Genomic DNA, 288,358 nt, shown 5'->3' with positions numbered 1-288,358 from the left:
GAAATGCACTCTGTATGTATTTAGAGAGTTTAGCCTGCCGAAATCCCCCTCATCTGTGACTAATCAGGAGGAGTGTAATTTGATCTCTCAGCTGTGTCAGCTGGCTGCCTCGGCAGATCAGCTAATTTAACACAGGATGTTAACCCTATGGGCTCAATTCACAAAGCGGTGCTAACCTAGTTAGAGACTTTAGGCGTGATAACCATTGCACCAGGCTGGTGAAAAGCCAGTTTAGGCGTGATAAGTTTAGGCATGATAAGTTTAGGCATGATAAGTTTAGATAAGTTTAGATCGCGCACAAAGTCCCACACGCAAAGCAGCGCCATTAAACTCTATGCAAAGTGCACCAGACTTTGCTAGCGCAAAACTTTTGATCAGCTGTGCACTGCGGTGCTAACCCAGTTGGTGCTTAACCACTTGCCGACTGCACGCTTATACCGTGCGTCGGCAAAGTGGCAGCTGCAGGACCAGCAACGCAGTACTGCGTCGCCAGCTGCAGGCTAATTAATCAGGAAGCAGCCGCTCGCGCGAGCGGCTGCTTCCTGTCAATTCATGGCGGGGGGCTCCGTGAATAGCCTGCGGGCCGCCGATGGCGGCTCGCAGGCTAAATGTAAACACAAGCGGAAATAATCCGCTTTGTTTACATTTGTACGGCGCTGCTGCGCAGCAGCGCCGTAAGGCAGATCGGCGATCCCCGGCCAATCAGCGGCCGGGGATCGCCTCCATGTGACAGGGGACGTCCTGTCACTGGCTGCACAGGACGGATAGCGTCCTGTGCAGCCTCGATCGCCAGGGGGGCAGCAGGTAGGAGAGGGAGGGGGGAATTTCGCCGCGGAGGGGGGCTTTGAGGTGCAACACCCAGCAGGTAGAAGAGATCAGACCCCCCCAGCACATCATCCCCATAGGGGGGAAAAAAGGGGGGCAATCTGATCTCTCTGCCTGCTACCTGATCTGTGCTGGGGGCTGCAGAGCCCACCCAGCACAGATCAGTAAAAACAGCGCTGGTCCTTAAGGGGGGGTAAAGGGTGGGTCATCAAGTGGTTAAACTTATCACGCCTAAATTTATCATGCCTAAACTTATCACACCTAAACGTATCATGCCTAAACTTATCACACCTAAACTTATCACCCCTAAACTTATCACGCCTAAACTTATCACACCTAAACTTATCACACCTAAACTTATCACACCTAAACTTATCACACCTAAACTTATCACCCCTAAACTTATCACGCCTAAACTTATCACTCCTAAACTTATCACACCTAAACTTATCACACCTAAACTTATCACACCTAAACTTATCACCCCTAAACTTATCACCCCTAAACTTATCACCCCTAAACTTATCACGCCTAAACTTATCACACCTAAACTTATCATGCCTACACTGAGTTTAGGCGTGATAAAGGGCTTTCCACCAGCGTGCTAACTGTTAGCACCACTTTGTGAATCAGGCCCTATGTCTGCTTCCATGAAAGCAGGAAGTAGACACACTGCAGTTATATTGCAGGATTTGTATCAGCTGTAACAAAGAAACATTATTATGCTTTTGCTTATCTTTTAGAGCAGAGACGAAATTCTGAGGTCAGGTCTGTTTAGTTACAAAAGCATTACGTTTTCTCCAAGCACCTTTCAGGTGTACTTTAGTAGTTGTGTGATAAGGGTTAATTTACAATGCTGGCTTAGCCTGTAAGACTTGTTTTCACACCCCTTCCTTATTTCTAGCTGCATATAGAAAACACAGCTAGATGAGCGGGCGGAGCAGTCATCATCCAGACTCAGCTGGCTCGTTTTTGTGAAGGCATCCAGGAGCCACCTCATGTGCCTTACATGCTGCAATTTGGCACTAGCAATAAAATACCTGAAGAGCCGTAGTGAGAAGAAAAGAGCAGAGGAGTGACTAGAAGTGACAGAGCTGGAAAATGGTTTTAAGGTATGATGGTTTGTTTTTTTAATATTGTTTTGGCATTTCATGCTATGCATAACTTTGTGCCATTGTATTCTGAATGTCACTTATTATTATTATACTGTGCAAGGTCCGTTATAGAGGCTTAGCACACACATGCTGGAAAACAGTCTTCTTTCAGAACAACTGGCTTGTTCTGATGTATGGTTTATCTGACGTGATTGAAAGACAAGATTTATTTCCCTAGTACCGAGTATACTACCCCGAATTTACAAGTAAATCGCGATGCTCGTTTACCACTACTGTGTGTCGTTTTTCACCTGCAAGTAAGCGTCAGGCTGCACAATTATCAACGTGATTGTGTGCAATCTTGGTTCGTGGAAATTACTGTTTGCGAGTACGCAATCGCGGGCATAGACAGCAGTGGAAAAGGGCTCAAAGTCCCCTACTTACAAAAATGACTCGCGTTACAATGTTTCAGAGATACAAACAATGTTGTCTTTGTGTACAAAATAACAGGGATGGTCGTAGTCAGTCAACTTCACTACGCTGGAACTACGCGTAGTTCTACGCAATTACGCTTCGCAAACTACGGTTTAGAAATCAGAAACTTCGCTACGTTTGCATTTCGTAGACTACGCGTTAAAATACAGAAGCTTTGCGTAGTGCGAAGTGTAGTGTATGCGGACAAATCAAGGAGAGAAAAAAAAGAAGAGAGACTGGCACTGCGACCATGGGACAATTATGGAGAAGGTTCCCAGGTATAAAAGGATAAGGATAAGGGTATATTGACCTTCCGTGTGCTCAGGATGCTGAAGTGAACATCAAAACATTTCAATGAAAAAGAGAATAAATCATCCAGCACTACATGTATAGGTCCAATCTGTTGTCATTTATTGCATAAAATCTTTCAGATCATACATATAGATCTATGAACTCTATGCATACATGCGTAACATACCCTTTCTGTTTCTTGTTGTGGGGCAGTGTGGGAGCAGCGGTCCGCCTGAAGGCCATTTTGCTTGAAAATGAGCTTCTTCCGAGGCTCCGTGCATGGTGTCAGGCCCATCATCGGGTCTTTTAATAGTGCCGGGCGTCTGCTCCAGCTTCCGCATACGTCACGCCGCCATACGTCACTTCCCACTCCTGGTAATGTGTATGTGCGCATGCGTCCGCAAACCCGTGTGAGGCATAAAAATCACTTGTGCGCATGCGTACTATGATACGCCTATGATGCGACCCCTGAAAGAGTAAACAAAGGAAGTGACATACGCTCCATAGTGGCCTCTTGGTTCCACTCCTACTGTGGAAACTCAAGAAGCCACTACATGGTGCTAAACTTGAAGAAAGTTCTATATCTTTGATCATTTTAAATTTAGTGGAATAAAGATGTGGTTTTTAAGGAAACTTTGGTTGTATTAGCAGATGCCCTTTCTTCTAGTGCAGGATGGTTTATTCTCTTTTTCATTGTAGTGTATGCGGACGCTTATGCCCTTATGCACAAAAATTTCTGCAATAATCCGCTAAATATGCGCATGGGTGAACTAATATATGCGTACATTCCACCTTCCAATACGGAATTGTATACGTATAGAAGGGCAATAATGTTTCTGCGCTTGCGCAATGATCCCTATAGACGCAGTTACCACACGCGTAGTTGACTTCGCAATACATACGTCAACTACGAGTAGCTGGCGATGCTTCGATTGGTGGTACTACGAATACGCGGAAATACATACGCGATGTTTTTAAACTTTGTCTATGAACTACGATGCGTAGTTGCGGACTACGATGCGTAGATTCGCACTGGCATAGTTTACGAGCAACCCTGCAAAATATACAGGTTTTTTTTATTACATATTTTTGTTGTTAACCTTCCTAGCGTTCTGGACGAGCTGAGGTCGTCCAAAGAAAACTTGCTGGAAATGTTCTGGACGAGCTCAGCTTGTCCTGCACTTTCCCCTCTCACGCTGTGATCTGCAGCGCTGCAGCAGCCTCTGCTGGCTGCTGCATGCTTCTCCCTAGGGAATCCCTAGGGAGAGAATGTGCTAGGGCGAGCAGGGGGATCCCCCTTCTCTGCGGGGTATTTTGGGCTGGGGGATCCCCCTCTGCGAGTGGGGGAATCCCCCTTCTGTGCGGGGTATTTTGAGCTGAGGGATCCCCCTCTGCGGGTGGGGGGATCCCCCTTCTGTGCGGGGTATTTTGGGCTGGGGGATCCCCCTCTGCGGGTGGGGGGAATCCCCCTTCTGTGCGGCGTGCGGGTGGCCTCTACCCCTCCCCCCCCATCCTCGCTTCTCCCCCCCCCTTCCCTGTCTAAGCCCTTTGAGCAAATAGAACTACTCACCCAGGGGCCCTCTCCAGCGCAGCACTTCTTCCTCCATCGCAAAGTCCCGTCTGTTTACAGTTACATTACGAGACTTGGTGACGTCACCAAGTCTCGTAATGTAACTGTAAACAGACGGGACTTCCGCAATGGAGGAAGAAGTGCTGCGCTGGAGAGGGCCCCTGGGTGAGTAGTTCTATTTGCTCAAAGGGCTTAGACAGGGAAGGGGGGAGGGGGAGTGAGGATGGGGGGAGGGGTAGAGGCCACCCGCACGCCGCACAAAAGGGAGAACCCCCACCCGCAGAGGGGGATCCTGCAGCCCAAAATACCGCGCACAGAAGGGGGATCCCCCCACCCGCAGAGGGGGATTCCCCAGCCCAAAATACACCGCACAGAAGGGGGAACCCCCACCCACAGAGGGGGATCCCCCAGCCCAAAAGTGAGAATCGAGGGGGGAGATCGGGAGGGAGGGGACATCTGGCACCCTATACTCCTGGCTACACCTGGCACCCTATATACCTGGCTCCCCTATATACCTGGCTACACCTGGCACCCTATAACTGGCTACACCTACCTCCCTATAACTGGCTAAACCTGGCACCCTATATACCTGGCTACACACTTGGCTACCCATAACTGGCTACACTCCTGGCTACCCTGACATCTGGCTACCCTGACATCTGGCTACACTCCTGACTACCCTGACATCTGGCTACCCTGACATCTGGCTACACTCCTGGCTTCCCTGACATCTGGCTACACTCCTGGCTACCCTGACACCTGGCTACATATGGCTCCCTATACACCTGCCTTCACATCTGGGTCTTATACTCACCATTGGCGTGCTGATCCCTCGTCACGTACCTCTGATAGCTTCCCCAGTGCCGTCTTCCATGTCCGTGTACGGATTTTGCTTCTCCCTCAGCGATGACATGTCCCCCGCCGATCAGCGTTGATGACACCAGGGTCACACAGCATCAACATCTCACTGCAAACATTTTTTTTTTAAGTTGAATTCAATACAATAACCTGTATTGAATTCAATATTTTTAAAAAAATTGATTGGAAAAAAAAAAAGGTTGAAAATTATTGGAAATTAATTGAACCACTTTTTGCACGGAAATCCTGGGGAATCAGAACGCCATGGAGGCTACATGTTACAGTATCGTGTAAACTGTTGTAAGTAGTTCAAAACACTATGAACGCCCTTTGTAGTTTTAAACACTTTAGGGCCCTTTCCCACCGGGCCCATGCAGTGGGATATTGTTACTGTACCACACCGATGCAGCTTTTTGCGTCGTGCATGCGCGGAAGCATAGTTTAACAATTTGCTTCTGTGCACATCATTAATTGGCCAGCAGGAAGTGAACCTAACTTCCTCCTTGGCTGGCTGCCAGATGGGGATTACCGCATATTAACACGGTAATCCCTGAAGGCCTGTTTTTGGTGGTCTAGCGCAGCCGGTAGTCTGAAATCGGCTTCAAACACACATTGAAAACAACCAAAAAACATGGTTTATACTATACATCCAGATCCAGACTTGTCTAAAAGTAAATCATTTATCCACGTTTTACTATGTTTAACACAGGGCTCAACTTACAAACCAATTTAACTTACAAACAATCTCCCAGAACGGAACCTGCTTGTAAGTAGGGTACTGCCTGTATTGTGTTGATTGCATGCGTTTTTGTAGCCAAGCTGAGGTAACAGATTTGGAGGGTTCTTAACTAAACAGCGCTATTTCATAACGCGCATACGGCGTAACGCTGCACGCGCTATATATTAGAATATGTGTTAATTAGATAGCGGTCAGTAGTGAAACAATAAAGAACGTTGGTTTGGAATTAGGTCATTGCGCGCATAATTAACCACTTCAGCCCTCAGTTGTTTTCACTTTAAGCATCCAAACAATGTTCACCTCCCATTCATTAGCCTATAGAAGAATAAAAAAAAGAGAAAAAATTCATTATTTCTAAGTTTTCGGCCATTATAGTTTTAAAATACATGCCTCCATAATTAAAACCCACATATTGTATTTGCCCATTTGTCCCGGTTATTACACCGTTTAAATTATGTCCCTATCACAATGTATGGCGACAATATTTTATTTGGAAATAAAAGTGCATTTTTTCCGTTTTGCATCCATCACTATTTTCAAGCTTATAATTTAAAAAAAATAGAAATATTTCATCTTTACATTGATATTTAAAAAGTTTAGACCCTTAGATAAATATTTTACGTTTTTTTTTTTTTTTTATTGTAATGCTTTTTTTTTTTTTAATCATACATTTTATTTCAGTATTTTTGGGAGGGTGGGATGTAAATACTAATTTTTTTTTAATATAAATATATGTGTAATTTTTTTTTTTTTAACATTTAGATGTAGTTTTACTTCTAAATGTAGTTTTTAAGTCATGAGTTTGTTTACATGACATCACTCTAAGCGTAACATGTACGCTTAGAGGGTTGTAGGGGGACGCAAGAGGCAGACAAAGCGAGGCTTCCGAGAGAAGCCTTCGCTTTTTCTTCAGGGGATTGGAATCAATCATCGGGCACCATGTCCCGATTGATTGATTCCTGGGCTAACGATCGGCGGCCGGGAGCGCGCCTGATCGGCCGCAGGAGAGCCCGGGAGTGCACATGGCCTCCTGGACGTAGCTTCTACGTCCAGGAGGCTTATTTAATTGATTGCGCATCGATAACTTATTGCGCACATAATTTATTACGCGGAGTGTGTAATAAAAATTCCCAGTGTTTCTAATTGAATTATTCAGTGCTTGTATACATTCTGCTGTTTTTGCATTGTTGTTTTGCTTTGGTTGCAATGGAGCAGGAGTAGAGATGCAGCCCCCATAATAGAGGCCAGCCACTGAGGCGCTGCCTCAGAACAACAAAAATTTACAAAAAAAGAGATGAACGGAAATAGTCCAGGATTATTCATACTTTTTAAATGTCATAAATACTAATTTATGAGATCAAGCACATTCAAGCATCTGTAAAAGGCCAACAACACCATGTAAATACATGTTCCGTGGGGGGGAACCTGGGGTGCAGGAGGAGGAAGAGGCAACTTGGGGTCCAGCAGTGCAAGTGCCCCTGCAGAACTCAGAGGCCCTAGGCGAAATGTCCCCTTTACCTCTATGGCAGCTCCAGCACATACCATGTCCCAGCTTTGCCGTGTCCCCAGCAGTGTGCTGCAGCTTTACAGTGTCCCCAGCAGAGTGCTGCAGCTTCAGTGTCTCCAGCAGAGTGCTGCAGCTTCAGTGCCCCCAGCAGAGTGCTGCAGCTTCACAGTGTCCCCAGCAGAGTGCAGCAGCTTCACAGTGTCCCCAGCAGAGTGCAGCAGCTTCACAGTGTCCCAGCAGAGTGCTGCAGCTTCACAGTGTCCCCAGCAGAGTGCCGCAGCTTCACGGTGTCCCCAGCAGAGTGCCGCAGCTTCACGGTGTCCCCAGCAGAGTGCCGCAGCTTCACGGTGTCCCCAGCAGAGTGCCGCAGCTTCACGGTGTTCCCAGCAGAGTGCCGCAGCTTCACGGTGTCCCCAGCAGAGTGCCGCAGCTTCACGGTGTCCCCAGCAGAGTGCCGCAGCTTCACGGTGTCCCCAGCAGAGTGCCGCAGCTTCACGGTGTCCCCAGCAGAGTGCCGCAGCTTCACGGTGTCCCCAGCAGAGTGCCGCAGCTTCACGGTGTCCCCAGCAGAGTGCCGCAGCTTCACGGTGTCCCCAGCAGAGTGCCGCAGCTTCACGGTGTCCCCAGCAGAGTGCCGCAGCTTCACGGTGTCCCCAGCAGAGTGCCGCAGCTTCACGGTGTCCCCAGCAGAGTGCCGCAGCTTCACGGTGTCCCCAGCAGAGTGCCGCAGCTTCACGGTGTCCCCAGCAGAGTGCCGCAGCTTCACGGTGTCCCCAGCAGAGTGCCGCAGCTTCACGGTGTCCCCAGCAGAGTGCCGCAGCTTCACGGTGTCCCCAGCAGAGTGCCGCAGCTTCACGGTGTCCCCAGCAGGGTGCCGCAACTTCACTGTGTCCCCAGCAGTGTGCCGCAGCTTCAGTGTCCCCAGCAGTGTGCCTCAGCTTCACATTGTCCCCAGCAGAGTGCCGCAGCTTCACATTGTCCCCAGCAGTGTGCCGCAGCTTCACAGTGTCCCCAGCAGTGTGCCCAGCAGAGTGCTGCAGCTTCACAGTGTCCCCAGCAGAGTGCTGCAGCTTCACAGTGTCCCCAGCAGAGTGCTGCAGCTTCACAGTGTCCCCAGCAGAGTGCTGCAGCTTCACAGTGTCCCCAGCAGAGTGCTGCAGCTTCAGTGTCCCCAGCAGAGTGCTGCAGCTTCACAGTGTCCCCAGCAGAGTGCTGCAGCTTCAGTGTCCCCAGCAGAGTGCTGCAGCTTCACAGTGTCCCCAGCAGTGTGCTGCATTGGCACAGTGTCCCCAGCAGTGTGCTGCATTGGCACAGTGTCCCCAGCAGTGTGCTGCATTGGCACAGTGTCCCCAGCAGTGTGCTGCATTGGCACAGTGTCCCCAGCAGTGTGCTGCATTGGCACAGTGTCCCCAGCAGTGTGCTGCATTGGCACAGTGTCCCCAGCAGTGCTCTGCATTGGCACAGTGTCCCCAGCAGTGTGTTGCTGCTTCTCAGCGTCCCAAGCAGAGTGCTGCAGCTTCACAGCGTCCCCAGCAGTGTGCTGCAGCTTCACAGCGTCCCCAGCAGTGTGCTGCAGCTTCACAGCGTCCCCAGCAGTGTGCTGCAGCTTCACAGCGTCCCCAGCAGTGTGCTGCAGCTTCACAGCGTCCCCAGCAGTGTGCTGCAGCTTCACAGCGTCCCCAGCAGAGTGCTGCAGCTTCACAGCGTCCCCAGCAGAGTGCTGCAGCTTCACAGCGTCCCCAGCAGAGTGCTGCAGCTTCACAGCGTCCCCAGCAGAGTGCTGCAGCTTCACAGCGTCCCCAGCAGAGTGCTGCAGCTTCACAGCGTCCCCAGCAGAGTGCTGCAGCTTCACAGCGTCCCCAGCAGAGTGCTGCAGCTTCACAGCGTCCCCAGCAGAGTGCTGCAGCTTCACAGCGTCCCCAGCAGAGTGCTGCAGCTTCACAGCGTCCCCAGCAGAGTGCTGCAGCTTCACAGCGTCCCCAGCAGAGTGCTGCAGCTTCACAGCGTCCCCAGCAGAGTGCTGCAGCTTCACAGCGTCCCCAGCAGAGTGCTGCAGCTTCACAGCGTCCCCAGCAGAGTGCTGCAGCTTCACAGCGTCCCCAGCAGAGTGCTGCAGCTTCACAGCGTCCCCAGCAGAGTGCTGCAGCTTCACAGCGTCCCCAGCAGAGTGCTGCAGCTTCACAGCGTCCCCAGCAGAGTGCTGCAGCTTCACAGCGTCCCCAGCAGAGTGCTGCAGCTTCACAGCGTCCCCAGCAGAGTGCTGCAGCTTCACAGCGTCCCCAGCAGAGTGCTGCAGCTTCACAGCGTCCCCAGCAGAGTGCTGCAGCTCCCCAGAGTGTTCCCAGCAGTGTGCTGCAGCTCCCCAGAGTGTTCCCAGCAGAGTGCTTCAGCTTCACAGGGTCCCTAGCAGAGTGCTGCAGCTTCACAGCGTCCCCAGCAGAGTGCTGCAGCTTCACAGCGTCCCCAGCAGAGTGCTGCAGCTTCACAGCGTCCCCAGCATTGTGCTGCAGCTTCACAGCGTCCCCAGCATTGTGCTGCAGCTTCACAGCGTCCCCAGCAGTGTGCTGCAGCTTCACAGCGTCCCCAGCAGTGTGCTGCAGCTTCACAGCGTCCCCAGCAGTGTGCTGCAGCTTCACAGCATCCCCAGCAGTGTGCTGCAGCTTCACAGCGTCCCCAGCAGTGTGCTGCAGCTTCACAGCGTCCCCAGCAGTGTGCTGCAGCTTCAGTATCCCCAGCAGAGTGCTGCAGCTTCACAGTGTCCCCAGCAGAGTGCTGCAGCTTCACAGTGTCCCCAGCAGAGTGCTGCAGCTTCACAGTGTCCCCAGCAGAGTGCCGCAGCTTCACAGTGTCCCCAGCAGAGTGCCGCAGCTTCACAGTGTCCCCAGCAGAGTGCCGCAGCTTCACAGTGTCCCCAGCAGAGTGCCGCAGCTTCACAGTGTCCCCAGCAGAGTGCCGCAGCTTCACAGTGTCCCCAGCAGAGTGCCGCAGCTTCACAGTGTCCCCAGCAGAGTGCCGCAGCTTCACAGTGTCCCCAGCAGAGTGCCGCAGCTTCACAGTGTCCCCAGCAGAGTGCCGCAGCTTCACAGTGTCCCCAGCAGAGTGCCGCAGCCTTACAGTGTCCCCAGCAGAGTGCCGCAGCTTCACAGTGTCCCCAGCAGAGTGCCGCAGCTTCACAGTGTCCCCAGCAGAGTGCCGCAGCTTCACAGTGTCCCCAGCAGAGTGCCGCAGCTTCACAGTGTCCCCAGCAGTGTGCTGCAGCTTCGCAGTGTCCCCAGCAGTGTGCTGCAGCTTCTCAATGTCTTACATTAAAAGTTTATGTCAGCAATCACATTTGATTAACTATACCATCTAAGTTCACAGTATGTATTCATACCACACACATTACACAGCACACAACACAAGTCACACTACGCAGTATCCACATGTTACATTGCCTACAGCGATATACAATCAATAAACGTTATGGTTGCTTGGCATAGTACATATGACCAACACAATTTAATTACTACTTAAAAAAAACTATGAAAAAATACACACAGGCCAAAAACAGCTGAAAAATGTCAAGGACACATACAAACAAATAACACTTGCGCAGTCTCAAACTATTCTGAAGCAAGTGTTGTTGAGCAAAGCTTATATAGGCCAAAAACAGCTGACATTATGCACGTAAACTTCTACGCGCTATATAGTTCCAGTTGTAAAACATATTCCCAGCGTACGCTGTGCAGTTGTAAAATCGTGCTGTGTAGTTTTACCGCGCATAAAGGTTGACGCACACAATAATGCACATACGTCACTAGCGCTGCTTAGTGAATCAAGCCTTTGATTTCTGGAGGCCTGTGGCCAACGTTTCACATTTTATTCCCTCTATTCCTTTTTATTCTTCTTGCTTTTTATCTGTCTTCAGTTTTTTTTCTTGATCCTTAATTATGTTTACCATATTTTTTTCTGTTATTCACAACAATGTTTATATTAATTCGATTCTCTTTCAGGGTTGGACGATTTTCTAAAGTAAAAATCTTCTGGATTGTTTTAATCGTCTTCATTATAGGGATATCCTTCACTTTCCATCGTTCACCAGTACAGGTAATTTTAATCAAAACTTTGATAAGAGAATCTGTAAAAACGGATTAAAGGGCAGCTGTAGTGAAAAGAATATAAAGACTGACATATTTATTGCCTTTGAAACCATACCAGTTGCCTGGCAGCCCTGATCATCTATTTAGTTGCAGTAGTGTTTGAAACATTAGATTTTTATTGGGCTTTTGTACATTTACAAACATACATTGCAACTGAAGATATAGAACAATTGCTCTAACAATTTAAAGAGACACTTAAGGCAACCTAAAAAAAAAATGAGTTTTACTCACCTGGGCTTCTACCAGCCCCCTGCAGCTGTCTGTTGCCCACACAGTGTCGCTTGGATCCTCCTGACCACGCCAGCAGCCACTTCCGTTTTCAACAACAGGCGCCGACAGGCTGGGAACTCGAGTGATTCTTCATGTTCCTGGCCGCAATAGTGCCCTCTATACTGCTATTGCGACCAGGAACGGGAAGAATCACCCGCGTTCCCAGGCCTGTCGGCGCCTGTTGCCTAAAACGGAAGTGGCTGCCGGCGGGGGACAGGAACATTGGAGCGAGAATGCGTGGGCACCGGACAGCTGCAGGGGGCTGGTAGAAGCCCCAGGTCAGTAAAACTCATTTTATTAGGTTGCCTTAAGTGTCCCTTCAAAGTCAACATTCTTATATTAAGTACATATTGACTGATAAGGCATTGAAATCACTACAACAATATCTGTAACACGTATATCAAAACTGTTTCTTAATATGATTGATATGTTGAGTCTAACCTGTCAGAGCTGCATTTACTTGGCCACTTGGGCTGCAGATCTAGCAGGTACATTTTAACGGAAGTGCATATCCCTTTCACTACAGTTGTCCTTTAAAAAGAAAAGTAAAAACTTCCATTGCTCATCATCACCACCACATGATCCCTGGGCAAAAAACGTATGGTATTTAAAAGATACATCTTCAATGATGGCTAATTGTGCTGGTGTCACACCAGTGGTGTGTTTGGAGGATGGGTGGAGGGATTGTAATATTTTAATATACAGTATATAGGAATTGTTGGAATTCAGCTTTAATATATCAAAATATTTATGACTTCATGTTACCCCATAACTTTAAAGGGACCCTGAGCAGTACATAGAATAAAAAATGTACCTGGGGCTTCCTTCAGCCCACCATAGGCCGTGTCCTCCTGGCTCTTTTCCGTGTCCCTCCGGCAGCTCCCGTTACCGTTCCGGCTGGCTCTTGCTGGATCTTGACGTATGGTGTCATCACGCCGGCCGCTGCGCATCATCACGCCTGCTGGTGTGACAGTCCTGCGCATGCACGGCTTTTTAATTCTAAACCGAGCATGTGCAGGACTGTCACACCGGCCGGAGTGATGATGCGTAGCCGCAGTGTGATCACACCATGTGTCAAGATCCAGGAAGAGCCGGCCCGACACCTGGCCTGGGTGTCGCCGGTAGCGGGAGCCGCCGGAGGGACACGGAGAGGAGCCAGGAGGATGTCAGGGGACCTCGCGGCCTACGGTGGGCTGGAGGAAGCCCCAGGTAAATGAAATTATTTATTCTATGCACTGCTCAGCGTCCCTTCAATGTTAACAAGAAGAGTTTAAGAAAATCTCTACTTAAATCTGAGTATATATCTTCTCTAATAAACCCCTTACATTGTCTGAATGCCTTCAGTCATTGGTGCCAGTGGTGAAACTACAATTCATGGGGACCCCCAGAGGAACTTTGATGGACCCCTCCATGTTCACAGCCCTTCCCTTGCCTCCCCTTGGTGCCCTTCACGGCCTTGGTGCCCATCTCACAAGGGTCATAAAACAAGTGTGGCCTTCATGATCTTCATACCCATTTTCTGTAGACACACAAACACCTAATCTGAAGTATAGTCCCCTGTATTTGACGAAGGAAAGGTTAGTAGTTGAGGGTCCTGTCACAGGAGCCCTAGTGGTCAGACCGCAAATTTCCTTCCAATCGGTTTCAGCACACAGACCATGCAAGCTTTGGTCGTGAGCTTTGCGCAGAAAACCGACAGAAATTTGGGCAGCAGCACGACCAGAAAGGAGCCTGTGAGGTACGGTAATTACAAAATACACACTAATTCAGAGTATAACTGCCACCACCACTGGTATGGGCCAGTGGACCCGACTGACTGACTGGTCCTGTGAATAAAAACGGTTAAACACACTCTATTCTGTCTAGATATCAACAATAGTAGCGTCTCTTCAGAGACCTGAGTTCAGTTTCTGTGTATGCTGAATAATAGGGTAACGGAACAGTGAATGACTTTGATAAAGTCTTTTATTCACGAGCAATATAAATAATTAATATATACAGACAATAATTAAAATCAACAATTATTGAAACATTAATAGCCAGTATGAAAAATAAAAGAAAGTGAGAAAAAATACTTAGTTTCATGGAGAAATGTCCTTTTGTGGGAAGAATCATAAAGTCCTTGGTAAAATCCTGTTTCAGATCAAAGTTCAACAAAAGTTTGCTTTCCTAAAACAGAAAGAATTAGCGATAATTCAGGTTGGAGTGAGCTTGAGATGTCTCCCAGAGCAACACTGCTGAATATATGCAAATTAACCATTGTACCCTTAGAAGCTAAACACACCTCCAGAACCGCTAGAATGCAATGATGTGTCAGCTTGTTAATATGTACAGAGCCATAATAATCCAACATGCATACAGACTGTTTCGGATTGTTTGATCCTCATCAGTGCATGGCATGGATTAATTTGGCTCTATGGAGTAGGGCTTGTAAATCCGAGAAGCACAGACTAACCAGAAAGCTCATGGTGACCCAGAACTCATTGGGGTGTGTAAGGGACTACAATGGTCCTAAAAGATCAAAGTTCAGAGTTCAGACCAGGTGGATGCCAGCATATCCTCAAGCTGGCACAGATGAGATCAAGATGTTGTTTCAGGGTGGAAGACACTGAGTTTGGCTCCTCTGCCATTCTTATGCCCCTGATCCAGTAGGAGGAAGTGAGGGCGGGAGCCACACACCCCCTTAGAAGATCAGATGAGTCCTCCCCTTGTCCCGGGGACCAGAAATCATATCTAACCATATATGGGCTCTATCTCACAGAAAAGTACAGGTCAGGGCAGATTTACTAACATTTTCAGGTCTGTCTCGATATACCCAGCAGTCTGATACCAAACATGAGGGGTGGGACCCCTGTGGTATCATCAGGGCACTTTTGAACGGCCTAACTGGCAGTCTTTACCTCAGAATGTTCTGAAATGTTCTCAGAACCAGCGCCAGACAGGGCCCTACATGCTCTGTTAGTTTGGAGGGTCTGCCAGCCTGGCAATACAGAAAATATAACACATATAGCAGTTTATGGAATATGATCTACATCTGGGATTTACAGCAGGTCATTCCTAGGCAAAGTCTCTTTTGAAGTTTGGGGGCAGCCAGCTACGTGTCAGCTCCCCTGCTGGGATTGTAGCCAGAATGTCTAACTTTTTCCAACTAGATTGGTTCTGTCATCCTACGTATCAACTACATCTGATGGATGGGCCATCAGCACAGCTTGAAGCCAGGGACACTCTGCAGCAGGCTTGTGCCCTTTGGTGGAAGGAGGGAAAGGACTGTCCTTATTAAAAAAAAAAAAAAAAAAAAAAAAACCAGGAATGTCAGTTCTGCTCGCTGCACTGACTGGCAAATCTGACCGAGAAATCGACGGCGAATCTTCCAGATTCGCCTACGTTCCTCCCGGCTGTTCCGTGACAGCTGGGAGAAAGAGAAACTCCAGGTTGCTACAGGTAGGCCCTACACAGCCAATCCAGATTCTATTGATCTGAATCGCAATCGATGCAGAGAATCGATCCCGATCGCTTTTTCTTCACGGGCGGTTCCAGGACGCGTCTGCTGCCCCGCAACCGTCCGTGACAGGCCCCTCACAGCTCTGGGGGGGCTGTGATCTCAGGGGCTGCTCCCCTCTAATTATGTCCCTGATTGGTGAAGGGCGTGTGGTCAAAGTGGTCACAATTTCTACTAGACCTGTGTCTGCCCTCCACTTCCCTGATGCTACTGACTTTGGACACAGGGCCCTGCTGTCTTCTCACTGGCCTACACTGCCCTGCTCCAGGGCCGGTCCTGGACTTTCTGCTGCCTGAGGCAAAGATCGTGAGGGCGCCCCCCCCCCCCCCCCCGGTACCCCCCACCCCCCGATACCCTCCTCCCCTATATCCCTGTCTGTCTCCATCTGCTTGTTCTCCCTCCTGTCTTTCTTAGTGGAATTAAGCCTGATACACACTTCCAATTACGATTGGCCAATCATTGACCAATTTTACCACCTTCCTTCATGTAGTATAAGGGATACCTACATAATCTGCTCATAGTGTGCAATATCTGCTGCCCAGCCTCATACTACATGATGCAGGTGGTAAAATTGGTCAGTGATTGGCCAATCATAATTGAAAGTGTGTACCAGGCTTTAGCCCTCATCTTAAAAGTGGATGTGTTAGAGGATTTAAATGAATCATTATGTATAATCCAGGGAGTGGGACCGAGTTGGTTTGCTGAGACAGTGTGTTGGTTGGGTGTGGAGAGGAATCGTGACGACTCCTCTCCACACGGTGCACCTGACCCAACCAACACACTGTCCCACTGACTCATCTCCCTGCGCTCCCATCTCCGCTCAGTCGCCGCTGGTCTTCTTCTCTCCGCATACACGGATACACACTGCTTCCTGTAGCCGGAAGCAGTGTGTGTATCAGCGTATGCGGAGAACAGAAGACCAGCGGCGATGGGAACGCAGGGAGGTGAGTCGTTTAGTACAGGCTCCCCTGCGCATTGCTCTATGTCAAGTCTGGAGGGGGGAGCACAGAGGGCAGCCCTGGGAGAGGGAGGGAGAGGTCGGGCTGCCCTCCCCGCGGCTGCGGCTCTCCCCTCCATACAGCGCACCCCCTCTAGGGCGGCTGGCCCGGCGGCATCACGGTGGGTGGCACGTGGCAGCAGAACTGACGTGCAATGCACAGCCTAGTTGGGGGTGGGTCCCAGGCAGAACACAGTCCGGGCGGCCAGGTCAATGACTCACGGTGTGTGCAGGCACGGAGGCGTCACAGCCAGGACTTCACTGCAGAGTCTGCACTGCAGCCTGCAGGCAAATTGAGGAAGCAGCCAATCAACCAGCACTCGCTCCATACCTCCTAACTTTTTGAGATGAGAAAGAGGGACACTTAAGCCACGTCCCTGCCACACACCCTGATCACACCCTCGTCACACCCCAAGTCACGTATACCATAAAGATTTCATAAGAAAAATATGCTGATTTATCATTCAAACCACACTGGTCCTTTCTATCCTGGTTCATTTTCCTTCATATTAACATTTTAAAACCAGCAATATATCAATTTAAAGGATGGGAATAAAGTTTAGAGTCAATTTGAAACTTTTTTAGTGGAGAAATATATATATTTACATAGAAACAGTGACAAAGTCCTGAAAGAGGGACAAATGAGGAGGAAAGAGGGAATGAGGGACAGGGCTCTCAAAGAGGGACTGTCCCTCCAAAAGAGGCTGTTGGGAGCTATGTATAAGAGAAAGGAAGAGTAGAAAAAGAGCAAGAGAGGGGAAAATTATTGCAAACAAGGGGGGGGGGGGGGATAGGGTAGCAAAAGGGAAGGGAGAGTAAGAGAAGGAAAGAATGAGGACACAGAGCAGAGGAAAGAAGAGAGATTGGTAGAGAAGAAGAGGGGGACAGAGAGTGAGATATAGAACAATATAGGATAAGGAAACAGGGATAGAGTGAAGGAAAGTGAAAAGAGTGAAGGAGGAAATAGGACGTTTTTATTGAGGTAATAAATCAGGCAAGCTGAGAGTGGTACAAAGCACACAGCTGCCGCTGCAAAGTGATCTTATCTGCAGACAGTATATATTGCATGTTTGCTTACTCGTCCCAGCCCGGTCATCTGAAGGGTCATCAGAAGCAAAACCTCCGTGTGAAACCTGTTCTGCTTCATCCACTCCCGAAAGACACTGCTTGATGACGTCCCCAGAGACACTGCTTGGTACTAGTCAATCTTCTTCCTAATTGCTCCCCAGCAAGAAGCCGGGAGAGAACTACGGCAAGCAGCATTTCCATGTAGAGAGAGAGGAGTTAGACCTCTTTGATGTTCCCGCACTGTGCGAGGGGGCAGAGTGTGAATTGTACACAGGCACATACAGCAGGGAGAGGAATTAAGCTCCTGCTTGCCGTAATGGAGCTGCTGGCTCCGTGATCATTTTTTTTTCGCCCCCAACTCTGCCAAGCCACCGGGACAGAAGGGGGGGGGTCCTGTTCCTGGGATTGCGGGAGAGCCTCCCCAAATAGGGACAGTCCTGCAGAATTCGGGACAGTTGGGGGCCTGCTCCTCTCCAGTCAGACTAGAAGGCGGAAAGAACCAGGCGCAGTCACTTCCTGTTATGCCTGGTGCCGCCCCTCCACTTCCTGCCGCCTGAGGAACCCGCCTCACCCCGCCTCATGGGCGGGCCGGCCCTGCCCTGCTCCCTAATCTCCCTTTCCTGCACCCTGATCACTCTGTGGCACCTTGCTAATACTTACTACGAGGGGGGCAGAACATTGATGCCTAACACAACGACTTTTGAGAAGGGGGCTCAGTGCTATGTAATAAAGCTATTTGTGGGTGGGGAGAGGGGACACTGCAGCAATCTGTTTTTGCTGTCTGATACTGCTAATGTGAGATGGTGGGTGGTGGAGTGGACATTGCTGCTAAATACAGCTATATTATTACTGTGCCTGTAATAATTAGAGAAGGGAGAGCTGCTGCAGAGACATTAGGGAAAGCTTAGTTAGGCTAGAGTTAGGCTTGTTAGGCTGCTGATACTTATTGCTGAAAAGCACTCCTCAGCCTCAGCAGCTCTTTTGAGAGCTAATGTTGTTCTTGTGATCTATTTTTTTTGTTTTATATAGAGCCCTGTTAGTCAGTCGCAGCTGGCCTTTGGCACCTTAATTCCTACTGTGCCACTGCCAGGCCCAGCACATTCAGTGACTACCTGTGTGTGTGTGTGAGATAGGCAGCTGCACATTTGTAATCCCAATCACTGCACCTGTTCACTGTTCAATGCAGAGGTGGCCTTAGAGTATGTGGGGCCTGGGGCTAGTGTCACATGCGGGGCCTAGAGCCATAAGTGTAGGCCATATACCGTATCGCCACGTTCATGGGCTTGTCCGCCTTTAATGCAGTATTCCTTATTATTATTGTTTGAAAACAATTATGTGAGGTAAAGGCCACTTAGCCAACCAATATAAAAACAAACATTTGCATGGTGGTTTTAAGTGCGGGGGTGGGGGAGCTCATGCTTCAATTAATTTGGAAATTCTAAGGTTCATGTTTCACAAAATTCACATTGTTGTAGTAACTTTTGTCTTGCAAAATTCAGCAAATTCAGCAATCATGAGGCCCCCAACAAGACAAATTCAGCAATCATGAGGCCCCCAACAAGACAAATTCAGCAATCTTAAAGCCCCCAACAAGACAAATTCAGCGATCTTGAGGCCCCCAACAAATCATGAGGCCCCCAACAAGACAAATTCAGTAACCATGAGACCCCCAACAAGACAAATTCAGCAGTCATGAGGCACATAAATAGGCAGCATTTCACATAAATAGGCAGAATGCCCCCTTAATATGGTAGACACCTCTCACCTGGCAGCAGTTCCCCAAAATGCACTCAATCTGACAGCAGTGGTTCCCCAAAAATAGGTAGCCCCAGGTCTATAGGTCTCCCCAGAATAGGTGGCCAGCGGTATAGATGTCCCCAGAATAGGTGGTCAGTGGTATAGATGTCGCCAGAACAGGTAGCCAGGGGTAGAGATGTAGCCAGGGGTATATGTGCCCAGTATATGTAGGCAGGGGTATATCTCCCTAGTATATGTAGCCAGGGGTATATGTGCCCAGTATATGTAGCCAGGGGTATATGTGCCCAGTATATGTAGTCAGGTGTATATGTGCCCAGTATATGTAGCTAGGTGTATATGTGCCCAGCATATGTAGCCAGGGGTATATGTGCCCAGTATATGTAGTCAGGGGTATATGTCCCCAGTATTTGTAGTCAGGGGTATATTTCCCAGTATATGTAGCCAGGGGTATATTTCCCAGTATATGTAGCCAGGGGTATATTTCCCAGTATATGTAGTCAGGGGTATATGTCCCCAGTATATGTAGTCAGGGGTATATGTCCCCAGTATATGTAACCAGGGGTATATGTCCCCAGTATATGTAACCAGGGGTATATGTGCCCAGTAAATGTAGTCAGGGGTATATGTGCCCAGTAAATGTAGCTAGGTGTATATGTGCCCAGTATATGTAGCCAGGGGTATATGTGCCCAGTATATGTAGTCAGGGGTATATGTCCCCAGTATTTGTAGTCAGGGGTATATTTCCCAGTGTATGTAGTCAGGGGTATATTTCCCAGTATATGTAGTCAGAGGTATATGTCCCCAGTATATGTAGCCAGGGGTATATGTCCCCAGTATATGTAGCCAGGGGTATATGTCCCCAGTATATGTAGCCAGGGGTATATGTCCCCAGTATATGTAGTCAGGGGTATATGTCCCCAGTGTATGTAGTCAGGGGTATATGTCCCCAGTATATGTAACCAGGGGTATATGTCCCCAGTATATGTAACCAGGGGTATATTTCCCCAGTATATGTAGTCAGGGGTATATGTCCCAGTATATGTAGTCAGGGGTATATGTCCCCAGTATGTGTAGTCAGGGGTATATGTCCCAGTATATGTAGGCAGGGGTATATGTGCCCACTGCCCAGTAAATGTAGGCAGGGTTATATGTCCCCAGTATATGTAGTCAGGGGTATATGTCCCAGTATATGTAGGCAGGTGTATATGTCCCAGAATAGGTAGCCAGGTGTGCTCCCAGCAGGTGGGGAGCAGGGTAGTGGAAGGAGAGCTGTGGGCACAGTGGGGAAGGGGGGCCATCTCCCCCCTCCTTCCCTCACCTTGGGGCTCTCCATCCCTTGCTCTCCCCTCCGGAACTAATGTGCGGGTGGCTGGCTGGCAGCGGGTGGAACTTACCTCTGTCGCGTCGCAGGCGCGGGATGGATTTGCTGCTAGTCTGGTCAGGTCCAGACCAGAGCAGTGTCACCAGAACTTCCGGCGCTGGAGCGAGACGGAGGTGAGTTCCGCCCACTGCTAGCCACCCACCCGCACATTAGTTCCGGAGGGGAGAGTGAGGGAGGGAGAGCCTCCTAAGGTGAGGGAAGGAGGGGGGAGATGGCCCCCCTTCCCCGCCGTCCGCACCGCTCTCCCTCTTCTCTGCTCCCCTCCTGCTGGCCGCACGGGCACGGGGCCAGGGGGGGGGGGGTAGCGGGCGATCAGGTGAGCGAGCCCCTAGTGAATATAAATTAGTGGTGGTGCACGGGGCCTCTTCAAGTGCGGGGCCTGGGGCGATGCATTGCTAATACCACCAGTCATTGCACCTGTTCAGGGTACCTGTGTGTGTGCGCGTGTGTGCGTGTGTGTGTGTGTGTGTGTGTGTCAGGCAGCTGCACATTTGTAATACCAGTCACTGCAACCTGTTCACTGCACCTTTGTAACCGTACATTGTATTAGTCAAGTCCATGCATACCTTTCACTTCATCCCCCCAATATGGACAAAACAAAAGGCAGAGCCAGAGGCAGGCCACCTGACAGGTCTGTTTGAGGTCGCGCTGTCGTGATTTCGTGCGGCCCTTGACCAAAGTACAGTGTTCAGAACAGGGCACGTGCCATCAACCCCCAATATTGTCAGGACGTAGTTGACTATTTAACACAGAACACCTCATCTTTCTCAGCTTCCGTAAAGAAGCGTGACTTATATTCCTCCTCCTGCTCTGATTCTGGCACCCCACTTTAACACTCAGTCGGCCGCCACCACCAAAGTGCCATCATCCCAGGGCTCAGCGGTGTGGACATTTTTTGGTGTGTCTGCCTCAGATGAGAGCAATGCCATCTGTACTCTCTGCCACTGAAAATTGAGCCATGGAAAGACCAAAACCCGCGTAGCGACAACTACCTTAAGAAGGCACATGATTACAAAGCACAAACTGCAATGGGATGACCACCTGAGGAAAAGCAGCACACAAAAGCAAAGCCACACACCGCAGTGGAAGATACCAGGCCGCAATTTTTTCTCAAAAAAGGCGATACCTAAAGTGTACTGTAATGTTAAAAGGCAAGTCGTGTCATCTCTGGCACACAGCGTTGGGTCAAGGGTCCATCTGACCATGGATGCCTGGTCTGCAAAGCACGCTCAGGTCTGCCCGAAGACTAAGTCAGTCCCCACACACAGCATCTCTGCCTGCCCCAATATTAAGTCGGGCCACTCCCCACACAGTATCTCTGCCTGCAGGCCGCTTGACTTCCTTTTCCGCCACCACCAACAGGGTCCACCAGGACTCCAGGTGGATTCCTGAATTTTTAAGGCCGCTATAATAATTTTTCTGGTGCGTGTACATGCCTGCCTAATTTTTCTGGCTGCACTGCGGCTGCAACAACAAAACAAAAGGCATGCACATGTGTCAATTCCCCTTCGTTACCGGGGGGGGGGGGGGGCACACCCAAGATAATAAGGCCATTGCTTCATTGTGGACAGACAAAATTCGATCAGTTGGACAGTCACTATTGTCCGGTCATTGAGCTACCTCAGCCCGGCGACCATATGGGCTTGAAAACTGCCACGGCCTGCACTCTGGCCATGGTGCACACCAGTCCAGCACATCCATCACTACGCAAAAAGCTGTTTGCGGTGCATTCCACAGTGAGTTTGGTGTGTCAGTGTGAAGCAGTACTCTAATTACACTCCCTGATTGATGTATACACATGCAAGATGTTTTAAAGCACTTTAGGCCTCCAATTTAGCACGCAATGTGATTTCTGCCCTTAAAACACTGCTTTGCGTCAAATCCAGATTTTTCCCCAGGATTTTTGGCGTCTATCGCACTCATCCATGCAAAAACTCAGATGTTAGACCCCTTGAAACATCTTTTCCATCACTGTTGTGAGCAGCATAAATGTTTCTAGTTTTCAAAGTTCGCCTCCCTATTGAAGTCTATTGCAGTTCGTGTAAGTTCGCGTGACTCAAACTTTTGCGGAAGTTCGTGTTCGCGGTTCGCGAACCGAAAATCGGAGGTTCGGGCCATCTCTATTATCTAACATTACTACTATCTGTGGGAGGGCGGGTAGTGCAGTGGACATGACCAGGGCTAAATATGTACTTTTTACTGCCCAAGGCTCATTATCACCAGCTACCCCCGGACTGACAGCATCCTAAACTCACCCCCCCCCACCAACACCCCCACCAACACACTGCAATTAGATTGTAAGCTCCTCTGAGGACAGTTAGGGTCATGATGGCCAAGGATTAGATCGTAAACTTCTCTGAGGAAAGTTAGTGACATGATGGCAGGGATTACATTATAACCTCTTCTAAGGACAGTTAGTGAGAGGGTGGTAGGGATTACATCATAAGATCCTCTGAGGACAGTTAGTGACATGATGGCAGGGATTATATTACAAGCTCTTCTGAGGACAGTTAGTGACATGATGGCAGGGATTATATTGTAGACTCCTCTGAGGACAGTTACTGAAATGATGGCAGGGATTAAATTGTAGACTCCTCTGAGGATGGTTAGTGACATGATGACAGGGATTATATTACAAGCTGTTCTGAGGACAGTTAGTGACATGATGGCAGGGATTAGATTGTAAATTCCTTGGCGAGCGACACATTCAGTGAGTGACAGGAAGCTCAGAGATCACTGTAAATGCCCGTTCGCTGCCCCTCCATCCCCCAAAGGCCAAGCAAGCTTGAAATATAAGCCCTCCCCTGAAAATAAGCCCTAGCTGTATACCGGTGGAAAATCGGATGCTATACTAGTGTATGGAAAAGTGCACAGTTTCTTACCGCACCTCCCTTGTGGCTGGGTCACAGGACGCCGACCATGTCAGAATACTGGAGCCATTTACAGGTGAGCGGAGGTGGACTCAGCCACAAAAGATGTGCGGCAAGAGCACTAACTTCAGCATCAGATTTCATACCCCCAAAAAATATAAGCCCTCCCCGAATATAAGCACTATCACATTTTTGGGAGATAAAATTAGTATAAGACAGTGTCTTATTTTTGGGCAAACACTGTAATTCTTCAAGCTGGTATCAACCATTGAGGTTGTGGGGGCGTTAATTAATAATAATTTTTTTATGTTTAGTTTCCTAATAAATTTCTGTGTCGGCATAAAGAAATTTGCTCATTATTTTTTGGGGGCATTTAACGAGTATTGTAAGTTCTTTATCAGATAAATGAAGTTAACATGCAGTGTTTTTAAATGTTTGTCTTTCTACATCTCACGTAATTTGGAGATTAGCACCATCTAGAGGTCAAAATATCAAATCACAGTTAAACACTTAATATTATATTAGGAATCTGTTATATCTTATCTTACTAATATTATAAATGTGAAAGTTTGGATGTTTGTTACTCAAGCACGCAACAATGGCTGAACGGATTTGAATGAAATTTAGCACACATAGTACATTACCTGGAATAACTTTTTATCCCCATAATCAAAACGTGGGTGGAGACAAATAAAAATGTTACTCATAAAATGTAAACTGCAGACATTTTTACACTGTTAATGGCAGGATTCTCAAACTTTGTACAGTTGGTCACTGGGTGACTGGGATTAATATTCAGAAAAGTGGGTGGAGCCTACAAAAGCCAATCAAAATTCACCTACTGGTTTTCAAGGGGAATATTTCATTGCTGCCATTCTTGCACAAACCTGGTGCAGTTGGTCATTGGGTGACTGGGGTTTAAATTCAGAAAAGGGGATGGAGCCACAAACAGCCAATCAGATTTGTTTCATTTCAATGCAAATTATTGATGCCAAAGATAGCAAAACTCACAGTCTTGGTCATTGAGTAGTTGTGTGTTAGGGTTAGAAAAAGTAAGCGCAGCCAACATCAGCCAAATACATACTCAGGCAACGCCAGGTCATCAGTGGGCGGAGACAAATACAAATTTCACTGGGAATATGTAACTGCAGCCATTCTTACACTGTTAATGGTAGGGTTCTTAAACTTTTCACAGTTATCACTGGGTGCCTGGAATTAATATTCGTGCCATTCTTGCACTGTTAATGGCACAAGCCTCAAACCTGGTACAGTTGGTCATTGGGTGACTGGGGTTCAAGTTCAGAAAAGGGGGTGGTGCCACAAACAGCCAATCAGATTTGTTTAAATTCAATGCAAATTATTGATTCCAAAGACTGTAACGCTAAACTTGGTCATTGAGTAATTGTGTGTTAGGGTTAGAAAAAGTGGGCACAACCAACACCAGCCAAATACATACCCGGGCAACCCCGGGGCATCAGTTGGCAGAGACAAATACACATTTCATTGGGAAAATGTAAACTACAGCCATTCTTATACTGTTAATGGTAGGGTTCTCAAACTTTGCACATTTGGTGACTGGGAATAATATTCAGAAAAGTGGGTGGAGCCTACAAAAGCCAATTAAAATTAATCTATTGCTTTTCAAGGGGAATATTTCATTGCTGCCATTCTTGCACGTTAATGGCACAAGCCTCAAACCTGGTACAGTTTGTCATTGGGTGACTGGGGTTCAAATTCAGAAAAGGGGGTAGAGCCACAGACAATCAGATTTATTGCATTTCAATGCAAATTATTGATGCCACAAAAACTGCAAAGCTCAAAAACTAGGTCATTGAGTAATTGAGTGTAAGGGATAGAAAAAGTGGACAGAACCAACACCAGCCAAATACATACCCGGGCAACGCCGGGCAATCAGCTAGTAACAATATAAATTATACATACATACATTTTTAGTCCATCAGGGTGTAGGATGGACAATTCAAATATCCACTTGGTTTCAAATTTCAGAATGTCCCTATTCCTGTTAAGCCCCCTCCAATCATGTTGTAAAGTGTCAATAATGCAAATCCTACATCCTGGGATTCTTTACCATTTAAGTGTACCCAAGGCGACATGTGACACGATGAGATAAACATACAGGTCCTTCTCAAAAAATTAGCATATTGTGATAAAGTTCATTATTTTCTGTAATGTACTGATAAACATTAGACTTTCATATATTTTAGATTCATTACACACAACTGAAGTACTTCAAGCCTTTTATTGTTATAATATTGATGATTTTGGCAAACCCAAAATTCCTATCTCAAAAAATTAGCATATCATGAAAAGGTTCGCTAAACGAGCTATTAACCTAATCATCTGAATCAACTAATTAACTCTAAACACCTGCAAAAGATTCCTGAGGGTTTGAAAAACTCCCAGCCTGGTTCATTACTCAAAACCGCAATCATGGGTAAGACTGCCGACCTGACTGCTTTCCAGAAGGCAATCATTGACACCCTCAAGCAAGAGGGTAAGACACAGAAAGAAATTTCTGAATGAATAGGCTGTTCCCAGAGTGCTGTATCAAGGCACCTCAGTGGGAAGTCTGTGGGAAGGAAAAAGTGTGGCAGAAAAAGCTGCACAACGAGAAGAGGTGACCGGACCCTGAGGAAGATTGTGGAGAAGGACCAATTCCAGACCTTGAGGGACCTGCAGAAGCAGTGGACTGAGTCTGGAGTAGAAACATCCAGAGCCACCATGTACAGGCGTGTGCAGGAAATGGGCTACAGGTGCCGCATTCCCCAGGTCATGCCACTTTTGAACCAGAAACAGCGGCAGAAGCTTCTGACCTGGGCTACAGAGAAGCAGCACTGGACTGTTGCTCAGTGGTCCAAAGCATTTTTTTCGGACGAAAGCAACTTTTGCATGTCATTCAGAAGTCAAGGTGCCAGAGTCTGGAGGAAGACTGGGGAGAGGGAAATGCCAAAATGCCTGAAGTCCAGTGTCAAGTACCCACAGTCAGTGATGGTCTGGGGTGCCATGTCAGCTGCTGGTGTTGGTCCACTGTGTTTTATCAAGGGCAGGGTCAATGCAGCTAGCTATCAGGAGATTTTGGAGCACTTCATGCTTCCATCTGCTGAAAAGCTTCATGGAGATGAAGAATTCATTTTTCAGCACGACCTGGCGCCTGCTCACAGTGCCAAAACCACTGGTAAATGGTTTACTGACCATGGTATTACTGTGCTCAATTGACCTGCCAACTCTCCTGACCTGAACCCCATAGAGTATCTGTGCAATATTGTGAAGAGAAAGTTGAGAGACGCAAGACCCAACACTCTGGATGAGCTTAAGGCCGCTATCTGTAACAAATGTGGAAGAGACAGCTGCGGTGAACAGCGAAAACACCGCAGCTGCCTCCATCTCCCTGCCTAGCGATCTATCTGTGCCTCGGGCGTCTAGCACGCCGATGACGGGTTTGTCAGCAGCACATAGGGTCGCATTGTTGCATGTGCGCGCACACAGACTGGACCTTTATGCGGGAGGCTGACATCAGAGGAGACGTTCGCCGCCTCTCATTGGTTAATGGGAGTGGGTGTGCCGGAGGGGTCTCCTCTGCTTCTTAAGCCTTGCCGAATCACTCGCAACTTGTCTGCTGTTACAAATACTTTGTGTTAGCGCTCAGACCTTAGATAGATCTGGTGTGCTTTGATCCGGGAGGAAACCGGGGATTTCACACAGAGATAGGAATTGTTGACAGCTATAATTATAATTGAAATACTGTTTATTATATGTGTATGACTCTAGCTCGTTCTGACTACTCTTCCGCTCAGTGATTCTGTACTTCTGTCCATCTGATCTTGCTGCCGACTCTGCCTGTTAAAACCTTCTTGCCTTTGCCTTCTGATTTTGTACTGTATCTGTCTGTCTGTTGCCATCGATTAGTCTGACCACTCTACTCTCACCAGAGGACCCTTGACTCTGGTGAGGGGCTCTGTACTGTTAGTGCCCACCAGCTCCTCTGGTGAGGTATAGCTAAACCTATCAGTACTACTGTTGCACCAAGCATTATACTTGCTATCACATTAGCTGTCTGGTATACTTGTATTATTGGTGATTCTGCAGATCACCATATAATCAGGTATATATCTGTATTATAGGTGATACTGCAGACCACCTGATAATCAGAACTCTGTTACACTTTATATGTACTCTGTGTGCGGTGCTTTGATTGTGTCCTCCTACCGCTGCTGGTCAGTCTGCCTCCCGCTTGATGACAGTCCCTGCTCACTCTCCTTCACAGCTCCCCGCTTATGGCACTGCATCCAAAGAGCCACAGATCATCAGCAGCGGGATGAACGGTGCCCAGTAATGAACGGCAGCCGTATACAGGAAGTAATCACTTGCTGGCTCTCGCATCATCACTGTAAACCACCACGCTGCTAAGGATCTGCAGCTCTCGGTATGCGGTGAAGCAAGTGAGGGGAACTCTGTGATGGAGATAGGAGCAGGGCTATCACTGACATTGTGCAGATGCAGGGGCGCCTGAAGCTGCAGACAATAGAGGCGGATGCTTGGGGTGGCAGGAGGGGGGAGGGGCGCCACGAGGGGGGCATTTCAATTCAGCCAGTCTGTCACTGTGTGTGCGTGTGACAGTGTGGTGCCGATCGTTTGCTTACCTGCAGACACTGTGCACCACGTGCTCTGCCGTCACCTCTATGTACGCCCCCGCTCCGCCCAGCCCCTGGCCAATACTAATCATCAAACAGTGTTCTACACTGCTGTTCTGGTTCCAGCTCCCAACCACTCCTCCTCCTCCTCCTCTTAGTTGCCGTGGCGGCCCCTCTCTACAGCAGCAGCCGCACGAGTGTCTTGTTTACCTTGTGCGGCTCCGCCTCTAACTCCGCCCTCCACCGCAAATGTGACTTGTCAGGCAGGACGCCAGATGCTGCTAGCCAGAGTAGCTAGATAGAGGCTGTGCCCTCTGCTGAGCCCACTGGCCCTGCGTGTCTGGCTGCGAGCGTCCCCCCCCCCCCCCCCCAAACACATGGCTCAGTCAGGGCAGGCTGAATGTAGAGACACAGGCAGCCAGTATAGAGAAATAAGGTAAGCTGCCATAGCCCATAGGAGATCTTTCCTGGCAATGGAGTGATAGTCTGCTGCTCTCTTGAGTGTGTAAAGTATTGTGTGATGCCAGCAGACGCCACCCTGTGAAATCAAAGGATTTTTACTGTGCAGCGAATGTGCTATATCATATAGCACATTCACTGTAAAATAAAAATCCTTTGATGTCACAGGATGGTGTCTGCTGGCATTACACAATACTTTACAGACTCAAGAGAGCAGCAGACTGTGGAAGGTCCAAGGGAATTATAACGCAAAAATTGTGTATTTTCTAGTGAAACATTGCCACATTACGATTATTTTCTAGTGAAACATTGCCGCATACGTACGATTATTTTCTGGTAAAACATTACCACATTATGATTATTTTATGGTGAAACATTGGCACATTCCGATTATTTTATGGTGAAATGCTGGCGCATTACGATTATTTTATGGGGAAACATTGCCGCATTACGATTATTTTATGGGGAAACATTGGCACATTCCATACGCATTGGCATACGATTATTTTATGGGGAAATGCTGGTGCATTATGATTATTTTATGGGGAAACATTGCTGCATTACGATTATTTTATGGGGAAACATTGCTGCATTACGATTATTTTATGGTGAAACATTGGCGCATTATGATTATTTTATGGTGAAATGCTGGCGCATTACGATTATTTTATGGGGAAACATTGCTGCATTACGATTATTTTATGGTGAAACATTGGCGCATTATGATTATTTTATGGTGAAATGCTGGCGCATTATGATTATTTTATGGGGAAACATTGCTGCATTACGATTATTTTATGGGGAAACATTGGCACATTCCATACGCATAGGCATACAATTATTTTATGGCGAAATGCTGGCACATCATGATTATTTTATGGAGAAACATTGCCGCATTACGATTATTTTATGGTAAAACATTACTGCGTTACGATTATTTTATGGGGAAACATTGCTGCATTACGATTATTTTATGGTGAAACATTGGCGCATTATGATTATTTTATGGTAAAATGCTGGCGCATTATGATTATTTTATGGGGAAACATTGCTGCATTACGATTATTTTATGGGGAAACATTGCCGCATTACGATTATTTTGTGGTGAAACATTGGCGCATTACGATTATTTTATGGGGAAAGATTGCTCATTACGATTGTTTTATGGGGAAACATTGGCGCATTACAATTCTTTTATGGAGAAACATTGGCACATTACGATTATTTTATTGGGGAAACATTGCTGCATTGCGATTGTTTTATGGGGAAACATTGGCGCATTACAATTCTTTTATGGAGAAACATTGGTACATTACGATTATTTTATTGGGGAAACATTGCTGCATTACGATTGTTTTATGGGGAAACATTGGCGCATTACAATTCTTTTATGGAGAAACATTGGTACATTACGATTAGTTTATTGGGGAAACATTGCTGCATTACGATTGTTTTATGGGGAAACATTAGTGCATTACGATTATTTTATGGTGAAACATTGGTGCATTCCATACGCATTGGCATACGATTATTTTATGGTGAAATGCTGGTGCATTACGATTATTTTATGGGGAAACATTGCTGCATTACGATTATTTTGTGGTGAAACATTGGCGCATTACGATTATTTTATGGGGAAACATTGCTCATTACGATTGTTTTATGGGGAAACATTGGCGCATTACAATTCTTTTATGGAGAAACATTGGTACATTACGATTATTTTATTGGGGAAACATTGCTGCATTACGATTGTTTTATGGGGAAACATTAGTGCATTACGATTATTTTATGGTGAAACATTGGCGCATTCCATACGCATTGGCATACGATTATTTTATGGTGAAATGCTGGTGCATTACGATTATTTTATGGGGAAACATTGCTGCATTACGATTATTTTATGGGGAAACATTGCCACATTACGATTATTTTGTGGTGAAACATTGGCGCATTACGATTATTTTATGGGGAAACATTGCTCATTACGATTGTTTTATAAGGAAACATTGGCGCATTACAATTCTTTTATGGAGAAACATTGGTACATTACGATTATTTTATTGGGGAAACATTGCTGCATTACGATTGTTTTATGGGGAAACATTAGTGCATTACGATTATTTTATGGTGAAACATTGGCGCATTCCATACGCATTGGCATACGATTATTTTATGGTGAAATGCTGGTGCATTACGATTATTTTATGGGGAAACATTGCTGCATTACGATTATTTTATGGGGAAACATTGCCGCATTCCGATTATTTTGTGGTAAAACATTGGCGCATTATGATTATTTTATGGGGAAACATTGCTCATTACGATTGTTTTATGGGGAAACATTGGCGCATTACAATTCTTTTATGGAGAAACATTGGTACATTACGATTATTTTATTGGGGAAACATTGCTGCATTACGATTGTTTTATGGGGAAACATTAGTGCATTACGATTATTTTATGGTGAAACATTGGCGCATTACGATTACTTTCATGGGGGCGGGGATGGGGGGGGGGAGGGGGGCACCACAGGTTTTCTCGCCTGGAGTGACAAAATGGCTAGAGGCACCCCTGAGTCCAGTAGCCCTGTTCTGGAGGAAGATGTCTGAGACAAGTATAGCCTGACCACCATTCGCTGCTCCCACACTTTTTCTGACACTTTTCATGCTGAGGTCACAGCGTCCTTCAATCCATCAAACGTTCGTAAACATTTCTGGACTACAAGGTTGAAGACGTGGGCCAAGCAAGGTAAGTGAGTGTAGCCACCTTCAGAAATGGCGGCCAGCATGTTGGCACCATTATCAGACACCACTACACCTGTCTCCAGTTTTCAGGGGAAAAGCAACTGCCGAATCTGATCCTTTAAGGCTGCAAGGATTACAGATCCGGTTTGCCTGTTCTCGTCCATGGATTCGAGTTTCAGCACTGCTTGGCATCGATGGTGCTGCAGACCAGTGTAGGAGCGGGATCACTTGCTGGGAGGCTCAGCAACGGCGGACTGGCCTTGGACAGAACAGGTAGCAGAGGGAAGTAGAACAGGCCTCCCCTTCAACCCACATGGCGGCACCACCAGCCGAGATCTTTCCCCAGATCTTGCACCCTCCTCAGCAGCACCATGGAGGGTGACCCAATGGGCGGTAAAAGTGAGATACTTTCCCTGTCCATGCCTGCTGCTCCAGCCATCCATAGTGAAGTTCACCTTGCCACCGACAGCGTGATCCATAGAACGGCCGACACACTATTCACCATCTACACTCTGGTGGTGTAGATGGTGAATACTAGAGGACGTCCGTCTGGGGAGAGCGGTGCGTGGCTACTGCCGTCTAAAATCACTACCGGTTTCGGTGTTGGTCCACGCCTTCCTCAGGTGACGTTTCCTAAGTGTAGGAAACGTCAACTGAGGAAGGCGTGGACCAACGCCGAAACCGGTAGTGACGTTAGACGGCAGAAGCCTTGCACCGCTCTCCCCAGACGGACGTCCTCTAGCATTCACCATCTACACCACCAGCCCTGGCCAGGCTGAATTAGGCTGAGGAAACCCACTGGAGGATTTGAGGCAAAGCGCAGCATAGCTACTAAATTTGTAAGTGCAATTGTTTACGTGTGTGCTGAGAACATATTGTGGTTAATGCACCATCGGAGCGCTCTCTGTTTCCCCTACCTTCTTGTTTTAATAGTAACTGGCTCCATCCAGTCCAAGAGAGCAGCACCGGGTGCATATCTAAAGGGCCATAACTATTTTGTAGAGCGCAAGTGCAATTTCTTTCTCTTCATGCCTGCTAGTGCCTAACCCACCAGATGGCGACCACATTGGCTCAGCCGCCTCATCATCCAAAACATCATCCAGTTCAACCAAAGCACTGGAACCCATAAGTGACTCTTCTGGACCCTCCACCTGGCCACGAAACACCTCTGTAGTTGACTGGTGATGTTGATTGGTGGTGGTGACACAAGCTCCCAGCTGTGATAGATTACTGGATGAATAAAACACAGGGGCCATTTCTGTCACCACAGAACTCGCCACTTCTTGGGACCTTGGTCCCATGGTTTCCTCCAAATGCCTCATCCTAATCCTTCTGCACATCTCTCTCATCAACATAGGTGTGCTTATATTCGGAGGAGAGTACTGGGAGGAAGCAACTTCGTCAAGAGAAGCAGCTGCGGTCAGGTTCTGGTCATGAGGAACCTGGCCACTACTGGTGCTGCTGCCACTAGCTTCAAATTCCTCACACTGGGTAGAGGGTTCCTGATCGAAACAATCAACTACTCTATTCGCCTGCTGCTCTGTCAAAATTTGATTGCGTGCGAACAAAGGGAAGACATCTCTGATCAGGGCGGAACGCTTCCTGCTGCTGCTGCCACCCTCAACCTGATCACGTACTTGACGTGATCCACCAACACCACCATCACTCCATTTTCTTTTAGGAGACGCAGGAAATTGCTGCTGCTCTCGCTCCATTGTTTTGGGGCCAAAAACTTTATTGGGGAAGGGGTATGAGCGACAGAACAAAAGTAAAATAAATCCTCCTAACTTGAACTAAAAAACAGATAAGAAAATAAGGGGGTCAAATAAAGAAAATAAATCAAAAACAAAATAAAGAAAACAAAAAACAAAAAAAACAAAACAAAAATGAACTTGGAAAACAAAAAACAAAAAAACTTGCTTTACACTCCACTAATCAATCACCTAGCTCTCTCACTCTGTCAAACACTTAGCCTGCGGCCTAGATGGCTCTGTCTAACCCTCTCCACACAGCAACTACTAGTACACTACACTGCAATCTATCACTCAAACTAACAATCTACTGTCACTCTCTCACAAATACACCTAGCTACTACTACTAATAGCTCACACTCAGTCTAATTCTCTCTCACAGTCTTTAAAGCTAATGTAACCCCTGTATAAAAAAAAAAAGTCAGATACTCACCTAAGGAGAGGGAAGGCTCGGTCCTAATGAGCTTTCCCTCTCCTCTCCCGGTGGCCCCAGTGCTGCGTTGGCTCCTCCGTTCTCGTCCCATGCCGAGGTGACTTCGGAAGTCTTTAGGAGCCGAGTCCTCCCGAAGACAGGCGGGCGCACACACGAGTGCGTCATAAAGGGCGCTCGCGCGTGCACAGTGTTATCGCGGCCCATCTTCAGGAGCACTCGGGCTCCCAAAGCATTTCCGAAGCCTTCTTTCGGCCGGGAGACAACGGTATTTGACCGAAACGGTCGAATACTGCTACGGGGGAGCCAGGACAGCAGTGGGCACCGGGAGAGGAGAGGGAATGCTCTATAGGACCCAGAGCCTCCCTCTCCTTAGGTGAGTATCTGACTTTTTTTTTTTTTTAAAACCCAGTTCCCATTAGCTAAAGACTTTTGTTTTATATACAGTCTTTAAAAAGACTATTGTTTTATGTTGAAACAACTAATATGGGTCTGTCTCTCCTCTCTCCAACACCAGACTGAAACCCACAAGCTTCGTGACTGTCACATCTCTTTTATATACAAAATGGGTGGGATAGCTGATGATAGGTAGCTAGGAGCTGGTTGCTAACGTAGGATTGGTTGGTTTTTGTTAAGACTCTAATTGGTGCAGAAATTCAGTTTTTAATGCAGAAATCAGCATGTTTTAAGCTTCTGTGATGGGTCTATCCCAGGCATGGGCAAACTCGACCCTCCAGCTGTTATGGAACTACAAGTCCCACAATGCATTTGCCTTTATGAGTCATGACTGTGGCTGTCAGACTCCTGCAATGCATTGTGGGACTTGTAGTTCCTTAACAGCTGGAGGGCCAAGTTTGCCCATGCCTGGTCTATCCCTTACGATCCCTCTGATTGGCTAATGCAGCTTTTACACGCTTCTGATTAAATTCCGACGGAATTCCGCATAGAAATTCCGCTATTTCCGATTACTGCTATAGCTTTTCCGTTCCAGCTCACCGGAACGGAATTGCCAATTTCTGACCGGAATCGCGGAAATCTCCATTCCGCGGAATCCGACGAGGAACCCTAATCACAATGCTTCGTGCTGTAGCGGGTGCTGTGATTAGAGAACTGTTCCCAGGGCCGGATTTGTACTTTTTACCACCCTAGGCCAACAGTCACCAACCGCCCCACTCAGTGACATGACTATATATTCTATATATTCTATAGTGCTTCAGAAGATGTCAGCGCTATATAATTACATAATAATGCGGTAGGACATTAGACTATGATTAAAAATCATAATAATAATAATAATATGGTAGGACATTAGACTATAATTATGTAATTAGATTGTGAGCTCCTCTGAGAACATTGGCATGACTATGTACTCCGTGCTGCAGAAGATGTCAGCGTTATGTAACTACATAATAATAATATGGTAGAACATTAGAATAGGACTATGGTAGGATTAGATTGTAAGCTCCTCTGAGGACAGCCAGTGACATGACTATGTGCTCTGTAAAGTGCTGCAGAACAGACTACAGTAGGGATTAGATTGTGAGTTCCTATGAGGATAGTTGAAAGTCAAAAGCGATAGGACAGAGATGGGGAGGAGGGAAAAGCAAGGGAGAGAAAGCACAAGATCTAAGAGGAAAAGAGAGAGGGAACAAGATAAGGAAGAGGGTAGAGGGAAAAAAGACAGAAATATAGCAAAAGATGGGAGAGGACAAGAAAGGGATAATGTGATCTGAATAAATCTGAAAAAGGCAGGAAAGAAGACCTTTTACCTGTCACAGTGGAGTGACAGAATGGGCAATAAATCAGGCAAGCTTGTTTACTTACAAGTCTCTAGTCTGTGCTGGACTCTTTGCTTTCATCTGCTTCTAATGACCCGTGTGTGTGGGGAGCTTCTGTTCTCATAGCGCTGTCTGGGCCATCTTGTGCTCTCATAAGCCCTTTACTGACAGGAAAGTATTTTATAAACAAAACACACTTCGTGCTGGCATAGGCTAGTTATAGGGTCCAGACAAATGTGACACAGACTAGGTCGCCACCTCTTATTGATAAGCAGGACAAACAACCAAGAGGCAGGCGCTCACAGTTATGCACATTAATAGCTTATACTCATTACTTGTATATCATAGACAGTGTTATGCACATCCCCCATAAATCCCACAATGTCCATATAATTCCAGCAGATGGTTATTGCACTTCACATCCAATTTCACTCCTATCAAAAAATCATTGATTGGCACAGAGACAGGACAGCCGTCACCACACCCAAGTGAGTAGCACTCACTGTGTGTTGCGACCTATTGCCAGGTCAAGATTCGCCTTTGGGACCGTTACAGGTCGTCCCCCACCATTCCAGGCTGTCTCCCCTTCACTTCCAGTGGGTCCACCTTCCTCCACACATGCACCTCAATAAAAACGCCTCAACATAGCGTGATACTGTAGCTTTAATAAAACTTTTAAAAAACAATTGCACTTACAATTTTTCTGATACATCAAGAGCGTAGAGTTCTTTCCACACGGGCTCTCCCCCATATAGCTGGCTGGCAATCCCTGCAGCTAAAGGATCCTGACCGCCGCGCGCTCGGTCCCGTTCTCCTCCCTGCCCGGATCACGCCGCTCAACACGTGGGATGCTGCGTAGTGTCTTCCGCGTCTAAGCCCCGCCTGACATGTTTCGTCACAATTGACTCATCAGAGGAAAGTATTTTATGGCTGTAATTACATATCAGTGAGGGTTATGCTATAGTCTGACCCAGTCTGACCCGGTCCTGACCTGGACAAAAACTGTCACTTACATACCTGATATTTAACTCTTTCAGGCATAGAAAGAAAAAAAGGAACACAGCATAGTTATTTGTGTGCTTGGCACTGTACATACACATGTCTATTTCATCATGTCACATTTCACCTCGGTTGTCCTTTACAGTGCCCATACATCTACCAATTTCACAGATCAATTGACCATCCAATTCAACAATTTTATCGAATGGCGTTAAAACCGGTGCCACAACAAGCATGCCTGATCAATAATTCAACTGATTTAAGGTCTAAATTGGTCAAATGTGTTGATCCGACATGCTGGAAAGATATCGGCAGCTAATGCTCGATTGTGTGTGCGGCGATAACAATATTCAATATTGCAATCAGGGATGCTCGGATAGTACTTTTTAAAATCCGAATTGATCCGGATCCGATATCCGGATCCAGTGCTGATATCCGAATCCGTCCTTTTAGATATCCGCGTGAACGCGGATATCAGAACACATTATCCGCGGATATCCAACCTATTCGAATATCCGGATAGACAAACCGAAATTGCCTTTCAAAATGCTTTAAGAGCGTTATTAACCTTTAAAAACACCTTCTATCCTCTTATCCTTCCCTCCTCCCTCTTTCCTCTCTCTCCCTCTCTCTCTCTCTCTCTCTCTCTCTCTCTCTCTCTCTCTCTGATTTTGTCTTCCAGGGATTTGTAGGCTGTCAAAAGCATACTCACATAGATTGGCCCAGAATCGAACCCAGGTCAACTGCTTGGAAGGCAGCTATGCTCACCACTATACCACCATTGGCCGGGAATCGAACCCAGGTCAACTAACATTACATGCTGAAGCCAGCCATTTCACTCATCTCTTCAACTACAAGAAAGGCCCAGGAGTAGTCTTAGCTACCGTAATATCTATGTTACGGCAGGGCCCTTATTACACTTTCACTTACAGGGCTATGGAAACCGTTTTGCCCATGCGATAAAGTGAGGTGCAAAAATGAAATCATGCCTAGCAGAGGATGGTTTCAATCCATCAACCTCTTCATTATGGGCCCAGCACACTTCCGCTGCGCCACTCTGCAGTCTGCTTACATTTGTATACAATCTTCAAGTTTAAGAAAGGTACATTAGTTCCCTTCACAAAACACAAAAGGCAAGGCCATCCCTGGGTGAGCTTGAACCACCACCCTTTCGGGTTAACAGCGAAATGCGCTAACATTCGGCTGTTAACCTTCCGGTTAACAGCCGAATGTGCTAACTGATTGCGCCACAGTGATTTTATGGGGATGTATGTGTGTCTTTTGGAGGGAGGAAGTAAGTCTGCTCCAAGAAGTTTAACACCACTTTTTCCTACAACAGAGCATTCACTGTATGGCAGTAGAGTGGTGCAGCGGAAGTGTGCTGGGCCCATAACGCAGAGGTTGATGGATTGATGGATTGAAACCATCCTCTGCTAGGTGTACTTTGTGGTGGTGGTGGTCCTTTTTGCAACTAAATTAGGATTCGGATATCAGATTTGGATATCAGATTCGGATATCTGGTAGAAATCCACGGATATCCGGGTCATGGGTGAAACTATCCGCAGATAGCTATCCAGATTTTTAAACAAATCCGGAATCCGAATCCGAATTGGATAGTTGAAAAAAGTTCGGATATCCGGGTTACCTGGATATCTGGAATCCGGATGAGCATCCCTGATTTCAATGACCATCGAACGCAACGAAGGCTGCCTGCCTGGCCACCACCAAATGTAAATATGTGTCCCCCAGGTGCCTGAGTAGTGCAAAATACCACCTGTCCCATTGCTTCGACTCCCTGCCTCACCTGTCATAACACGCCTGTCTGCTGTTGCACTGAGCACCACCATGTGATGGTGCCTCTACCATGTGGGAGATGTGCCACCACATGATGGCACTCGGTGCAATGCCAGACATGGGGGTGATAGTGAAGGAGGCCCAGGAGTAACAGCAATGGGACAGGTGAGATTTTGCACTGCACGGGAACTGGGGGGCATTTACATTTGGGGTGCAGCCAGGCAAGGAATGGAGGCGGTGGCGCTAGGCTTATTCCTGATAGATATTGTAGTGAAATCTATCGGAAAATGGCCTGCAGTGTAAGGCAAGGGACAGATCCCTCTCTGTTCAGATTCGATCAGAGGGAGAGATCTGTCTTTTGTTCGATCTGCCCATACATAGCTAGATGTATGGGCACCTTTGTACTGTACCTCACATACATACAATATACATCGCATACCGGTACATTATTTTGTCATTTGTGTCACATATTTATGGTATTTATATTATTTAGAGTTTCTGCTTAACCCATTCAGGTTCCGTCGTTTTCACGTGAGAAATGTTCACCTCCCATTGATTAACCTATAACTTTATCACTACTTATCACAATGAACTGATCTATATCTTGTTTTTTCCGCCACCAATTAGGCTTTCTTTGGGGGGTACATTTTGCTAAGAGCCACTTTACTGTAAATGCATTTTAAGAGGAAGAATAAAAAAAAATGGAAAAAATCATTATTTCTCAGTTTTCAGCCATTATAGTTTTAAAATAATACATGCCTCCATAATTAAAACTCACGTATTGTATTTGCCCATATGTCCCGGTTATTACACCGTTAAAATTATGTATGGCGACAATATTTTATTTGGAAATAAAGGTGCATTTTTTCCATTTTGCATCTATCACTATTAAGTTTAAAATAAAAAAAATATAGAAATATTTCATCTTTACATTGATATTTAAAAAGTTTAGACCCTTAGGTAAATATTTACATTTTTTTTTTTTTTATTGTAATGTTTTTTGTTTTTTTTATAGTAAACATTTTATTTGGGTAGTTTTGGGAGGGTGGGAGGTAAACAATACATTTATAATGTAAATGTGTGTTAATTTTAATTTTTTTTACATTCAGTTGTAGTATTACTTTTTGAGTTTGTTTACATGACGTCACTCTAAGCGTAACACACGCTTAGAGTGACGCATCGGGGAGGGAACAGCCAGAAAAAGCACAGCTTCCGAGAGAAGCTGTCGCTTTTTCAGCGGGGGAGAGGGAGAGGAGCCCGAGACATTGATTCCGTGGCTACCGAATCCGCAGCCGGGAGTGCGCGTGCACGCGCGCGATCAGCCGCGGGAGCGCACGGTGGTGCGCATGGTTCCTGGACGTAGTTTCTACGTCCAGGAACCAAAATAGGTTAATGCAATTAGTTTATTTCAATATTTAAAATCTTTAGCCAGTTTAGGTCTAAAATATGTTTTTATTAGTTATACGGCATCATGCCTTCTATATTATTTCTAATTTTGCCATTTACATTTTTTTTTCCAGAAATTACCACAACTTCCGTCTCTGCTAAACAGAATTTCTGTAATTAAAGACCCTTTAACCTTTACACCAGCTAAGCATGATGAACTAGAAGATGAAGTACAACAAATCTTCGATGATGTAAACTCTACAATGCTAAATGTGTTTTTCCATGATATAAGTGAAACGAGCAGTGGTGCCAAGAGTACAGCTACAGTCTTAAACTATCAACCAAAGTACTGTATTGGAGACACATTAACTGTTCAAGTTCAGATGTTTAATCATGCGGGAGAAAGGAAGGCCTATGGGGGAGACTTTTTACGAGCACGGATCTTTTCTCCAAATCTTGGAGCTGGAGCATCTGGGAGAGTCGAGGACTTTAACAATGGTACTTATAATGTCTACTTCACATTATTTTGGGAAGGTCTTGTCAAAATTTCCATTCTCTTAATTCACCCAAGTGAAGGAGTCTCCGCTTTATGGCGAGCAAGGAGCCAGGGGCATAAACATATGATATGCAAAGGGAAGTTCCTTAATCAAAGCAAAGAAGTTCTTACAGATTGTGGATATGAATTGGACTCCCAAGGACAAAGGTGTTATTATGGTGATCAGCAACCAGGAGAATTATATTGTATGAAGCTACCTGGGGTTCCTTGTGAGGCCTTCATATCACTGAGTACTTCATTTGAACCTATTTATTATATGACCAGCACAGAGCAGCAGCTTTTCAAAAGGTACATTATACTTTCCTAATATTTTACATACCTTTATTGATTAATTTACTGTATATTGAAAATAAAATCACAGAATTCAGACAGGCTGTGAGCAGTGATGCTCGGATACCCCTTTTTATTATTTGAGTTTGGTCTAATTCGAATAGTAAATTATTCGAATTCGGTCGAATATTCGAGTCGAATATTTTTTACTATTCGATTCGACCTCGGACTTCGAGCTCACTATTCGAGTCGGTATTCGAGCTCATTATTCGAGCTGACTATTCAAATTGGCCTTAAATAGCTTCCAACACTTGTTTTGAGGGTGAATGATGCAAGAAACATCTTTTTTTCCAAGTAACAACAGCAAGTGATTATGTGGGGATGTTCCTTTAAAAAAAAGGTGGAAAGAGAAGAGAAGTTGTGTCCAAAATTCTGTTCAGTAGTGTATATACTTCTTCTTCTTCTTTATCTTCTATATCTTCTTCTTCTTCTATATCTTCTTCTTCTTCTTCTATATCTTCTTCTTCTTCTTCTTCTATATCTTCTTCTTCTTCTTCTATATCTTCTTCTTCATCTTCATCTTCATCTTCATCTTCTTCTTTATCTTCATCTTCATCATCTTCTTCTTCATCTTCTTCTTCATCATCTTCTTCATCTTCTTTTTCATCTTCTTTTTCATCTTCTTTTTCTTCATCTTCTTCTTCTATATCTTCTTTTTCTATATCTTCTTTTTCTATATCCTCTTCTTATTATTATTTTTCTATTTCGTCTTCTTATTTTTCTATATCTTCTTCTTCTCCTCCTCCTTCTTCTCCTCCTCCTTCTTCTTCTTTTTCTATATCTTCTTCTTCTTCTATATCGTCTTCTTCTTCTTCACTTATTTCTCTTTTATATATTTTTTTTAAAGAAATGCAGCTATTTTTGAGAGTAATAAATAGCTGGTGGCGCACGCATGTTGGAAGCGCCATTGTATGTGCTCCCTGGCAGTGGAAACACACAGACAGCAGGAGGTAAATTCAGCAGCAGCAGCAGGAGGAGGAGGATGATTGTGTGGCAGCAGGCAGTCAATGAGGCAGGCAGCGAGACATAATAGGCTGTGTGGTACCTAGCGGTAGTACCAGGCCGTAAATACACAGCATGAGGTTCCAGACAGCGGTCGTGAAGCCCACATCATGTCCAATACACAACTGGGACAACACAGTTTTCAACCCAGACACCTCTAAAAATAATATCACAAAGTATTAATAAAAAGTATATATATTTTTTTTTTGTTTTTTTAAAGAAATGCAGCTATTTTTGAGCGTAACAAATAGCTGGTGGCACATGGTGGAAACGCCATTGTATGTGCTCCCTGGCAGTGGAAACACACAGACAGCAGGAGGTAAATTCAGCAGCAGGAGGAGGAGGATGAGTGTGTGGCAGCAGGCAGTCAGGTAGGTAGGCAGCGTGACATAATAGCCCTGGTACCTAGCGGTGATACCATGGCTGTAAATAAACACAACAGGAGGTCCCAGACAGCGGTCGTGCAGCCCACATCGTGTCCAATACACAACTGGGACAACACAGTTTTCAACCCGGGCACCTCAGAAAAATTAAACCTTTTATTTTTTTTTAATGGTTTTTTTGTTTTGTTTTCACAGCAAATTACACAGATATAGCTATTGTTTGACGTAATAGCTGGTGGCAGCAGAAGGTAATTCTGTGTACCCTGGCAGTGGGAAACACAGACAGACAGCAGCAGGAGGAATGGAGGAGTAATGAGAGTAGCTATTGTTGGACGTAATAGCTGGTGGCAGAGTGGCAGCAGAAGGTAATTCTGTGTACCCTTGGCAGTGGGAAACACAGACAGACAGCAGCAGCAGCAGGAGGAATGGAGGAGTAGTGTGAGTGTGGCAGCAGGTAGGTAGGCAGCGTGACATAATAGCCCTGGTACCTAGCGTTGATACCAGGGCTGTAAATAAACACAACAGGAGGTCCCAGACAGCGGTCGTGCAGCCCACATCGTGTCCAATACACAACTGGGACAACACAGTTTTCAACCCGGGCACCTCAGAAAAATTAAACTTTTTTTTTTTTTTTTTTTTTAAATGGTTTACTTTTTTTTTTTTACAGCAAATTACACAGATATAGCTATTGTTTGACGTAATAGCTGGTGGCAGAGCGGCAGCAGAAGGTAAATCTGTGTACCCTGGCAGTGGGAAACACAGACAGACAGACAGACAGCAGAAGGGCAGTACACAGCAGCCCACTGTAGATGTAAAATGTGTGGCTGCAGGAGACATAATAGTCAAAGTGAACAGGCTGGCTTAGTGAGCAGGAGCCAGGAGGTGGTAAAGGGTGGTAAGGCACATTAACGATGGTTCTTCCGGCAGCCAGTTCATGTCCCCCTCTCGCCGACAACAGGGGCCAGGAACTCGCCTTCCACCCACGCCTGGTTCATCTTGAGAAACGTCAGTCTGTCCACAGACTTGTGAGACAGACGTGAGCGTTTCTCAGTGACCACGCCACCAGCTGTACTGAAGCAGCGCTCGGACAGCACGCTGGAAGGGGGGCAGGACAGCACTTCCAGGGCGTACTGCGCCAGCTCGCTCCAGATCTCCAGGCGCTTGACCCAATACTCCATGGGATCAACAGGGGCATTGCTGTCAAGCCCGCTGTAGGACCCCATGTAGTCAGCCACCATGCGGGTCAGGCGCTGGCTGTGACCGGAGGAGGATGCTGCTGCATGCACCTCCTCGCTAGTCACTGCTGCCGGAGCCTCTACAGTCCTGTAGAGCTCGTTGCTGAGAGACAGCAGGTCTGTGGGGCGCTTGCTGCTGGATGCAGGCACCTGCTGCTGCCTCTGTACTGGCTGGACAGTGGGGGTGGAAGGCTGGGGGAAGGCTTCCTCCAAGCGCTCAACAAGGGCCTGCTGCAAGCTCCTTATTTGTTGCGCTGGGTCTCCTCCTGCAGGCGGCAGGAACTGGCTCAACTTCCCCTTGAGGCTTGGGTCCAACATCATGCTGATCCAGATGTCCTCCCTCTGCTTCATCTGGATCACCCTGGGGTCCTTGCGCAGGCATGTCAGCATGTGCGCTGCCATTGGAAAGAGGCGGGCCACGTGTGCTGGCACATCGACGGCAGTGCTGTCCTCATCCTCCTCCTCTGCCACCTCATCCTCTCTCCACCCCCGCACCAACTCAGCTGCGCTGTGCTGATCCCCCTCATCAGCAGCAAGGTCAGGGACCTCCACCAAGTCCTCCTCCCCCTCAGAGGTGGACTGTGCAGCTGCTTGCCGCTCCTGCTGGTCCAAGGCTGCCGCTCCCTGTTCCAGCAAAGCATCGAGGGCCCTGTTCAGCAGACAAACCAGGGGCACCCACTCGCAGACCATAGCATAGTCCCTGCTCACCATGTTAGTGGCCTGCAGAAAGGGAGCCAGCACTAAGCACACCTGCTGTATGTGCCTCCAGTCATCATCGGGGACGATGGATGGGATGTTGCTGGTCTTGTCCCATCTCTGAGCGGCGGAAACAGTGGCCAGGGCAAGGTACTGGTTGACAGCGTGCTTCTGTTCAACCAGACGCTCCAACATCGCCAGGGTGGAGTTCCAGCGAGTTGGAACGTCAAGGATCAGCCGATGGCATGGCAGCTCCAGCTCCTTTTGCACGTCTTCCAGGCTCGCACAGGCTGCAGCCGAGCGCCGGAAGTGACGCACAACGTTCCTTGCCGTTTCCAGCAGTTCGCCCATCCCCTGGTAGGTGCGCAAGAACTTCTGCACCACCAGGTTCAGCACATGGGCAAGACAGGGGATGTGGGTCAGGTTTCCCCTGTCAATTGCGGCAACCAGATTGGCCCCATTGTCGGCCACCACCTCTCCGACTCTGAGGCCTTTGGGGGTCAGCCAAATCCTCTCCTGCTCCTGGAGTTTGGCCAACACATGGGTTGCCGTCAGTTTGGTCTTCCCAAGGCTGACCAACTGCAGCAGCACTTGGCAGTGGCGGGCCTTCACGCTGCTGCTGAGGCGGGGGGTTTGGCCAGGTTTGCCGGAGGATGGCAGAGGATCGGAGGAATCTGCTGCAGTTCCCCTGACCCTGCGGGGTGGCACCACCCACTGTGTTGCTACTGCTGCTGTGCCCGCTGCTGCTCTCCCATCCTCACCCCCTTCCACCAAGCTGACCCAGTGGACAGTGAAGGACAGGTAGCGGCCTGTCCCGAAGCGGCTGCTCCAGGAGTCCATGGTGATGTGGACCGTTTCACCAACTGCGTGCTCCAGCCCTCGCTCCATATTGGCCATCACAAAGCGGTGCAGTGCAGGAATGGCCTTGCGGGCGAAAAAGTGTCTGCTGGGGAGCTGCCAGTCTGGGGCTGCACAAGCAAGCAGCGCACGCATGTCGCTCCCCTCCTGCACGAGCGTGTACGGCAGGAGTTGGGAGCACATGGCCCGTGCCAGCAAGCCGTTCAGCTGACGCACGCGACGGCTGCTGGGAGGCAGAGCCCTAACCACCCCCTGGAAGGACTCGCTCAAAAGGCTCTGGCGTGGCCTTTTGCTGGCACGGGAATCAGCGGACACAGCAGAGGAGGCCACTGAGGACTGGCTGCCAGAACAGGCCTCAGTGTCGGCGGCAGGAGTTGCAGAGGGGGGAGGAGCAGTGCATTTCCGCACTCCTGCTGGTGCTGCTGGAGGAGCAGGAGGGCGGGTGGCTGCTGTTGCTGCTGCTGCTGCTGAAGGCTGTGCAGTGATGGGTGTGGTGCCACTGCCAGCACCAGATGCCTTCAGCCTCTGGAACTCCTCATGCTGGTGGAAATGTTTCGCAGCAAGGTGGTTGATGAGCGAGCTGGTGCTGAACTTTAAGGGGTCTGCACCTCTGCTCAACTTCCGCTGACAGTGGTTGCAAGTGGCGTACTTGCTGTACACTGTGGGCATGGTGAAAAATCGCCAGATTGGTGACAAAAACAACCCCCTACGGCCTGGAGCCACTGCTGCCTGTCTCCCTGTGGTGGTTGGGGCGGGGGCTTGGGTGTGGCTGGTGGTTGTACTGGCAGATGCTGCTGCTGCTGCTGCTGAGCCTGAGACACCAGCAGGCTGTGGGACCTGCCTACTGCTGCCAATGCTTGCAAAGATGCGCCTCCTTGCAAGGCCCACAAGCGCATCCTCCTCCTCCTCCTCAGAGCTGCTGATGACGACATCCCCTGGAGCTGGTGGCACCCAGTCTTTGTCTGTCACCGTCTCATCATCATCATCCCCCTCCTGAAACATGTCCTGCTGGGATGATGACCCCCCAAACTCCTCTCCTGATGCATGGATGGGCTGCTTGACTGTCGCCACAGTCTTGCTGTCCAATCCCTCCACCCCCAAAGTGCCCATCAGCATCTCCTCCTCAAGATCGCCAACAACAGCAGACAATTGACTCATGATGCCTGGGGTCAAAAGACTGCTGAATGACAGGTCGGCGACTGACGGTGAACTGGCCTCCTCCCCAGGCCCTGCTGGGCGGCTGCTGCGAACAGGGGTGGTGGTGGTGGTGGTGGTGAGGGTGGAGGCCTCGGATGCAGAGCTGATGGCGGGCTGCTCATCCTCCGTCATCAGTTGCACCACAGTGTCTGCATCCTTTTCCTCAATGGGACGTTTCCGACCCGGCTGGAGGAAAATAGGAGCAGGTACTACATGCTGCTGCTGCTGCTGCTGCTGCTGCTGCTGTGTCTCTGCAGTGTGAGTTGCTCCTGCTGGGCGGCGCCCAAGGCGTCCACGGCCAGTGGCTATAGGAGGAATGTTAGCCACTGACGCAGCTGCTGCGGAACTGTGCATGGTGGCGCGGCCGCGGCTTGCCACAATGCTGCTCCCTCTCCTCTTGATTCCCTTGCTGCCCTTCCCCTTGCCCAAACCGCGCTGGCTGCCACTTCCAGACATCTTTGATGTTTTGGGCGTAAACAAAAAAGTTTTTTAAAAGGGTGGGTGAAAAAGTGGGGTACTTTAATGGAGTGGGTTGGTGGGTGAGGTGACACTAATCACTAAGTGATTAGATCGCTAAGTGATTACTAGTACAGTACTAATACAAAATACAATAATTCAGTAATCAGTATAAGTGTGAACAGTGAACAGTGAGTGTGTCCCCTAGTAGACTAACTAGAAAATACAATAATCAGTAGTAATCAGATTAAGTAGAAGGAAATAGAGTGTGTGTGTGTACTGAGTGCACGTACACACACATGCAGGAGCTAGCCTATGAACAGTGACTGAGTGTCCCTAGTAGTAAGTAGTAAGTAAGTGTACAACTAGAAATTACAATAATCAGTAGTAATCAGAAGGAAATAGAGTGTGTGTACTGACAGTGCACGCGCACACACACGCAGCGCAGGAGCTAGCCTATGAACAGTGACTGAGTGTCCCTAGTAGTAAGTAGTTAGTAAGTACAACTAGAAATTACAATAATCAATAGTAATCAGAAGGAAATAGAGTGTGTGTACTGTGCACGCACACACGCAGGAGCTATGAACAAACAGTGACAGTGAGTGTCCTAGTACAGTTACTACAAAATACAATCACTCAGTAGTAAAGGACAGCAGAAGCACTGGTATAATAAACTAACAGAGGACAGGAGGACAGCTGCCCACACAGGCAAGGCCCTGAGGCCTAAAGCAGTGTAAGCTTGCCTGCAGAAGCTGTGTCTGTCTCTATGTAACACACAAGCTACTAACTAAAATACAATGTCTATCTAACTAACTAACAACAATATAGGTGTGTATAGGAGGTGTATGTGAGCAAAAACGCTAGGTAATTGACCACAATAGAGCTCTTGCTAAGCCAAAGCACAAAGGAGCAGATCTCTCTCTGTACAAAGTCAGGCAAGGACGGGAAAATGGAACATGGCGGCCGCTATTTATAGGGTAGGGGCTGGCCAGGGTCCCCCTCTGTGATTGGCTGCCGTCAGAGGGCCTGGGAGCCCTCTGATTGGCTCTAAGGACATCAATCTGGGCTATGACGCTATTCGAGCTCGGTATTCGAGCTCGAATAGCGCTGTTTGCTCGAATAGCTCGAATAGTGAATGGGCTATTCGAGTTCACTCGAATAGCCCATTCGAATAGCTGCAGCTATTCGAGCTCTGTATTCGAGCTCGAATAGCTGAAAAAAGAGCTCGAATATTCGAGCTACTCGAATATTCGAGCTCTGCTGAGCACCACTGGCTGTGAGGAGTCAAGCTTCCATTAGATAAAAAATGAAGTGAAAATAAACCGATGAGATAATGTCAGGAGTAGGAAAATTACCTCCGCAGCGGAGAGCGGCGCGGCCGCCGCTCTCGCGTCTGATGCCACGGCGGATGCCGCCACCGCCTCCTCAGCATCACGTCACACCAGGTCAGGTCTCTCCAGGTCACGTCAGAACAGAAGGGCGCACGCATGCATACAGAGACAGGACCCTTTATGCGCTGAGGAGGAGAGTCAGCTGACCGGCCGGTCAGCTGACAACTCAATCTGATCTTTCGCTATCTCATTGGCTGAGGCTAGTGGGTGGAGCTGCAGGTATATCTTAGGTATTTAAGACCGTAGCGGTCAGTGCATCATTGTCTGCTGATGCTGAAACTTTGCGGTTAAGCTCTCAGACCTTAGATAGTTCCGGTGTGCTTTGATCCGGGAGAATACCGGGGATTTCACACAAGATAGGAATTGTTTGATAGCTATAATTATATTTGATATTATTGCCTCTACGTGTATGAACTTTGCCTGAACTCCGTTTATCCTTTTGCCTTACGATTCTGTACTCAGTCTTCTGTCTAGTTGCCGACCTCGGCCCGACCCCCATTCTGCTCTCGCTCTCTGATTCTGTACCTCTGCATATCTGATTGTTGCCGACCTTGGCTATACTCTGACTATGTTTCTGATTGCTGATTTTGTACCGACTTCTGACCGATCCGTTACTGACCTTGCCTGAACGACCACTCTTGTTATAAGTGATAGACCCCACAGCCAGGGGCTATCATTTACATGTGATATTCCCCACAGCCAGGGGTTATCACATAGGAGTACTCCTGAACTACTGTGCACTCAAACACGTGTGATCACACCTTTATTAAAATACTGACCATTGCTGTATTTTTATATGTTGTATTGCTTATCTGTCTGTTGAGCTCACTCTGACCAGCAGAGTACCACCGATTGCCCCACTGATGACTGTAGAGAATGGGAGGAACTGCAATGTGGAGTCAATCAGCATGGCGATCAGGCCAAGGGTCCGGGCAGGCAGCAGACAGGCATAATCGGGGTCACAGGCAAAGGTCAAGGCAGGCAGCAGACAAGCATAATCAAGGTCACAAGCAAAGGTCAATGCAGGCGGCTAACAGGAGGTATCAAGGTCACAGGCTAGGTCACAACAGGAAGATAAGAATCATATACTAGCAGAGGTCAGAGGAGCTCCAAGGTATAGGTTAACCCACGCTGTTAGAACTAACATCATTGGCTGAATGGCTGACTGGGCTTTTATAGGCAACTTGGTGCCAGGTCCTGCTATTTCGTGCTCATTCATGCATACTGATTACCACACATAACACTGTACATTGTTATGCATCTAGAAGTAAAAATAAATTTGTCTTGCACGCCTGTGTATATGTACAGGAGACAAATGCCAGGGAGGTGAGCATGACAAACTGACTATCTCCGGTACACAAGGGTAGTATTTTTTTTAATGTAATCCATCTCCAATACAGACTAATCTTGATCCATTTAACTTAATATTTGTTTTATGCTTTACACTGGGGAGAGAAAATGCTTTTAGTGCCCCCAGTCATCATTTTTACAATTATATGGAAGGAGATTCTCCATCCTGCCACCCAAGGTAAAGTTAGTGTGTACCGTATGTTATGTTTACTACACATAATACACAGGTGATAGAATTTTTGCTTACCAATTAAGTGTATTAACTATGAGTAGGTGCCTCATAAAAGCTAAATTAGAATTGAACTGATACCCAATATTTAGGAACCTTGCAAATACACTATTTTTCCTACTACAACCAGTTCCAAATGTGATCTCCTTTAGGCTGCTTTAATAATGCAGTCCTCAAGACCACAAACTTTGGGTTTAATCAGTTCCCTATGAAAAGAGTAAATGGTAAGTTTAATTAATATTGCACTGATTTACACATCAGCAACCACTTCTTATATCCAGCTGGGATTATAAGTTAAAGTGAAAAAAAAAACAACAGATACCTGTTATGATCGCTTCTGCAGCGTTTACTGCTGACTGCAGTGGTATTGCAAACCAAGCAGTTCTAATGTCATTACATGCATTTGCTTGCATAGTTTGGTTTGCACTTAAACTAGTTGCTGATTCCATCTGCAGTCGCTCTGAAGTTAATGACAGTTTAATATGCTTTTGTGTAAACAAACATTGTCTGCTGCAATGGAGGGGCAATCCCTTTCCTGCAGGCTGCATATCATTGTCTGCCTTTTCCTGCTATCAACCTGTGATTAATTACCATTCACTTGTGTGGGAATCTGCAGGTCTGCTCCCATTGGATGACCTCAGTATAAAGAACTGCTTCCTGCAATGCCTCATGGGCTACCATAGTCTCAGATTCTGTCTGTTACTCTGCTCGTGCCCCACCTCGTTCCTAGTCCGTGTGGACTGCGCTGACTCCTGCGAAGGGGTCAGCGAGTCCTCCTAGTTCTGCTCTTGTTTCTAGAAGTTGTTACTTTGCTTGTCTTGTGTCATATATTAGTTCATCGCCAATATATACGCATACTTGCACGTTTATTATTTTCCTTGTATTCGTGTTACGTTGATACATCAGTGTCGCTGATATATACGTACACGAACTGTTTATATCCTATGTTCCGTTAGTCAGCGTTCCAGCACGCTGAGCTAGTTATCCTGTTCTTGGTCCTGTTTGTGGATTGCGTTCATCTCTGCGAAGAGATAGCGAATCCTTCTGAGTCCTGTTCCCTGTATTACTCCAGTCTTAGTCAGAGTTCCTGCTTATGTCATATATCGGTTCATTGCCGATATATACATATGTTAGTCAGACGTTACAAATAGTTTCATTGATAGCTGTAATTGTAATACGCTAGGAAATCATACTTATTGTATATTTATCTGTGTTACGTTCATCTATCTTGATCCTGCTATTTCCTGACTATCCTGTCCTGTCTTTGTGAGGCACGCCATTGCTGCAAACGCATTGGCTACCTCATTCCAGTCTGTTTTATTGTGGATGCTTGCTGTCACTAAGTAGTGGCTAGTTAAGCAAGCGTTCATTCTGTCTACCTGTCCTGATCTCCTCAGTCCTGGTTTACTTTGCGCTGAGACGTTATTACGAAAGTGTTGTTTGTGGCTGTTCGGATCTGCACCGGCTCTGTGCACCACAATCTCCTATTGGAGTCAGTCCTCATCTCCTCCACTAAACTGGTGATATCCTGATTCCTTGTGCTGGTGTGTGTACCTCCTTCACGTCAGCTTATGTGTTGCATGCTGACTGTGGAGATTACACCTCCAAGCTTAACAATACCTATGCAAAGGGAAGGCTCTGTGTCCTGTAGAGCCTTTCCACTCCTCTCAGTCCCCTAGTGTTTCTAGCATTTTAAGATCTTTTGAAAAAAAATTTTTCCTTGCTGTCTCCATCGTAAAGTGTACCCAAATTAAAAATACAAAATTTCAGAAATGAAATCTACTTTCTAACTTATAATAATAAATAGCAGCCTTTTTTCAGCTGCATGATGACAAATATGAAATATTTGACATTTATTGGAGGAACCCCTCCCTTCCTTTCATATTGCCGTGAAAGAATCCGGCAGACTGGTGGAGGATATAAAAAAAACAAAACAAAGGCTGCTACTGATGATGTCACAGGGGAAATGATCTCAGCTTCTGTGAGATTTCACATAGAGGTTGCCCCTGTGAGGGAGGGTAGCTGATGACAAACACACTCATGATCTAAAACCTCCTACTAAGCTCAGAAGTAATGGTTGCCACCTGTATAACCCTAGTTATGAAAAGAGAAGGGTGAAAAGTATGCACTGAAATGTTCATAGGCTTGAAGGAGAGTTTATTTATCTTTGTATATGTCAGAGTGGTGCAACTAAATATTTTGAATTAAAAAAATGTTTGATTTAGGTCCGCTTTAATTGTTTACCGACTTGCCATCAGTTTGCGATAACTTAATAAACTTGATTTCAAATGGACGTCAGATAAAACTAGACAATTATTCTATAAAGGTAATGCTCTTCATAGTGTCCAGCAATTACTAGGTCGTTAGACTGCCTGTTTACCCTATTTACTTGCCCAACAGGATAAATGGTACTCATTATTAGAGATGGCCTGAACCTCCGATTTTCGGTTCGCCAACTTCCGCAAAAAGTTTGGTTTGTGTGAACTTCCAATAACCGCAATAGACTTCAATAGGGAGGCGAACTTGGAAAACTAGAAAAATTTATGCTGGCCACAAAAGTGATGGAAAAGATGTTTCAAGGGGTCTGACACCTAGAGGGGGGCATGGCGGAGTGGGATAGACGCCAAAAGTCCTGGGGAAAAATCTGGATTTGACGCAAAGCAGTGTTTTAAGGGGCGAAATCACATTGAATGCTAAATTGCAGGCCTAAAGTGCTTTAAAACATCTTGAATGTGTATACATCAATCAGGGAATGTAACTAGAGTACTGCTTCACGCTGACACACCAAACTCACTGTGTAACGCACCGCAAACAGCTGTTTGCGTAGTGCCGACCGTGCTGGACTGATGCGCAACATGGCCAGAGTGCAGGCCATGGCGGTTTTCAAGCCCAGTGCTTTAAAACATCTTGCAGGTGTATACATCAATAAGGGAGTGTAATTAGAGCACTGCTTTACACTGACACACCAAATTCACTGTGTAACGCACCGCAAACAGCTGTTTGTGTAGTGATGGCCATGATGGACTGGTGCGCGGCACACCATGACGAGAGAGCAGGCCGTGGCAGGCCGTGGCGGTTTTCAAGCCCATATGGTCGCCGGGCTGAGGTAGCTGAATGACAGAACAGTGACTGTCCAGCTGATCAAATTTGGTCTGCCCACAATGAAGCAACATCCTTATTATCTTGAGTTTGAACCCCCCCCCCCGCCCGAGACACTCGTATAGCCGGCGGTCATTGCTTCATTGTGATACGCAAGCCCCTTCACCGTGGCAAGGTAATGATCACGAAGGGGAATTGGCATGCACATGCCTTTTGTTTTGTTTTTGCAGCCAGAAAAATTAGGCAGGCATGTACATGCACCAGAAAAATTATTATAGCAGGCGCTGCTAGCAGCGGCCTTAAAAATTCAGGCATCCGCCTGGAGTCCTGGACCCTGTTGGTGGTGGTGGCGAAGGCAGTCATGTGGCCTGCAGGCAGAGATGCTGTGTGGGGACTGGGGACCTACTTAGTCTTGGGGCAGGCAGTCACACGGCGTGCAGGCAGAGATGCTGTGTGGGGGGACTGACTAAGTCTTCGGGCAGGCCTGACCATGCTTTGCAGACCAGGCATCCGTGGTCAGATGGACCCTTGACCCAATGCTGTGTGCCAGAGATGACATCACTTGCCTTTCATCATCACGGGGCAGTTTGGGTATTTTTTGAGAAATAATTGCATATCTTCCACTGTGGTGTGTGGATTTGCTTTTGTGTGCTGCTTTCCCTCAGATGGTCATCCCATTGCAGTTTGTGCTTTGTAATCATGTGCCTTCGTTAGGTAGTTGTCCCTATGTGGGTCTTGGTCTTTCCATGGCTCAATTTTCGGTGGCAGAGAATACAGATGACATTGCTCTCATCTGAGGCAGACACACACAAAAATTTCCACTCCGCTGAGCCCTGGGGTGGTGACGGCCGATTGAGTGCTAAGTGGGGTGCCAGAATCAGAGCAGGAGAAGATATGTCATGCTTCCATGCAGAAGCTGAGAAAGATGAGGTGTTCTGTGTTAGAGATGTCCCGAACGGTTCGCCAGCGAACGGTTCCATGCGATCTTTGGGTGGTTAGCGTTCGCCGGTGAAGGCAAACTTTTGCGGAAGTTCGATTCACCCCATAATGCTCTATTGAGCAGAACTTTGACCCTCTACATCACAGTCAGCAGGCACATTGTCACCAATCAGACTGCACTTGCTCTTGGAGCCCCACCCCCCCTTATAAAAGGCAAGGTTCTGCAGTCATTTTACTCACTCGTCTGCCTCCAGTAATTAGTTAAGGGACAGCTGCTGACAGACTCTGCAAGGGAGAGTTTAGTTTGGATATTGTAGGTTTGTTCCTAGCTGATTGTTATTCCTTATACTTCCTCTCTCCCTCCTCCCGGAGGGAGGAGGGTCTCATCTTCCAGGGAATTGTAGTATTTCAAAAGCCAGCTTACATTCCGTGCCTGGGAATTGAACTCAGGCTGGGCTGGGAATTGAACCCAGGTCTGCGGTAGGTAACTCATTTAACCACTATACCACCAGCCACACTACATGCTAAAGCCAGCCTAGCATGTACCATTATGATCAATCCAAGAGAAAATTAGCTTGCTTAATCCACAGAATTGTACTATATCAAAAGCCAGCTTAAATACCGTGGCTGGGAATTAAACACAGGCTGGGCTGGAAATCTCTTGGGTATATCACAATGGTACATGCTAGGCTGGCTTCAGCATGTAGTGTTGTTGGTGGTATAGTGGTTAAATGAGTTACCTACCGCACACTGAGACCTGGGTTCAATCCCCAGCCCAGCCTGGGTTCAATTCCTAGCCACGGTATGTAAGCTGGATTTTGATGTAGTACAATTCCGTGGATTAAGCAAGCTAATTTTTCTCTTGGATTGATCATAATGGTACATGCTAGGCTTGCTTCAGCATGTAGTGTGGTTGGTGGTATAGTGGTTAAATGAGTTACCTACCGCACACTGAGACCTGGGTTGAATTCCCAGCCCAGTCTGGGTTCGATTCCCAGCCACGGTATGTAAGCTGGCTTTTGATATAGTACAATTCCGTGTGTTAGTTTCAAAATTACTTTATTGAATTGCATATTAAGAAAAATGAACATACAGTGAGGGTGTATACAACATTATATATAAACCTGAGTTGTACATTTTTAGTAGGGAGATTAGTGCAATAAGATCAGACATTAATAATTAAAACAAGAATAATATGCCAACAATTGTTGAAGGTTGTATTTAGTATGAGTAGAGATGCGTAGGGCATAAGAAAAAACAAGGTACCTTCAGTAGTCAATGAGATACACATAGATTGTACACCAGATGAGAACAAGAAAACAGTTTTAGGTTGACTCCACATTTTAGAACTGTTCTTCAAGTGCTTGTTTAATATCAGGAGACGTAACATTTTTAAGCCATGGTTGCTGTAACGGTTGGGTGTAGCAACTCAGATGTCTAATTATATGGTGATCTACAGAATCACCAATAATACAGACGCTATACCTGATTATGTGGTGATCTGCAGAATCACCAATAATACTAGTATAGCTAAAAGGGTGCTAAGAGTGTAGTGCTTGGTGCAACCGTAATTTTATTAGTTTTGCAAGACCTTACCAGAGGGACTGGTAAGGTACTATAATACAGACTGTAACCTAGTAATTAGGCGAGACCTCGCCAGAGGGGCTGGTGAGGTACTATCAGTACACAGACAATGTGACAGAGAACAAGCCCCAGCAACTGGTGATGCTGAGGGAATCTCCCGAGGAGCGGGTGATTCAGACTATACGGCAACCTAGTGATCACCTGAGGAGCAGGTGATTAAGACTATACTGTAGTCTAGTGGACACCTGAGGAGCAGGTGTACAAATAATGCTGCAACTACTGATCACCTGAGGAGCAAGTGTTACGATACTAAGAATCCTTCACCAGAGGCTAGCCCACTGGTGAGGACAGAGTGGTCAGACAGGCAAGGTTCGGCAACAGGGAGGTAAGTAACCGTACATAATTGTGAGGCAAAGGGATAATGGGTAACAGGCAGAGGTTCAGCAACTGGTCAGATAGGCAGAAGTACAGAAACGTTAGACAGGAAGCAAGGTCAGAGTTATAGCCAGAATAATACACAGGTAATCAATAACAATATAACAATTCCTAGTCTAAGTGTGAAGTCCTTGGTTTCAACACCTGGGATCTAGTCAAAGGTCTGAGCGCTAACACGTAAGTATTCACGACAGCAGACGAGGACCAAATGACAAGTGAAGGCTTATGAGGAAGAGGGAGACTCTCAGCCACTCCCACCTCGGATTTCCGCCAATCCGAGTGGCGAGAGTCATCCCTGACGTCAGCCGACCGGCAGGTCAGCTGACGCGCCTTCTGCAAGCATAAAGGTCCTGTCTCCGCGCGTGACAGACCTCCTGTGAGTCAGAGAGCCCGACTGTTCCTGGCGTGCCAGACGCTGAGGGAACGGAGAATGCTTGTGAGCCAGGGAAGGAAGCGGCTGCAGTCACACCCCCTGCGTGTCGGCAGCCGCTGAGCTACTAGTTGTTACAATTGCCAAATTTTATCAAAATGGTGGACTCTGTCCATCAGATTATTATCAAGGACGCATCGATAGATGAGCGATTGCTGACGCCATTGAGAAGCAATGTAGGCTTTAGTGGCATCGGCTGCAAACTGTATAAGTTTATGATGAGCGTGAGGAATGCCTTCTGGCTTATAGCCTAGAAGAAAAATCAAGGGGTCAGCTTGTAGCTGGATCGAGAGAATTTTATTCAAGTTATTTATGATTTTAGACCACAGCTGGGCTACCTTAGGACAAGTCCACCATATATGATACATTGTAGCCGCAATTTGGCAACCTCTAAAACACGTGGATGGGTGTTCTGATGATATTTGGTGCAATTTTGTGGGAACTAGATAACTATGATGCAGAACTCTAAGAGAAACTTCCATGTTTGTAACCTGTAGGCTACCTTTGGATAGAGTATCCATACGTTGCATCCAATCCTCTTTATCTAATGTTTTACCACTATCAAGTTCCCAAGCGAGTTGAAAAGGAAGCTTGTTTTGGGATGTAGTGGAGTTAAAGGAGGAATAAAGGGTAGATAACATACCTCTACATAGGGGGTCTGATCTGCAGACATGTTCCAGAAAAGTAGACCTTGAAGTTTGGTTATAGAGACATAATGATCTAGCAAAGTTAATAATTTGAAAAGCTCTATAACTTTCATTCAAGGGTAATGACAGTTGTAGTTGTATGGATGCCAATGTGGGGACACCTCCCCCCTGTGTTATATCACCTAAGGTTTTAATTTTTTTAGTGGTCCACCATCCAAACTGGGTCGGGTCATGCCCTCCTGGAAAGTCAGGGTTATTAAAGAGTCCTACGAGCTGAGATGGTTTAGCTTGCAGATTATATTTATAATGAACTTTCTTCCATAAAGATAGGGTGAGTTAGGTATTATAACGATTGGTGTCAGCAACACAGATTTTTCTGATTATTGCTGATCTGCAGTATCACCAATAATACAGATACTATACCTGATTATGTGGTGATCTGCAGAATCACCAATAATGCTAGTATAGCTAGACACGGGACAACCAATGTGAGATTGTGTTTTGGTGCAACAGTAATGAGAAGAGGAGATCTCCCGAGGAGCGGGAGATTCAGACAATACTGCAGCCAAGAATCCCCTGAGGAGCAGGGGATTCAGACTGTACTGCAGCCAGTGGACACCTGAGGAGCAGAGACCACTGACTGTGCTGCAAAGGCTGATCACCTAAGGAGTAGGTGACAGCTCTTAGAGATTCCTCACTAATGGCTAGGCCGACTAGTGAGGACAGGAAGGTCAGACAAGCAGGGTAGGCAACTTACGGACAGATAAAGTACAAAGACGGAAGGCTGATTCGATGTTAAGGTTCAGGCAGAGTCGGCAACAATAATCAGATAGGCAGAGGTACCGAATCAGCAAACAGGAGAGTAGTCAAGGAAGCAGAAGGTCATAACAGATAAACTATAGCAATGTAGCAATATCCTAGTCTAGGTGTGAAGTCCTTGGTTTTAACACCTGGGATCTAGACTAAGTACACAGATAACACAATGCAATTAGTACTTTAAGCTATCAACGGAAACTGGCTAAGTGTGGATCCCCAGCTCCAGCTGGTTTTAGCACACTGTAGGATCTGACTAAGGGTCTGAGCGCTAACACGTTAGCATTTGCAACAGCAGACCACCAGCAACTGACAGGCAGGTCCTATATATACTCAGAGCGCTCCACAGTGCCGCCCACAGTGCTGCCCCAGTCACTCAGCCAATCCGGAGCACTACTGGAGTCAGCTGACCAGCTGATCAGCTGACTCCTATTTTGCTTGCATAAAGGTCCTGTCGCCTGGCATGCGCGCATAGCTCTCAATCTATGTGCACTAGAAGGACCAGGCAAAACAGCAGCATGTAACTGCACGGCAGAGGCCGCCGGCTGATACGCGGAGATAGCTTGGCCATGCGGCGGTATCTCCGCTATCCTTTACAGGTATATGGAGAAAGTGTCGCAATGTTTTTGATGTTATTGAGAGAAGACCATAATAGGCCCTTCCATTTTAGAGGGCGGACCAGAGCATCCTCCAAGGTAAGCCATCTAGGTCTGTTGTTTTCAGCATATATCATGGGCAGGAAGGCCAGCTGGGAGGCCAAATAGTACTTATAAAGACATGGCACCGATAAACCCCCCTCTTTTTTATGCATCATTATCATTGTACGGTGAATACGCGGGCGCTTACCACTCCATATGAATTGGAAAATATTTTTTGTAGCCTTTCTAACATGCCTTTAGTCAAGCAGACCGGGAGGGTTCGGAATAGATACATAAGTTTTGGCAAAAGGGTAATTTTTACTGCAGTTACCCTGCCTGCCCAAGATATTTTATAACCCATCCATTGTTGCAGGAGCTCTTCTAAGTGCTTTAGCATAGGTATATAGTTCCAGTGGTATAACTTGTCCGGATCGGAGGAGATCTTAACCCCAAGATACTTCAAATAATGGGGCTGGTACCTAAAGTTAAAGATGTTGGAGATATATTCTCCCATTCCTTTGGGGAAATTGGTAAATAGGGCCTCTGACTTTTCATAGTTTAATTTCAGTCCTGATAAAGATTCGAAACATTTGAGTTCTTTTAATAGATTAGGAAGGGATATGACCGGATTCGTAAGAGTTAACAGGACATCATCCGCGAATAGTGACAGTTTGAATTCGTGTGAGCGAATCTTATAGCCTTGGATATTTACATTAGATCGTATAGAGTTTGCCAGGGGTTCCATCATGATAGCGAAGATGGCTGGTGATAGGGGACATCCCTGACGGGTCCCACGCTGAATCTTGATAGGTTGGGAGGATGGTGCTGACCCGAAAATCGGAGGTTCGCGACATCTCTAATCTGTGTTAAATAGTCAACTACGTCCTGACAATATTGGGGGTTGATGGCAAGTGCCTTCTTCTGAACACTGTACTTTGGTTACGGGCCGCACAAAATCACGACAGCACAACCTCGACCAGACCTGCCAGGTGGCCTGCCTCTGCCTTTTGTTTTGTCCATATTGGGGGGGATGAAGTGAAAGGTATGCACTGACTTGACTAATACAATGTGCAGTGAGTCACACAGGAGCAGTTAACAGGTATGCACGGAGTGGTATATCACACTCCGTTCGCTCACGTAGGTAGGTGGGTGCACTGAAGTGAACGAAAGGTAGTAGGTATATGCAGTGATGGGTATTACATGTGCACCTGTCACACACAGACAGGTACTGGATAGGCACAGTTTCACTGCTTGCGCTGACGTAGGTAGGTGGGTGCACTGAAGTGAACAACAGGTAGTAGGTATATGCAGTGATGGCTGGGTATTACATGTGCACCAGTCACACACAGACAGGTACCGGATAGGCACAGTGACACTGCGTGCGCTCACGTAGGTGGGTGGGTGCACTGGAGTGAACAACAGGTAGTAGGTATGTGCAGTGATGGGTATTACATGTGTACCTGTCACACACACAGACAGGTGCAGTGACACTGACTGACAGGGCTGTATATAATGCAAGTGGGCCACAAAAAAAAAAAAATACAAACAGATCTCAAAAGAGCTGTTGAGGGGTGCTTTTTTAGCAATAACAATCATCCAGGAGCAAGCTAACAAGCCTACCAGAGCCTAACTAAGCTTTCCCTATGAGAGTCTGCAGCAGCTATCCCTTCACTAATTATTGCAGGCACACGAGTGAGTCCATTGCCTGACGTTGCCTGCCTTTTAAGAAAGGGGGGAGGGGGCTCCAGGAGGGAATGTAGCCTAATTGGCTACAATGTGCCTGCTGACTGTGATGTAGAGGGCGAACCGTTCAGGTCATCTCTACTCATTAACAGTGATGAGCAAAAATGGCAATATTATTTTGCCACTTATTTTCACAAAAATAATAGTACATTTGATTTTTGAGCAAAAATGGCATCAAAAATTAGTTTTGTTATTTTCATGCTTTTCATGAATTTTCACGGTAAGAACATTTGAGTTTTTGTGGTCTGCAATTTTCACTGTAAAATATTTTTCATGTTTTTGTAAAACATTTGAAAATATAAGCTATTTTTGCCATTTTTTCTCAAAATCAAAAATGGCAACACTGCTCATTAATATTTAATTTGCTCATTTTTGTACATTATGCAAAATTGAGGTTTTATTAAAGACGGTATATAGTCTAGGATTGATATGGAGCCTAAGCTATATTACTAGATTTGGTATAAGTGTTATGCTTGACATACATCTTTTTTAAAAATGTTTGCTTAATTTGTAGATCCAACATGGCCGTGGAAATTCCCCAAAAAGTTGATCACGTTGAAGTTGTGAAATGCGAAAGTACGTTTTTATTATTTTTTTTATTTTCGTGAGCTAAAGCACTTTACAAATGTTATTATCATTATGTTATTAGTCATGAAATAATATATGGTATATTGTGCACTTCCTGTGCTTGCCACTTTTACAGCCAATCATGTATGGTTGTGCACAGGTTTGAGGAAGCCTTAAAGTCAGAGCGATATGGAAGATGCACTACTGACTTCTCAAAAAAAAATGTCTTTTGTAGATACATTGAAAAATGATCTAATGGATGAAAACTCAGGAGAAAAGCTTACTGAATAGGGGCTGAAGCAGACCTGTTTCTAGGGGCGGGTAAGGCAGTTGTATTCGAGTGATGCAGTTCAGGAAGTGGGAACAGTGGGCACACTGTGACACATAATATGAAGTTGGCCCAGAATCATGCAGAGAGGGGGATGGGCCAACTACTCCCACCCACTCCTTGACCCTCCCCTCTGTGTCCCCCCCCCCCCCCTGCAGAGCTTCTGAGCTTTTTCTCCTTCATTGTTTAATGCAATAGAGGTCCAAGTCCTGCCTGTCTCCTCTGTCTGCTCCCTCACAAGTTTCGCAATGTTGCTTCTCTAGAGACCTCAGAAGAAGCAGCATTGCGGAACGCGTGAGAGAGCACAGGGAGATGCTGGGTCCAGCCCACATACACACCAACAGGTAATTCAGATCATTTCTTATGCACATTTTGGTCAGCTGCTTTCAGATTATTAACAGACGATAAGCTATTAGTGTATTATAACCAGGTGTTTGCATTGTTTACAGATTCCCTTACTACTGAGTTGTCTCTGAGTGCTGAATGCTGATTCAATGTTGTGTACATTTTGCTGACATATTGATTTTGTACATTGTATATCTGTACAGCTTGTTACCCTTATCCCTCACGTGCTTATAGATTTTAAATTGTTTATAAGTATTGTTACGGACGAGCCGTGAGACCAAAAAACGCAATCGGTTTCCTGCACCAATTGTCATTGCAATGCCAGATCTGGATTGTCTGTCTGTGGCTACCTGCAGTCAAACCTGGGGTCTCTCCTTCTCTCAGCAAAGAAATAGCATTAACTTAGATGCAGGATGCCTGTTGATTTGCTAATGAACTAGGAATAAACACTTGTGTCCAAGAGGCTAGTGTTTACTTTTAATTACCTGAGGACAAAGGGTCTGCACTCTGGTAGAACCTCAGATAGGTGTCAATTGCTTCCCCCATTTGGTGAGCCCAGTAAAGGGAGCTTCCCTCACAGCGGGAGGCCAGACGGCCTGACTCCACCAGCAGCAGAGAGGAAACGAATGCTGTATATGATTTTTTGCCAATTTAGAGAATACCGTAAAGGAATTCCGTAAATAGGTTAGTTATGAGAGCGGTATCATTGGATTTGTAGAGTCTTGCTGAATCTTTTTATGCCAGTCTAGAGGGGCAAGGGGTCCTCTACAACCAATTTATTACACTTCTCAGGAACTGGACCCTCTACCCTGATCTGTTATCAGCACAAATGTGGCATTTATTGGTTTTGCATTACAGTGGTTCATAAGTTTAAACCTAAATCTCGCTCAGAGGGAAGGAACCGTTATTGGTTTGTAATTCAGAGGGGGCAGGCGTTGCCACAACCCCAAACCAGCTTCATAATAAGCACATTGCTAGCAGGCGGGCCTCATTCCTCCAACTTCCATCTTCTTGGGAGCATGCTGCCGCTTTGAGGATCAGTGGTGGCCATCTTGTCTGAACTTTGCTCCTGAACTGAAACAAAGGAACTTTTGAACTACGAGTTTTCCCAGGAAGGACATATTTCCACAAACCTAAGTATTTTATTCCATTTTTTATTTCTGTAACGATCGGTGTAACACAGAGAGGGTCTGATTACCGGTGAACTGCAGTATCACCGAGAATGCAGAATATACCCGATTATTGATGATCTGCAGTATCACCGATAATCAGATATATATTTTAACCTCTGGACACCTGAGCAACGAGTGAGTGTTAATGCAACAGAAATGCTTTGAGTACACACAGAAGTAAGTTCCTTCCAAGGCCTAGGCTCTCCCGGGGGAGGAGCTAAGCAGAGAGAGGAAGGACAGAGTGTGAGTGACACCAAGGAGGGAGTGTCACTAACAGGTCTGGGAACTGCCTCTAACAGTAAGGCCAGTTCTCGAGGTCGGGCAAGCCAGGTCGATAACACACAGACAGATAAGGTACAGATTCAGGAGACAGATACGGAATCCAATGAACAGGCAGGGTTTGGCAACAGAGTATCAGAGTAGCAAGGTACAGAATCAGAGTTCAGAGGAATAGTCAGGCAGGCAAAAGGTCATAACAAATAATACAGTATAATTTCCTAACGCTAAGGTGTGAGATCCTTGGCCGTCAACACCTTTGGAAACTATGCTAGAACACAAATACAGACAGGTCTGAGTGCTACCACGTAGTGATCGCAACGCCAGACACCAGAGGAATGCCCAGCACCCAGTATATATACATCGGTGCTCTCCAGCACCTCCCTTAAGTGCTGGACCAATGAAAGTTGCTGCAATTGTCAGCTGACCGGCCTGGTCAGCTGACCCTCCTCTGACTGCCATAAAGGCCCTGCCTCTCTGCGCACGCACGCGTCCTCCTAAACCAGTGTGGACTATCAGTCCCAGCCACACCAGTCATGTGTTGTAATGTTGTTGCTGTATGGGATGCGGAATCCGCCGCCACGCTGTCTGGGAGTGCGGCGTTTCCTCCGCATCCCACCTTACTGAGAGAGGCAGGCCTATGCGTACAAAGCGCCACGTCAGACGCGGCGGTTTCTCCGCGTTCCGCTATGCCAGCCGCGGAAACAGCCGCCTCATCTTGCGTCCATGCGGCGGCTTTTCCATGTTTCTTCACAGGTTTCAATCCATCAACCTCTGGGTTATGGGCCCAGCACACTTCTGCTGTGCCACTCTGCAGTCTGCTTATATTTGTATACAATCTTCAAGTTTAAGAAGGGTACATTAGTTACCTTCACAAAACACAAAAGGCAAGGCCATCCCTGGGTGGGCCTGAACCACCAACCGTTCGGTTAACAGCCAAATGCACTAACCAATTGTGCCACAGACACTGTGCACACAGTTGCTGCTAAATGGCTTTCTGGGGTTCACTTCGGACAACTGTTGAACACAAAAGAAAAGGCCATCCCTGGATGGGCTTGAACCACCAACCTTTCGGTGAACAGCCAAATGCGCTAACCGATTGTGCCACAGACTCTGTGCACACAGTTGCTGCTAAATGGCTATCTGGGGTTCTCTCTGGACAACTGTTGAACACAAAAGGCAAGGCTGTCCCTAGCAGGAAGGGTTGCATGGCCATCTAGCTTTTCATCCTTCCCACCCTTGCCCTGGAATCTTCCAGACTTCAAATTGCTGTCCTTTGCTGTGTGTGTTACACCAGCATCATCCAGGGGGGCACATGATCTTTCTGATTCTGAAGTTTTTAATTGAAGCCTGTAAGCAGTTTCACCAAGTGTCCCACTGCTTTCATCTAGCAAATTAGGCAAATAAGCAAGCTCATTTTTCTCTTGGGTATATCACAATGGTACATGCTAGGCTGGCTTCAGCATGTAGTGCTGTTGGTAGTATAGTGGTGGGCATTGCTGCCTTCCAAGCAGTTGACCTGGGTTCGATTCCTGTTCAAGTTAGTCACATTAATACCTCAAGTCAGGTGTCATACCTATTCCTTCAGACCTAGATCCGACATCTAATTTTACAAAATTTACTTGGATCTTTCAGAGACAAATATCCAGCTTTTATAACTCACTCCACCCTGAAGCTCACATACAATGTACACTTACTCCATTTGAGCTACTTTGTACACACACGGAACCACAGGAGCATACCTTATCCCAAGCCTACCAAATATTACTTCTCTCACTCACAAGGAACAGCCTTGCCTCTCATCTCTAAATGGGAATCTGATTTACAAATTACTATCACACCCGAGGACTGGGATCATGGGCGTAACAATAGGGGATGCAGCCCATGCGCCCACGGGGGGGCCCGCCCCCTCTCCCCCTGGGGCCCGCTCGTGGCTGTTTTTTGGGATCTGGAGGGGTCCCCCCCTCCCTCACCTCAGGCTTTCCCCTCTGTGCTCCCTCCAGCTTCAATCGCTATATAAGTGCAGAGGACTGAGCAGAGCGGTGGACAGCGGCAGGCAAACATACCTTCCGTGCTTTCCAGCATCCGAACGCATGGAAGGTATGTTTGCCTGCCGCTACCCGCCGCTCCGCTGCACTTGTATAGCGAATGTAGCTGGAGGGGAAAGCCCAAGGTGAGGGAGGGGGGGGGACCTTTCCCCCTCCCAGCCGAGTGTGGCCATAGCTTTCCCCTCATGGTGCGACCCCTCCAGCCCCCCAAAACAGCCATGAGCGCTTTCCAGAGGGAGGGGGGCCCCGGGGGAGGGGGATCTGCTCACAATTTCTGCAGGGGGGCCCGGGGGCTCTTAGTTATGCCCCTGACTGGGATAAGATATGTACTCTAACACATAAGACGTCTTTGGCCTCATTAGCACAGGAAAGGAATTATACGATTTTCGCCAGATGGTATAGCTATCCAGCTCTACTCCACAAATTCAGTCCAGAAATCTCAGAACTTTGTTGGAGATGTCATAATATGCAAGGCACGTACTGGCATATGTGATGGGACTGTAAAATAATTTAAGACTTCTGGTTTCTGACTTTCAATCTATACTCCAAGATCACAGGTATTCCCAGAACCCCTACCCTGAAAATTGCATTATTATCATGTATTCCAGGGTCTACAGCAATAGCTTAAAAACCCTTCCTTAGACATATCCTAATTGCTGCCAGACAACTGATTGTGAGACATTGAAAGTCAAATAATGCCCCACAACTACCTCGATTGATAAAGACAATTAATCATATAATGCAAATGGAAGAACTAGTTCATTTTTCTCAAAACAGAAACGACAAATACCTTGAGACCTGGGCCTGTTGGATAGATAAACGAGATGAACTCACAGACCAAGCTGTATTGGATGAGCTTCTTTCATCTACTCCCGTTGGATAAGAAAATCCTAATCTTGACATTCCATGAAAATCTATCAATCTACAATCGAATGTTCTTCTGGGTGGCTGGGTGTAATGATCAGTGATGTATCTGATAAACAGAATGAGCTCTATCAGCACAATTGTCAGTACTTTATTGAAGTGTATTCCGGAATACATATAAGTGATAGCCCTTAGTGACAGGGGCTATCACTAACTGAGAGCGTGGTCGTACAGGCAATGTCGTTCTCAGATCGGTCAGTATAGGTACAAAGTCTAGAGGCAAACTTAAAGTCAGTAATCAGGCAATAGTCGGCAACAGATCAGATTGGCAGAAGTACAGAACCATGAGACAAGAACAAGGTAAGTATTCAGGCAGAAGTCGGCAACAGATCAGATTGGCAGAGGTACAGAATTGTAGAGCAAAGAATAGTCAGAAGAACAGGCAAAAGGTCATACACAGTAATAATCAATAACAATATAATATAATTTCCTGAGCTATGTGTGAATCCCCGGGGTCCTGCCGGATCAAGCACACACGGATCTGACTAAGGTCTGAGAGCTTTCACTGCGAAGTTTCAGCAACAACAGACAAAGAGCAAATGATCCGCAAATCCTTAAATACGAACAGCAATTCACGAGCCGGCCAGAAGGCCCAGCCAATCAGAAGGCGGGCTGACATCAGCTGACACGTCTCTGCAGCCCATAAAGATGCTGGCGTTGCGCGCGCACACATGAGCCAGCTGCCATCTGTGAAGCATTGACAGACTGGACCTTCCATAGACCATTGGGGGCCCCGGAGACGCAGCAGCAGTGACAACCGTGACGTCAGACGCGGAAGCGGCGGCCACGCCGCTATCCGCACTGGAGGTAATTTCACTACATCTAACACTACCCCCCCCCCCCCCCCCGAGGCGTGGGCTCTGGACATGCCCAGAATGGTTTCTCGGGATGTAACAAATTAATTTGTTGTTTTAATTCTTCAGCATGAAGACGCTTGGCAGGAACCCATGATCTTTCCTCCTTCCAGTGGACCAGATACTGTACAGAATTCCATACCCTACGAGAATCCAAAATCTCCTCAATTTCAAACTCAGGCTCCCCATCAATCACTACAGGGGGGGGGGGAGAGTAATCCACATGCACAGCAGGTTTTAATAGTGAAATGTGAAATGATTTTACGCCCCTCATACTGGTCGTAAGCGCAACTCTGTATGTCACCTCATTAATCTTTTCACTAATGGGGTACGGACCAATATACCTAGGCCCCAATTTGACTGAGGGTTGCCTTAAAGAGAACCCGAGGTGGGGTTCTTCCATCGCAATCCATATACAGAGGCTGGGTCTGTCTATAGAGGCCAGCCTCTGTTGCTAGTTAGTTTCTTTCAAAGCCCCCCCTGCGCGCTGTCAGACCCCATGAAACACAGCCGCGCTGGCGACACGCAGCGTGTCGCAGCCGGCTGTGTTTAGCTCACTACTGTCAGTCTCGCCACTCCCCCGCCTCCTGAATCGCTCCGGTCCCCGCCCACATCCCTTCCCTTGCCGCTGATTGGAGGGAAGGGACGCGGGCGGGGACCGGAGCGATTCAGCAGGCGGGGGAGCAGCCGAGACTTACAGTAGTGAGGTAAACAGAGCCGCGTAGCGCGGCTGTGTTTTATGGGGTCTGACAGCGCGCAGGGGGGGCTTTGGAGGGAACTAACTAGCAACAGAGGCTGGCCTCTATAGACAGACCCAGCCTCTGTATATGGATTGCGATGGAAGAACCCCCATGTTCTTTTTAAAGAGTCTTTCCACCCTTCCAGCACTGGAAAGGGAGAATTACCCACAGGTAAAGGAGAGAACTTAGGAGATCTCCCTGTGACTACCTGAATGGTGAAAATCCTGAGGACGCATTTCTGAGATTGTTATGTGCGAATTCTGCAAAGGGGAGGAACTTAATCCATTCATGCTGAGCATCCGACACATAACATCTAAGGAATTGTTGGGATTGATTCATCCTTTCAGTCTGACCGTTTGTCTTTTTCTTCAGGTTACCACCCACAAACAGAGTCAACCCAAGTGACTGACAGAAAACTCGCCAAAACCTGGACACAAACTGTACTCCTCTGTCTGAAACCACATTTACTGGTATCCCATGCAGCCAGAAAATGTGGGTGATAAATAAGTCAGCAAGCTCTTGAGCTTACGGGAGTTTTTTTCAAGGGCACCAAATGAACCATTTTGCTAAAGCGGTCCACTACCACCCATATGACCGTCATTCCTTCTGAACTAGGGAGTTCCCCCACAAAGTCCATCGAAATGGGAGTCCAAGGTTCTGAAGGTACTGGTAAAGGTTGTAGTGTCCGTGCAGGAGCTTGCCTGGAAACTTTGCTGCGAGCACAAACTGAACAGGACAGTACAAACTCCTTACAATCACTTTTTATAGATGGCCACCACACACACCGAGACAAGAGCTCCTGGGTTCTAGTGATACCCGGGTGTCCTAAATTCTTATGACAGTGGAACAACTGTAAAATATGAAGCTGCAGGTGGAGTGGTACAAACAGGAGACCCTCTGGTTTCCCCTCTGGCGAGTCTTGCTGGAAAGACCCCAGAGCGGCTGACAGATCCTCCTGAGGCTCAGTAGCTGTCACCACTACATGCTCAGGTAGAATGCCAATGGGCGATGAGGGCTGAACTGTCTCAGACTCAAAACTACGGGATAAAGCGTCTGCCTTGATATTTTTGTTGCCCGGCTTATAGGTGATGATGAACCTGAACCTAGAGAAGAAGAGTGCCCACCGAGCCTGTCTTGGGTTGAGCCTCTTTGCACCTTCAATATACTCTAAGTTCTTATGGTCAGTATAACCACTTAACGACCGCCTAACGCCCATAGGCGTCGGCAGGTCGTTAGTGGTATAGCATGGAAACGGCCTTTCCATGCTAGTTCACGGAGACTGCCTCCGTGAACAGTGTGCGAGCCGCCGATCGCGGCTCGCACGCATAATGTAAACATCCGGGGAAGAAATCCCCGCTGTTTACATGACACGGCGCTGCTGCGCAGCAGCACCGTGACGTAGATCGGCGATCCCCGGCCTCGGATTGGCCGGGGATCGCCGGCATATGATAGGCTGAAGCCTATCCTTCAATGCGCAGGACGGAAATCCGTCCTGCGCAGCCCCAGGAGGGAGAGGGAGGTAAGGGGAATCAGGGAGCGCCAAAAACGCTGCAGAGGGGGGCTTTAAAGAGCCCCCCCCCCCGCAGATCAAAAACAGCCTGCGGCGATCAGACCCCCCCAGCAGGACATCCCCCTAGTGGGGAAAAAAGGGGGGAAGTCTGATCGCCAAGGCTGAATCCTGATCGGTGCTGCGGGCTGGAGAGCCCACGCAGCACCGATCACTGCAGAAAGGCCTGGTCCTTAAGTGGTTAAACCGTGATCACATGTTCAGCTCCCTCCAACCAGTGATTCCACTCCTCAAATGCCATTTTAATTGCCATCAACTCTCTGTTAACGATATCATATTTTCTTTCCGCTGATGAAAATTTACGAGAACATAACGCACATGGGTGCAAACGTCCCTGAGTTCCCGAGTGCTGAGACAGAACAGCTCCCACCCTTATCTTGGAGGCATCTATCTCCACGATGAAAGTACAGGACACATCTACATGTTTGCGGATAGGGGCAGAACAGAACAGTGCCTTTAACTGTGAAAAGGCTACACAGGCTTCCTCGGACCAGTTGCAAACATCAGCCCCTTTTTTAGTCAAATTGGTGAGGGGGCAACCACCAAGGAGAAGCCTTTGATGAACTTCCTGTAATAGTTTGCAAAACCCAGGAATCTTTGGAGTGCCTTCAACCCCACGGGTTGAGGCCACTCCAAAACAGCCAAGACTTTCTGGGGATCCATAGACAATCCAGTGTTGGAGATAACATACCCTAGAAAAGGGACCTCAGAGTCCTCAAATGAACATTTCTAAATCTTGGCATATAAAGAATTTTGCCTTAGTTTATTCAAGATGAACTTTATGTGTTTCCTGTGTTCCTCAAAACTTTTTGAAAAAATTAAAATGTTGTCTAAATAGACAACCACAAATCAACCTAGCACCTCTCTGAAAATTTCGTTCACCAACGAAAAACTGCAGGAGCGTTACACAACCCGAAGGGCATCACTAAATATTCATAATGCCCATTGGGTGTGTTGAAGGCCGTTTTCCACTCATCCCCATGTCTTATAAGAATCAAATTGTAAGCCCCTCTCAGGTCTAGTTTGGAGAACAGTTGGGCTCCAGCTACTTGTGAAAAAAGATCCTCAATCAACGGCAGGGGGTTGCAATTGGGAATAGTAATTTTATTCAGAGCCCTGTAGTCAATACAAGGTCAGAGACCACCGTCTTTTTCTTGAACGGGAAAAAAACTCTACCCCTGCTGGGGATTTGGAGGGATGGATGAAACCTTTCTCAAGGTTTTCCTTTATATAGTTTTTCATCGCCAACTGCTCTGGACCTTAGAGGTTATACAGATGTCCCCTGGGAGGCATGGTACTGGGTCTTAGGTCTATAGGACAATCAAATTCCCTGTGAGGAGGGAGTTTATCCGCTGAACGTGGACAGAAGACGTCTGAATACTCCATGTACTGGGAAGGCACACCCTCAACATGGACCGTAGTAGAATATAGAACAATTTTCTCTAAACAATTCCTTTGGCACTCTGAGGACCAGGCCAGTAGTTGCCCGGTATGCCAATCAATCTGAGGGGAGTGTTTGAGTAGCCAAGGGAGACCAAGGACAACAGAGAAAGAGGACATATTCAAAACATAAAATCGTATCTCTTCTTTATGCAGAACCCCCACCCGACAAATGAGAGGAGGGGTCTGCGAGAGTGGCTGCCTGTTCTGTAGAGGGGAATCCTCTATAGCAGTTACATAGATCTGCTTTTCCATGTAAAGGATGGGAATATTCTATTTTAAGGCAAGATCTGTGTCAATAAAGTTAGCTGCTGAACCTGATTCAATAAAAGCCTGGGTGGCGTGAACATGGTTTCCCCATGTAACCGAACAGGGCAACAACACTTTAGAATCTTTTGGAGGTAAAACAGGTTTGCCCAGGGTAGTACCTCCTACTACACCTAGGCGGAGAAGTTTTCTGACTTCTTGCTACAGTTTTGTACCAGATGACCCTTCTCTCCACAGTACAAGCAAAGACCCTCTTTTCTCCTCCCTGCCTTTTCTGACTCTGATAATTTGGAATGACCTATTTGCATAGGCTTATCAGTACTGGCCGGGACGGAGGGTGTGGAAACAGCCGTGAGAGGAGCACGAGAGCTGCCCTGTTTATGGTATCGGATCCTACGATCAACCTTAATAGCTAAGGTGATTGCCTCATCTAACGTTTTGGGTTCAGGGTGACTAATCATGATGTCTGAAACTGAGTCTGACAACCCCGTAAGGAAACGATCCAACAAGGCAAAATGTTCCCACCGGGAAGACATTGCCCATTTTCTAAATTCAGAGGCATAATCTTCGACAGTATTGTGGCCCTGGTGAAGATTTTTCAGTTTCCTCTCAGCAGTAGCAGAAATATCTGGGTCGTCATAAATGACTGCCATGGCCTTAAAAAATGCCTGTACCGACAACAAGACCTCATGGTCGTCAGGCAGATTATAAGCCCAGGTCTGAGAATCCTCATGTAATAAAGTTTTTATTAACGTTACCCTTTGTCTTTCAGTGCCTGATGATATAGGTCTCATTTCAAAATAAGACAAACACCTGTTCTTAAAATTTCTAAAGTCTGATTTATGACCTGAAAACTTCACTGGGAGTGTCATTTTAGGTTCAACTACATGGGAGGGAGGCAATGATGATGCAGATTCCTGCAAACTGTGTACAGCATCAGGAAATTCATCTGAGCCTGCTGTGCCGCAACAGTATTATTCAACTGTTCGACCGCTGTAGTAAGAGGCTGAACCTGCGTACATAAGGCCTCCATAGTGGTCATAGTCTGTTGTTATGTAATGATCAGTGATGTATCTGATAAACATAATGAGCTCTATCAGCACAATAGTCAGTACTTTATTGAAGTGTGATCACACGTAATTGGGTGCACAGTAGTATTCCGGAATACGTATAAGTGATAGCCCATAGTGACAGGGGCTATCACTAACTGAGAGTGTGGTCGTACAGGTAATGTCGTTTACAGATCGGTCAGTATAGGTACAAAGTCGAGAGGAAAACTCAGTCAGTAATCAGCCAATAACCGGCAACAGATCAGATTGGCAGAAGTACAGAACCGTGAGACAAGAACAAGGTAAGTATTCAGGCAGAAGTCGGCAACAGATCAGATTGGCAGAGGTACAGAATTGTAGAGCAAAGAATAGTCAGAAGAACAGGCAAAAGGTCATACACAGTAATAATCAATAACCATATAATATAATTTCCTGAGCTAAGTGTGAATCCCCGGGGTCCTGCCGGATCAAGCACACACGGATCTGACTAAGGTCTGAGAGCTTTCACTGCGAAGTTTCAGCAACAACAGACAAAGAGCAAATGATCCGCACATCCTTAAATACGAACAGCAATTTACCGAGCCGCCCAGAAGGCCCAGCCAATCAGAAGGCGGGCTGACATCAGCCGACTTCCGGGTCAGCTGACACGTCTCCGCAGCCCATAAAGATGCTGGCATTGCGCGCGCACACGAGCCAGCTGCCATCTATGAAGCATTGACAGACCGGACCTCCCATGGACCATTGGGAGGCCCGAAGACGCCGCAGCGGTGACAACAGTGACATCAGACGCGGAAGCGGCGGTCGCGCCGCTATCCGCATTGGAGGTAATTTCGCTACTTCTGACACTAGGCCCACAGAGCTTGAGGACTAGGATACACCTATATATCTCCTCTATACTTTTCCTTTCTTTCCTTTTTCCTCTTCTTCTCTATACTTGCTACATATTTTAATGTAGCTAAAATGGGTCTATATGTCTAAATATGTATTTCTAATACAATTGCACTGATATGTACCTTTGCCTTGCAAAATGTTGTTTATTGGCACAATATTACTCTGTTATGTTTATTGATACTTGTTTATTGAAGACTCAATAAAATATATTTTCAAAAATAAAAAGTAAACACAAGAAGTTGAAGGCGCACCCTCTGGACTGGTTGGCGTGCCTGGACTCCTATTTCTGTGTCCCCAGGAGTATACTACGTAGCATCAAAGAAAGAGTCGGTACCTCCCAAGTATTTTATAGCTATTTTATGGTGCTGCAATGACAGACCGCTGTTTTGAGCACTAGGCCCTTTCTCAAATTGCAATAGCATCATGGCTATTGCAATTTGAGAAAGGGCCTAGTGCTCAAAATAGCGGTCTGTCATTGCAGCCTACACCATAAAAGAGCTATAAAATACTTGGGAGGTGCCGACTCTTTCTTTGATGCTACACAAAAAAAATGCAGTACTGCCAATTATTTTGAAAATGCAGAAAAATAACAAATGACACTAAAAATAAGAAAACGCAGGTCATTGAGATGTCATTGAAATGTGTTAGATGTGCAATGAACATTAAATCGGAATCCCACATGCTGCATATGAATTCTGCTACGTGTGAATTAATTTTTTTTGTATTAACGTTGCCACTCAATTACCAATTCTGTAATTTGAACCAATTCTGTATTTTGCACCAACTCTGGATTTCTCGCTGTATTGGTATGTATCATTGTCTGTATTATTTTGTACCCCATGTTTATTTCTTACTTTATACAGAGCCACGGAATATGCTGGTGCTTTATAAATCAATACTAATAATGTGCAATTATTATACATGGCTTGATAGAGGGTTTTTGAGTAGTCATATACTAAAATAGCCACAAAATGGCAGTGGGATAAGATGTATATGATCATTGGCAGAAATGTATGTACAGTGGGATGTGAAAGTTTAGGCAACCTTTTTAATCATGATTTTTCTGTATAAATCGTTGGTTGTTACGATAAAAAATGTCAGTTAAATATATCATATAGGAGACACACACAGTGATATTTTTTAGAAGTGAAATGAATTTTATTGTATTTACAGAAAGTGTGCAATAATTGTTTAAATAAAATTAGGCAGGTGCATACATTTGGGCACTGTTGCCATTTTATTGATTCCAAAACTGTTAGAACTAATACATGGAACTCAAATTGGCTTGGTAAGCTCAGTGACCCCTGATCTACATACACAGGTGAATCCAGTTATGAGAAAGTGTATTTAAGGGGGTCAATTGTAAGTTTCCCTCCTCTTTTAATTTTTTCTGAAGAGAAGCAACATGGGGTTCTCAAAACAATTCTCAAATGACCTGAAGACAGAGATTGTTCACCATCATTGTTTAGGGGAAGGATACAGAAAGCTGTCTCCAGACATTTCAGCTGTCTGTTTTCACAGTTAGGAACGTATTGAGGAAATGGAAGACCACAGGCTTAGTTCAAGTTGAGGCTTGAAGTGGCAGGCCAAGAAAAATGTCGGCTAGACAGAAGCAACAAATGGTGAGAACAGTCAGTCAACCCACAGACCAGCAACAAAGACCTACAACATCATCTTGCTGCAGATGGAGTCACTATGCACGTTCAACCATTCGGCGCACTTTACACTAGGAGATGCTGTATGAGAGAGTGATGCAGAGGAAGCTTTTTCTCCACCCACAGCACAAACAAAGCTACTTGAGGTATGCTAAAGCACATTTGGACAAGCCAGCATCATTTTGGAATAAGGTGCTGTGGACTGATGAAACTAAAAATGAGTTATTTGGGCATAACAAGGGGCATTATGCATGGAGGAAAAACAACACAGCATTCCAACAAAAACACCTGCAACCTAAAGTAAAATATGGTGGTGGTTCCATCATGCTGTGGGGCTGTGTGGCCGGTGCAGGGACTGGGAATCTTGTCAAAATTGAGGGACACATGGATTCCACTCAGTATCAACAGATTCTGGAGTCCAATGTCCAGGAATCGGTGACAAAGCTGAAGCTGCGCCGGGGCTGGATGTTTTAAAAAGACAACAACCCTAAATACTGCTCAAAATCCACAAAGGCATTCATGCAGAGGAACAAGTACAACATTCTGGAATGGCCACCTCAGTCCTGAGACCTGAATATAATTGAAAATCTGTGGTGTGAGTTTAAGAGAGCTGTCCATGCTTGGAAGCCATCAAACCTGAATGAACTCAAAATGTTTTGTATAGAGCAATGGTCCAAAATACCTTCAACCAGAATCCAGACTCTCATCGGAACCTACTAAGGCCTAGTGCACACCAGAGCGGTTTGGCAGCGTTTTGCGATCTGCTTGCGGCTGCGGATATGCCTGGTTAATGTATCTCAATGGGGGTGTGCACACCAGAGTGGGAGGCGTTTTGCAGAAGCGCATACTCCCGGGCTGCTGCAGATTTTGGATTGCGGCGGCGTTTCTGCCTCCAATGTAAAGTATAGGAAAACCGCAAACCGCTCTGAAAAACGGCAGTTCAGAGCGGTTTTGCAGGCGTTTTTGTTACAGAAGCTGTTCAGTAACCGCTTTACTGTAACAATATCAGAAATCTACTACACCAAAAACGCTTCCCAAAACCACAAAATGCTAGCTGAAACGCTACAGAAAAAGAAAAAGCGTTTCAAAATCTGGTAGCCTTTTTCCGGATCTGCTAGCGGTTTTTGGTGCACCGGGCCAAAGAGGCGATTAGAGGCTGTAATTTCTGCAAAAGGAGGATCTACTAAATATTGATTTCATTGCTTTTTTGTCGTGCCCAAACTTATGCACCTGCCTAATTTTGTTTATGACGATTAACAAAGTTGCCCAAACGTTTACATCTATATATATATATATATATATATATATATATATATATATATATATATATATATATATATATATATATATATATATATATATATATATATATACATATATATATATATATATATATATATATATACATATACATATTGTGATATTCTGGGGGTTTTTAACTCAATGGTAGAGTAGGTCAGCAGCATCAAGGGTCATAACACACCAGCCAGTGAGTCTTTTTAGGGTAAAAAATAAAACAATTCCGCTTTATTGTCAGTCAAACAATGTCCATAAACAGCAACAAAATAGACCACTCTGAGTATGCAGTAATCACACTGTCGGCACAGCACAAAATTATACAGCCTTCTTCAGCCACACTGGCTTTTCAGTGACACCCTGCCACGGGCCTAATGACAGTCCTGGTGTCACTCACCTTTTCCCAGGCTTCTCCTGGTTTTCCAGTACTGAAGTCCAACTCCCCTCCAGCACTTCCACATCAGCAGCTTCCCTGCTGTTACAGGCCTGGCAGCCCTCTTGGCTGCACAGCCTTTCCGGAGCCTGCTTGCTCCACATACAGCCCACTGCATCCTGACTGATGCAGGTACTTATCCATATTCACACAGGTGAATCCATTAACACCCTCTCTGCCAAACTCAGGCCTGGACTTGGAGGAGTGGCGTGTAAGGCCCACCCTTCTCCCAATACACGCCAGCCCTGGATCCCAAACTAATCTACCAGATAATGTCGTTGCTAAATTGCAACAAAAGTCATTATCCAGGACCTTTTCCTTCACATCCAGGCCAGAACCAAGCAGACATCTGCTCTGACCATCACTATATATATATATATATATATATATATATATATATATATATATATATATATATATATATATATATATATATATATATATATATATATACAGTGGCTTACAAAAGTATTCGGCCCCCTTGAAGTTTTCCACATTTTGTCACATTACTGCCACAAACATGAATCAATTTTATTGGAATTTCACGTGAAAGACCAATACAAAGTGGTGTACACGTGAGAAGTGGAACGAAAATCATTCGTGGTTCCAAACATTTTTTACAAATCAATAACTGCAAAGTGGGGTGTGCGTAATTATTCAGCCCCCTGAGTCAATACTTTGTAGAACCACCTTTTGCTGCAATTACAGCTGCCAGTCTTTTAGGGTATGTCTCTACTAGCTTTGCCCATCTAGAGACTGAAATCCTTGCCCATTCTTCTTTGCAAAACAGCTCCAGCTCAGTCAGGTTATATGGACAGCGTTTGTAAACAGCAGTTTTCAGATATTGCCACAGATTCTCAATTGGATTTAGATCTGGACCTTGACTGGGCCATTCTAACACATCGATATGTTTTGTTTTAAACCATTCCACTGTTGCCCTGGCTTTCTGTTTAGGGTCATTGTCCTGCTGGAAGGTGAACCTCCACCCCAGTCTCAAGTCTTTTGCAGACTCCAAGAGGATTTCTTCTAAGATTGCCCTTTATTTGGCTCCATACATCTTCCCATCAACTCTGACCAGCTTCCCAGTCCCTGCTGAAGAGAAGCACCCCCAGAGTATGATGCTGCCACCACCATATTTGACAGTGGGGATGGTGTGTTCTGAGTGATGTGCAGTGTTAGTTTACCGCCACACATAGCGTTTTGCAGTTTGGCCAAAAAGTTCCATTTTGGTCTCATCTGACCAGAGCACCTTCTTCCACATGTTTGCTGTGTCCCCCACATGGCTTGTTGCATACTGCAAACGGGATTTCCTATGCTTTTCTGTTTACAATTGCTTTCTTCTTGCCACTCTTCCATAAAGGCCAACTTTGTGCAGTGCACGACTAATAGTTGTCCTACGGACAGATTCCCCCACCTGAGTTGTAGATCTCTGCAGCTCATCCAGAGTCGCCGTGGTCCTCTTGACTGCATTTCTGATCAGCGCTCTTCTTGTTTGGCCTGTGAGTTTAGATGGACGGCCTTGTCTTGATAGGTTTACAGTTGTGCCATACTCCTTCCATTTCTGAATGATCGCTTGAACAGTTCTCCGTGTGATGTTCAAGGGTTTGGAATTTTTTTTGTAGCCTAAGCCTGCTTTAAATTTCTCAATAACTTGATCCCTGACCCGTATGGTGTGTTCTTTGGACTTAATGGTGTTGTTGCTCCCAAGATTCTCTTAGACAACCTCTGAGGCCATCACAGAGCAGCTGTATTTGTACTGACATTAGATGACACACATGTGCACTCTATGTAGTCATTAGCACTCATCAGGCAATGTCTATGGGCAACTGACTGCACTCAGACCAAAGGCGGCTGAATAATTACGCACACCTCACTTTGCAGTTATTGATTTGTAAAAAATGTTTGGAATTATGTATGATTTTCGTTCCACTTCTCATGTGTACACCACTTTGTATTGGTCTTTCACGTGGAATTCCAATAAAATTGATGCATGTCTGTGGCAGTAATGTGACAACATGTGGAAAACTTCAAGGGGGCCGAATACTTTCGCAAGCCACTGTATACATATATATATATATATATATATATATATATATATATGTGTATGTGTGTGTATATATATATTTATTCCGATATAGCTAGGTTAAATTGTAGACAGTTATCCACGGCAGTGCTTAATTTTATTTTTGATTTATACAGTTTTCTACTTGTTTTCATTTTGGTTATAAAGCAACCATGCACATTAGTAGAAAGAACGATCAAATCTCTTACCTCTAGACAATATGGCAAAATATGTTGGCACTTTATAAATCAATAATAACAATAAAATGCCTTTTCAATAACCAGCTAATAAATACTCAAAATTATTTTGGCAGTACTTTTACAGCTACTTTTTGGTACTTTTTCAATTGAAAAGTACTGAAAAGTTGTTATAAAGAGAAGATGAACATGTATCTCCTAGGAGAAAACATAGGAGAAAAAGTGAATTGCGTATGTGCCCATGGGCCTTATGTAATTCCCCAATTCTCCTATGTTTTTTCCTAGGTGATATTTTATCTTCTGTTTAATATAACTTTTCAGCACTCTGCAATTGAAAAAGTACCAAAAAGTAGTTGAAAATTATTGCCGCAATTATTCTGAGTATTTTCTTGCTTGCTGGTAGCTTAAAAGACATTTGATTGATCAGGTGTGAAATATCACCTAGAGGATATGTTTGTGTTTAAGTAATATTGTAAATGTGCTGTACTTTTTTTGCAGATCGAACAGAAGAAGCTAAACCTAAATGCAAGACTGGCATTCCACTCCAGTTCCCTAGTGGATATTTCTTGAACAATTTATGGCATACCCTGCACTGTGACGTGTCATCATTTGAGCGCGTGGAAAAAATCAGCACTTGCCTTGCTCACAAAATGGTATATGTGAAGGGAGATTCAACTCTTAACCAGTGGCTGTCGTACTTCCTAAAGCTGCTGAAATGTAAGTACTGAAATAAATGGGAGTCAGGGATGCTGTAGTTACCTTTGCCGCTTTCGCGTCTGACGTCACCTCGCCCGCAGCCACATACCCTCAGGCTCCTCTCCGTAGGCTGGGCATCTCTGCATTACACCAGCATAGATTGGCATGCGCACGAAATAAACAGCGTGATCTTTATGCACTGAGGAGGCGAGTCAGCTGACACACCAGTCAGCTGACCACGACCGCCGTCTCTGAAGCGTTCATTGGTCGGCTCACTTTGGGCGGGCCATTTGGATTAGCTGTTTGTTTTTAAGCTCAGAGCCTTCAGTGGCTCATTGTCTGTTGTTGCTGAAACTTCACAGTGAAAGTTCTCAGACCTTAGTCAGATCCGTGAGTGTTTGATCCGGCAGGACCCCGGGGATTCACACTTAGCTTAGGATTATCATTATTATTATCATTACTGTATTATTATTATTGTGTATGAACCTTGCCTGAACTCTTGACTATTCTTCCGATGATTCTGTACCTTTGCCAATCTGATCTGCTGCCGACTCTAGCCTGAACTTTGACTCTGATTTAGCCTTCTGTTTCTGTACCTTTGCCCATCTGATCTGCTGCCGACCTCGGCCTGTTTGACTTAGATTTTGCCTGACGATTCTGTACTGCTGCTGACTGACCTGTTACTGACCTCGCTTGTACGACCACTCTCTATCAAAGTGATAGCCCCAGCCACCAAGGGCTATCACTTAAGGAGTACTCCTGACACTACTGTGCACCAATACACGTGTGATCACACTCTGAATAAAGTACTGACTAACTGTCTGATAGAGCACGTTCTGATCATCAGATACGCCACTGATCATTACATAACAACAGACTAAAAAATGACTATGGAGGCCTTAAATGCGCAGGTTCAGGCTTTAACTGCAGCAGTCGAGCAGTTAAAGTGAACCTCCAGACTAAAAATCGACTCAGCAGCACTGAAAAGGCCTGGTGTTTCTTTAACAGTTTCACCGCATCAGAACTTTGTTTCTCTTATACAAGCCTCATTTTTAGCTGCACAGAAGAAAACTGCCCGGGCAGTTTTCCCCTCATGCTGTGCAAAGCATGATGGGATTTCTGATGATGTTGTTCTCGTTCTGCTGTTTTGGTGCAATTTTTTTTGAATTTGACATTTGAAGCCTAGCGTGTGCAGCTGGGAGGGGTTATCAGGACACAGGACAGTTGAAACTGTGTCTCATGCTCCCTGTCACCTCCTTTCAACCAAAAAGATGGCTGCCCCCATGACAAAGATGGCAGCCCCCATGAATCACAAACATTTGCCTGTTCTTTTAAAACAGAGTGGGTAAAAGATTATATTACCTATCTATTCTAATTAACATAACTAATGTAACTTAATAACAGTATGTTTGTTTAGGCTGAAGTTCCCCTTTAACCACTACTGTTACGGCACAACAGGCTCAGTTAAATCTCCTGTCTGAGGCTATATGCAGCCCACAGGAATCTGTATCATCATCGCCTCGCACTCGTGTTTTTGAACCTAAAATGAGAAATTTTCAGGTCTTAAGTCAGATTTCAGGAATTTCAGAAATAGGTGTATGTCTTATTTTCAAATGAGACCCCTGTCATCAGGTTCCGCGTTGCAGCGTGTAACTCTGATGAAAACGCTATTGCACAGGGACTCTCAGACCTGGGCGTATAATCTGCCAGATGGCCATGGAGCTTTAGTGTCCGTTCAGGCATTTTTTGATGCCATGGCGGTTATTTATGATGACCCGGACATAGCCGCTACAGCAGAGAGAAAATTGAAAAGACTACACCAGGGTCATGGTACAGTGGAGGATTACGCCTCAGAGTTTAGAAAGTGGGCAGTCTCTTCTAGATGGGAACATTTTGCTTTATTGGATTGTTTCCTTACAGGGTTATCAGAGTCAGTATCAGATATTATGATCAGTCATCCTGATCCCAAAACCCTTGATGAGGTGATAACATTGGCCAATAAGATTGATTGCAGGGTCAGATATAAGCAGGGCAGATCATGCATTTTTTCTAAGGCAGTACCTTCCACTCCCTCTGGTGCGACTGGTACGGATGAGCCAGTGCAGATAGGCCATTCTAAACTGAGTCAGAGAAAACCAGAAGAAGGAAAGAGGGTCTCTGTTTGTACTGTGGGGAGAAAGGGCAGCTTATCCAAAACTGCAGTAAGAAGTTGGAAAACTTCTCCGCCTAGGTGTAGTAGGAGGTACTACCCTAGGCGAACCTGTTTTACCTCCAAAAAATACCAAGATGTTACTACCCTGTTCTATCACGTGGGAGAATTAGATTCATAACACCCAGGCCTTTTTCGATTCAAGTTCTGCAGCCAACTTTATCGATTTTGATTTAGCTTCTTAGTGCAACATTACCATCTGTTCCAAAGAGAGGCAAATTTATGTAACTGCAATTGATGATTCTCCCCTGCAAAACAAACAGCCCCTTACGCAGACTCCTTCCCTGGTTCTTCACGTGGGAGTTCTGCATAAGGAGGAGAAACAGTTTAATGTCCTTAATATGTCCTCTTCTACTATTGCCTTGGGTCTTCCCTGGTTGCAAAAACACTCTCCTCTGATAGATTGGAACACTGGACAGTTGCTGGCATGGTCTTCAGCCTGCCAAAAACAGTGTCTGGAGAAAATTGCCATGTGTTCTGTTGACTTTCAGGTGGAGGGTGTTCCTGCACAGTATATCGCTTTTTCTGATGTGTTTTGTCCGCGGGCTGCTGATAAACTTCCCCCTCATAGGGAATTTGATTGCCCCATAGACTTGAGACCCGGTACGGTACCATGCCTCACAGGGGTAATTTGTACAACCTCTCAGGTCCAGAACAGGTAGCCATGAAAGATTACATCAAGGAAAACCTTGATAAAGGTTTCATTCGTCTAGAGTTGAGCCGATATTTTCGTAATTTCGCATTACTATAATTACGCATGCGAAATTTGCGATTACGATGCGAAATTACGGTAGCGTAATTGCCATTAAAATCGTAATTGAAAATACCGTAAGCGTAATTTTCAACGCGTAATTTCTGATTTGAAGGAACCCCATTGGTCTGCTAAGGACCAATGGGGCTCCTTGGAGCCCAAATTCAAAGATGCTCAGAGCTCTGTCGGGTCTGTGCAGCGCAGACGCGTATGCGGCGGCTGAGTGGCGAGTGACGTCGGGTGCGGCGTAGTTACAATGTAACAAAGTTGTTACATTGTAATAACTTTGTTACATTGTAACTGATAGAACATTTCCGAGGCTATTTCGAGGGATCATTTATTTAAAGGGACAGGTAAGTATTAATGGTTAATTAAGAATATTAAAGGACTTTTTTCGTGGTTATGTTTTTTGTTCAATTAAAATACTTTTTCTAAGTGTTTGTGTGTTTATTTACTTTTAACTCTTAAAGGAAATGGGTAAGGGGTAAAAGTACCTCTATACTCATTTCTCCTGGGAGGGGGGGGGGCATCTGGGGGACCTCTTTTTAAAGGGGACTCCCAGATTCCACCATGAACCCCCCCCCCCCCCCCCAGGAAATCGCGGCCTCCACCTCCACCGCCCATCGGAGGTGGAGAAGAGCCCCTTGTTCTTGGATTGGACAAGGGCTCGGAGGGGGAGGGGAAAGCTTGGCTGCCCCTCCCCTTCCGAGACCCCCAATCCATGGACCATGTGGGCTGGTATAGTCAGGGTGCGGAGCCCCACGCGGCCGGTGCTCCGCATTCTGGTTATCCCAGCCTGCATGGGGGACAAGGGGTTAAAGAGGTCTGGGAAGGGGGACCCCACGTCGTTTTTTTTTTTTTTTTATATTTCCCACACTCAGAACAAAGTAAGTAAAACTCTTCCCACTTGGGGGAATCTATGAAAATAATACACTATTGTTACCTGTGCAAAAAAATCTGACATTTTCCGCATTTAAAAGACATTTTTGCCCTTGAAACTTAAAAATCGATTTTCTCAAAAACTATAAGGTCTTTTTGAAAAAAAAATTTTTCCTCTTATTCCCACTGATCCCCTTAATATACCCTAGGAATTTGGTGTTCCTAAACTTTAAGCAGGCTTTGCTATTAACCGTTAAAGTCGGCGGGTTTTTAAATGTATACATTTTTACTTTGAAACTTTAACATCGATTTTCTCAAAAACTATAAGGTCTTTTTGAGAAAAAAAATTTTCCTCTTATTCCTTCTGATCTCCTTAATATATTCTCCAAATTTGAGGCTCTTAGCATTTAAGGGGGCTTTGCTATTAACCCTTAAAGTCGGCGGCTTTTTTATATTATACGGAGCGTTACGGTTTAACGCGAAATTACGGTAGCGTTTAATGCGAAATTACGGCATGAGCAAATACCCATTGTAATGCGAAAATTACGCGAAAATTACGCTTACGCGAAATTTCGCGAAATCCTTCTTCTTTACGATTATGTACTTACGGCCATAATCGTAATTACACTAATTACGCGAAATTTCGCGAAATCGTAATTATGTCATTACGCTCATCTCTACATCCGTCCCTCTAAGTCTCCGGCAGGGGCATGATTCTTTTTTGTGCAAAAGAAGGATGGTGGACTCCATCCATGCATCGATTACAGAGCATTGAACAAAATTACCATTCAGAACCGTTATCCACTGCCGTTGATTGATGACTTATTTGCACAAGTTGCTGGGGCTAAACTGTTCTCCAAGCTGGACCTGAGAGGCAGGGCCGGATTTGTGGGCAGGCCACATAGGCTGAGGACTAGGGCGGGGCAAGGTCTGAAGCGGGATCGCAGGCAGCCATCTGTAAATCAGATGTTCCGTCATTGCTTCTCTGCACGCAGCTGTTTTCTTTCTCCTTGCATCTCTCCTTCAGGCACTACTCTTTCTCTCTTCCCTCCCGCCCCTCCCCTTCACTCTGACACTGAGGGGCGTGACTGACCAGGTCGGAGACCCGGGAAATTGGAGATGAAGGAAGACATCGCTTCCAGCTTATGTGCTTATGTGCTAGTCTTGCTGAGTGCCTCTAAACACTCTGTGTTAGTGTCAGTCCGTCCAGACATCCCTGCTTGGTATACTGATCTTTTCCTGCAGAACCTTTACCCCGTAAAAGTGTCTCCCTCCTGCATACCCCGAATTCCTTAGCAGGCTAGCAATGATAGCAGAAGCATTGCTTATCATTGCAGTGTAATATAAAAGAACAGGATGAAAGCACAGGGGAAAGGACATGAGCACTGGCTGTGTCTGCAGAGACTTGTTGAGTTGATTAGTGATCTTCTGTGCTGCCATGAATTGCACTTGTGTGACAAAAAGTGTTTGATTTGTATGCTGTGTTGTAGTTAGCTGTTAAAAGTTCCAGCACGACTAAAAGGGTTTGTTAGTCCATTCATTCCTGAAGACATTATTGGTATTGCTTTAGGGCTCATTCACACCATGAGCAGGGTGTCATGACAGACAGAACTGCACATAGTGCCCACAACGCAAGTAGCATGAAAGTCTATAGACTTTCGTGTTACCATTCACACTACAGTGTGGTTACCTGTGTGCTGCGTTGTAACGCAGACAGGAACATCCAAGCACAGACACATGCATTTTTTTTTAATAGAATAAAAGCCGCAGACCTAGGTGATTTAGCACATTTCAATTTTCAATTTTCGATTTTGTTTGATTAGCCGCACCCAGGCTATGCATATACATAGGTTAGGATTTAGTTAGTGTTAGGCCCCTCCCATGGAGGATCGACTTCTTCGCAGTGGGAGGGACGAGTACTTAAAGTGAACCAGAGACGAAGCACCCTTGTGTATTTTACCATAGAAATCAGTGGGGACATTAGAGAAAACATTTACCATGCTCTCTGTTCCATCCTCACTGCTAAAAGTGTCTGTTATCTAGCTGAGATAAGAATCCCGGACTGAGCATTGAGTCTGGCTTTGCTATAATGACTCAGCTATAATGATTCCTGAGCAAAGCCAGCAGGGGGCAGGCTTGGACTTGAAGACAGCAAAGAACACAGTCTCAGCTATAATTATTCTGTAGCAAAGCCAGACCGACTGCTTAGTCGGGATTCTTATCTTAGAGGTGATAACAGGCAAATTAAACAGAGAACAATGTAACAAAGAGCAGATTAGGTGTTTACTGTCATGTTCCCACTGATTTATAAGGTAAAATACATGAGGTTGCTTCATCTCTGGTTCTCTTTAATAGGTTGCATGCAAGCTGTTACAGGAAACTAACATCCTCCTCCAGTGGTAGACAGGTCATGTGTATGCTCGGTGTGTATTATATCCCACAAGTGGGGCTTGCACTCTTTTGCAGGTAGGCACTTGCCTGTTTTTAAGTAGCGCTGTTTATTTCCTTGCTATGTACTAATTTAATTAGTTTTTGGTCAGCTGCTCCCACTTAACAGCCTTGCTTTTAGTGTATATTCAGAGCTTCTGTTTGGGTTTAAGGTGCGTTTGTAGTTTCTGGGGGGGCTCAGCGCACCTCTGATTGGAGGCCATTCGGAGGCGGCCTGGTGTTGCGCTGATCCACCTTTTGCGCAATTTTTGATGCATTTATGAAATTGCGTTCATGCATGCGTTGCGTAGTGTTAATGAACATTTTTTTTATCACTTCAAAGGTTTTGTAAAAAAACTGGGTGCTAGCTGTTCTTTTTACAGAGGAAGCCTTATTTGGGACTGATATACTAATCTATATACTGACAATATATGTACCCTTCTACTGGAATGAGTTTATAAGACTTGACATTTGTTTCTATCCTCTGAATTAATATGTAGCTTATTTACAGATGCTCATATTATTATTATTTAGTATTTATACAGCACCGACATCTTCCTCAACGTTATTCATTGTGTATAATGTCTGGTCACTGAACAGTGGGGCTCAGAATCTAAACCTACCATAGTCATATGTCTATGTATCATGTAGTGTATGTATCACAGTTTAGGGCCAATTTTGGGGGAAGCCAATTAACTTCTCTGTACGTTTTGGGGATTTGGGAGGAATCCAGAGTGCACGGAGGAAACCCACGCAGACATGGGAAGAACATACAAACTCCATGCAAATAGTGCCCTGGCTGGTGTTCGAACTGGGGACCCAGCGCTGCTAGGCGAGATTAACCACTATGCCACCGTGTTGCCTTTAAACAAAGGAAACTCAGGAGTTACTGCAGTAACCAGCAGTAATATTGCTGTATTGCTGTGCAGAGACAGCGCACACATGCAGTTGGCAGTACTATCGCCTGCAGTTTACTGCAAGTTATGCTATTGAGAAATGTGAACATGATTCCTTATCGGGTATGTGATGTTGGGAAAATATAATTACCCTAACCCACCATGTGACAAGCTTTTATTCTGTGTTGTAGCTAATCATATGCAGGGCTATTTCACATGTACAGGCTTTATTGCCACATGGGAGGGGCGGCTGGTGAAAGTGGGCCTTGGGTAGTAAAAAGTACAAATCCGGCCCTGCTGAGAGGGGCTTACAACTTGATACGCATAAGACAGGGGGACGAATGGAAGACTGCCTTCAACACACCCGATGGGCATTACGAGTACTTAGTGATGCCCTTCTGGTTGTGTAATGCCCCGGCAGTTTTTCAAGAATTCGTCAACGAGATCTTTAGGGAGGTATTGGGATGCTTCGTTGTGGTTTATCTAGGTGATATTCTGATTTTCTCCAAAAACCTCTCAGAACACCAGGAACATGTGAAGTTTGTGCTAACTAAACTTAGGCAAAACTGTCTGTATGCCAAGTTAGAAAAATGCCTGCTTGAGGTTTCGGAAATTTCATTCTTGGGGTACATCATCTCCACCAATGGGCTGTCCATGGACCCCAAGAAAGTTACAGCCGTGCTGGAGTGGCCACAACCTGTCGGGTTGAAGGCGCTTCAGAGGTTTTTAGAATTTGCCAATTATAGGAAGTTTATTAAAGGATTTTGCACTGTGATTACCCCCCTTACTGATCTGACCAAAAAAGGGGCGGATACCTACAATTGGTCTGAAAAAGCATGTACAGCTTTTTCTCAGCTGAAGACCCTGTTTTGTTTCGCTCCCTTCTTACGTCATGTGGACGTCACACACGTCCTTCCATTGTGGAGGTGGACGCTTCAGAGGTAGGAGTGGGGGCTGTACTGTCTCAGCATTCCGGGGTTCAAGGACAACTACATCCTTGTGAATTTCTTTTGCGCAAGTTCTCACCAGCCGAAAAGAATTACGATATCGGTAACAGGGAACTGTTGGCCATCAAGATGGCTTTTGAAGAGTGTCGCCACTGGCTGGAGGGGGCAGAGCATGTGATCATGGTGTACACTGATGACAAAAACTTGGAGTACATTGAGGGGGCAAAGAGGCTCAATACCAGACAAGCTCGTTGGGCTCTCTTTTTCTTCCATTTCCGGTTTATAATTACTTACAAACCTGGAAATAAAAACATCAAGGCAGACGCATTACCCCATTGCTTTGAACCCGAGACAGTACAGCCCTCATCCCCTGTCAATATCCTACCCGAGAATGTTGTGGTAGCTGCTACAGAGCCTATGGAGGATCTGGCAACTACCCTGCAGGCATTTCAGCACGACTCCCCAGAGGGGAGACCTGAGGGTTGTTTGTTTGTCCTGATACATCTGCGCTTTCAAGTTCTGCAGATGTTTCACAGCCATAAGATGGTTGGGCACCCTGGAATAGTCAGGACACAAGAGTTATTGTCCCGTTCAGTGTGGTGGCCCTCAATGAGGAATGACACTAAGGAATTTCGGATGTCTTGTACGGTTTGTGCACGGAGCAAGCCTTCTAGACAGGCTCCTGCAGGGACATTGCAGCCATTGCCCATGCCTACCGAACCATGGACACACATCTCCATAGACTTTGTAGGGGATCTCCCCAAGTCTGAAGGGAAATCCGTGATCTGGGTAGTGGTACACAGGTTCAGTAAAATGGTTAATTTTGTACCCCTGGAGAAACTCCCGTCAGCTCAGGAACTTGCAGACCTCTTTGTTACACACATTTTTCGCCTGCATGGCATACCTCAAAACATACTCCCTGACAGGGCAGTACAATTTGTTTCTAAATTCTGGAGAGCCTTTTGTCGGCATTTGGGGCCAACTTTTTGTCCTTTTCCTCAGTTTTTCATCCCCAGACTAATGGTCAAACGGAGAGAATGAACCAATCCCTGGAACAATTTCTCCGCTGTTACATGACTGATTATCAGCACGAATGGATGAAATTCCTGTCGTTTGCGGAATTTGCCCATAATAATCTCATAAACATCTCGTCAGGGTTTTCTCCATTCCAAGTGGTCACGGGGAGGTTACACAAGTTTTCTCCACTACCTGTGATTAATTCTCCTTTCCCTACATTAGAGGGATGGCAGGAATCCTTGAAAAGAATTTGGGCTTTGGTGAAAGTCAATTTGGAAAAGGCTTTTGAGGTACAAAAAAGACATGCCGACAAGAAGCGGTCTCCTGAGTGGGATTTTGCACCAGGAGATATGGTTTGGGTCTCCACCCGTCATTTTGCACTGAGACAACCATCCGATAAGTTAGGGCCTAAATATATCGGTCCATACCCCATCACTGACAAAATCAATGAAGTGCATATAGGGTTGCTCTGCCCTCCACTATGAAGGGTGTGAAGTTCTTTCACGTCTCATTACTGAAACCTGCTGTTTATGCAGACTCCTTCCCCTCCCCCGTGGTGATTGTTGGGGAGCCGAAATATGAAGTTGAAGAGATCTTGGATTCTTGGATTCTCGGAAAGGTGCGGAATTCAATTCAGTATCTAGTTCACTGGAAGGGGTATGGTCCTGAGGATAGGTCATGGGTCCCGGCTCGCCATCTTTACACTGAGGAATTCAAACAACTGTTTCATTCATCTCATCCTGATAGTGTAGCAGGGGCGTGTCCGGAGACCACGCTCCAGGGGGGGGGGCAGTGTCAGGGATGCTGTAGTTACCTCTGCTGCGGGAAGCAGCACCGCCGCTTCCGCGTCTGACGTCACCTCCCCCGCAGCCGCATCCCCTCAGTCTCCTCTCCGTAGGCATCTCTGCATTACACCAGCATAGATTGACGCGCGCGCAATAGGCGGCATGATCTTTATGCACTGAGGAGGCGAGTCAGCTGACACACCAGTCAGCTGACCACGGCCGCCGCCTCCGCAGCGCTCATTGGTCGGCTCGCTTTGGGAGGGCCATTTGGATTAGCTGTTTGTATTTAAGCTCAGAGCCTTCAGTGGCTCATTGTCTGTTGTTGCTGAAACTTCGCAGTGAAAGCTCTCAGACCTTAGTCAGATCCGTGTGTGTTTGATCCGGCAGGACCCCGGGGATTCACACTTAGCTTAGGATTATCATTATTATTATCATTACTGTATTATTATTATTGTGTATGAACCTTGCCTGAACTGACTATTCTCTGCCTTCCGTTTCTGTAACTTTGCCCATCTGATCTGCTGCCGACCTCGGCCTGTTTAGTGACTTCGATTTTGCCTGACGATTCTGTACTGCTGCTGATCGACCTGTTACTGACCTTGCTTGTACGACCACTCTCTATCCAAGTGATAGCCCCAGCCACCAAGGGCTATCACTTAAGGAGTACTCCTGACACTACTGTGCACCAATACACATGTGATCACACTCTGAATAAAGTACTGACTGTCTGATAGAGCATGTTCTGATCATCAGATACGCCACTGATCATTACAATGGAATTGTTGTACTTCATTACAGTCCATTCCGAGATTTTAATCTTTATCAAGAGCAACATTAACAAAAATAACATAATGAATAAAATAGCTTTTTTTGTTATTTTTTTTTTTTTACAAAATAATTTATAATTGATTTGGTCAGTGTTTGCCCATTGTAAAATCTTTCCACTCCCTGATCTACTCTCTGAAATGTATCACAGGCAGCAACATCTTTAGTACTGGCAACTGATCTCTGCGGAATGCTCAATTACTGAGCGTTCCTAAGCCAGTACAAAAACATGTCTAGTCTCCCAGAATGCTCGGGAGGGTTGGGGGAAGGGGGTTCCACATAATGAACACCCTAGAATAATTCTAAGTGGGTGGGGCTACATACCAATATCCAAAAATAAATAGATATAGGAAGTACGTCTAATGTTGAAACCAGGACATTTAAGTGAGAGCGGATATCCTAAATAATTTACTGCATTCTACTATATGTTGCTACAGTTACTCTTTAACCACTTGAGGACCGTAGGCTTACACCCCCCTAGTGACCAGGCTATTTTCTTACAGTTTAGGCCACTGCAGCTTTAACCTCTTGAGGACTGCAGTGCTAAACCCCCCTAGTGACCAGACCATTTTTAGTGAAGTGTGCCACTGCAGCTTTAAGACTAAGCTGCAGAGCCGCACAACACAGCACACCAGTGATCCCCCCCCTTTTCTCCCCACCAACAGAGCTCTCTGTTGGTGGGGTCTGATCGCCCCCAGATTGTTTATTTTTTTATATAAATATTTTTGTTACTGTTTTTTATGAAAAACAGTATGTCTCTTTAAACCCATTCCCTCCCCACCGCCAGCCAATTATGGCGATCGGCTGTCATAGGCTTCTGCCTATGAGAGCCGATCACTCTCCAGTGTCCCAGGGGGACAGCTGTGTCACACGGCTGTCCCCAGTACAGCTCTGCTGACGATCGCAGCGCTGTACATGCAAATAGACGGCGATCACGCCGTTTAACAGTCTCCGCTTGGAGACTGAAGACGGGGCGGAACTCCGCCCCCCAAGCAGGAGATGCGCGCGCAGCCTGCGCGCGATCTCCTGCATTAGCTGGCCCCAGGACTTTACGCCAATCGGCGTTAGGTGGTCCTGGGGCTGCCGCCGCGGCCACGCCCATCGCCGTGACGCGGTCGGAAACAGGATTCAGGCCTTGCTGCAGGGCCATACAACTCAGCACACAAGTGATTCCCCCCTCCCCCTTTTTCTGCCTACCAACAGAGCTTTCTGTTGGTGGGCATTGCTCCCTGCTGGCGTGTTTGTTTATTTTTTATTTATTTGTATTTTTTTTTATAAATATTACTATTTGTTTTCCATACCCGTCCCTCCCTCCCCCCACCAGCCAATCACAGCCATCGTCTGTCATAGGCATCAGCCTATGACCGCCAATATGTTCTGTACCTCCCAGGGAGACGGCAGTGTCGCTGTACAATGTAAATAGACGGTTTAGCCATCTAACAGTCTCCTAGCAGAAATCGCCGCTGGGTGACTGACAAGCCGAGATGTGTGCGCATCGGCGTGCACGATCTCCTGCAAAGCCCCGCCCAAGGACTTCACACCAATTGGCGTTGAGAGGTCCTGGGGCTGCCTCTACGTCCACGCCAGTTGGCATGGAGAGGTTTTAAATTTAGGTCACTTGCCCGGAGGTCTGCCTCACCGTGGCGCAAGTGTCTAGTACCAGTGGTGCTCAGCAGAGCTCGAATATTCGAGTAGCTCGAATATTCGAGCTCTTTTTCAGCTATTCTAGCTCGGTATTCGAGCTCCGAATAGCTGGAGCTATTCGAATGGGCTATTCGAGTGAACTCGAATAGCCCATTCACTATTCGCGCCATTCGAGCTAACAGCGCTATTCGAGCTCGAATACCGAGCTCGAATAGCGTCATAGCCCAGATTGATGTCCTTAGAGCCAATCAGAGGGCTCCCAGGCCCTCTGACGGCAGCCAATCACTGAGGGGGACCCTGGCCAGCCCCTACCCTATAAATAGCGGCCGCCATGTTTTGTTTCTCCGTCCTTGCCCGACTTTGCACAGAGAGAGATCTGCTCCTTTGTGCGTTGGCTTAGCAAGAGCTTTATTGTGGTCATTTACCTAGCGTTTTTGCTCACATACACCTCCTATATACACCTATATTGTTGTTAGTTAGATAGACATTGTATTTTAGTTAGTAGCTTTTGTGTTACATAGAGAGAGACTCAGACAGCTGCTGCAGGCTTACAGCTTTAGGCCTCAGGGCCTTGCCTGTGTGGGCAGCTGTTCTCTCCTGTCCTCTGTTTATTTCTCATCTATACCAGTATTTCTGCTGTCCTTTAGTACTGATTGATTGTATTTTGTATTGTAGTTATATACTGTAACTGTACTAGGACACTCACTCACTGTTCATAGGCTACTAGCTCTTGCGTGTGCGTGCAGTGCACTCACTGTCTGTGTACTGTACACACACTCTATTTCCTTCTGAATAGTTATATACTGTAACTGTACTAGGACACTCACTGACTGTCACTGTTTATAGGCTACTAGCTCCTGCGTGTGCGTGCACTCACTGTCTGTGTACTGTACACACACTCTATTTCCTTCTGAATAGTTATATACTGTAACTGTACTAGGACAGTCACTCACTGACACTGTTCATAGGCTACTAGCTCCTGCGTGTGCGTGCACTCACTGTCTGTGTACTATAGTATACACACACTCTACTTCCTTCTGAATAGTTATATACTGTAACTGTACTAGGACACTCACTGTCACTGTTCATAGGCTACTAGCTCCTGCGTGTGCGTGCACTCACTGTCTGTGTACTGTAGTGTACACACACTCTATTTCCTTCTGAATAGTTATATACTGTAACTGTACTAGGACACTCACTCACTGACACTGTTCATAGGCTACTAGCTCCTGCGTGTGCGTGTGCACTCACTGTCTGTGTACTGTAGTGTACACACACTCTATTTCCTTCTGAATAGTTATATACTGTAACTGTACTAGGACACTCACTGTCACTGTTCATAGGCTACTAGCTCCTGCGTGTGCGTGCACTCACTGTCTGTGTACTGTAGTGTACACACACTCTATTTCCTTCTGAATAGTTATATACTGTAACTGTACTAGGACACTCACTCACTGACACTGTTCATAGGCTACTAGCTCCTGCGTGTGCGTGTGCACTCACTGTCTGTGTACTGTAGTGTACACACACTCTATTTCCTTCTGAATAGTTATATACTGTAACTGTACTAGGACACTCACTGACACTGTTCATAGGCTAGCTCCTGCGTGTGCGTGCACTCACTCACTGTCTGTGTACACACACTCTATTTCCTTGTGATTATTACTACTGATGATTGTAACTTCTAGTTGTACTTACTGACTCTGTAACTACTTACTTACTGTACTAGACACTCACTCAGTCACCTCGCCCACCAACCCACTCCATTAAAGTACCCCACTTTTCACCCGCCCTTTTAAAAAACTTTTGTGTTTACGCCCAAAACATTGAAGATGTCTGGAAGTGGCAGCCAGCGTGGTTTGGGCAAGGGGAAGGGCAGCAAGGGAATCAGGAGGAGAGGGAGCAGCATTGTGGCAAGCCGCGGGCGCGGCCGCGCCACCATGCACAGTTCCGCAGCAGCAGCAGCAGCGTCAGTGGCTAACATTCCTCCTATAGCCACTGGCCGTGGACGCCTTGGGCGCCGCCCAGCAGGAGCATCTGCAACTCATGCTGCAGAGACACATCAGCAGCAGCGTGTAGCACCTGCTCCGATTTTCCTCCAGCCGGGTCGGAAACGTCCCATTGAGGAAAAGGATGCAGACACTGTGGTGCAACTGATGACGGAGGATGAGCAGCCCGCCATCAGCTCTGCACCCGAGGCCTCCACCCTCACCACCACCACCCCTGTTCGCAGCAGCCGCCCAGCAGGGCCTGGGGAGGAGGCCAGTTCACCGTCAGTCGCCGACCTGTCACTCAGCACTCTTTTAACCCCAGGCATGATGAGTCAATTGTCTGCTGTTGTTGGCGATTTGGAGGAGGAGATGCTGATGGGCACTTTGGGGGATGAGGGATTGGACAGCAAGACTGTGGCGACAGTCAAGCAGCCCATCCATGCATCAGGAGAGGAGTTTGGGGGGTCATCATCCCAGCAGGACATGTTTCAGGAGGGGGAGGATGATGATGACACAGTGACAGACAGAGACTGGGTGCCACCAGCTCCAGGGGATGTCGTCATCAGCAGCTCTGAGGAGGAGGAGGAGGATGCGCTTGTGGGCCTTGCAAGGAGGCGCATCATTGCAAGCATTGGCAGCAGTAGGCAGGTCCCCCAGCCTGCTGGTGTCTCAGGCTCAGCAGCAGCAGCAGCATCTGCCAGTACCACCACCAGCCGCACCCAAGCCCCCCCCCCCCAACCACCACAGGGAGACAGGCAGCAGCGGTTCCATGCCGTAGGGGGTTGTTTTTGTCACCAATCTGGCGCTTTTTCACCATGCCCACAGTGTACAGCAAGTACGCCACTTGCAATCACTGTCAGCGGAAGTTGAGCAGAGGTGCAGACCCCTTAAAGTTCAGCACCAGCTCGCTCATCAACCACCTTGCTGCAAAACATTTCCACCAGCATGAGGAGTTCCAGAGGCTGAAGGCATCTGGTGCTGGCAGTGGCACCACACCCATCACTGCACAGCCTTCAGCAGCAGCAGCAGCAGCAACAGCAGCCACCCGCCCTCCTGCTCCTCCAGCAGCACCAGCAGGAGTGCGGAAACGCACTGCTCCTCCCCCCTCTGCAACTCCTGCCGCCGACACTGAGGCCTGTTCTGGCAGCCAGTCCTCAGTGGCCTCCTCTGCTGTGTCTGCTGATTCCCGTGCCAGCAAAAGGCCACGCCAGAGCCTTTTGAGCGAGTCCTTCCAGGGGGTGGTTAGGGCTCTGCCTCCCAGCAGCCGTCGCGTGCGGCAGCTGAACGGCTTGCTGGCATGGGCCATGTGCTCCCAACTCCTGCCGTACACGCTCGTGCAGGAGGGGAGCGACATTCGTGTGCTGCTTGCTTGCGCAGCCCCAGACTGGCAGCTCCCCAGCAGACACTTCTTCGCCCGCAAGGCCATTCCTGCACTGCACCGCTTTGTGATGGCCAATGTCGAGCGAGGGCTGGAGCACGCGGTTGGTAAAAGGGTCCACGTCACCATGGACTCCTGGAGCAGCCGCTTCGGGACAGGCCGCTACCTGTCCTTCACTGTCCACTGGGTCAGCTTGGTGGAAGGGGGTGAGGATGGGAGAGCAGCAGCGGGCACAGCAGCAGCAGCAGCAACACAGTGGGTGGTGCCACCCCGCAGGGTCGGGGGAACTGCAGCAGGATCCTCCGATCCTCTGCCATCCTCCGGCACACCTGGCCAAACCCCCCGCCTCAGCAGCAGCGTGAAGGCCCGCCACTGCCAAGCGCTGCTGCACTTGGTCAGCCTTGGGAAGACCAAGCTGACGGCAACCCATGTGTTGGCCAAACTCCAGGAGCAGGAGAGGATTTGGCTGACCCCCAGAGGCCTCAGAGTCGGAGAGGTGGTGGCCGACAATGGGGCCAATCTGGTTGCCGCAATAGACAGGGGAAACCTGACCCACATCCCCTGTCTTGCCCACGTGCTGAACCTGGTGGTGCAGAAGTTCTTGCGCACCTACCAGGGGATGGGCGAACTGCTGGAAACGGCAAGGAACATTGTGCGTCACTTCCAGCGCTCGGCTGCAGCCTGTGCGAGCCTGGAAGATGTGCAAAAGGAGCTGGAGCTGCCACGCCATCGGCTGATCCTTGACGTTCCGACTCGCTGGAACTCCACCCTGGCGATGTTGGAGCGTCTGGTTGAACAGAAGCACGCTGTCAACCAGTACCTTGCCCTGGCCACTGTTTCCGCCGCTCAGAGAAGGGACAAGACCAGCAACATCCTGTCCATCGTCCCCGATGATGACTGGAGGCACATGCAGCAGGTGTGCTTAGTGCTGGCTCCCTTTCTGCAGGCCACTAACATGGTGAGCAGGGACCATGCTATCGTCTGCGAGTGGGTGCCCCTGGTTTGTCTGCTGAACAGGGCCCTCAATGCTTTGCTGGAACAGGGAGCGGCAGCCTTGGACCAGCAGGAGCGGCAAGCAGCTGCACAGTCCACCTCTGAGGGGGAGGAGGAGGAGGACTTGGTGGAGGTCCCTGACCTTGCTGCTGATGAGGGGGAGCAGCACAGCGCAGCTGAGTTGGTGCGGGGGTGGAGAGAGGATGAGGCTGACGAGGCAGAGGAGGAGGATGAGGACAGCACTGCCATCGATGTGCCAGCACACGTGGCCCGCCTCTTCCCAATGGCAGCGCACATGCTGGCGTGCCTGCGCAAGGACCCCAGGGTGATCCAGATGAAGCAGAGGGAGGACATCTGGATCAGCATGATGTTGGACCCACGCCTCAAGGGGAAGTTGAGCCAGTTCCTGCCGCCTGCAGGAGGAGACCCAGCGCAACAAATAAGGAGCTTGCAGCAGGCCCTTGTTGAGCGCTTGGAGGAAGCCTTCCCCCAGCCTTCCACCCCCACTGTCCAGCAGCCAGCACAGAGGCAGCAGCAGGTGCCTGCATCCAGCAGCAAGCGCCCCACAGACCTGCTGTCTCTCAGCCACGAGCTCTACAGGACTGTAGAGGCTCCGGCAGCAGTGACTAGAGAGGAGGTGCATGCAGCAGCATCCTCCTCCGGTCACAGCCAGCGCCTGACCCGCATGGTGGCTGACTACATGGGGTCCTACAGCGGGCTTGACAGCGATGCCCCTGTTGATCCCATGGAGTATTGGGTCAAGCGCCTGGAGATCTGGAGCGAGCTGGCGCAGTACGCCCTGGAAGTGCTGTCCTGCCCCCCTTCCAGCGTGCTGTCCGAGCGCTGCTTCAGTGCAGCTGGTGGCGTCGTCACCGAGAAACGCTCACGTCTGTCTCACAAGTCTGTGGACAGACTGACGTTTCTCAAGATGAACCAGGCGTGGGTGGAAGGCGAGTTCCTGGCCCCTGTTGTCGGCGAGAGGGGGACATGAACTTGCTGCCGGAACTTAGAACCATCGTTAATGTGCCTTACCACCCTTTACCACCTCCTGGCTCCTGCTCACTAAGCCAGCCTGGTTCACTTTAACTATTACGTCGCCTGCAGCCACACATTTTACAACTACAGTGGGCTGCTGTGTACTGCCCTTCTGCTGTCTGTCTGTGTTTCCCACTGCCAGGGTACACAGATTTACATTCTGCTGCCACTCTGCCACCAGCTATTACGTAAAAAAAAAGCTATATCTGTGTAATTGGTTGTAAAACCAAAACTACAAAACCATAAAAAAAAAAGGTTTAATTTTTCTGAGGTGCCCGGGTTGAAAACTGTGTTGTCCCAGTTGTGTATTGGACACGATGTGGGCTGCACGACCGCTGTCTGGGACCTCCTGTTGTGTTTATTTACAGCCCTGGTATCACCCGCTAGGTACCAGGGCTATTATGTCACGCTGCCTGCCTGCTGCCACACTCACACTACTCCTCCATTCCTCCTGCTGCTGCTGCTGTCTGCCTGTGTTTCCCACTGCCAGGGTACAAAGAATTACATTCTGCTGCCACTCTGCCACCAGCTATTACGTCAAACAATAGCTGCTCACATTACTCCTCCATTCCTCCTGCTGCTGCTGCGGTCTGTCTGTGTTTCCCACTGCCAGGGTACACAGAATTACATTCTGCTGCCACTCTGCCACCAGCTATTACGTCAAAAAATAGCTATATCTGTGTAATTGGTTGTAAAACCAAAACTACAAAACCATAAAAAAAAAAAAAGGTTTAATTTTTCTGAGGTGCCCAGGTTGAAAACTGTGTTGTCCCAGTTGTGTATTGGACACGATGTGGGCTGCACGACCGCTGTCTGGGACCTCCTGTTGTGTTTATTTACAGCCCTGGTATCACCCGCTAGGTACCAGGGCTATTATGTCACGCTGCCTGCCTGCTGCCACACTCACACTACTCCTCCATTCCTCCTGCTGCTGTCTGCCTGTGTTTCCCACTGCCAGGGTACACAGAATTACATTCTGCTGCCACTCTGCCACCAGCTATTACGTCAAACAATAGCTGCTCACATTACTCCTCCATTCCTCCTGCTGCTGCTGCTGTCTGTCTGTGTTTCCCACTGCCAGGGTACACAGAATTACATTCTGCTGCCACTCTGCCACCAGCTATTACGTCAAAAAATAGCTATATCTGTGTAATTTGTTTTACAAACAAAACCAAAAAACCATAAAAAAAAAAAAGGTTTAATTTTTCAGAGGTGCCCGGGTTGAAAACTGTGTTGTCCCAGTTGTGTATTGGACATGATGTGGGCTGCACGACCGCTGTCTGGGACCTCCTGTTGTGTTTATTTACAGCCCTGGTATCACCCGCTAGGTACCAGGGCTATTATGTCACGCTGCCTGCCTGCTGCCACACTCACACTACTCCTCCATTCCTCCTGCTGCTGCTGCTGTCTGTCTGTGTTTCCCACTGCCAGGGTACACAGAATTACATTCTGCTGCCACTCTGCCACCAGCTATTACGTCAAAAAATAGCTATATCTGTGTAATTTGTTTTTCCAAACAAAACCAAAAAACCATAAAAAAAAAGGTTTAATTTTTCAGAGGTGCCCGGGTTGAAAACTGTGTTGTCCCAGTTGTGTATTGGACACGATGTGGGCTGCACGACCGCTGTCTGGGACCTCCTGTTGTGTTTATTTACAGCCCTGGTATCACCCGCTAGGCACCAGGGCTATTATGTCACGCTGCCTGCCTGCTGCCACACTCACACTACTCCTCCATTCCTCCTGCTGCTGCTGCTGTCTGTCTGTGTTTCCCACTGCCAGGGTACACAGAATTACATTCTGCTGCCACTCTGCCACCAGCTATTACGTCAAACAATAGCTGCTCACATTACTCCTCCATTCCTCCTGCTGCTGCTGCTGTCTGTCTGTGTTTCCCACTGCCAGGGTACACAGAATTACATTCTGCTGCCACTCTGCCACCAGCTATTACGTCAAAAAATAGCTATATATCTGTGTAATTTGTTTTACAAACAAAACCAAAAAACCATAAAAAAAAAAAAAAAAGGTTTAATTTTTCAGAGGTACCCGGGTTGAAAACTGTGTTGTCCCAGTTGTGTATTGGACACGATGTGGGCTGCACGACCGCTGTCTGGGACCTCCTGCCTGCTGTGTTTATTTACAGCCCTGGTATCACCGCTAGGTACCAGGGCTATTATGTCACGCTGCCTGCCTCATTGACTGCCTGCTGCCACACATCCTCCTCCTCCTGCTGCTGAATTTACCTCCTGCTGTCTGTGTGTTTCCACTGCCAGGGAGCACATACAATGGCGCTTCCAATATGCGTGCGCCACCAGCTATTTGTTACGCTCAAAAATAGCTGCATTTCTTTAAAAAAAAAAATTGAAAAGAGAAATAAGTGAAGAAGAAGAAGACGATATAGAAGAAGAAGGAGGAGAAGAAGAAGAAGAAGAAGATGAAGAAGAAGGAGAAGAAGAAGAAGATGAAGAAGATCAAGAAGAAGAAGATGAAGAAGAAGAAGAAAAAGATGATGAAGAAGAAGATGGAGAAGATGAAAAAGATGAAGAAGAACAAGAAGATGATGAAGAAGATGAAGAAGATGATGAAGAAGAAGATGAAGAAGATCAAGAAGAAGAAGATGAAGAAGATGAAGAAGATGAAGAAGATGAAGATGAAGAAGAAGAAGATGAAGAAGTAGAAGATGATGATGAAGAAGATGAAGAAGGTGAAGAAGAAGAAGAAGAAGAAGATGAAGAAGAAGAAGAAGACAATATAGAAGAAGAAGAAGATATAGAAGAAGATATAGAAGAAGAAGATATAGAAGAAGATATAGAAGAAGAAGAAGAAGAAGATATAGAAGATAAAGAAGAAGTATATACAGTACTGAACAAAATTCTGGACACAACTTCTCTTTCCACCTTTTTTTTTTAAAGGAACATCCCCACATAATCACTTGCTGTTGTTACTTGGAAAAAACGATCTTTCTTGCATCATTCACCCTCAAAACAAGTGTTGGAAGCTATTTAAGGCCAATTCGAATAGTCAGCTCGAATAATGAGCTCGAATACCGACTCGAATAGTGAGCTCGAAGTCCGAGGTCGAATCGAATAGTAAAAATTATTCGACTCGAATATTCGACTGACCTCAAATAATTTACTATTCGAATTCGACCAAACTCGAATTTTAAAAAGGGGTATTTGAGCACCACTATCTAGTACTGTATACTTTGCATGCAAACCATACTGGAAGCTAAAGTTCCTCCTAGCATAATAAGTGTTAGCATTGCTTTGGATGCAGGGCATGCATTTTTCAGTCTAATAGAGGCGGTGTATGCCTGCGCGATTAACCATTCCATTACAGCATGTGTCTAGGGATACGCAGCCTTCCCCCCCCCCCCCCCTTTTTCTTAACTTTGTAACTGTATAACTATCAGGTTAGCTGCTCCCAGCCCCTCCTTCTGAGTTTCCTGTTTGCATAATAAGTAGTAGCAGATTTGCATATGATTTGCATCTGAATTGAATGCGAAGTGTGCAGAGAGTCTATATAGGTGCTGCACACTGAGCTGGTGGTCATTTCAGATGCAGCCTTAGTGGTATGCGCTGGCGTTCTCCTTGCTCTCCAACAAAATGTAAGTTACACAGTTTTTTTGCTTAGCTGCTCCCAAGGTTTTAAATGTAGGTAGGTCACTTGCCTGGAGGTCTGCCTCACTGTGGCGGAAGTGTCTAGTACTGTATACTTTGCATGCAAACCATAATGGAAGCTAAAGTTCCTCCTAGCGTAATAAGTGTTAGCATTGTTTTGGATTCAGGGCATGTGTATGCCTATGCGATTAACCATTCCACTGCAGCATGTGTCTAGGGAAGTAACATAGCCTGTTTACAAATTACCGTTTATCTGCTTTGAAAGCGATCACAAAAAAGTGTAAACTTTAAAATACATGAAAACACATTAATTAAATGTGCATTCTTCCCAGAGTAAAATGTGCTATAAATTACTATTCTCCTATGTTGCTATCATTTACAGTAGGTAATGGAAAGCTGACAAAACTGACAGGTTTTGAACTACCTCATCTCCTTATTTGGGATTCTCAGCCTTTTCTTTGTTTTCAAAAGCACTTAGTGAATGGTAGTTGCTCAGTCTAATTGCCAGAATAGTGTACAAAGAGGTAAGGAATGGCAGCCTGAATCTTTTTGTAGATCCTTTCCAGGGTGTGCTTGTGTAAATAATAAATTAAATACTGAGAATCTCCCATTAAGAGATGAACTAATCAAAAACCTGTCCGTTCTGTCAGATTTCTACTAACTACTGTAATAGACAGAAACATAGGAGAAGAATCATTTATAGCTCATTTTTACTCTGGAAGAAACATACTTCTTATTTTTATGTATTTTAAATTTTACAATGTTTTTGTGATGGTGGTCCTTTAAAGGGGAACTGAAGTAAGAGGTATACGGAGGCTGCCATATTTATTTCCTTTTAATCAATACCAGTTGCCTGGCAGCCCTGCTGGTCTATTTCTCTGCAGTAGTATCTGAATAACACCAGAAACAAGCATGCAGCTAGTCTTGTCAGATCTGACCTTAGTCTGAAACACCTGATCTGCTGCATGCTTTTGTAGGGGCTATGAATAATAGTATTAGAGGCAGAGGATCAGCAGGACTGCCAGGCAACTGGTATTGCTTAAAAGGAAATAAATATGGCAGCCTCCGTATACCTCTTACTTCAGTTCCCCTTTAAGTTTAGTATGTTGGAAAAAAAAACAGTCACTCAAAAAATGAAGTCAGTTATTGTTTCTGTATTCCAGGATCTGCATCTCCACTAATCCACTGGCAAAATAATATTAAAATATAGTTAGTAAAATATAGGTTTAAATGACCGATATTCAAGATTCAAACACTTTATTGTAATTTTGTAACTGAACATTGATACTGCCACACAGTGGCAAAATCTCTGTAGCAAGGATAGTTCTATTACATACAACTGGACAGAGGCGCCAGAAGGATAAAAGTCACTAAAAATGTTAAAAATAGAGGAGGCAAGGGTGGACTTACCTTCTCTTAGTAGACACAAGATACTGTTGGTATTATTCAACAACAACAAAAGTTTATTTACAAACTCCAAAAAGTGTGACGCGTCTTGCAGGTTTTATCCTTCTGGTGCCTCTGTCCACTTGTACTCGAGCCACCCATGGTGGAGGGGTGTTGCTCCCCTTTTTCTTCCGATCTACAGAGAGTGGTTTCATAATCCTGAGTCGGGACAGGTCTAATTTCTCCACCTGCCTACATAGTGGTTACCTGGATGGTAACCCTGGTTCATGAGTATTAACCACTTTACCCCACAGGTGTGGATATCTCCGTCCCTTTTTCTATCCTTTCACCCCCAGGGACGGAGATATCCGCACCTCCTGCCGCTCCCGCTGCTGCCCATGCTCCCTCTCACTCGTGCGCGTGCTCCCGCTCTCGTGCATGCTGCCGCCTGCTCGCCCGGAGATCAATCAATGGGAAAAACCATTCCCATTTGTTCTAAGCCCCCCGCAATGATCAGCTGCTTCTATGAGAAGTGGCGATCATTGTCAGAAAAAAAACTTTCCCAGCCTCATAACACTACCTGCAAGCATACTTCCTACGCTTGCAGGTCTCATAAACAAAAATTTACTGTAGCCATCTTGTGGCCAAATAGTAAATCTACACCCTAAACCATTTTTCATATACAAATACATTCGTTTTGCACTAAAAATGAACTCATTGCCCCCCACACTCCCCATTTTTTTTTTTTGTAAAAAAAAAAATTACAATAAAAAAACAATACATAAATAGTTACCTTAGGAACTGAACTTTTTTAATATTTATGTCAAGAGGGTATAACACTGTTACTTTATAAACTATGGGCTTGTAAATAGGGATGGACGCAAAACTGAAAAACATGCACCTTTAATTCCAAATAAAATATTGGTGTCAAACATTGTGATAGGGACGTAATTTAAACAGTTTTATAACCACGACAAATGGGCAAATACATTTCATGGGTTTTTATTACAGTAGCATGCATTATTTAAAAACTATAATGGCCGAAAACTGAAAAATATTTTTTTTTCCTATTTTCCCATTAAAACACATTTAGAATAAAATAATTCTTGGCATAATGTTCCACCTAAAGAAAGCCTAATTGGTGGCGAAAAAAACAAGATATAGTTTATTTCATTGCGATAAGTAATGATAAAGTTATAGATGAATGAATGGAAGGAGCGGTGAAAGATGAAAATTGCTCTGGTGCTCAAGGGGTAAAACCCCTCAGTTATGAAGTATTTCAGATATATTTACCTAAACACACCCACAATTCCAGTACATACTACACTATATTGGTCTCTCAGTGTCTTCCTTTTTGTATAGTTCTATTTATTGGATAACTCAATAGAATGAAAAACAAACTTTCAAAATTCATTAAGTTTCTGCTTCAGGCATCATAAAGTGTTCTAATAGTTTGTTTTTCATTAAAATGGGCCTGATTTACTACCATAATATGTAATAATGTAGCCTCATAAGTCGGTGCTAGAGCTCCGGTCTCATTGTCAAGTGACCGCGCGGCTCTAGCGGAGAGCTTGAAGCTGCCGGGGACACAAGTCAACTGGAGCAGGACAAGAGCCGGGACAAGTAGCTAGGATCTGCAGTGTGCTCCAAACATGCGTTCTCCATATGGAGGCCCTGCAAAGATTATATCACCTGCAGATAAGCCGACCCCCCCACTTTTAGCTCCAAAACTGTCTTATAAAATAAAAAAAGCTGGCTTATCTGCACTTATCTACATACAGTAAATAGTAAAAAAGTAAAAATGAAAAAATATTTTGAAAATTAGGTTTTTAAGTTTATTGATCAAAATCTATTTTATAATGTCACTAGTAGACCCAAGCCCGTTTAAAAATGGGCTCTAGGTCTGTTTTTTTTAAACTTCGCATGCACGCGCTCGCCCACCTGCCTCTCGCACGCGCACCTGCTGCTTATGCGCACACCCGTCCGCCCGCGCACACGCCTGCCTGGTCCCATCTTCCATTCCCAACTGCTGAGAGGGTCCGTGCTGCGCACCTGCACAGTGGCAAAAAGCATGGACCCAGCAGCATAGGGACAGCACTACGCAGGGACACAGCAGTTTTATTATAGAGGATCCTGTACCACTTCTGTCTTTGTTGTACAATAGAAGGCAAGGCACTCTTTGAAGTGGAGAGGCCACACTTTTTTTTTGTTTTTGTTTTCTTTTCCAAGCTGCAGGGATGTACTTTGAGGGATCTCAAGGTGAGAGAAATATAGATGCTGACATTAGAGATGGCCCGACTGTTTGCCTGGTGAATAGTTCATGCAAAGAATGGTTATTCACGCCCGCCCTCTCAGGTGAATACATGGTGTGTTTGACCCACCCCCTATACATCATCATGGAGCCAAACTTTGACCCCTCATTTCAAAGTCAGCAGGCACATGGCAGCCAATCAGCTAGCACTCACTCCTGGATCTTCTCCCCATAAAAAAGCGATTTTACAATCCGCCTGTAGCTGTGAGTGAGAGCAGGGAGAGAGCTGTCTGCAGATAGGGAAAGCATTAGTTTGGCCTCTGTTCTGTGTCTCCACTGACTTTCTTGCTTTTAGTAAATTGTCCTGAGCACCCAAAGAGCCCTTCTAAGGGCCGGTACTGTTACATAGGTTTTGTTGGTACAGCATCCTGAGCACCCAAAGAGCCCGTCTAAGGGCTGGTACTGGTACATAGTTTTTGTTAGCACAGTGTCCTGAGCACCCAAAGAGCCCTTCTAAGTACTAGTACAGGTACATAGGTTTCTGTGAGGAAACGCGGAAAAGCCGCCGCTAGTGCTCAGAATGAGGCGGCTGTTTCCGCGTCCAGCATGGCGACACAACGCGGAGAAACCGCCGCATGCCGCATGGGCAGTGCGGTGGTGTCCGCATTGGACGCGGCGGATTGAAAGCATGGCACTGGTGCTGACATGATGGAGGGGCGCGGGGAAGCCGCCGCTTGCTTGGAGAGCGGTGCGGCGGCCCCCGAGCCTGAATCAGCTGGTACATTGCAAAACATGTCTGGTGTGGCTGGGACTGCTAGTCCACACAGGTTCAGAAGGACGCGCGCGCTGAGAGGCAGAGCTTATATGACAGCCAGAGAAGAGTCAGCTGACCAAGCTGGTCAGCTGACATTTTCACCACCATCCATTGGTCCAGTACTTAGGGGTGGTGCTGGAGAGCGCTAAGGTATATATACTGGGTGCTGGACATTTCTCTGGTGTCTGGCGTTGCGATCACTACGTGGTAGCACTCAGACCTTGTCTGTATCTGTGTACTAGCATAGTTTCCAAAGGTGTTGACGGCCAAGGATCTCACACCTTAGCGTTAGGAATTTGAACTGTATTATTTGTTATGACCTTCTGCCTGTCTGACCATTCCTTTGAACTCTGATTCTGTACCTTGCTACTTCTGATATCCTGTTGCCAAACTCTGCACGTTCCTGGACTCTGTATTTGCCTCCTGATTCTGTACCCTGCTATTCTGATACTCTGTTGCCAAACCCTGCCTGTTCACTGGATTCTGTATCTGTCTCCTGAATCTGTACTTTATCTGTCTGTGTGTTAACGACCTGGCTTGCCCGACCTCGAGAACTAGCCTTACTGGCAGAGGCAGTTCCCAGACCTGTGAGTGACATCCTCTCTCTGGTGTCACTCCTACTCTGTCCTTCCCACTTTCAGCTTGGCTCCTCCCCCGGGAGAGTCTAGGTCTACTGAAGGAACATTCCTCTGTGTGTACTCAAAGTATTGCTGTTGTATAAACACTCACTCGTTACTCAGGTGTCCAGAGGTTAGAATATATATCTGATTATCGGTTATACTGCAGATCATCAATAATCGGGTATATTCTGCATTCTCGGTGATACTGCAGTTCACCGGTAATCAGACCCTCTCTGTGTTACACCGATCGTTACAGTTTCCTTACTATTGTGTTACTGCAGTTCTGTGTGTCTCACCGCCCACAGTGCACTGATACAGGTGTGCCCTGTGCACACTGTTGCTGTTGGTACAGTAGCTGGCACAATACACCCCATCGTAAGTGCTATTTTTGTTCTCTTTTGATATTGTTATATCGCATTTCTCTGCATCCAGTGACTGTCCAGTGCAGGGACTTTTGTCACAGAAGAGCCATGAGAAAAAGCAATCGCAATCGGTTTTCTGCACCAATTGTCATTAATGGGCCAGATCAAAATTGTATGTTTAGGTATAGCAGACTGCCGAGCCTGGGGGTCTCTGTTTTTCTTCCCAGCTGCTGGCAGACCTTCTTTTCATGAGATACCTTTGTTCTCTGATAAGAAATGTTTATTTTCTAATTACCTGGTTCAAAAAGAGTTCCTTCAGGGACCAGCAACCCAAAATGGCAAAGTGTTGCTGACTTCCTTTATGGACAGGATAAACACAGTAGGGGGCCTATTCAGAATCTGGTCTCTTATAGACCCGTCGGAGCCATTCAACCAGCCTTAAAGAGAATCTGTATTGTTAAAATCGCAGAAAAGTAAACATACCAGTGCATTAGGGGACATCTCCTATTACCCTCTGTCACAATTTCGCCGCTCCTCGCCGCATTAAAAGTGGTTAAAAACAGTTTTAAAAAGTTTGTTTATAAACAAACAAAATGGCCACCAAAACAGGAAGTAGGTTGATGTACAGTATGTCCACACATAGAAAATACATTCATACACAAGCAGGCTGTATACATGCTTCCTTTTGTATCTCAAGAGATCATTATACACAGGCAGTGTGCATAGAGGGGCCAGGAGGGGGGAGATGCATCACAGAACCACAACACTGAAGAACTTGGCAGCCTTCCAGACACAGGCTGACAAGTCTGACAAGAGAGAGATAAGTTGATTTATTACAGAGATGGTGATAGTAGAACGTGCTGCAGTAAGCCAGAACACATTAGAATAGCTTTTGGAACTTGTAGGATGATAAAAAACAGGATGTAATTTTTGTTATGGAGTCTCTTTAAGAATATATGGAGTATATGATTTTTGTTTATTTATGGAATATCGTTTATATGAGAGGTATGGAAAGCATATCATTCTGCTGGTCCAAATCTGGTGAATATTTTAATATTAAATTGGTGGCACTGACATACCCAGCCACCAAGTTATTTAGCTGCTTGGTGCCAGATAGGGATGGTCGGAATGCCAATTTCCGATTCCGCGGTAAATCCGCATTCCTCCTTTGCCAATTACCGATTCCGCTTTCCGCTACCAATTTCCGTGGAAATTCCACCCGACTTTAACATCGATTTTCTCAAAAACTCTTTTTGAGAACAGTTTTTTTGCATATTGTTCAGAAGATTCTGTTTAATAAACCCTGAAAATTTGATGTTTCTAGGACTTACGGGGGCTTTGCTATTCACCGCTAAAGTCGGCGGATTTTTACTGTAATGTAAAATGCAGAAAATAGGCAGGTGCAGATTTTCTGCATTTTACATTACAGTAAAAATCTGCCAACTTTAGCGGTTAATAGCAAAGCCCCCTTAAGTCCTAGAAACACCAAATGTTCAGGGTTTATTAAATTGAATCTTATGAACAAGATGCAAAAAACAGTTTTCAAAAAGACCTTATAGTTTTTGAGAAAAATCAATGTTAATTTCGGGTGGAATTTCCGTGATTTCCGGCGGAAATTTTCCCGATTTCTGGCGGAAATCCGCCTACCGCACTTGCATTACCGATTTCCGCATTCCGATGCAGAAATGCAATTTCCAATCGGTATTTCGGAAATTGCATTTCCGCGGCATCCGAATGAGCATCCCTAGTGCCAGAACATGTGACACCATCCAAGTTTGATATCATAAGAATTGTCATATTCTGAGGACTATGAATCTGTGGTTGTTATTTGTCTGCGGGAAGCAGGAGCTGAAATATGAAAATGTCATATTTTTGGGGGATGCAAACGTCCCACCCAGAATGTTAACCTCACCCTGTCCTCCCAGGGGCTGATCCTGAGACCTCACCCAAAAAATGTGGGTCATTCAAAAGAACTCGAAAGGGACTCCTCCCCACAGTTCTCCCATTTTCCATTCTGACCAGAACCAGCTGGAGGACTGAGGGCTGGTTCTCTATTTCTCAGTTCTGGAACAAAGGACATTACCTTGTTTTCCAGAGCAGACATATTTCACCTGAAACTTAAGTATTCACATTTTCTTCCCTTTTATTTTATACTAGCTTACTTTCTCTTTAATAGTTAATTTTACTGATTTCCTGTATATATTCATTATATGTATTGTATGTATAAATAAAAAGACTTTTAAAAGTCATTTATTTTTCACTACACCTACTATTCAGCCACACAGAACGAATCCTTGCTTCCTGAAGATTTGCTACCGAGAAGTGTTATTAGCCAGAATAGAGTGTGTTTTAACCATTTTATCTGCAGGTTTTAGAATCAGTGAGGTTAGGTCTTCTGGCCTTGTGCAGAAGTGGTTGCAGTTTAGTATCCTGAAAAGTGTGTAATTTGTGTTACCTGTCTGCTGCCAAAATTCCAATGGTTTCAGCTCATCGATTGCGTCCACGAGATTGGATGGTCTGTGTGCTGAAACCAATTGAAGGGCATTGTGAGGTCCGGCCACCAGGGGGCGTATGACAACTTTAGCTGCACGACACAGGTTTGCACACACTGCCAGTGCTGCTGGTACAGTAGCTTGCACAATACACCCCATCATAAGTGCTATTTTTGGTATCTTTTGAAATTGATATATCACAGACCTGTGTGAAGTAAACCAGTTCCTCCTCACTGGCAGGATATTTTGGGGGGGATTTTAATATTGTGAAATAAAAAAAATGAGAGGCAGGCCACACCACAGGGGTTATAGGGGGGCATGCTGCTGTGATTTCCTGTGACCCTAGAAAAATGCCCAGTGTTCACGGGCCACATACCCTGAACTCCTAACATGCTGAGGAGTTAGTTGACTGGCTTACACAACAGCATGACCCAACTTCTACCACTTCCTCTCTGGAACCTTGCCACACCATCCTCCTCTAGCTCTGATTCGGGCACCCCACGACTTACGACTCACACCACTAGTACTACCACCACCACTAGCACCGCAGCGACAGCCACTTCACTTGATGTGTCAGAGGAGTTATTTACACATCAGTTTGAGGAAATTAGTGATGCTCAAGCATTATTGCCAGAGGATGTAGATAAGGATGCTACACCTGATATGTCTCAGTCAGGCGACATTACATCACATGATGATGATGATGTCCCCCCTGCTGCTTCATTTTGTGAGTTGTCAGATACAAGTGAAGCAGTTGATGATGTGTCCATGGATGTGACATGGGTGCTCGCAAGAAGAGATGAAGGGGGAGACAGTTTAGATGGGGAGACAGAGAGGAGGAGGAGATAAGTTGTAAGCAGGGGGTGGTCATCACAAGGAGCTAGTGGCACTGGCAAACAGTATGTATCGGCACCTGGGGTCAGCCAGCCAACACGCCCGCCAACCTCTGCTGCTACCACCACCAGAATGCCATCTTCCCAAAGCTCACCAGTGTGGCAATTAGCAGCACACAAGGTCAAAGCCACTCTCCTCCTGGTCCAGCTTCTTCAGCCACGTCAACCTCTGCTGTCCTTGTCCCTTCTCAGCAGGGATGCTCATCTGGATTTCGGATATCCGGGTTACCCGGATAACCGACCATTTTTACACTATCCGGCCGGATCTAGATTCCGGATAGTTGAGCACATATCCGGATAGCTATCTGCAGATAGTTTCACGGTCGACCCGGATATCCGTGGATTTCTCCCAGATATCCGAATCCGAATTACAGGTTCAATGGCAAAAAGATACCCACTCCTCCTCCTCCTCTCCCTCTCTCTCCCTCTCTCTCCCTCTCTCTCTCTCTCTCTCACTCTCTCTCCCTCTCTCCCCCTCTCTCCCTCTCTCTCCCTCTCTCCCCCCCCCCTCTCTCTCTCTCTCTCTCTCTCTCTCTCTCTCTCTCTCTCTCTCTCTCGTGTCTTCCAGGGATTTGTAGTATGTCAAAAGCAAGCTCACATACCTTAGCCGGGAAGAAAACCCAGGTACACTGCTGGGAGGGCAGCTATGCTCACCACTATACTAACAACCACACACACAGAAAAGGACAGCACTTTGAAGTCTGGAAGATTCCAGGCAGGGGTGTTCCTAGGGTCCTTGGAGATCGGGGGCACCTGTGGGCACAAGGTAGGGGGTGTATGCGGTGCGCACAGCAAAAAAATAGGTGTGGCCATACAGTGAGTGGGAATGGCCATGGGTGGGGCCAAATTTACATGAACTTAGCAACGGTGTAAGCTACAGATAACGGGCCTGCCCATCAAAATATTGGATGGAGCCCCATGTCCTTTATTTACATAATTTACAATCAGTATAGGCATAGATCAGATCAAAGATGTATACGCACATACAATTTTGATTGGTCAATCACTGACCAATTTTACTACCCCCATGCAGTAAGTGGGCCAACAGACAATGAATTTGATGAACAGAGCTAAAATTGGCTAATCAAAATTGTATGTGTGTACCAGGTTTTACAGCTAATACTGTACATACTAAAAGTAGCAGGGATCAGCACACACTGCAGCTAGTTTACTATCAGTACAGGCACAGAGTAACAGCTTATACTGTGCATACTGTAGGCAGCAGAGATCAGCACACTGTAGCTAGTTTACTATCAGTACAGGCACAGAGTAACAGCTTATACTGTACATACTGGAGGCAGCAGAGATCAGCACGCACTACAGCTAGTTTACTTTCAGTACAGGCACAGAGTAACAGCTTATACTGCACATACTAGAGGTAGCAGAGATTAGCACACATTGCAGCTAGTTTACTATCAGTACAGGAACAGATAACAGCATACACTACACATACTGGAGGGAGCAGTGTTCAGACCACACTTCTGCTTGTTTACAGAGCAAAAGCTTACACTTTACATACTGAAGGTTGCAGGGATCAGCCCACACTTCGGCGAGTTCACAATCAGTACAGGCACAGAGTTACATGATATACTGTAGGTAGCAGAGATCAGCACACACTGCAGCTAGTTTACTATCCATACAGGCACAGAGTAGCAGCTTACGCTGTACATCCGCTGTACATACTGAAGGTAGCAGAGATCAGCCAACATTTCAAAGAGTTTACTATCAGTACAGGCTCAGTGCTATATAAATACATAATAATAATAATATGGTAGGACATTAGACTATGACTATGGTAGGATTAGATTGTGAGATCCTCTGAGGACAGTTACTGACCTTACTATGTACTCTGTAAAGTGCTGCAGAAGAGGTCAGTGCTATATAAATACATAATAATACTATGGTAGGACATTAGACTATGACTGTGGTAGGGATTAGATTCTGAGCTCTCCTGAGGACAGTCAGGGACATGACTATGTGCTCTGTAAAGTGCTGCAGAAAATGTCAGTGCTATATAAATACATAATAATAATACTATGGTATTACATTAGAGTATGACTATGGCAGGATTAGATTGTGAGCTTCTCTGAGGACAGTCAGTGACATGAATATGTACTCTGTCATGGCCGTTTTTAGGGCCATGCGGCCCGTGCCGCCACCCTGAGCGCTGTTTGGAGGGGGGCGCTGTAATGGAGGGGGGAGCTGAAGCCACGGGGAGGGCAGCCCGACCTCTCCCTCCCTCTCCCCGGGCCGCCCTCTGTGCTCCCCCCTCCGATGCACAGTAAATAGCGCAGCAGGAAGCTCTGACCACAACTACTCACCCTCCTGCGTTCCACTCGCTGCTATCTCCTATCGGTATAGACGCTGAGTGATACACACGCTGCTTCTTGTTTAGCCGGAAGCAGCGTGTGTATCACTCAGCGTCTATACCAATAGGAGATAGCAGCGAGTGGAACGCAGGAAGGTGAGTAGTTGTGGTCAGAGCTTCCTGCTGCGCTATTTACTGTGCATCGGAGGGGGGAGCACGGAGGATGGCCCAGGGAGAGGGAGGGAGAGGTCGGGCTGCCCTCCCCGTGGCACCAGCTCCTTCATCCATTATGGGGGGGACCTACCTAACTAACCTAGACTGGGGGATGCTACCTAATCTAACCTATACTGGGGGACACCTACCTAATCTAACTTATACTGGGGGGGCAGCTACCTAATCTAACCTATACTGGGGGGCAGCTACCTATCTAACCTATACTGGGGGGGCAGCTACCTAATCTAACCTATACTGGGGGGCAGCTACCTATCTAACCTATACTGGGGGCAGCAACCTATCTAACCTATACTGGGGGCAGCAACCTATCTAACCTATACTGGGGGCAGCTACCTATCTAACCTATACTGAGCGGCACGTACCTAATCTAACCTATGCTGGGAGGTAGCTACTTAATCTAACCTATACTGGGGGGGGGGGGAGCACCTACCTATCTAACCTATACTGGGGGGCACCTACCTATCAAACCTATACTGGGGGCACTTACTTATCTAACCTGTATTGGGGCACCTACCTACCTACCTAGCTAGCCTATACAGGTGGCAACTATACTGGCTACCTATATTGCAGGCACCTACCTAACTAACCTATACTGGGGGGCACCTACGTATCTAACCTATGCTGGGGCCAACTATTCTGGCTACCTATATTAGAAGCACTCACCTAGCTAACCTGTACTGGGGCACCTACCTATCTAACTTATACCGGGGGCACCTGCTTATATAACCTATACTGGGGGCAACTATACTGGCTACCTATACTGGAGGCACCTACCTGGCTAACCTATACTAGGGCAACTATACTAGCTAACCTATGCCTGGCTACCTATACTGGGGGGACCTATAGCTGGCTACCTATACTGGGGTACCTATTCTTGGCTACCCACACTGGGGGGACCTATACTGAGTGCAACTAGACCTGGCTAACCTATACTGTGGGCACCCATACCTTGCTCTGGGGGGGGGGGGTGCAATTTTTACACCCTCGCCCTGGGTGCATCTTAGCCTAGAAACTGCACTGTACTCTGTAAAGAGCTGCAGAAGAGGTCAGTGCTAAATTAAGACAATAATTATATGGAAGTACATTAGACTATGGCTATGGTAGGGATAATATATTGGGGCTCCTCTGAGGACATTGAGCGGTATGACTATGTACTCTATTAAGTGCTGCAGGAGATGTCAGTGCAGAGGACATGTGTGTACATACACACACTGTACACACACTGTACACACACTGTATACACACACACACACACACACACACACACACACACACACACACCAGGCACAGAGAGAGATACAAACAGGATAGGGAAGAGACACACACACACACACACACACACACCAGGCACAGAGAGAGATACAAACAGGATAGGGCAGAGACACACACACACACACACACACTTGCAAAGTTTACATACTACATACACACTCTCTCTCTCTCTCTCTCAGCACACCACACAGTAGAGAAGAGAGGGGGAGGGCAGAAGGAGAGGGGAGAGAGACACTAGAAAGGAAACAAGCCAGACTGAAACCAGCCAGAGTATATTACCTCCCCCGACCTGCTGATTAGCTGCTGCATGCCCCGTGTCCCTGGCTGGCTCTGGCTGTCAGCTCTGTGTCCTTCTCCCCTGACAGTCTTCAGCTTGCTCCACGATCCTCCTCAGGCTTCAGTGTGTGCTGGCTGGGAAGTGCAGGTGCCGCCACCCACTGATTCAGGGAAACAGTAAATTCGGGCGCCTGAGGCTAGTGGACAAATCGGGCGCCGCCATTCACTCCTATAATAAATATCGTTTAATGGGCGCCCGATAGGAAAAAAGGGCGCCGGTGAAAAATAACGTTTTAAAAGCGGCGCCCGGAGACTTAATGTTTTATTACTGCTTCTCATGATTACACATTATTTAATGATTTATACATTTTTAAATATTATTTTTAAACGAAAAAAAGTACAATATTTTTTTCAAACATTATTTTTAAACGAAAAACAGTACATTTTTTTTTTTACAATATTTTTAAACGAAAAAACCAACAGGGGGGGTCTTAGGTTTAGGCACCAACAGGGGGGTCTTAGGTTTAGGCACCAACAGGGGGGGTCTTAGGTTTAGGCACCAACAGGGGGTCTTAGGTTTAGGCACCAAAAGGGGGGTCTTAGGTTTAGGCACCAACAGGGGGGTCTTAGGTTTAGGCACCAACAGGGGGGTCTTAGGTTTAGGCACCAACAGGGGGGTCTTAGGTTTAGGCACCAACAGGGGGGTCTTAGGTTTAGGCACCAACAGGGGGGTCTTAGGTTTAGGCACCAACAGGGGGGTCTTAGGTTTAGGCACTAACAGGGGGGTCTAGGGGTTAGGGGTAGGTACAGGGAGGGTTACTTAGGCACCAACAGGGGGGGTCTTAGGTTTAGGCATCAACAGGGGGGTCTAGGGGTTAGGGGTAGGTACAGGGAGGGTTACTTAGTAATTTTTTTTTTAACGTTATTATACGTTTCAGTATTTAAACGAAAGATTAACGTTTTTAATATTGCCGATTTAATGCACATTATTTAATGATTTATAACTTTAAAAAACATTAATTTTAAACGAAATACAGTACAATACATTTTTAAACGTTATCCATGCTTATCGTTAAAAACCCGGCGCCCTTTTTTCCCAGCGCCCCTTTTTAACGTACGCCTGATTCAGCTCTCCTCGGGAAACTTGCTGCTTGCTGATATTCTCCCCACCAGGCCCAGGAACTTCAGGAAGACCGCACTCCATTCTAAACGGCTGGGAGGCGGAGCTTCAGTGTGGCCAATCTTGGAGGTGACAGGGAGAAGGGAGGGAGAAGGGGTGGAGCAGCTGGAGTGGTGCTAAGCTGCGCTGGCCAGTGCTGCAAGGGGAGAAGAGAGCAGCATAGCAACAGACGGGGACTTAAGTGCCCCGCATCAGGTGACAGAGGTTCGTGGCACAGTGGGCGGAGATCCGTAGCACGTGCTTCGGATCTTTAGCCCTAGCAACGCCGCAAGGGTGGGAAGGATGAAAAGCTAGGCGGCCATGCAACCATTCCTGCTAACCTAAAGCTTACTTATAGACAGTCATACGAGACACATGCTGGGTACAGGGCTGTGTGGTGAGTCAACACATTGGCTTAAGACTTTACCAAATTCAATGCTCCAATATGGGGAAGCTTCTCTGTTTGCTGTTTTTTTTTTTGTTTTTTTTTTAAGTGTGGTGTCACAGTTCACTCATCTCTTCAACCACAAGAAAGGCCCAGGAGTAGTCTTAGCTACCGTAATATCTATGTTACGGCAGGGCCCTTATTACACTTTCTCTTACAAGGCTATGGAAACTGTTTTGCCCATGCGATAAAGCAAGGTGCAAAAATGAAATCATACCTAGCAGAGGAAGGTTTTGATCCATCAACCTCTGGGTTATGGGCCCAGCACCCTCCTGCTGCCCCACTCTGCAGTCTGCTGACATTTGTATACAATCTTCGAGTTTAAGAAGGGTACATTAGTTCCCTTCACAAAACACTAAGCCATCCCTGGGTGGGCTTGAACCACCAACTTTTCAGTTAACAGCCAAATGCACTAACCAATTGTGCCACACAGACTAGTTGTTGCTGCTAAATGAATTTGGTGCAGTGGAAGTGTGCTGGGCCCATAACCCAGAGATTGATGGATCGAAACCATCCTCTGCTAGGTATGATTTCATTTCATTTCAAAACATAGCCCTGTAAGAGAAAGTGTTATAAGGGCCCTGCCGTAACATAGATATTACGGTAGCTAAGACTACTCCTGGGCCTTTCTTGTAGTTGAAGAGATGAGTGAACTGTGACACCACACTTAAAAAAAAAAACAGCAAACAGAGAAGCTTCCCCATATTGGAGCATTGGATTTGGTAAAGTCTTAAGCCGCTGTGTTGTAAGACACAAGTAAGCTTTAGGTTAGCAGGAATGGTTGCATGGCCACCTAGCTTTTCATCCTTCCCAGGCCAGCTAAGCTGGCTTCAGCCTGTAATGTTGATAGTATAGTGGTGAGCATAGCTGCCCTCCACGCAGTTGACCTGGGTTCAATTCCTAGGTTAGATTCCTGAGTTAAATTCCTGGGTTTGATTCCTGGCTAATGTATGTGAGCGTGCTGTAGTATAGTGGTGAGCATAGCTGCTCTCCACGCAGTTGACCTGGGTTTGATTCCTGGGTTTGACCCCTGGCTAATGTATGTGAGCGTGCTTTTGACATCCTACAAATCCCGGGAAGACAAGATACTGTGAAGGAGGAGGCTAGAAGGTGTTTTAAAAGGTTAGAAATGGTTTTAACCACTTGAGGACTGCTGTGTTAACCCCCCCCCCATCCCCCCTAAAGACCAGGCACTTTTACTTAAAATTGGCCACTGCAGCTTTTAGGCCCAGCTGCAGGACCGTATAACTCAGCACACAAGTGATTCCTCCCCTGTTTTCTCCCCACCAACAGAGCTCTCTGTTGGTGGAGTCTGATCCTCCCCCCCCCCCCCCCCCCCCCCCCCCTCCCACCTTGTTTTTTTTTTTTTAAAATAAATATTTATTTGTATTTTTTTGTAATATTTATTGTAATTTTCTTTTTTTTCTTTTTTTTTTTCAAAATCCCCTCCCTCCCCCCAGCTGGCCAATCACAGTAATCGGCTGTCATAGGCTTCTGCCTATGAGAGCTGATCGCTCTCTTGTGCCCCAGGGGGACAGTTGTGTCACACGGCTGTCCCCAGTACAGCGCTGCTGCTGATTGCAGCGCTGTACATGTAAATACACATCGGTTTTGCCGTGTAACAGTCTTCCGAGCGCCGCTCGGAGACTGAAGGCGGAGCTCGGCTCTGCCCACCAAGCGGGAAATGTGCGTGCAGCATGCGCGCGATCTCCTGCAAACTACTGCCCCAGGACTTTACGCCAATCGGCGTTAGCCGGTCCTGGGGCTGCCGCCACGGCCACGCCCATTGGCGTGATGCAGTCGGCAAGCGGTTAAAGCATTTTGAAAGACATTTCAGGTTTTTCTATTCGGATACCCGAATAGGTCGGGTATCCGCGGATAATGAGGCCGGATATCCAAATTCATGCGGATATCTGAAAGGTCGGATCCGTATATCTGAACCGGATCCGGATATCTGAGTACCCGGATCCAGGTCAATTCGGGTTTTAAAAAGTACTACTCGAGCATCCCTGCTTCCCAACCACCCTCCACTCCGCCTCTTCCCTTGAGCAATTCCTGCTCATCTGCCTACAGGCATGTGAAGGATGTTTTTGAGCGTAAGAATCCGATGTCTCTGAGTCAGCTCCTTGCCTGGCGCCTGACAATTTTTTTCAAAATAAAGTAACTTTTTGTATGTGTAAACCTGCACCATCATGTGCAGAGCCAAGTCAACACAGCTCTTGTCAGTGTCATTCACCAGGGATGCAACAAACATTTATTTTCTTTAAAAAAAATGTAAATCTTTTTTGTAAAATGTATATGCCACGGCCCATGACATTGTCTGGCTTCTGCTACAGTGTCTGCAAAAATATATATGTATATATATATATATATATATATATATATATATATATATATATATATATATATTCAAATTAAAGTTGTATGTAAACCTGCATATACATGTGCAGAACCAAGTCAATGCATCTCTTGTCAGTGTCACTCACCAGGGATGCAACAAACATTAATTTTCTGAACAAAAAAATAAAAATAAAAAAAAATTTATATATATATATATATATATATATATATATATATATATATATATATATATATATATATATATATATATATATATATATATATATATATATATATATAAATATATATTTAATTTTTTTTTTGGGCAAAATGTATATGCCATGACATTGTCTCTACTTTACTGGGCGCACTTCATAAACTAAAGCTTTTTGTGTTTTTTTGTTGTGCGGAAAAAAAACACGGCGTTTGGTCTGTCAGTGTGAAGCAGGCCTAACCCTTACACTACCTGATCGACATGTACCCATACCAGATGTTTTAAGGCACTTTATTCCACAAATTTAGGAACGGAATGTGATTTCTGCCCTTTAGTGATTAAAACACAACTCTGCGTCAACTACGTATTTTCTGGTGGGATTTCTGCCATGGATGCCTCTGACAGGTGTCAGGTAGTGTTGGGCGAACAGTGTTCGCCACTGTTCGGGTTCTGCAGAACATCACCCTGTTCGGGTGATGTTCGCGTTCGGCCGAACACCTGGTGGTGTTCGGCCAAACTGTTCGGGTTCGCCCGAACGGCTCATTGCCTGGCCGAACAGGGCCCTGTTCGCCCGAATACTGCCCCCCTATGGGGTCGCAGGCATAAGGGGGGAGCATGCCCCGATCGCGGGGGGGGTCGGAAATTCCCCCCACCCCCTCCGCTAGCGCTCCCCCCTCTGCCCGCTTCCCCATTCAAAAGTTAGGAAGTGAAACTGTACCTGTGCGGTAGTGGGTGGCTGGCAGTGGGCGGCACTATGGAGTGACTGAGGAGGAGGAGGAGTCCGGAGAGTGACGCGTTGAGGGAGGCCGGGCAGTGGGCGGATCAGCAGTAGTACGGTACTACTGCTGATCCGCCCGCTGCCCGGCCTCCCTCAACGCGTCACTCTCCGGACTCCTCCTCCTCCTCAGTCACTCCATAGTGCCGCCCACTGCCAGCCACCCACTACCGCACAGGTACAGTTTCACTTCCTAACTTTTGAATGGGGAAGCGGGCAGAGGGGGGAGCGCTAGCGGAGGGGGTGGGGGGAATTTCCGACCCCCCCCCGCGATCGGGGCATGCTCCCCCCTTATGCCTGCGACCCCATAGGGCCCCCAAAAGCGGGATGTTCGGGGAGTTCGGGGTTCGGCCCGAACATGCCGAACATTGCGGCCATGTTCGGCGAACTTTCCCGAACCCGAACATCCAGGTGTTCGCCCAACACTAGTGTCAGGCCCCTTGAAACAACCTTTCTATGACTTGTGTGGCCAGAAACCATCCCAGTAGGTTTTAGAATTTGCCTGCCCGTTGAAGTCTATGGCGGTTTGCTCGTTGCCGCAAGTTCGAGTTCGTGAACTGAACATTTAATGTTCGGGCCACCTCTAGCTGACACATGTATTTAAGCTGAAGGAGAGGAATCATTCATCAATCTGCTGTTATACAGGTGAAACTCGAAAAATTAGAATATCGGGAAAAGTCAATTTATTTCAGTAATTCAACTTAAAAGGTGAAACTAATATATGAAATTGGAACCCCTTGCAGGTGTTTTGGATTAATGAGCTGATTAGAGTTGTTACCCTTTGAGCCTAGAATATTGTACATTTTAACAATATTTGAATGGTCTGAGATTCTGATTTTGATTTAGGGTTTTCATATGCTGTAAGCCATAATCATCAAAATTATAACAAATAAGGGCGTATTCGGCTTTTTTTTTAACCTCCTGGGCGTTACCCACGACGGAGGGTTTGCAGCCGACAGTCCCCCATTATAATTTTAAGTAATTGTGTAGTTGTAATATCTTCAGCTAGCAATAGGCTAGCTAGCAATGGTGGCTGGCATCCCCCTGATTACTTCCGATCCCACCGATATCCGCTGAATACATTACCCCTGGATCCAGTCCTCGGCGCAGCCTCCCCGGACAGCTCCGCTCTACTCTATGGGGAGGATCAAACATGATGTCATGACGTTGGCAACGTCATAACGTCATGCGCAGATCCGATCCTCCCCATAGAGAAGAGCGGAGATGTGTAGGGCGGCTGCGCCATCACTGGATCCAGGGGGGGTAATGTATTTAGCGGTGGTCGGGGGGATCAGAAGTAATCAGGGGGATGCCGGCCACCATTGCTAGCTAGCCAAGTGCTAGCTTAAGATATTACAACTACACAATTACTTAAAATTATAATGGGGGAATCCTGGGGACAGCCGGCGGTATGGCTGACACAGTGTTGGGCATACCGCTAAGGAGGTTAGGAGCCACGATTTTCATAATCACCCTAAAAGCACCTGTGTGTTCACATCTGAGTGGTTCGGTGACGATCCACTCACTAAAGCCCTGCCTGTACCATTTTTTGGGTGTTTTGCCTTGATGGGAGGTATATAAAAATCACAAAATGCTTGAAAAAGCGCTTTGTATAGTGATTTCCCCAGCGCTTTCATGACTAAATACAGTGGGGTTGATTCACTAAACTGCGCTATTTTATAGCACCTGTGGTAGAAATTTGCGTGCGTGTATGCGTGCGTTATTTCGCGCGTGTACATTTTAGCTCGTGCGTGTTTTTTTCCTGCATACACATAACGCTGATAGCCGGTAATTATGGCACAGCATGCGTTATGTAGATAGTTGTACCGCGTTAATGCGTGAAAAACTTTGTTAGCGCGCTGAAAACTTACAGCCGTGCTATACGTATAGCACGGTCTTGCTATACGTTAGCACGGTTTAGTGAATCAACCCCATTGTATTTATTTATTTCCAGGTCAAAGAGTTCACTTCCTGACTTGCGTCATGAAGTGAAAAAACGAATCGCTCTGCAAAATCGCTTAGAAAAGCGTTATAAAAAATTGCAGCGCACAGATAAGCGGCAAGAAAAAAATTGCCCACAAAATCACAAAATGCTAGCATCAGCGATAGCGATTTTAGATGTGAACACGGCCTAAAGGCTTGAAATCTCTGGCTTTGTATGTAAGGAGTCTATTTCATATACTGTATTAGTTTCACCTTGTAAGTTGAATTAATGAAATCAATGAACTTTTGCACGATCTTCTAATTTCTCGAGCTTCACCTGTACTGCATTATTGTTTCAGGCTTTACTGGACACAGGAACAGAGGTGAGAGTCTCAGGCAGGTGGGTGGGCAAGGTGATTAAACCAAACGGCTGGTAACTGTTTTGCATGGCAGATACACTCGACACACAACACAGCTGTCAGTTGACAAGATTAGCTGCATGCTTGTCTCAGGTGTGTGATTCAGACACTACTGACCAGAGCAGTAGGATTGCCAGACAACCATAATTGTTTAAAAGGAAATAAATATGGAATCCTCCATGTGTCTCTCACCATAGGGTCCTTATAACATAATCTCTCTAGCTCTCTAGTAGTGTTGGGCGAACAGTGTTCGCCACTGTTCGGGTTCTGCAGAACATCACCCTGTTCGGGTGATGTTCGAGTTCGGCCGAACACCTAATGGTGTTCGGCCAAACTGTTCGGCCATATGGCCGAACTAAGAGCGCATGGCCGAACGTTACCCGAACGTTCGGCTAGCGCTGTGATTGGCCGAACGGGTCACGTGTAGTGTTGGGCGAACATCTAGATGTTCGGGTTCGGGCCGAACATGGCCGCGATGTTCGGGTGTTCGAGCCGAACTCCGAACATAATGGAAGTCAATGGGGACCCGAACTTTCGTGCTTTGTAAAGCCTCCTTATATGCTACATACCCCAAATTTACAGGGTATGTGCACCTTGGGAGTGGGTACAAGAGGAAAAAAAATTAGCAAAAAGAGCTTATAGTTTTTGAGAAAATCGATTTTAAAGTTTCAAAGGGAAAACTGTCTTTTAAATGCGGGAAATGTCTGTTTTCTTTGCACAGGTAACATGCTTTTTGTCGACATGCAGTCATAAATGTAATACATATAAGAGGTTCCAGGAAAAGGGACCGGTAACGCTAACCCAGCAGCAGCACATGTGATGGAACAGGAGGAGGGTGGCGCAGGAGGAGAAGGCCACGCTTTGAGACACAACAACCCAGGCCTTGCATGAGGACAAGAAGCGTGCGGATAGCAATTTGCATTTTGTCGCCATGCAGTCATAAATGTAATACAGATGAGAGGTTCAATAAACAGGGACCGGAAACGCTAACCCATCACAGATGTTCATTGTTCATGTTACTTGGTTGGGGTCTGGGAGTGTTGCATAGTCGTTTCCAATCCAGGATTGATTCATTTTAATTTGAGTCAGACGGTCTGCATTTTCTGTGGAGAGGCGGATACGCCGATCTGTGACGATGCCTCCGGCAGCACTGAAACAGCGTTCCGACATAACGCTGGCTGCCGGGCAAGCCAGCACCTCTATTGCGTACATTGCCAGTTTGTGCCAGGTGTCTAGCTTCGATACCCAATAGTTGAAGGGTGCAGATGGATTGTTCAACACAGCTATGCCATCTGACATGTAGTCCTTGACCATCTTCTCCAGGCGATCGGTGTTGGAGGTGGATCTGCACGCTTGCTGTTCTGTGTGCTGCTGCATGGGTCTCAGAAAATTTTCCCACTCCAAGGACACTGCCGATACCATTCCCTTTTGGGCACTAGCTGCGGCTTGTGTTGTTTGCTGCCCTCCTGGTTGTCCTGGGTTTGCGGAAGTCAGTCTGTCGGCGTACAACTGGCTAGAGGAGGGGGAGGATGTCAATCTCCTCTCTAAAGTCTCCACAAGGGCCTGCTGGTATTCTTCCATTTTGACCTGTCTGACTCTTTCTTCAAGCAGTTTTGGAACATTGTGTTTGTACCGTGGATCCAGAAGGGTATAAACCCTTTCCAAAATCTCGCATCTTTTCAAAGGGCAATGGCTCAGCAGTACCAAATTTTCTAGCATTGTAGGGACCCTTAGGGGGGTCATGACTGGTGAGTTTTGCCACTGCTGAGCCATTGCCCTTTGAAATGGTGTGAGATTTTGGAACGGTAAATAGTAGGCCCAATGAAAGCCTATGGGGGATTTTACCAATTTTGGAGCCCTGTAACTCTGGTTTGCAGAGATGTAGGGACCCCATCTTTGGAATCCAAGTCTGGAGAAGATGGTCAAGGACTACATGTCAGATGGCATAGCTGTGTTGAACAATCCATCTGCTCCCTTCAACTATTGGGTATCGAAGCTAGACACCTGGCACAAACTGGCAATGTACGCAATAGAGGTGCTGGCTTGCCCGGCAGCCAGCGTTATGTCGGAACGCTGTTTCAGTGATGCCGGAGGCATCGTCACAGATCGGTGTATCCGCCTCTCCACAGAAAATGCAGACCGTCTGACTCAAATTAAAATGAATCAATCCTGGATTGGAAATGACTACGCAACACTCCCGGACCCCAACCAAGTAACATGAACAATGAACATCTGTGATGGGTTAGCGTTTCCGGTCCCTGTTTATTGAACCTCTCATCTGTATTACATTTATGACTGCATGGCGACAAAATGCAAATTGCTATCCGCACGCTTCTTGTCCTCATGCAAGGCCTGGGTTGTTGTGTCTCAAAGCGTGGCCTTCTCCTCCTGCGCCACCCTCCTCCTGTTCCATCACGTGTGCTGCTGCTGGGTTAGCGTTACCGGTCCCTTTTCCTGGAACCTCTTATATGTATTACATTTATGACTGCATGCCGACAAAAAGCATGTTACCTGTGCAAAGAAAACAGACATTTCCCGCATTTAAAAGACAGTTTTCCCTTTGAAACTTTAAAATCGATTTTCTCAAAAACTATAAGCTCTTTTTGCTAAAAAATTTTTTCCTATTGTACCCACTCCCAAGGTGCACATACCCTGCAAATTTGGGGTATGTAGCATGTAAGGAAGCTTTACAAAGCACTAAAGTTCGGGTCCCCATTGACTTCCATTATGTTCGGAGTTCGGGTCGAACACCCGAACATCGCGGCGATGTTTGGCGAACGTTCCCGAACCCGAACATCTAGGTGTTCGCCCAACACTACTCTCTAGCGCTCACTTCCTGTGGTGGAAATACAAATTGCGTGGAATTATATTAAAAAATATTTTTTTTTGCCCCAATGCCAACCCGAAATCCATTTAAAAAAGACTTACATGACATCAGATCCGCCGCTCATTGCCATGTATGTTGCCCAACTATGCACGGATGCTCTAGCACAGGGATCAGGAACCTTTTTGGCTGAGAGAGCCATAAACGCCACATATTTTAAAATGTAATTCCGTGAGAGCCATACAATATGTTTTAAACTGTGCAGCAGAAGGCACACGTCCCTGTTGCCATGGTGATGTGTATACAGTTGATCCTCCGGGCAGCGGAAGTGTCAGACACGTCTTCAGCTTCTCTTGGGTTTCAGCAACATCAGCAATTTCCCTGAGAGCCAGACAGGAGAAATACCGACTAACAGCTTGTATAATTAGTTAGGTGACTTGGGGGTTCATTCACTTTGTTGGACGAGATCCCCACACTTTGGCCCAATGGGCTGCTTGTCAAGTGACAGGCAGCCTATTGGGCCAATCAAAGTGCACGGATCTCGTCCTACAAAGTCACTGGAGCATACAGGGTCCAAAGTGGGACAATTGGAGCAGCTGTTAGTTTAGTGGGGAGCGCGAGTAAGTTAGTAGTGCATGCTACAGCAGTAGCATGCCTACTCTGAAAATTTTACTTTCTCTGGCACACTAAGCTGCGCTGCTTGAGCAGTGTGGCTTAGTGAATCAACCCCTACTGATTTGTCTGTGAGCCAGATGTAGCCATCAAAAGAGCCACATCTGGCTCCCGAGCCATAGGTTCCCTACCCCTGCTCTAGCATCAGACGGGCCACTTCCGGCGCATCACATCCAGTGTGAAAGGCCCCATAGACTTTCATTGCCCTAACGTCACCCTGCAGTAAAAAGGGTAACACACAGCAGTGGAAGCATCGCAGTGTGAAAGAGGCTTTAGTGTTAGTAATTGGTAAAGTGTATTGAAGCCAGAAAGAGCCTCACTAGCCCCTAAGACTCCCATATAAGAATTGCAGCCATATTGCCTTCCACAACAATAGCACAAACCTACCTTTTTCTAATATTCATCTCCCTGTGCTGTAAAGCAATGTCACATGACACACCTCCATAGACAGGAATAGGCATGAGGGAAAAAGCCTAGAGTGGGCCTGACAAAGGATCAGGTAAATAAGCGCACTAGAAGGATTGGCCTTAAATAGAGAATGTCTGAAACGTAGCGTTTGTTAATTAAATATTTTTTTTCTTTCTCCAAATACTTTTTATTAGCATTTTCATAAAAGAAATCAATGCAACGTGAGTAGTAAGGCAAGTCGAGGTAGGATTATGAGACAGATGAAGGGAGTGTTTGAACGACTCCCTGAAAAGACATTAAAAGATACAGAAATGTTAATTAAATATTAAGCTCTAGAAATATTAATAACATTGATAGTGACCTACTGACCTAAACACTGTAGTAGCTAAAGAGGTTGGGGAAGGGAGACATAACATTTGAGGGATAGGTGTGGTATTTATACTATCAATTCCCGAGCTACTGATGGTGGAAGTGGTGAATTGTCCTCAAATACCTGCCCACAATCCTGTCTATTCAACCCTCAAAATAGCCCAATATGTTTCGCCCCCTTAAGTTAAGGCTTCGTCAGGGGTAAAAAAAAATGAAAGTGCTCATACTACAAACAATATGTATTCACATCACATCGCATTTTTCATCAGCCAGGATAAGCTAATCCGCTCTAAGCTTTTTCTGTTAAGAGGGCAAACCATGTTGGGTCACTATCACTGTTTTTAACATTTCTAGCTTCTAATATTTACTGTATATACTCGAGTATAAGTCTAGAAATGTAGGTCTGATTCACTTCACTTCATAAAAGTATCGGGGTCCACTTATACACGAGTCATGGGCAACACTGAGCACACTGAATAATGAGTGTACTAATAGTGACATTCCCATTTGCAGCAATTTACCCTGTGGTAAGTGACACTTTGAGGGAAGGAAATTCGAAAAAAAAAAAAAAACACTGATCTCAAAATCCTGGCCACAACAATTAACAAGTAAAAGGGCAGGAGGGGAAAACTGGGCTGCATAAAAGGGAGTGAATAATTGCAGCACTTGGGGGCCTGAAGAAGGTATTGGCTGCACTTAAGGGACAGGAAGGGTTAACGGCTGCAATACTGTATGCAGTGCAATCATTAACCCCTCCTGGACTTCAAGTGCAGCCATTAACTTTTCTGGGTAGACTTATACTTTAGTCAATAAAAAAATCCAGCTTAAGAGGGTTGAATATTGGAGTTGACTTATACACAAGGTTGACTTGTATTTGAGTATACACGGTAGTTAATGTATTTATGTAGAGTGATAAATGTTAAAGTTCAGGCATCCTCTATATAAGGTCAATCTTTCTAGCGTGTGTTTCTTTAAATACAATTGTTCCTCTGATTTTCTATGTTTCCCCGCATTAGCATGGGTCAAAGGAGGGAAAATAGTTTAAAGAATATAATCTGGAGACTGAATTTTCTTTAGTGAAAGTGTATTAAACACTTGAAATCTCAACAAGATGTACTAAAAATTGTGTTCATTTATGATTGTTTTATTTTTATTTTTGAAGCTCTGCAGTTGTTCGGTTCAGTATATGATGCTTGGCACAAGACTCGCTTCTTTGCTGACATGACTAACAAGATCTTCATTCACTGGAGGATACATGGCTTCCCATTTCTTGTTCCGGTTTTTATTGATGTCAAGGACTATGCAGATGTTGCTCAGCAAATCAACCAGATTGGTGGTGATGCCGACACAGTCATCGTTATCACAGTGGGACATCATTTCCGACCCCTTCCACTTCCTTTTTACATCAGAAGACTCCTCAATATCCGGAAAGCCATACAGAGCATACTTCTACGAAGCCCTGATACAAAAATCATCATAAAGACAGAAAATACTAGAGAGCTTGATTTGGATATAGAGCGCCTCGGTGACCCTCATGGGTATATTCAGTATCGCTTGGTGAAGAAAATTTTCGGTGGACTGAACATTGGTATGATTGATGTCTGGGACATGACTGTGGCATATGGATCTTTTGAGGTCCATCCAGATGAAACTGTCCTCAAGAATCAAATAAACATTTTCTTGTCCTATATTTGCTAATGAAACATAGCAGGCCCAATGAGTGAGATTATCTGAAATGGTAGCTGGCATTAATAACAGCCAATCAATTTCTTCTTTTTCTGACTTGCATTGGAGTTGTTAAGGTGGCAAAACATCTATCGATGTTGTAGCCCAATCAACAATCTGATTCATTTTATCACATTTGATGAAAATTGGTGTGGCAACAGGCATGCCCGGTCAACAAGTCAAATGATTTTGTGCCAGTACCGTCAGCAAGCTGTAAAAACTTGGACCAATGTGGTCGAGCTGGTGTGCCCCGGCCGCTGCCCCCCCCCAAATGTTAATGTGCCTCCCATTGCCTGTGCATTCAAATCTCTCACTTGTCTAGCTGCAGCAAGTGCCAAACACAGGAAATAAATGCAAACTCCAAGACAGTTTTGACTTTTAAATGAGTCCACAGGCAGCCTGGCAGCTAATAATAAAAGACGCAAATAGATGCTCCTGTGTCTGCAGTATCAAATCCAGCGAGAGCTGAAACAGCCAGCCATAGACAGGAGAGACCTCAGTCGCACACAATCATAGATTGTGTGACCAGCATGGGACACCTTGTGTAGATTTTCCTCTCTGGGCCCCCTCCCTACACTCCAATCCAATAATACAATCATTTGTATAGCGCTTTTCTTCTGTTGGACTTTAAGCGCTCAAGAGCTGCAGCCACTGGGACATGCTCAAGAGGTCACCCTGCAGTGTTAGGGAGTCTTGCCTTGAACTCCTTACTGAATATAGGTACTGACCCTAGCCAGGATTTGAACCCTGGTCTCCCATGTCAAAGGCAGTGCCCTTAACCAGTACACTATCCAGCCACTGACCTGTCTCTAGGACTTGCATAAGTAGGCGTTTAACCACTTAACATCTCAGTCGTTTTCAGCTTATGCATCCGAGCAATGTTCACCTCCCATTCATTAGCCTATAACTGTATCACTACTTATCACAATGAACTGATCTATATCTTGTTTTTTCCGCCACCAATTAGGCTTTCTTTGGGGGGTACATTTTGCTAAGAGCCACTTTACTGTAAATGCATTTTAACAGGAAGAATAAGAAAAAAAATGAAAAAATTCATTATTTGTCAGTTTTCGGCCATTATAGTTTTAAAATAATACATGCCTCCATAATTAAAACCCACGTATTGTTATTGCCCATTTGTCACGGTTATTTCACCATTTAAATTATGTCCCTATCACAATGTATCGCGACAATATTTGGAAATAAAAGAGCATTTTTTTCCGTTTTGCATACATCACTATTTACAAGCTTATAAAAAAAAATAGAGAGAAATATTTCATCTTTACATAGATATTTAAAAAGTTTAGACCCTTAGGTAAATATTTATGTTTTTTTTTTTTATAGTAATGTTTTTTTGTTTTTTTTTATTAAACATTTTATGTGGGCATTTTTGGGAGGGTGGGATATAAAAGTTTTTTATTTGGGGAAATATTGGTGTATTGTAATGTTTTTGGGCATTTACTTGTAGTTTTACTTTTTGGCCACAAGATAGCAATCTCGATTTTTTTTTTACATGACGTCACTCTAAGCGTACAATGTACGCTTAGAGGGACACAGCTTCAGAAAGAGCGAAGCTTCCGAGAGAAGCTGTCGCTTTTTCAGCGGGGGAGAGCAATCAATGATCGGGCTCCATAGCCCAATACATTGATTCCGTGGCTACCGACTCCGCGGCCGGGAGTGCGCGTGCACGCGCGCGATCGGCCACAGGAGCGCGCGGGAGCGCACCTGTCCTCCTTGACGTTTTTATACGTCAAGGAGGACAAAGTGGTTAAATAACAAAATACACACTAGAAGCTGTTTCCCTCCCATCTGGCGGTGTTTAGAGGTGGAAGAGGAGTTTTGGGGTTTTGGTTTTGAGATAGTTCTTGTTCTTGGTTTTGGTTCTTAGATTTTCGTTTGTTTATATCTTTAGCTTTTAGCTCTATATACAGAGTTCATAGATTCAACTGTTTACTGAAAAACCAAAAGCTCCTCTCTGCACTCATTTTTGTTGTGTGGTACCCATTACCCCAACCAGGGGATTGAACTATTGTACTTAGTAACTGCTGAGTAGTGTTATCACTAGATACACAACTTTTTCAGATATTTTACCTGTTCTCCTGAACATTCATCCCACTCTTTTTACGGCATTCCTAATTTATAGTAGGAAGCCTAGGATATTTATTTCTCTGTTAGTGTCATAATCTGACACATTTCCTTTTGAATTCTATTGATAACACAGGTATGTAGTGGTTTACTAGAAGAAATAGAAAGATGCCAGTACGCGGGTCAGATTTGATTCTTAAAGTAACATCATATAACGTTAAAGGGATACTGTAGGGGGGTCGGGGGAAAATGAGTTGAACTTACCTGAGGCTTCTAACGGTCCCCTGCAGACATTCTGTGCCCGCGCAGCCACTCACCTATGCTCTGGCCCCGCCTCCGGTTCACTTCTGGAATTTCAGACTTTAAAGTCTGAAAACCAATACGCCTGTGTTGCCATGTCCTCGATCCCGCTGATGTCACCAGGAGCGTACTGTGCAGACACAGACTATACTGGGCCTGCGCAGTATGCTCCTGGTGACATCAGCGGGATCGAGGACCCGGCAACGCAGGCGCAGTGGTTTTCAGACCTTAAAGTCTGAAATTCCAGAAGTGAACCGGAGGCGGGGCCGGAGCATTGGTGAGTTGCTACATGGGCGCAGGATGTTTGTGGGGGACCATTAGAAGCCCCGGGTAAGTTCAACTCATTTTCCCCCGACCCCCCTACAGTATCCCTTTAAAGGATTGGACGTTCTAGAAAAGAGGAGCTCACGCCTGAGGGAATTGCATAAATTCCGTACGGATATACCGTAGGTTTAATCAAGGAGACACACTTTCTAAGAGACAAGATCCCTTGCTTCAAACATAAAGCATATACCCAGATACATCATTCCACTAACCTATCTGAGAAAACTAAGGGAGTGAAAATACTATTACATAAGAGACTCACTTTGAACTTTTAGACACCCTAAAAGATGAGGAATGAAGATTTATTTTTTTAAAAGGGAAAATACTGGGTGAATTGGTCACAGTTGTAAACATTTATGCACTTAATGTGCAACAGTGTCGTTTCCTGGATTCTACCTTTTTTCTGCTTAAGGGATTTATGGAATGTAGATTGATATTCGGAGGGGATTTTAATGCTCCACTAGAACCATCTATAGATTCCTCAAATGGTACCTCTTCTTTACTCTTCCAAACCCTCAAGAAAATTAAAGGGCGCCTACAATCCCTCCGACTACTCGACTATTAAACCCTTCGGGGAAAGATTACACGTACTACTCAGGTTTACACCAAAAATACACTAGGATTGACTACATTATGATTATGCAAAGAGACTTAGAGAGACTCCTAGACTCTGAAATCGGACTACAGACACTATCCGACCATGCTCCAGTACACACTAGATTGAGATGGGGCCCTTCCACCCCTTCTCAATGGCTCTGGAGGTTGAACCCAAACTTGCTTTCAGATAAAGTTAGGATATCTAAGATTAAGAATACCATCTCAAACTATTTTGAGGAAAACAAAACAGAGGATAGTAATCCCATGATGGTGTGGGAAGCTCAAACACCGGTTGTTAGAGGGGTCCTAGTTAAGATGGGGAATAGACTCAAAAAAGAAAGGGAGGATGGGATCAACCTCCAGATGGACAAGATTAAAACCCTAGAGAACAAACACAAACAGACCATGCTCTCCGCTGATCTTGAGGAACTTAGGAATGAAAGAGAACACTTATTAAAATTACTGTACTATAGAGCTCAATACATGTTCTTGATGGGGAGAAAGACCCCTTATGAATAAGGAAACAAACGTGGTAGGCTACTTGCTAGACTCCTTAAGAATAGAAAGACTGAATTATAGGTCAATTCTTTATGCAAAAAAGACCAGGCCAAGACTTACAACTTGTCTGAGATAGCCCAGAGATTTGCAGAATTCTATTCTAACCTCTATAACCTGCCAACTTTCATATCACAGGTAGACAGACAGGAGAAAATACGTGGCATCTTAAGTAAATATGGATTACATAAACTTGAAGCAGAGGACATCAGACTCATAGAGGAGCAGTTGACTACTGATGAATTCCTAATAGCCCTGAAGCAAACAGCTACAGTGAAGAGCCCGGGCCCAGACGGCTTTACGACACAATATTATAAGATATTCCAAGGGATCTTAGCCCTCATTTTATTGATGCACCAAAAATGAGAAACACTCCTCAGAACTTCTGGCTGCTCACATTACGGTGATACCTAAAGAAGGAAAGGATCCTCTGGCTTGTGAAAGTTATAGGCCAATATCTCTGCTGAACGTTGACATTAAGCTGTTCGCAAAGATATTGGTCAATAGGTTACTCCCACATATACCATCTCTGATCAGAGTAGACCAGGTGGGTTTTGTTCCTGGGCGTGAAGCAAGGGATAATACCATTAAAGTTTTAAATGTCCAGCATTGGCATTTCCGGCATCGGGTGGAAGGGATGTTTCTCTCCACCGATGCCGAGAAGGCCTTCGATCGAATTGTTTGGGACTATATTTCATGCCTCTTGGCTGACCTGGGCCTAGGTATCAATATGCAAAGATGGATAAATTTGCTGTACAGCGATCCTTCTGCACAGGTTAAAGTCAACTGTATCCGCTCTGAGAGATTTTGTATAAAAAATGGGACAAGGCAGGGATGCCCCATCTCCTCTTATCTTTATCCTTTCTATAGAGCCATTTTTAAATGCAATAAGAGCAAATCCATCTATTCACGGAGTCCACATTGGGGAAAAAGAATACAAGACTGCAGCTTTCGCTGATGCTATGATATTTTTCATCACCCAACCCGTAATCTCACTACCTAATTTGTTGATAGAGTTTGCGGATTTTGCGGCTATCTCAAACCTAAAAATTAACTTTACTAAATATTTTGGTTTAAATATCACCATTCCCCTTAAGGTGTACTCCCTATGTCAACAACATTTCCCCTTTAAACGGCAATCAGAGAGCTTTACTTACCTGGGAGTTCAGATTCCCTCAAAATTTTCAGATGTATTTCGATTAAATTTTGATATAATCATGCGAACTACTAAGCACACCTTAGAACACTGGGTCGGTAAGCCGCTTTCTTGGTTTGGCCGACTGGCTAGTATCAAAATGACTATACTTCCTCGGATATTATACTATCTAGCTACCTTACCAATCTATATCCCCAAAAAATGGTTCCTCTCCCTTCAGGGTCTTGTTTCCAAATTTATATGGGGAAGCAAACCTCCCCGCCTTAAACAGGAAAAATTGACCTACCTTAAAGACAGCGGGGGAGCAGGTCTCCCAGACTTTTGGTGATATTATCAAGCAACTCTTTTGACTAGAATAGTTGACTGGCACTGTAACGAATCTAACAAGGACTGGGTGAAACTGGAGAAACAATCCCTCACTCATGACATCTCATGGTTACCTTGGAACTCTGACTTGGACAGATCAACACCCTTCTACTCTGACCTTAAAACACATCCTACAATATGGCCCACCCTTTATGGGTTTGGAAGATGTTGTAAAGAAACCAACCTCTCCTCTATGATCAGCCCCCTTACCTCAGTCAGGTTTAGGAAAACCTTTCCTCCTGGAAATGATGTGAATTTTTTCCAAAATCTCCACAATTTACAGGTATTGTTGGTAAAAGTAGTAACAGAGGCGCCAATAGAATAAAAATAGTACCAATTAAAATCAATAAAAGTGTGGGTGGTATGGGTGGATCTACCCGCCCAACAACAAACACAAGCACTGCTTTATGTATAATATACAAAGTAAATTTAATAAGAACTCCCAATAAAAATTATACAGTTTGCGACGCGTTTCACGGGTCTCAAGCCCGCTTCCTCAGGCAAAAAAACGTATACAGGCAGGAGCAACTGAAATATATAAGAAACAACAAAAGACCCATATGTAAAAAACAACCAAAAATCAAAATGAACATCTATCAGTGTTTGAGCTGACATTGCATAGTTATGATTATAATATATTGCAACACGATCTCTGACTATATCTGTGGGTTCCATGTACCCGCATTGTTGTATCAGCATATAGTAACATGCATATAGAAAACAAGGAACATTGCATCCATAAGTAACAGTAGTCCCTTAGTTGGTATACATAAAATTCAATCACAGATATACAATTTTGCTAGCCATTTAGTGCAATGTGATCTTGCATTTGCTTGGTTATAAACACAATGCCTCTGTACGCCATAGGATGGCCATCTCTAGTCCATATTCCCACGTATGTAGAGTAAACATTTTTTTAAAAATATATATATGAGCCTTTAGATAGATATATCTGATCTCGAACCTGGAAAATTTCAAGTATTCGTATTGCAATACAATGCGGAAAGAGAAGTGGAGGGTGGATGGACTCTGATGGGTTATAGAGGAAAGGAGAAGGAGGAGAAATAGTGGGGGGGGGGGGGGGAAGAAAGGAACAGTGGGCTGGGGGAATGAGCGTAACTTACCAGTGTCCTTGTGCAGACGAGTGTGGCGCCTTTGCTACAGGTTGGCGCCACACTCGTATCTAAATATCTTCCGTAATGTGACGTCTAGGTGAGGGGGCGTGATCCGTCACGTGTAAATGGGGGGCGTGTTGCTTTCTGGATCTATGATGATAGGCCGCGCGTTCCGCTCATAGGATCACGTATAGAGCAGAAGTGCGTCGGCTAAGGGCATGATGGCTGAGCCGCCATCTTTCTAATGGGCATGCTTCTATTATATAGTAGTATCCCATGCGGAAATACGTACTTGTGTATACCAAAGGCATTTTAAGCCTCAAGAGCTGTATACATTGTATTTCATTTTATGGAGGTATGGGGAAATTATATCAGGGGGTGGGTGTTAAATACACCCCCCCCCCCCCAAAAGTAGGTACTATGCACAAGTTATGACATGTTATATGGACATATTCACACATATGTGAATATACAAATAAATAAATAAATAGATGGATAGAATAAATAATATCAGTAAATAATACGCCCACAATAAAGGAATAGACGTTCCCTATCATCTTTGCGACAAAAACCACATATTACATACTTAAAAGACGGGGGGGGGGGGGTTGGGGGGAGGGAAAGAGGAGAAGTAAATAACATTCCCTATGATAACATATGGTATAAATACTGGAAAAATGCATACATACATACAAAATCATATAAAATGCAGAGATATACATACTATATATATACACACACAGATTGCCTGAATATATGTGCACGTGAGGAACATATGTGCACTGTTGTACTTAGTCAGCCAATGGCTGTTACCTCTGGTGGTAAAACCAGATGTGCAGAGAGCCAGGGGCCCCCAAGGTCCGGTCACCAATTGGATTGATCTTCCGGTCTTGTGATTGCTAGTAGTGGCCCGTGTATTAATAAACATAAAAAAGGAATAAAAATGAAGGGGGGGAAAAATGAAGGGGGGGGGGGGGAACAAAAATTAAATAAAAATCATAAAAATTAAAACTGGTTAAAAGAGAGCGACTGTTGTGAGCCTAAATCAAGGTCTGTCCAGATTGGTCTGAATTCAGAGAACATTACCAAATTGCTGTAAAATGTGTAGGGAAGGGAGAAAAAGGTTTTTTTACTTGGTGGGTTCTGTGAGTGCGTCCAGGTCTCCTCTATATCCAAATTTATAGAGGGAGGGGAGGAATATAAGGTATGAAGAAATTGGACCTATGTATTCAAAAGGTTTTCTCAAGTTGTTCGTTCAACCCCAGAGGTATAAGTGTTTTTAGTGTTTGAATCCAGTATATCTCTCTGTTTTTAAGTGTTTGAATTGCATTTGGTTTCATGGGGTTTATAGCTTCCAATGCTATAAATGAGACCTCTGTCACGTTTCTGTTGTGGGCCTGGTCGAAGTGTCTTGACAGGCTATGAGTTGCAAGCCCCTTCAAGATATTCCGTTTATGCTGTTCTATTCTCTCCCTAAGTAATTGGCTGGTACGTCCTACGTATTGTACCTGGCATGGGCAGGTGGCCACATAGATAACAAACCTGGTGTCACAGTCTATATGTTTAAGTATTGGGTATATTGTATCATCACTATGGGATATAATACGATCAGTGATGGTGACAAAATTGCAAGCAAGGCACCGTTTTTTGAGGCAGGTGAAAGATCCTGCTGGTAGTGTCTCCCCCTTGTTTTCGGATTTCAATTTGCTGGGGGCCAGTAGATTCCGGAGATTGGGCGCTCTTCGGTACGTCATGATGGGTTTATTGGGGATGTGTTCACGTAAATAGGGATCCTGTTGCAGGATTTCCCATCTGTGGGTAAGGATATCTTTTATGGCTGTGTTGAGCGTTGTATTTTGTGATGAATCGTAATGTTGTGTCTGAGTTACGGTCTTGTATGGTATCATGAGTAGTTTTCGGTTTTGGGGGTTCCATGGCCTTATGTTTTGCAATCTGTATCAGTTTCTTAGGATACTTCTTTTCCTTAAATTTATTAACCAAAATTCTAGATTGTGTTTCATAATCTTGAATATCTGTACAATTCTTATTTATACGTCTGAATTGGTTGTATGGGGTATTGATTGTCCATGGCTTGTATTGAAAACTGCTGAAATGTATGTAGCTATTCGAGTCCACTTGTTTGAAGTGCGTTTTGGTTTTAATTTGGTTGTTGTTGTGGAATAGAACTAGATCAAGAAATTCTAATGACATATTACTGTGTTGTGATGTAAATGAAAGTTTGGCTCTATTGGAATTTAGGTAACTGACAAACAGCGGAATAAGTGAAGTGTCACCTTGCCATATAAAAACTAAATCATCTATATATCGCTTATACAATAATTGTTGGTAAAAGATCTGTGGATCAATAACAGACTTATAGCGTTTTATACATTATCCCAAGACTCTTCCCAGCCTCCTCCATTTTGGCAATATTTACAACTTAAGAGTTTTCTTTCTTCTCTGGGCAAATCATTTAATCTAACTAGGAAACTTACTGATTTTGAAAAAACAATTATCCAAAAAACTCCTCAAACTCATGTGGTTTCAGAAATGTACCATCTACTCCTAGACCTGGTCCATGGACAGAACGTGCTCTTTAAAGATGCTTGAGAGAATCGGTTACAGATTACAATTAAAGATGAGGACTGGAAGAAAGTTTGTGTCATGACACATAAAAGCTCTCTTAGCGTATTATTACAGGAAATGAATTTCAAACTATTATCCCATTGGTATAGGACCCCAGGCCAGCTCTCCTTCACCGGTTCTTCCCCTCAATATCAGATCTCTGTTGGAGATGTGGATTACTAAAAGGCTCCATATTTGGTGGCACTGTTGTAAAATCATTCCATTTTGGAAACAGATACATGCTCTTATGAAAGAAATTGCTACTGAATGTCTCGAATGGAAACCGGATCCATCTGAAAATGGCGCCTGCGAATAATGGTGCACGGTGTTGCCGCTAATCCATTTGCCGCTTATCGCTATTTAACGTTAAAGCCTTATTGTTATTTAACGTTAAAGCCTTATTGTTATTTACCGTTAACACACAGAACCCTCTCTGTACCTATCCCTAACCCCTAAACCCCCCCCTGGTAGTGCCTAACCCTAAGACCCCCCTGGTGGTGCCTAACCCTAAGACCCCCCTGGTGATGCCTAACCCTAACCACCCCCCTGGTGGTGCCTAACCCTAACCACCCCCCTGGTGGTGCCTAACCCTAAAACCCCCCCTGGTGGTGCCTAACCCTAAAACCCCCCCTGGTGGTGCCTAACCCTAAGACCTCCCCTGGTGATGCCTAACCCTAAGACCCCCCCGGTTGGTGCCTAACCCTAACCACCCCCCTGATGGTGCATAACCCTAAGCACCCCCCAGTGGTGCCTAACCCTAACCTTGACAGTGTTACATTAAATCCATTCACCGTTTTGCAGTTAAATAACGTCTGCAGTTTGGCTTATGTATGGCGCTATTGATAAATAATGTTACTGTGAGCAATAACGTCTGCTGTTTGGCAAATGAACGGCACTATTGATAAATAACGTTAGTGTGTGCCACTATTGATAAATAACGTTAGTGTGTGCCGTTCTTCTTTTTTTTTCCCTGTGCGCCATTATTATGCAGTACTAACGATAAATAGCGATAAGCGTATCTTCTTAATGCGGCGCCATTTTTATGCATAGGCGCTGTGCGCCATTATTCACTGATCCGTTATCAGAGGTATTTCTCCTATACCTATCTAAAGAAAGTCTCCAATCTTATAAAAAATCTTTGGTTAAACACTTACTAAATGCAGCAAAGGCATGTACCCCTCTGAAATGGAAGGACCCTGAACCACCCCCAATCTCCCTCTGGTTCCAGAAAATTGAACAAATTGCCAAAATGGAGGAGTTGGTACATTCCAAAGAAGAAAAATCAGAGAAATATATACTCATGTGGACACAATGGTTTGCTTTCCAAGAAAGTGATACTTACCGAGCCATTGTTACCCCTCCAGCCCTACGACCCATCCTCTCAGCCATTAAAAACATTGGCCCTTCCACATCTTAGATGTCCAACTGACTACCCATCACCACATCACATGACATCTGCCCCCCCCCCCTTTTTTATAAGGCTATGATAAGTTAAACTCCACCCTACTAGTAAATTCATCTGTTCACCTCAAGGTTCTTGATATATTACTCGACCTGTAGACTCGGCATCAACTTATCACTCTAACCTTTTTTTTAATTCACATGTATTATGACCTAAAATATATTTTTCAACTAGTTTCATCTGCAAACTGTTTTCCTTTTCATATTGTTTTATTTTGAGAAGTTTATATAAGAAGCATCACATGATGTATACTGTATAAGATCTGGTTTTTGCATACTATGCAGTGTGAATTTGACTTGGAAGCTCAAACTTGTTATCAATAAAATTGTTTGAAAAAAAAAATACACTGGGGCACATGAAGTGCAGGGGCTGCAGAAAGTGTCAAGCTGCTTCTGTTTTCCCATTTGAACCCCACATGGTTACCACATATCGCATGGTGTGGTGGGTGTGTACCAATTGGGGGGGGGGGCAGGGGCAGAGGCGGCGAGGCAGTGGATGTGCGATGTCACAAGGCTGATTTCTTGCTAAAATCAATCAGAAATCAGCCTGCATGTCAATGGGCAGCCAGCAGGTCTCTCTCTGAAAGGATTTGATGTGAGAGAGATCTGTCTCTTGGTCGATCTGCCCATACATAGTTAAATATATGGGCATGTTTAGAAAGGAGCTGATTGGTTGCAAAGAGTAACAAAATTACTTCCTTTCCATCAATGAGTCTGTTATTTAGCTATTGCAATTAAACAGTCAGTCAGTAGTTAATAACAGCCGGTGTAGCTTCCAGCTCCTTAAAGTGACTCCGAGCTCACCCAAAAAAAGAAAGTTGTGCTCACCAGGGGCTTTCTCCAGCCCAGTGCTGGTCGGGAGGTCCCACCCCGGCGTCTTGGCTCCTCTCCTTCTCCCTGCTCTGGAATGGCTGACAGGCCGCAGCCCGGGCGACACTCGCCCGAGTGTCGGGCTGCTCCTTCCGCGCATGACGCGGATTACGTCACACACCGGCCGCCTCGCGTCATCACGGCGGCCGGCGTGAAAGTACTGCGCATGCGCGCTTTAATCGCGCATGCGCAGTACTTTCACGCCGGCCGCCGTGATGACGCGAGGCGGCCAGCATGTGACGTAATCCGCGTCATACGCGGAAGCTGCAGCCCGACACTCTGTTGAGTGTCGCCCGGGCTGCGGCCTGTCAGCCATTCCAGAGCGGGGAGAAGGAGAGGAGCCAGGACGCCGGCGTGGGACCTCCCGACCAGCACTGGGCTGGAGAAAGCCCCTGGTGAGTACAACTTTCTTTTTTTGGGTGAGCTCGGAGTCCCTTTAAGTGCAAAGACTGAAATTGAGGGTGCACATATTTATTTTCAAATTTGTATTTATTTTTAATAACCATCAAAGGTTTCTGAATGTGGGTCTCAAGTCCAAACTAACCACTTTATGGCTAGGTGCACACTTAGCAGAAATGCAAGCGTTGCGAAAAACGCTGCATTTTTGCCACTAATGGAAGACTATGGGCCGCATGAAAAACGCATATAAAAAACACATGCGTTTTGTACGCATCAAAAATGCACATAATGCATTCTGTATGTGTTTTCATGCGTTTTTATACGCAGTTTTTTATTGTTTTGGGATGTATTTCGGCTTCCTGTTGTCTTCCTAGTCATTTGCATAAAACACAATGTAAAAACGCATTGAAAACGCATACAGAAAGCATTGTATATGCGAACCACAAACGTGTAAAAATGCACGCAAAACGCTAGAAAATAGCATATGTGGGAAAAACCGCAAACGCACAAAAAAACAGCACATGACAGATAACGTTACCGTTCCCGCTCTGTTATGTATGCACTTAGCCTAAAGGTTCCTGGCAGAGTTGCCAACTCATCCCTTTAATTACTGACACATATGAATTATACAGGTTTTGTGGCTAGGTAGATGCAGTTAAGGCACTGATTATGTGCAAATAGCCCCAGAACCTGTATAACTTAGATGTGTCAGTAATTAAAGGGATGAGTTGGCAACACTGGTTCCTGGGCGTGAGACTCTTGCCCAGCACTAAAAGCCACCGCTGTCACGATCCTGCACGCCCCGTCCTTGTGCACTCATCCAATAGTGAATGGTTGCTGCTACCAGCAATCATTCAAATAAAGTTACTAGAAGAAAAAAAAATTGCAAAATGCTTTTTCACGTGTTAAATCCACATGTTACGTGCACCGATGTAACCAATAAACAGAATTAATGAGGAAGCCCTGATGGTGCCGGACTCTTGATCTTCTGGTTCTGACATGGGATTTGGCTTTAGCAGTGTTACATCCTCTGCACAATGAGTGGGCCCCCGTGAACGTGGGTGAAGACAGGTGAGATCTACTTCAATTTACATTGTGTTGCCACATGCAAGTCTGTCCCCTGTTCCATTGAGCTGGGGGCCGAGCCGCCTCTTCTTGTATAGTATCCTTTGTAATCACTTTGGCTTATAGTCTGTGATCAGTATACAGATACAGATATGCTGCTCAGCAGACATTCAAGCAGCCCATTGTGTTTTTTGTACAGTTGAGTTGAGTGGTGGAGGATAAGCAGGAGGAATTCCACGGTTAAGATCTACAGTAGTGGTTAGCTGAAACTCCTTCCTTCCTGAAAATTAAAGGCCTGACCTAGGAGGGCACCTCTGTGTTTGCACATGCTAGACTGTCACCCAAGAAGATCACAAATGGTCACTATGAGTGGTGAGATGCTTTGCCTGATGGTACAGTTTAAAAATGGATAAACTATCCCTGTCTATCAGCAGGTGGCTGTATCCATCCTCATCTGGCATGCAATCCCTTGCTTCAACTGCAGGCAGTACCTGATTTGTGAACAGCTCTGGACTTCCACCGACTACTATCAGTTGAAACCCCTCCACCACTGCAGGACTGCCATCAGCAAACACACCTGCCTATCCCACTGGATTTCCATTCAGCAAATGCCATATTGTTGATGTCTGGTTACTTCTACCTCGACCCCTTCACTTGTTCCTGATACTTCATTATTGTGACTACCTGAATTGACCTTTTGCCTGTCCTTGACCTTTCTTCTTGCCTGCTGACTTGTTCTGTTTGTGGTTCTTTGCTTCCTTCTGACCCAGCATCCTTGAGTCCTCTTACACACTACATGTGATTCCGATTTTAATATGATCCGGTTTTTGGTTCTGATTAAAAAAAGTAGAAGCATGCAATTCTTTTTTTTTAATCGGAATAAAAAATCAGATCGTATAAAAAAATTGGAATCACATGTAGTGTGCAAGAGGCCTGACATTGCTCTTTGTCTTTGTACTGCATACCCGGCTGCATATACCTGTTTATATTTTTGCTTACAAGTATGTATAGCCCCCTGTAGTCTGTCAGCTCCCTCAATGTCTTTCCGATTCCCTCTGTTGTGCCAATCTCAGCCCGGTAAAATTTCCAAATGGGCACAGTCCACAGATAACTGTTCATACGGGGTCTTGGCTCCGCCTCCCTGATTTCTCTGCTACGGCCAGGGGCCACAGAACGTGCTTGCCCAGAATGCTCCCAGCCATGGATGCCCAATGCAGCTTTGAAACAGCGCATGTGCAGTGGCCCACAACCCAGCTGGATATTGGACTTCATAACAGCACAGTGGATTGGCCCAGAAAGACATCGCTGGCAGGGCCAGATTTAGGCCAAGGCCACCTAGGCCATGGCCTAGGGCACCACAGGAGCTAGGGCACCAAAGCAGCAGGCTAAACTGGTGCAGCATTTGCAAGCTTGCAAATGCTGTAATGCAGGAAGATCAGGAGAGCGCCTGACCGCAGTACTGTTCTCTGTTCACGTTTGCATTGTGGCCAGCAGCTATGGACTTAGGCAGCATTGGAGACAGAAAGGAAGAGGAAGCTTCTGCACTGGAGATGAGTGGAGAAATGAGTGACACTGATGGCTGCTGTGGTTTGAAGGCAAGTTGGCTACCAATACTGAAAGGAAGGGTGGGGGTGGGAAAAGGAGGGATTAAGGGAGACTCATCTGGCTACCTATACTGGATTGAAAGGGAGGAGGGGTCATCTGGCTACCTATACAAGAGGGAATGGGGAGAGGTAATCTGGCTACCTATACTGGAGGGAGGGGTCATCTTGCTACCTATACTGAAGGGGGCGGCTTGTGACAGGGGCCTTGGGCGGTAAGGAGTACAAATCCGGCCCTGACAATTATGTCAGTAGGCTTTATAATGGCTACTCTCCCTGTCAAACTCCTCATCAAACAACAATTGGGACATGCTTTCTGTGGCACTTGCTGCTGAGTTTGTATCCGATCTTCTCTTGGCACTCTGTTGGATACTTAAGCCCCATCTACACCATACAATTTTTTGTACGATTCGATTCTGTTTGATTCATTGATTCGATTCAATTCAAACCGCCATGTCCGATCGGGATTCGTTTCAATTCAATTTGCCATTTCAAAACAATGGCAAATCAAATTGAATCCTGATCGGACATGTCAGATTGAATTGAATCTAATCAATAAATCAAATCGAATTGAAACAAATCGGACAAAATTGTTTGGTGTAGATGGGGCTTTTGTTCTGTAAATACAGGACCTTTAGAAGATTTGTCTAGTGGGCTAGGAGGTCTTTGCCTCCTATGTTGTGTCATTTGACCATAGTATTGGGTGGGAGGCCTATGAGTATGATGCTGTATTGGTTGGCTGGAATAATTTTGGTGGTCATAAAGATGGTTACTATAATAGGTTTGTTGAAATAGGGGCCTATATGTTTGCTGATGAAAAGGAATGCGATTGTACCCATAACACTGTGGGTCTGGTTGAGGAGGAGGTGCATGTAGGTTTTTAAATTTAGCAACAGTCTCTAGTATACTGCGCTCAAGGTCTAGATACCTGTCTTGTGGTATAGTGCTTAAAGTGGGAATTAAACTCAAAAAGAACTGAACCCATGGCTCCTTCAATAGGGCTAGGTCTCTATCCCTTCTTTCCATTTGAAAAACTGCCTTCTCTATGGAATCTATCATCTTCTGGTCATATTCTGCCCTTGATAAACCTTTACTCCCTCTTCACACATTGTAATTGTTTCTGTAACAATAAGACACATTACAGCCAGGGATGGTCGTAGTCAGCCAACTTCGCTACACTGGAACTACGTGTAGTTTTACGCAATTACGCTTCACCAAACTACGGCTTCGAAATCAAATATTCGCTTCGTATGCACTCCGTAGGATACGCGTTAAAATACCCAATTACGCGTAGTGCGAAGTGTAGTGTATGCGAAAGCCTATGCCCGTATGCAGAAAATTTTACGCATTAATTCTTCTTTAAATGCTTATACCGGGAACTCTTCTGTGAGCACATTCCCCTTTCCAATGCGTAAATTTGTAAGCATACAATTGCACGCGGAAAATTAGACGCAAGTAACGCATTCGTAGTTCACTACGCAATACACATGTTAACTAGGCATAGTGGGCGTAAGCTACACGTAGCGGTACTTCGCTATGCGTAAATTCGTAAGCGTAGTTTTGAAACTTCACCTATGAACTACAATGTGTAGATGCGAACTACGATGCGTAAATTCACACTGGCGTAGTTTCTGCTCATCCCTGATTACAGCGACTTCATGGGCTAAACTGCATGCTTGGACGGTCTGGAGAGTGCATTGGTATGTTTTCTTCAAAAGCTTGCTGTGATGCAGAAGGTTGTTCCACTGTGGCTTGATCTGTACTCTCCCCGTGTGTCTCTTGTCTTTGTGTGTTTGCCTCAGGAGGTAGACGATCTTCAGTACTGGGTGGGGGAAACAAAAACAGCAATGTGAAATATGTGTATGAAGTAACATCATGCCTTTAGCAATTGAGAAATACATTGTAATGTGCATGGTGCCTGCCGTTCATTCCTACCTATTTATTTTATACTGTTGTGTTTTTTCCTTTCAACTTTTACCATTCCCCATGTGTTTTGTAAATAAATACACCATATATAAAAGTACATGCCTGTCTGTTTTTATACAACAATGAGTGTCCATGACTGTCAACCATTGTCGGAAAGTGAAAACCATGCACCATGTATTGTAGGCTTCAAACCTGACCATACAACTATGGCTACACTACATTATATGCAGTGTACTCGTGTGTAATTTACATATAAAAGCAAATGGTTATTATTTCAACTTCCGGCCTGGTATCTGTATGTGGCTCGAGAAACTGCAGGCTTTCTGTAAACGCATACTGTCGCCGGTTTTTTGATGCGGCACCACTTCGTTGTTCATTTCTCTGTTCCTCCAGCTCTCTCTTGTAATTGTCACAAGCTGATTTCCTTCTGATTCTAAGTTCTTCACCTGCAAAAAAAAACAGTACATAAATGATGATTATTTTCTTTTCGCAGATTTCTGTCCACAGGACAAATATATGCTGCCTTACACTTTGAGTTTAGGCTGGACAAATCTACTATACATAAGATTGTCCTGGATGCAGGAGCATCTGGAGTGAGCTTCCACAGGAATACATGGGAATGCAACATTTCCTTATTTTGGGAGAAACACACTTTCCCCAATTGCCTTGGTGCTGTAGATGGCAAACATGTGAGAATGGAACCCAATATTTTAACTACTGGAGGTTTTTTTTCTATAGTCCTCATGGCTGTGGTCGCAGAGGCGTATCCTAGACCTATGGCAGGCATGGCAAGTGCCATAGGCGCAATACCTGCCCCTAGTAGCTAGAGGGCGCTGTTCTGTGTCTCTTCCAATTTCTGATTGGCTATCTCAGCTGCCCTACAGCTATACATGTCGAGTCCCGGAGTCCCTGTAATGAGAAATGAGGCGCCCTCCTGACACACTGCACAGAATAGCAGCAGCCACCTACATAGAGTTTTCAGCCCCAGCTGCTCTGTTTCCACACAGACAAATTCCTGCATGCTTTGTTCTAGGCCTTGTTCTAGGCCTTGTTCACATCTGCTATGCTGAAAAACGTGTTAAAGCGCGTGGTAAAAAACGCATGCGCTTGTGCGCGCTTTAGTGCACGTTTCTGTGCGTTGCGCTGCGCTTCTTTAAAACACGTTTTGCTTATTGTAGCAGTAGCAGTTGTCAATAAAACTTTGTTTTTCTATGTAAATGTATTTTTTTCTCCAATTAGGGGTAAAAAACGCATGCGCTTCTATGCGCTTAAAAAGCGCATCCATTCCCTTGCATTGATGTGCGCTTTACAGCTAATGCATGCAACCCTATGTTTTTGTAACGCTGCTCAGCGCAGCGCATAGATGTGAACCAGCTACATTTAGTTACATGGGAGCAGGGGGCTTGGGAAACTTTTTTTCTCTGACAGTTAAGATTCACTTTAACTACTGGAACTGCTTGGGGATGTTTCCATTAGTGCAATGCGTTTGCAGCGTAATGTTTCCAATTGCAACCGCCTTGCCTGCTGTATTTTTTCCCCTTAAGCTCCTATCAAGAAAACTGCATAGTAATCAGGCTGCTCTGTGAATTTGTTTCTTCACTATTCAGCAATTCAAAATATTTTCTTGCCCACTTTTTTTTTTTTTTTTTTTGTCTCCAGTGTGCAAAGCATAGTAACCACGCCCTACACCTAACAGATCACGGAATAATAGCGGCAGAATCGCTATAGAGGAAAATTTGAAAAACTTGATTAAATTGCATCAGGATTGCATTTTTCAGTAGAAAACAGTTTAAGGCTCCCTGCACACTGCATGCGATTCCGATTTTTAATCGTTAGTGCATGCTGCGTTTTTTCTGCATTTTTCTGTTGATGGCATTCAGGGAAAATGGGAATCGCAAATCAGATTTGCAGTGTGCAGGGAGCCTAACGTGAATAACGGAATCTGTGTCACACTGCAGCAAAAGTGGATTTGGAATAACGTGCACAATATAATGTCAGTACCACTCTCAAGACACTAATTACTTACTGGCCTCATTCAATACTGTAATGGCTGTCCTGCTTCCTGATGGCCACTTTCACATCAGCAATAAGAAGAGGGGCAGAACTGTGCAGCAGATTGCCGGGGAAAGAGGACACTGTGCTGAGCTGAAGGTGGGGGGAGGAGACTTAGCAGAAGTACAGTGCCCCATCTCCCCATGTGTCCTCTGTGTGTCCCATCTCCCCCATGTCTCTCTCCTGTTTCCCCCATCTCCCCATGTGTCCATCTGTGTGCCCTATCTCTCCCCATGTGTCCTCTGTGTGCTACATCTCCTCTTGTGTCCTTTTGTGTGCTCCCCCCTGCGTGCCTCAGCTCTCCCCTCTAATCTCCTCCTGCCCCCATCCGTGTGTACATCTCCGTGGTGTCTCCCCTTCCCCGCTGCCTCCACTATCCCCGTGTGACTCTGCTTCCCCAGCTATCCCCCTTGTATGTCCTGCCTCTCTCGTGTCTGCAGTGGCAGCGGCTTACCCGATTCATGCTGCTGCGAGGACTGCAGACACCCGACTTCTCCATACACACTTCCTCTACTGCGCGGCTACTGATGACGCAATCAGAGCAAGCTACGCAGTAGAGTAAGCGTATATGGAGAATCTGGGTGTCTGCAGTCCTTGCTGTGTCATGTAGGTAAGTTGCCGCTGCTGCAGACACAAGAGAGGCAGGACATACAAGGGGAATAGCGGGGGGGGGGGGAGCGGAGGCCCACGGGGATAGCGGAGGGATGGGGCACCATGGATACGCACACGCGGAGGGGGGCAGGAGAAGATGAGGCACATGGTTGGAGCCAGGCATAGTGGGGACACAGGAAGGGAATGCACGAAGTGGCAGCTGGTCGCGGTTCGTATCAGCCGCCATTCATAAGTCGGTGATTCCCTGCCTTTGCCGTATAAGACGCAAGACTTTTTCTCCCTATTTTTTGCGTCTTATATGGCAGAAAATACGGTAATTATAATTTTTTTTTTAACTTCTTCTCTTTTCCCATAACCAGGAGTGGTGTGTGGCAGACCCCGGGTGATGACACACTCTGCTGTTTGCCTCCTGCCCCCTGCAAACTCTCCCTGCTTTCTACCCTTTCCTCCCTCTTCGAGGCTTGGTCTCCTCCTCTTAACTCTCCTGACCACAGATAACGATACAGAGGAGATGGGCAGTGTTTCATTGCATTTGGAGGCCCCTCTACCCATATTAGCATCAACAGAATTCTATACTATACCCCGTTGACGACTGGCTTGTTCTGATGTATGGTTTATCTGACGGGATTGAAAGACAAGATTTATTTCTCAGGTACCGAGTATACTACCCCAGATGGTGTTTTGGTTATATTTGTTTCTTTTCGGAAAAGATGCCTGAATTTATCTCCATATCTCTTATATTTGTCATAATGCTAGGATGCAGTCATGTACAAATTATTCTTAGGAGAGATATACAGAATGAGGAATTGGTGTGTCTATAGATATTATTATTTATTGTATTTATAAAGCAACAACATATTACACTGCGCTGCACAACAGATAAGTGGGTTAACCCAGAGGCGGTGCCAGGGATGAGCGTTCTGGAGCTATAGCACCCCCAAAATACAGTGTAGCTCGGGCATAGCACCTGCACAGGTCTCGGCGCCTGGGAGGAGCAACAAGCACAGAGGGGGAGCGGGGAGGCAGAGCACAATGGAGCATTTAACTCACCCTCCTGGGCTGGCTGGGACAAGGCACAAGCTATACTACCCTGCAGTCATGTGATGAATGGTGTCCTGCAGCTTTGGAGACCAGGATGCCGAAGAGGTAGATAAAAGTATCGCATGTTCCTCGTTTTGGTCAGGAGGGAGAGTTAATCGCTCTGCGGCACTCTGCATTAGGGGCTCTGGCTGCCTATAATGTGTGGGGGTCAGGGAGGGAGGGGGGCACCTATACCTGGCTACCTATACTGGGGGCACTTATGCCTGGCTACTTTTACTGGGGCACCCATGCTTAGCCACCTATACTGGGGCACCTATATTCGGCTACCTATACTGGGAGCACCTATGCCTAGCTACCTATACTGGGGGCACCAATGCCTCTATACCTATACTAGGTGGCACCTATACCTGGCTACCTATATTGGGGGCACCCGGGCACCCATACCTGGTTACCTACTCAGGGGCCAGGGACATGGCACACACCATGCTGATATTTCACCTAATCCGCCATGCAGCGTTGTCCAACCTCCTGTCTGCTCAGCTCTCCTTCTAGCATTCGACATCTGTTCCTGCATCATGTGATTACACGAGTGGAGGAAGAGGTGCTAGCACAAGGGGAGAGCTTAGTGGAGACAGGAGGTCGGACAACGCTGGACTCCAGTGTGCAGGTGAGATATCAGCAGCACGTCTTTCACACATAAAATATCCTGCATTCATTGCCACAGCGGGGGGAGCCAAGCACAGCAGGCATGGTCGGCTGCACAGAACTCTGCACCGAGTATCACCCTATCACCATGGTGACACCTGAGGCGGCCATCCCCTTCCGCTTCCTCCTAGGTACGCCACTGGTGCCCATACACTCATTAAGATTGAATCTGCTGGAGATTTCTGCAGCAACATACCTGCCAGATCAAATCTTGATCAAGTTCCATCCAAAATCAAAACTAGTGATCACTCTTGATGGTAAGGTCTCCATTGAGACAACCCCCACCCCGTCTCTCTCGCTCTCTCTGTAAAATGTGCTCTCTCGCACCCATGCAGAGTGTTTGCAGCGAAGCGCACTCACCTGGGACACTCACCTCAGCTGGGATGGAGACAGGAGGAGCGCACCAGCAGAGAGGCAATAAATAGCAGGAAATAACTGTTACAATACCAGTTGTAAAAGGGTACAAATGAATATGTACAAAACTGACAGTTCTAATATACAGGTCAACGGAGATAATATATGGATGCGGTCATTGGGCTTGATTCAATAAACCATGATAACTCGTATGACGGACGGTTTTGCATGATAATTCGTGATCGTGCGCAAAAGTGAAAATGCGCGTGAAAACAGACGTGATATGAGTTTTCACGGTTTAGTGAATTAAGCCCCTAGTGGATATTTTACATTGTGAGTATAGCAGTCAGTAATGATGTGACAGCGCTCCTCTTCCTTTCTACAATTCAAAAAATAGACAACCGCACATAGTGCATTACTGTAATCACAGAATACAAGTCCCCCGCACGTGCATATGTGCTCAAATGTGCATCAATCGTGGTCTCTACAGCCCCTCCACACTAGCAGCTCACCAGATGGACACCACCTCACAGTCCAGGTGGGTCTAGCGCTTAGCCTTTAGAGCGGCCAACTCCAATAACAGCTTCCACAACTCCTTTGTTCACAGTTAGATAATCCGTATTTAATGATTAGTTCCACATGTAAAAGATAGTATAAAAGCACACATAGCGTAAAACAGTTTAGCTAAAAATTATGGCCTGCGCAATATCAACGCACTCACGTATATAGGAGGATATCAGGCATCTCGGGCATTGCAGCCCAACAGTAAAGCTCCTCTGCTGGCGGTGTCGGTGTCCCGATTTCCCTGCTTCTCGTAGCAGCCTGTCTCCTGACCATCCGCGTTTCCACCTAGCTCCCAGTGACGTCAGCGCTCCTGGTCACGCCCAACGCGTTTCGTCCAATGGACTCATCAGGGGCTGATGTCACTAGGGCGCCGACGTCTCTTATACCCGGGGCTAGCCTTAGTGCGCAATCCATGGGCGCCTAGGGCGCACTGCATATTCACATCCCCTCGTTCCTGACTCTTACGTCATCAGTGGCCGTCTGGAACGCTATTGTTCCGGCCCTCACTAGTGACTTGGGGCTCTGGTCTGAGTTAGTGCCATCTTGTGGCCGATCCACTAACTTCCACTAGTTTAGCTGAAACTGATTTCAATCTAAGTTAGTGCCATCTTGTGGCCACTTGGCTAACTTCCTTATAGATTCTACTTATTAAGCTAGACCTGCCTTGAAATGCCTCGTGGAGATAATGGACAGTATGTAAATTAGAGATGGGAATAAAAAATTGTTTGTAAAGTGAGTATAGCGACACTCAAATGAATGAGTGCTCCTGCCTGTAACCTGTTTAGTAAGAATGTAAGCACAGTGTAACAGCTTACAATGTACATATTTGAGGCGACAAGCCTGCATTATAAAAAGAGTGTGAGATAAATTGTTTAAGTATACAACATTATTGATCAGGCCCTTTTTTTATTTTTTTTATTTTAAAGTGGACCTGAACCTTTCATGGGACAGAAGGGAAACCTAAAGAAATGCACTCTGTATGTATTTAGAGAGTTTAACCTGTCGAAATCCCCCTCATCTGTGACTAATCACGAGGAGTGTAATTTGATCTCTCAGCTGTGTCAGCTGGCTGCCTCGGCAGATCAGCTAATTTGAGGGCTGGTGCACACCGAGCGGCTTCTTGGGCTTTTCTGCAGCCGCTTGCGGCTGCGGATACGCTTGGTCAATGTATCTCAAAGGGGTGGGTCACACCAGAGCGGGAGGCGTTTTGCTGAAACGCATACTCCCAGGGTGAGGAATTTTTTGGATTGCGGATGCGTTTCTTCCTCCAATGTAAAGTATAGGAAAAACGCAAACCGCTCTGAAAAACAGCAGTTCAGAGCGTTTTTTCAGTAACCGCTTTACTGTAACAATATATGAAATCTACTAAAAACGCTTCCCAAAACCGCAAAATGCTAGCTTAAACGCTACAAAAAAATAAGAAAAAGCGTTTTAAAATCTGCTAGCATTTTGCAGATTTGCTAGTGGGTTTTGGTGTGCACCGGGCCTAACACAGGATGTTAACCCTATGTCTGCTTCCATGAAAGCAGGAGGTAGACACACTGCCGATATATTGCAGGATTTGTATCAGCTGTAACAAAGAAATATTATTATGCTTTTGCTTATCTTTTAGGGCCCGTTTCCACTATAGCGAATCCGCATGCGGGCACTGCACGCGGATTCGTATAGGTAATGTAAGTGGATGGGGCTGTTTCCACTTGTGCGGCTGCGGCAGCGTTTTTTGGTGCGGCAGAAATCTGCACGGCAGGGCCGTCAGATTTCGCCTGCAGAAGGAATGTGCGCGAATCGCCGCTAATGTAACTAATAGGGAAATCGCATGCGGGGTGACCATGCGTTTTTTGACGCGAAATCGCATGCGATTTCGCATAGGTATTAATGTTATTTCACTCAGGCAGTGACATGGTTAAAATCGCATACAGCCTTACCTATGCGGAATCGCATGCGAAATCGCGGCAAAAACGCATGCGGAATCGCACCCGCATGCGATTTTGTCCGCGGTGGAATGCAGGCGATTCCGCACCGCACTAGTGGAAACGAGCCCTTAGAGCAGAAACGAAATTCTGAGGTCAGGTCTGTTTAGTTACAAATGTATTACGTTTTCTCCAAGCACCTTTCAGGTGTACTTTAGTAGTAGTGTGATAAGGGTTAATTTACAATGCTGGCTTAGCCTGTAAGACTTGTTTTCACACCCCTTCCTTATTTCTAGCTGCATATAGATAACACAGCTAGCTGAGCGGGCGGAGCACTCATCATCCAGACTCCAGCTGGCTCGTATTTGTGAAGGCATCCAGGAGCCACCTCATGTGCCTACATGCTGCACTTTGGCACTAGCAATAAAATACCTGAAGAGCTGTAGTGAGAAGAGAAGAGCAGAGGAGTGACTAGAAGTGACAGAGCTGCAATATGGTTTTCAGGTATGATAGTTTTTTCTTTATATTGTTTTGACATTTCATCAGAGGCGTATCTAGAGGGGTGCAGGCATGGCTTGTTCCACGGGCGCCACAGCACCATGGGCTCCATGTTTGCCCTGTGCTGTGCCGCCATGCCTGCTCCTGTGTGGCATCGCCCTGCCTGCCTCCATGTCATTCAGACCTCAGATCAGATTAACTCTTATCTGGGGAACATGACTTAACTTATACATGTAGGGCGCACTTGGCTTAGTGTTAGAAAAGAGGACAGAGAGTGAATAACTAATAAAATTAAAAAAGTAACCTCAGAAATATCCTGAGCCTAAACACAAAAGCAACCATAACACATGTATGCAAGAAAGGATGTTGTTTTTAGAAGGGAAGGGGGGCGCAATTTCAGTGTTTGCCATAGGCGCTATATTACCCAGATACGCCCCTGCATTTCATGCTATGCATAACTTTGTGCCATTGTATTCTGAATGTCACTTATTATTATTATTCTGTGCAAGGTCCGTTATAGAGGCTTGGCACACGCATGCTGGAAAACAGTCTTCTTTCAGAACAACTGGCTTGTTCTGATGTATGGTTTATCTGACGTGATTGAAAGACAAGATTTATTTCCCTAGTACCGAGTATACTACCCCAGATTTACAAGTAAATCGCGATGCTCGTTTACCACTACTGTGCGTAGTTTTTTTTACCTGCAAGCAAGCATCAGGCTGCGCAATTATCGACGTGATCGTGCGCAATCTTGGTTTGTGGAAATTTCTGTTTGCGGGTACGCACCGCAGTGCAATCGCGGGCGTATGCACAGGCAGCAGTGGAAAAGGGCTCAAAGTCCCCTACTTACAAACGACTCGCATTACAATGTTTCAGAGATAAAAACAACGTAAAATATACAGTTTTTTATTACATATTTTTGTTGTTAAATGTTACAGTATCGTGTAAACTGTTGTAAGTAGTTCAAAACACTATAAAAGCCCTTTGTAGTTTTAACCACTTTAGGGTCCTTTCCCACCGGGCCAATGCAGTGGAGTATTTTTACTGTACCACACTGATGCAGTTTTTTGCATTGTGCATGCGCAAAAGCATATTTTAACAATTTTGCTTCCGTGCACGTCATCGATTGGCCAGCAGGAAGTGAACCTAACTTCCCCCTTGGCCAGCTGCCAGATGGGTATTACCGCATATTAACACGGTAATTCCCGAAGGCCTGTTTTTGGCGGTCAGACAGCCGGCAGTCTGAAATCGGCCTCAAACACACATTGAAAACAACCAAAAAATATGGTTTATACTATACATCCAGATCCAGACTTGTCTGAAAGTAAATCATTTATGCACGTTTTACTATGTTTAACACAGGGCTCAACTTACAAACAAATTTAACTTACAAACAATCTCCCAGAACGGAACCTGTTTGTAAGTAGGGCACTGCCTGTATTGTGTCGATTGCATGTGTTATTGAATCCAAGCTGAGGTAACAGATTTGGAGGTTGTTTCACTAAACAGTGCTATTTCATAACCCGCATACGACGTAACTCTGCACGCGCTATACAGTAGAATGCGTGTTAATTTGATAGCAGTCAGTAGTGAAACAATAAAGAGTTTTGGTTTGGAATTAGGTCATTGTGCGCATAATTAATTGATTGTGCATCGATAATTCATTGTGCGCATAATTTATTATGCGGAGTGTGTAATAAAATTCCCAATGTTTCTAATTGAATTATTCAGTGCTTGTATACATTCTGCTGTTTTTGCATTGTTCAATGTTCTTTTGCTTTGGTTGCAATGGAGCAGGAGCAGATATGTAGCCCCCATAATAGAGGCCAGCCACTGAGGCACAGCTTCAGAACAGAAAAAAAAATTGAAGGAGGGGGGGGGGGGGCAACTTGGGGTCCAGCAGTGCAGAACTCAGGGGCCCTGGGCCAATTGTCCCCTTTACCTCTATGGTAGCACCAGCACATACCATGTCCCAGCTTTACAGTGTCCCCATCAGTGTGCTGCAGCTTCACAGCGTCCCCATCAGTGTGCTGCAGCTTCACAGTGTCCCCAGCAGTGTGCTGCAGCTTCACAGCATCCCCAGCAGTGTGCTGCAGCTTCACAGCATCCCCAGCAGTGTACTGCAGCGCCACAGTGTCCCCAGCAGTGTGCTGCAGCTTCACAGCGTCCCCAGCAGAGTGCTGCAGCTTCACAGTGTCCCTATGAGTGTGCTGAAGCTTCAGTGTCCCCAGCAGTGTGCTGCAGCTTCACAATGTCACCATCAGTGTGCTGAAGCTTCACAGTGTCCCCAGCAGTGTACTGCAGCTTCACAGTGTCCCCAGCAGTTTGCTGCAGCTTCACAGTGTCCCCAGCAGTTTGCTGCAGCTTCACAGTGTCCCCAGCAGTGTGCTGCAGCTTCGCAGTGTCCCCAGCAGTGTGTTGCAGCTTCACAGTGTCCCCAGCAGTGTGATGCAGCTTCACAGTGTCCCCAGCAGAGTACTGCAGCTTCACAGTGTCCCCAGCAGTGTGCTGCATCTTCACAGTGTCCCCAGCAGTGTGCTGCAGCTTCACAGTGTCCCCAGCAGTGTGCTGCAGCTTTGCAGTGTCCCCAGCAGTGTGTTGCAGCTTCACAGTGTCCCCAGCAGTGTGTTGCAGCTTCACAGTGTCCCCAGCAGAGTGCTGCAGCTTCACAGTGTCCCGAGCAGAGTACTGCAGCTTCACAGTGTCCCCAGCAGTGTGCTGCAGCTTCACAGTGTCCCCAGCAGTGTACTGCAGCTTCACAGTGTCCCCAGCAGTGTGCTGCAGCTTCACAGTGTCCCCAGCAGTGTGCTGCAGCTTCACAGTGTCCCCAGCAGTGTGCTGCAGCTTCACAGTGTCCCCAGCAGTGTGCTGCAGCTTCACAGTGTCCCCAGCAGTGTGCTGCAGCTTCACAGTGTCCCCAGCAGAGTGCTGCAGCTTCACAGTGTCCCCAGCAGAGTGCTGCAGCTTCACAGTGTCCCCAGCAGTGTGCTGCAGCTTCACAGTGTCCCCAGCAGTGTGCTGCAGCTTCACAGTGTCCCCAGCAGTGTGCTGCAGCTTCACAGTGTCCCCAGCAGTGTGCTGCAGCTTCACAGTGTCCCCAGCAGTGTGCTGCAGCTTCACAGTGTCCCCAGCAGTGTGCTGCAGCTTCACAGTGTCCCCAGCAGTGTGCTGCAGCTTCACAGTGTCCCCAGCAGTGTGCTGCAGCTTCACAGTGTCCCCAGCAGTGTGCTGCAGCTTCACAGTGTCCCCAGCAGTGTGCTGCAGCTTCACAGTGTCCCCAGCAGTGTGCTGCAGCTTCACAGTGTCCCCAGCAGTGTGCTGCAGCTTCACAGTGTCCCCAGCAGTGTGCTGCAGCTTCACAGTGTCCCCAGCAGTGTGCTGCAGCTTCACAGTGTCCCCAGCAGTGTGCTGCAGCTTCACAGTGTCCCCAGCAGTGTGCTGCAGCTTCACAGTGTCCCCAGCAGTGTGCTGCAGCTTCACAGTGTCCCCAGCAGTGTGCTGCAGCTTCACAGTGTCCCCAGCAGTGTGCTGCAGCTTCACAGTGTCCCCAGCAGTGTGCTGCAGCTTCACAGTGTCCCCAGCAGTGTGCTGCAGCTTCACAGTGTCCCCAGCAGTGTGCTGCAGCTTCACAGTGTCCCCAGCAGTGTGCTGCAGCTTCACAGTGTCCCCAGCAGTGTGCTGCAGCTTCACAGTGTCCCCAGCAGTGTGCTGCAGCTTCACAATGTCCCCAGCAGTGTGCTGCAGCTTCACAGTGTCCCCAGCAGTGTGCTGCAGCTTCACAGTGTCCCCAGCAGAGTGCTGCAGCTTCACAGTGTCCCCAGCAGAGTGCTGAAGCTTCAGTGTCCCCAGCAGAGTGCTGCAGCTTCACAGTGTCCCCAGCAGTTTACTGCTGCTTCACACTGTCCCCAGCAGTGTGCTGCAGCTTCACAGTGTCTCCAGCAGAGTGCTGCTGCTTCACAGTGTCCCCAGCAGTGTGCTGCAGCGTCACAGCATCACCAGCAGTGTGCTGCAGCTTTGCAGTGTCCCTATCAGTGTGCTGCAGCTTCACAGTGTCCCCAGCAGTGTGCTGCAGCTTCGCAGTGTCCCTATCAGTGTGCTGCAGCTTTATTGTCCCCAGCAGTGTGCTGCAGCTTTGCAGTGTCCCCAGCAGTGTGCTGCAGCTTCGCAGTGTCCCCAGCAGTGTGCTGCAGCTTTATTGTCCCCAGCAGTGTGCTGCAGCTTCGCAGTGTCCCCAGCAGTGTGCTGCAGCTTCGCAGTGTCCCCAGCAGTGTGCTGCAGCTTCGCAGTGTCCCCAGCAGTGTGCTGCAGCTTCTCTTACATTAAACGTTTGTGTCAGCAATCGCATTTGATTAACTATACCATCTAAGTTCACAGTATGCATTCATACCACACCCATTACACAGTACGCAACACAAGTCACACTACACAGTATCCACATGTTACATTGCCTACAGCGATATACAATCAATAAACTTTATGGTTGCTTGGCATAGTACATATGACCAACACAATTTAATTACTACTTAATAAAAAACAATGAAAAATACACATAGGCCAAAAACAGCTGAAAAATGTCAAGGACACATACAAACAAATAACACTTGCGCAGTCTCAAACTATTCTGAAGCAAGTGTTGTTGAGCAAAGCTTATATAAGCCAAAAACAGCTGACAAATGTTAACATTGCGCGCATAATCTTCTATGCGCTCAAAGTAATACGCGCTATGTAGTTCCAGTTGTAAAACATATTCCCAGCGTACGCTGTGCAGTTGTAATGCGCACTGTGTAGTTTTACTGTGCATAAAGGTTTACGCACACAATCAGGCCCGTTTATAGGGCCATGCGGGGCATGCTGCCGCCTGGGGCGCGGTTGGGAGGGGGGTGCTGTAATGGAGGGGGGAGCCGGAGCCGCGGGGAGGGCAGCCTGACCTCTCCCTCCCTCTCCTGGTCCGCCCTCCATGCTTCCCCCTCAGATGCAGAGCGAGCAGCCAGGAAGCGCTGTTTACAACTAACCTCCCTGGCTCCAAGCGCTGCTCTCTCGCCGCCTGTCTCCTCTCTGTATACATGCTGATACACACGCTGCTTCCTGTTTAGCCGGAAGCAGCGTGTGTATCAGCGTGTAGGCAGATAGGAGAAGACCGGTGGCGAGAGAGCAGCGCTTGGAGCCAGGGAGGTGAGTTGTAAACAGCGCTTCCTGGCTGCTCGCTCTGCATCTGAGGGGGGAGCACGGAGGGCGGCCCAGGAGAGGGAGGGAGAGGTCGGGCTGCCCTCCGCGCGGCTCCGGCTCCCCCCTCCATTATAGGGGACAGCTACCTATCTAACCTATACTGGGGGGCACCTACCTAATCTAACCTACACTGGGGGGCAGCTACATATCTAACCGATACTGGGGGTCACCTACCTAATCTAACCTACACTGGGGGGCAGCTACATATCTAACCTATACTGGGGGGCAGCTACCTATGTAACCTATACTGGGGGGCAGCTACCTATGTAACCTATACTGGGGGGCAGCTACCTAATCTAACCTACACTGGGGGGCAGCTACCTAATCTAACCTACACTGGGGGGCAGCTACCTATCTAACCTACACTGGGGGGCAGCTACCTATCTAATCTACACTGGGAGGCAGCTACCTATCTAACCTACACTGGGGGGCAGCTACCTATCTAACCTACACTGGGGGGCAGCTACCTAATCTAATCTACGCTGGGGGGCAGCTACCTATCTAACCTATACTGGGGGGCACCTACCTAATCTAACCTACACTGGAGGCAGCTACCTATCTAACCTATACTGGGGGGCACCTACCTAATCTAACCTACACTGGGGGCAGCTACCTATCTAACCTACACTGGGGGGCAGCTACCTATCTAAACTATACTGGGGGGCAGCTACCTAATCTAATCTATGCTGGGGGGCAGCTACCTATCTAACCTATACTGGGGGGCACCTACCTAATCTAACCTATACTGGGGGGCACCTACCTAATCTAACCTACACTGGGGGCAGCTACCTATCTAACCTACACTGGGGGGCAGCTACCTATCTAACCTATACTGGGGGGTAGCTACCTATCTGACCTACACTGGGGGGCAGCTACCTATCTAACCTACACTGGGGGGCAGCTACCTAATCTAATCTACGCTGGGGGGCAGTTACCTATCTAACCTATACTGGGGGGCACCAATCTAATCTAACCTACACTGGGGGCAGCTACCTATCTAACCTACTCTGGGGGGCAGCTACCTATCTAACCTATACTGGGGGGCACCTACCTAATCTAACCTACACTGGGGGGCAGCTACCTATCTAACCTATACTGGGGGGCAGCTACCTATCTAACCTATACTGGGGGGCACCTACCTAATCTAACCTACACTGGGGGCAGCTACCTATCTAACCTACACTGGGGGGCAGCTACCTATCTAACCTATACTGGGGGGCAGCTACCTATCTAACCTATACTGGGGGGCACCTACCTAATCTAACCTACACTGGGGGGCAGCTACCTATCTAACCTATACTGGGGGGCAGCTACCTAATCTATCCTACGCTGGGGGGCAGCTACCTATCTAACCTATACTGGGGGGCACCTACCTAATCTAATCTACACTGGGGGGCAGCTACCTATCTAACCTATACTGGGGGGCACCTACCTAATCTAAACTAAACTGGGGGGCAGCTACCTATCTAACCTATACTGGGGGCAGCTACCTATCTAACCTACACTGGGGGGCACCTGCCTAATCTAACCTCCACTGGGGGGCAGCTACCTATCTAACCTACACTGGGGGGCAGCTACCTATCTAACCTATACTGGGGGGCAACTACCTAATCTAACCTACGCTGGGGGGCAGCTACCTATCTAACCTATACTGGGGGGCACCTGCCTAATCTAACCTACACTGGGGGGCAGCTACCTATCTAACCTACACTGGGGGGCAGCTACCTAATCTAACCTATACTCGGGGGCAGTTACCTAATCTAACCTATACTCGGGGGCAGTTACCTAATCTAACCTATACTGGGGGGCAGCTACCTAACTTATACTAGGGGGCACCTACCTAACCTATACTGGGGGCAGCTACCTAATCTAACCTATACTGGGGGGGGGCAGCTACCTATACTGGGGGGCACCTGTCTAATCTAGCATATACTAGGGGGCACCTACCTAATCTAACATATACTGGGGGGCAGCTACCTATCTAACCTACACTGGGGGGCAGCTACCTATCTAACCTATACTGGGGGGCACCTACCTAATCTAACCTACACTGGGGGGCAGCTACCTATCTAACCTACACTGGGGGGCAGTTACCTATCTAACCTACACTGGGGGGCAGCTACCTATCTAACCTACACTGGGGGGCAGCTACCTATCTAACCTACACTGGGGGGCAGCTACCTATCTAACCTATACTGGGGGGGGGCACCTACCTAATCTAACCTACAATGGGGGGCAGCTACCTATATAACCTACACTGGGGGGCACCTACCTATCTAACCTATACTGGGGGGCACCTACCTAATCTAACCTACACTGGGGGGCAGCTACCTATCTAACCTACACTGGGGGGCAGCTACCTATCTAACCTACACTGGGGGGCAGCTACCTATCTAACCTATACTGGGGGGCAGCTACCTATCTAACCTACACTGGGGGCAGCTACCTATCTAACCTACACTGGGGGGCAGCTACCTATCTAACCTACACTGGGGGGCAGCTACCTATCTAACCTATACTGGGGGGCAGCTACCTAATCTAATCTACGCTGGGGGGCAGCTACCTATCTAACCTATACCGGGGGGCACCTACCTAATCTAACCTACACTGGGGGGCAGCTACCTATCTAACCTACACTGGGGGGCAGCTACCTATCTAACCTATACTGGGGGGCAGCTACCTATCTAATCTATACTGGGGGGCAGCTACCTAATCTAACCTACACTGGGGGGCAGCTACCTATCTAACCTATACTGGGGGGCAGCTACCTAATCTAGCCTACGCTGGGGGGCAGCTACCTATCTAACCTATACTGGGGGGCACCTACCTAATCTAACCTACACTGGGGGGGCAGCTACCTATCTAACCTACACTGGGGGGCAGCTACCTATCTAACCTATACTGGGGGGCACCTACCTAATCTAACCTAAACTGGAGGGCAGCTACCTAATCTAACCTACACTGGGGGGCAGCTACCTATCTAACCTATACTGGGGGGCACCTACCTAATCTAACCTACACTGTGGGGCAGCTACCTATCTAACCTACACTGGGAGGCAGCTACCTATCTAACCTACACTGGAGGCAGCTACCTATCTAACCTATACTGGGGGCAGCTACCTATCTAGCCTATACTGGGGGGAAGCTACCTATCTAACCTATACTGGGGGGCACCTGCCTAATCTAACCTACACTGGGGGGCAGCTACCTATCTAACCTATACTGGGGGGCAGATACCTAATCTAACCTACGCTGGGGGCAGCTACCTATCTAATGTATACTGGGGGGCAGCTACCTAATCTAACCTATACTGGGGGGCAGCTACCTAATCTAACCTATACTGGGGGGCAGCTACCTAACCTATACTGGGGGGCAGCTACCTAACCTATACTGGGGGGCACCTACCTAACCTATGCTGGGGGGGCAGCTACCTAATCTAACCTATACAGGGGGGGGGGAGCTACCTATACTGGGGGGCACCTGTCTAATCTAGCCTATACTGGGGGGCAGCTACCTAATCTAACCTATACTAAGGGGCACCTACCTATCTAACCTATACCGGGGGCAGCTACCTATCTAACTTATACTGGGGGCACTTATCTAACCTGAATTGGGGGCACCTACCTACCTATCTAGCCTATACAGGTGGCAACTATACTGTCTACCTATATTGCAGGCACCTACCTAAATAACCTATACTGGGGGCACCTACCTATCTAACCTATGCTGGGGGCAACTATCCTGGCTACCTATATTAGAGGCACCCACCTAGCTAACCTGTACTGGGGCACCTACCTATTTAACTTATACCGGGGGCGCCTGCCTACCTAACCTATACTGGGGGCAACTATACTGGCTACCTATACTGGAGGCACCTACCTGGCTAACCTATAGCGGGGGCAACTATACTGGCTCACCTATGCCTGGCTACCTATACTGGGGTACCTATTCTTGTCTACCTATACTGGGGGGACCTATACTAAGTGCAACTAGACCTGGCTAACCTATACTGAGGGCACCCACACCTTGCTCCGGGGGGGGGGGCACAATTTTTACACCCTCGCCCTGAGTGCATATTAGCCTAGAAACTGCACTGCACACAATAATGCACATACGTCACTAGCGCTGCTTAGTGAATCAAGCCTTTGATTTCTGGAGGACTGTGGCCAACGTTTCACCTTTTTATTCCTTCTACTCCTTTTTATTCTTCTTGCTTTTTATCTGTCTTCAGTTTTTTCTTGATCCTTAATTATATTTACCATATTTTTTCTGTTATTCACAACAATGTTTTTATTAATTCAATTCTCTTTCAGCGGTGGACAATTTTCTAAAATAAAAATCTTCTGGATTGTTTTAATCGTCTTCATTATAGGGATATCCTTCCCTTTCCATCGTGCACCAGTACAGGTAATTTTAATCAAAACGTTGATAAGAGAATCTTTAAAAAACTGAATTTAAAGGACAGCTGTAGTGAGAAGAATATAAAGACTGACATATTTATTGCCTTTTAAACAATACCAGTTGCCTGGCAGCCCTGATCATCTATTTAGTTGCAGTAGTGTTTGAAACATTAGATTTTTATTGGGCTTTTGTACATTTACAAACATACATTGCAACTGAAGATATAGAACAATTGCTCTAACAATTTAAAGGGACACTTAAGGCAGCCCAAAAAAATGAGTTTTACTCACCTAGGGCTTCTACCAGCCCCCTGCAGCTGTCCGGTGCCCATGCAGTGTCGCTTGGATCCTCCTGACCACGCCAGCAGCCACTTCCGTTTTCAACAACAGGCACCGACAGGCCTGGGAACGCGAGTGATTCTTCACGTTCCCGGCTACAATAGCGCCTTCTATACTGCTTTCGCGGCCAGGAACATGAAGAATCACTCGCGTTCCCAGGCCTGTCGGTGGCGGCGCCTGTTGCCTAAAACGGAAGTGGCTGCCAGCGGGGGACAGAAGCATTGGAGCGAGAATGCGTTGGCACCGTACAGCTGCAGGGGGCTGGTAGAAGCCCCAGGTCAGTAAAACTCATTTTTTTTAGGTTGCCTTAAGTGTCCCTTAAAAGTCAACATTCTTATATTAAGTACATATGACTGATAAGGCATTGAGATCACTAGTCAACAATATCTGTAACACGTATATCAAAAACGTTTCTAAATATGATTGATACGTTGAGTCTATCCTGTCAGAGCTGCATTTACTTGGCCACTTGGGCTGCAGATCTAGTAGGTACATTTTAATGGAAGGGAATATCCCTTTCACTACAGTTGTCCTTTAAAAAGAAAAGTAAAAACTTCCATTGCTCATCATCACCACATGATCACTGGGCAAAAAACGTATGATATTTAAAGGATACATCTTCAATGATGGCTAATTATGCTGGTTCAACAGTTGTCCAAAGAGAACCCCAGATAGCCAGGTAGATTCATCTCTCTCTCTCTCTCTCTCTCGCTCTCTCTCTCTCTCACTCTCTCGCACTCTCTCTCTCGCGCGCTCTCTCGCGCTCTCTCTCGCGCTCTCTCTCGCTCTCTCTCTCTCTCTAGTAGGGATGGTCACCGCTTTCTGCGGTATTGTATTTTTGAGCATAAATGGATTGAGCATAAATGGTACATCCTAGGGTGGCTTCAGCATGTAGTACAGTGCCACTGTACCACCAACACTACATGCTGAAGCCAGCCTAGCGTGTACCATTTATGCACAATCAATTTATGCGCAAAAATACAATTCCGCGGAAAGCGGTGACCATCCCTACACGAGAGAGATTAATCTACTTGGCTATCTGGGGTTCTCTTTGGACAACTGCTGAACACAAAAGGCAAGGCCATGCCTGGCTACAAACCCTTAAGCAGTGGCTGGATGGTGTGATGGTTAAGGGCTCTGCCTCTGACACAGGAGACCAGAGTTCAAATCTCAGCTGTCTGTTCAGTAAGCCAGCAATTATTCAGTAGGAGACCTTAGGAAAGTCTACCTAACACTGCTACTGCCTATAGAGCGTGCCCTAGTGGCTGCAGCTCTGGCGCTTCGAGTCCGCTAGGAGAAAAGTGTGATATAAATGTTATTTGTTTTGCCTAATTTTTCTCTTGGATTGAGCATAAATGGTACATGCTAGGCTAGTTTCAGCTAGTAGTGTTGGTGGTATAATGGATATGTTAGTTACCTACCATACACTGAGAACTGAGTTCAATTCCCAGCCACGGTATGTAAGCTGGCTTTTGAAATACTATAATTCCCTGGCAGGAGGGAACAGGTAGAAGGGTAAAAGGGAGGAGGGTGGAGGGAGGTCCTCCAGCTCTTGAAATAAGTTTTACATCATTTTTCCAGCCAGTAGAAATGTTTCCTAAATTTTGAAGTTCGCCTCCCCATTGAAGTCTATTGCGGTTCGCGAACTTTTTCGCGAACCGAACTTTCCTCAGAGGTTCGTGAACCGAAAATCGGAGATTTGTGTCATCACTAGTGCCTAACACAATTACCTTTGAGAAGAGGGGCTCAGTGCTATGTAATAAAGCTATTTGTGGGTGGGGAGAGGGGACACTGTTGCAATCTGTTTTTGCTGTCTGATACTGCTAATGTGAGATGGTGGGTGGTGGAGTGGACATTACTGCTTAATACAGCTATATTATCTGCTGTCTTACAGCTGTATTGTATGGATTGTATAGATGTGGGAAAGGGGGGGGGGGGTTACACTGGTGCCTAATACTGCCATTTGGTGGCATGGGAAGGGACATTGTTATCTAATAGAGATGGCCCGAACTGTTCGACGGTGAACGGTTCCAGGCGAACTTCCATGGTTCGCGATCGCGGAGAACTGCAAACTTTTCTGGAAGTTCGGTTCGCCTCCATAGTGCATCGTTAGTGTCAACTTTGACCCTGTACATCCCAGTCAGCAGGCACATTGTAGCCAATCAGGCTACACTCCCTCCTGGAGCCCCCCCCCCCCCCCCCTTATAAAAGGCAGGCAGCGACAGGCATTACTGTGCCTGCAGTAATAAGAGAAGGGAGAGTTGCTGCAGAGATGTTAGGGAAAGCTTAGTTAGGCTACAGTTAGGTTTGTTAGGTTGCTCTTCTTGCTGATACTTATTGCTAAAAAGCACTCCTCATCCTCAACAGCTCTTTTGAGTGCTAATGTTGTTCTTGTGATCTATTTTTTTTCTGTGTGTGGCCCACTTGCATTATATACTGCCCTGTCAGTCAGTCACAGCTGGCCTTTGGCCCCTTAATTCCTACTGTACCACTGCCAGGCCCAGCACATTCAGTGACTACCTGTGTGTGTGACAGGCAGCTACACATTTGTAATCCTTATCACTGCACCTGTTCATTGTTAAGTGCACCTACACCTACCTACCTATACCTACGTGAGCACACGCATTGTGTGTGTGTGTGTGTGTGTGTGTGTGTGTGTGTGTGTGTGTGTGTGTGTGTGTGTGTGTGTGTGTGTGTGTGTGTGTGACAGGCAGCTGCACATTTGTAATACCAGTCACTGCAACCTGTTTACTGCACCTGTGTAACCACACATTGTTGTACCAGCAGTCACTGCATACCTGTTCTCACTGTACCTGTGTAACTGTACATTTTATTAGTCAAGTCAGTGCATACCTTTCACTTCATCCCCCAATATGGACACAACAAAAGGCAGAGCCAGAGGCAGGCCACCTGGCAGGTCTGTTTGAGGTCGCGCTGTCACGCTGTCGTGATTTCTTGCAGCCCTCGACCAAAGTACAGTGTTCAGAAGAAGGCACATGCCATCAACCCCCAATATTGTCAAGACGTAGTTGACTATTTAACACAGAACACCTCATGTTTCTCAGCTTCTGCATGGAAGCGTGACATATCTTCCTCCTGCTCTGCTTCTAGAACCCCACTTAACACTCAGTCGGCCTCCACCACCAAAATGCCATTACCCTAGGGTTCAGCGGTGTGGACATTTTTTTGTGTGTCTGATGAGAGCGATGCCATCTGTACTCTCTGCCACCGAAAATTGAGCCGTGGAAAGACCAAGACCCGCGTTGGGATAACTACCTTACGAAGGCACATGATTACAAAGCACAAACTGCAATGGGATGACCACCTGAGGAAAAGCAGCACACAAAAGCAATAAGCCACACACCGCAGTGAAAGATACCAGGCCACAATTTTTCTCAAAAAGGCGATACCTAAACTGTACCGTGATGTTGAAAGGCAAGTGGTGACATCTCTGGCACACAGCGTTGGGTCAAGGGTCCATCTGACCAAGGATGCCTGGTCTGCAAAGTACGATCAGGCCTGCCCGAAGACTAAGTCAGTCCCCACACACAGCATCTCTGCCTGCATGCCGTGTGAATGCCTGCCACAATGCTAAGTCGCTCCCCACACAGCATCTCTGCCTGCAGGCCGCTTGACTGCCTTCTCCGCCACCACCAACAGGGTCCACCAGGACTACAAGCGGATTCCTGAATTCTTAAGGCCGCTGCTAGCAGGGCTGTGTCTCGGGGGGCATGGTGCACACCAGTCAAGCACGGCCGTCACTACACAAACAGCTGTTTGCGGTGCATTACACAGTGAGTTTGATGTGTCAGTGTGAAGCAGTACTCTAATTACACTCCCTGATTGATCTATACACATGCAAGATGTTTTAAAGCACTTTAGGCCTCCAATTTAGCATGCAATGTGATTTCTGCCCTTAAAACGCTGCTTTGCGTCAAAATCAGATTTTTCCCCAAGACTTTTGGCATCTATCACATTCATCCATGCAAAAACTCAGATATTAGACCTCTTGAAACATCTTTTCCATCACTTTTGTGGCCAGCATAAATGTTTCTAGTTTTCAAAGTTTGCCTCCCCATTGAAGTCTATTGTGGTTGGCGGAAGTTCGCATGAATCGATCTTTTGCGGAAGTTCGCGGTTTGCGAACCAAAAATCGGAGGTTCGGGCCATCTCTATTATCTAACATTACTACTATCTGTGGGAGGGCGGGTAGTGAAGAGGACATGACCAGGGCTGGATATGTACTTTTTACCACCCAAGGCTCATTATCACCAGCTATCCCCGGACTGACAGCATTCTAAACTCACCCCATCCCCACCAACACACTGGAATTAGATTGTAAGATCCTCTGAGTACAGTTAGTGACATGATGGCAGGGATTGGATCATAAACTTCTCTGAGGAAAGTTAGTGACATGATGTCAGGGAATACATTACCTCTTCTAAGGAAAGTTAGTGAGAGGATGGTAGGGATTACATTTTAAGATCCTCTGAGGACAGTTAGTTGCATGATGGTAGGGATTACATTATAAGATCCTCTGAGGACATTTAGTGACATGATGGCAGGGATTAAATTGTAGACTCCTCTGAGGACAGTTACTGACATGATGCAGGGATTATATTACATGCTCTTCTGAGGACAGTTAGTGACATGATGGCAGGGATTATATTACATGCTCTTCTGAGGACAGTTAGTGACATGATGGCAGGGATTAGATTGTAAATTCTCTCTGTTACACTGTTAATGGTAGGGTTCTTAAACTTTGCACAGTTGTCACTGGGTGCCTGGAATTAATATTCATGCCATTCTTGCACTTTTAATGGCACGAGCCTCAAACCTGGTACAGTTGGTACAGCCAATCAAATTTAAATTCAATGCAAATTATTGATGCCAAAGACTGTAACGCTAACAAACTTGGTCATTGAGTGATTGTGTGTTAGTGTTAGAAAAAGTGGGCACAACCAACACCAGCCAAATACATACCCGGGCAACCCCGGGTCATCAGTTGGCAGAGACAAATACACATTTCACTGGGAAAATGTAGACTACAGCCATTCTTGCACTGTTAACCCCCTTGCCGTTACAATTCTGGTGGCAAGGGGGCAGCACAGCATTTTTTTTTAATCATGTAGCGGAGCCCAAGGCTCGCTACATGATAGCCGCTGACAAGTGGCATCCCCCTATCCACTCCATTCAGAATGGTATTTCCTGCTGGGCTTCCCCGGTCGCCATGGCAACCGGGCGGGATGATGTCACCGACGTCATGGACGTCGGGACGTCAGAGGGAATCCCGATTAACCCATCAGCGCTGCCTGGCACTGATTGGCCAGGCTGCGCAAGGGGTCTGGAGGGGGGGAGGTGCGGCAGGTAGCGGCGAATCGGCGGTGATCGGAAACTGCACGCAGCTAGCAAAGTAAAAAAAGTAAAAAAAAAATTGAAAATCGGCCCAGCGGGGCCTGAGAAATCCTCCTACGCAGGTTACCCCGAGCTAAGCTCGAGATAACCAGCAAGGAGGTTAATGGTAGGGTTCTCAAACTTTGCACAGTTGGTGACTGCCAATAATATTCAGAAAAGTGGGTGGAGCCTACAAAAGCCAATCAAAATGCACCTATTGCTTTTCAAGGGGAATATTTAATTGCTGCTATTCTTGCACTGTTAATGGCACAAGCCTGAAACCTGGTACAGTTTTGTCATTGGGTGACTGGGGTTCAAATTCAGAAAAGGGCTGGAGCCACAGACAATCAGATTTGTTTTATTTCAATGCAAATTATTGATGCCACAAAAACTGCAAAGCTCACAAACTAGGTCATTGAGTGATTGAGTGTTAGGGATAGAAAAAGTGGACACAACCAACACCAGCCAAATACATACCCGGGCAACGCCGGGCCATCAGCTAGTAACAATATAAATTATACATACGGTACATACATGTTTAGTCCATCAGGGTGTAGGATGGACAATTCAATAGAGATGGGCCGAACCTCCGATTTTAGGTTCGCGAACCGGGTTCGCAAACTTTCGCGTAAAGTTCGGTTCGCGTTAAAGTTTGCGAACCGCAATAGACTTCAATGGGGATGCGAACTTTGAAAAAAAAATAATTATGCTGGCCACAAAACTGATGGAAAAGATGTTTCAAGGGGTCTAACACCTGGAGGGGGGCATGGCGGAGTGGGATACATGCCGAAAGTCCCGGGGAAAAATCTGGATTTGACGCAAAGCAGCGTTTTAAGGGCAGAAATCACAATGAATGCTAAATGACAGGCCTAAAGTGCTTTAAAACATCTTGCATGTGTATACATCAATCAGGTTGTGTAATTAAGGTACTGCTTCACACTGACACACCAAACTCACCGTGTAACGCACCACAAACAGCTGTTTGTGTAGTGATGGCCGTGCTGGACTGGTGCACACCATGGCGAGAGTGCAGGTTTTGGTGGCTTTACAGCCCATATGGTCGCCTGGCTGATGTAGCTGAATGACAGAACAGTGACTGTCCAGCTGATCAAATTTGGTCTGACCACAATGAAGCAACGACCTTATTATCTTTTGTGTGCCCCCCGAGACACTCATCGAGGCGCCGGTCATTGCTTCATTGTGATACGCAAGCCCCTTCACCACAGCAAGGTAATGATCACGAAGGGGAATGGGCGCATGTACATGCCTTTTCTTTTGTTGTTGCAGCTGCCCGCAGTGCAGCCAGAAAAATTAGGCAGTCATGTACACGCACCAGAAAAATTATTACAGCGGCCGCTGCTAGCAGCGGCCTAAAAAATTCAGCAATCCACTGAACAGTACAGGTATACAGTGGCAGGTTCACTGAACAGAACAGGTATGCAGTGGCGGGTTCACTGAACAGTACAGGTATACAGTGGCAGGTTCACTGAACACAACAGGTATGCAGTGGCGGGTTCACTGAACAGGTATACAGTGGCGGGTTCACTGAACAGAACAGGTATACAGTGGCGGGTTCACAGAACAGGTATGCAGTGGCAGGTTCACTGAACACAACAGGTATGCAGTGGCGGGTTCACTAAACAGGTATACAGTGGCGGGTCCACTGAACAGAACAGGTATGCAGTGGCGGGTTCACTGAACACAACAGGTATGCAGTGGTGGGTTCACAGAACAGGTATGCAGTGGTGGGTTCACAGAACAGGTATGCAGTGGTGGGTTCACAGAACAGGTATGCAGTGGTGGGTTCACAGTACAGGTATGCAGTGGTGGGTTCACAGAACAGGTATGCAGTGGTGGGTTCACAGCACAGGTATGCAGTGGCAGGTTCACTGAACAGGTATGCAGTGATGGGTTCACAGCACAGGTATGCAGTGGTGGGTTCACAGAACAGGTATGCAGTGGTGGGTTCACAGCACAGGTATGCAGTGGCAGGTTCACTGAACAGGTATGCAGTGATGGGTTCACAGAACAGGTATGCAGTGATGGGTTCACAGAACAGGTATGCAGTGGCAGGTTCACTGAACAGGTATGCAGTGGTGGGTTCACAGTACAGGTATGCAGTGGTGGGTTCACAGAACAGGTATGCAGCCAGCCAGGAACAAGTTAAGCCTAACTAATCTTTCCCTGAGAGACAGTCTGCAGCAGCTCGCCCTACTCTCACTAACGCAGGCAGCACACGAGTGACCGTAATGGCCGCCGCTGCCTGCCTTATATAAGGGGGGGTGGGGCTCCAGGGGCTAGTGTAGCCTAATTGGCTACACTGGGCCTGCTGACTGTGATGTAGAGGGTCAAAGTTGACCCTCAAGGTGCTATATGGGGCGAACCGAACTTCCGCAAAGGTTCGCCAGCGGGACGCGAACGCGAACCAGCGAAGTTCGCGTAGAACCGTTCGCCGGCGAACCGTTCGGCCCATCTCTACAATTCAAATATCCCCTTGGTTTCAAATTTCAGAATGTCCCTATTCCTGTTAAGCCCCCTCCAATCATGTTGTTAAGTGTCAATAATGCAAAATCCTATATCCTGGGATTGTTTACCAATTGAGTGTACCCAAGGTGACATGTGACACGATGAGATAAACATATGTATGTACAGCACAACACATATAAATAACCAGGCTCTTTTACTTGATTTATTTTGCTGTCTGAAAGAGTTAATGTCTAGGCGTGGAAGTGACAGCTTCTGTATTGTCTGTACCTTGTCCGGAATATAGTAATAATCACTGATGAGCAAATTACAGTTTTCCAGGCAGAATACAACTTCTGAGGGCAGGGAAAAATAAAATACAGGAACTACTGAGCTTTTTTTTTTTTATCTCTGGGACACTTAATATACTCCACTGATTAGATACAGTAGTAGTATGATTCGGGATGTCACATCAAACCGCCCACTTCTGGCAAAGTGACAGGTGCCCCGCCCCTTTTCCACACCCTTTCCCCGCCCCTTCTGGTATGTGTCCCGCCCCCTAATGCCCTTAGTGATGTTGTGTCCTGCCCCTTGCTGCCCACAGTGAAACACCGCCCATTTCTGGTGTTGGACCCGCCCCAATGACCCCCCCCCCTTACAGGCTGCCCCACCCTTTGTTAGCCTAAAGTAGTTTATTTTGTGTTATGGATCATTTGTTTGATCTGTAGTATTCATTAAGTCGTTATTAACACAGCAGCAACCACCTTGTATAGTTTCACTTTCTATGAGGCTTAAGAGTAATTGTGGATTATTTTGTGTTGTGGATTATTTGTTTAAATTGTAATTTTTTATTAGCACCCCAGCAAACACCTTGTATTGTTTTCATGAGACATGAACTCTTTAATTAATAAAATAAGATGCGGTAAAAAGGTTTATGTGTTTTTATTGAATATAAGACTTAATAGTAATTGTAATCATAATTTTTAACATCCCAAACAATTGTAAAATATAATTTTCAACATTCTTTATACACATTGAACAAAATATAAGTTTGTTTCAGTACATGATTTATATATACATTGTTCAAATTTAAAAAATAACTTTCAATATTCTTTATATTAAGCAAAATATGCAAATAGTATTTTTATTCCAGCACATATATCGATCAAAGTATTTAATTTCAGTACTTGAGCAGGCTTGCTAGGATAGCCTAGGGGTCTAATCCACGGGTGGCGTTTTCATTGTGTAAGGTTTACGTATCTGTCACGGGTTTAACTCCTTTTAAAGGACACCCGAAGCGGAAGTAAACTAATGAAACAAACAATTGTATTTATCTTCCTTCAGGGACGTAGCTAGAAATGACTGGGCCCCATAGCAAAAAAAAATTATGCCCCCCCCCTCCTCCCCCCACGACCTTCCAACCCCACGGACCTCGGACCTCCCACCCAAATATTTTGTGGGGCAATCTGATTTCCCCACAAAATGCAACCAGATTGTCGGCAGATTTCCCTACAATATGCAACCAGATTGTCGGCAGATTTCCCTACAATATGCAACCAGATTGTCGGCAGATTTCCCTACAATATGCAACCAGATTGTCGGCAGATTTCCCTACAATATGCAACCAGATTGTCGGCAGATTTCCCTACAAAATGCAACCAGATTGTCGGCAGATTTCCCAACAAAATGCAACCAGATTGTCGGCAGATTGCCCAACAAAATGCAACCAGATTGTCGGCAGATTTCCACACAATATGCAACCAGATTGTCGGCAGATTTCCACACAATATGCAACCAGATTGTCGCCAGATTTCCCCACAAAATGCAACCAGATTGTCGCCAGATTTCCCCACAAAATGCAACCAGATTGTCGCCAGATTTCCCCACAAAATGCAGTATATGTAGTTAGGTCTATAGTGGGCTAACATTAATTACCTGGAGGGAGGGTGGTTGGGCAGGCTGGCACACTATTTGCGGTGCAGGCAATGCACTGGGTAGGCAGTTAGGTAGCTGGGTGGGAGGGTAGGGAGATAGGTAGACGAGTGGGAGGGTAGGCAGATAGGTAGATGGGTGGGCAGTTAGGTAGCCGGCTGGGAAGTTAGGTAGAAAGGTAGGCAGTTAGGTAGCCGGGTGGGCAGTTAGATATCCAGGTGGGAGGGTGGGCAGTTAGGTAGCCAGGTGGGCAGTTAGGTAGCCGGGTGGGCAGTTAGGTAGCCGGGTGGCAGGGTGGGCAGTTAGGTAGCCAGGTGGGAGGGTGAGCAGGTAGGTAGCCGGGTGGGAGGGTGGGCAGTTAGGTAGTGGGCAGTTAGGTAGCCAGGTGGGATGGTGGGCAGTTAGGTAACCCTCAGTTAGGTAGCCGGGTGGGAGGGTGGGCAGTTAGGTAGCCAGGTGGGAGGGTGAGCAGTTAGGTAGTCGGGTGGGAGGGTGAGCAGTTAGGTAGTGGGCAGTTAGGTAGCCGGGTGGGAGAGTGGGCAGTTAGGTAGCCGGGTGGGAGGGTGGGCAGTTAGGTAGCCGGGTGGGAGGGTGGGCAGTTAGGTAGCCCTCAGTTAGGTAGCCAGGTGGGAGGGTGAGCAGTTAGGTAGCCGGGTGGGAGGGTGGGCAGTTAGGTAGCCCTCAGTTAGGCAGCCGGGTGGGAGGGTGTGCAGTTAGGTAGCCGGGTGGGAGTCTGGGAGAGTGGGCAGTTAGGTAGCCGGGTGGGAGGGTGGGCAGTTAGGTAGCCGGGTGGGGTAGTGGGCAGTTAGGTAGCCGGGCGGGAGGGGAGGTAGCTGCCTCACCTGGGGTCCCCCCTCCTTTTATCAGCGGCGGGAGGTGCGTCATATACAGAAGGCTCCGTCGGAGTAATCAGCCACTAGAGGTTCAGCTGCCTCCGGGCTACGGTGTCCCCACTGTATTGCTGCTCGCAATAAAACCAGGAAGCGGTGCGAGCAGCAATACAGTGGGGACACCGTAGCCCGGAGGCAGCTGAACCTCTAGTGGCTGCTTACCCCCGCCGGAGCCTTCTGTATATGACTCACCTCCCGCCGCTGATAAAAGGAGGGGGGACCCCAGGTGAGGAGGGGGGGGCACTGAGGTGAGGGAGGGGGGCCCCATACAAAAAGTAAACAAAAAAAATACTAAACAAAAAAAAAATTCCTCTCGGGCAGCTGCGGGCCCCCTGTGACGTAGCGCTGCCGCGGGGCCCCGTAGCAACGCTATGGCGGCTATCCCCATTGCTACGCCACTGTCTTCCTTCTCCTAAAAATGACTTTTTAAGATATTCCACAGTTTTATTTTATTTTTAAATCTACTTTTTAAGTTTTAACTGTTTTATTGTTTTTGCTCAATGACGCATTAATTGAAGTATGCCAGAGCTAAAATCTATGAACTACTGACCCTTTTTATCTCTTTCCTGCTCTCAGAAGCCATTTTCTGCTAGGAAAGTGTTTTATAGTTGGAATTTCTTATCAGTGAGGGTCACACTGTAGTCACTTCCTGTCTGAGTCAACCACTTACATACCTGATATTTAACTATTTCAGGCAGAGAAAGAAAAAATGGAACACAGCATAGTTATTAGTGTGCTAGGGTCTGTACATACCCATGTCTATCTCATCATGTCACATGTCACCTTGGGTATCCTTTAAGCACATTTATCAAAAGAATTAGAGTGTTAGCCATTGTGTTTGGAGCAAAGGAAGTGTTCTTTTTTAGACAACAAAGTCCCCTGTGTTAGTCCTGGTGATGGAATGAACATCTAGTGACTGATAGGTGTATGAGACATTGCTGGTGATTCTCCGTACAGCTGTTTTTTTAGGTCGTCGAGCATGTCTCTTGTACTTGTGTTACCAACCACAGTAGAGGGGACATTTAATTCAGCCATAGCATCCATAAATATTTTCCAAACAGGAGGCATTTTACTTGTGGACATAGCATGTTTCTGGGTCGCACTGCGGACCTGATCCACCATATTGGATCCAGGAACAGTTTGACCTTTGTAAACAAATTCACTCCTTGCATTCCAGGTGGCCACATCATCCGACTGCATCAGTCTGTTTAACAATAACTCTGCATTTTTCTTAGTCATTAACATGATCGAGTATTTCAACAATATCATTGTCTCTGTTATCAATAATAGTTGTCATTTTGCTTCTGATCAGATGTGGGTGGCATAATCAATGTTAAAGAAGCTGTTTCTTTACCATCCTGTCTGGCAAGTACTACCAAGTACCTCTGTAGCACCGCTGTGTATCTCTTCATTTTTTCATCATCAGGCATGTCATTCCTGTCCAAAATGTCACTTATTTCTGCATCTAAATGTTGTGTAACAGACTGGCGAATGTCAGTGGTAGTTGAAGAGGGCCTCTTTATTTTCTCAAGCTCTTGTTTGGACACCAAGAGCATTTTCTCAGCATGTTCCATCACTAATTGCCAACACTGTTAGCAATCAGACCGGTTATTAAGGGGATTGCAGAGCCAAGGAGCAGTCCTATAAACCCACCAGAATGATTCACAAGGTGTTTCTTGGTTTTAATGGGGAATGTTTTATCGCTCAACTTTTTATAGCTTTGCGCCACTTTTTAAGTATATTTTTTGACGCTCTTTCAGGGGAATCTTTCCTTTTATAATGTTGAGTAGAGATGTTGCGAACCTCCGATTTTCGGTTCGCGAACTTTTGCAGAAGGTAAGGTTTGCGCAAACTTTCACGAACCGCAATAAGACTTCAATGGGGAGGCAACCTTAAAAATTTTTGCTGCCTAGAAAAATGATAGAAACGATGTTTCAAGGGGTCTAATACCTGGAGAAAGACCTGGTTGAGTGAAATACACATCAAAAGTCCCAGAAAAAAATCTGGATTTAATACTAAGCAGTGTTTTAAGGTCAGATATCTCACTGAATGTTCAATTGCAGGCCTACACTGCTTTACAACATCAGGAAGTGTAATCCCTCCCTCTCTCCCTCCTCGAGGAGGGTCATTTCTTCCAGGGAAGTGTAGTATTTCAAAAGCCAGCTTACATACCTTGGCCGGGAATTGAACCCAGGTCTGAGTGTGTGGTAGGTAGCTCACTTCACCACTATACCAGAACCAACACTACATGCTGAAGCCAGCCTAGCATGTACCATTATGATATATCCAAGAGAAAAATGAGCTTGCTTAGGGAATTGTAGTATGTCAAAAGCCAACTCACGTTGGCCAGGAATCGAACCCAGGCCTACCACGTGGTAGGCTGCTATCCTAACCATTATACCACCAACACAACACACTACAATGCTACATTCTGAAGCCAGCCTAGCATGTACCATTGTGATATACCCAAGAGAAAAATGATCTCTCTCTCTCTCTCTCTAGGACTTGATGCCATTGAAGTGAATTTTCAGCTTAAAACCATCAACGGATACCGGCAGAATTTCACAGGCATTTTCGGAATGCCGCCGGATTGAAAAAGCAATTCCGTTCTGACCAAACGGAATGGAGTGACCAATTTCCGCTCAAAATTGCGGAAAATACAATTCCGCGGAAAGCGGTGACCATCCCTACGAGAGAGAGAGAGAGATGAATCTACATGGCTATCTGGGGTTCTCTTTGGACAACTGTTGAACACAAAAGGCAAGGCCATGCCTGGGTGGGCTTGAACCACCAACCTTTCAGGTAACAGCCAAACACGCTAACCAATTGTGCCACAAAGACTGTGTACCACAAAGACTGTGCACGCAGTTGCTGTTGAATGATTTTATGGGGATGTATGTGTGTCTTTTGGAAGGAGGAAGTAAGTCTGCTCCAAGAAGTTTCAGCATGTAGTGTTGGTGGTATAATGGTTAGGATAGCAGCCTACAGAGCGGTAGGCCTGGGTTCTATTCCTGGCCAATGTGAGTTAAATTTTGACATACTACAAATCTTTAAGCAATTTTATCTTGGATATATCATAATGGTACATGCTAGGCTGGCTTCAGCATGTAGCATTGTAGTGTGTTGTGTTGGTGGTATAATGGTTAGGATAGCAGTCTACAGAGCGGTAGGCCTGGGTTCTATTCCAGGCCAATGTGAGTTGGCTTTTGACATACTACAAATCCTTAAGCAAGCTCATTTTTCTCTTGGATATATCATAATGGTACATGCTAGGCTGGCTTCAGCATGTAGCATTGTAGTGTGTGGTGTTGGTGGTATAATGGTTAGGATAGCAGCCTACAGAGCGGTAGGCCTGGGTTCTATTCCTGGCCAATGTGAGTTAGCTTTTGACATACTACAAATCCTTAAGCAATTTTCTCTTGGGTATATCACAATGGTACATGCTAGGCTGGCTTCAGCATGTAGTGTAGTGTGTGGTATAGTGGTGAAGTGAGCTACCTACCACGCACTCAGATCTGTGTTCAATTCCCAGCCAAGGTATGTAAGCTGGCTTTTGAAATACTACAATTCCCTGGAAGATGGGAGGAGGGAGGAGGGAGGAGGGAGAGAGGATGGAATATAAGGAACAACAATCAGCTAGGAACAAACCTACAAGACCCTAACCAAACTCTCCCTAGCAGACACTGATGGGATAAGATATATGATAATGGTAAACAGATAGTGTTGCGCCTACTCAAAAGCTGCTAGTGCTGTTAAGGGGTCCCAATTCCTCACAAGTGTATAAAACATAAAATGTAACAGACTGCGCTAGGTGAAAAATCAGTAATATTTAAAACTTTAATAGTAGATGCTAAAAGATGATAAAATAAAAGATGACTTGGGATAAAAAATATATGATTATGTCTTGTGCTACAAGGCTATATATATCTCATATATTATAATAGTGCATGGTACATAGAGATTACATTGCTCAATAGTGGCATTGAAATAGCAGCAAATATATTGCAAGGTAGATGAGAACTTCTGTTAATCCTCGTATTAGGGGGAGGAGTATACCTCATATAACTTAAAAGTGCGTGGTGCATAAAATTGTATTGCACAGTCCTGGCGTGAAACTGACAGCAAGGTGCTGCAGATTGGCTTCCTTTTAAAATTCAAAGTGACATATAGTCAAGGATCCACAGAGCAATGATTTGACCTGTTGTTATGTTGATCTAAACTGTTGTGGAATCCAGTTTGTATTAATTCAATACTTTCCAATACTGATGCGAAATACTTGTAAATAGGCTTGATCTCACCAATCCTCTATCGTCAATGGCAAGGTACTCTTCCGGGAGCCGCTCGATCTTACCCGCCCCGGCCGGCGGCGGGGTAAGAGAGACTGGATGGCTGGACTGCGTCGGGCTGGTTAGCCCGGCTCCCCTGGAGGGCGGAGGTAGTGCATGGTGGAATAGTCCGGTGCTATCCGGAGTGCCTTCCTTCCAAGCGGTGCATGCAGCCGCGTAGCTTCAAGCTCCGATACGCCTCCTTCCCCTCTATGGATGTGACGTCACAGAAGCAGCCACTGCTGACGTTTCGGGAGGAACGCCTCCCTTTCTCAAAGCTAGGCTGCTGGGGGGAATAGGAGGCTCCCTTATGAAGCCTTGCCTGATGACATAGTTCCTATTCAAAAGCATACAAGTCCAAATCTTTATTTAGTCCATGCGGTATAGGTCAGAAAAGCCCTGTCTTTCGATCTACAGTCCGAAACAGCCCAATTAGAATGGGACTGGATGTTCCATGGCTTTTCATTACAAGTCATGGAATTTATAATGGAACTGAGAAAAATTTACCTCATGAAAAGTGGGGAGGAAATAAGACAACTGTACCATAAGTTGGAACCATTCCAAAATAACGACTTCTATAAAAATCTAGAAACTAACATACAAGTTAGATTAACAAACATGGAGGATGAAATCATCAAACGAAAAAGAAGGAAATTTGAGAGAGATGGGATGTATGGGGAAGAAAATCAATTAGCAAGGAACAAGCAGCTGGCTTTAAGGACTCCTCTGGAACTTGAGGAAATTTCCTCTTTAGAGGAAGCATTTGAAGAGACTGTAAGGGAAAGTCAAGAACCTAGCCCACCAGTAACATCACAGGTTGAGACGAGGTCTGCACCCATAGATATAGAAAAATCACAGATGGAGTCCACCCCTGTTCCTTTTGAGACAGGAATCCCCACCAGTATTAATACATCTTTAATGGTCCCTGGGAGTAATCATTGCAGAGATGTAGAACAAAATTTAGATAGCTCATTAGGACATAAACAGAACACTTTAGAAGCAATAGAAGTATCGGTCACAACTGTACAGGGAGAAATCCACATTGAAGGGCCCATCATTAGAGACATCTCTATGTTACAATTAGAAGGTACCATATCAACTGATATAAATAGAGGGAATCCAGCTTTAGGAATAGATAGCCAGTCAAGCCAAGTGAGATCGGAAACATCTGTCCAAAATCCGGAATTTATTCATAAACCATCTGGGATTGACTCCACTGATCAAATAGATCAAGAAAGAACAGTGACACACCTACAGACGACTGAATCCATAAGCAGGGGAATGGATGGGGAAAGACAGAGGGTCATTGAGGAGGTGGGACTACATACCAGTATCCCCACAACCAATAGATATAGCGCATTAGGAGCAAATCCAATGTACATTTTTTAGATTACCGTACCGCACTAAAATTCGGGATGTCTTATTTCCTCCCCACTTTTCATGAGGTAAATTTTTCTCAGTTCCATTATAAATTCCATGACTTGTAATGAAAAGCCATGGAACATCCGGTCCCATTCTAATTGGGCTGTTTCGGACTGTAGATCGAAAGACAAGGCTTTTCTGACCTATACCGCATGGACTAAATAAAGATTTGGACTTGTATGCTTTTGAATAGGAACTATGTCATCAGGCAAGGCTTCATAAGGGAGCCTCCTATTCCCCCCAGCAGCCTAGCTTTGAGAAAGGGAGGCGTTCCTCCCGAAACGTCAGCAGTGGCTGCTTCTGTGACGTCACATCCATAGAGGGGAAGGAGGCGTATCGGAGCTTGAAGCTACGCGGCTGCATGCACCGCTTGGAAGGAAGGCACTCCGGATAGCACCGGACTATTCCACCACGCACTACCTCCGCCCTCCAGGGGAGCCGGGCTAACCAGCCCGACGCAGTCCAGCCGTCCAGTCTCTCTTACCCCGCCGCCGGCCGGGGCGGGTAAGATCGAGCGGCTCCCGGAAGAGTACCTTGCCATTGACGATAGAGGATTGGTGAGATCAAGCCTATTTACAAGTATTTCGCATTAGTATTGGAAAGTATTGAATTAATACAAACTGGATTCCACAACAGTTTAGATCAACATAACAACAGGTCAAATCATTGCTCTGTGGATCCTTGACTATATGTCACTTTGAATTTTAAAAGGAAGCCAATCTGCAGCACCTTGCTGTCAGTTTCACGCCAGGACTGTGCAATACAATTTTATGCACCACGCACTTTTAAGTTATATGAGGTATACTCCTCCCCCTAATACGAGGATTAACAGAAGTTCTCATCTACCTTGCAATATATTTGCTGCTATTTCAATGCCACTATTGAGCAATGTAATCTCTATGTACCATGCACTATTATAATATATGAGATATATATAGCCTTGTAGCACAAGACATAATCATATATTTTTTATCCCAAGTCATCTTTTATTTTATCATCTTTTAGCATCTACTATTAAAGTTTTAAATATTACTGATTTTTCACCTAGCGCAGTCTGTTACATTTTATGTTTTATACACTTGTGAGGAATTGGGACCCCTTAACAGCACTAGCAGCTTTTGAGTAGGCGCAACACTATCTGTTTACCATTATCATATATCTTATCCCATCAGTGTCTGCTAGGGAGAGTTTGGTTAGGGTCTTGTAGGTTTGTTCCTAGCTGATTGTTGTTCCTTATATTCCATCCTCTCTCCCTCCTCCCTCCTCCCTCCTCCCTCCTCCCTCCTCCCATCTTCCAGGGAATTGTAGTATTTCAAAAGCCAGCTTACATACCTTGGCTGGGAATCTTTTATTTTATCATCTTTTAGCATCTACTATTAAAGTTTTAAATATTACTGATTTTTCACCTAGCGCAGTCTGTTACATTTTATGTCTCCCTAGCAGAGTCTGTCAGCAGCTGTCCCTTAACTAATTACTGTAGGCAGACGAGTGAGTAAAACGACAGGAGAACCTTGCCTTTCATAAGGGGGGGTGGGGCTCCAGGAGTGAGTGCAATCTGATTGGTGACAATGTGCCTGCTGACTGTGATTTAGAGGGTCAAAGTTCTGCTCAATGGAGCATTATGGGGGTGAATCGAACTTCCGCAAAAGTTCGCCTTCGCCGGCGAACGCGAACCACCTAAAGTTCATCTGGAACTGTTCGCCGACGAACCGTTCAGGCCATCTCTAATGTTGAGCGCAATCTCACCAATAGCTGAAATCAAATCGTTACTGGCATTATGTAAAATTGATTTTCGGACCGCTGGTTTTGCTTTCACCAGAACTTTTAAAATGGTCCAGTTTTGCACGGTCAAGAATGGCAAGGATGATGAAAAAAATCACTTTTTAGAGCTCTTTTTTGTACAAATATACAGCCGGTATATACGGAGGAAACAGGTCTGTTCTTAAGCAGAGTTCCTCCGGAGTATCCGACCATAAATCTACCAGTAAGTAGCCGTAAGGCCGCTGTGTGGCATCTTCAAAAGCCTTCAAAAAGAAAAGTGTTTTACCAGGGTACATTTGTCTAGCCAGCGTGATGATTTGTAATTTATCACGGGGTTTTTTTTTAAAAGAACCATATATTTAGTGTTCAGGTTTATGGTTCTGCTTGTTTTACCCTGGCAAAAAACATTTTGAACAAGATACATTATGCTCAGGTTTCTTTGATGTACATACTTGATAAATGCCTGTTGTATTTCAAGGTTTTCACAAGCCGCTTCCATGAGATCATCAACAATTGCCAAATTTACCTTGTCAGGTGGGAACAGCTCCTCATGTGTAAAAGTATGCGGTAGCCCTTCGTCAAATTTGATGTGTGAAAACAAACGAGAGAGGTCATCATACAGTTTTAGCCAACATGCGTAAAACCAAACAATGTTTTCAGGTTTGTGCGACATAACTGTGTCAGAATGTAGTGAGAGTTGTTTTACAAAATAGCTCTTTCCATAATTGGAGGGCCCCGCCAAAATACAGGAGAAAGGCTGTTGAATCCGTGGGCCCATACCTATGTGTTTCAGTAGCCAAAAGGCAAAGTGGTATAGTCATTTACCAATTGTCTCTTTGTGTAAACACACTTCTGTGTTTTGCGTAGAGGCCTTGTCTCTATGCGCCAAAGCTTCTTATTTCTGACAATGCCAGGCTGTTCTACACCTATTGTTTTCTGCGTCTTAGAATCTAAATTGTGCGGGCAATCCAACACACGGTCTTTCAAGCTGTCAAAATGAATAACCTGTGTGTTAGCCACATTTAGCGTTATACCCTTAACTTTCAAGACAGTTTTCCCGGTATTTAATTTGTAGCCGTAGGTCTTGGGCCCTGCAGAGACAAGCTCTGTAATGTATGTATCATCAGCCACTTCACTAGTCAATTCTCCAAGAAAATCACCCAACGGCGGGTTCCACTCACCCTCTTTACTCACAAAAATGACATAATCTGTGTTGTGGTAAAGAACACATTCTTGCAGTCGGTCCAGTAATTGATACAGTTCCAATCTGGCATAAGCTGTGGTAAAACAGGCTATAAAGATGTCAGTGTTTTTGTTGGCAGTATAGAGGTCTTTGGTATATTTCCAATTTGCCACAGCTGTCTCATCAGTGATAAAATTTACCTCAGACAACTCATGGTATGGTAAAAATGCCACCTTTGAAAAGTTCATCAGGGTCTGAAACAATGCCGGTGCGTGGCAGGTTTGGGCTTTGACCAAATTTACCCCACAAAGAATTCAGGAAAAGTTTAGATATTTGTCTTTTAGCCGGGTTCACTGCTATTTCATCAGCTCGTAGGCAAACACCCTCTTTTTCATAAAACTAATCAATGTATTGTTTTTTGTCAGCATCGTTTTTACACCAGCTGGGGTAACCAGAAGCCTCTTACTTATCCCTGAGGTGTAGTTTTATGTAAGGCACAAACAGCTCATCTGTGGTGTTTGGGAAGTGCCAGATCTCATAAACAGTTGCAATCCAATAGCCCTTCTCTACGGCTAAAATGAGCTCTGCAGTGCACCATGTACCTGTCGGGGAGCGTTGTTCGTCTGTGTGGTTGCAGGTGTCTGTCTGGGTATTTAAAGCACACGTGTAGCAAAGGGGGAGCATGAGTTTTTCGTTGAGTTTTACAGGTAGAACTCGAAAAAATAAATCTCTAGGTGGGCACACCTTCACTTTAGCAATGCCAAAGTACTTTTTGATATAACCAAAGTTGTCAAAAATGATTTCTCAATGGCCCACGGGGTATGTTTTAGTCTTGTTGACGAAAAGGTAGAGGCTTGTGAAATCATAATAATGAACATGTTCACCAGCCTGAATTTTGTGGTAAAGTTTGATGGCATTTGTTCTCCCACCATAAAGAGCATCACAGGGTTCCAGCGGTACTGGGAACTCCATTTTAAGGAGATAATCTTTGACCCTGTCATCTTTTTCAATCATTTCATTCTACTCATGTTCCCACATTATGCGAAGTGTAAAACTGCATTTCAAGAGGTAAATTTTCTTCACCAAGAATGCATTGTACAGCTGACCGTATGTAGACTTCGTAACCTCGTTACTATCGCCCTCATTGTAGCACACAGGACAGCCATGATAAAAACAACCCTGAAATTCAAAAGCTGTGTGTGTGCCATTAACAAAAGCATATCCATCCAAAAAGTACCTCCCCACCCGCTTTTCACCACCGCTTAGAGCGTGTTTTATAGAGATTCCCTCTCAATGCTGTACATACAGAAGCCATTGTATAGCCGGTGTGGAATAATGTTTCTGAATTTTATGATAGTTATCAGCTGGTAGAATGGCTTTAGTGTCTGTTGAAAGAAATTTAAATCTGTACATAGCCATGCAGACAGAGGCCAGAGTAATGAGCTGAAAGAGGTCAATGCATTTAGTCACTATAACGTGCTCCTTCTTACGTTTGCAGTACTGTCTCACTTCTTTTCTAGTCATTTGCATGACCCGCTCTCTGCAACACTCACAGGCCTTTCTCAAAATCTCCACATCCTGTTTGCAATAAGTTTTTAACTGATCCTGGAAATTAAACGTGTCATTTTTGTGCTCTTCATACCAGGCCAAGACTTCTTTTTTCTCACCAGGCTTAATGTATTCCACACCATAAAACTCTGTCGGGCATGGGGCCTACATAGCTCTGATTTGCCTCTGTGTTAAAAAAAAAGGGGAAAATGGCCTTTAACCCCTGAAAATCCCATGGCTTCAGGCATTTTACTGAGCTTCATAGGTATGAAATTTAAAGAATCTATGAACTTCATTTGTAAACCTATCAGGGTCACACACATCAGCCGCCCCCCCTTGATTCACAATGCGCATTTCCAGCTTTTCTCTGATCAGTTCCTGAACAACAAAATAGGTATCATACCTTCTGGTGTTATGGGCTATGAATGTATAACCGGTAAATTTACTGCTGTGAAAAACAGTACAAAATTGCATGTACAGGTCTTACCGCTGAATTCCCAGGATGTTGGACCGTACAGAGTTGTTGCGTAAATGTAATTGGGTATGTGTGTGCCTGTCTCCTGCATGCATTCAAAGTGATAAAAAATTTACTTTTCTGTAATTTTTTTAATACCGTAGGGCAGCATATAACAAATATGGCTGTCAAATCTGGAGACACGCCCATCACAAATGCTACATTTCAGACCACTGCACTTATGCTCATCACCATTGTTGACAAAACGGTAACAAGAGTAACAAAAAGGTTTCACCCTGCAGAAAGCTGTATTATCAATTTTATGTTCTTCAACACAAACATTTGATCGGTGTAACGGTTGGGTGCTGCAACTCAGACGTCTGATTATAGGTGATCTGCAGTATCACCAATAATACAGACACTATACCTGATTATGTGATGATCTGCAGAATCACCAATAATGCAAGTATAGCTAGAGATACTGACAGAGTTGTGTATTAGTGAAACCGTAACTTTAATAGTAGAGAGGAACTTTACCAGAGGAGCTGGCCAGGTACTAGTAGTGAAAGTGACTGTATAGACTTGATCAGACCTTTCCAGAGGAGCTGGAAAGGTGCTATCAGTCACTAATGGAGCAATAAGAAACTATCTCCCCAGAGAAGCTGGTGAGACAATAGTACCTCACCAGTGGCGAGGGCCCATTGGTGAGGTACTAGAGAGGTCAGACAGGCTAGGTTCGGCAACAGAGAGATAAGTATCAGTACAGAATCGTGAGACAGAAGAGTAATCAGTAATCAGGCAGAGTTCAGCAACTAATCAGATAGGCAGAAGTACAGAAGCGTTAAGCAGGAAGCAAGGTCAGAGGTATAGCCAGAATCATACACAGGTAATCAAATACAATATAACAACAATCCTAGTCTTGGTGTGAAGTCCTTGGTTTCAACACCTGGCACTAGTCTAAGGTCTGAGCGCTCACACAAAGTATTCACAACAGCAGACAGGGAACGAATGAAGACTGGAGGCTTAAGAAGCGGAGGCACGCTTCCAGACACTCCCACCACGGAATCTGCCAATCAGCGTGACGAGAGTCATCAGCGACGTCAGCCGACCAGCAGGTCAGCTGGCGCGCCTTCTTCCCACATAAAGGTCCTGTCTACGCGCGCGCCCGCGCGTGACAGAAACCCTATGAGCTGGAGATAAGACAGTTCTCGGCGTGCTAGACGCCGAGAGGCAGAACAAGACCCGCGAACCAGAAGTAGAGACGGCTGTGGTTATAGCCTGCTCACCCACAGCCGCCAGCTTACTAGTCGTTACAATCGGCAAAACACACGACAACAGGGGCACCTAGGCTGTTCACCTGACACCTCTTTGCAATCTGCTCTTTGACAACTTTTGCAAAACTGTACACATCCGTGATTAAACTTATAGGTGTACATTGAACAACACCACTCACAAAAATAATCAGTACCGATAAAGGCTTTCACATTCTTAATACCATAATAATGGTTTTCATGGTGTAAAACAAACACTGTCTTCTCTTTAGGTGTTTGGCCTGTATGATAATACTGCCACTTGCCACGGTCATGACATAGCACTTTAATTGTGGCATCAAAATAGTTTTCAAACAACATTATTTGGCTAAATGACACCATTTGATCTTCTGGTATGCTCAAATCTTTGTGCGTCTGACAAGCTTTTGCCAACAAAACACGGTCATCTACGTCAACAACTGTCAAAAGAGCATGCAGACTAGCAGCTAGACAAACATTAGAGCTGTAATTGTTGAAATCATAAAGCCACTGGTTCTTACATTTAATAATCTGGCTGTATGTAATAGACTTCAAAATTCTTCTAGCACCACCACGACGTCTATTCTTGATTACAATGACAGCAAGTTTGAGAGAATTGCAAGCTACACATTCGGCATTGTAAAGCATTTGCAATGTTGTTCAGAAATGTTTTAGCGTTAAAATCCTCTCTAGATTGCTTAGCTGACACAACTGGGTGAAATGCGTCCCCACCATTGAGTCTCAGCTGAACAAAATCACCAGGTTCTATTTCAGTAACTATCTGGGATAGCAGCTCCTGAATAGTAGAATGGATAACACTTACCGCTTCAGCAAAGCTTTGTATACTGTCAAGATTTAAAAACATAAAGTGATGCACATCTCCAACCGGTCCAGGAGCAACACATGTGTCATTGTCTGGATCTTGTGTGGACCTGTCTGCTATGGACGTGTCAGCCTGATCACACGTGTCATTGTCTGCATCTTGTGTGGAACTGTCTGCTATGGATATGTCAGCCTGTTCACACGCGTCACTGTCTGGATCTTGTACGGACCTGTCTGCTAAAACTTGAGACTGACCAGCAATAACTATATATAGAGCGGCGCTCCCCGGCGCCACCCATTGCTGATCAACCAATAGTCACTCGCTCTGAGATCAGCTGACCAACATGGTCAGCTGATCCCTCCTCGTTTGTCATAAAGGTTCTGTCTCTCAGCGCGCGTGTGCGTATTACTCAATTTGTGTGAACTAACAGGCCCAGCCACATCAGACAGACGCTGCTGTGTGCAAACCGCCGAGCTAGACGCGGAACCAGCCGCCTCACCGCCAGTCCGCGCGGCGGCTTTTCCGCAATCTATTACAAGCCCGTTTCAAAACTCTAGACCTTTTGCTCAGATGTGTTTTATTTGTTTTTCTCAGGCGATTCCCGCTAATACCACCACCCACCATACATAGTCATGCATTGTCACGGCGATCTTTTTCATATAACACATATTTCATTAATTTTGCATGCTTTTCAGGTACCTCTCTTATAAACGGCAATGTTTGATGGTGATGTAAAATATAAGATTTCCAAACATTACATAGTAAATAATTTGCCATAGCACTCATGCGGTGATTGTTACATCCCAAATACTCCAAGTCCTCCTGCGCTCGCCGTCCCCACAGTGCGTAGGTTATAAGTTGCTGGGGTCGTGCCGGTGTGTGTTGTGTATTTTCTGTAACAGTTGGGGAACGTCTTTCCCACAGGCCTGGTGTTATATGCGTGTATGTATGTTGGGCTCAATGCATCTGTTGTAGGGGTTGGCACTGTTGTGGCCATTTCTGAGGCATCACCTTCTAATCGTTGGCATTTGGAGTCAGGTGTAGGATCAAAGATTCATCTCTTTACATTGTCTGTCTCAACCGAGGCTGTAGGCGTATCCTGAACAGCGTAAAAAGAGGTGTTTAACCTTGTGTTTGTAGGTTCGCCCCCATAGTTGAACCGCTGTGGAGTCGTCGTATTTTCACAAATAGGCGATAGCGCTGTTTTCCTTATCGATCCATTACACGTTTGTTGAGTGACTGTTGCTCTCTTGCCAGTTGATGTTGTGGGCTGATTAAGCATTGATGGTGCTATCTGTCTGGGGGTAGTCAGCTGCTCATTAATCATTTTGAGGTACTCTTTCATTTTTTTTATTTTTTTTTGCTACAAAATAAACAAAATACAAGACTTAATTATACAGCCAATTTTCCAACTCCGCACAATGCATTAAAGCTTTCAGATCGTATAAAAAAGACATTCATCACATTAAATATTTCAGATTGGATAAAACATACACTCACGGGAGTTAGGGGCAGTGACGGGCCCGTCACGGGCCTTCCGCTTCCTTCTTCCTTCTGTACATGAATTCGCCCTCCTACTTCTTCCTTCTGCACATGAAAATTATTACAATATAAATTTGTATAGAGAACACATTTATTCCAACCTATATTTAACATTAAACTTTACAGCCTGCATATAATGATACTTATGTTTCTTAGTTTGTGTGCCTGTTAAGTCAATACGGACAGGATCAAGATTCCCCACAAACATGCTGGCTGGCCCTCTAGTTGTTGTGCAAGCGGCTATTTCAACTGAGTCAGTATTAGTTGCTACAACGTTAAAAGGCTCTGGAACTAAAATAAAAACAAAAAAATAATTTCAGGAACTAAAATGAAAACAAAAAATAATAAAGTATTAAAAAGCTATTTACAACTGGACATATATATTTAAACAAATGTAGCTATTTGTAACTATATTTTACATTAAATATTACAGCCTTCATAAAATGATACTTACGTTTCTTGGTTTGTGTCACTGGCCCGTCTGCTTCCTGTGTGTTTGTTAAGTCAATAAGTTCATGGTTCCCCGCAACCATGCAAGCTGGCTCTCTAGTTGTTGTGCAAGCGGCTATTACAGTTGATTCAGTATTTGTTACAATGTTAAAAGGCTCTGGAACTGCAGGCGATTCCAATTAACCTACCTACGAAATTCCTAAATAAACTACAATCCCTCATACTAAAATTTATATGGCACAATAGACCACACAAAACCAAATTTAGGCTTCTCACTCGACCTAAATCAGGAGGTGGTATGGGCCTTCCAGATATTAGGACCTATTACCAGGCCATTTTGCTTACACATATACTCAACTGGTTCCAAGATAGAACAGATAAACAATGGATCAGTTTGGAGGCTTCCTTGACTTCCCTTGATCCCAGAGCATTGCTGTGGCTAGCACCTGTTCATAGACCTAATGCCGATGATATGGCATTCTAGGCTCAAATCGTGATTAAGAAATAACACTCTCTAATTAACAAAGTAAGTCCCTCCACCCCATTTAGCCCACTTACCTCATTATTGGACAACGCAGGCTTCGCTTTAGGCGTCCAAGCTCACTCTATCCTGGGATGGTCACGAGAATTCTGGCCACAAATACGACATATCAGTAATGGTGGACATCTCATTTCAAGGGACGTAATTGGCAATCCTGATAGGCAGATAGAAATTATCTGGCTGTCTTGGAACCAACTAGTTTGGTTCCACAAAACTATTAGCTCCAAATCCCAAATCCACAGACAACTCTCAGAATTTGAACGTATGTGTATCTCCACATCTTCTCTCCCCCATAAAGTTTCCCTACTGTATTCTCTCCTCATTGGCGCATCTAGTGAAGGAGACTTACTTAAACTTACAGATACTTGGGACAAAGACCTAGGGAGCCCTCTTGTAGCAGAGCAATGGGAGAAGATTTTTACACTTATCCATAAAACCTCCATCTCCTCGATACATCAGGAAAAAAACTTTAAAGTCTTCTCCAGATGGTATCACACTCCAATACAAGTAGCCAAATACAATGCGGAAAACTCACCTACATGCTGGAGGTGCACCCAAGCACCCGGGATGTTCCTACACATTTGGTGGGAATGCCCCCTCATTCAACCTTTCTGGGCTAAGGTCTTCCTGATCTTTAAACACCTCTACTGCAGAGAGCTCCAAATGTCAATACCCACAGCCTTATTAACCTTGCTACCAGGTAGAACTTTGTAATTAAGAAATCAGTTACCCCCCAGTTAATGGTTGTAGCTAGACTACTAATTTCCCGACACTGGAAATCTACCATTACACCCTCCATGACAGAATTTTTTAAAGAAATCAATCACATTATGAGAATGGAGGATCTCTACACTGATAACCAGGGCTCGGCTGAGGCCTTTACCAGGAAATGGGCTATATGGGTGGATTTCCGCGAGTCTTCCAAAGCCCTTGACATGCTTTAAATCCTTAACTCTCAATATTCCGCGGTATCCGCGTCTCCTGGACACACCCCTGACCTATGCCTCCTTGATAACTGGAGGACAATATCTGACCCGGATGGCCTCAGGGTAGCGGCGCCCCCTTTTTCTTCTCCTTCTTCCTCTCCTTTTTCTTCTCCCTCTTCCTACTCCTCTGCCTTCTCTTATCTTCCTTCTCATCTTGTCTTAGCAATAATGGCTAGTCGCTATTTGAATAGCAATATATGCTGTATTTGCCTACTTCTTGGAACGCCATGATATTGTAACTCTTCAAGATTTAAATGGTTATATGTTATTTCAATTAGTGACTGATTTTCAATGGAATGTTGGGTACATTGCTATATACTTCTCACCAAAGTCATTGAGAGTTACTTTTCAAGCAATATTATGCATTTGCAACGTTATCCCTTTGTACAATAATTATGACAGGAATTTGTGGTGTTCTGTCTGTCTCACTTTCTTTCCTAATGTATTGAAAATTTTCAATAAAAAGTTATTTTACAAACAAAAAAAAAGGTTCTGGAACTAAAATGAAAAAAAAAATAATTAAGTATTAAAAAGCTATTTAAAACACAGCATATATATTTAAACAAACTTAGTTAATTTGAAAAAGCGATGTGTGCCAAGCCATAGGTTTATTTACAGCAAGACATACATATATTTAAACAAATTTAGAGATAATGAAGAAAAAAAAAAAGTAACGCGTCCTTACTGTTTATTTCTCTCTCCGGAACTTGATTGTCAGATTCATCACGAAGATAACCAAACACAGTCTCTTCCATATCCACTATAGTAGAAAAAACATAAAAGTTTTTGATCATTGTAGGCCTCTATTTGAAATTATAAACAATACTGGACTATCAAAAAATAGCATTTAATGTCAACTTATACATCTGTGCGTCTGTGACTTCGTAGAGAGAATTATACAACGAGCTGTTAGGAACGTATTGCAACATCTGTAAATATAAAAAATGGCCGCTGTAATTGTCTAACAAATTATAGCCACAAATTACTAATATTGGTAACTACAGTCATAGAAAAAATAACTACATAGATGTAACGATCGGTGTAACACAGAGAGGATCTGATTACCGGTGATCTGCAGTATCACTGGGAATACAGATATATACCAGATTATTGATGATCTGCAGTATCACCGATAATCAGATATATTAGCTAACCTCTGGACACCTAAGAGAGAGAGTGCTTGGTGCAACTGTAGTACTTAGAGGGCAGGGCCTCTGAGCGGTATGGAGTACCGCACAAACTCCTTCCAAAGACCTGAACTCTCCCGGAGGGAGGAGTCAGGCTGGACGTAGGAAGGACAAACCAAGAGTGACACTAGACGGGTATGTCACTACCAGGATTGGGAACCGCCTCTAACAGTAAGGTCGGTTCTCGAGGTCGGACAAGCCAGATTCTAAACACACGGACAGATAAAGTACAGATTGAGAAGGCAGAGGCAAAATCTAAAGTACAGGCAGGGTTCGGCAACAGGGTATCAGAAATATCGAGGTACAAAATCAGAAGGCAGATGCAGAGTCTAAGGACGACCTGGGGTTTCGGCAACAGAGTATCAGAATGGCAAAGTACAGGATCAGAGTTCAGGAGAATAGTCAGGCAGGCAGAAAGTCATAACAGATAATCACAATCAAACTAGTACTTTAAACTATCAACAGAATCTAACTAAGTGTAGGATTACAGCTCCAGCTGGTCCCGGCACACTTTAGGATCTGACTCAGGTCTGAGTGCTACCACAATGTGATCGCAACGCCAGACAACCAGCAACTGAACAGCCAGCAGTATATATACACAGACACTCTCCAGCACCTCCCTAAGTGCTGGACCAATGGGAGGACACAGAATTGTCAGCTGACCAGCTTGGTCAGCTGACCTTCTTCTGGCTGCCATATAAGCTCTGTCTCTCTGCGCGCACGCGTGTCATTCTGAATCTTGGAGGACTATCAGTCCCAGCCACACCAGTACTGTCTTGCAATGTATCCAGTGAACCGAGCGTGGGAGCCGCCGCACAGCTCACTACACCAGCGGCGGCTTCCCCACGCTCACCCCCCTTGTCAGGGACACTGCCATGCGGCAAGTCCACCACCTCCAATGCGGATTCCGCCGCTCCCAATGCGGATTCCGCCGCTCTGCCTATGCGGCATGCAGCGGTTTTTCCGCGTTGTGACGCCATGCTGGACGCGGAAACAGCCGCCTCACCATGAGAAGGCCTATTATTATTTTGTATACACATATTTACCAACTACATAAAAAAACAAAACAGAAAAAAACAAGGCTATTTACCGCTACTATGTTCATAGAAAAAAACATAAATACCATAAAAAAGTTAATTGCCTTAACTACACTCATAAAAAGAAATTAACTTCAAATCATATATAGGTCTATAATAGTTTTGTACACACATTTTACCAACTACATAAAAACATAGCTATAAATTATAAACCATATACACAAACCATATACACAAATTTAATTATTTTGCAAACATAGTTGAAATCAATAGATATGTATTGTAATAAGCTTACCTTCCAGCGGCAGGTCCCGCGATGTCTCCGGCGTGGTCCAGGTGAGCAGCTGGACTGCCTCGCTGGAAACCTCCGGCGACATCCCCGGCTTCCCTCCGGCAGTGTTTCCCAGCTCGCGTGTGACCCAAAGATCGCATCACGCACGCGCAAGCTCTAATGAGTCTTATAGGCTTAGGAGGAGGACTTAGCAGGTGACGTCATGAGTGACATCACCAAAGAGGAGTGGCTACTGTTTTGGGAGTTTGTATTTAAGTCCAGGAGCGTTCAGTGCTTGCTGACCTTGATACTAATCAGTTCGCAGGTTCCTGGTCTAGCTAACTAGCTTCCTTGAGCTACATTCATATATTGTGTAGACACACAATATATTTGTACTCCAGTTAGTCAGTCTTTATTGCTATATATTGTATATTTGTAATTCATTCATAATATCCTCCTGATTTTATTGAAGTAACATCTACTGTATATTTTCCTGTGTACCGTCCTCTTGCTTGTTTCCTGACGTCGCTCTAGTCTAGCCCTTTTGTACCGCAGCCATCTGATTTACAATACCGACTCAGCCTAACCCTGACTTTGTTTCTGCCTGATCCTAGCAATACGACTGACATCTAATACACGTGTATGACCCTGCTCGAGTTTGACTACGATTTAGCTTAACGATTTTGTACCTCATAATTTCTAAGTTGTGCACAAGTTCTGACCTATAGTGAATACCTTATACTTCTTGTGTATTATCTCGTCACGCACCAGCGTGATATGTATATATTTCTTGGTATTGGGAAAAAAAACAAACTTACCTTTTCCTTAGCTGAAGAAAGTTCTAAAGCAAGCGTCTTGGTAATCAGCGATAAACGTTGTCAATGGAACAGCCTTTTGGTAATCAAGGATGTGACAGCTTTCAGCGTTTTCTTCAAGCTGTAGCTGTACACTTCTTGGGCAGCCAAATTTATGCTAGTTCTTGGGGGCAGCACCATCAAGTATCACAATTTTTGGAATATTGCCAAGAAAAAGATTTTCAAAGTTGGAAATTCGTGTCCCGGCCGGTACACTGTATACTTTGAGACATGCCCGGTCAATGGCGTACTTTGCGTTAGCAATTAACAGCGCTTGACTATGCCCGATCCTCACAGCTGGTGAGACTTGAACCCTTTTAATATATAACGATGCGTGTTGTATCTGCACTTTCAATGCATCAGCTTCAGCACTCATAAGGCAAAAAGAGTATTTATTTCTGGTGAGTTTAATCTTCAGGTCTAACCCGTTCAGGATCAGTTTTGGCTGATTAAAGATATCGGCGTAGATAGGCCCGTAGATAGGCTTCTGGACCACGCTGTAAACTGCGCTCTTTTGATGAAACCGGCGTTGTCACTGTCCAACGTTGTGAAATTGTCCAGCTGTATCTTTATAGAATAACCCAGATGTAAACTGCATTGCCAAAGTCTGCGCACTATAGTTTAGAAGTGTTTCTATATAGGCTCTGTAGGTATACAGATTATCCCTTGTAGACACTAATCTATCACCGAGGGATACATCTAGCTGACTGAAAAGACTGGCTATAGGGTTATTAACCAAAGCCACACGTGCTCCATCCTGTAGGAGTGTGTTGTCCGCTTTAAGTATCCGACAGGTGATGTGTAGCATCGTGTTATTTAAGTTGTAGTAATATTCACCACTTCCTGATATAACTCCAAGGTGGTGCCATCAGCTAGCGCGGGGATAGGGTGTATTTCTACATAAAGGGATTTTTCAATACTTGTTTGAGTTGGTGGTATCTTAAAGATATCCAGTTCGGATTTGGCATACTCGGCCGAGCAGTTGTGAACAAAAGCCATGTTGTACGATTAAAAGATGTCTCCTGGGGAATGGTCTGTTGCTCTCTGTCGTCTACGTCTCTTGCGAGCGCTTGTTTTATTCAGAAATGGGGGTAGAAGTATCTTGTCGAGACATAGTTTTCTCTTACGCATTTTTTTTGTGTGAATGTGTACCACACCCGAGCCCCCCTGGTCTTGTTTTGGCCGATTTATTCTATCCAACACAGCCGTTGACACTGTTGCAACAGCGTCTTTGGTGATATTTCTGGCTGCGGTTTTCACATGCGGCTTTACAAGCTCGATGCTTTTTCTAAACAGGGGAACAACTCTACGGAATAACCCCCTGAATAAACCGGCTAGACCCGACCCGTGCATGAATTCATCGCCGCGGAAACCTTTCAGCCCATAGCCCGCTTGAGCAAGGTAATATCGAGTGTAGATATTTGGGTCGCCATACAGTTTCTGCGACATTTCAATTTGCGGCAGTGCTCCGCTGTCTGAAATTAAGTCTCACAATAGATTTTTTTGTACGTAAACCGAACAGGTTTCCCTTGATCGGTTTGAATTGAAATGGTTACTGAATCAAAGTGGTGTTTGCAGAGCGGTATATAGTCGGGTCTGCTGTATCTTTGTGTGTTTATCCCACCGCCTCTACCACCGACTTCAACGGTTCTCAATAATTGAACATAGGCTTCCCCTACAAGCTGATGTTCTATTATATCCGTGTACACAAATATTGTATAAAACCCGGCTCTGATATCAGGGTAGAATATTTTGGTGTTTTGGGGTGTTTGACTCGGATCTGGTGGGTAGTAAGGATGGTAACCTGCTTTTAACTGTTTCAGTTGTTCAGGTGTTGGTACAGGTAAACCTAATATATGTCCCAACTTTTTACCCGGTATGAAAATGTGTGTGTGGGTGAATTATACAGACTAACGGTTCTTTCAGCCTCATCATACGTCAATTTAATCTGGTCTTGAGGTAACTTTGCTTTTTCGAGTCTATGAGTAACTCCTTTGATAAGATCGTCAATACTCAATAGTGTGATAATACCCGGCTCAAACATAATAATCTCTTAATGGTTCTCCACATTTCCCAGCATGAAAAATACCCTCTGGACCTTCAAAGGTATACCATGAATGCAGATACTGTATTTCGGTGAGTGCTCCTTCCCATGAGCCGCGAAGTTCCACAGATTTAGCCAATTTGGTTGTATAGTTTGAAATGGTATTCTCTGGGTAAATTTGGGGGTAATATAAAAGGAATCGGTCTGCATATTTTATATATCGATCAGATCAGCTGGTTTTCCTGAATCTACTCGTTTAATTTTTCAGGGTACCCGAGCCACTTAACTAGGTACAAAGTTTTCCCCTTCACACGTTTCTTTCTTATAATTTTTTCTATCCGATAAATTCTGTTTTTATGAAGCTGCACTTTTTGTAGTTCATCATCATAGAATGACCCCTTAATGGCATCCCCAGCTAGATCTGTTGATAGATTGTATTGTGAAGATCTCTTCCGTGTAGGTTTTCTCATAACCTTTTGTAAATACAGTTTTATAACAGGAAATTCTCACGTAGTCGCCAACTGCAAGCACTGGCTTAATCTTTTTAACACACGTATAATCTTGGTACAGGTTTTTCCAGATTAACAAAGAATTGTTTTTTGTAATGGAAGAAGGTTTGCATCGTATAGAGTGGTTTGTGTTGTTATAACTTATAACTAGTTAATATCTTTTGTAAATTATTGATGTAACGGTATGTATTTTGGTGTCTAAGATAGCGCCACAGCTTGGTTTTCAAAGTGTGATTAAAACGTTCTACGATGGCTGCCTTGACAGTGTTTGTTGTAAAAAAATGATTTATTTCACGCTCTGCACAAAGCTTTTTCATAGGTTTATTCATGAATTCTCGACCGCCGTCGGTTTGTAGTTTTCTCGGTATTCAATCACTACTGCTAAATATGTGCTCAAAAGCCTTAGTAACTGCTTTTTCCAGACTTATTGCACAGACCGATACACCAAGCATATTTAGATAAAACATCTATGACCGATAAAATATATTTCACACCGTCGTTGTAACTTAAAATCTATCATAGACACCAGGTCCCCGCCTGCCATTGTGCATCTATATCTGAGACAACAATTTTGTTAGTTTTACATTTTTTCTTAATAGGTTTAAGCAAAGTATATGTGTCTTGTCTATTAAGCCAGTTTTTGACAGCTTTCCTGCTCAATCCATACTTCCGAACAACTTTATGCAGGCTGTCGACACCGCCATAAGAACCGGCGGCTTTTAAATTATAATAATGCTTTCTCAAAATTTCTTTGGTAGAAGGCATTTGCTTGCTTGTGGTTTGCCTGTCAATCATATTCAATGTATTCTGGGTTTACAACCAACCTCTTATGCACGTCAAATAAACTGCTGTGGGCTAACAAAGGGTGGGGGCGGCCTGTAAAGAGGGGGGGCATGAGTCATTAGGGCAGCCCAAGACCGAAAATGGGTGGTGTTTCACTGTGGGCAGCAAGGGGCGGGACACAGCATCACTAAGGGCATTAGGTGCGGGGACACATACCGGAAGCGGCGGTGCAAGGGTGTGAAAAAGGGGCGGGACACCTGTCACTTTGCTGGAAGTGGGCGGTTTGATTTGACATCCTGAATCATACTACTTACAGTAAAGCATTCAACCTATTTTGTAAATCTTTAAGTATAAAATAAAACCATGAGTTATCTAAAAAAAAAGTTATTTTTAGGAGTAGGATGATAAATATAATTGTTTTATTATATTTTCACATCGGGTTTGCTTTAAAGTTCATTGGAAGTCAATCACCATTCCCTTTCCTTATTTTATATTTTATTATGTTGATAAACTCTCATACCGTGTTTCCCCGAAAATAGGACACTGTCTTATATTATTTTTTCTTTAAAAATATGTGCTAGGGCTTATTTTTGGGGAGGTCTTATATTTTGTGGTGGTAGGCAGATCCCCCTTTAGTATTTAGCTAGATCTCCCCAGTATATAGCCAGAAACACCTAGTGTATACCCACACCCCCTCCCACCCCCCCCCCAGTATATAGCCAAAAAACCTCCATGTAGCCAGTGTATATAAGCATATTCCCCCCTTTCCAGCAGCAGGGAGGTAAATTAGCAGCAGTGGTGGTGTGGCATCACAGCGGGGGGGGGGGTGTCTTATTTTCGGGGAATGTCTTATATTTCAAGCATGCTTGAAATATAAGACTTGTCTTATTTTCGGAGGATGTCTTAATTTAGGGGAAAGACGGTAATACATAGAAAATGTAAAATTGGCCAGTGATTGTTTAGTGTTTGGCCCATCAAAGTAGAAGGCATGTACCAAGCCTAAAAGGCATATTAAATATGTACTTCTACAATATACAAATTATTTTAAATAATGTCTCCCCAGTTCTATTACTTTTAAATTCTGTCCATTTTTGGGAGACATAGGACCGTCCTGACATACATAACTGTTTCCACTTCTGTGGTAGACTACACTATTTCCCAAAGTCATCCTATTTCTGGTGGGCAAATCCATAGCACTAGATGTCATATCTTTTAGGTTTAGTGCTTCTCTTATCTTAGGAGTCTCTAGAAGTAGGGTTCATAAAATAAAACCACTGTAAAGGCTTGACAGGTTATGTCCCCAATCAGTCTCTATGCCTAGTGATGGCTTGAACCTCAGATTTTGGGTTCACGAACCTCGAACGCACATTTTCCTAAAAGTTTGTGAACAGACTGAACCATAGACTTTAATGGCAGGCGAACGGCGAACGACTTTAGTGGTTAATAGCAAAACCCCTTTACATAGTAGAAACACCAAATTTGCAGGGTACGTAGAGGGGGCCAGTGACTACACGAGGAATTTTTTTTTCAAAAAGACCTTATCTTTTTTGAGAAAATCAATTTTAAAGATCTTGTACTGAGTGTGGGAAATGTTTCAACTGCTGCAAACTTTAGTGGTTAATAGAAAAGCCCCCTTACATAGTAGAAACACCACATTTTTAGGTTAAGTTGATGGGGACTGTTACTACAAGAGGAAAACATTTTTTTTTAAAAAAAAGACCTGATTGTTTTTGAGAAAATCAATTTTAAAGATCTCGTACTGTGCGTGGGAAATGTTTCAACCGCCGCCGACTTTAGCGGTTAATAGCAAAGCTCCCTTACGTAGTAGAAGCACCAAATTTGCAGGGTACATGGAGGGGGACAATGACTACAAGAGGATTTTTTTTTCAAAAAGACCTTATAGTTTTTGGGAAAATCAATTTTAAACATCTCCTTCTGAGTGTGGGAAATGTTTCAACCGTCACCGACTTTAGCAGTTAATAGCAAAGCCCCCTTAAATGCCAGAAACAGCAAATTTGTATGGGAAGTGGAGTGTTTTTCAAAAAGACGTCACACTTTTTGAGAAAACCGATTTTAAATTTCAAAGGAAAATAGTATACATTTAAATGAGTAAATGACAGTACTTACGGAAACAATTCCCACTGACTTTAGCAGTTAATAGCAAAGGCTGCTTACATCCTAGCAACACCAAATTTGCAGGATATGTTAAAAATATAGCGGGAAACAATATTTTAAAAAAAGTTTTGTTTTTTTGTGTGAGATTTTTTTTTTTTTAAATGATGTGGGGTCCCCCCTCCCAAGCCTCTTTAACCTCTTGTCCCTCATGCAGGCTGGGATAGCCAGAATGCGGAGCCCCGGCCGACTGGGGTTTCGCACCCTGAGCTATACCAGCCCGCATGGTCCATGGATTTGGGGGCTCCGGGGGAGAGGGGTGGCCAAGCCTTCCCCTCTCCTCCCGAGCCCTTGTCCAATCCATGGACAAGGGGCTCTTCCCCACCTCCGATGCCCCAGGAGGAGGTGGGGGCGACGACTCCTGGGGGGGGGGGGTTAATGGTGGTAGCATCTGGGAGTCCCCTTTAAGAAGGGGACCCCAGATGCCCACCCCCCTCCCAGGAGAAATGAGTATAGGGGTACAAGGTACCCCTTACCCATTTCCATAAAGGGTTAAATGAAAAAAAACAACTACGAGAAAAGTCCTTTAATGTTCTTAATTAACCAGAAATACTTACCTGTACTGTATGTAAAAAATGTTCCCACGCCAATATCCTCTGAAAAGGTCACACGCCAATATCCTCTAATCTTGCTATCTTCTTAAGTTGATGATCTCCCCCGGCCGCCGCCACACACATCGCCCTCGCCACAGCTCTCAGCTATACTAAGTATAGCTAAGAGCGCATCCTATGCGGATGCTAATACCGCCGCCAGCTCCCGCTGTCCTCCCTGCCTCCCACACCTGTCACCCACATCCATGCTGGCACCCTCCTCCTGATCCACATTGGTCTCGTTAAGGAACCAATGAGGAGCCTGGGAGGGAAATTTTAAAGATGCTTTTTGCTCTCAGCTATACTTAGAATAGCTGAGAGCACATCCTATGCTGATGCTAATACCGCCACTGGCTCTTGCTGTCCTCTCCACCTGTCCACACCTGTCACTCACACCCACGCCCATGGGTGCACTGGGTGCCAGCATGGATGTAGGTGACAGGCGTGGGAGTCAAATGACACATGTTGGGCTTACAACTTACCCTTAGTTATAGTTGCAATTATACTGTGCAGAGGGGGAGTCTATATAGGTAAGGAGGTGAGAGGCATCCCCCTCCTAAAAAGCCTGTCCACCACAATTAAAGGAATAAGTTCAGATACACAAAAACATATAGATATGATGATAACAAATCAAAATTAGTGACAAAACATACATAATAAGAAACAAAGTAATCCTTTAAAGAGGAGCTGTCAGCCATACTATGCCAGATAAAAAAACGACATATATATATATATATATATATATATATACATATATATATATATATATATATATATATATATATAATATATATAAACTAGCTCTACTTACATAACATGTGTATTGCACGACCCAAGTGTTGATTTCAGTGAACTTTATAAAATAAAAAAAAGGGTAAATGGAGATAATTTTGTTTGCTGGCAGGGGCCATCTTTACTCCCTCCAGCTAAAGCCAATGGTGAGGTAATTTCCTCCCTTACTCCCCCCTCCTCCCCACACCAATAGCGAGCGTTATGTCACAGGCACCCCCCATTCCATGGAAAACCCCCAGCCCTGCTGCCATATCCATAGCGATTCCCCCTGCATTTACCCTCAACCCTGCAGCCTCCCCACTCGGCCCGCAGCATTACAACGCTTAGTGGGGAAGAATAAATGCAGCTCTATCGTCTGGAACCATGTTGAGGCGAGTCTGTGTGCGCTGCATATATTCTTAATAACTAAGCTCTACAATGCTGCGGGACGAGCGCCGAGCCGGGGATGCTACAGGGTTGATTGTAAATGAAAGAAAACCCCAAGTGTGAGAACACGGAAAAGCCGCCGCGAGTACTCAGAGTAAGGCAGCTAATTCCGCGTCCAACATGGCAGCTTGCGCGCATGGGCCTGCATCCACTAGCCTGACGGAGCGCGGAGAAGCCGCCGCATGCCCAGTGAACAAGGCAGCGGATTCCGCGTCTGACGCCGTGGTTTGCACGCTTGGGCCTACCACTAGCAGTATGGCTGAACGCGGGGAAACCGCCGCATGCTCTGACAGCGGTGTGGCTGGCCCCGCGTTCAAACCAGCAGATACATTACAACACATGTCTGGTGTGGCTGGGACTGATAGTCCACACAGGTTCAGAAGGACGCGCGCGCGCGCTGAGAGGCAGAGCCTTTATGACAGTCAGAAGGGTGTCAGCTGATCCAGCCGATCAGCTGACAATTCTATCAGGTTTCATTGGTCCAGCACTTAGGGGAGGCGGCGGAGAGCGCTTCTGTATATATACTGGGTGCTGGTCATTTCTCTGGTGTCTGGCGTTGCGATCACTACGTGGTAGCACTCAGACCTTGTCAGTATCTGTGATATTTTCTGTGTTATTACTTCAGGCTAGTTCCAGGGTGTTGATGATCAAGGAACTCACACCCAAGACTAGGGAACTGTATTACCATTCTGTTATTACTTCAGACTAGTTCCAGGGTGTTGATGATCAAGGAACTCACACCCAAGACTAGGGAACTGTATTATCACTCTGTTATATATCAGACTAGTTCCAGGGTGTTGATGATCACAGAGCTCACACCTAAGACTAGGCATTGTTATTATCTGTTATGACTTTCTGCTTTCCTGACCACTCTCTTGATCTCTGATTTGGTACTTCGCTATATCTGATACTCTGTTGCTGAACCCTGCTTGTCTTAAGATTCCTTATCTGTCTCCTGTCTCTGTATCTGATCTGTCTGTCTGTTGCCGACCTGGCCTGACCGACCTCGAGAACTATCTTCCCTGTTTGGAGATAGTTCACAGACCTGTCAGTGACACTTCACCATTGGTGTCACTCACTCTCTGGTCCTTCCCACTCTCAGTCTGGCTCCGCCCCTTGGGGAGCATCAGACCTTTGGAAGGAACCTGATCTCTAAGCAGTATCTCTTACTGCCTGGCACCCTCTATACGGGTGTTCTCCTCAAAGTATTACTGTTGCACAAACACTCATATTACTCAGGTGTCCATAGGTTAGAAATGTATCTGATTATTGGTGATACTGCAGATCATCAATAATCGGGTATATATCTGTATTTTCGGTGATACTGCAGATCACCGATGATCAGATCCTCTCTGTGTTACACCGATCATTACACCAAGGAAATGGTAGCAGGAACGGGGGTCCCCATGGATGCGATGTGGTGGTGGTGGCTAGTGTTGGGCGAACACCTGGATGTTCGGGTTTGGGAAAGTTCGCCGAACATGGCCGCAATGTTCGGCATGTTCGGGCCGAACCCCGAACTCCCCGAACATCCTGCTTTTGGGGGCCCTATGGGGTCGCAGGCATAAGGGGGGAGCATGCCCCGAACGCGGTCGGAAATTCCCCCCACCCCCTCCGCTACCGCTCCCCCCTCTGCCCGCTTCCCCATACAAAAGTTTCAGGAAGTACCGGTCCGGTGGTAGTGGGTGGCTGGCAGTGGGCGGCACTGTGAAGTGAGTGACTGAGGAGGAGGAGTCCGGAGAGTGACGCGTTGAGGGAGGCCAGGCAGCGGGCGGTTCAGCAGTAGTACGGTACTACTGCTGAACGGCCCGCTGCCCGGCCTCCCTCAACGCGTCACTCTTCGGACTCCTCCTCCTCAGTCACTCACTTCACAGTGCCGCCCACTGCCAGCCACCCACTACCACCGGACCGGTACTTCCTGAAACTTTTGTATGGGGAAGCGGGCAGAGGGGGGAGCGCTAGCAGAGGGGGGGGGGGAATTTCCGACCCCCCCCCCACGATCGGGGCATGCTCCCCCCTTATGCCTGCGACCCCATAGGGGGGCAGTATTCGGCCGAACTGGGGCCCTGTTCGGCGGCCATTTAGTAGTTCGGGGCGAACCCGAACTTAAAAGGCCGAACACCATTAGGTGTTCGGCCGAACGCGAACATCACCCGAACAGGGTGATGTTCTGCAGAACCCGAACAGTGGCGAACACTGTTCGCCCAACACTAGTGGTGGCCACTGCCAACAGGAATCAGCGGAGATACCTGTCGGGCTGGAGTGTTTGGAGGGGGCAGACACGGACAGTCATGGGAGGCAGCCAATGAGAAGAAAAGGAGTGAGAGTGACACAGGCTGCAGCCAATCAGACTGAACTAGCTGTGTCTGTGCAGAAACTCCTCCCCCCCCCCACCCCTGCCCCAGCCTGCACTCCAACTTTTCTTTTGCGGCTGATTACTGGCTGCGTACTAAGGAGTAGAGATGTCCCAAACGGTTCACCGGCGAACGGTTCCACTGGCGCACGGAAGGGGTTGTTCCGGGTGTCTGGAACCACCCCCTTGCACCTAGACCGGAAGTGCCTCCGGAATCTGAGCAGCGGCAGCCACTGAATGTAATAGTGCAGCTGCCGCTTGCTCATGTGTGTGCGCAGTAGGGGGGCCCGGGGCCCGCTAGCCATGTGGGGGGGAGCGCCGTCACCCTCCCTATTGAGGGACCCCCCAGCCAGATATGCTGCTTCTTCCCCGCAGCCCCGCAGTCTCCCGGAGGCAGATCAGGGCTACGGCAAGATGGCTGCCGAAGACCTGCTCTGGAGACTGTGTCTCCAGTACAGGGCTTCGGGAGCCATCTTGCCGTAGCCCTGCACTCTGCCTGTCAGCGCGGGAGATGTGCTGCAGGAGGATCATCGGGGAGCTGGTGCCAGATGCCAGGAGAGGAGAAGACTTCTGTCAGGTAAGTGATTTGTTTTTTTTTCACAGGTGGATTTTTTTTCTAGTTTCTGCTGCCCACATTACGATTTTCAGGTGTCTGCTGCCCACATTACGATTTTCAGGTGTCTGCTGCCCACATTACGATTTTCTGGTCACTGCTGCCCACATTGCGATTTTCAGGTGTTTGCTGCCCATATTACGACTTTCAGGTGTCTGCTGCCCATATTACGATTTTCTGGTCACTGCTGCCCACATTGCGATTTTCAGGTGTCTGCTGCCCACATTACGATTTTCTGGTCTTTGCTGCCCACATTGCGATTTTCAGGTGTCTGCTGCCCACATTACGATTTTCAGGTGTCTGCTGCCCACATTACGATTTTCTGGTCACTGCTGCCCACATTGCGATTTTCAGGTGTCTGCTGCCCATATTACGACTTTCAGGTGTCTGCTGCCCATATAACGATTTTCTGGTCACTGCTGCCCACATTGCGATTTTCAGGTGTCTGCTGCCCACATCACGATTTTCTGGTCTCTGCTGCCCACATTACGATTTTCTGGTCTCTGCTGCCCACATTGCGATTTTCAGGTGTCTGCTGCCCACATTACGATTTTCAGGTGTCTGCTGCCCACATTACGATTTTCTGGTCACTGCTGCTCACATTGCGATTTTTAGTTGTCTGCTGCCCACATTATGATTTTCAGGTGTCTGCTGCCCACATTACGATTTTCAGGTGTCTGCTGCCCACATTACGATTTTCAGGTGTCTGCTGCCCACATTACGATTTTCATGTGACTGCTGCCCACATTACGATTTTCTGGTCACTGCTGCCCACATTGCGATTTTCAGGTGTCTGCTGCCCACATTACGATTTTCATGTGACTGCTGCCCACATTACGATTTTCTGGTCACTGCTGCCCACATTACGATTTTCTGGTCACTGCTGCCCACATTGTGATTTTCAGATGTCTGCTGCCCACATTACGATTTTCAGGTGACTGCTGCCCACATTGCGATTTTCAGGTGTCTGCTGCCCACATTGCGATTTTCAGGTGTCTGCTGCCCACATTACGATTTTCTGGTCACTGCTGCCCACATTGCGATTTTCTGATGACTGCTGCCCACATTGCGATTTTCAGGTGTCTGCTGCCCACATTGCGATTTTCAGGTGTCTGCTGCCCACATTACGATTTTCTGGTCACTGCTGCCCACACATTGCGATTTTCTGGTGCCTGCTGCCCACATTGTGATTTTCTGGTGACTGCTGCCCACTTTACGCTTATTTTCTGATGACTGCTGGCTGCTGCCCACATTACGATTATTTTCTGATGGCTGCTGCCCACATTACGATTATATATATACACTGGCTGTATGCAGGGGGAACTGGCTATATACACTGGCTATATGCAGGGGGATCTGGCAATATACACTGGCTATATGCAGGGGGAGGCATCTGGCTGCATACAGTGGGTATATGGGTATATACAGGGGGGAGATCTCTGGCTATATATACAGGGGATCTGACTATATACACTGGCCATATATACAAGGGGGATCTGGCGAAATACAAGGGGGAATGTACTGAAAGGGGAGTTATCTGGCTATATACTATAAATGGGGATCATATGGTTACTTATCCTAACTGGGGGGGGCCTCATCTGGCTACCTGTGTGATAAATGGGGGTCATCTGGTCACCTATACTAAAGAGGGGTGGGGTAATTTCGTTATCCATAATAAAGGGGGGTTATCTGGCTACTTAATCACTGGCACATTATATATATTTTGGCGAAACGCTACTGCATCATGTGTATTTTGTAGGGAAACACTGCGCATTGTGTGTATTTTGTGGAGAAATGCTGTGCATCATGTGGATTTTGTGGGCAAACGCATGCGCGGTAGTGTGCGGCTTGCCAAAAGAGACCTATCAGGAACCCCCCCCTTGAAAATCCTGGATTTGCCCCTGGGTTCCCGGTGAACTTCGGTGGTTCGCGTTCGCCTGCCAAAGGCGAACTTTCCCGGAAGTTCGATTCGCCCCATAATGCTCTATTGAGCAAAACTTTGACCCTCTACATCACAGTCAGCAGGCACATTGTTACCAATCAGACCGCCCCCCCCCCCCCCCTTATACAAGGCAAGGTCCTCGTGCCATTTGACTCACTCATCTGCCTACACTAATTAGTTAAGGGACAGCTGCTACACACGCTCTGCTAGGGAGAGTTTAATTAGCCTCTTGTAGGCTTAACCCTCCTCCCTCCTAGCAAGCGGGTCTCATCTGCCAGGGAATTACAATATTTCAAAAGCCAGCTTACATACCATGGCTGGGGATTGAACCCAGGTCTCAGTGTATGGTAGGTAACTAACATATCCATTATACCACCAACACTACTAGCCAAAGCTAGCCTAGCATGTATCATTTATGCTCAATCCAAAAGAAAAATTAGACCAGACAAGACAAATATATCACACTTTTCTCCTGGCAGACTCAAAGCACCAGAGCTGCAGCCACTAGGGCACGCTCTATAGGCAGTAGCAGTGTTAGGAAGACTTGCCTAAGGTCTCCTACTGAATAGGTGCTGGCTTACTGAACAGACAGAGCCGAGATTTGAACCCTGGTCTCCTGTGTCAGAGGCAGAGCCCTTAACCAGGGCGCAGTGTAGAAGGGGGCGCAGGGCGGGGCCAAGGCAGAGGCGAGAGAGGGTCCAGCCTCAGGGCGCTGTGTAGGAGGGGGCGCACAACTCACTCAGCTATAATTCCCCTATTGTGTTTGAAGAAGAGAAAAATAAGAAAAGGGGGTACATGGCAGTGACTGCAAGCCAGATAAGTAGAGATTAAGGTGTTGGGGGCTTTGGGGTGCCTCTTAGACTAATAGCAATCAGTGTGCGACTGCTGGGGGTGGGAGGGATGGAGGGGCGCACTTTAGTATCTAAGCCTTGGGTGCTGGAGGACCTTGTCCCGGCTCTGCTCATGAGAGTGTAAATGAGAGGCGAATCACCCTGCTCTTGGCATTCCCCTGATGAGATCTCCCTTCAGTCAGTTGGCAACTTACTACTGAGGGTACCTCTGGCTATCTAATACTTGTGGACACCTCTAGCTACTTAATATTGAGAGTACCTCTTGCTACCTAATACTAAGGCACACCTGTAGCTACCTATGATGAGTAAGGGAGAAGAGACAGCTGGGTTAGGCGGGGGTTTGTAGGTTCATGGAGGGTAAAATTTAGGGTGCCATGACATCTGTGCCTATAGGCTCCTGTGATGTAAATCGGGCCTGTGCCTTCATATACATATACAGGTTTTACAGTATAATCATATTCCTAACATTTGTATAGCAATTCCCTCCTGTTGGACTCAAAGTGCTCAAGAGCTGCAGCACTAAGGGTGCACTCAAGGGACAACCCTGCACTGTTAGGAAGTCTTGCCCAAGGACTTCTTACTAAATACAGGTACTGACCCTAGCCAGTATTCAAACCCTGGTCTCGTATGTCAAAGGCAGAGCCCTTAACCAGTACGCTTTTATAGGGTGTATATATCATTTAACCCTCCCCCAGAGTGTTATCAGTATGTAACACTGTATGTGCAGCACAGGCAAGATTTTCACAGTTTAGCATTATATACTGTCTGGAAGGGATATAACATTGTACCCAAGTCACTTAACAGCTCTGTTCTTCATGTTTGTAATGTCCCTGTTGTTACTATGATGAGAGTTATTTGGATTAATACTGCGTAGTGTGATGGGGACTGGGATTCGCAGCCAGCATGCAAGAGACAGTCAGTTGAAAGCACAGTTCATTTATTGAATGCTCAAAACAAACACGCTTCATTATTCAACATCAAAGGTCAAAGGAAAACAGGCTTACTTCAGCCACATGAGTGCATCCAAATGTCCACAGCAAGAGTATAACCCACAGGAGAAGAAAGTCCACAAAATCCTGCACAGTCCAGCCTCGTTTGCTCACAGAAAGCCGGGGATATTACTCCAGAAACTTGTATCACAAGTCCTCCTGCAGCTCACTGCTACACACACACAGACTTGCAGCTCACTGCTGCACACACTTAGCCACACTAGGGATGGTCGGAATGCCAATTTCCGATTCCGCGGTAAATCCGCATTCCGCCATTGCCAAATTACCGATTCTGCCTTCCGCTACCAATTTCCGCATTCCAATGCGGAATTTCCGCCGGAAATCGCGGACATTCCGCCCGATTTTAACATCAATTTTCTCAAAAACTATACGGCCTTTTTGAAAACTTTTTTTGCATCTTGTTCAGAAGATTCTGTTTAATAAACCCTGAAAATTTGGTGTTTCTAGGACTTACAGGGGCTTTGCTATTACCTGCTAAAGTCGGCGGATTTTTACTGTAATGTAAAATGCAGAAAATAGGCAGATGCAGACTTTCTGCATTTTACATTACAGAAAAAATCCGCCGAGTTTAGCGGTTATTAGAAAAGCCCCCTTAAGTCCTAGAAACACCACATTTTCAGGGTTTATTAAACTGAATTTTGTGAACAAGATACAAAAAAAAGTTTTTTAAAAAAGACCTTATAGTTTTTGAGAAAATCGATGTTAAAGTCGGGTGGAATTTCCGCGATTTCCGGCGGAAATTTTCACGATTTCCGGCGGAAATCCGCCTACCGCACTAGAATTACCGATTTCCGCATTCCGATGCGGAAATGCAATTTCCGATCGGAATTTCGGAAATTGCATTTCCGCGAAATCCGAATGAGCATCCCTAAGCCACACAGGTCTGCACCTGATTTATCACCTGCCTTCCTGCTGGGCAGGTAGGAAAATCTGGTCTGTATCCAGGTGGAGTGAGAGGCCCACCCCTTCCATCCTTCTCACCCCTGAATCCAGCCCTGCAAACTACTATCAAAGATAGCAACAGGGTTGCCAACCTAATTTCTAATTTTTCACATACAAAAGGTCCAAAAAAGCAGGAGACACAACTTTTTGGACGGACATGGGGCGGAGTCAGCAGTTTTTCGGTGGGGTAAGGTCACATTTTTAAAGGGTTTTTATTTTTTATGCTACCTAAATGGATTAAGGCTATTTCATACCCCTCTACTGGTAACCTCAGAGACCCCAAGTGACAAATGCAATAATCCGGATGGCCCTTCTCTCCCATTGAGTTATGGATCAGGAAAAAGTCTACTTTTGGGGACCTCATAGGTAACAAGTCATGGCCGGATGTGGGCAGGCCAAGTAGGCCGTGGCCTAGGGCAGGGCTTGAACTAGGGCAGCCTGCAGCTGACAGAAGATCAGCTGCTTTATATTTACTCTGTGTGCGGTGCTTTGATTGTGTCCTCCTACCGCTGCTGGTCAGTCTGCCGCCCGCATGATGATCCTGCTCACTCTGCCTCACAGCTCCCTGCTTACGGCACTGCATCCAAAGAGCCACAGATCATCAGCAGCATGATGAACGGTGCCCAGTAATGAACGGCAGCCGTATACAGGAAGTAATCACTTGCTGGCTCTCTCATCACTGTGAGCCACCACTGTGCTAAGGATCTGCAGCTCTTGGTATGCAGTGAAGCAAGTGAGGGGAACTCTGTGATGGAGATAGGAGCAGGGCTATCACTGACATTGTCCACACACACAGGGGTCTTTAGAAGCAGATGAAAGCAAAGAGTCCAGCACAGACTAGAGACTTGTAAGTAAACAAGCTTGCCTGATTCATTGCCCATTCTGTCGCTCCATTGTGCTTTCCTGCCTTTTTCAGATTCATTCAGATCACATTATCCCTTTATTGTCCTCTCCCATCTTTTGCTATATTTCTGTCTTTTTTTTCCCTCTACCCTCTTCCTTATCTTGTTCCCTCTCTCTTTTCCTCTTAGATCTTGTGCTTTATCTCCCTTGCTTTTCCCTCCTCCCCATCTCTGTCCTATCTCTTTTGACTTTCAACTGTCCTCATAGGAACTCACAATCTAATCCCTACTGTAGTCTGTTCTGCAGCACTTTACAGAACACATAGTCATGTCACTGGCTGTCCTCAGAGGAGCTTACAATCTAATCCTACCATAGTCCTATTCTAATGTTCTACCATATTATTATTATGTAGTTACATAACGCTGACATCTTCTGCAGCACGGAGTCCATAGTCATATCACTGTTCTCAGAGGAGCTCACAATCTAATTACATAATTATACTCTGTCCTACCATATTATTATTATTATATTTTTTTAATCATAGTCTAATGTCCTACCACATTATTATGTAATTATATAGCGCTGACATCTTCTGAAGCACTATAGAATATATAGAATATATAGTCATGTCACTGAGTGGGGCGGTTGTTGACTGTTGGCCTAGGGTGGTAAAAAGTACAAATCTGGCCCTGGGAACAGTTCTCTAATCACAGCACCCGAGACAGAACAAAGCGTTGTGATTAGGGTTGCTCGTCGGATTCTGTGGAATGGAGATTTCCGCGATTCCGGTCAGAAATTGCAGGAAAGGAAAAGCTATAGCAGTAATAGGAAATAGCGGAATTTCTATGTGGAATTCCGTCGAAATTTAATCAGAAGCGTGTAAAAGTTGCATTAGCCAATCAGAAGGATCGGAAGGGATAGACCCATCACAGAAGCTTAAAACATGCTGATTTCTACATTAAAAACGGAATTTCTGCACCAATTAGAGTCTTAACAAAAACCAACCAATCCTACGTTAGCAACCAGCTCCTAGCTACCTATCATCAGCTATCCCACCCATTTTGTATATAAAAGAGGTGTAACAGTCACGAAGCTTGTGGGTTTCAGTCTGGTGTTGGAGAGAGGAGAGACAGACCCATATTAGTTGTTTCAACATAAAACAAAAGTCTTTTTAAAGACTGAGGCCCATATGCAATTCACTTTTTCACCTGAGTTTTCTCCTAGGAGATAATTTTTCATCTTCGATTTAAAAGAACTTTTCAGCACTTTTCAACTAAAAAAGTAAATGATAAAGTACTATCAAAATTATTTAGAGTATTTTCTTGCTTTCTGGTGGCTTAAAAATGCATTTTATTGACAAGTTTAAAATTATCACCTAGGAGAAAACTCAGGTGAAAAAGTGAATAGCATATGGGCCTGAGAGAGAATTAGATTGAGTGTGAGCTATTAGTAGAGTAGCTAGGTGTATTTGTGAGAGAGTGACAGTAGATTGTTAGTTTGAGTGATAGATTGTAGTGTAGTGAACTAGTAGTTGCTGTGTGGAGAGGGTTAGACAGAGCCAGCCAGGCCACAGGCTTAGTGTTTGACAGAGTGAGAGAGTTAGGTGATTGATTAGTTGAGTGTAGTGCAAGGTTTTTTTTGTTTTGTTTTCTAAGTTCATTTTTGTTTTGTTTTTTTGTTTTCTTTATTTTGTTTTTGATTTATTTTCTTTATTTCACCCCCTTATTTTCTTATCTGTTTTTTTTTAGTTCAAGTTAGGTGGATTTATTTTACTTAAGTTCTGTCGCTCATACCCCTTCCCCAATAAAGTTTTTGGCCCCAAAACAATGGAGCGAGAGCAGCAGCAGCAATTTCCTGCCTCTCCTAAAAGAAAATGGCGTGATGGTGGTGTTGGTGGCAGTAGCAGCAGGAAGCATTCCGCCCTGATCAGAGATGTCTTCCCTGTGTTCGCATGCAAGAAAATTTTGACAGAGCAGCAGGTGAACAGAGTAGTTGATTATTTCAATCAGGAACCCTCTACCCAGTGTGAGGAACTTGAAGCTAGTGGCAGCAGCACCAGTAGTGGCCAGGTTCCTCACGACCAGAACCCGACCGCAGCTGCTTCTCTTTCTCCTCCATAATTAACCTGCTGAGCGGTCTGGACGAGCTTAGCTCGTCCAACACCGCCAGAGGCTGCCGCTCAGGCCCTGCTGGGCCGATTTTTGTCAAATAAAAAGCAGCACACGCAGCCGGCACTTTGCCAGCCGCGTGTGCTGCCTGATCGCCGCCGCTCTGCGGCGATTCGCCGCGAGCAGCGGCGAAAGAGGGCCCCCCTAGCCGCCTGAGCCCTGCGCAGCCGGAACAAAAAGTTCCGGCCAGCGCTAAGGGCTGGATCGGAGGCAGCTGACGTCAGGACGTCGGCTGACGTCGATGACGTCACTCCGCTCGTCGCTATGGCGACGATATAAGCAAAACAAGGAAGGCCGCTCATTGCGGCCTTCCTTGTTTATTCTGGGCGCCGGAGGCGATCGGAAGATCGCCTCCGGAGCGCCCTCTAGTGGGCTTTCATGCAGCCAACTTTCAGTTGGCTGCATGAAATAGTTTTTTTTTTATTTAAAAAAAACCCTCCCGCAGCCACCCTGGCGATTTAATCAGAACGCCAGGGTGGTTAAAGCACACCTATGTCGATGAGAGAGATGTGCAGAGGCATTGGAGGAGACCACGGGACCAAGGTCCCAAAAAGTGGTGGGTTCTGTGGTGACAGAAATGGCCCCTGTGTTTTATTCATCCAGTAATCTATCACAACTGGGATCTTGTGTCACCACCACCAATCAACATCACCAGTCAACTACAGAGGTGTTTCGTGGCCAGGTGGAGAGTCCAGAAGAGTCACTTATGGGTTCCAGTGTTTTGGTTGAACAGGATGATGTTTTAGATGAGGCAGCTGATCCAACTTGGTCGCCATCTGGTGGGTTAGGTACTAGCAGGCGTGAGCAGCATGGAGAAACAGAGCAGACGGTTGGCCAGCAGCCTGCAAGTGCTTTCCCGTCTATCAGTACCCACCAGCCCAATGCTGAGCATCGACGTGCTGGAACAGGTCGCACCACTTGCACCACTGCTCCACGTGCACGCACTCCCCCTGCATGGAATTATTTTGCTGTTCTGGAAGAGGATGAATCCAGGGCAGTCTGTTCGGTGTGCCGTAAATCGGTGAGCAGAGGCAAATTGGGCAGCAGGTTCGGCACTTCCGGGCTGATAAGCCATCTGCGCAACCACCACAGACGGGAGTTTGAATATGTAAAGAATTAAAATAAGATGGGTGGAGGAAAAGCAGCAACAACAGGCCCCTCCTCTTCTTTTTCTACCTGTCCTGTCCCTATCCAACCTGCGTCCCATTCTACTTCAAATCCCTCTGCATGCCAGGCTGGAAGAGGGCTCCAGACCTCGGCAAGCACCTCATCATCACCCTTGTTGGTTTCCTCTGAATCACCAGTGTTCCAGCATCAGGCCTCTGTGCCAGAAATGTTGCAGAGGAAGCAGATGCTCCCTGCAAGTGATCCTTTTGTTGTCAAAAACAATGCGCTCCTGGCGAGGCTGTTGGGCCAACAGCTGCTGCTCTACCAGTTTGTGGACTGTGCCTCCTTCTGCAGACTGATGAACAGTGGTGCTCCACAATGGCGGATCCCCAGCAGCCATTATTTTGCCAGGAATGCTATCCCAGCCCTTCACCAGCACATTGTGAAGTGTGTCGACCGGTCTATGTATCACACTGTCGGTGGCAAGGTACCCTTCACTATGGATGGCTGGAGCAGCAGGCATGGGCAGGGAAAGTCTCTAACTTTTACCGCCCATTGGTGACTCCATGGTGCTGCTGAGGAGGGTGCAAGATCTGGGGCATCTCAGCTACTTCCCTCTGCTACCTGTTCTGTCCAAGGCCAGTCCGCCGTTGCTGAGCCTCCCAGCAATTGGTCCTGCTCATACACTGGTCTGCAGTACCATCGATGCCAAGCAGTGCTGAAACTCGAATCCATGGACGAGAACAGGCAAACCAGATCTGTAATCCTTGCAGCCTTACAGGATCAGATTCGGCAGTGGCTTTTCCCCCAAAAACTGGAGACAGCTGTAGTGGTGTCTGATAATGGTGCCAACATGCTGGCCGCCATTTCTGAAGGTGGCTACACTCACTTACCTTGCTTGGCCCACGTCTTCAACCTTGTAGTCCAGAAATGTTTACGAACTTTTGATGGGTTGAAGGCCTCAGCACAAAAAGTGTCAGCCCACATCCGTCGCTCCGCAACCGCCACCGTGGCCTTGAACCTGCTGCAGCGCTGCCAGAGCCTGCCACAGCACAGGCTTATTTCTGATTGTCTGACGCGGTGAGACTCCACCCTTCACATGCTGGAGAGGTTGTGGGAGCAGCGAATGGCAGTCAGGCTATACCTGTCTCAGACATCTTCCTCCAGAACAGGGCCACTGGACTACATTACTGGGGACCAGTGGCAGCTGATTGGACAGGTGTGTAAAGTCTTGGAGCCGTTTGAGCAGGCAACAAAATTGGTCAGTGAGGAGCACTGCAGCATATCAGAAGTGCTCTCTATTGTCTTCATGCTGGACAAGGCTCTTGACAAAGCTCTCAGACAGGGGGAGGAAGCCCTACTGAACAGTGGTCAGTCAAGTGGGGGAGTGAGTGAGCATGCTCAAGTCCTGGATGAGGAGGCAGAGCTTGTAGAAGCAGAAGAGCCCATTGTCCGGGGGTGGGAAGAAGATTCTGATGTGGAGCTGGAGCATGACGACAGTTCTGACAGCCAGGAAGAGGTGATTAATGGCAGACATCTCTTTCCTATGGCTGCGCATATGCTCCAGTGCCTCCGTAAGGACCACCGGATTAAAACTCTAAAATCAAGGCTCGACATGTGGGTGGCCACCATCTTAGATCCCCGGTGCAAGGGGAAAATGTGGCAGTTCATACCCCCCCTCCCAAGCAGACGCCAGGATGAGCCACATCCAGGATGCCCTTCTTCATTGGGTAGAAGATGCGTTTTCTGCACCTGTATCCCGGGCCCAAGCTACCACGCCTCATCATACTCAGCAAAGGTCTGGTGGTCCCACTCCCAGCAGCAGCACCAATAGCCAATCTGTGAACCTGCTGAGTATGTTGAAGGAATTTTATCAGCAAATGCCAGATGCTCCTTCTAGCAGCAGCACCACCAGCGGGCAAAATAGTCACCGCCAGCGGCTGGCCCGTATGGTGAATGATTACTTTGGGTCGGCCAGTGCTCCAGACAATATGGAGAGTAATGATGACCCCATTAAGTATTGGAAAAAACAACTGGATACCTGGCCTGAACTCGCTCAGTATGCACTGGAGGTTCTGGCATGCCCCGCCGCCAGTGTTCTTTCTGAGCAAGTATTTAGTGCTGCAGGTGGGGTGGTCACCGACCAACGGACTGTCTGTCCACAGACATTGTGGACATACTAACGTTCATTAAAATGAATGAGTCATGGATCAGTGATAATTACAAGGCCCCTCTCACTGATTCATGATGAAGATTAGACAGACTAAATTAAAATGTTGCTGTTTTTCAAGCCTCAAATGATCTCCCTCTCAAACTCTGCTGCCTATCACTATCATTGCATATTTTTGCTTTTTAAGATCATAAAAATGCAGCTTTTGCAGCTGTCCGATGTTACATATTATATCCTAACCCTATGCTTTTGGCCTACAACTTTTCCTGCTGCTCCAAAAAAAAATAATGACTGCTGTGAAACCACCTCTAGGTCCCATGGCCTACGACAACTCCTGCTGCTCCAAATAAAAATTATAATGACTGCCGTGAAACCATCTCTAGTTTCCATGGCCTACGACAACTCCTGCTGCTCCCAAAAAAATTATAATGACTGCCGTGAAACCACCTCTAGTTTCCATGGCCTACGACAAATCCTGCTGCTCCAAACAAAAATTGTAATGACTGCCTTGGAACCACCTCTAGGTCCCATGGCCTACGACAACTCCTGCTGCTCCCAAAAAAATTATAATGACTGCCGTGAAACCACCTCTAGTTTCCATGGCCTATGACAACTCCTGCTGCTCCAAACAAAAATCGTAATGACTGCCCTGGAACCACCTCAAGGTCCAATGGTCTACGACAACTCCTGCTGTTCCAACTAAAAATTGGAATGACTGCCTTGGAACCACCTCTAGGTCCCATGGCCTACGACAATTCCTTCTGCTCCAAACAAAAATTATGATGACCGCTGTGGAACCACCTCTAGGTCCCATGGCCTACAACAACTCCTGCTGCTCCAAAAAAAATGTAATTAGGATTGTGATTCAGCCACCACTAAAGCCAAAGTTATCAGCAGAACTACCAGGGAACTGGTATTTTTGTATAAGGAAACATCCATTAGGTTCCCTTTAACATTGTGGAAATTGTTCTGCTGGAATGCGGAATTCCGCGTAATACCACGGGGATCCGCCAGAATGTAGCGATGATGGAATTTCGTTACAGCGGAATGCGGAATTACCGCGATATCGGAAATCGCCTGTTCCGATCATCCCTAGTTGTAATAGTCGAATAGTGTGGATTACGTCGATTACTACAACCTATTGGAAACCTATTGGAAACCTAGTAGTTTGAGCAGGTGCTATCCACCCAATCAAGTTAGCTGAATCTCTCAATTAAGTATCCTGCTGGGTCCCCTAAAGTAGATTAGCGCCAGGAAAAATGGATCAAGGCCAGTGAAAAGTGTTTAGATCCTCCTTCTATTCACTTCAGCAAAGTAACAGAAGATGTATTGTTGGACATCCCAAGAAGGCAATGCATAGGGTATAACATGATATCAGGGAATGATGTAGTCATTGATTATCAACCCTGGCCTGAGAGGATAGAGCATACATGTCAAACTCTGGCCTTCAGAGCCATCAATTTTGGCCCCCAAGTGGTTTCCGCACTTTGCATTTATGTTTGGCCAACTCTAGACTATCGGGGAAGTTATATTGGAGGTGAAGCCCTGCATCATCAGAAAAGTCATATGAGGCACTCATCCCCGCCTCTCATAGGCAATAAGCCTATGAGAGGACACACATTACGAGCCGCTCTGAAGGACAGCCGAGTGTCCCTCGTACAGAGCTGCAGGAGATTGCAGTGCTGTACAAATGTAAACAAAGGGGATTTCTTTCCCCTTTCGGCTCTGAATAGTCTGCTAGCTATGACCGTGGCTAGCAGGCTGATCGAACCGGCAGGAAACTATCGCATATGTGTTCCCTGCTAAACTGCAGCTACAGGAGTTTATGACAATCGGCGTTAGGCGCTCCTGGGGCTGCCATCCCCAGTCACGCGCATCAGCTTGACATGGTCGTTAGGTAGTTTTTACGTTTTTTACTGTTTCAATGTCTCTGCTCAATGACAACATCATTGAAGTATGGTAGAGCTCAAACCTATGAATCACTGACCCTTTATATCTCTTACCTCAGGGGTGCCTCTAGCCATTTTATCACTCCAGGCAATAAAACCTGTGGTGCCCCCCACCCCCATGGCACCCCCCATGAAAATAATCATAATGCGGCAGCGTTTCACCAGGAAATAATTGTAATGCAGCAGCGTTTCACCAGGAAATAATCGTAGTGCGGCACTGTTTCACCAGAAAATACATGTAAATGCGGCAGCGTTTTTTACCAGAAAATAGCAATGCGGTAAGCGTTTCACTAGAAAATAATTGGAATGCAGCAGTGTTTCACCAGAAAATACATGTAAATGCGGCAGCGTTTCACCAGAAAATAAGCAATCTAGGCAGCGTTTCACAAGAAAATATATGTAGTGTGGGAAGCGTTTCACCAGAAAATCCACATAGGCAGGGTTCCTCCCCCTCCTTCCCATTAGTTCCCCCTAATAGCCCTGATACCTGCCTGCGCCTATAAGAAAAAAAATGTACTCACCTGCAGAAGACTCCTCTCCCAGCCTGCCTCCGGTGCGCAGCAGCTCCCCAATGATCTTCGTGCAGCAACTCCGGCTGCAAAACTCCCACGCTGACAGGCAGAGCAGGGCTACGGGAAAATTGTGCCCAAAGCCCTGCACTGGAGGCACAAATAGTCTCCAGTGCAGGGCTTCGGACGCCATTTTCCTGAAGCCCTGCTCTGCTTGCCAGAACCCACAGACTTCCTAGGCTGCAGAAGTGAGCTTACAAGCTGCGGCCAGTGAACTGGCTGCAAGCCAGTTCAACACCTGGGGACACACCAAGTGCCCCCCCTGCCCAGCACTCATCAGGCACCTCTGCAAGAGGGTCAGAAGGAGGCACAAAGGGGGACATTAGGAGTCACAAAGGAGGACAGGAGGACTCACAGGAGGACAAAAGAAGGCACACGGGACAGAAGAAGGCACAATGTGGGAAAGAAGGTGGCACAAGGGGAGACAGATGGAGGCACAAGGGGACTGAAGATGGCGCATAGGGGGGCACAGGGGGATGGAAGGAGGCACAAGGGTAAGAAGTCGTCACAGAGGACGATAGGAGGCACAAGGGGACAGAGGGAGGCATAAAGAGGACAGAATGAGGCACAATGGGGGGCAAAAGGAGGCACAATGGAGAACATAATGAAAGACAGAGGACAGAAGGAGGCACAGGAGGACAGAAGGGGGTACACAGGGGGCAGCGGGAGGTACAGGGGGACAGAAGAAGACATGAGGGCCAGAAGGAGGCACAAAAGAGCACAGAAGGAGGCACACAGGGGGTCAGAGGAGGCACAAAGTGTAGCAGAAGGAGGCCCAAAGTGGAGTAGAAGGAGGCACAAAGCGGGGCAAGAGGCAGCACAATGGGGGCAGATTAAAGCACAAAGGGGGACAAAAGGAGACAAAGAAAGAAAGGAGGCACAGGGGGACTGAAGGAGGCAGAATGGGATGTAAGGAGGCACATGGAGACAGAAGGAGGCAGAGGAGGACAGAAAGAGCCACAGGGAGACATAAAAGGGCACAAGGGGACACAGGAAGGTGCAGGGGACAAAGATGGCACATGGGGACTGAAGAGGCACATGGAGACAGAAGGAGACACAAAGGGAGACGGAAGTATGCACAGTAAGAAAGAAGGCGGCACAGTGGGACTGAAGGAGGAACAGGGAGGCAGAGGTAGCACAAGGGGACAAATAAAGGCAAAGGGGATAAAAGGAGGCACAAGGGGACAGAAGTAGACACAAAGGGGCACAGAAGGAGGCAGAGGTGGCACAGGGGGACTGAAGGAGGCACATGGAGACAGGAGGCACAAAGGGAGTCAGAAGGACAAACAGGGGGTCAGACATGGCACAAGGAGCAGAAGGAGGCATAAGGAGACAGAAGGAGGCACAAAGGGGGAAAAAGGATGCACAAAGCACACAGGTGTCAGCTGCCTGCAACTTATACTAAGTGATGAAGCAGAAGCAAGAAATAGAACACCCACAGGGGTGGGACTTAGTCCAGAGAGGGGCTTAGACCACGGGCAGGGCTTAATCCAGCAACATGGCGCCCCCAGGACCAATGGCATCAGTGAGGGTTATGCTATATTCTGACCCAGTCTGACCTGGTCCCGACCTGGACAGAAACTGTCACTTGCATACCTGATGTTTAACGCTTTCAGGCATAGAAAGAAAAAAAAGGAACACAGCATAGTTATTTGTGTGCTTGGCACTGTGCATACACATGTCTATCTCATCATTTCACATGTCACCTCGGTTGTCCTTTACAGTGCCCATACATCTACCAATTTCACAGCTCAATTGACCATCCAATCCAATAATTTTATCGAATGGAGTAAAAACCGGTGTCACAACAAGCATGCCTGATCGATAAATCAACTGATTTAAGGTCTAAATTGGTCAAATGTGTTGATCCGACATGCTGGAAAGATATCGGCAGCAAATGCTTGATTGTGTGCGCGGCAATAACAATATTCAATATTGAAATGACCATCGAATGCAATGAAGGCTACCTGCCTGGCCACCACCAAATGTAAATATGTGTCCCCCAGGTGTCTGAGTAGTGCAAAATACCACCTGTCCCCTTGTTTCGACTCCCTGCCTCACCTGTCATAACACCCCTGTCTGCTGTTGCACTGAGCACCACCATGTGATGGTGCCTCTACCATGTGGGAGATGTGCCACCACATGATGGCACTCGGTGCAATGCCAGACATGGGGGTGATAGTGAAGGAGGCCCAGGAGTAACAGCAATGGGACAGGTGAGATTTTACACTGCACAGACAGTGGGGGGCATTTACATTTGGGGGGCAGCCAGGCAAGAAATGGAGGCGGTGGCGCTAGGCTGATTCCTGATAGATATTGTGGTAAAATATATCGGGAAATGGCCTGCAGTGTAAGGCAAGGGACAGATCTCTCTCTGTTCAGATTCGATCAGAGGGAGAGATCTGTCTCTTGTTCGATCTGCCCATACATAGCTAGATGTATGGACACCTTTGTGCTGTACATCACATACATACAATATACATCGCATACCGGTACATTATTTTGTCATTTGTGTCACATACAGGTCCTTCTAAAAAAATTAGCATATTGTGATAAAGTTCATTATTTTCTGTAATGTACTGATAAACATTAGACTTTCATATATTTTAGATTCATTACACACAACTGAAGTAGTTGTAGCCTTTTATTGTTTTAATATTGATGATTTTGGCATACAGCTCATGAAAACCCAAAATTCCTATCTCAAAAAATTAGCATATCATGAAAAGGTTTTCTAAACGAGCTATTAACCTAAATCAACTGAATCAGCTAATTAACTCTAAACACCTGCAAAAGATTCCTGAGGCTTTTAAAAACTCCCAGCCTGGTTCATTACTCAAAACCGCAATCATGGGTAAGACTGCCAAGCTGACTGCTGTCCAGAAGGCCATCATTGACACCCTCAAGAAAGAGGGTAAGACACAGAAAGAAATTTCTGAACGAATAGGCTGTTCCCAGAGTGCTGTATCAAGGCACCTCAGTGGGAAGTCTGTGAGCAGAGGCGTATCTAGAGGGGTGCAGGTATGGCTCATGCCATGGGCGCCACAGCACCATGGGCACCATGCTTTCCACTGTGCTGCCCCACATGTCTGGCCTTCTGCTGCAGCTCCACGCCTGCCCCCATGCCTCCCCATCACTCAGACCTCAAATCATATAAATTCTGTTTTCTACGGAACATGGCCACTTAAAGGATACTCGAAGTGATGTGACATGAGATAGACGTGTATGTACAGTGCCCAGCACACTAATAACTGTGCTGTATTCCTTTTTTTTCTCTGCCTGAAAGAGTTAAATATCAGGTATGTAATTGGCTGACTCAGTCCTGACTCAGACAGGAAGTGACTACAGTGTGACCCTCACTAATAAGAAATTTCTCTTTTTACCTCTTTCCTGCTCTCAGAAGCCTTTTTCTGCTAGGAAAGTGTATAGTTGGAATTTCCTATCAGTGAGGGTCACACTGTAGTCACTTCCTGTCTGAGTCAGGACTGAGTCAGCCACTTACATACCTGATATTTAATCCTCTTTCAGGCAGAGAAATAAAGAAAGGAACACAGCATAGTTATTTGTGTGCAAAGCACTGTACATACACATGCCTATCTCATCATGTCACATGACACTTCGGGTATCCTTTATTTTATGTATCTAGGGTGCATTTGGCTTAGTGTTAGAAAACAGGACAGAGAGGAAATAAGAAGAGATATTTCCAAAAAAAAGTAACTTCGGCAATATCCCGCGCCACAAAACACAGGCAACCATAACACATGTACGTAAGAAAGGATTCTGTTTTAGAGGCCAAGAGGGTTTTGAACAGGAAGTAAGGGGGGGGGGGGCGCAACTTCAGTGTTTGCCATAGGCGCTATATTACCCAGATACGCCCCTGTCTGTGAGAAGGAAGAAGTGTGCACAACGAGAAGAGGTGACCGAACCCTGAGGAAGATTGTGGAGAAGGACCGATTCCAGACCTTGGGGGACCTGCGGAAGCAGTGGACTGAGTCTGGAGTAGAAACCTCCAGACCCACCGTGTACAGGCGTGTGCAGGAAATGGGCTACAGGTGCCACATTCTCCAGGTCAAGCCACTTTTGAACCAGAAACAGCGGCAGAAGCGCCTGACCTGAGCTACAGAGAAGCAGCACTGGACTGTTGCTCAGTGGTCCAAAGTACTTTTTTCGGATGAAAGTAACTTTTACATGTCATTCGTAAATCAAGGTGCCAGAGTGTGGAGGAAGACTGGGGAGAGGAAAATGCCAAAATGCCTGAAGTCCAGTGTCAAGTACCCACAGTCAGTGATGGTCTGGGGTGCCATGTCAGCTGCTGGTATTGGTCCACTGTGTTTTATCAAGGGCAGGGTCAATGCAGCTAGCTATCAGGAGATTTTGGAGCACTTCATGCTTCCATCTGCTGAAAAGCTTTATGGAGATGAAGATTTCATTTTTCAGCACGACCTGGCACCTGCTCACAGTGCCAAAACCACTGGTAAATGGTTTACTGACCATGGTATTACTGTGCTCAATTAGCCTGCCAACTCTCCTGACTTGAACCCCATAGAGAATCTGTGGGATATTGTGAAGAGAAAGTTGATAGACGCAAGACCCAACACTCTGGATGAGTTTAATGCCGCTATCGAAGCATCCTGGGCCTCCATAACACCTGACCAGTGCCACAGGCTGATTGCCGACCATGCCACGCCGCATTGAAGCAGTCATTTCTGCAAAAGGATTCCCGACCAAGTATTGAGTGCATAACTGAACATAATTATTTGAAGGTTGATTTTTTTTGTTTTAAAAACACTTTTCTTTTATTGGTCGGATGAAATATGCTAATTTTTTGAGATAGGAATTTTGGTTTTTCATGAGCTGTATGCCAAAATCATCAATATTAAAACAAAAGAAGGCTTGAACCACTTCAGTTGTGTGTAATCAATCTAAAATATATGAAAGTCTAATGTTTATCAGTACATTACAGAAAATAATGAACGTTATCACAATATGCTAATTTTTTGAGAAGGACCTGTATTTATGGTATTTATAATATTTAGAGTTTCTGCTTAATGCAATTAGTTTATTTCAATATTTAGAATCTTTAGCCAGTTTTGGTCTAAAATATGTTTTTATTAGTTATACGGCACATGCCTTCTATATTATTTCTAATTTTGCCATTTACATTTTTTTTCAGAAATTACCACATCTTCCGTCTCTGCCAAACAGAATTTCTGTAATTAAAGACCCTTTAACCTTTACACCAGCTAAGCATGATGAACTAGAAGATGAAGTACAACAAATCTTCGATGATGTTAACTCTACAATGCTAAATGTGTTTTTCCGTGATATAAGTGAAACGAGCAGTGGTGCCAAGAGTACAGCTAGAGTCTTAAACTATCAACCAAAGTACTGTATTGGAGACACATTAACTGTTCAAGTTCAGATGTTTAATCATGCGGGAGAAAGGAAGACCTATGGGGGAGACTTTTTACGAGCACGGATCTTTTCCCCAAATCTTGGAGCTGGAGCTTCTGGGAGAGTCGAGGACTTTAACAATGGAACTTATAATGTCTACTTCACATTATTTTGGGAAGGTCTTGTCAACATTTCCATTCTCTTAATTCACCCAAGTGAAGGAGTCTCCGCTTTATGGCGAGCAAGGAGCCATGGGCATAAGCATATAATATGCAAAGGGAAATTCCTTAATCAAAGCAAAGAAGTTCTTACAGATTGTGGATATGAATTGGACTCCCAAGGACAAAGGTGTTATTATGGTGATCAGCAACCAGGAGAATTCTATTGCTTGAAGCTGCCTGGGGTTCCTTGTGAGGCCTTTGTATCAATGAGTACTTTATTTGAACCTATTTATTATATGACCAGCACAGAACAGCAGCTTTTCACAAGGTACACTATACTTTTCTAATATTTAACATATCTTTATTGGTTAATTTACTGTATATTGAAAAAAAAATAATCACAGAATTCAGACAGGCTGTGAGGAGTCAAGCTTCCATGGGATAAAAAATGAAGTGAAAAATAAACTAATGACATAAGCTATCATATCTATAGTCCCGTTCCTAAACAGGAATTTCCTAGAATAACATTTTTTTCTTTTTTATTTGAAGGCTAAAATCTACCTTTAAATTACTCTGTTATGGCTTGCTGTGTCAAGCCGGCCTAGTCACAGATGGTTGGTGTGGGCTCTCCTTTGGTATGGAATCACCAGAGCACCCCAAAAGTGATGATCGCCCACCACCCTTAGTGGGTGATGGACGAGGGATTGCAACCCCTGCCATGGGATTCCCCCACTGGTGACTGTAGAGAATAGTAGGAACTGCAATCTGGAGTCCATCAGCATGGCGATCAGGCCAAGGGTCCGGGCAGGCAGCAGACAGGCATAATCGGGGTCACAGGCAAAGGTCAAGGCAGGCAGCAGACAGGCATAATCAGGGTCACAGGCAAAGGTCAAGGCAGGCAGCAGACAGGCATAATCAGGGTCACAGGCAAAGGTCAAGGCAGGCAGCAGACAGGCATAATCAGGGTCACAGGCAAAGGTCAAGGCAGGCAGCAGACAGGCATAATCAAGGCATAATTAAGGTCACAAGCAAAGGTCAACGCAGGCAGCTAACAGGAGGTATCAAGGTCACAGGCTGGGTCACAACAGGAAGATAAGAATCATATACTAGCAGAGGTCAGAGGAGCACCAAGGTATAGGTTAACCCACGCTGTTAGAACCAACATCACTGGCTGAATGGCTGACTGGGCTTTTATAGGCAACTTGGTGCCAGGTCCTGCTATTTCGTGCTCATTCATGCATACTGATTACCTCACATAACACTGTACATTGTTATGCATCTAGACAAGACAAGAAAAATAACATTTATATCACGCTTTTCTCCTGGCAGACTCAAAGCGCCAGAGCTGCAGCCACTAGGATGCGCTCTATAGGCAGTAGCAGTGTTAGGGAGACTTGCGTAAGCTCTTCTGCTGAATAGGTGCTGGCTTACTGAACAGGCAGAGCCGTTCCCAACGTGCCCGTCTGGTGCCAGCAACAGTAGTGGAGTGTATGCCCGCAAACTTGCTTCTCCTGGTATGATCGGGGAGAGAGCGGAGGCCGAACAGGACTTGAGGTCACGTGACTCCAGCCCACGTGGAGCCCTGGTCACCTAACTCATGTTGGATATAGGAAGATATATACTAAGGGCCTGAAGATTAAATACCGGTAATAGACTAATAGGAGTGCACTCCTTTGATAGCCCTATGCTCTAAAAACAATGTAGCTGTGCTGAGATATAAAGGGTGGGAATTTGGAATTTTGTGCGTCTGTGTATTTAAATAAATGCAATTTTAATATTTTTGATAATAGAGGCTCCCCATGCAATTATTCTATGTAGTATTTTTTAATGTAATCCGTCTCCAATACAGACTAATCTTGATCCATTGAAATTAAAAACAATGGTGCATGAGCCAGCCTGGGGCCCCGGGAACTCTCACTGCCCGGGGCCCCAGAACCAGCATCTAACACCATATGTGAGCGCAGCCAAACCCTTGGAGCTGCCACCCCCAAGGCCTGTCTCCTACTGCTCTAAAACTTACCAAACACACAAATGGAGAAACTCACTCCCAAACAGTTCTCTGCTGCTTTATAAAGCCTGCAGGCTGCTTATAAGCCAATGAGAAGTGCACACATATAATACACCTAGCTTGCAGAGATTAATCAAGCAGAAGCTGAGCAAGTCAGCCAGTCAGTTGGAGAGGGATTCAGTTGCATATAGACAATGGCTATATGACCAGCAGGGGGCACCAGCGTGCAGTATATTCCCTCTCATCTGCCCCCCTCCTAACTAAACTGCATGGGATACTACAATAAAATTAAAAACAATGGTGCAGTGAGAGTTCCCGGGGCCCCAGGCTGGCTCATGCACCATTGTTTTTAATTTTATTGTAGTATCCCATGCAGTTTAGTTAGGAGGGGGGCAGATGAGAGGGAATATCCTGCACGCTGGTGCCCCCTGCTGGTCATATAGCCATTGTCTATATGCAACTGAAGCCCTCTCCAACTGACTGGCTGACTTGCTCAGCTTCTGCTTGATTAATCACTGCAAGCTAGGTGTATTATATGTGTGCACTTCTCATTGGCTTATAAGCAGCCTGCAGGCTTTATAAAGCAGCAGAGAACTGTTTGGGAGTGAGTTTCTCCATTTGTGTGTTTGGTAATCTTGATCCATTGCACTTAATATTTGTTTCCTGCTTTAAACTGGGGAGAGAAAATGCTTTTAGTGCCTCCAGTCATCATTTTTACAATAATATGGCAGGAGATTCTCCATCCTGCCACCCATGGCAAAGTTAGTGTGTACAGTATGTTATGTTTACTACACATAATACACAGGTGATAGAATTTTTGCTTACCAATTAAGTGATGTAACTATGAGTAGGTGCCTCATAAAAGCTAAATTAGAATTGAACTGATACCCAATATTTAGGAACCTTGCAAATACACTATTTTTCCTACTATAACCAGGGCCAACTGTGATCTCCTTTAGGCTGCTTTAATGGTGCAGTCCTCAAGAGAACAAACCTTGGGTTTAATCAGTTCCCTATGAAAAGAGTAAATGGTAAGTTTAAATAATGTTGCGCTTATTTACACATCAGCAACCACTTCTTATATCCAGCTGGGATTATAAGTTAAAGTGAAAAAAAAAAAAAAAACAGATACCTGTGGAAAGGGAAGGCTCTGTGTCCTGTAGAGCCTTTCCACTCCTCTCAGTCCCCTAGTGTTTCTAGCATTTTAAGATCTTTTGAAAATGTTTGTTTCCTTGATGTCTCCATCGTGTGAATCTACAAAAGGAAGTATGTAAAGTGGACCCAAATAAAAAATACAAAATTTCAGAAATAAAATCTATTTTCTAACTTATAATAATAAATAGTAGCCTTTTTTTCAGCTGCATGATGACAAATACTAAATATTTGACATTTATTGGAGGAACCCCTCACTTCCTTTCATATTGCCGGGACAGAATCCGGCAGACTGGTGGAGGAGATAAAAAACAAAAACAAAACAAAGGCTGCTACTGATGATATCACAGGGGAGGTGATCTCAGCTTGTGTGAGATTTCACATAGACGACACCCCTGTGAGGGAGGGTAGCTGATGACAAACACACTCATGATCTAAAACCTCCTACAAAGCTCAGAAGTAATGGCTGCCACCTGTATAACCCTAATTATGAAAAGAGAAGGGTGAAAAGCATGCACTGAAATGCTCATAGGTTTGAAGGAGAGTTTATTTATCTTTGTATGTGTCAGAGTGGTGCAACTAAATATTTTGAATTAAAAAAATGTTTGATTGGGGTCCGCTTTAATTGTTTTTAACCAACTTGCCATTAGTTTGCGATAACTTAATAAACTTGATTTCAAATGGACGTCAGATGAAACTGGACAATTTTTCTATAAAGGTAATGCTCTTCTTTGTTCATAGTGTCAAGCAATTACTAGGTCGTTAGACTGCCTGTTTACCCTATTTACTTGCCCAACAGGATAAATGGTACTCATTAATAGAGATGGCCCGCACCTCCGATTTTCAGTTCACGAAATTCTGCAAAAAAGTAAGTTCGCGCGAACTTCCGATAACCGCAATAGACTTCAATGGGGAGGAGAAATTGGAAAACTAGAAAAATGTATGCTGGCCACAAAAGTGATGGAACAGATGTTTCAAGGGGTCTAATACCTGGAGGGGGGCATGGCGGAGTGGGATAGACGCCAAAAGTCCGGGGGAAAAATCTGGATGTGACGCAAAGCAGCGTTTTAAAGGCTAAGATTCAGGAATCCGCCTGGAGTCCTGGACCCTGTTGGTGGTGGCGGAGAAGGCAGTCAAGCGGCCTGCAGGCAGAGATGCTGTGTGGGGACTGGGGACCGACTTAGTCTTGGGGCAAGCAGTCACACGGCGTGCAGGCAGAGATGCTGTGTGGGGACTGACTTGTTCTTCAAGCAGGCCTGACTGTACTTTGCAGACCAGGCATCTGTGGTCAGATGGACCCTTGGCCCAATGCTGTGTGCCAGAGATGACACCACTTGCCTTTCAACATCACGGTACAGTTTGGGTATCGCCTTTTTTGAGAAATAATTGCATATCTTCCACTGCGGTGTGTGGATTTGCTTTTGTGAGCTGCTTTCCCTCAGGTGGTCATTCCATTGCAGTTTGTGTTTTGTAATCATGTGACTTCGTAAGGGAGTTGTCCCTACGTGGGTCTTGGTCTTTCCACGGCTCAATTTTTGGTGGCAGAGAGTACAGATGGCATTGCTCTCATCTGAGGCAGACACACACAAAAATTTCCACACTGCTGAGCCCTGGGGGGATAGGCACAGTGATACTGTGTGCACTGAAGTGAACAACAGGTAGTAGGTATATGCAGTGATGGGTATTACATGTGCACCTGTCACACACAGACAGGCACAGTGTCACTGACTGACAGGGCTGTATATAATGCAAGTGGGCCACACACAAAAAAAAAATAGATCACCAGAACAAGATTAGCTCTCAAGAGAGCTGCAGGCACACGAGTGAGTCCACTGCCTGACGCTGTCTGGATTTTATAAGGGGGGGGGGGGCCTCCAGGAGGGAATGTAGCCTAATTGGCTACAATGTGCCTGCTGACTGTGATATAGAGGGTCAAAGTTGACCCTCATGATGCACTATGGAGGCGAACCGAACTTCTGGAAAAGTTCCCGGTTTGCCGCGATCGTGAACCATGGAAGTTTGCTGGGAACCGTTCGCTGGTGGTGAACCGTTTGGGCCATCTCTACTCATTCAGTGATGAGCAAAAATGGCAATATTATTTTCACACTTATTTTAACAAAAATAATGGTACATTTGATTTCTGAGCAAAAATGGCATCAAAAATTAGTTTTGTTATTTTCATGCTTTTCATGAATTTTCACGGTAAGAATGTTTGAGTTTTTGTAGTCTGCATTTTCTTGCATTTTCCCTGTAAAATATTTTTCAAGTTTTTGTAAAAAATGTGAAAATATAAGCTATTTTTGCCATTTTTTTTCTCAAAATCAAAAATAGCAACACTGCTCATTAATATTTAATTTGCTCATTTTTGTACATTATGCAAAATTGAGGTTTTATTAAAGATGGTATATAGTCTAGGATTGATATGGAGCCTAAGCTATATTACTAGATTTGGTATAAGTGTTATGCTTGACATACATCTTTTAAAAATGTTTGCTTAATTTGTAGATCCAACATGGCCGTGGAAATTCCCCAAAAAGTTGATCACGTTGAAGTTGTGAAATGCGAAAGTACGTTTTAAATATTTTTTACTTTCGTGAGCTTTTGAGTTCCATGGGAGAAAAGTGCTTTACAAATGTTATTATCATTATGTTATTAGTCATGAAATAATATATGGTATATTGTGCACTTCCTGTGCTTGCCACTTTTACAGGCAATCATGTACGCTTCTGCACAGGTTTGAGGAAGCCTTAAAGTGAGAGCGATATGGAAGATGCACTATTGACTTCCATTTAAAAAAAAAATTACTTTGTAGATACATTGAAAAATTATCTAATGGATGAAAACTCAGGATAAAAGCTTACTGAATAGAGGCTAAAGCAAACCTGTTTCTAGGGGCGGGTGAGGCAGTTGTATTCGTGGGACGCAGTTCAGGAAGTGGGAACAGTGGGCACACTGTGACACATAATATGAAGTTGGCACAGAATCATGCAGGGAGGGGGGCATCTACTCCCACCCACTCCTTGACCCTCCCTTCTGTGTTCTCCCCCCCCCCCCCCCCCATTGCGGATTGGATCCTTCATTGTTTAATGCAATAGAGGTCCAAGTCCTGCCTGTCTCCTCTGTCTGCTCCCTCACGTGTTTTGCAATGTTGCTTCTCTAGAGACCTCTGAAGAAGCAGCATTGCGGAACGCGTGAGAGAGCACAGGGAGATGCTAGGTCCAGCCACATACACACCGACAGGTAATTCAGATCATTTATTTCTTATGCACATTTTCGGTCCGCTGCTTTCAGATTATTAACAGATGATAAGCTATTAGTGTATTATAACCAGGTGTTTGCATTGTTTACAGATTCCCTTACTACTGAGTTGTCTCTGAGTGCTGAATGCTGATTCAATTGTGTGTATATTCTGCTGTGAGACGTATTGATTTTGTACATTGTATATCTGTACAGCTTGTTACCCTTATCCCTCACGTGCGTATAGATTTTAAATTGTTTATAAGTATCTTTTCCCCAATATTACTATATCATTTTGCATCATAGATTGGTATTAGGCTCTGTAGATTATTATGGACCGACATGGATGCCTTTCTCTTATATGATTGAGATCTGGCAAAAACTGACTATTCCCAGGACATGGTAAGAGACAATGTAGCCAGCTGCCCACGGGGCATACATCAAATAAGGGAGTCAGGAAAAAAGGGTGTATAGCTGAAATTTTAAGACATTGTTTATATCAATGTTTTCTTTTTCATTTCTTCATCTTTATCTGAGATAGAATAATAAATACGGGTAATAAGGGTATTAAAAGGACAAAATATTGTCTATAACAATGAAAATTAAAATATATTTAAAGTTACAATGACCATAGTAAAACATTGGTAAATATTACCAATATTTTACTACAACTAAACCTAATCCCTACTCTCGCACAGAACTCTCCCCTGGTGGTACTTAACCCTAAGACCCCCCAGGTGGAACCTAACCCTAACCCCCCTGCTGGTGCCTAACCCTAAGCCCTGTCCCCTGGTGGTGCCTAACCCTAAGACCCCCTTTGGTGGTGCCTAACCCTAAGACCCCCCTGGTGGTGCCTAATCCTAACCCCCCCCCCCCGGTGGTGACTAATCATAAGACCCACCTGGTGGTGCCTAACCCTAAGACCCCCTCAGGTGGTGCCTAATCCTAACACGCCAATGGAGGTGCCTAAGCCTAAAACCCCTTTTCCTGACGCCTAATTCTAAAACCCCCTTTCTCTGCTGCAAATAAGATTTATACAAAAAAACAATACATTTCTAAGATAATACATTTCAAAATGAGAATTTACAAAATTGTAATTGTCAAAATGAATTTCAAAACAATATTTTTTCAAAACCCTAATTCTCCGAATGAAAAATTTTGGTTGGATGGGCAGGGTGCTCCCTATTTACCAGTGCCCAAATTTCTTCTTTGGCCCCCAATAGTCAATATTTTTCATTAGTGCCTACGAGGCACCCAAATAGCCCATTAGCCCCTGGCTCCCAAATTTCCTGATTCCGTCCATGGGTACCAAATACTGTTATAGTTATTGGTTAGTTTGAGCCTGTTGCTCAACTTTTTAATATATTAGTAGATCTTGATGCATCTGTTGAGAGATGCTAGCTGTTACTGTGACTGATGCATACATGTTGTTAATCTGTTGTTTAATCTTCTTTTCTTCTTCCTGTGACTGCATTCCAGTTACTGTGTGATCCTATGATGCAATAGTTTATTGTTGCTCTGCCATTGTTTAAAAATAATCTGTACTCTAAAATTCTTACAATAAAAAGCATACCATTCTATTCATTATGTTCTCCTGGGTCCCTCTGTGCTCTTTCTGGCACTCCCTTCTGCAATCCTGGCTTGTAATTGCCAGTTTTAGGCAGTGTTCACAAACAAAAGACATGGCTTGTGATAGGCTGAGAGAAGCTCAGTCTGTGACTCTCACACAGAGCCTGCAGGGGCGTGGAGAGGGTGTGTATAGCTTCTATCCCATCACAAGCAGAGCAGCACATTACTGCCTGAGTGCCTGAGCCCGACAAAGTCATCAAAGTAAAGAAGATTAGATCCTATAACAGAGATAATACAGCCACTGTGCAACTAGGAAAGGCTGCAGTAAGACAGACCACATTAGAACATGTATAGGAACTTATAGGATAGAAGAAATAAGGCTGAAAATTTTGTTACAGAGTCTCTTTAATGCCTTCTACATAAGGTAATTTACCATTATAATTGTGTTGCATATATGCTTTAGGTTGTTATACAGTTGATACCAACTGATGCCTGTGTAAGATATGTAGTAATTGATTATGGTTTTATGTCATTTACTCTTATTTTTAATAAAACAAATTAAAAAACGTGTTTTTAGCATCAAAATTGCATTTCATTTTTAGCATTTCGCGTGCATTTTTCTGCATTGTTCTGCATTTCCTATTACTTACCGTATATACTTGAATACAAGTTGAGCTTGTATATAAGTCATCTCCAATATTCAACCCACTTAAGCTGGATTTTTTAATTGACTCAAGTATAAGTCTACCCAGCAAAGGTAATGGCTGCACATGGGGCTCAGGGGGGGTTAATGACTGCACTGCATACAGTATAGCAGCCATTAACCCCTCCTGTCCCTTAAGTGCAGCCAATACCTCCTCCAGAGTCCAGACCCCCAAGTGCTGCAATTATTCACTCCCTTTTATGCAGCCCAGTATTTCCTCCCTGCCCATTTTCTTGTTCATTGTTATGGCCAGGACTTTTAGACTTGTGTTTTCTTGGCATTTCCTTTCCTCAAAGTATCACTTACCACTGGATAAATTGCTGCAAATGGAAATGTCACTATTAGTACACACATAACTCGATGTGCTCAGTGTTGCCTGTAAATCACGTATAAGTCGACCTCTATACTTTTATAAAGTGAATCAGACCTACATTTCTAGACTTATACTCGAGTTTATGCATGTGATTTGAACATTGCATGAAAAAATGCAGTACTCACCCTTATTCCCATACTCTTATGAGGATTTGCTTCTAATATACATGGTTTGTTATAAAGTTATATGGTTTCTTTGAGGTCATTGGTGGAGCTCTACTCCTCCATCGACTTCCTCGTTTCACCACAATCACCAATACATTGGGTTTTTCAGACAGTGGTTTTGATCTCTTTTAGACCTGATCGGCCTATAATCTTAATTGTTGTTAATAAAACATTAACATTTCATTTCTCTATTTCTTTTCTTTCATCTTTTAACATGTCTTTTTTTCCTTCTTCTTTTGTATCTCTCTTTCTCCTCCTGCCTTCGGGCTCTGTCAGACTCAGAGAAACTCAATCTATACCCACATACGATAATGGTTAAATTAACCATCACAACATGGAATGTCAATGGACTCAATCAACCAAATAAAAGATCACAAATCCTGTACCATTTACATAAATCTCATACCTCTATCGCATTCCTACAAGAAACTCATTTCAAAATTGACCACATACCATTGAAACCTAATAAACACTTCCCAATATGGTACAATAGTACCAACCCAGAATCAAAATCTAAAGGAGTCTCCATAGGGATTCACAAAACGTTCCCACATACTATTATTGATACTCTAACAGACCATTCTGGTAGATACCTTTTTTTTTAAAACTGTCTCACAATAACAAAATATTCACATTAGCTAATATGTATTTACCCAATCACAGACAAGGCTCTGTATTCTTAACATATCTAGATAGTAGTAAAAATGTTTCTGTACCGTGTTAGCCAAACAATAAATGTAGGTAGCTAACTTATAAAGTTAAATGATGCAAGCTTTCTGGGATGTAGTCCCCTTCTTCAGGCATATTTCCAGATGTTAGCTGTAGTAAAACACTGATGCAGGAAATATGCCTGAAGAAGGGGACTAGATCCCAGAAAGCTTGCATTATTTAACTTTATCAATTAGCCAATAAAAGGTAATACTTTTACAAGACTTTGTTTTTTTCTACCTACATATAACATATGTAGAGTTTTGTTGTCTATAGCAATAGCTAAAAAACCCTTCCTTAGACATATCCTAATTGCTGCCAGACAACTGATTGCGAGACATTGGAAGTCAAATAATGCCCCACAACTACCTGAATTGAAAGACAATTGATCATATAATGCAAATGGAAGAACTAGTTCATTCTTCTCAAAACAGAAACGACAAATGCCTTGAGACCTGGGCCTGTTGGATAAACAAGATGAATTTACAGACCAAGCTGTATTGGATGAGCTTCTTTCATCTACTCCCGTTGGATAAAAAAAACCCTAATCTTGACATTCCATGAAAATCTATCAATCTGGAATCGAATGTTCGTCTGGGTGGCTGGGCCGGCAGAGCTCGAGGACTAGGATACACCTATATCTCTCCTCTATACTTTTCTTTTCTTTCCTTTTTTCTCTTCTTCTCTTAAATACTTGCTACATATTTTAATGTAGCTAAAATGGGTCTATACGTCTAAATATGTATTTCTAATACAATTGCACTGATATGTACCTTTGCCTTGTAAAATTTTGTTTATTGGCACAATATTACTCTCTTATGTTTATTGATACTTGTTTATTGAAGACTCAATTAAATATATTTTCCAAAAAAAAATGCAGTACTGCCAAGTATTTTGAAAATGCAGAAAAATAACAAATGACACTAAAAATAAGAAAACGCAGGTCATTGTGATGCCATTGAAATGTGTTAGATGTGCAATGAACATTAAATCGGAATCCCACATGCTGCATATGAATTCTGCTACGTGTGAATACATTTTTTCATATTAACGTTGCCACTGTAATTACCAATTCTGTAATTTGAACCGATTCTGTATTTTGCACCAACTCTGGATTTCTCGATGTATTGGTATGTATCATTGTCTGTAATATTTTGTACCTCATGTTTATTTCTTACTTAATACAGAGCCACGGAATATGTTGGTGCTTTATAAATCAATACTAATAATGTGCAATTATTATACATGGCTTGATAGAGGTTTTTTGAGTGGTCATATACTAAAATAGCCACAAGATGGCAGTGGGATAAGATGTATATCATCATCGGCAGAAATGTATGTACAGTGGGATGTGAAAGTTTGGGCAACCTTTTTAATCATCATGATTTTTCTGTATAAATCGTTGGTTGTTACGATAGAAAATGTCAGTTAAATATATCATATAGGAGAAACACACAGTGATATTTGAGAAGTGAAATGAAGTTTATTGTATTTACAGAAAGTGTGCAATAATTGTTTAAATAAAATTAGGCAGGTGCATACATTTGGGCACTGTTGACATTTTATTGATTCCAAAACTGGTAGAACTAATAAATGGAACTCAAATTGGCTTGGTAAGCTCAGTGACCCCTGGCCTACATACACAGGTGAATCCAGTTATGAGAAAGTGTATTTAAGGGGGTCAATTGTAATTTTCCCTCCTCTTTTAATTTTTTTCTGAAGAGTAGCAACATGGGGGTCTCAAAACAATCCTCAAATAACCTGAAGACAAAGATTGTTCACCATCATTGTTTAGGGGAAGGATACAGAAAGCTGTGTCAGACATTTCAGTTGTCTGTTTCCACAGTTTGGAACATACTGAGGAAAGGGAAGACCACAGGCTCAGTTCAAGTTAAGGCTTGAAGTGGCAGGCCAAGAAAAATGTTGGATAGACAGAAGCAACAAATGGTGAGAACAGTCAGAGTCAACCCACAGACCAGCACTAAAGACCTACAACATCATCTTGCTGCAGATGGAGTCACTATGCGCGTTCAACCATTCGGCACACTTTACACTAGGAGATGCTGTATGAGGGAGTGATGCAGAGGAAGCTTTTTCTCCACCCACAGCACAAACAAAGCCGCTTGAGGTATGCTAAAGCACATTTGGACAAGCCAGCATCATTTTGGAATAAGGTGCTGTGGACTGATGAAACTAAAATTGAGCTATTTGGGCATAACAAGGGGCATTATGCACGGAGGGAAAAAAAACAGGATTCCAACAAAAACACCTGCAACCTAAAGTAAAATATGGTGGTGGTTCCATCATGCTGTGGGGCTGTGTGGCCAGTGCAGGGACTGGGAATCTTGTCAAAGTTGAGGGACACATGGATTCCACTCAGTATCAACAGATTCTGGAGACCAATGTCCAGGAATCAGTGACAAAGCTGAAGCTGCGCCGGGGCTGGATCTTTTAAAAAGACAACAACCCTAAACACTGCTCAAAATCCACTAAGGCATTCATGCAGAGGAACAAGTACAACATTCTGGAATGGCCATCTCAGTCCCGAGACCTGAATATAATTGAAAATCTGTGGTGTGAGTTAAAGGGGAACTTCAGCCTAAACAAACATACTGTCATTAAGTTAAATTAGTTGTGTTAATTAAAATAGATGGGTAATATAACCTCTTACCCACCCTGTTTTAAAAGAACAGGCAAATGTTTGTGATTTCATGGGGGCTGCCATCTTTGTCATGGTGGCAGACATCTTTTTGGTTGAAAGGAGGTGACAGGGAGCATGAGACATAGTTCCAACTGTCCTGTGTCCTAATCACCCCTCCCAGCTGCACACGCTAGGCTTTAAATCTCAAATGCAAAATTAAAAAAAATTGCACCAAAACACCAGAACGAGAACAACAATATCAGAAATCGCATCATGCTTTGCACAGCATCAGGAGAAAAATGCCCGGGCAGTTTTCTTCTGTGCAGCTAAAAATGAGACTTAGGTAAGAAAAACAAAGTTCTGATGCTGTGAAACTGTTAAAGAAACACCAGGCCTTTTCAGTGCTGCTGAGTAGATTTTTAGTCTGGAGGTTCACTTTAAAGAAAGCTGTCCATGCTCGGAAGCCATCAAACCTGAATGAACTAGAAATGTTTTGTAAGGAACAATGGTCCAAAATACCTTCATCTAGAATCCAGACTCTCATTGGAAGCTACAGGAAGCGATTAGAGGCTGCAAAAGGAGGATCTACTAAATATTGATCTCATTGCTATTTTGTGGTGCCCAAATTCATGCAACTGCCTAATTATGTTTATGACGATTAACAAGGTTGCCCAAACTTTTGCATCTTAATATATATATATATATATATATATATATATATATATATATATATATATATATATATATATATATATATATATATATATACTGTTTATATATTTATTCTGATATAGCTAGGATAAATTGTAGACAGTTATCCACGGCAGTGCTTAATTTTATTTTTTGATTTATACTGTTTTATACTTGTTTTTATTTTGTTTATAAAGCAACCATGCACATTAGTAGAAAGAACTATCAAATCTCTTACCGCTAGACAATATGGCAGAATATGTTGGCACTTTTTTTTATAAAAAAATTATAATAACAATAAAATGCCTTTTCAATAAGCAGCCAACAAAAAAATATTCAAAATTATTTTGGCAGTACTTTTACACCTACTTTTTGGTACTTTTTCAATTGCAAAGTACTGTAAAATTGTTATAAAGAGAAGATGAACATGTATCTCCTAGGAGAGAACATAAGAGAAAAAGTGAATTGCGTATGTGCCCATGGGCCTTATGTAATTCCCCTTTTCTCCTATGTTTTTTCCTAGGTGAAAATATTTTATGTTCTGTTTAATATAAATTTTCAGCACTCTGCAATTGAAAATGTACCAAAAAGTAGGTGAAAATTATTGCCACAATTATCCCTAGTATTTTCTTGCTTGCTGGCAGCTTAAAAGACATCTTATTGATAAGGTGTGAAATATCACCTAGGAGAAAACTTAGGAGAAAAAGTAAATTGGATAGAGGATATGTTTATGTGTTTAAGAAATATTGTAAATGTGCTGTTCTTATTTTGCAGATCGAACAGTAGAAGCTAAACCTAAATGCAAGACTGGCATTCCACTCCAGTTCCCTAGTGGATATTTCTTGAACAATTTGTGGCATACCCTGCACTGTGACGTGTCATCATTTGAGCGCGTGGAAAAAATCAGCACTTGCCTTGCTCACAAAATGGTGTATTTGAAGGGAGATTCAACTCTTGGCCAGTGGCTGACGTACTTCCTAAACCTGCTGAAATGTGAGTACTGAAATACATGGGGTTGTTGTACTTCATTACAGTCCATTCCGAGATTTTAATCTTTATCAATCCCCCATGTCCCCTGAAGAGCAACATTAACCAAAATAACATAATGAATAAAATAGCTTTTTTTTTTTTTTTTTTTACAAAATAATTTATAATTGATTTGGTCAGTGTTTGCCCATTGTAAAATCTTTCCACTCCCTGATCTACTCTCTGAAATGTATCACAGGTAGCAATATCTTTAGTACTGGCAACTGATCTCTGCGGAATGCTCAATTACTGAGCGAGTGAGCGTTCCTAAGCCAGTACAAAAACATGTCTAGTCTCCCAGAATGCTCGGGAGGGTGGTGGGGGGCGGGGTCTGCATAATGAACACCCTAGAATAATTATTAGTGGGTGGGGCTACATACCAATATCCAAAAATAAATAGATATAGGAAGTACTTCTAATGTTGAAACCAGGACATTTAAGTGAGAGCGGATATCCTAAATAATTTACTGCATTCTACTATATGTTGCTATAGTTACTCTTTAACCACTTAAGGACCGTAGGCTTACACCCCCTAGTGACCAGGCTATTTTTTACAGTTTAGGCCACTGCAGCTTTAAGGCCTTGCTGCAGGGCCATACAACTCAGCACACAAGTGATTCCCCCCCCCCCCCCCCCTGGCATGTTTGTTTATTTTTTTATTTATTTGTATTTTTATTTTAATAAATATTACTATTTTTTTTCATACCCGTCCCTCCCTCCCCCCATCAGCCAATCACAGCCATCGTCTGTCATAGGCATCAGCCTATGACCGCCAATTGGTTCTGTACCTCCCAGGGGGACAGCAGTGTCGCTGTACAATGTAAATAGACGATTTAGCCATCTAACAGTCTCCTAGCAGCAATCGCCGCTGGGTGACTGATGACGGAGCGGAGCTCCGTCATTCAAGCGGAGATGTGTGCGCATCGGCGTGCACGATCTCCTGCAAAGCCCCGCCCAAGGACTTCACACCAATTGGCGTTGAGCGGTCCTGGGGCTGCCTCTGCGTCCACGCCAGTTGGCATGGAGCAGTCGTAAGCAAGTTAAAGTGACATAAAACTCTGACACAATAATCAATAAAATGTGTTTTCCTACTTCTTATTACCCTTGGAGTTACCATTACCATATTTGCTTTTGTGCACAAGTAACATAGCCTGTTTATAAATTACCGTTTATCTGCTTTGAAAGCTATCACAAAAAGTGTAAAATTTAAAATACGGTACATGAAAACACATTATTTAAATGTGCATTCCTCCCAGAGTAAAATGTGCTATAAATTACTATTCTCCTATGTCGCTATCACTTACAGTAGGTAATGGAAAGCTGACAAAACTGACAGGTTTTGAACTACCTCATCTCCTTATGGGGGATTCTCAGCCTTTTCTTTGTTTTCAAAAGCACTTAGTGAATGGTAGTTGCTCAGTCTAATTACCAGAATAGTGTACAAAGAGGTAGGGAATGGCAACCTGAATCTTTTTGTAGATCCTTTCCAGGGTGTGCTTTTGTAAACAATGAATTAAATACTGAGAATCTCCCATTAAGAGATGAACTAATCAAAAACCTGTCTGTTCTGTCAGCTTTCTACTAACTACTGTAAGAGACAGCAACATAGGAGAAGAATAATTTATAGCTCATTTTTATGTATTTTAAAACTTTACTATTTGTTTGTGATAGTGGTCCTTTAAGTTTAGTATGTTGGAAAAAAAACAGTCACTCAAAAAATGAAGTCAGTTATTGTTTCTGTATTCCAGGATCTGCATCTCCAATTCTGGTGGATGATCTCCACTAATCCACTGCCATAATAATATTAAAATATAGTTAGTAAAATATAGGTTTAAATTACCGATATTCAAGATTCAAACAGTTTATTGTCATTTTGTAACTGAACATTGATACTGCCACACAGTGGCAAAATCTCTGTAGCAAGGATAGTTCTATTATGTACAAGTAGACGGATGCGCCAGAAGGGTAAAAGTCACTAAAAATGACAAAAATAGAGGAGGCAAGGGTGGACTTACCTCCTCTAAGTAGACACAAGTACTCCAAAAAGTGTGACGCTTTTTGCAGGTATATCCCACTTCATCAGGCTATGGAAGGAGCATATGACTCATGCAGGTCTAATTCAAAGCTTAGCGCCTCTTAGGGCTCTTTCACATCAGACAACGCGAGCAGGAGCCGTTCTCCTGCACGCGTTGTCTGCCTGCGGCGTGTCGTCGAGTATCTGCGGTGCGACGCAATCAGCGGCGGTAGCTGGTAATTAAACCCGTCGGAAAACGCCGGCTCGCGGGTGCGTTGGAGGAAAAACTGCGCCCGGGTGCGTCGGAACCGCAACGCATCGAAACGCAGCGTCGAGTGTGAAAGGTAAAATGAAAGTCTATGGACTTTCATCTTACCTTGGTTAACGCAAACGGCTGCCGTTTGCGTTAACGCACAAAGTCTGCCCTAATGTGAAAGAGCCCTTCGCTTTGAATTAGACCTGCTTGAGTCATATGCTCCTACTATAGCCTGATGAAGCGGTATATACCTGTGAAATGCATTGCAATTTTTGGAGTATGTATATTTTTTTGTTAAATAATACCAACAGCATCTTGTGTCCAATTGGAGGAGGTAAGTCCACCACTGCCTCTATTTTTTTAACATTTTAGTGACTTTTATCCTTCTAGTGCCTCTGTCCACTTGTACGTAACTCGAGCCACCCATGGTGGAAGGGTGTTGCCCCCCTTTTTCTTCCGATCTACAGAGAGCGGCTTCATAATCCTGAGTCGGGACAGGTCTAATTTCTCCACCTGCCTACATAGTGGTTACCTGGATGGTAACCCTGGTTTGTGAGTATTAAGATATACTTACCTAAAAACACCCACAATTCCAGTACATACTACACTATATTGGGCTCTCAGTGTCTTCCTTTTTGTATAGTTCTATTTATTGGATGACTCAATAGAATGAAAAACAAAATTTCAAAATTAGGTTTCTGCATCCGTCATCATAAAGTGTTCTAAAAGTTTGTTTTTCATTAAAATGGGCCTGATTTACTACCATAATGGGTAATGTAGCCTCATAAGTCGGTGCTAGAGCTCCAGTCTCACTGTCAAGTGACCACGGAGCTCTAACGGAGAGTTTGAAGCTGTCGGGGACACAAGTCAACTGGAGCAGGACAAGAGCCGGGACAAGTAGCTAGGATCTGCAGTGTGCTCCCAACATGCGTTCTCCATATGGAGGCCCTGCAAAGATTATATCACCTGCAGATAAGCCGATCCCCCCACTTTTAGCTCCAAAACTGTTTTTATAAAATAAAAAAAGCTGGCTTATCTGCAGTTATCTACATACAGTAAATAGTAAAAAAACAAAAAAGTAAAAATGAAAAAATATTTTGAAAATAATTTAGGTTTTTAAGTTTGATTAAAATCTATTTTATAATATCACTAGTAGACCCAAGCCCGTTTAAAAATGGGCTCTAGGTCTGTTTTTTTAAACTTCGCATGCGCGCACTCGCCCATCTGCCTCTCGCACGTGCACCTGCCACTCATGCGCGCACCCGTCCGCCCGCGCACACGCCCGCCTGGCTCACCGGCCCCGTCTTCCAGTCCCAACTGCTGAGCGGGTCCGTGCTGCGCACATGCGTTGTAGCAAAAAGCACGAACCCAGCTACACGGGGACAGCGCTATGCAGGGACGCAGCAGTTTTATTATATAGGATTTCCCACTTTTTTTTTTTCTCCTGTACTACTTCTGGCTTTATTGTACGATAGAAGGCAAGGCACTCTTTGAAGTGGAGAGGCCACACTGTTTTTTTTTGGGGGGGGGGGTTTGTTATTTGTGTTTTTTTTCCAAGCTGCAGGAATGTACTTTGAGGGATCTCAAGGTGAGAGAAATATAGATGCTGTCATTAGAGATGGCCCAACTGTTCGCCTGGTGAATAGTTCATGCAAAGAATGGTTATTCACGCCCTCTCAGGCGAATACGTGATGTGTTTGACCCGCCCCCTATACATCATCATGGAGCCAAACTTTGACCCCTCATTTCAGAGTCAGCAGGCACATGGCAGCCAATCAGCTAGCACTCACTCCTGGATCCTCCCCCCATAAAAAAGCGATTTTACAATCCGCCTGTAGCTGTGAGTAAGAGCAGGGAGAGAGCTGTCTGCAGATGGGGAAAACATTAGTTAGGCCTCTGTTCTGTGTCCCCACTGACTTTCTAGCTGTTAGTACATTGTCCTGAGCACCCAAAGAGCCCTTCTAAGGGCCGGTACTGTTACATAGGTTTTGTTAGTACAGCGGAAGAGTAAAAGGTGAAGCGCTCAACAACACTCACACATTGACAGAAATATTCTTATATGAAATCCCAGCAGACCAGTAAATAATGTTATCCCAACACTAATCCAGTGGCTATCACAGTGTTAAACCAACATCATTAATTGAAAGCATAACATGGGGCATACAGTGAAAAAGTCCACCTATGAAAGAAAGGTTAACAAGTGATTATCATTTAAACCAAAATCTTCCACCCCAATGCACAATCCACTTAGATTGGATCCAAGTAAAGTTCCAACACCACCAAATAAAGTTCACAGTCTTTAACTCTGAGATCCCCCTAGTTCCTCCGATCCATATAAGTAAGCCAAAATACTCTTACCATCCGAAATGGCTGATTGTATTACAGATCAGCAGATAGGGCATGCAGCTATTTGTAGTTCCTTGAACTGGACTCCCCTTCTTCCTAAGTAAAGCTCAAACAAAGGACAACATAGCGTAATCCTGTTTCAACATAAGGATCAAACCACCACCAGTGCTCACAGCGTGCCTCCTATAGTTGTAACACCACGGTGACCAACGGGAGAAATGCACGCTCACCTATTATCCTGGCTGATCCTATGCTGACCAGCTATGCTCGCTTTCTAAGCAGAAGGTTTTTCAAAGTGCATCCGGACCTTTAAAACTCAGAAGACAAAGCTCCCATAGCATAATTCCGTTTAATAGGTAAAAAGGTTACAACATATTACACTCACATGTGTTTAAAAAGATCTATGCGCATATAAAACATTAGGACGTCCTCACCGCCGCCTCCTTCATTGAGCGTCTCCACACACCGCAACTGAGACCCCGCCCTACCGGTTTCGTCATACGACTCATCAGGGGCATGTCCTCAGATGGGTGTGGGGACGCTATATACACGCTCTATGTAAATTACTTCCTGGTTTGCGCGGCTCGCATTGCTCTATTTGCTAGACTCCGGCATCATGGCGTCCTATTGCGGACGTCTTATCGATTTAGTTATATACATCTCTGCCTATACATATTAGCTCCGCACAGAGCCCGTTAGCAGTGGCAAATCCATACAGTTATTATTCCGCACTCCATACGGAACTTGCACAGAACTTGAAACCTGACACAATCATCTGCCGGATCTACAAACTTAATTCAGTAAAATAAATAAAATCAATATATTAAAATTGCTAATAAGCATTAGTACTGAAAAATCGCAATTATAAAAAATTACAAACATTGCTATGACTATGATAGAGCAATATACCTCCCTTACCCATGAGATAGAATAAATTAAAATTAAATTAAATTAAATTAAACTCCGTCCTTATACTGCCTGAGTACAACAGCGCCCCCTGTCTGTATCTTAACATCAATTCATTCCACATATCAAATGAATATAATAAAATAAAATAAAATAAAATAAAATAAAATAAAAGTGCACCCACACAAATATAATAATCCAACAGTGATCACCATTGAAAACAAACATTGAAGCTGGCCAGGGCGACACACACTCCCCACGTGTCTACACCCCAATTTGTATGTATCCATTGTGGCCTCCCCAAACCAGTACCCACCATGCTACCAATCATATAGACAACTTTAGGGCCCGTGTGTCACCCTCACCAGTCCCATATATCAATAGATCCCCCATACATATGTTCATATTAATTGATAACTACCCATCGAGCATCAGAATACAATCAAACATCCCATACCCTGAACTAAATTGAAAACAAAATTTATAAAGAGCCCATGCTCACCCCTAGTATCCCTAAACCACCTAGCCCGTGCTAACCCTTAGTATCCCAAACCTCCTAACCTCCTAGACAAAAAAAAATTATATTTATATATTAAGTGCCTACAGTATACTCCATCAGTGGCCTCCTATCCTAATCCTGTCAGCACTCATCAGTAACCCATTAATCATCTGCTATAAAACAATTAAGATCCAATTCTATGTTAAGCCCATTGGGCCTCATAGTTTTCATTTGGAAAATCCATTTAGTCTCTAATTTAGAGATTTCACGTATCCTGTGGCATCCCCGCCACCTATCAGTTAGTTTTTGAATTGCACTGAAGTGCATGTGTGCTGGATTTGACCCATGTGTCTCTGCAAAATGTCTTGAAACACTATGACTGAGCAGGCCTTTTTCAATGTTTTTAACATGTTCATTTATTCTTGTTTTTAACATCCTCTTTGTCCGTCCAATATATTGGAGCCCGCAAGGGCACCAGATCAGGTATACAACATGGGTACTCCCACATGTAATAAATTCTCTAATAGGGAAACTGTCGCCAGTGGTAGTAGATGTATTTCGCTGTGACCTGTTGGCCTGAGCAACCAGGCATGGATTACACTGTTTGCATGGATAGAAGCCTTTCTGGCCCCAAATTCCTGTCTGATTCTTAGATTTTGGCTCATCAATACAAGTTTTCACAAGACTTCTTTGAAGATTCCCTGCCCTCCTGTAGATAAACTTCGGGCTCTTGGGAATTCTTTTGCCCAAAATTGGGTCGTTACAAAGCAAGCCCCAATATCTTTTTATTATCCGTTCAACTTCCCTATGCTGTGCATTATATTCAAAAAACACAGCAAAATCAAATTGATCCCCTGTTGGTTTTTTGGGGTGATCCATTAACATGTTATTCCTATCACAGTCTTTGATCTTCTCAACTTCCTGTCTCAGTGGGAACTCTTGATAGCCTTTATCAACAAACCGTTGCATTAACATCCCAGCTTGCTCCTCATAGTCTGTCAGCTCCGTACAGTTTCTTCTAATTCTAGTGAACTGGCTTCTAGGTATACTACTAAGCCAGTTTCTGTGATGGCAGCTTGTAGCTGGGATATACGCATTACGGTCTGTTTTCTTGAAAAAGGTTCTGGTACCCAACTTATTTCCCTTTTTGTATATGACCACGTCCAAGAAATCTATTTGCCCCTTGTCCCATTTTGCTGATAACACAATCCCCTTGTCGTTACTATTAAGCCAGTCCACATATATTTGCAAATCTTCCACGCTCCCCTTCCATACCCAAACCAGGTCGTCAATATACCTCCTCCAGGTTTTAACTGGATCACTTTGCGGCTGGGACAAAATCCATAGCTCCCAGTCATCCATGAAGATGTTCGCCACACTGGGTGCATATTTTGCCCCATGGCACATCCCAGTGTCTGGAGGTAAAAATGACCGCCATACCAGAAGTAGTTATGGGTGAGGGAAAACTGTAATAGTTTTAAAATAAAAAGTTTGACGGAACCTCCAGGACGCCCCATTGTTAGTGGGATTGGATCCCTCAACCAAAGAGTTGGGGAGTACATTGATTCATACCTACAACCAGTTGTAAGGCAGTTAACATTATTGTTGAGAGATACAAAACAATTATTACATACTATCAGTACAATGGTGGTGGAGGAGGACGATCTGTTAGTTACAGCCGATGTAAGTGCTTTATATACCATCATTCCACATGAGGAAGCTATTAGAACCGTTGAGCAGGCATTGAATGTGTATACGGAATTGAAAAAGGAGCAAATTGATTTTATTTTAAAACTATTACAGTTTTCCCTCACCCATAACTACTTCTGGTATACCTAGAAGCCAGTTCACTAGAATTAGAAGAAACTGTACGGAGCTGACAGACTATGAGGAGCAAGCTGGGATGTTAATGCAACGGTTTGTTGATAAAGGCTATCAAGAGTTCCCACTGAGACAGGAAGTTGAGAAGATCAAAGACTGTGATAGGAATAACATGTTAATGGATCACCCCAAAAAACCAACAGGGGATCAATTTGATTTTGCTGTGTTTTTTGAATATAATGCACAGCATAGGGAAGTTGAACGGATAATAAAAAGATATTGGGGCTTGCTTTGTAACGACCCACTTTTGGGCAAAAGAATTCCCAAGAGCCCGAAGTTTATCTACAGGAGGGCAGGGAATCTTCAAAGAAGTCTTGTGAAAACTTGTATTGATGAGCCAAAATCTAAGAATCAGACAGGAATTTGGGGCCAGAAAGGCTTCTATCCATGCAAACAGTGTAATCCATGCCTGGTTGCTCAGGCCAACAGGTCACAGCGAAATACATCTACTACCACTGGCGACAGTTTCCCTATTAGAGAATTTATTACATGTGGGAGTACCCATGTTGTATACCTGATCTGGTGCCCTTGCGGGCTCCAATATATTGGACGGACAAAGAGGATGTTAAAAACAAGAATAAATGAACATGTTAAAAACATTGAAAAAGGCCTGCTCAGTCATAGTGTTTCAAGACATTTTGCAGAGACACATGGGTCAAATCCAGCACACATGCACTTCAGTGCAATTCAAAAACTAACTGATAGGTGGCGGGGATGCCACAGGATACGTGAAATCTCTAAATTAGAGACTAAATGGATTTTCCAAATGAAAACTATGAGGCCCAATGGGCTTAACATAGAATTGGATCTTAATTGTTTTATAGCAGATGATTAATGGGTTACTGATGAGTGCTGACAGGATTAGGATAGGAGGCCACTGATGGAGTATACTGTAGGCACTTAATATATAAATATAATTTTTTTTGTCTAGGAGGTTAGGAGGTTTGGGATACTAAGGGTTAGCACGGGCTAGGTGGTTTAGGGATACTAGGGGTGAGCATGGGCTCTTTATAAATTTTGTTTTCAATTTAGTTCAGGGTATGGGATGTTTGATTGTATTCTGATGCTCGATGGGTAGTTATCAATTAATATGAACATATGTATGGGGGATCTATTGATATATGGGACTGGTGAGGGTGACACACGGGCCCAAAAGTTGTCTATATGATTGGTAGCATGGTGGGTACTGGTTTGGGGAGGCCACAATGGATACATACAAATTGGGGTGTAGACACGTGGGGAGTGTGTGTCGCCCTGGCCAGCTTCAATGTTTGTTTTCAATGGTGATCACTGTTGGATTATTATATTTGTGTGGGTGCAATTTTATTTTATTTTATTTTATTATATTCATTTGATATGTGGAATGAATTGATGTTAAGATACAGACAGGGGGCGCTGTTGTACTCAGGCAGTATAAGGACGGAGTTTAATTTAATTTTAATTTATTCTATCTCATGGGTAAGGGAGGTATATTGCTCTATCATAGTCATAGCAATGTTTGTAATTTTTTATAATTGCGATTTTTCAGTACTAATGCTTATTAGCAATTTTAATATATTGATTTTATTTATTTTACTGAATTAAGTTTGTAGATCCGGCAGATGATTGTGTCAGGTTTCAAGTTCTGTGCAAGTTCCGTATGGAGTGCGGAATAATAACTGTATGGATTTGATACTGCTAACGGGCTCTGTGCGGAGCTCATATGTATAGGCAGAGATGTATATAACTAAATCGATAAGACATCCGCAATAGGACGCCATGATGCCGGAGTCTAGCAAATAGAGCAATGCGAGCCGCGCAACCAGGAAGTAATTTACATAGAGCGTGTATATAGCGTCCCCACACCCATCTGAGGACATGCCCCTGATGAGTCGTATGACGAAACCGGTAGGGCGGGGTCTCAGTTGCGGTGTGTGGAGACGCTCAATGAAGGAGGCGGCGGTGAGGACGTCCTAATGTTTTATATGCGCATAGATCTTTTTAAACACATGTGAGTGTAATATGTTGTAACCTTTTTACCTATTAAACGGAATTATGCTATGGGAGCTTTGTCTTCTGAGTTTTAAAGGTCCGGATGCACTTTGAAAAACCTTCTGCTTAGAAAGCGAGCATAGCTGGTCAGCATAGGATCAGCCAGGATAATAGGTGAGCGTGCATTTCTCCTGTTGGTCACCGTGGTGTTACAACTATAGGAGGCACGCTGTGAGCACTGGTGGTGGTTTGATCCTTATGTTGAAACAGGATTACACTATGTTGTCCTTTGTTTGAGCTTTACTTAGGAAGAAGGGGAGTCCAGTTCAAGGAACTACAAATAGCTGCATGCCCTATCTGCTGATCTGTAATACAATCAGCCATTTCGGATGGTAAGAATATTTTGGCTTACTTATATGGATCGGAGGAACTAGGGGGATCTCAGAGTTAAAGACTGTGAACTTTATTTGGTGGTGTTGGAACTTTACTTGGATCCAATCTAAGTGGATTGTGCATTGGGGTGGAAGATTTTGGTTTAAATGATAATCACTTGTTAACCTTTCTTTCATAGGTGGACTTTTTCACTGTATGCCCCATGTTATGCTTTCAATTAATGATGTTGGTTTAACACTGTGATAGCCACTGGATTAGTGTTGGGATAACATTATTTACTGGTCTGCTGGGATTTCATATAAGAATATAAGAATATTTCTGTCAATGTGTGAGTGTTGTTGAGCGCTTCACCTTTTACTCTTCCATTGTATAGGGGTTAGACACCCCCCAAGGTGTAGCGATCCAGCATTTTACACAATACAGCACTTAGCCGGCGCTGAGGGTATTAATCCGCGCTGTAGCTGCAGTAGTGAGGAGTAGTTGCTTGGAGGAGCGCACAGGCCACTTACTAAAATTTGTTAGTACAGCGTTTGGGGCACACAAAGAGCCCTTCTAAGGATGGGTACTGGTACATAGGTTTTGTAAGTACAGCATCCTGAGCACCCAAAGAGCCCTTCTAGGGACTAGTACAGGTACATAGGTTTCTTTACTATTGTGTTACTGCAGTTCTGTGTGTCTCACTGCCCACAGTGCACTGATACAGGTGTGCCCTGTGCACACTGTTGCTGTTGGTACAGTAGCTGGCACAATACACCCCATCGTAAGTGCTATTTTTGTTCTCTTTTGATATTGTTATATCGCATTTCTCTGCATCCAGTGACTGTCCAGTGCAGGGAATTTTGTCACAGAAGAGCCATGAGAAATCGCAATCGGTTTTCTGCACTGATTGTCATTAATGGGCCAGATCCAAATTGTATGTTTAGGTATAGCAGACTGCCGAGCCTGGGGGTCTCTGTTTTTATTCCCAGCTGCTGGCAGAGCTTCTTTTCGTGAGATACCTTTGCTCTCTGATAAGAAATGTTTATTTTCTAATTACCTGGTTCAAAAAGCGTTCCTTCAGGGACCAGCAACCCCAAATGGCTGACTTCCTTTATGGACAGGAAAAACACAGCAGGGGGCCTATTCAGGATCTGGTCCCTTATAGACCTGCTGGAGCCATTCAACCAGCCTTAAGAATACATGGAGTATATGATGTTTGTTTATTTAAGGAATACCGTTTATATGAGAGGTATGGAACGCATATCATTCTGCTGGTCCGGATCTGGTGAATATTTTAATATTAAATTGGTGGCACTGACATACCCAGCCACCAAGTTATTCAGCTGCTTGGTGCCAGAACATGTGACACCATCCAAGTTTGATATCATAAGAATTGTCATATTCTGAGGACTATGAATCTGTGGTTGTTTTTTGTGTGTGGGAAGCGGGAGTGAAATATGAAAATGTCATATTTTTGGGGGACGCAAATGACCCACCCAGAATGTTAACCGCACCCTGTCCATCCCAGGGGCTGATCCTGAGACCCCACCCAAAAAATGTGGGTCATTCAAAAGAACTCAAAATTGACTCCTACCCAGTTCTCCCGTTTTCCATTCTGACCAGAACCAGCTGGAGGACCGAGGGCTGGTTCTCTGTTTCTCAGTTCTGCAACAAAGGACTTTACCTTGTTTTCTAGAGCGGACATATTTCACCTGAAACTTAAGTATTCACATTTTCTTCCCTTTTATTTTGTACTGGCTTACTTTATCTTTAATAGTTGATTTTAATGATTTTCTGTATATGTTTATTTATATTGCATTTATAAATAAAAAGACTTCTAAAAGTGTTGTTATTAGCCAGAATAGAGTGTGTTTTAACCATTTTATCTGCAGGTTTTAGAATCAGTGAGGTTAGGTCATCTGGCCTTGTGCAGAAGTTGTGGCAGTTTAGTACCCTGAAAAGTGTGTAATTTGTGTTACTGTAACTCACAAGCTCCCTTCTAGCCTGTCTGCTGCCAAAATTCCAATGGTTTCAGCTCATCGATTGCATCCATGAGATTGGATGGTCTGTGTGCTGAAACCGATTGGAAGGCATTGTGTGGTCCAGCCACCAGGGGGCGTGTGACAACTTTAGCTGCACAACATAGGTGTGCACAAACTGATAGTGCTGCTGGTACAGTAGTTTGTACAATACACCCCATCATAAGTGATTTTTTTGTTCTTTTTGATATTGTTATATTGCAGTTCTCCGCATCCAGTGACTGTCCAGTAGGGGTGCTCGGATACCGCTTTTCAAAATCCGAATTGATCCGGATCCGGATCCAGATACCCAGATATCCGGATCCGGATCGGATATCCAAATCCGAACTTTCAGATATCCGCGTTCATGTGGATATCCGAACGCATTATCCGGGCTATCCGGGTGGATTCGGATATCCGGATAGAAAAACCGGAAGTGCCCTATAAATTGCTTTAAAAAACGTCTAGGTCTAGGTTCCAGACAGCGGTCGTGCAGCCCTCATTGTGTCCAAAGTCCAACCGCACAACTGGGACATGACAGTTTTCAGCCAAGACACCTCCAAAAAATTACACAGCAATTGTTTTTTGGGTTAAATATAGGTGTTATCAGTGGCCTGTGGCACCCTGGCCTGGCGGTGGGAGCTGCACAGGCAGCAGGAGCAGGGCAATGCAGCAGCATCAGGTGTAACGTGTGCCAGGAGCATGCCCGACATGGCTTGTCTCAATTGGCACTTAGCACTTGCCACCAGTGGTGCTCAAATACCCCTTTTCAAAATTCGAGTTAGGTCGAATTCGAATAGTAAATTATTCGAGGTCAGTCGAATATTCGAGTCGAATAATTTTTACTATTCGATTCGACCTCGGAATTCGAGCTCACTATTCGAGTCGGTATTCGAGCTCATTATTCGAGCTGACTATTCAAAATGGCCTTAAATAGCTTCCAACACTTGTTTTGAGGGTGAATGATGCAAGAAACCTCTTTTTTTCCAAGTAACAACAGCAAGTGATTATGTGGGGATGTTCCTTTAAAAAAAAAAGTTGAAAAGAGAAGTTGTGTCCAGAAATTTGTTCAGTACTGTATATACTTCTTCTTCTTCTTTATCTTCTATATCTTCTTCTTCTTCTTCTATATCTTCTTCTTCTATATCTTCTTCTTCTATATCTTCTTCTATATCTTCTTCTTCTTTTATATTGTCTTCTTCTTCTTCTTCATCTTCTTCATCATCATCTTCTTCTTCTTCATCTTCTTTTTCTTCATCTTCTTCTTCTTCTTCATCTTCTTCATCTTCTTCTTCATCTTCTTCATCTTCTTCATCTTCTTCTTCTTCATCTTCTTCATCTTCTTCATCTTCATCTTCATCTTCTTCTTCATCTTCTTCATCTTCTTCTTCTTCTTCTTCTTCTTCATCTTCTTCATCTTCTTCATCTTCTTCTTCATCTTCTTCATCTTCTTCATCTTCTTCTTCATCTTCTTCATCTTCTTCATCTTCTTCATCTTCTTCATCTTCTTCTTCTTCTTCATCTTCATCTTCATCTTCTTCTTCCTCTTCTTCATCTTCTTCTTCTTCATCATCTTCTTTATCTTCATCTTCTTCATCTTCTTCTTCTTCATCTTCTTCATCTTCTTCTTCTTCATCTTCTTCTTCTTCTTCTTCTTCTTCTTCTTCTTCTTCTTCTTCTTCTTCTTCTTCTTCTTCTTCTTCTTCTTCTTCTTCTTCTTCTTCTTCTTCTTCTTCTTCTTCTTCTTCTTCTTCTTCTTCTTCTTCTTCATCTTCTTCATCTTCTTCATCTTCATCTTCTTCTTCTTCATCTTCTTCATCTTCATCTTCTTCTTCTTCATCTTCTTCATCTTCATCTTCTTCATCTTCTTCATCTTCTTCATCTTCATCTTCTTCATCGTCTTCTTCTTCATCTTCTTCATCTTCTTCTATATCGTCTTCTTCTTCACTTATTTCTCTTTTCAAATTTTTTTTTTTTAAAGAAATGCAGCTATTTTTGAGCGTAACAAATAGCTGGTGGCGCACGCCTGTTGGAAGCGCCATTGTATGTGCTCCCTGGCAGTGGAAACACACAGACAGCAGGAGGTAAATTCAGCAGCAGGAGGAGGAGGATGAGTGTGTGGCAGCAGGCAGTCAATGAGGCAGGCAGCGTGACATAATAGCCCTGGTACCTAGCGGTGATACCAGGGCTGTAAATAAACACAGCAGGCAGGAGGTCCCAGACAGCGGTCGTGCAGCCCACATTGTGTCCAATACACAACTGGGACAACACAGTTTTCAACCCGGGCACCTCAGAAAAATTAAACCTTTTTTGTTTTTTTGGTTTTTTTTGTTTTGTTTTTACAACAAATTACACAGATATAGCTATTTTTTGACGTAATAGCTGGTGGCAGAGTGGCAGCAGAAGGTAAATCTGTGTACCCTGGCAGTGGGAAACACAGACAGACAGCAGCAGCAGCAGGAGGAATGGAGGAGTAATTATGTGTGCAGCTATTGTTTGACGTAATAGCTGGTGGCAGAGTGGCAGCAGAAGGGAAATTTGTGTACCCTGGCAGTGGGAAACACAGACAGACAGCAGCAGCAGCAGGAGGAATGGAGGAGTAATGTGAGCAGCTATTGTTTGACGTAATAGCTGGTGGCAGAGTGGCAGCAGAAGGGAAATCTGTGTACCCTGGCAGTGGGAAACACAGACAGACAGCAGCAGCAGCAGGAGGAATGGAGGAGTAATTATGTGTGCAGCTATTTTTTGACGTAATAGCTGGTGGCAGAGTGGCAGCAGAAGGTAAATCTGTGTACCCTGGCGTTGGGAAACACAGACAGACAGACAGCAGCAGCAGCAGGAGGAATGGAGGAGTAATTATGTGTGCAGCTATTGTTTGACGTAATAGCTGGTGGCAGACTGGCAGCAGAAGGTAATTCTGTGTACCCTGGCAGTGGGAAACACAGACAGACAGCAGCATCAGCAGGAGGAATGGAGGAGTAGTGTGAGTGTGGCAGCAGGTAGGCAGCGTGACATAATAGCCCTGGTACCTAGCGGTGATACCAGGCCGTAAATGAACACAACAGGAGGTCCCAGACAGCGGTCGTGCAGCCCACATCGTGTCCAATACACAACTGGGACAACACAGTTTTCAACCCGGGCACCTCAGAAAAATTAAACCTTTTTTTTGTAATGGTTTTGTAGTTTTGGTTTTACAACCAATTACACAGATATAGCTATTTTTTGACGTAATAGCTGGTGGCAGAGTGGCAGCAGAAGGTAAATCTGTGTACCCTGGCGTTGGGAAACACAGACAGACAGACAGCAGCAGCAGCAGGAGGAATGGAGGAGTAATTATGTGTGCAGCTATTGTTTGACGTAATAGCTGGTGGCAGACTGGCAGCAGAAGGTAATTCTGTGTACCCTGGCAGTGGGAAACACAGACAGACAGCAGCAGCAGGAGGAATGGAGGAGTAGTGTGAGTGTGGCAGCAGGTAGGCAGCGTGACATAATAGCCCTGGTACCTAGCGGTGATACCAGGCCGTAAATGAACACAACAGGAGGTCCCAGACAGCGGTCGTGCAGCCCACATCGTGTCCAATACACAACTGGGACAACACAGTTTTCAACCCGGGCACCTCAGAAAAATTAAACCTTTTTTTTTGTAATGGTTTTGTAGTTTTGGTTTTACAACCAATTACACAGATATAGCTATTTTTTGACGTAATAGCTGGTGGCAGAGTGGCAGCAGAAGGTAAATCTGTGTACCCTGGCATTGGGAAACACAGACAGACAGACAGCAGCAGCAGCAGGAGGAATGGAGGAGTAATTTTGTGTGCAGCTATTGTTTGACGTAATAGCTGGTGGCAGACTGGCAGCAGAAGGTAATTCTGTGTACCCTGGCAGTGGGAAACACAGACAGACAGCAGCAGCAGGAGGAATGGAGGAGTAGTGTGAGTGTGGCAGCAGGCAGGCAGCGTGACATAATAGCCCTGGTACCTAGCGGTGATACCAGGCTGTAAATGAACACAACAGGAGGTCCCAGACAGCGGTCGTGCAGCCCACATCGTGTCCAATACACAACTGGGACAACACAGTTTTCAACCCGGGCACCTCAGAAAAATTAAACCTTTTTTTTTTTTTTAATGGTTTTTTGGTTTTGTTTGTAAAACAAATTACACAGATATATAGCTATTGTTTGACGTAATAGCTGGTGGCAGAGCGGCAGCAGAAGGTAAATCTGTGTACCCTGGCAGTGGGAAACACAGACAGACAGCAGAAGGGCAGTACACAGCAGCCCACTGTAGGTGTAAAATGTGTGGCTGCAGGCGACGTAATAGTCAAAGTGAACCAGGCTGGCTTAGTGAGCAGGAGCCAGGAGGTGGTAAAGGGTGGTAAGGCACATTAACGATGGTTCTTAGCCAGTTCATGTCCCCCTCTCGCCGACAACAGGGGCCAGGAACTCGCCTTCCACCCACGCCTGGTTCATCTTGAGAAACGTCAGTCTGTCCACAGACTTGTGAGACAGACGTGAGCGTTTCTCGGTGACCACACCACCAGCTGCACTGAAGCAGCGCTCGGACAGCACGCTGGAAGGGGGGCAGGACAGCACTTCCAGGGCGTACTGCGCCAGCTCGCTCCAGATCTCCAGGCGCTTGACCCAATACTCCATGGGATCAACAGGGGCATCGCTGTCAAGCCCGCTGTAGGACCCCATGTAGTCAGCCACCATGCGGGTCAGGCGCTGGCCGTGACCGGTGGAGGATGCTGCTGCATGCACCTCCTCTCTAGTCACTGCTGCCGGAGCCTCTACAGTCCTGTAGAGCTCATGGCTGAGAGACAGCAGGTCTGTGGGGCGCTTGCTGCTGGATGCAGGCACCTGCTGCTGCCTCTGTGCTGGCTGCTGGACAGTGGGGGTGGAAGGCTGGGGGAAGGCTTCCTCCAAGCGCTCAACAAGGGCCTGCTGCAAGCTCCTTATTTGTTGCGCTGGGTCTCCTTCTGCAGGCGGCAGGAACTGGCTCAACTTCCCCTTGAGGCGTGGGTCCAACATCATGCTGATCCAGATGTCCTCCCTCTGCTTCATCTGGATCACCCTGGGGTCTCTGCGCAGGCACGTCAGCATGTGCGCTGCCATTGGGAAGAGGCGGGCCACGTCTGCTGGCACATCGACGGCAGTGCTGCTGTCCTCATCCTCCTCCTCTGCCTCGTCAGCCTCATCCTCTCTCCACCCCCGCACCAACTCAGCTGCACTGTGCTGCTCCCCCTCATCAGCAGCAAGGTCAGGGACCTCCACCAAGTCCTCCTCCTCCTCCCCCTCAGAGGTGGACTGTGCAGCTGCTTGCCGCTCCTGCTGGTCCAAGGCTGCCGCTCCCTGTTCCAGCAAAGCATCGAGGGCCCTGTTCAGCAGACAAACCAGGGGCACCCACTCGCAGACCATAGCATGGTCCCTGCTCACCATGTTAGTGTCCTGCAGAAAGGGAGCCAGCACTAAGCACACCTGCTGCATGTGCCTCCAGTCATCATCGGGGACGATGGACGGGATGTTGCTGGTCTTGTCCCTTCTCTGAGCGGCGGAAACAGTGGCCAGGGCAAGGTACTGTTTGACAGCGCGCTTCTGTTCAACCAGACGCTCCAACATCACCAGGGTGGAGTTCCAGCGAGTCGGAACGTCAAGGATCAGCCGATGGCGTGGCAGATCCAGCTCCTTTTGCACGTCTTCCAGGCTCGCACAGGCTGCAGCCGAGCGCCGGAAGTGACGCACAACGTTCCTTGCCGTTTCCAGCAGTTCGCCCATCCCCTGGTAGGTGCGCAAGAACTTCTGCACCACCAGGTTCAGCACGTGGGCAAGACAGGGGATGTGGGTCAGGTTTCCCCTGTCTATTGCGGCAACCAGATTGGCCCCATTGTCGGCCACCACCTCTCCGACTCTGAGGCCTCTGGGGGTCAGCCAAATCCTCTCCTGCTCCTGGATTTTGGCCAACACATGGGTTGCCGTCAGCTTGGTCTTCCCAAGGCTGACCAAGTGCAGCAGCGCTTGGCAGTGGCGGGCCTTCACGCTGCTGCTGAGGCGGGGGGTTTGGCCAGGTGTGCCGGAGGATGGCAGAGGATCGGAGGAACCTGCTGCAGTTCCCCTGACCCTGCGGGGTGGCACCACCCACTGTGTTGCTGCTGCTGCTGTGCCCGCTGCTGCTCTCCCATCCTCACCCCCTTCCACCAAGCTGACTCAGTGGACAGTGAAGGACAGGTAGCGGCCTGTCCCGAAGCGACTGCTCCAGGAGTCCATGGTGACGTGGACCCTTTCACCAACCGCGTGCTCCAGCCCTCGCTCCACATTGGCCATCACAAAGCGGTGCAGTGCAGGAATGGCCTTGCGGGAGAAAAAGTGTCTGCTGGGGAGCTGCCAGTCTGGGGCTGCGCAAGCAAGCAGCGCACGAATGTCGCTCCCCTCCTGCACGAGCGTGTACGGCAGGAGTTGGGAGCACATGGCCCGTGCCAGCAAGCCGTTCAGCTGCCGCACGCGACGGCTGCTGGGAGGCAGAGCCCTAACCACCCCCTGGAAGGACTCGCTCAAAAGGCTCTGGCGTGGCCTTTTGCTGGCACGGGAATCAGCAGACACAGCGGAGGAGGCCACTGAGGACTGGCTGCCAGAACAGGCCTCAGTGTCGGCGGCAGGAGTTGCAGAGGGGGGAGGAGCAGTGCGTTTCCGCACTCCTGCTGGTGCTGCTGGAGGAGCAGGAGGGCGGGTGGCTGCTGTTGCTGCTGCTGCTGCTGCTGCTGAAGGCTGTGCAGTGATGGGTGTGGTGCCACTGCCAGCACCAGATGCCTTCAGCCTCTGGAACTCCTCATGCTGGTGGAAATGTTTCGCAGCAAGGTGGTTGATGAGCGAGCTGGTGCTGAACTTTAAGGGGTCTGCACCTCTGCTCAACTTCCGCTGACAGTGGTTGCAAGTGGCGTACTTGCTGTACACAGTGGGCATGGTGAAATATCGCCAGATTGGTGACAGAAACATCCCCCTACGGCATGGAAGCGCTGCTGCCTGTCTCCCTGTGGTGGTTGGGGGGGGGCTTGGGTGCGGCTGGTGGTGGTACTGGCAGATGCTGCTGCTGCTGCTGCTGAGCCTGAGACACCAGCAGGCTGTGGGACCTGCCTACTGCTGCCAATGCTTGCAATGATGCGCCTCCTTGCAAGGCCCACAAGCGCATCCTCCTCCTCCTCCTCAGAGCTGCTGAGGACGACATCCCCTGGAGGTGGTGGCGCCCAGTCTCTGTCTGTCACCGGGTCATCATCATCCTCCCCCTCCTGAAACATGCCCTGCTGGGATGATGACCCCCCAAACTCCTCTCCTGATGCATGGATGGGCTGCTTGACTGTCGCCACAGTCTTGCTGTCCAATCCCTCATCCCCCAAAGTGCCCATCAGCATCTCCTCCTCCAAATCGCCAACAACAGCAGACAATACCCTGATGGTGCCTGGGGTAAAAATACTGCTGAGTGATAGGTCGCCAACTTGTGACGGTGAACTGGCCTCCTCCCCAGACCCTGCTGGGCGGCTGCTGCGAACAGGGGTGGTGGTGGTGAGGGTGGAGGCCTCGGATGCAGAGCTGATGGCGGGCTGCTCATCCTCCGTCATGAGTTGCACCACAGTGTCTGCATGCTTTTCCTCAATGGGACGTTTCCGACCCGGCTGGAGGAAAATCGGAGCAGGTGCTACACGCTGCTGCTGCTGTTTCTCTGCAGCGTGAGTTGCAGATGCTCCTGCTGGGCGGCGCCCAAGGCGTCCACGGCCAGTGGCTATGGGAGGAATGTTAGCCACTGACGCTGCTGCTGCGGAACTGTGCATGGTGGCGCGGCCGCGGCCTGCCACAATGCTGCTCCCTCTCCTCCTGATTCCCTTGCTGCCCTTCCCCTTGCCCAAACCGCGCTGGCTGCCACTTCCAGACATCTTTGATGTTTTGGGCGTATAGACAAAAGTTTTTTAAAAGGGCGGGTAAAAAATGGGGTACTTTAATGGAGTGGGTTGGTGGGTGAGGTGACTGAGTGAGTGTCCCTAGTACAGTAAGTAAGTAGTAACAGTCAGGAAGTACAACTAGCAGTTACAATAATCAGTAGTAATCACAAGTAAATTTAGTGTGTGTACACTACAGACAGTGAGTGCACGCACGCGCAAACACGCGCAGGAGCTAGCCTATGAACAGTGACTGAGTGAGTGTGTCTAGTACAGTAAGTAAGTAAGTAGTAACAGTCAGTAAGTACAACTAACTAATTACAATAATCAATCAGTTATCAGAAGGAAATAGAGTGTGTGTAGTGTGTGTACACAGACAGTGAGTGCACACACGCAGGAGCTAGTAGCCTATGAACAGTGACTGAGTGTCCTAGACTCCTAGTACAGTAAGAGTAAGTAGTAACAGTAAGTACAACTAACTAATTACAATAATCAATCAGTTATCAGAAGGAAATAGAGTGTGTGACTGTGTGTAGTGTGTGTACACAGACAGTGAGTGCACACACGCAGGAGCTAGTAGCCTATGAACAGTAACTGAGTGTCCTAGACTCCTAGTACAGTAAGAGTAAGTAGTAACAGTAAGTACAAACAACTAACTAATTACAATAATCAATCAGTTATCAGAAGGAAATAGAGTGTGTGTAGTGTGTGTACACAGACAGTGAGTGCACACACGCAGGAGCTAGTAGCCTATGAACAGTGACTGAGTGTCCTAGACTCCTAGTACAGTAAGAGTAAGTAGTAACAGTAAGTACAAACAACTAACTAATTACAATAATCAATCAGTTATCAGAAGGAAATAGAGTGTGTGTAGTGTGTACACAGACAGTGAGTGCACACACGCAGGAGCTAGTAGCCTATGAACAGTGACTGAGTGTCCTAGACTCCTAGTACAGTAAGTAGTAACAGTAAGTACAACTAACTAATTACAATAATCAATCAGTTATCAGAAGGAAATAGAGTGTGTGTAGTGTGTACACAGACCGTGAGTGCACACACGCAGGAGCTAGTAGCCTATGAACAGTGACTGAGTGTCCTAGACTCCTAGTACAGTAAGTAGTAACAGTAAGTACAACTAACTAATTGCAATAATCAATTACAATAATCAATCAGTTATCAGAAGGAAATAGAGTGTGTGTAGTGTGTACACAGAAAGTGAGTGCACACACGCAGGAGCAGCTAGTAGCCTATGAACAGTGACAGTGAGTGTCCTAGTACAGTTACAGTATATAACTACAATACTAATACAATCAGTAGTAAAGGACAGCAGAAATACTGGTATAGATGAGAGAAATAAACAGAGGACATGAGAGAACAGCTGCCCACACAGGCAGGCCCTGAGGCCTAAAGCTGTAAGCGTGCAGCAGCTGTCTGAGTCTCTCTCTATGTAACACAAAAGCTACTAACTAAAATACAATGTCTAACTAACTAACAACAATATAGGTGTGTATAGGAGGTGTATGTGAGCAAAAACGCTAGGTAAATGACCACAATAGAGCTCTTGCTAAGCCAAAGCACAAAGGAGCAACTCTCTCTCTGTACAAGTCTCAGGCAAGCACGGAGAAACCTAACATGGCGGCCGCTATTTATAGGGTAGGGGCTGGCCAGGGTCCCCCTCTGTGATTGGCTGCCGTCAGAGGGCCTGGGAGCCCTCTGATTGGCTCTAAGGACATCAATCTGGGCTATGACGCTATTCGAGCTCGGTACCGAGCTCGAATAGCGCCGTTTTGCTCGAATAGCTCGAATAGTGAATGGGCTATTCGAGTACACTCGAATAGCCCATTCGAATAGCTACAGCTATTCTGAGCTCGAATACCGAGCTCGAATAGCTGGAAAAGAGCTCGAATATTCGAGCTACTCGAATATTCGAGCTCTGCTGAGCACCACTACTTGCCACGTGTCAAGTGGCACTTGCCACGTGTCACGTGGCACTCCACGTGTCATATGACACTTGGTAAGTGCCGCATGCCAAGTGACACATGCCAAGTGCCACGTGACATTGTGCCAAGTGCCGAGTCACAGTCCGACAGCAGAGGAGAAGACACTAGTGCACACTAACTGTCACACTACCACTGCTCACAGCACAGCAGTTCTGCAGAAAGCTAACACAGTAGTACTACTACTCTAACAACTACTAGCACTGACTGCAGTACTACAGTAATAACTACACAATAACACAGTAATCCTATCCCCTAATCCCTAACCTAACCTATACCTAAGGCTAATAGCTGGCCAGCAGTCAGAAGCTGGCCTGATCTGTGCACAGCACACACACAGACACATAACAGCTGCCTGCAGCACACACTCTGACTGTCACACAAATTACATCAAGCTAATTAATGATTTAACAATAGTGTAGTGATAGTGAAGGGATTAATCACTGAACAGCTTTCGGTTTATCACTGCTAGACCAGCAGCACTGGAGCACACACTCTGACTGTCACACTATGACATCAATCAAGCTAATTAATGATTTAACAGTAGTGTAGTGATAGTAGTGAAGAGGTTCATCACTGAACAGCTTTAGGTTTACAACTGTGTACAGCCCTTGCTAGGCCACCAGCACTGGAGCATGTCTATCAGTGAGTATTCAGCAGGCTAAGACGATATGTCTCATCATGGCAGCCCTCCTTATTATACAGGGGGGCTGGCCAGTGTTCCTTTCTGTGATTGGGTGCCAGGGTTTAGGCTGGGAGCCCTCTGATTGGCTCAGGTGGGGCTGGCCAGGGTTCCCCTCTGTGATTGGTTGCTAGGGCTTCTGCTGGGAGCCCTCTGATTGGCTCCAGGATGTCATCTCCTGAGTTACAGTATTTCGGATCCGGATATCCATGGATATCCGCGTTATGCGGCCAAATATCCACAGCAGCTTCCCCAATACACCCCATCATAAGTGCTATTTTTGTTATCTTTTGAAATTGATATATCACAGACCTGTGTGAAGTAAACCAGTTCCTCCTCACTTGCAGGATATTTTTGGGGGGATTTTAATATTGTGAAATAAAAAAATGAGAGGCAGAGGCAGGCCACACCACAGGGGTCATAGGGGGTCATGCTCCTGTGATTTCCTGTGACCCTAGAAAAATGCCCAGTGTTCACGGGCCACATACCCTGAACTCCTAACATGTGGAGGAGGTAGTTGACTGGCTTGCACTACAGCACGGCCCAACTTCTACCGCTTCCTCTCGGGAACCTTGCCGCACCATCCTCCTCTAGCTCTGATTCAGGCACCCCACGACTTACGACTCGCACCGCTAGTACAACCACCACCACCAGCACCGCAGTGACAGCCGCTTCACTTGATGTGTCAGAGGAGTTATTTACACATCAGTTTGAGGATATTAGTGATACTGAAGCATTATTGCCAGAGGATGTAGATAAGGATGTTACACCTGATATGTCTCAGTCAGGCGACATTACATCACATGATGATGATGATGTCCCCCCTGCTGCTTCATTTTGTGAGTTGTCAGATACAAGTGAAGCAGTTGATGATGTGTCCATGGATGTGACATGGGTGCCCGCAAGAAGAGATGAAAGGGGAGACAGTTTAGATGGGGAGACAGAGAAGAGGAGGAGATGAGTTGTAAGCAGGGGGTGGTCATCACAAGGAGCTAGTGGCACTGACAAACAGTATGTATCGGCACCTGGGGTCAGCCAGCCAACACGCCCGCCATCTTCTGCTGCTACCACCACCACCAGAATGCCATCTTCCCAAAGCTGACCAGTGTGGCAGTTTTGTTGTGTGTGCGTCTCTGACAACAGCAATGCCATTTGCAACCTGTGCCATAAGATTCTGAGTAGTGGGAAGGCCACTTCCCACCTAGGTACAACTGTTTTGCAATGTGGGCAGCAGGCACCAGAAAATCGCAATGTGGGCAGAAGACACCAGAAAATCGCAGTGTGGGCAGCAGGCACCAGAAAATCGCAATGTGGGCAGCAGACACCAGAAAATGGCAATGTGGGCAGAAGACACCAGAAAATGGCAATGTGGGCAGCAGGCACCAGAAAATCGCAATGTGGGCAGCAGGCACCAGAAAATCGCAATGTTGGCAGCAGGCACCAGAAAATCGCAATGTGGGCAGCAGGCACCAGAAAATCGCAATGTGGGCAGCAGACACCAGAAAATGGCAATGTGGGCAGAAGACACCAGAAAATGGCAATGTGGGCAGCAGGCACCAGAAAATGGCAATGTGGGCAGCAGGCACCAGAAAATGGCAATGTGGGCAGAAGACACCAGAAAATGGCAATGTGGGCAGCAGGCACCAGAAAATCGCAATGTGGGCAGCAGGCACCAGAAAATCACAATGTGGGCAGCAGGCATCAGAAAATCGCAATGTGGGCAGAAGACACCCGAAAATCGCAATGTGGGCAGCAGGCACCAGAAAATCGCAATGTGGGCAGCAGGCACCAGAAAATCGCAGTGTGGGCAGCAGGCACCAGAAAATCGCAGTGTGGGCAGCAGGCACCGGAAAATCGCAATGTGGGCAGTAGACACCAGAAAATCGCAATGTGGGTAGCAGACACCAGAAAATCGCAGTGTGGGCAGCAGACACCAGAAAATCGCAATGCGGGCAGAAGACACCAGAAAATCGCAATGCGGGCAGCAGGCACCAGAAAATCGCAATGTGGGCAGCAGGCACCAGAAAATCGCAATGTGGGCAGAAGACACCAGAAAATGGCAATGTGGGCAGCAGGCACCAAAAAATCGCAATGTGGGCAGCAGGCACCAGAAAATGGCAATGTGGGCAGAAGACACCAGAAAATCGCCATGTAGGCAGAAGACACCAGAAAATCGCCATGTAGGCAGCAGACACCAGAAAATCGCAATGTGGGCAGCAGGCACCAGAAAATCGCAATGTGGGCAGCAGGCACCAGAAAATCGCAATGTGGGCAGCAGGCATCAGAAAATCGCAATGTGGGCAGAAGACACCAGAAAATCGCAATGTGGGCAGCAGGCACCAGAAAATCGCAATGTGGGCAGCAGGCACCAGAAAATCGCAGTGTGGGCAGCAGGCACCAAAAAATCGCAATGTGGGCAGCAGACACCAGAAAATCGCAATGTGGGCAGCAGACACCAGAAAATCGCAGTGTGGGCAGCAGACACCAGAAAATCGCAATGTGGGCAGCAGACACCAGAAAATCGCAGTGTGGGCAGCAGACACCAGAAAATCGCAATGTGGACAGCAGACACCAGAAAATCGCAATGTGGGCAGCAGACACCAGAAAATCGCAATGTGGGCAGCAGACACCAGAAAATCGCAGTGTGGGCAACAGACACCAGAAAATCGCAATGTGGGCAGCAGGCACCAGAAAATCGCAATGTGGGCAGCAGGCACCAGAAAATCGCAGTGTGGGCAGCAGACACCAGAAAATCGCAATGTGGGAAGCAGACACCAGAAAATCGCAGTGTGGGCAGCAGACACCAGAAAATCGCAATGTGGACAGCAGACACCAGAAAATCGCAATGTGGGCAGCAGACACCAGAAAATCGCAATGTGGGCAGCAGACACCAGAAAATCGCAGTGTGGGCAACAGACACCAGAAAATCGCAATGTGGGCAGCAGGCACCAGAAAATCGCAATGTGGGCAGCAGGCACCAGAAAATCACAATGTGGGCAGCAGGCATCAGAAAATCGCAATGTGGGCAGAAGACACCCGAAAATCGCAATGTGGGCAGCAGGCACCAGAAAATCGCAATGTGGGCAGCAGGCACCAGAAAATCGCAGTGTGGGCAGCAGGCACCAGAAAATCGCAGTGTGGGCAGCAGGCACCGGAAAATCGCAATGTGGGCAGTAGACACCAGAAAATCGCAATGTGGGTAGCAGACACCAGAAAATCGCAGTGTGGGCAGCAGACACCAGAAAATCGCAATGCGGGCAGAAGACACCAGAAAATCGCAATGCGGGCAGCAGGCACCAGAAAATCGCAATGTGGGCAGCAGGCACCAGAAAATCGCAATGTGGGCAGAAGACACCAGAAAATGGCAATGTGGGCAGCAGGCACCAAAAAATCGCAATGTGGGCAGCAGGCACCAGAAAATGGCAATGTGGGCAGAAGACACCAGAAAATCGCCATGTAGGCAGAAGACACCAGAAAATCGCCATGTAGGCAGCAGACACCAGAAAATCGCAATGTGGGCAGCAGGCACCAGAAAATCGCAATGTGGGCAGCAGGCACCAGAAAATCACAATGTGGGCAGCAGACACCAGAAAATCACAATGTGGACAGCAGACACCAGAAAATCGCAGTGTGGGCAACAGACACCAGAAAATCGCAATGTGGGCAGCAGGCACCAGAAAATCGCAATGTGGGCAGCAGACACCAGAAAATCGCAATGTGGGCAGCAGACACCAGAAAATCGCAGTGTGGGCAGCAGACACCAGAAAATCGCAGTGTGGGCAGCAGACACCAGAAAATCGCAATGTGGGCAGCAGACACCAGAAAATCGCAATGTGGGCAGCAGACACCAGAAAATCGCAATGTGGGCAGCAGACACCAGAAAATCGCAATGTGGGCAGCAGACACCAGAAAATCGCAGTGTGGTCAACAGACACCAGAAAATCGCAATGTGGGCAGCAGTCACCAGAAAATCGCAATGTGGGCAGCAGACACCAGAAAATCGCAATGTGGGCAGCAGACACCAGAAAATCACAATGTGGGCAGCAGACACCAGAAAATCACAATGTGGGCAGCAGGCACCAAAAAATCGCAATGTGGGCAGCAGGCACCAGAAAATGGCAATGTGGGCAGAAGACACCAGAAAATCGCCATGTAGGCAGAAGACACCAGAAAATCGCCATGTAGGCAGCAGACACCAGAAAATCGCAATGTGGGCAGCAGGCACCAGAAAATCGCAATGTGGGCAGCAGGCACCAGAAAATCGCAGTGTGGGCAGCAGGCACCAGAAAATCGCAATGTGGGCAGCAGACACCAGAAAATGGCAATGTGGGCAGAAGACACCAGAAAATGGCAATGTGGGCAGCAGGCACCAGAAAATCGCAATGTGGGCAGCAGGCACCAGAAAATCGCAATGTTGGCAGCAGGCACCAGAAAATCGCAATGTGGGCAGCAGGCACCAGAAAATCGCAATGTGGGCAGCAGACACCAGAAAATGGCAATGTGGGCAGAAGACACCAGAAAATGGCAATGTGGGCAGCAGGCACCAGAAAATGGCAATGTGGGCAGCAGGCACCAGAAAATGGCAATGTGGGCAGAAGACACCAGAAAATGGCAATGTGGGCAGCAGGCACCAGAAAATCGCAATGTGGGCAGCAGGCACCAGAAAATCACAATGTGGGCAGCAGGCATCAGAAAATCGCAATGTGGGCAGAAGACACCCGAAAATCGCAATGTGGGCAGCAGGCACCAGAAAATCGCAATGTGGGCAGCAGGCACCAGAAAATCGCAGTGTGGGCAGCAGGCACCAGAAAATCGCAGTGTGGGCAGCAGGCACCGGAAAATCGCAATGTGGGCAGTAGACACCAGAAAATCGCAATGTGGGTAGCAGACACCAGAAAATCGCAGTGTGGGCAGCAGACACCAGAAAATCGCAATGCGGGCAGAAGACACCAGAAAATCGCAATGCGGGCAGCAGGCACCAGAAAATCGCAATGTGGGCAGCAGGCACCAGAAAATCGCAATGTGGGCAGAAGACACCAGAAAATGGCAATGTGGGCAGCAGGCACCAAAAAATCGCAATGTGGGCAGCAGGCACCAGAAAATGGCAATGTGGGCAGAAGACACCAGAAAATCGCCATGTAGGCAGAAGACACCAGAAAATCGCCATGTAGGCAGCAGACACCAGAAAATCGCAATGTGGGCAGCAGGCACCAGAAAATCGCAATGTGGGCAGCAGGCACCAGAAAATCGCAATGTGGGCAGCAGGCATCAGAAAATCGCAATGTGGGCAGAAGACACCAGAAAATCGCAATGTGGGCAGCAGGCACCAGAAAATCGCAATGTGGGCAGCAGGCACCAGAAAATCGCAGTGTGGGCAGCAGGCACCAAAAAATCGCAATGTGGGCAGCAGACACCAGAAAATCGCAATGTGGGCAGCAGACACCAGAAAATCGCAGTGTGGGCAGCAGACACCAGAAAATCGCAATGTGGGCAGCAGACACCAGAAAATCGCAGTGTGGGCAGCAGACACCAGAAAATCGCAATGTGGACAGCAGACACCAGAAAATCGCAATGTGGGCAGCAGACACCAGAAAATCGCAATGTGGGCAGCAGACACCAGAAAATCGCAGTGTGGGCAACAGACACCAGAAAATCGCAATGTGGGCAGCAGGCACCAGAAAATCGCAATGTGGGCAGCAGGCACCAGAAAATCGCAGTGTGGGCAGCAGACACCAGAAAATCGCAATGTGGGAAGCAGACACCAGAAAATCGCAGTGTGGGCAGCAGACACCAGAAAATCGCAATGTGGACAGCAGACACCAGAAAATCGCAATGTGGGCAGCAGACACCAGAAAATCGCAATGTGGGCAGCAGACACCAGAAAATCGCAGTGTGGGCAACAGACACCAGAAAATCGCAATGTGGGCAGCAGGCACCAGAAAATCGCAATGTGGGCAGCAGGCACCAGAAAATCACAATGTGGGCAGCAGGCATCAGAAAATCGCAATGTGGGCAGAAGACACCCGAAAATCGCAATGTGGGCAGCAGGCACCAGAAAATCGCAATGTGGGCAGCAGGCACCAGAAAATCGCAGTGTGGGCAGCAGGCACCAGAAAATCGCAGTGTGGGCAGCAGGCACCGGAAAATCGCAATGTGGGCAGTAGACACCAGAAAATCGCAATGTGGGTAGCAGACACCAGAAAATCGCAGTGTGGGCAGCAGACACCAGAAAATCGCAATGCGGGCAGAAGACACCAGAAAATCGCAATGCGGGCAGCAGGCACCAGAAAATCGCAATGTGGGCAGCAGGCACCAGAAAATCGCAATGTGGGCAGAAGACACCAGAAAATGGCAATGTGGGCAGCAGGCACCAAAAAATCGCAATGTGGGCAGCAGGCACCAGAAAATGGCAATGTGGGCAGAAGACACCAGAAAATCGCCATGTAGGCAGAAGACACCAGAAAATCGCCATGTAGGCAGCAGACACCAGAAAATCGCAATGTGGGCAGCAGGCACCAGAAAATCGCAATGTGGGCAGCAGGCACCAGAAAATCACAATGTGGGCAGCAGACACCAGAAAATCACAATGTGGACAGCAGACACCAGAAAATCGCAGTGTGGGCAACAGACACCAGAAAATCGCAATGTGGGCAGCAGGCACCAGAAAATCGCAATGTGGGCAGCAGACACCAGAAAATCGCAATGTGGGCAGCAGACACCAGAAAATCGCAGTGTGGGCAGCAGACACCAGAAAATCGCAGTGTGGGCAGCAGACACCAGAAAATCGCAATGTGGGCAGCAGACACCAGAAAATCGCAATGTGGGCAGCAGACACCAGAAAATCGCAATGTGGGCAGCAGACACCAGAAAATCGCAATGTGGGCAGCAGACACCAGAAAATCGCAGTGTGGTCAACAGACACCAGAAAATCGCAATGTGGGCAGCAGTCACCAGAAAATCGCAATGTGGGCAGCAGACACCAGAAAATCGCAATGTGGGCAGCAGACACCAGAAAATCACAATGTGGGCAGCAGACACCAGAAAATCACAATGTGGGCAGCAGGCACCAAAAAATCGCAATGTGGGCAGCAGGCACCAGAAAATGGCAATGTGGGCAGAAGACACCAGAAAATCGCCATGTAGGCAGAAGACACCAGAAAATCGCCATGTAGGCAGCAGACACCAGAAAATCGCAATGTGGGCAGCAGGCACCAGAAAATCGCAATGTGGGCAGCAGGCACCAGAAAATCACAATGTGGGCAGCAGGCATCAGAAAATCGCAATGTGGGCAGAAGACACCAGAAAATCGCAATGTGGGCAGCAGGCACCAGAAAATCGCAATGTGGGCAGCAGGCACCAGAAAATCGCAGTGTGGGCAGCAGCCAGCAGGCACCAAAAAATCGCAATGTGGGCAGCAGACACCAGAAAATCGCAATGTGGGCAGCAGACACCAGAAAATCGCAGTGTGGGCAGCAGACACCAGAAAATCGCAATGTGGGCAGCAGACACCAGAAAATCGCAGTGTGGGCAGCAGACACCAGAAAATCGCAATGTGGACAGCAGACACCAGAAAATCGCAATGTGGGCAGCAGACACCAGAAAATCGCAGTGTGGGCAGCAGACACCAGAAAATCGCAATGTGGGCAGCAGACACCAGAAAATCGCAGTGTGGGCAGCAGGCACCGGAAAATCGCAATGTGGGCAGTAGACACCAGAAAATCGCAATGTGGGCAGCAGGCACCAGAAAATCGCAGTGTGGGCAGCAGGCACCAGAAAATCGCAGTGTGGGCAGCAGGCACCGGAAAATCGCAATGTGGGCAGCAGACACCAGAAAATCGCAATGTGGGCAGCAGACACCAGAAAATCGCAGTGTGGGCAGCAGGCACCGGAAAATCGCAATGTGGGCAGTAGACACCAGAAAATCGCAATGTGGGCAGCAGGCACCAGAAAATCGCAGTGTGGGCAGCAGGCACCAGAAAATCGCAGTGTGGGCAGCAGGCACCGGAAAATCGCAATGTGGGCAGTAGACACCAGAAAATCGCAATGTGGGTAGCAGACACCAGAAAATCGCAGTGTGGGCAGCAGACACCAGAAAATCGCAATGCGGGCAGAAGACACCAGAAAATCGCAATGCGGGCAGCAGGCACCAGAAAATCGCAATGTGGGCAGCAGGCACCAGAAAATCGCAATGTGGGCAGCAGGCACCAGAAAATCTCAATGTGGGCAGCAGACACCAGAAAATCGCAATGTGGGCAGCAGACACCAGAAAATGGCAATGTGGGCAGCAGGCACCAGAAAATCGCAATGTGGGCAGAAGACACCAGAAAATGGCAATGTGGGCAGCAGGCACCAAAAAATGGCAATGTGGGCAGCAGGCACCAGAAAATGGCAATGTGGGCAGAAGACACCAGAAAATCGCCATGTAGGCAGAAGACACCAGAAAATCGCCATGTAGGCAGCAGGCACCAGAAAATCGCAATGTGGGCAGCAGGCACCAGAAAATCGCAATGTGGGCAACAGGCACCAGAAAATCGCAGTGTGGGCAGCAGACACCAGAAAATCGCAGTGTGGGCAGCAGACACCAGAAAATCGCAATGTGGGCAGCAGACACCAGAAAATCGCAATGTGGGCAGCAGACACCAGAAAATCGCAATGTGGGCAGCAGACACCAGAAAATCGCAGTGTGGGCAACAGACACCAGAAAATCGCAATGTGGGCAGCAGTCACCAGAAAATCGCAATGTGGGCAGCAGACACCAGAAAATCGCAATGTGGGCAGCAGACACCAGAAAATCACAATGTGGGCAGCAGACACCAGAAAATCACAATGTGGACAGCAGACACCAGAAAATCGCAGTGTGGGCAACAGACACCAGAAAATCACAATGTGGGCAGCAGACACCAGAAAATCACAATGTGGGCAGCAGGCACCAAAAAATCGCAATGTGGGCAGCAGGCACCAGAAAATGGCAATGTGGGCAGAAGACACCAGAAAATCGCCATGTAGGCAGAAGACACCAGAAAATCGCCATGTAGGCAGCAGACACCAGAAAATCGCAATGTGGGCAGCAGGCACCAGAAAATCGCAATGTGGGCAGCAGGCACCAGAAAATCACAATGTGGGCAGCAGGCATCAGAAAATCGCAATGTGGGCAGAAGACACCAGAAAATCGCAAAGTGGGCAGCAGGCACCAGAAAATCGCAATGTGGGCAGCAGGCACCAGAAAATCGCAGTGTGGGCAGCAGGCACCAAAAAATCGCAATGTGGGCAGCAGACACCAGAAAATCGCAGTGTGGGCAGCAGACACCAGAAAATCGCAATGTGGGCAGCAGACACCAGAAAATCGCAGTGTGGGCAGCAGACACCAGAAAATCGCAATGTGGACAGCAGACACCAGAAAATCGCAATGTGGGCAGCAGACACCAGAAAATCGCAATGTGGGCAGCAGACACCAGAAAATCGCAGTGTGGGCAACAGACACCAGAAAATCGCAGTGTGGGCAGCAGGCACCAGAAAATCGCAATGTGGGCAGCAGGCACCAGAAAATCGCAATGTGGGCAACAGACACCAGAAAATCACAATGTGGACAGCAGACACCAGAAAATCGCAGTGTGCGCAACAGACACCAGAAAATCGCAATGTGGGCAGCAGTCACCAGAAAATCGCAATGTGGGCAGCAGACACCAGAAAATCGCAATGTGGGCAGCAGACACCAGAAAATCACAATGTGGGCAGCAGACACCAGAAAATCACAATGTGGGCAGCAGACACCAGAAAATCACAATGTGGACAGCAGACACCAGAAAATCGCAATGTGGACAGCAGACACCAGAAAATCGCAATGTGGGCAGCAGACACCAGAAAATCGCAATGTGGGCAGCAGACACCAGAAAATCACAATGTGGACAGCAGACACCAGAAAATCGCAGTGTGCGCAACAGACACCAGAAAATCGCAATGTGGGCAGCAGGCACCAGAAAATCGCAACGTGGGCAACAGACATCAGAAAAACGCAATGTGGGCAGCAGACACCAGAAAATCGCCGTGTGGGCAGCAGGCACCAGAAAATTGCAATGTGGGCAGCAGACACCAGAAAATCGCAATGTGGGCAGCAGATACCAGAAAATCGCAATGTGGGCAGCAGACACCAGAAAATCGCAATGTGGGCAACAGACACCAGAAAATCACAATGTGGACAGCAGACACCAGAAAATCGCAATGTGGGCAGCAGACACCAGAAAATCGCAATGTGGGCAGCAGACACCAGAAAATCACAATGTGGGCAGCAGGCACCAGAAAATCGCAATGTGGGCAGCAGGCACCAAAAAATCGCAATGTGGGCAGCAGGCACCAGAAAATCGCAGTGTGGGCAGCAGACACCAGAAAATCGCAATGTGGGCAGCAGACACCAGACAATCGCAATGTGGGCAGCAGACACCAGAAAATCGCAATGTGGGCAGCAGGCACCAGAAAATCGCGATGTGGGCAGCAGGCACCAGAAAATCGCAATGTGGGCAGCACACACCAGAAAATCGCAATGTGGGCAGCAGACACCAGAAAATCGCAATGTGGGCAGCAGACACCAGAAAATCGCAATGTGGGCAGCAGACACCAGAAAATCGCAATGTGGGCAGCAGACACCAGAAAATCGCAATGTGGGCAGCAGACACCAGAAAATTGCAACGTGGGCAGCAGGCACCAGAAAATCGCAATGTGGGCAGCAGACACCAGAAAATCGCAATGTGGGCAACAGACACCAGAAAATCACAATGTGGACAGCAGACACCAGAAAATCGCAGTGTGCGCAACAGACACCAGAAAATCGCAATGTGGGCAGCAGGCACCAGAAAATCACAACGTGGGCAGCAGACATCAGAAAAACGCAATGTGGGCAGCAGACACCAGAAAATCGCCGTGGAAGAAGTTCCACACCTGGCTGGGGGGTCCCACAATCGGGAGGGCGTCAACTGTGTGCAGCTGCAGTTCCTGGCTCATCCACTGAACTGTTCAGTGTGATGAGTCGGATCATTAAACTCACAGGAAAGAACCGGCTCAAATTACTTATGAACCGGACATCACTACTGCTACCCCGAGGCTTGGAACGTGGCAGGGGTAAGTCCCGCCCGCTGCCAGCTGCCCCAAAATTTTAGTTTAAAGGGGAGAGCCCCAAGGTGTGGAAAGGGGGGAAGATGTCCCCCCTTTCCCACTGCTGTACCTACCGCTCCCTCTTCTCTGCGCTCTCTCCCTCCACCAGTGGCGTAGCTACAAACCTCTGGGCCCCGATGCGGAATCTGGATGTGGGCCCCCCCCCCGGCAACAACAGCCCCCCCTCCCCCGACAACACCCGACGGATGCACACACATATCAAAATCCCTATAGCCAGCTATAGGTACCCCCAGTATAGGTAGTCAGGCATAGGTAAGCCAGTATAGTTGCCCCCGGTATAGGTGAGATAGGCAGGCGCCGCCGGTATAAGTTAGATAGATAGGTGCCCCCAGTACAGGTTAGCTAGGTGGGTGCCTCTAATATAGGTAGCCAGAATAGTTGCCCCCAGCGTAGGTTAGATAGGTAGGTGCCCCCAGTATAGGTTAGTTAGGTAGGTGCCTCCAATATAGGTAGCCAGTTTAGTTGCCATCTGTATAGGCTAGCTAGGTGCCCCCAATACAGGTTAGATAAGTAAGTGCCCCCAGTATAGGTTAGATTAGGTAGCTGCCCCCCAGTATAGGTTAGATTAGGTAGCTGCCCCCCAGGATAGATTAGGTAGCTGCCCCCAGGATAGATTAGGTAGGTGCCCCCCAGTATAGGTTAGATGAGGTAGCTGCCCCCCAGGATAGATTAGGTAGCTTCCCCCCAGGATAAATTAGGTAGCTGCCCCCCAGGATAGATTGGGTAGCTGCCCCCCAGGATAGATTAGATAGCTGCCCCCCAGGATTAGGTTAGAATAGGTAGGTGCCCCCCAGGATAGATTAGGTAGCTGCCCCCCAGGATTAGGTTAGATTAGGTAGCTGCCCCCCAGGATAGATTAGGTAGCTGCCCCCAGGATAGATTAGGTAGGTGCCTCCCAGTATAGGTTAGATTAGGTAGCTGCCCCCCAGAATAGATTAGGTAGCTGCCCCCAGGATAGATTAGGTAGGTGCCCCCCAGTATAGGTTAGATTAGGTAGCTGCCCCCCAGGATTAGGTTAGATTAGGTAGGTGCCCCCCAGGATAGATTAGGTAGCTGCCCCCAGGATAGATTAGGTAGGTGCCCCCCAGTATAGGTTAGATTAGGTAGCTGCCCCCCAGGATTAGGTTAGATTAGGTAGGTGCCCCCCAGGATAGATTAGGTAGCTGCCCCCAGGATAGATTAGGTAGGTGCCCCCCAGTATAGGTTAGATTAGGTAGCTGCCCCCCAGGATTAGGTTAGATTAGGTAGGTGCCCCCCAGGATAGATTAGGTAGCTGCCCCCAGGATAGATTAGGTAGCTGCCCCCCAGGATAGATTAGGTAGCTGCCCCCCAGGATAGATTAGGTAGCTGCCTGTCCCCATAATGGAGGGGGGGCCGCAGCCGCGGGGAGGGCAGCCCGACCTCTCCCTCCCTTCCTCTCCCCGGGGCCCCCCCTCAGATGCAGAGTAAGCGGCTAACGGAAGCGCTATAGGCAGAACTCACCTCCGTCCCTGGTTCCAATCGCCGCTGATCTCCTCTCTGGCTGGCTCTGCATAGATGCTTACACACGCAGCTTCCTGTTTAGCCGGAAGCTGCGTGTGTAAGCATCTATGCAGAGCCAGCCAGAGAGGAGATCAGCGGCGAGTGGAACGCAGGGAGGTGAGTTCTGCCTATAGCGCTTCCGTTAGCCGCTTACTCTGCATCTGAGGGGGGGGCCCGGGGAGAGGAAGGGAGGAAGAGGTCGGGCTGCCCTCCCCGCGGCTGCGGCTCCCTCCTACCAGCGCGAACGGGCGCTTGGCCCTGCAAACGGAGATGGGCCCCCCGGGCCCCTCCCCCGCCTCCTCAGGAGCCGGGCCCGGTCGCCAAGGCGACCGCTGCGACCACGGGCCCTACGCCCTTGCCCTCCACACATCCCAGCGGTCCATAAAGAAGGACATCTGGCCTTCCTTCCTGGCCTTGCGCAGAACGGAGGACCAGAAGTCCAAAAACCGAACTGTCCGGCCGAAATCCGGACGTATGGCCGCCCTACTCACCAGGGATGCAACAAACGTTAATTTTCTGAAAAAAAAAACACATATATATATATATATATATATATATATATATATATATATATATATGCTAACATATATACATTGCTCACCTGTATGCATTTAGCACAGGATACTGATGCAGGCATTGCTCATTCGTATGCATTTAGCACACATGTATATCTCCGGGACCAGAAGACCGGGCTCTCTGTGTAAGATACATTTAGTACTTATGCAGAGACTTCCCAGGGAAAGGGACTGAAAACATAGAAATGCAGAGAAGGAGAGAAAATAGAAATAGTGTCCAAAGGGAAGGACAAAGGAAAAAGAATACTGGTGGGGGATACTCTCAACAAATTTATAGTTATGGTGCCCAATAGGGTTCAGGGGCGGGGCCACAACCCATACTATGCTGCCATGGAAGCACCAGGGGGAAAAAATATATATATATATATATATATATATATATATATATATATATATATATATACACACACACACATATACAGTGGCTTGCAAAAGTATTCGGCCCCCTTGAAGTTTTCCACATTTTGTCACATTACTGCCACAAACATCATGAATCAATTTTATTGGAATTCCACGTGAAAGACCAATACAAAGTGGTGTACACGTGAAAAGTGGAACGAAAATCATATATAACGTAATTATTCAGCCCCTTGAGTCAATACTTTGTAGAACCACCTTTTTGCTGCAATTACAGCTGCCAGTCTTTTAGGGTATGTCTCTACCAGCTTTGCACATCTAGAGACTGAAATCCTTGTCCATTCTTCTTTGCAAAACAGCTCCAGCTCAGTCAGATCAGATGGACAGCATTTTTGAACAGCAGTTTTCAGATCTTGCCACAGATTCTTGATTGGATTTAGATCTGGACTTTGACTGGGCCATTCTAACACATGGATATGTTTTGTTGTAAACTATTCCATTGTTGCCCTGGCTTTATCTTTAGGGTCGTTGTCCTGCTGGAAGGTGCAGGTGCAGACTCCAAGAGGTTGTCTTCCAAGATTGCCCTGTATTTGGCTCCATCCATCTTCCCATCAACTTGGACCAGCTTCCCTGTCCCTGCTGAAGAGAAGCAACCCCAGAGCATGATGCTGCCACCACTATATTTGACAGTGGGGATGGTGTGTTCTGAGTGATGTACAGTGTTAGTTTTCTGCCATACATAGCGTTTTGCATTTTGGCCAAAAAGTTCCATTTTGGTCTCATCCGACCAGAGCACCTTCTTCCACATGTTTGCTGTGTCCCCCACATGGCTTGTGGCAAACTGCAAACGGGACTTCTTATGCTTTTCTGTTAACAATGGCTTTCTTCTTTTCACTCTTCCATAAGAGCCAACTTTGTGCAGTGCACGACTAATAATTGTCCTATGGACAGGTTGTGTATTTTTTTCCTTTGAAACTTTAAAATCGATTTTCTCAAAAACTATAAGGTCGATTTGAAATTTTTTTTTCCTCTTGTAGCCACTGGGGGCCCCTACAAGCTCTGGGACCCTAGGGCAGCTGCCTCCTTTGCCTCTATGGTAGCGCCGGCCCTGTCTACGACTTAATTGTGGCTGAGACCAACCGTTATGCCACACAATACGCAACCGCGAATCCAAGAAGCTACCATGCCCAGCCTTTTCGGTGGAAACCACTCCAAGTTTCTGAACGTACTATTTTTTGGGGCCTTCTCCTTAACATGGGTCTAGTCAAAAATAATGTATTGCCATCTTATTGGTTTATACACCCAATGCATCACATGCCCATGTTCTCTGCTGCCATGTCCAGGTCACCATTTGAGAACATCCTTCGCTTCCTGCACTTCAGTGCCAATACAACCTGTCATCTAAGAGGCCACAAAATTCGCCCCCTCATAGACCACCTGTCATCAAAATTTGCAGATACTTACACAGGGGGTGTCATTTTGAGGCATTTGGTTTCCAGACTACTCCTCACGGTTTTTGGCCCCTAAAATGCCAGGGCAGTATAGGAACCCCACAAATGACCCTATTTTAGAAAGAAGACACCCAAAGGTATTCTGTTAAAATCTTCTATGAACTCATCATAGACCTATTTTTTGTCACAAGTTAGTGGAAAATTACACTTTGTGAAAAAAAAACAATAAAAATCAATTTCCGCTAACTTGCCTCCCAGGACAGCTGCGCTCTTCTCTATGGGGAGGATCGAACATAACGTCATGCGCAGGCCCAATCCTCCCCATAGAGAGGACCGGAGATGTGCAGGGTGGCTGTGCCATTGCTGGATCCAGGGGAGGTTAATGTATTTAGCGGTGATCGGGGGATCAGAAGTAATCAGGGGGATGCCGGCCACCATTGCTAGCTAGCCTAGTGCTAGCTGAAGATATTACAACTACACGATCACTTAAAATTATAATGAGGGACTCCTGGGGACAGCCGGCGGTATGGCCGACACAGTGTCGGGCATACCGCTAAGGAGGTTAAGAGCCACGATTTTCAAAATCACCCTAAAAGCACTTGTGCAATGATTCCCTATGAGAGTGTTTGCACTTGAGCGGTTCGGTTACGATCCACTCACTAAAGCCCTGCCTGTACCATTTTTTGGGCGTTTTGCCTCGATGGGAGGTATATGGAAATCACAAAATGCTTGAAAAAGCTCTTTGTATAGTGATTTCTCCAGCTCTTTCATGACTAAATACAGTGGGGTTGATTCACTAAACCGTGCTATTTTATAGCACCTGTGGTAGAAAATAGCGCACGCATGCGTGCGTTATTTCGCAAGTGTTCATTTTAGCTCGTGTGTGGTTTTTTTTCTTGCATACACATAACGCTGATAGCCGGTAATTACGGCACAGCACGCGTTATGTAGATAGTTGTGCCGTGTTAATGTGTGAAAAACTTTGTTAGTGCGATTTAAACTTAACGCGCGTTACAGCCGTGCTATACGTTAGCACGGTTTTAGGTCAAAGAGTTCACTTCCTGACTTGCGTCATGAAGTGAAAAAAGTAATCGCTCTGCAAAATCGCTTAGAAAAGCGCTGTCTAAAAAATTGCAGCGCACAGATAAGCGCCAAAAAAGTCACCCACAAAATTGCAAAATGCTAGCATCAGCGATAGCGATTTTAGATGTGAACACGGCCTAAAGGCTTGAGATCTCTGGCTTTGTATGTAGGAGTCTATTTCATATACTGTATTAGTTTTACCTTGTAAGTTGAATTAATGTAATAAATGAACTTTTGCATGATCTTCTAATTTTTCGAGTTTCCCCTGTACTGCATTATTGTTTCAGTTTCAGGCTTTATTGGACACAGGAACAGAGGTGAGAGTCTCAGGCAGGTGGGTGGGCAAGGTGATTAAACCAAACAGCTGGTAACTGTTTTGCATGGCAGAAACACTTGACTGCAAACAGTTGCGATCAAGCGTTCCTGACACAAAACAGCTGTCAGCTGACAAGATTAGCTGCATGCTTGTCTCAGGTGTGTGATTTAGACACTACTGACGAGAGCAGCAGGATTGTCAGACAACCGGAATTATTCAAAAGGAAATAAAATGGCATCCTCCACGTGTCTCTCACCTCAGTTTCCTTATAACATACTCTGCTGTAAATTGTCACTTAAAGAGAACCTGAACTGAAAATTAAAAGTCAAAATAAACATAAACATGTCATACTTACGTCCTGTGTAGTCTACTCATAAATATCTTTCTCCTCTACCATGTCCTGTTTGTCCTCTGTGATCGATGGAATTCTCAGTCCTCCATTTTGAAAATGGCCATTATCCCATACCAACGTCCTGGTTAGCACTCTGTTAAACTGTAATATCGCCCAATTGAGCCATAGGGAAACATGGATATTACCTTGCACATTCAGTTGTAACTGACAGCAGCTGATATATAACTGACAGCAACTGGTATATTTCGGTTCTGACAAAATATTGTCAGAACCGGAAGGGATCACTGTAGGAAGAATATGGTGAGCTTCTGAGAGGAACTGACGGTGAGGTAAGTATGTACAGTAATATTCATTTGCAGCTACATCAAGTGTTTATTTTTAAAGTGGACCCAAATGAAAAATACAAGATTTCAGAAATAAAATTTATTTTCTAAATTCTAATAATAAATAGCAGCCTGTTTTTCAGCTGTATGATGTCAAATATAAAATATTTTACATTTATTGGAGGAACCCCTCCCTTCCTTTCATATAACCGGGACAGGTTCTGGCAGACTGGTGGAGTAGGTGGTTTCCGGCAAAGGAGGAATTTCTAATGGCTGCCACCTGTATAATCCTAGTCATGAAAAGAGAACGGTATAAAGCATGCACTGAAATACTCATAGGTTTGAATGAGTGTTTATTTAGCTCGTGTGTGGTGCAACTAAATATTTTGAATTAAAAAAAATGTTCGGTTTGGGTCTGCTTTAATAATTTTACTCAGTTCATGTTCCCTTTAAGGCCTGCTGTGAACTGTTAAGGGCCCGTGCATTGCAGAATCGTCGGGAAATCAACGCTGACGAAATCGCATGCGTTTTTGCCGCGATTCCGCATAGGTGAGGGTATATGCGAATTTAACCATGTCACTGCCTGTTTAAATTAACATGTGTTCCTATGTGGAATCGCACGCGGAATCGCGGGGAAAAACGCAGGCCAAATACGCATGCGATCCCCCTATTAAATACATGGCGTGCGATTCGCATAGCGGTGTGCGGTGAGCGAATTCTGACGGCTCTGCCGTGCAGATTTTCCCCGCACACAAAAACGCTCCGCACAATGCACAAGTGGAAACCGGCCCATCCACTTGTATTGGCTGTGCGAATCCGCATGCGGACTCGCTATAGTGGAAACGAGCCCTAAGCCAGCCATGAGACACAGAGAAAAAGGTTCCACCAATTACTTGACTTAAAGGGAACCTAAACTGAGAAGGATATGGATTTTTCATTTTGAACTAATACCAGTTGCCTGACTCTCCTGCTGATCCTGTGTCTCTTTTCCCTCTCAGCAGCCTACATTTTGGCCATATAGCTAATAAGTTTGTGTATGCGAGAATTAACTCCACACAATTTTGCTATGCCTGGGAATTGTACCCAAGCCTTATGCACAATGGCCAGTGTTACAAATATGCACGCATTTTTACAATAACAGTTGCTTGTCTAGCCTCCCTCCGCTGCAAGTGTTTACATGGGCGGGGTTTCGCTATACACCACAGCAACATGCGGCGTTATTTACGCCACCAACGTGCATAAACATAATACGTAGTTGAGGCAGAGCCACATCGCCATTGGTCCTGTAACAGCAACGTCACTCATGACGGGCGTGCAGGCCCTAGAAGCGACGATGCGTTCCACTGCCCTCACTTCCTGTTGAGCGATGATTGACCAATCAATTAGCGAGGGTGGGCCCAATGCAGCGGCCCGGAAGCGTGTTCTCGTGTAGATACGCATTTATACCAGGGTTGCCACCTCAGCTCTTTAAATACCGGCACATATGAATTATACATGCCTTGTGGCTAGTTAGATGCAGTTTAGGCACCATTCATGTGTGTGTAGCCCCAGAACTTGTATAACTTAGATGTGCCGGTATTTAAAGGGATAAGGTGGCAACCCTGATTAATACCCGGCGCCGGTTCCTGACACTTGTGCACAGAGCCGGGACAAGGTCCTCCAGCACCCAAGGCTGAGACACCATAGTGCTCCCCCCACACCCGTCACACACTGATTGCTATTAGACCAAGAGGCACCCCAGGGCCCCCAACCCCACCAACACTTTAATCACTAGTTATCTGGCTTTCAGTCACTGCTATGTATCCTCTTTTCTTATTTCTCTATGCTTCAAATACAATAGGGGAATGATAGCTGAGTGAGTTGTGCTCCCCCTCCTACACTGCGCACTGAGGCTGGAGCCTCTCTCGCCTCTGCCTCGGCCCAGCCCTGCTTGTGCACACCGGCCTCAGATGAAGCTCGGCATCCGCCACGCGAAACGGTCGTAAGGACGTGCACCTATTGGCACCCACCTATGCACAGTTTGCACAGCATTTGATTATCCGAAATGCCATGATCTTTTTTATGCAAAAGTCATTACGCTGTTGCACTTTTGTATGGCTTTTGCCATTATTAAAACCATAGTGCCAGACTATTTCTGCCTCTTAGACGTTTTGCAGGGAACTTTGCTTTTTTGTCTTGAGCACATAGTTTTGCCTGGGTGATATACATGCATTGTTGACTGGCCCAATACAGCTTAGCCCGAGTGCCTGCCAGCCCTTCCTTTAGGTTCTGAAGCGTTTTTTAAAAAGCTTGCAGGGGGAAAACCGCTTGGCTAATGAAAGTGAATGGGATGGTGCACACCTGAGCGGTTTGTTTTTTTCACAAACACAAACTCGGGGGCTGCAGAATTTTTTAGATTTCTGAGGCGTTTCGGCCTCAATGTTAAAGTATAGGAAAGTGGAAACCCGCTCTGAAAGACGCTAGATCAGAGTGGTTGTCCAGGCTTTTTTGTTACAGAAGCTGTTCAGTAACATCTTTACTGTAACAATATTTGTAATCTGCTACACAAAAATGCTCCAAAAACCGCTAGGCATGTTTAGAAAACATCTCTAAACATGCCTAGAATCGCTCTGAAATCAGCTCCAAAAACCTCTAGCGTTTTGCGGATCTGCTAGAGGTTTTTGGTGTGCACTGGGCCTTAGTTTGAAGAACTGCTGTAAGTTGTCACTAAAGGCCTGCTGTGGTTCATTAAGCAAGCCATGTGACACAGAGAAAAAGGTGCCACCAATGACTTCACATAAACGGAACCTAAACTGAATTTTTCCTTTTGAATTAATACCAGTTGTCTGGCTGTCCTGCTTATCCTGTGTCTCTAATACTTTCAGCCGCAGCCCCTGAACAAGCATGCAGGTCAGGTGCTCTAACTGAGGCCAAGTGCACACATGGTTCCCGATCACCGATCAAAATCCCCAGCAGAAAAAACGATGGTCTCTTACCAGAGTCCGCAGTCTTTCTGCAAAAAAAAAAGTTTCCCCGTCCTCCTTGTGCTTCCAGTTAGCGAGAAGCACAAGATAAAAAAACAAACTCAAGGTGGCCATCTTGTGGCCAAATAGTAAAACTACATTTACAAACATTTTTGAAGGGAATGCACACACATTTTAACATTTAAAATTAACTGTTTATTTCCCACACCAAAAAATTACCCAAATAAAATTTTTAATGGAAAAAAAAGAATTACAATTAAAAAAACAAACAAAAAAAAACAAAACATAATAGTTACCTAAGGGTCTGAATTTTTTTAAATATGCATGTGAATGGGGTATACTATAAACATTTTTTTAAATTATGAGCTTGTAAATAGTGATGGACGCAAAACGGAAAAAATACACCTTTATTTCCAAATAAAATATTGGCTTCATGAATTGTGATAGGGACAACATTTAAATGTTGTAATAACCGAGACAAATGGGCAAATAAAATACATTGGTTTTAATTATGGTAGCATGGATTATTTTAAAGCTATAATGGACGAAAACTGAGAAATAATTAATTTTTTTGTTATTAATCCTGTTAAAATGCATTTATAAAAAAATTATTCTTAGCAAAATGTACCACCCAAAGAAAGCCTAATTAGTGGCAGAAAAAAACAAGATATAGATCAATAACTTGTGATAAGTAGTGATGAAGTTATTAGCAAATGAATGGGAGGTGAAACTTGCTCTGATTCATAAGGTGAAAAAATGGTTAAATACAATTGTTTCACTGATTTTCTATGTTTCCCCCCATTAGCATGAGTCAAAGGAGGGAAAATAGTTTAAAAAATATAATAATCTGGAGACAGAATTTTCTTTAGTGAAAGTGTGTTAAACATTTGAAATTTCAACAAGATTTACTAAAAATTGTGTTCATTTATGCTTGTTTTATTTTTATTTTGGAAGCTCTGCAGTTCTTAAGTTCAGAAAATGATGCTTGGCACAAGACTCACTTTTTTGGTGACATGACCAACAAGATCTTCATTGAGTGGAGGAAACATGGCTTCCCATTTCTAGTTCCGGCTTTTGTTGATTTCAAGGACTATGCAGATGTTGCTCAGCAAATCAAGCAGATTGGTGGTGATGCCGACACAGTCATCGTTATCACAGTGGGACATCATTTTCGACCCCTTCCACTTCCTTTTTACATCCGAAGACTCCTCAATATCCGGAAGGCCATACAGAATATACTTCTACGAAGCCCTGATACAAAAATCATCATAAAGACAGAAAATACTAGAGAGCTTAATATGGATATAGAGCGCCTCAGTGACCATCATGGGTATATTCAGTATCGCTTGGTGCAGAAAATTTTCAGTGGACTGAACATTGGTATGATTGATGTCTGGGACATGACTGTGGCATATGGATCTTTTGTGGTCCATCCAGATGACACTATCCTCAAGAATCAAATAAACATTTTCTTGTCCTATATTTGCTAAAAAAAAAAAAAAAAAAAGCAGGCCTAATGAGTGAGATTATCTGAAATGGTAGCTGGCATTAATAACAGCCAATCAATTTCTTCTTTTTCTGACTTGCATTGGAGTTGTTAAGGTGCCAAAACATCTATCAATGTTGTAGCCCAATCAACAATCTTATTCAATAATTTTATTGAATTGGATGAAAATTGGTGCGGCAACAGGCATGCCCGGTCGACAAGTCAAATGATTTTGTGCCAATATCGGTCAAATGTATAGATCCAGCAAGCTATAAAAACTTGGGCCAATGTGGTCGAGCTGGTGTGCCCCGGCCGCTGCCCCCCTTTGCCTGTGCATTCAAATCTCTCATCTGTCTAGCTGCAGCAAGTGCCAAACACAGGAAAGAAATGCAAACTCCAAGACAGTTTGGAATTTTTAAATGAGTCCAAACTAATAAAATAAGATGCAAATAGATGCACATGTATCTGCAGTACCAAATCCAGCGAGAGCTGAAACAGCCAGCCCTAGACAGGAGAGACTTCAGTCGCACATTGTGTGACCAGCAGGGGGCACCTTGTGTAGGTTTCCTCTCTGGGCCCCCCTCCCTACCCTCCAATCCAATAATCCAAACATTTGTATAGCGCTTTTCTCCTGACTCAAAGCGCTCAAGAGCTGCAGCCACTGGGAAGTGCTCAGAGGTAGAGATGTCGCGAACCTCCAATCTTCGGTTCGCAAACTTTCACGGAAGGTTTGGTTCGCGCGAATAGACTTCAATGGGGAGGCGAATTTAAAAATTTTGAAAAATTTCTGCTGATGGGAAAAATGATAGAAAAGATGTTTCAAGGGGTCTAATACCTAGAGGAAGACATGGTTGAGTGAAATACACATCAAAAGTCCCAGAAAAAAAATCTGCATTTAATACAAAGCAGTGTTTTAAGGTCAGAAATCTCATTCAATTGCAGGCCTACACTGCTTTATGACATCAGGAATCCCTCTCTCGCTCCTCCCTCCTCCCTCCGAGGGTCTCATCTTCCAGGGAATTGTAGTATTTCAAAAGCCAGCTTACATACCATGGCTGGAAATTGAACCCAGGCTGGGCTGGGAATTGAACCCAGGCTGGGCTGGGAATTGAACCCAGGTCTCAGTGTGTGGTAGGTAACTCACTTAACGACTATACCACCACCAACACTACGTGCTGAAGCCAGCCTAGCATGTACCATTATGATCAATCCAAGAGAAAAATTAGCTTGCTTAAGGATTTGTAGCATGTCAAAAGCCAACTCACATTGGCTGGGAATTGAACCCAGGTCTCAGTGTGTAGTAGGTAACTCACGTAACCACTATACCACCAACAACACTACATGCTGAAGCCAGCCTAGCATGTACCATTAGGATCAATCTGAGAGAAAAATTAGATGGCTTAAGGATTTGTAGCATGTCAAAAGCCAACTCACATTGGCTGGGAATCGAACCCAGGCCTACCACTCTGTAGGCTGCTATCCTAACCATTATACCACCAACACAACACACTACAATGCTACATGCTGAAGCCAGCCTAGCATGTACCATTATGATATATCCAAGAGAAAAATGAGCTCTCTCTCTCTCTCTCCAGGACTTGATGCCATTGAAGTGAATTTTCAGCTTAAAACCATCAACGGATACCGGCAGAATTTCACAGGCAATTTCGGAATTCCGCCGGATTGAAAAATCAATTCCGTTCCAACCAAATGGAACAGAATGACCAATGTCCGCCTAAAATTGCGGAAAATACAATTCCGCGGAAAGCAGTGACCATCCCTGAGAGAGAGAGAGAGAGAGATGAATCTACCTGGCTATCTGGGGTTCTCTTCGGACAACTGTTGAACATAAAAGGCCAGGCCATGCCTGGGTGGGCTTAAACTACCAACCTTGCAGTTAACAGCCAAATGCACTAACCAATTGTGCCACACAGACTGTGTACCACAAAGACTGTGCATGCAGTTGCTGTTGAATGATTTTATGGGGATGCATGTGTGTCTTTTGGAGGGAGGAAGTAAGTCTGCTCCAAGAAGTTTCAGCATGTAGTGTTGGTGGTATAATGGTTAGGATAGCAGCCCACAGAGCGGTAGACCTGGGTTCTAGTCCCAGCCAATGTGAGTTGGCTTTTGACATGCTACAAATCCTTAAGCAAGCTAATTTTTCTCTTGGATTGATCATAATGGTACATGCTAGGCTGGCTTCAGCATGTAGTGTTGTTGGTGGTATAGTGGTTAAGTGAGTTACCTACCACACACTGAGACCTGGGTTCAATTCCCAGCCACGGTATGTAAGCTGGCTTTTGAAATACTACAATTCCCTGGAAGATGAGTCCCTCCGGGAGGAGGGAGGGAAGAGTGAGAAGTGAGAGAGAGAGAGGGAGGAGGGTAATATAAGGAATAACAATCAGCTAGGAACAAGCCTACAAGAGCCTAACTAAACTCTCCCTAGCAGAGTCTGTCAGCAGCTGTCCCTTAACTAATTACTGTAGGCAGACGAGTGAGTAAAACGACAGGAGAACCTTGCCTTTTATAAGGGGGGGGGGGGGGCTCCAAGAGTGAGTGTAGTCTGATTGGTAACATGTGTAAGGGCAGCCAACAAGTCTCTCTCTGAAAGGATTTGATGTGAGAGAGATCTGTCTCTTGGTCGATCTGCCCATACATAGCTAAATATATGGGCATCTTTAGAAAGGAGCTGATTAATTGCAATAGCTAAATAACAGACTCATTGATGGAAAGGAAGTAGTTTTGTTGCTTTTGCAACCAAACAGTCAGTATTTAATAATAGCCTGTGTAGCTTCTAGCTCCTTAACCCTTTGGGGACCGGCCGCCTAACCCCCCTTAAGGACCAGGCATTTTTGTTGAAAGAGGGAAGGGGCGCATTTGGGGGGTTAGGGCAGCCGGATTCCTGCAGGGTCTTGCTGGGCTGTGTCCCCCTGTGTGGCCAGGTGTCACCTGTCCAGCAGCTGCTTTCACTCACCTTCCAGGCTCCAGCGACGAGCCACAGCGAACCCCTCTGCTCCGGCCAACATCTCTGCTCCTACTGCCGCTCAGTTCCAGGTCGCGGCTTGATGACGTCATCAAGCCAGGACCCGGTGCTGACATCAGAAGGAGCAGAGATGCTGGCCAGAGTGGTGGGGACTGGGAGCGCCGATCATCGCGGGAATGGCAGGGAGGTGAGTGGATCCTCCTCTTTCCCCCCTACCGCCGCAGCTGTCAAAGTGATCACTACGATCTGCCGGCGATCGTAGTGATCACATGATTAGTAGCCATAAGCAATGGCTGCTGATCACTGAGGGGAGATGTCAGCTGTCATATGACAGCTTAATCTCCCCTCTCCGGTGTGCACGATCGCGTCGGGATGATTCGTTAGCGCAGACGTTGAATCAATGTCCAGTCAGGGCGGCAGCACCACCTGCTGGACCTACTTAACCTACGTCGGTCCCCAAAAGGTTAAAGAGACTCTGAAGAAAATGCAGGTTTTTATTGCAAAAACCTGTTCAACATGATTGCCCTAACTAAAACGCTGCATCCCTGCTGCTGAAATCTAACTAAATCCCCCCAAACTCCCCGGGGCACACTGCTTTCAGCTGCAGCTCTGCCTCTACACGCGTATTTCCGCCTCCGCCCGCCCCTCTCAGTCTTCCTTCAGTGAGAGGGGTGGGGGAGAGGCGGAGATACGCGCTGATAGACGCGTGTAGAGGCAAAGCTGCAGCTTGAAGCTCTGCCTCTCACGGAAGCGCACGGGGCAGCAAAATCCACGACCAAGAAAGTTGTGGATTTTGAGAGGGGAGTTTTGGGGGATTTAGTTCGATTTCAGCAGCGGGGATGCAGCGTTTTAGTTAGGGCAATCATGTTGAACAGGTTTTTGCAATAAAAACCTGAATTTTCAGAGACTTTAGAGTCTCTTTAAGTGCAAAGACTGAAATCGAGGGTGCACATATTTATTTTCAAATTTGTATTTATCTTAAATAACCATCAAAGGTTTCTGGACGCGAGTCTCAAGTCCAAACTAGCTGCTTTAAGGCTAGGTGCACACTTAGCAGAAATGCAAGCGTTGCCAAAAAAAACGCTGCATTTTTGCCGCTAATGGAAGACTATGGGCCGCATGGAAAATGCATATAAAAAACACATATGCGTTTTGTATGCGTGCTTTTTTAAAAACGCTGGTTTTGTTGCATGGTATTCAAAAACCCATCAAAAATGCACAAAAATTGCGTTCTGTATGCGTTTTCATGCGTTTTTATATGCCTTTTTTATTATTTTGTGATGTATTTCTGCTTCCTGTTGTCTTCCTAGTGATTAAACGCAAATTCCACGAAGCTGGCACCACCGAATGTAGTAAAAAAGCTCTTTATTCAAACGTCATTAAAATGACATTCAGTCAGTAATCAAAAATGTAGCAATGGCGACAGCCCGCTGTTTCGAACTTGACGTCCTTTGTCAAGCCATACTGCTTGTATGGCTTGACAAAGGACGTCAAGTTCGAAACAGCGGGCTGTCGCCATTGCTACATTTTTGATTACTGACTGAATGTCATTTTAATGACGTTTGAATAAAGAGCTTTTTTACTACATTCGGTGGTGCCAGCTTCGTGGAATTTTTGTTACTGGGTCACTAGGTACTGTGACCATGAGCTAAGGCACACAGAGGTCTTCTTGCATGGGTGCTTCTCCATTTTTGTGAATAGTGATTAAACGCAAATTTAAAACGCATTGAAAACCCATACTAAACGCATTGTATTTGCGAATAAAATTACAAGGAGGAAAAAAAATTGCAAAATGCTTTTTCACGTGTTAAATCCACATATTATGTGCACTGATGTGACCAGTTAAACAGAATTAATGCTGAAGCCCTGATGGTGGCTGACTCTTGATCTTCTGGTTCTGACATGGGATTTGGCTTTAGCAGTTTTCCGTCCTCTGCACAATGAGTGGGCCCCGCCCCGTGAACGTGGGTGATCTACTTAAATTTACATTGTGTTGCCACATGCAAGTCTGTGTCCCCTGTTCCATCGAGCCGGGTGCAGAGGCATCTCTTATTGTATAGTATCCTTTGTGATCACTTTGGCTGATAGTCTATGATCAGTATACAGATATGCTGCTTAGCAGACATTCAAGCAGCCCATTGTGTTTTATGTGCAGTGGAGTGGTGGGGGATAAGCAGGAGGAATTCCACTGTGAATATCTACAGTAGTGGTTAGCTGAAGCTCCTTCCTTCCTTAAAGGGCAACTGAAATGAGAAGACTATGGAGGCTGCCATGTTTATTTACTTTTAAACAATACCAGTTGCCTGGCAGCCTTGCTGGTCTGTTTGGAGGCAGAAGTGTCTGAATATCACTAGAAACAAGCATGCAGCTAATCTGTCTGATCTAACACCTGATCTGCTGCATGCTTGTTCATGGTCTACGGCTGAAAGTATTAGAGGCAGAGGGTCAGCAGGGCTGGCACTGGTATTGCTTAAAAGGAAATAAACATGGCAGCCTCCATATACCTCTCTCTTCAGTTGTCCTTTAAGAAGAAAGGCCTGACCTAGGAGAGCAACCTCTCTGCACATGCTAGACTTTCACCCAAGAAGATCACAAATGATCACTATGCGCTTGATTCACTAAAACAAATAGCATGCCTTATCCAAGTTAACACGCCTTATCAGAGATAACACGCCTTATCCAAGTTAACACTCCTTATCAAAGTTAACACGCCTTATCAGAGTAGCACAGCGAGCGATACGAACCTGCAGGGGCTCAGGGCAGGACAAGTGAAGCTCTCGTCATTGCCAATTAGCAGGCATAACTTCTTAGCACTTGCTATGCTACTATGATAAGGCATGTTAACTTTGATAAGGAGTGTTATCTCTGATAAGTGTCGGATAAGGCATGCTATTTGTCTTAGTGAATCAAGCCCTATGATTGGTGAGATGCTTTGCCTGGTTGCACAATTTTAAAATTGGTTAACATTCCCTGTCTATCAGCAGGTGGCTGTATCCATCCTCATCTGGCATGTAGTCCCTTGCTTCAACTTCAGGCAGTACCTGATTTGTGAACAGCTCTGGACTTCCACCGACTACTATCAGTTGATACCCCTCCACCACTGCAGGACTGCCATCAGCAAACCAGGGCCGGGCCGAGGCATAGGCTCGAGAGGCTCCAGCCTCAGGGCGCAGTGTAGGAGGGGGCGCAGTATTCATTCAGCTGTCATTCCTAATTGTGTTTGAAGCAGAAAGAAATAATAAAAGGGGATACATGGCAGTGACTGCAAGCCAGATAACTAGATATTAAGGTGTTGGGGAGGTTGTGGGCCCTGTGGCGCCTCTTAGTCTAATAGCAATCAGTGTGCGATAGCTGGAGTGGCAGAGATGGAGGGGCGCACTTTGGTGTCTCAGCCTTGGGTGCTGGAGGACCTTGTCCCGGCTCTGCAGCAAACACACCTGCCTATCCCACTGGATTTCCATTCAGCAAATGCCATGTTGCTGATCTCTGGTTACTTCTACTTCGAGCCCTTCACTTGTTCCTGATACTTCATTATTGTGACTACCTGAATTGACCTTTTGCCTGTCCATGACCTTTGTTCTTTCCTGCTGACTTGTTCTGTTTGCAGTTCTTTGCTTCCTTCTGACCCAGCATCCTTGAGTCCTCTTACACACTACATGTGATTCCGATTTTAATACGATCCGATTTTTGATTCTGATTAAAAGAAGTAGAAGTATGCAATTCTTTATTTTATTGGAATAAAAAATCAGATCGTATAAAAAAATCGGAATCGCATGTAGTGTGCAAGGGGCCTGACATTGCTCTTTGTCTTTGTACTGCATACCCGGCTGCATATACCTGTTTATATTTTTGCTTACAAGTATGCCTATAGCCCCCTGTAGTCTGTCAGCTTCCTCAATGTCTTTCCGGTCCACTCTGTTGTGCCGCTCTCAGCCCCGGGAAAATTTCCAAATGGGCACAGTCCGCAGATTACTGTTCATACGGGGTCTTGGCTCCGCCTTCCTGATTGCTCTGCTATGGCCAGGGGCATTCTGTGCTTTCCCAGAATGCTCCTGGCCATGGAAGCCCAATGGAGGAGGCATGCAGCTCTGAAACAGTGCATGTGCAGTGGCCCACAACTCAGCTAGATAGTGGACTTAACAACATCACAGTGGATCGGCCCAGAAAGACATCACTGGAGCAGACAGACTAGAGGTGGAAGGAAGAACTCAGAGGTAAGTAAAAATCATTTTGTTCCCTTCCTCTCAGGTCTACTTTAAAGTGAGTCTGAAGTGAAAAAAAAAAACACAAAAAAACAGATACTTACCTAAGGCGAGGGAAGGCTCTGAGTCTTATAAAGCCTTTCCCATTCCTCTCCTGGTCCCGTCGTTTCTGCACTGGTCCCCCCATTAGCAGTCTCCGATGGGTTAGAGACTGTTATCTGCTGCTGTGGGGGAGCTTGGGGAGCCCGAGTGCTCCTAAAAACGGCCCACCCCATACTGCGCATGTCCGAGCGGGCTCTCTTTCTCACTCACGCTGTACGGAGCCACCCGTCCATTGGTTGGAGACTGCTAACCGGGAAACCAGCGCAGGAATGACTGGACCAGGAGAGGAGCGGGAAGGCTCTATAAGGCCCAGATCAAGACAAAATGGACCCCAAACCAGTATAGCTGCACTCAAAAAGATAATTTTTATTGCACTAATAAGCTACAAATTGTGATTAAATAGAGGAAAAAAATTAAGGGTAAGGAGGAGGAGGTAGTGTGGGAGGAGAGTGCATTTCGGGAGCATGCCGCCCTTTGGCTTCGATATGTGGACGATGTCTTTTTGGTATGGACTGGAACAGAAGCAGAATTGGTGTCTTTCATTGACAGACTTAATCAAAATTATTTATATATTATTTTTATAATATTTTTCTGACGTATAAATATTATGTGACTCAGCTTCAGTTTCTTGATGTGGATGTGAGGAGGGATGGAGATTATCTCATTACGTCCATATACAGAAAAGAGACAGCTGGGAATTTGTTGTTACACTATGAAAGTGCTCACCATCCTTCGCAAATACGGGTGGTCCCAGTGGGGCAGTTCCTGCGTATTCGCAGGAACTGCTCCACTCTGGAGGAGTTTAAGAAAGAAGCCAAGCATTTGACAGAGAGGCTAAAATTGAGAGGCTATCCAAACAGTCTCCTAAAATCTGCATATCATTGTGATGATTTGCTCAGCTGCCTGTGCAGGCAGGCAGCTTTTTGACCATTGTTTGATTTGCATGCTGCAGGACTCTGGAAAGAAGAGCTTCTGTCAGTTTTGCAGCTTGTGCTTGCAGAGGGATTTGCATACGTTGTCATGCAAATTGCCTGGCCACATTCATTGGAGGCGTGTACTATAAGTAGTATGTGTGTCCCACAATGCTTCGCTGTTCATAAGGATTTCGTCCTATGTAACACTCCTGGTGGGGTGTCAGCCTTGCTCTCTGTTTGAACATCAGCTTAGAGTAATTCCTAAGTCTGCGCTAGGCAGATTTCCCTAGTGCTGTTAGGATTGTATTATCTGTATTGCCAGTTCTGTCTTGTCTTGCCTGTTTGCCATTGTCCTGTCCCTATGGTGGTTGACAGGAAATGGTTCTGATCTCTGTTCTTGGAGTATAGCTGGTGCAGCGGTTGCTACCAGCTATCTCTTCTGTTCTGTCTCCTGGGATCGCACTAGCTACTTTTTGCTAGCGCTGGGGATTCTTCTGTTCTGTCCCCTGGGATCGCGCTAGCTACTTTTCGCTAGCGCTGGGGATCCTTCTGTTCTGTCTCCTGGGATCATGCTAGCTACTTTTCGCTAGCGCTGGGGATCCTTCTGTTTTGCTACTCTGTACCTGGATCGCGCTAGCCACTTTTCGCTAGTGCTGTGGATCCTATCTCTCGCTTGTCCCTGTTTTCCTGTGTCTGTCTTATCTGCTACGACCGCTTGCTGGAGGCTCGGTGAGGTAACCGTTAAGCAAGCGTTCACGTCCTCTGTTTCATGTTTGTCTGTCGATGGTTAGTTAGGCGTGCTTGTCTCTATTGTGCTTATCACGTGGAGACCGCGCATAACCGCGTGCACTGTTGCGAATGAGTGCGGTGTTCGCGGTTAGCTAGCGTTTGTTGTTTTCCGCATCTTCTCATTGTATTATTTACTGTGCCTTTGCTACCCTCGTATTCTGTCCTGATCTGTCTTGTGTCACGTCTGGCGATCGCACCTCTCGCGATCGCGTTCCTATTTCATATCTGCTGTTTTGTGTGCGCGGTCGCGGGGTGGCGACTGGATTGGCGCACACACATACAACCTGTCCCTTTGCTCGTTCTCATTCGCAATCGCCTCTCTTGCGATTGCGTTCTGCGCTTCGTACAATTCCTGTCTGGCATTTGTGGAGGTGCAGAGGATTGGTTCCTCTGCACTCCCCAGCGCCATCTGCCGACAGGAATTTCCCTCTACAGGTGCGTAGCACCTTTTGCTGGGTGCCTGCAATTACACGCTTGTGGAGGATTTCCGCCGTGTCAGCGCACGCGTTGTGCGCTGATCACGGAGAAAGTTCCACAATCGTTACAATCATAGAGCCTTAAATACGGACAGAGATAGCCTACTTGTGAAAAAAGCTGCTGGTATAGATCAGGAAGTAGAGGGCCCAAGAATGATCACCCCATATGGCCCACATTGGCCTCTGCTAATGGAAACCATGGATAGATATTGGCATGTCTTGACAAGAGATGAACAAATTGCAAAAATAGTGGGGACAAAACCCAGGATTACTGCAAAACGTAATAAAAATCTATCAAATTCCTTGGTCTGTTCTGAGTTACAATCGAGGAGGGGGTCCTGCTGGTTAAAACCAAAATGGGGAATGCATAAATGTAAGAAATGTTCGATTTGTGAGGAATATGTTAGTGAGGAGAAGATTTTTATGAATGTAGATAATACTAAAGAATATGAAATACGTGCCCACATTGACTGTAATAGTGAGTTCGTAATCTATCAGCTGACTTGCCCATGTTTGAAACATTACGTGGGGAAAACCACCAGGGC

At 45.8% G+C, this 288,358-nt stretch overlaps 2 protein-coding genes across 3 annotated transcripts; both read left to right on the top strand.

Moving 5' to 3' along the window:
* The first annotated feature begins 1,779 nt into the window (after positions 1–1,779).
* Positions 1,780–126,654, top strand: LOC137540712 (NXPE family member 4-like). Of its 2 annotated transcripts, XM_068261835.1 has the most exons (6): positions 1,780–1,937; positions 11,351–11,444; positions 39,471–40,180; positions 59,862–59,923; positions 77,957–78,175; positions 125,167–126,654. In XM_068261835.1, the coding sequence occupies exons 1-6, from the start codon at positions 1,927–1,929 to the stop codon at positions 125,700–125,702; spliced, it is 1,632 nt and encodes a 543-aa protein (XP_068117936.1). In that variant the 5' UTR covers positions 1,780–1,926; the 3' UTR covers positions 125,703–126,654. The 2 variants fall into 2 exon arrangements, with proteins under 2 accessions (XP_068117936.1, XP_068117937.1); XM_068261836.1 differs by lacking the exon at positions 59,862–59,923 and having other exon boundaries at positions 39,471–39,834.
* A 23,179-nt stretch (positions 126,655–149,833) lies between these two features.
* LOC137541184 (NXPE family member 4-like) lies at positions 149,834–278,352 on the top strand. The gene is made up of 6 exons (XM_068262357.1): positions 149,834–149,916; positions 159,450–159,543; positions 219,234–219,943; positions 225,281–225,342; positions 233,635–233,853; positions 277,813–278,352. The coding sequence occupies exons 1-6, from the start codon at positions 149,906–149,908 to the stop codon at positions 278,346–278,348; spliced, it is 1,632 nt and encodes a 543-aa protein (XP_068118458.1). The 5' UTR covers positions 149,834–149,905; the 3' UTR covers positions 278,349–278,352.
* The last annotated feature ends 10,006 nt before the right edge of the window (positions 278,353–288,358 follow it).

Source organism: Hyperolius riggenbachi, chromosome 12, assembly GCF_040937935.1.
Source record: "Hyperolius riggenbachi isolate aHypRig1 chromosome 12, aHypRig1.pri, whole genome shotgun sequence".
In the NCBI taxonomy this organism is placed as follows: Eukaryota; Metazoa; Chordata; class Amphibia; order Anura; family Hyperoliidae; genus Hyperolius; species Hyperolius riggenbachi.
Note: the sequence above shows the minus strand (reverse complement) of the source record. Positions and strands in the feature narration are given on the sequence as shown.

What these genes read in the sequence shown, in the direction of transcription:
- LOC137540712 (XM_068261835.1), top strand. An exon ending in GAGCAGCAGCTTTTCAAAAG is followed by an intron (nt 40,181 to 59,861) that starts GTACATTATACT and finishes CTTAATTTGTAG; the next exon opens with ATCCAACATGGCCGTGGAAA. An exon ending in TGAAGTTGTGAAATGCGAAA is followed by an intron (nt 59,924 to 77,956) that starts GTACGTTTTTAT and finishes CTTTTTTTGCAG; the next exon opens with ATCGAACAGAAGAAGCTAAA.
- LOC137541184 (XM_068262357.1), top strand. An exon ending in TCCATCGTGCACCAGTACAG is followed by an intron (nt 159,544 to 219,233) that starts GTAATTTTAATC and finishes ATTTTTTTTCAG; the next exon opens with AAATTACCACATCTTCCGTC. An exon ending in CTTCCTAAACCTGCTGAAAT is followed by an intron (nt 233,854 to 277,812) that starts GTGAGTACTGAA and finishes TTATTTTGGAAG; the next exon opens with CTCTGCAGTTCTTAAGTTCA.